Below are 268,185 nucleotides of genomic sequence, written 5' to 3' on the forward strand. Positions count from 1 at the left end.
GTGTTGAATCAGTAACTGAACACGGTCCATTTCTCCCATCGATACAGCAGCTGCCAAGGGGCTGCCATATATTCCAGCCCTCAAATCTGCGTTGGTGTCAGCGCCAAGTTCAATCAAGATGCGAGCACAATTCATGTCTCTCATCGATACAGCAGCTGCCAAGGGGCTGCCATATCTACCAGCTTCCGGCGTGGCGTTGACATCGGCTTTGTGCTCTAGGAGAAGGCGGACACATTCGGGCTCCCTACTGCATATAGCAGCAATCAAAGGACAGCCATAGTTCCCGTATCTGAACTGGTCGTTGACATTTGCACCGTTTTCCAAAAGAAAGCGAGCACTTTCAAAACGGCCACGGGATACGGCAGAAGCCAAAGGGCTTCCATCGCCGTCTTTGAGGTTCTCCGGATTGACTTCTGCTCCCTTGCCAATCAGGGCTTTTATGGTGTCGAGATCGCCCTTACTAGCAGCCATCGACAGGGCACAACCGAATTCGCACTCCCATATAGCATCGATATCATCGGTACAATCGGCATTACACTTCGCGTTGGGATCCAGGCCTTTCTTTAGTAGAGTGGTGCAGTACTCAGATCCATTTCCCGCTGCAAGGCAAGCCAGAGTTGTGCCTTCGAGGACGCAGTCCATGTTTGCATCGTTCTTGAGGAGCAGCTTCATGACATCAATTTTCCGGTGGTGTAGTGATATCCATAGTGGAGAGCCTATGCCTCCGTTGCCAACAAAGTTGATGTCACATTCCCGACTGATGAGGAATTGACAGACGTCGTAGTGGCCATGATAGGTGGCAATTTGCAGCAGACTCAAGCCACCCTTATTTACCAATGAGGGAAGGTCGAGGCCTTCATTCCACCACTCAGGCAGGAGCCGATGAAGACCCATTGCCACAACGCCAAAGGCGAAGTTGGTGCTTGGCCGGACCGTAAACCATATGGTTCCGTAGTAGTTCCATTTAGTACCCTCCATGACGCGGTTGCAAAATACCTGATACTCCCTCGTAGAATGCGGAGGTCGTTCTTCACCCAGGAATCGTTTCAAAGCGAGGGCTACGTCTTCAACTCTATCATCTTCTGAAAGATCGTGGATGTGTGTGAGCCAGTTCAATTGAATGTACTCTTGGAGTGGATGCCGAGGATCTAAAGGCTGGTCAAGGTCCGCCCCTCCTGCCCTCATCCAACGGCGAAGCTCTTTGCTTGGTCTTCGCCAGAGATCTCTTGACCTGGACGTTTCCAAACTTGAGGGTGGCCAGATAGAGCAGTAAGCTGCGCAGCAATCTCTCAAGCAGTTAATCAAGATAATTGCTACCTCCGCTGGCGCGTCTTTGACCCACGGCTCTTTCTTCTTATCTTCGAAGTATTCTCTGACCGATGCATGGGAAAACCTCCAGACATTGAGATCTGGGTCCCTCACGATCAAATGTCGGCAGACAGTCTCCAACATTTTCTCGGTGAGATCTGACTTGTCGACAGCCTTCATGCCGTCTCCACGCATCTTTTCACTTTCCACTCGAATGGCTGACAGCAATTTGCAACTGTCGAACGGCTCTCGGACGCACATGACCCATCTCACCGCTCGCTGCAGCATGAAACGCTCAAAGCTCTCAGGTTCGTGTTTATCGTAAATCTCGTCGTAGGCTTTAGTCAGAGTTTTGGGAAGTCTCCCAAGTCTGGCTATGACACTGGTATTGGTGTCGAACTCCTTCAGCTGTTCCCATTGCAGGTAAGTCCATCTGAACCTAATTTATCTCAGTCAGCTTGAGTAGGTAAGGATAGTGTGTGAGCTGGAACTCACATTCCTGCGCTCTTCTCCATAAGCTTCTTTTTAACTTCCTTTTTAGTTTCAGGGCTCCAATCCACAGTGAAGTTGTCCACCTCTGTGTTAACAAACTTCTCGATGTCGGCCTGATTATCAGAAGTGTTGATTGTAATCGTCGTCCTCAGCTCTTGGAATGGCCTCAGATAGCGACCAATGTCGTGTTCTGGACGGCTGGCAATAAATATCTTCAGACAACTTTTGGTTTCCTCTACCAGATGTTCGAAGAGCTCAATAATGTGGCGTCTCGTGTCTTTCTTGCACTCATCCAAGGCGTCGAGTACCAGAACAGTTCGAGGGTAACTGTTTATCATCTCGACCAACGCTGTCTCGCAATTTTGGAGCGTGATATCGCTTTGAATATCTCTCTTTTGGTATATATTGAACAATGTCTCATGAATGCCCCCAGGATAACCGGCCACCTCGCCCAGTTGTCGGATGTAGCTTCGGAGAATGGATCGAATGCTTTGCCGATTCTGATCAGAGCTGTTGCAGTAGAAATAGGCGAAGCCCAGGCTGGGCTGACTGGGCGATTGGCTGGGAAATGTTTTCTGAATTCGATAATGATCAATCACTTTCGAAGATAAGAATGATTTTCCTGTACCGACTGCAGAACAGAACTATGGTCAGTTTGTTATTACACATAACAGCCTTCGAGTCTTAATACTTACTATTACCTTGTAACCAGAACACCGGAGTACAGTCAGAGGCTTCCCATTTAAGGAATTCAGAATGGCTAACCAACCATTCGCATGTACCCTTAGTTCTTTTTTCGACCTTCTCATTGTGATGAGATCCGACTAGAATGTCACTAACGTATTCCATAGCCTTATCTCTTTCTTGCTCATCAAGCACCTTAAGAATATCCATGACATTCTTGTCAGTACGCTTAATCGGTTCTTCAAGACTTTCAAGTAGTCTTCGATGCTTATCGTCTGCGTTGATCTTGAAAGGACTAGTTGCAAGCTCAAGTTCCTGCTCAAGTGCTTTCACTGTTGATAGACGGTTTCGGCCATAGCCTGGGTCGACGAGCGTGCTAAAGAATCGGCGTGAAACGCCATGCTTTATCTCTTCGTGGACAAAAGCAAGAAACTCCAAGCATTTCGTGTATACCTCAACCAACTTCGTCGCCAAATTTCCTCATATAGTGGCCTAGGCGGCATGGAGTCACCAATGTAGACCTCCTCGTACACTCGACCACGCCTCACGAGGCAGAGGACTATATCGGTGCATCCCATAATAGCCACGAGATCCTCGCGCTCAGAGACGTGGGCCTGCAAGATCATTAGATCATAGTGTTAACAAAAGTATTTTCATACTTTACTGCAATACATACCGTCAGAAGCACCTTGACAGCTGACCACACGACGTTAGAGGGCGCAGGGGCAAAGTTGATAGCAATATCTCCAATTGCAGTCACCACAGGGATGACTTTATTCGCATAATCCCTCCACAACTTCTCCCGGTCGCCGAATTTGAGCTTCAGCGCCTCTTGCTTATGTTCCTTTTCGCTAGTGCGAACGAGCTCCGCCAGCTCACTTGCAGGATCTTGGGCATTGACTGGTGGAGGAAGACTGGCGATCCATGTCCGAGTTTTTTCGTCCACCTCCTTGCATGCTTCCTGCCATAAATCAACGGTCGGAGGAGAGACGTTCATTGCAGATGGTCCTGGAACGTTGGAAGCAGGAAGGAGTGACGGGTCACCCGCATTACCAGTAGATGATGTCGTATGTGGGACGCCTGGTACTGGATCCCGACGTACGACCTCGGGGTCTGTAGGCTCAGGCTTTCCATCGTCAGCCGGTTTTGACGCTGGTAGGACGTCAACACCGGTCGCAGGAGACCCGGAAACATCATGGCGCGGCTTCTCTCGTCTCTTGAAGCAAGAGCATAAGGCGGAGAGGCAACCGCCGTCGGATTGGCGGGAGTCGGTCATACCGCAGTGAAGGATGCCTCTTTATAAGTCACAAGTTTGGAAAGAAGCAATTCAGAAGGAGGATGTGTTGATTGAAAAACGTCAGGACGAAAAGAATGCATGGTCAGATGCTAACCCCTTTACCCCGTTCCCCCCTTAAGTCGAAGTTCCTGCAGCTGTCCGTTTCTAATTTTCCATGCAGCCTGGGCTGCATCTACTGAGTCTGTTGCTCATGGAATATTCAGGTCTGACGGGTCAGGTCCTCTCCAAGACCCTATCAAAAGTTCGACCGAGCCGCTCAGGCCCCAACAGTCAAGACCTGCATCTGTAGATGGACTCGAACAGGTTGCACTGATTGGGCCTTAAGTCGAGGTGTCCAACAGACCCCCGCAACCTTTGAAGCTCAGGCTAAGTGTTATGCCCCCTTCATCCCCCCTTCCCGCGAATGAGGCCATGGATATAGTTTCTCTATCTTCAGCTCTCGCTTGGTTGCATCTGAGATCTGACCGCTTTGCCGCTCTGGGCAGAATTAAGTTGCAAATGTACTGTGGGATGGCCCTGCAGAGTACCCTGGGCCCATGGGCTGATCGCCTGACATGTGCGAATCCTTTTCCTGGAAAACATGGACAAGCCAGGTGGTATATTTTAATAGTTGGCTTTTTTTGGTGACAAGATTTGTGGTTATGGATGTCACTAGGTATGGATTGTATCTTGTAATTCATTAGTCGGTAAGGTCGGCCGTCTTTGCCACACTTCCTTGGATGTTTCTCCTGGGGTTAGATCAACGTCTACTCATGATCGCAACTACAGGCTTTATTACAAAGTATTAAAATATGTGGCTAACAAGCCATGATTAAGACCTGCCATAATGCAACCTAGAAGAAACCGGAAGAGTGTACGTCGTATATATATAATCAATCACCATATTAGCAATGCCCGGATGCAAGTTGCTTCCGAGCCAAACGATTGACTGATTGAATGGTTCCAAAACGTTTGTATTTGCAACTAGGTCGATGTAATCTACGAACTGTTCATCGTACATATCTCATTATGGCACTACATGGTTGGTCACCACCGAGAGTCTGGTTCTGCCGGAGTTTTAAAGGTTCCGCACTCTACCTTCCAGAAAGGTAAGCAGTTTGGGCAGACTAGGAAGCGATCTTCAGGCGACCGCACACTAAGCGGCGTACGGGCTCTTGGGGACTGTTCTTTGCCGTTGTCAGGCTGCCGAAGTACTTGCCGCAGGGTCATCCCGCGGCCTTGGCTCGCTTTTCATCCCATGTCAAGCCACCTCGACCAAGCCAACATCGTGCGTTGCCCTCAAACTGGCCATCGAGTTTCTGTTGTAACAAGAAGTTCTCACACAAAAATAAGGACAAAGATGCCTCGTGTCTTCCCATGGGGAAACTTTCGCCTGTATCACGGGAGGCAAGGATTTCGGAATGAACTGGTTTCTCGGAATTTGCATACGTACAGAACATTGGATATGAATACAAATACCGGTGTATTAGATTCGCATTCGAGACCAAAGTTGACAATTTCGCGACAAGAACTTTTCTGAGAGAGGAAAAAAAAGATTTGTAACTGAGAATTACCGCACATCAGCTTCGATCGTCCTAGCCAGTTGTCATGGACGAGAAATCCGTTTTGAGAAACCGCGAGAGGAGCTTCTATAAGCTTGATCTCAACGATAATCTCCCTCCTGGAACCGATAGCATAAGTCAATTTGAAGCTCATCCACGACAACCAAGGCCACCGGCAGAACCCAAAAGGCCGGTCCCAGAATGGCCACCAGAGGCAGAGAGGAAAGGGAAGTGGATATCGGCGTATCTCGACCAGGTTGGTGACAGCAAAAGCAATAATAAGATCCGAATATGCTGGAAGTAATTCATTGACGTGCCATAGCTCGACCCAGAAACCGAGTACGACCGCATCATCCAGACCTCAACCTTCTTCACCGGCTCCAGCTTCGCCATCGCCATGGGCTACACATCGACCCTCATCCTCTTGACGCAGACGCCGGCGGGCGCCTCAGCAGTCCACAGTACCGGGAAGCTCTTCCGCCGCGGTCACCAGCGCTTCTACGAGACGCAGGACCGGCTCCTCGACTGGATGTGGTACGGTAGCGCCTCCGAGCAGGCCGTCGAGGGCATCGAGAGGGTCAACAAAATCCACGCCGGTGTGTGGAAGAACGCGCCGGGGACGTTTAGTCACCCCTGGGAAGGCCAGATGTCGCTCATCGGGTCGGCGTACTTTGAGACGTACCTGAGGGACCTTGTCGGGGCGAGGGTCAGGGACATACACCCCAAGCTGGCGGCTGCGTGGCCGGCGTGGGCCGAGAGAGCGTGTGCGCACTTTCGGTCGGAGCCAGAGGACGGATCGAGGAGCTTTGGGGTGAATTTCCCAAGGGACTGGAAGGAACTCGAGGCTTTTCACAAGTGGTATCGGGAGCTGCCGTTTGATAAGTATACGAGTGAAGAAGAAAGGGCAAAGGGGGCTGTGATATCTAAGGGGGTTGTTGATCAATTCGCCGAACTGTGGTTTCCAAGGTACATTTCACTCAACACCTCCAATAATGTCAATGGCATATCTCACAAACGGGCAGGTATTTCCAATGGTTCGGCCGACAGCTGTTCCTCACCATCGTGCCACCCAAGGTCCGAGAACAACAGCGCACCGGGCACCCTAACCCTTTGGTGGCCAGGCTTGTCAAACTGTTCCTCAAGATACAACTCGACCTGGCTGACATCATGCCGGATCCCGCGAGGCCCATCTTGAGAGACGAGTACCATACGATCAAGAGTTGGGAATGGTACAAGATTGATGCTCAAGTGGTTGAGAAGCGGAGAAAGCAAGGGTCGCTGGTCAGGAACCTACTCTTGGGGGTGCTACTGATACTTATTGCGACTATCCTTATGAGGGGCTGGGCAATGGGCGGTAAGCCGGAAACGGCAATCCACGGGCTCAAGGTTCTGCCTCAATCGAACACTTAGCAGATCAAAGTTCCGGGAGACAATCCGTTTTGTCCCAAACGACGTAGTGTAGAACGCAGAGGTCTGGGGCTAAGTTTTGCTTGGTGGATGTGGATTGAGTCAATAACTGTTGGTGGTAGATTGATAAGTGATCGTACTAAGGCAAGGTCTACGCCATGAAGTGCGCGCCATGGAAGTTCCATAGCTCGGGATAGCCAGTAGTCAGTGTAAAGTAGTCTCTCATGAAAGTGAAAGTGCATGTGTGGTATTCTGGGGATCAAGTGTACAAGCATTCGTGACTATAGTCAACCAGAGCACCATTGTCGAAGAATATACCGGCGAAGACGCCAGCTTAGTTTCTTACAACCCAGGAGCTCTAACCACTGATGCGTACAATCGAACAAAGCCTACTCAACTTTTCCCATGAGGTTCCCTATCAACCCAGTGACTACTTCCATCATAAACAGGGATTGAAGTTGAGATGCTTCATGTCGAGAATGAGTAAGCAGGTATCTGCTTACGATTGATGTGACTTCCAATTCACGTGAAACGGTGACGATGAGCATTTAAGGGGATGAACTTCACGGTACCGGTCGAAAGGAACGATTGGATGGAGACTAAGTTGACGCTGACGGCTCGAGTGGCGTAAATGCACGTGTGTAGTTGAGATAAAGAAGGGCCATCCCGCACCCACCTTCGGAAGCGTAGCCGCGAGTATCCGTATCAGCAGCGGGTTCCAAGCCGAAAGATTGCGGTTGGCGTTGCTGTCGCTGGCATGCTGCCCACGATGAACGCGTGGGTGTGCGACGGGTGCGTGGGTGGGCACGGATTGCCTTTCGGGGATAGCCCGGGATGGAGACCGGTAGCAGTTTACACCGAGGAAGTGCAAGTGTGGAGGACGTCACCGACAAATTACCCCGCACCCCATTGACCCGAGATGGGCCCCTAGCGCTGCGCTGGAGCCAGTGTGGGGCGCGGCAGTCTGCGACGGTACAATGAAGAGCGAGCTGATGACCTTTGATGGGTTTCGCCCCCGGCAACCGTCTCTTTTCTCCAAGTCGAATTCCCCCAAAGGCCCCTTCAAGAAGATACCTCCCCAACGTTTCCCACCCAGAAGAACTTTTTTTGGAGTCCCGATTCTCGGACTGACTAGCGAGACGACACCTACATCTTTTTCTGTTCTTGGTTCCGGCCCCTAGATCTGCGTCGGCTTCTCTTCCATTGCTACTTTTGCCCGTCATTGGTGTTTGTAGATCGTGCTATTCCCGGTCCCTCTGATTTGAAATACCTTGGATTCGACTAGACCAGCAAGCAAGCCACCCATAAATCAGACGCTACCCCGTGGAGAAAGATCTACCTATTTGTCGGCCTTTACCCCAGATTTCCAACCTGTCGATAAAGCTCCAAAAATCAACTTCTTCCTTTCGTCCGGAACAACGACAATCGCAGCGAACAGTAGGCACAATGGGTTTGAAGGGCGACGATATCGCAAAGCACAACAGTGCCGACTCTTGCTGGGTCATTGTTCACGTAAGTTATAATGAGGCGTCGATTTTATGTAAATTGGCAGGCAATTGACATTGGCCACCTAACAGGGCAAAGCTTACGATGTGACGGACTTTTTGCCTGGTAAGTTCTTCTTCTACGGTCCCATCAAGCGCTTTCCCTGCTAACGACGACCCTCAGAGCACCCCGGTGGCTCAAAAATCATCCTCAAGTACGCCGGCAAAGATGCGACGGAAGAATTCGACCCCATCCACCCGCCCGACACCCTCGACAAGTACCTCGAGCAGTCTAAGCACCTTGGCCCCGTCGACATGACCTCTGTAGTGGCTGAGGAGAAGGAGGAGGACCCCGAAGAGGTTGAGCGCTTGGAGAGGGTCGAGCAGAAGCCGCTGCTCTCCCAATGTTACAACCTGATGGACTTTGAGGCTGTTGCGCGCAGAGTCATGAAGAAGACGGCTTGGGGATACTACTCGAGTGCAGCCGACGACGAAATTGTAGGTCGACCGCGAAGAATCGCACCCAGTAGAGGACCAGACACGATTTCTAACTGATCTTTCCTGTAGACATTGCGCGAAAACCACGGTGCCTTCCACAGAATCTGGTTCCGGCCGCAGATCCTCGTCGACGTCGAAAAGGTAGACTTCACCACCACCATGCTCGGCGCAAAGGTTGACATGCCCTTCTACGTCACCGCCACCGCCCTCGGCAAGCTGGGCCACCCCGAGGGCGAGGTCCTCCTCACCCGCGCCTCCCGCAAGCACAACGTCATCCAGATGATCCCGACGCTGGCCTCGTGCTCCTTTGACGAGCTCATGGACGCCGCCGAGGGCGACCAGGTGCAGTGGATGCAGCTCTACGTCAACAAGGACCGTGAGATCACAAAGAAGATTGTGCAGCACGCCGAGGCGCGCGGCTGCAAGGGCCTCTTCATCACCGTCGACGCGCCGCAGCTGGGTCGTCGCGAGAAGGATATGCGGTCCAAGTTTACTGACCCGGGTGCCAATGTGCAATCGGGCCAGGCGACCGACCAGAGCCAGGGTGCTGCCCGCGCCATTTCGTCCTTTATCGACCCCGCCCTGTCATGGAAGGATATCCCCTGGTTCAAGTCCATCACCAACATGCCCATCATCCTGAAGGGTGTGCAGCGCGTCGAGGACGTCATCAAGGCCATCGAAGCCGGCGTCCAGGGTGTGGTTCTCTCCAACCACGGTGGCCGTCAGCTCGACTTTGCCCGGTCCGGAATCGAGGTCCTCGCCGAGACGATGCCAGTACTCCGTCGCATGGGCTTGGAGAACGCGATTGAGATCTACATTGACGGCGGTGTCCGTCGCGCTACCGATATCATCAAGGCGCTGTGCCTCGGCGCTAAGGGCGTTGGTATTGGCAGACCTTTCCTGTACGCCATGGCCGGCTACGGCTTCGACGGTGTCGATCGCGCTATGCAGCTGCTCCGCGACGAGATGGAGATGAACATGCGTCTTATTGGTTGCACGAGTATCGACCAGCTCAACCCGTCGCTTATCGATACCCGGAGTCTGTTCAACCACGGCTCGACGCCGTCTGACAACCTTATGGGTGCCGTGTACGACCCGTTGGCGACGCCGGTTCAGAGACCCAAGGCGCCCAAGCCGTCCAAGTTGTAGATTTGCCTCTTTGAGGACAATTGCAATCGTAGCGTGAGCAGGTGTGGAGGGGAAAGGTGTTCTGTTTTTTTGGGAGCGAATGAGACTTGCCATGAGACCTGATCTTTGTATCAGATGTATGATATATATACTACCTATATACAGGATACTATCTATGACCCAATGCCTTAGAAATGCCGATATCAGTGAAAGGATGCTCGAGTATCCGTTCTTTGGCTTTCGAGGGAAGGATTACAGCTTAAGATACTGGAATGTTACCGTGATTTAGGGACTTACAACCTATCTTATTACACCAGCCTCAGCCATAAGGAAACGCTAGCTCACCATGTGGTTAAGGGGTCCTTAGCGGTATAATATCTGAACCTATCTTATACCTTCAGGCGAACGCACTATCACTCGTAAGTTTACTTCGCATCAAACAATGGCTTACGATAAAGAAGAAAATTAATTTGTTAGAGCTAAAAATTACGGGAATAGTTCCAGACTTGAAGAGGACAGTAATACCAGACATGAAGTATAGGTTTCCAGCGGACCTATCTTTAGAAGCGAATCGGGCTACGAAGTCCACCAACTCTTGACTCAGTTCGAAGGCGTAACAGTAGCAAGCTGGCTCAGGACCTTCACAGGCGGGCCCGGAGTCATGATGTTCGCAACCGGGTCGGCATCTGCAGCAAAGTCAATCTTGACGTTGGGTCCGAAGATCAAGCAGTGCGTGGACCCGCCAAAGTGGAAGCATCCGATCGGGTCGCCCTTCGTGAAGGAGTTGTTGGGCATGTCGAAGAAGTCCACCGACGAGACCTCGGCCATGCCGATCATGACGACCGCCATGACACCAATCGCCGGGTTGTCGGCCTGAATGAGGGCCACGCCGCGCTTGGCGACCGCGGAGATGTAGCTCTGCGAGAGCTCGTCCGAGCCCGGGTCCGGGTCGGACTGGCCCTGGTCGTTGTGGAAGCTCCACATGATGGGCTCCGAGTAGTACGTCCCGTTGATGATCTTGGGCCTGCTGAGGTACTTGCCAGAGACGGGGGCGTGCCAGTTGTGGTAGCTGTCCGCGCTCAGGAAGGCCTGGTAGACCGTGCCGCCGACGAACTGCTGCGCGACGTCGGCGCCGCCCAGCATGTCCGCGAGGCTGTAATTGGTGCGCTCGTCTTGGTTCTTGACCCAGAAGGTGTCCTGGAGCTGAACGCCGCGTTGGATTTCGAAGGGCGTCGACTCGGTGGCGCTGACGACGACGTTGTCGTCGTCGGGCGAGGCCAACGGCCGCAGACCGGGCAGGAACTGGCGGGTGAAGAACTGGTCCCATGATGTGAAGCCGTAGGTGGTGGGGTTCTGGGGGTCGGGGGCCTGGTACGTGGTGAGGAAGTTCATCAGGCCGCCTGAAGCCTGCGCCTGCGGCGACAGCCAGCCGTTTGTTGCCGTCGTGATCGTTACGGCGGAAGCGGTGCTCTTGAGGAAAGTGCCCCAGTAGTTCAGCATTTCCTGGAAGACGCTGTTGACGTCGTCTCGGAGGAACGCCGCGAAGCCGGCCTCGGTGGCCATGGGCCAGTCCAGGAGGCCGTTGATGGGAGTGCCGATCTGAACTGAATCGTTCCATTGGATGGGACTTTGAATCTGGTAATTGAGAGCAGCAACGAGATCGTCGAGAGTTCTGATCTCGGCGTTGGGAGCGCCTCCGGGGTACGTCGTGTACTTGGCCGGGACCTCGCTGAGCATCTCGGTAAAGAGCATGCGGACGACGGCGCTGTTGTTGAGAAGATTCTGAAGGTCGGCAATGGGAGGGACGATGGGCAGCTTTGCGGCATTCGCTCTCTTGAGCACCTCTCTGACATGTTTCTGAATCCGATGGGGGTTTGACGGTAGCCATCCGCCAATGCGACGAGCCAAGGACTCGTGGGGCACGCGGCCATTCTTCTTAATGTAGACTCCAGGCATGATTTCTGTATTTCGAGTAGAGGCAGAGTTTGTGCGGGATGAGGAGACTGGTGATGTAGGATGTGTTCGAGGAGGATGATACGTCGGAGTTGAGGGTGAAGAGGGCTTCCCTTTATACGTCGTTGCTATGTTCTCTGCACCCTCATATTGTTACTTGCTCTAGCATCAGGCCTACGAGAGTTGTTTGATGGATACGTAGAACGATAGACGTGCCATTTCAGCCAGCCACGTTTGACTCAGCGAGAGGAGTGGAATCTGTTTCCGGTATGATGGTTGCTGGATGAGCTGAATGAAAGCTTGCAGCTCCAGGACCTTGATATTCGTTGTTGACGGGGGCTCTTCCTCGCCAATGCTTCTTGTGGAAGTGAAGCTCTATGTTGGGCTGTGGAATGAAAGTTTTTTTTTTGAAATTTGATTTTCTTCCTGGCTAGGACATGTTACCTACTAGAAAAACTTGATGGATTTCCAGCAATATTCTCTTGATACCAAATATTGCGTTCCGAGCAGTCTTGAACATTGGGGAAACCAGACCTTTGTGCCCACTGTCCTTAATCTCAATCCATACCCGCCCTCAGCTGTGTGATTCAATGGGCGAGACATGAGCCGGTTTACAGAATAGTAGCCCAGCATTGGTTATCATATAGTAGTAACAACGGATTCTTACAATAATGGAGCACTATTCATCAGCCGCAGCTCACTAAGAAGAGAGCTGAGGTTCAGAATTCCGCATCCGACACCATCTGATATTGAATACCCTGCGGCGGCCCGACCCTGAACATTGTAGGGTCCAAGACATGTGTCACCTGATTGGATGGCTCAATTCTCGATATCAGGCGATGCTAAAAGTCTAAGCCTATCAGCTTTTCACGATGGGATTCCAATAATTCGGAAACAGCCGCACATGGCATGTCCGTGGAGCCGAGACACGGTAGTGGTTGTGACTGTCCGGAAACGGTCATACAGTTGTTGGCGCTACGGAGCATTTCATGTGTGCCACTGTCTCTTTAGTTTTCGCGTGGCGGAAGCATGAGGCAGAAAACGGCAGACAGGTGACCGTTGATCCAAGGGCGGGATGGCAAGAGCGACCCATCCTACGAGCTGCCGTATGTTATGCGGGGTAAAGAGGCGTCTAAACTCCAGCCGCACCCAAGCCACCGTGAGATACGAAGCTATTCGTGAGCAATTATAGCTGCTCGCCCTGTTTAATACCTACCTACATGTCGAGCTGAAGTAGGTGGCCCATTGTTACACAGCCAAGATAGTCTGGGATAGGGATCGCCGGAGCAGCTGCGGAAGATCGGGAGCCGAACTCGACATCCGAGAGAGACCGAACTCGTTCTATTATTCTGCCAAACCTAGCTGGAGCAAGAAGGAGGTAGATTGTCGGCACTAGAACGAGGTTTGACGGACGCTGCTACATCCCTTGTCGTCCATCCACCTTCCGGATGAATCCCACTCTCTGTGTAACTGTCATGAACGCTAGCTGCATTCACAGCGAATCTGACATAGACGAAATGACAAGCTGCTTTCTTGATCGTCCTGGAAGCCGAATAGTGAGATATGAGGCACCTAGGTATGTTCTGCCAAAAGTTGAAGACGTTTTCCTCCTTCCACCATTGTATATGAGAGATCAGCCACCCAAAAGCAACTGCCAAACTACTGGCATTGAATCCACGGAAAGCAGCTTCTTGAAGATAACCATGTGTAACTTGTTTCGGGGACAGGAAAAACTGGCAAGTCGGTATGACCCATGTTGTGTAAGCGCATAATATGACCTTCGTACGATGATCTTGGAACGGACAGGTAGTCTCATTGCACAGATTGCAAAGCGCGATTGAAAATCACCTCCATCGTAGAACCTGGGGTTGGTATCAAACGGGTCACCCATGGGCGCTCAGTGAAATAATGGTTGACCAGACTGGAAAGGTCGCTTAATGTCGTTCCCGCTTCTTTGAAAAATCCCCAATGGGCTTCGCGGTCGGCTTGAAGAAGGGCTTCGAGATCATACTTCTTTCCCATGCCCGCTGCAAATAGAGTAGCTTCATCTTGTGCAGGATCCGATATCCGTGGTATATTCCATGGCTAATGAGCTTCTGTTGAATAGAAATGCGGAGTGTTCGCTGTGAGTTGGGAGGTAGAGGCAGCAGAATTTCTCTGGTCTTGTATATGAGCGACATCGACAGAATCTCATGGCCATCCGGCGTACGAAGCCTTCAGACATCGTCATGCCTTGTCTTGTTCGAAGTGTGGGCGCTGATACGGCGGCCATTTATACCCTCTAGATTGAGTGGTTGCTATCAAGCTGTCCTCCTCTAGGCAAGCACGTCGGGCTGAGAGATAGATATTTCCTCTTGAGACATGATGAGAGGCAGACGACGACAAGTTTTTGGGCAAGGGACGTGAAATTTCATCATTGACTGACATCACGGCATAATGGGTACCAGACGCCCCCTTCAAGGAAAACCAGTGTTGCTTTCTTACTACATCCTAGCTTACACCAAGAAAAGCAGGCCACGTAGGTACGCATTACAATCAAATCCCAGCCTCCATCCTGCTAAGTAAGGTACTCTGAGCTGCAGATAGATGGCGTGGCATTGGGAAAATTCAGGTGACAGCGAACTTGATGCTAGAGAGTACTCACACCAATCTAAGTACACGAGATTCGGAGTCCTGCTCAGAGACTGAGGAAGGCGACATCAAAGCTCCTCCAGTGTATTGATGAATCGTTGAATCTCCTATCGGAACGTGTAGGTGATGACCATGTCTGCCTTGATGACAAAACACCCGGATGGCCTTTCGACTCGTATCGAGATGTGCTGGGCAGCACACTTTAAGGATCGTATTCAGCAAAGTTTCGGGGCGTTTCTGCGTCGGAGATTAACCCCCACGTCCAAGTCTTTTCTGTGTTTGGGCAGAAGAAGTTGCAGCTAGAACAAAATTCGCTGTTTTTGTATTGTTGATTAAGATCTTGCAATTACCATGTTGCCATTTCGGGTTGTTGGGAGAGATCATTGAACCAAAAGAGGCAAAGTCTTTCACGAGAAGGCACTCTCATGATTTCGACCCACGTGCACTTGGAATCGAGTCTACCGTCGGCATCTATAGCCGCAGTGACCGTCCAAATACTCCGTAGAAGTTAGGTATACGACTACTCACGCGGCCTTGTTCCGTCCATGGCTTGATGTAGAGGGATTCGGGTCCGAAGCGTCCATAGCGCCCGCAAGCTAGTGAACACGAGGTTTCAAGAGAGAAATATCCTCACGATAGTTCCATTAGTGGGTTAAACGAGTTATTATAGGGTCCAACTTCGGCCATCGTTGGCAGAGGTGTAACCCATCGATATCTCGATGGCATACAACCGATGTTGGTGAACATTTACCCAGTATATCTAATGTAGAGGATGCAATTCGATGCAATGAATTGCAAGTCGTATGGGAATACGGCAGAGCCTCCATTCCTCGCGGTGATCGGCGCGGCGTCCGGCTCCCACTTCAACGCGGTCGGTCCGTCCGACTACCCGCCGCCGGGTGTGACGTCAAAGTCCGAACAAGGACGACGCATTGTGCATTGGAGATTTGCACTGGAGATGGGGCGGATGCGATGTTTATGTGCACGTACATCCGTCTTATCCGTTTTGCATTTGTCCTGAGATCGTGAGGCTGTGGGATATGCGGATAGCCAGCCAAGAAAAGGAGACGCATACGTTTACAAAGTATACTTGGAAGGTTGGAGCGATTCAGCGGTTGGTGAAGGAGAAAATACGAGTCATAGAGGCTCTAATGCAATCAAAAAAGACATTACGGTTTACGAAAAAGGGGAGCCGGGGGACTCCACGATCTCTTGGCCGTCGTCCTGAGAGGGTTTAGCGAGGTCCTAAAGAGGCAGGGGGAAGAACGCCAAGTTGGGCGGGATCGACACAATGTCTTGCTCGTTTCAGAATCCGGCCAACGGGGCTCTTCCCTTCCAACTTCTTCCCTTCTCAAGTTCTCCAACCCGACAACCCTACCTCCGTAGGGTGGCCGAGTTCCTGCGTCGACGCTTTTTTGACTTTACGCCAGAACTTCGGGGAGATTTTTTTCTTTTCTTTTCTTCCCTATCATTTTATTCCCCAAACCCCCACTCGTCAAGCCTGGCTGGCCCTGGGCAGCCTGGCAGGCTTCCTCCCACACCGGATGAACGGCTTTCTATTTTTGTGCCGACTTTTGTGCGTCTCCAGAGATAAGGCAGCGTCCAACCATGTTTCGACGCAGATTACCGGCGGCTAGCTTTCGTAGGGCTGTGCCGGTCTTGCAGAGTTGCAGTGACCCTTTCCCAGGCACTGCATCGCTACCGAGTTCCCAGACGATCTAGCAGAGAGTCGATCCCGTGCCCTCTTTTATTTCGCCATACGCTGATCGTCCAACACGCTACTCTTATACGAAGACGCGAACTCTCACCATCTGGGCCTTCGGGAAATATGTGGCGTTATCCATACGAGGAAACACAGCACCAAACCTAAGAAAATTGTCCCTGATGAATCTGGGTAGCAACCACGCCTGTTTCGAGGCGAACGGGATACGTGCAGCCAGCAACGACAACATGACCATGGTGACTGGTCGGCGTCTACTCCGTGCCCGACCCAGCTGTCGTCGCTGAATTGCTCGGTCTTCTCCGTTCATCTACTCACTGGTCTTGGCCGTGGAGGAGGTCCTTTCTTTGCCTGCAAGGGCCACGGCAGGGTGACCCAGCTTTGCCAACGTCAACACGAACCACACTGACGGGATGATGCTGACAAGTTGCACAGTTGTTTACGTCAAGACGGCCAATGTCAGACTGCGCGGGTGTGTGTTCCCCAGAACATCGGACGACGGGTAACCTTATTTGACAGCTTCTTTCGTGGGAAACACGGCGAAAGCTTTGACAGGCATGAATGTTCAGACGAATTTTTCCTATCCAAACCTTCAAAGCTCGAGGCAGTGTTCGACGATCACTCATGCGATCCACGGCGCGAGCCCGAGGGAGATCCCAGCTAACAGCAAGTTGCAACCATAGCAATGGGGCTATCTGCGGGTCTGTACAAGGGTACATCAAAGGGGGAAAGGTTTGAGGCTCGAGGGTTCAGGTTGACCGCCGCCGTCGTCGTCGTCGTAGTGCGGCGTGCCTGACCGCCAGCCGTCTTGTTGTTTGGGCGGCCGTGGGATTCATGGGATAAGGATGAACCAAAAGTCAGAATAACACAACGAGCCTGGTGGATGGCCGAGCGGCTTCTCAGAATCTCCACACGATTTCTTCTGCCTGTCTTTCCCACATCACGGGCTTTTCCTGCTTGGGCCTCCACCCGGCCCCAAGGCCAGCGCCTGGCTTGAGCATCTGGGCATGGTTCCCACCTTATCCTCTTTCTCGATGGGGATCGCGGCTCGGGAAGCCTTGCCATTCGCCAGCGCCGACTCGGCGTCGACGAAGGACCAACTCCCCGGCAGACTCTATCGGACCATAAATGTACGGAGTACCTGCGGGATGGCGCAGCCTAGCTTGGGGGCTCCAGAGTTTCCACAATTTTCGAAGATGGATCTCTCTTGGAGCGTCCTCTCCTCTGCGGAAGTGCCGCAGATGGAGCTGTGATGCACGATGTGCCTGGCGAGGCAGTTGTGTATATACATATCGTCGAGTTTCTTCCTCTTCTCTGCCCTTCTGAGAGCTCTCTTCTTCAACGCCGCTCTCATCGACAATTACTCACGAGTAGCCTCTCGTGCCTCTCCTTACTCTTTGTGTTATTCTTAATTATAGACACACGTCTCTCATTGCTTATACGTGTCTAATACCTACGTTCACTCATCAACACATAAACACACACACACACACACACAGCCTCGATCTCTTTGAGGGACCACACTCTCTATTACACGAGCAGTTCAGCTCCAAAAACACCAACATACCAACATACCAACATGGTTCGCTCAACTGCATACAAGGCCATCGCGGCCGCCTCTCTCTTTTCGCGGTTCTCCTCCGCAGCCATCACAGCCTGCCCGACTGATGAGGCCGAATGGGAGTCGCCCATCGGAGTCAAGTACACCGTCTGCCCTGGCTCTGACTATCAGTATGGTGGTGGCAGTCTGCAATATGTTCAAAATGTCCAGACCACGGTCGAGTGTGTTCAGATCTGTGACAAGGATGCTCGCTGCAACAGAGCCGTCTACGACAAGGAGCTCAAGGTTTGCCACGTCAAGGACACCAAGAACGAGATGAACTGGGCAGCCGACGACCGCTTCGACTCTATCCGTATGACAAACGACTTCGCCGACGGTACATTCCTCGCTACCTGCCCCTTCAAGGAGGAGGGCTACCGGGTTCCCAAGGGCAGCGCCGACTACCGTGTCTGCCGCGGCACCGATTACACCGGCAACAGCGCCAAGATTGTTCAGGATGTGACGACCATCCAAGCCTGCTCCGAGCTCTGCTCGAACACTCAGAACTGCAAGAAGGCCGTTTTTGACAACGTCAACAATGTCTGCCACATCAAGGCCACCGAGCCCGAGACATCTCTCTTCTGGGTTCAGAACAAGCAGTTCGATACCATCCACGTCCCCGAGAACATCAACCCGGCCGTCCAGGGCAAGTGGGGCGACCTCATTCGTCTGCCCGTGATTCCCGTTGCGGCTTACATCGTCCCATCCTACCCCGAGCCCAGCAGACTGCTGTTCTTCTCCTCGTGGGGAGTAGACGCCTTTGGCGGTGCTTCAGGCATGACCCAGTACGGTGACTACAACTTCGCTACCGGCGAGATCTCTGAGCGCGCCGTCACCAATACCCACCACGACATGTTCTGCCCGGCCATCAGCCAGCTTCAGGACGGCCGCATCGTCATTCAGGGCGGCTCCGACGCCGAGGCCGTCAGCATCTACGACCCGGCCACTAACAACTTCACCCGTGGCCCCGACCTAAAGGTTGCCCGTGGCTACCAGACCTCTACCCTCCTCTCTAGCGGCAAGATCTTCACCATTGGCGGAGCCTACTCTGGCAAGCGCGAGGGCAAGAACGGCGAGGTGTACGACCCCGAGGCCAACGAGTGGACCTACCTTCCCGGCGCCGATGTCACCCCGATCCTGACCAACGACCACGAGGGCATCTGGCGCGAGGACAACCACGCCTGGCTCTTTGGCTGGAAGAACAACAGCATCTTCCAGGCCGGTCCGGGCAAGGACCAGCACTGGTTCGGCATCGAGGGCACCGGCTCCGTCACCAAGGCCGCAACCCGTGACGATGACGACGCCATGTGCGGCACCTGGGTCATGTACGACGCCGTCGCTGGCAAGATTCTCTCGGCCGGTGGAAGCCCCGACTACACCGACAGCGACGCCACCGTGCACGCCCACATCACCACCATCGGCGAGCCGGGCACCCCGTCCGAGGTCGAGCGCGTGGCGGACATGGCCTTCCCCCGCGGCTTCGCCAACGCCGTGGTCCTCCCCGACGGCCAAGTCCTCGTCACGGGCGGGCAGCGCAAGTCCCTCGTCTTCACCAACACGGATGGAATTCTCGTCGCCGAGCTCTTCAACCCGGAGACCAAGGAGTGGAAGCAAATGGCGCCCATGGCTGTCCCGCGCAACTACCACTCCGTCTCGATCCTCATGCCCGACGCCACCGTCTTCACCGGCGGCGGCGGCCTATGTTACGTCCAGCAGATCCTGGGCTCGACGGCCGGCTGCGACAAGACGGTCGACCACGCCGACGGCGAAATCTTTGAGCCCCCTTACTGTACAACGCCGACGGCTCCAAGGCCGCACGGCCCGTCGTGTCCGGGGTCACCGAGGAAGCCGTCAAGGCCGGCACGACGATCACTTTTACCGTTGAGGGCGTCGAGGCTGGCGGCAAGGGTGCCAAGGTCACTCTCATCCGCACCGGTAGCGTCACGCACTCGTCCAACACGGACCAGCGTCGCATCCCGCTGGACGACGTGCAGGTCGACGGCCAGTCTTTCACTGCCAAGTTGCCCGAGGACTATGGTATCCTGCTCCCCGGTTTCTACTACCTTTTTGTCTCGAATGCGCAGGGCACGCCTAGCATTGCAAAGACTTTGCACGTTGTCTTGTAGTGGAAGAAGAAGGAGAATGATGATACCTAATATGTAGCGAATTCTGATTTTGAAAAGCGGGAATAGAGAAAAGGGAAAAGAAGCAACAATTTTAGACATTAGACAATACTTAATTAGAGACCAGATCGAAAAAAAGAAAAATTAATGTTTAATACGAGGAGTTCCGAGTGTGTGTTATGTTTGACAATGAGTTCGGTCGTACTCGAGTTGGTGTTGTTGAGGGTGACGATCAACTCCGAACACCCCCTATTACTTGACGGCTTTTTGGATACAACGTTGAGGGTAAAAATAGCAAGGCCAACAATTACACGGCTGCAGTTGCGAGACTACTTGCCTATATCACCTAACCTACTTCATAACTTCATCTACTCGACCAAGCCAGATTTCAATACCTACAACTGCCAAAGGCATCATCAGACTGGGAAGAGGACACCGGTGATATGACAACGTGCCGTATGTCGAGAATAGCTCCGTGCTTAGAGGAGTTTCGACGTTATGGTTTCCCCGATATTTGAGAGTTTGCTTTGCCCATGGAAAGCATCGAGACGTATATGTATCTCCTTCAGATCCCAATAATCTGACTGCTTCACGTTTCCTTTCTTTAGTTGATGTGTCAAATTCGTAGACCGCAGTGCTCTGAAGAGTTCGTGATTTGTCCCGGTTCTTGGCTTACATGCATCCCGCACCGTCGCAGGACTAAGGTAGCCATCAAGATCGGCGACCGATTGCCGAGGACCGATTGGCTTCAGTCGTGCATATGCTCGCTCCTCAAGGTAGACCGCTTTTCAAGGCTTCAAACAGTTTCTGTTCGTTCGTCTCAACCCGTTCCCAAACTTTAGAGGCGGCCGTTGGCGACAAAAGGTTTTTCGCTTCGAAAAGAACGAAAGAAGCAATGACCTTTAACTGATGACGACATTGTGCGTTTTTTTTTGGAGAGAGGGACCCGCTTCGAGTGCACCACGCGACCATCTCCAAATCGGATGACTAGGTGGATGATAATGCGACTGACTCTTGTAGCATCCTTTGAGAGTGAAATGCAGCAAGCCGTGGTCGCGCTAGACATACGGGATTGGCTTCAGTTGATTATGAAGGCGGAGCTGGTGCCGATTACTTCGCGGAGAAGTAAGTGCCTGAGTGGAACACTTCTAGAACAAGACGAGAAGCAGTTGGGATCATCGCTCACCATCTGATACACTGATACATCAGATGCCCCCTCAAGTTCCCCAACACCCGTCCATGCAAGATCCCTTCCTAAACAAAGTATTCAGCAGTTCTCCTGATAACGAACCGTTCTGATCCCAACATGAGATAGCTAGGTATACTACAGCTAAACCCCACGGCCTCAGCCTCTTTCCCCCGCGCCAACCACTAAATCCCATACAAGATGCTCGTTCGGAACGCACCTTGGTCTCGAACAGAAACGGAAAATGGAGGTGGGATGCAACTCCAATTTCACAGTCTGAACTATCTCAAACGCAATAGCAGAATTATTTTAACTTGTATTATTGCTAGGAGTGTTTAACGATAGACTCAAATCCATATCATCTCCCCCATCCCCCCGTCCGTGATCCCTTTCACACCATCCCATCCCATCCCCCCTTGTTACGTAGGCGAAGAGAAATAGAGAGAGGAAAATACAACAACAAAACAAACAAAACAACACCGAGAAATCAAACAACCCACATCCTCGTCCGTTGCTAGCGGCCGTTACAACACTTCTCGGAGCCGAATCGCCTACTTTCTACTCTCCGTTTCACAGGTCTTCCTCGCTCCCAACTATTAAGAAAAACTTGGTGATTCTCCTGTCCTTACCGGCGCAGCTCAATCTCACCTAAGAATTCCGGCCATCCCATGCACACCTCAAAGTCTCATCCAGTTCCCCCGAATCTGTCTGTCCCGCTTACCGAAAAGGCGGGCACCCACCACCACCACAACCGCGACCACCACGCGCCTCATCGGCCGATCACTGACCTCGTGGCTGCCTGCGTTTTAAACTTGGCGCCGGCGTGACTACGTTTCGATCTAGGACTCACGCACTTACCCTAAGCGAAGAAAGACAAAAGGACACTAGAAAAGAAAAGACTGAGTAGAAAGGAAAGAAACGAAAAAAAAGGAGCGCATTGTGTTTATTGTTCCCTCGTGTACACAAGTACCTTACCTTACCCCCGGTATCACAACAGACGAGAGAGAAAGCCGCGCACCAAGCGGAAGCCACCACCACCACCACCACAACCACCACCAACGTTTCGTCGAGTCCTCCCTCCCTCGAAATCAAACGGTCGTCTTTACCCTTTTCCCTCCAAAGGATCCAACATCGTCTTCTCCAATCGAGGATTAGCACGAAAGCCACACCCGTTTGAGCTTCACTCCCTCCTGAGTCCCCCCACGATTCTTCAACAAACCCATTCTCACCAACATTCCCGCGCTGTCCCTCACCGAATTCCAGCAGTGTTTCCTCCTCACTGCCGGTGCCCACCACCACCACCACCACCACCACCACCACAGCTGCCACCCCTCAGGCTCTCGGTCGCATCACGCACCGAACCACTTTCCAAAAGGCAAACCTGCCCTGGTCAAACATTCGCTTCTCTCCACCCTACCGATCTATCCGACCTTCACTCCTCAAGAAAGCGCATTCCGCGCTACTCCTCCCCTCCACCCAACCTCAACCCTCTCGCTTTCCCCGTTGCATACGGGGCGTCCGAGAGAGATAGAGATAAGGGAGAATGTCGTCTCTCGAGGCAAAGATCGTCGTCCTCGGCTCCCAAAATGTCGGCAAGACGAGCCTCGTCATGCGCTATTGCAAGGGCTCCTTCAACCCGGCCCAGACAACCTCCACCGTCGGCGCGAGCTTCATGACCAAGCGCGTCGTCGATACCGATACCGACACCGTGGTGCGACTACAGATCTGGGATACTGGTATGCCTTTCCCTCCCCCCCTCCCCTCCACTCGCCCTGACCACCAGCTGCGATGACAAAGTTGCTCTTCCTGTCAACTTTGTTGTCGCAGTCGCAAAAAAGTTACTTATTCGAACTTACTAACATGTGTGTTTCCCGTCCCTACCAGCCGGTCAAGAACGCTTCCGCTCCATCTCCCGCCTCTACTACCGCGGCGCCAACGCCTGCATCCTCTGCTACTCCATCACAGACGCCCAGTCCTTTACCGAAATGGGAGTCTGGCTCACCGAGCTCCGCCGCAACCTCCCCGGCGACGTCGTCCTCCACGTCGTCGGCACGAAAGCAGACATCGTCGCCCGCGACCCCTCCCGCCGCGAAGTCCCCTTTGAGCGCTGCATAGCCTACGTCGCAGAAAACCTCGCCCCCGGCCTGGCCTCGACACCGCCCCCGACGGCGACATCCAGCGGCATGCCCTCCCTCCTCTCCTCCTCCGATCCGCGCCAGTCCTCCTCGCAGGTCCACCAGAGCACAAGCACGTTTGGCGGCGGACCAAGCGGAGGCGAGCCGCGCAGCCCATCATCGAAACGCAGTTCTGGGTTCTGGGGCCAGGAGGTCGGCTGGGACGCCTGCCACGAGATCAGCGCCGAGAGCGGCGAGGGCGTGGAGGAAGTGTTCCGCGTCGTGACGAGGAAGCTCGTCGAGCAGAACCGCAAGATGCAGCAGGCGCTGTTGCTGGCTACGGCTACGCCTGGCACGCCGGGATACGAGACGGGCATGGATGGCGGGTACTTTGACGGCATGAATCCCAGGGGCAGCTTCCGAGTTGGGCGGGACCGGCGGAGCTGGCTGTTTTCGCCCAACTTTTCGCCTGCTGTTACGGTTGAGCAGGGCGGGACGGAGCAGGATGCTGATGAGGGTGCTGGGAAATCAAGGAGGAAGTGCTGTTGAAAGTCGTCTCAGAGAAGGAGAAGGAGTACGACATGCAGAGATGAGAGATGTGCGAACGAGACTCTGGAAAATGGGCCTCGTGAGAATGCCCTTCTACGTCCTTTGCATGACGGATGGAGAGCTGAATTGCACCGACGAGTGGCATTCGCATCCCGGCACATCATGAGAGGAGAGTATGAACGGATCACAACGACCTGAAAGGGATATTCGACGACGACGACGACGACGACGAAGACGATACGCATGGCTGACTTGGGGCATAAATACCCTTACCGCTCGAGTTGCAATGCCGGCTCAGATGCAAACACGAAAAGCAACAGCAACAAGACGTATCATCCGGACTGGGCACCGAGCACGCATTTTGATCACAGTACACACCGAACGAAACACGACCATGATTTTGTTTTTCCTGGGAGTCTGCAAGCATGGTGCGAGGGCGTTTTTTTCTTCTTGGATTTGTGTTTGGTCATTGGGGGGCGCCCCTATCAGTTGCGAATGAGGAATTACAGTACACGGAAAGCGAGGAGGAGGAGGATTTTCAAAGATCTTTGGGAACGAGTTAACTCTGTCGAGGTTTTTTGGGAAAGGGGGGGAAGGGAGCATGTCTTGAGTTCTTCCTTCTGTCGTATACATGTTGCGGATGAAGGGTGTTTCTTCATATTTTGTTTTTGTCATGGGGCATTGGGTACGAGGGATTGAATTTCCTTCCACCCTGCCCCCCTAATTTTGTTTCTTTGGGCCTTTTTATTACACTGTGTTTTTTCTACATGGACAGGAGGGGGACATCATCTCTCGCGAGAGGGCATTGTTCAAATGTTGTTTCTTGAATGGGTTTTACTTATCATAAAGGCATGGGAAATGGGTGTTCTCTTCTTGATTGTATTGTTTCATTTGAGTCTAGATGGGGGCTTCACGCCCAGCAGCAGCAGCAGCAGCAGCAGCAGTGGGTTTCACATCATCTGCATTCATAGCATTTCCTTCCGTCTACGCTGCATCTAATTTAGCCCAAATTTCATTGCCACTGCCACTACCAAGAGCGCATCTTCACTATTCCGAATTACCAACTGAGCTTTTGATCTACAGTGGGTGTGAATATGTGCGTTTATTTTCAAGACCGAGAAGCACCATCACCATGCTGTTGAAGCTGCGCCTTCTTGGACTTGTCCACGTCATCATCAACCACCGGCGCCGCGGGGACGTCGACGGTAGCGCGGTACTCCAGCCCAACATACGCGTCGCTGACGACGATGACCTCGAGCTTCTTGCCCTGCGCGGTCTCGGGGACCTTGATAGCCACGCGCGCGGTAGGCTTAGACCCGACGGCGACGCCGCGGCCCGGTCCACCGCCGGACCAGCCCGCGCGCTTGACGGCGAGGACGTCGTCGCGGGCCGGATCGGCGAGGAGGACGAACCAGCCTTCATTTTGGGGTTTCGGGAAGCGGGGCGCGTAGACGTGGGCGTCGCGTTCGGTTAGGGCATTCAGGCGGCGGAGGTCGACCGTGATGCCCAGGGCTGTGGTTTCCGCTGCTGGGACGGAGACGGCGAGGTTGGGGAGTTGGGCTGCGGCTTTGGCGAAACGGGGTTGTTGGTGAGGCGGGACGGAGAGCTGTTTTGCGAGGGAGGTGATTTTGGATGGCGAGGAGGCGAGGGCGGAGATTTTGGCGAGAGTGAGGTTGGATTTGTCCGTCTTGAGGGTGTCGAGGCCGACGCCTGGGAGGATGGAGGGCGGCGGGTCGGTGGGCCAGCGGGCAGATTTGATGCACTGGAGGAGGGTGATGAACTGCAGGCAGGTGGAGAGGTGGCCTAGCTCGGTTGTGACGTCGATGGAGGCCTGGATGATACGGATGGCCTGGTCGAGAACGCTGGTCTGGTCGCCGACGTAGTCGGTGATGGGGAGGGAAATGCGCGACATATGTGCCTGGAGCAGGAGGAAGGCTTTCACGTGGGGGTCCCACATGGGGAGACCAAAGGAGCTGCCGGGGAAGAGGAGGTTGCGGGAGAGCTCCTCGTTGATGAGATCTTCGTTGTGGCGGACGGGGAGCTCGTCGTACTCTGTGGCGCGGGACATCCAGGAGAGGACGTCGAGGAGGGAGGCGGCAGCCTTGACGTGCTTGACGAGGTGGCGGATGGTGATGTGGGAGAGGTAGTAGTAACTCATTATCTTGCCCATCGGGGTGGGATCGACGTCGCCATTAGGGAAGACTTCGACGCAGCTGGAGCGGGCGAGTTCGTCGAGGGACTTGTCAATCATTTCAATCATGTAGTCGTTTGCCATGGTCTGGGCGGCGATGCTATTGTGCTCCTCGGCCGAGATCTCGAGGCCGTAGTATGACGGGTTCTTGTGCAGACGCCGGAAGAAGAAGGTCCAAGTCAGATAGTCGAGGGCGTCCTGCTTCGTGACGATGGTCTCGGCCGAGACTTCGGCGCACAAATGGTTGTCGAGGACCGTGTGGAGGGATGACTCGACGGGGAAGCCGGTGTGGAGGAAGTGCTTGTAAAAGTCCTTCTTGGCATCCTTTGTGAAGATGCGAGCCACGCCAGAGTTGTCGAACTGCGGACGGCCGGCGCGTCCCAGCATCTGGAGGACGTCCGTAAGGTCCATGTCCTTGTAACCCTCAATCTTTGCGTCGTAGAACTGTGTGCCCTTGACGACAACGAGGTGGGCCGGCAGGTTGACACCCCACGCGAGGGTACTGGTGGCGACGAGGATCTGGATCTTGTTGTTCAGGAAAAGTTCCTCGGCCAGTTGACGGTCGGACTCGACGAGACCGGCGTGGTGGAGTCCGATACCAAAGCTGATGGCTTCCTTGAGAGCATCGTCCTTGACCCTGGCGAGATTGAGCTGGAGGTCGTCCTCGTCCATATGAAGGAATCGGCGAGGGTTGTCTTCCATGCCGCAGTAGTTGATGAGGTCTTTAGCCGTCAGGCGCGTCTGTCTTCGAGAAGGTACGAAAACGATGACAGGCTTGTCCGGGCTGTGCGTCTTGACAGCGAGGAACGTCGGGCGGTTCATGGACTGCATCAGCGGGCAGAAGCCCCTGACTTCGGGGAAACCGTCGATGTACAGCTCTAGGGGAACCGGACGCACAGAGTGGCGGAAGTTGAACAGGCCTTCCTTAACACCGAGCCAGTTGCCCAGGTCAGTGGCGTTGGCGCATGCCGTCGACATACCCAGGAGCCGGACAGAGTTCTTGATGGATGCCGCGATGTAGTTCATGCCTTGAGTCGGTCAGCATCTTGCTAGGTTACAATCACCACTTGCACACTTACGAGAAACGATGATCTCCAGAATTGGACCACGATCACCAGCGAGGAGATGAATCTCGTCAATAATGACGAGACTCACCTGTCGAACGTAGCCTCTCGTCTGCCAACTACGAGAGATACCGTCCCATTTCTCGGGCGTAGTGATGATGACGTCGGCATCCTTGATAGTGCGCGTATCAGGGGTATTGTCACCTAGTTAGGTCAATGAGTATTCCAGAATCAAAAGACGCATGCAACGTACCTGTCAGTTCGACCAGCTTCAGTCCCAGTGGCCTAGCGAGTCTAGCTCCCCAATCTTTGACACGCTCGCGAACCAGAGCCTTCATCGGCGCAATGTACACAACCTTGGATTTTGGCCGCTCTCTGAAAGCCCACCACATCGCCAGCTCTGCCGCAACGGTCTTTCCACTACCAGTGGGAGATCCGAGGAGAACATTGGCGGGTGTGTGGTAGAGGGTGTGGAAAATCTGCGTCTGCATGGGGTTGAAGTACTGGAAGCGCTGGGCGTAAATCTCCTCGAGAGCCGGGTTCTTGAGAGCATTAATTGGAAGCGGTTGTAGGTTGAGGAGATCAGTGTACACGCTCTCAGTGTCTGGGCGAATCAAGTGCTGGAAAGAAACGGGCGTCACCGTCTCAGCGCCAAGCCATCGGTCAGATACTGCCCGCACGTAGATCTGAGTGGGCAAGGGATCCGAAAGAGGGATGGTGAAGTTGAGTTCGTGCTCATCGTGGAGCTTCCTCCTGTTCAGAAGGAAGAACTCGTGATGGTAGATCTCAGAGGTCTCAGAGTTCTCGACCCAGATGTAGTACGACTCGGAAGTCCCGTGAATGTGGTCGTTCCATCGGAAGTCAGGCTCGATAAACAACTTGATCCGAAGAACGTCGCGGTTAAGAGGTGCAATTTCCGCTTCGACGCTGATGGTCGGGAAATTGTTCAATATATGGGCAATCTTCTTGCCCGCATTCTGGTTGTGAACCAGGCTACCAATCTCGGCAGATTCCATGTCTCTCATTGCCTCCACGGTCATGTTGTCCTTGGCATCGAGCTGATTGAAGACCGACTTGGGGAGATCGAACTGGTGTAGAGGGTGTTGGAAGGGCCAGATGCGTTTTTCAATAGACTTGGCGAGGGTGAGTAGAACCAGACACTGATGTCCCCATCTCCTATTCAGAGCAATCATGAACAAGGCTCTGCAAATACGACCCGCCTGCTGAGCAACATAGTTGAGATCATTGCCAAGAGCAAAGTCTTCTGGCTGCGCTCTCGAGATGTATGCCTGCAGCAGGATATTGGTCTTGGCCTGGGGCGTGTCAATGCCGCCATCAACGTCGCAAGGAACGACATCGTTTCTCAGACGCGTGAGCTCTTTTTCTTCAGAGTCTCTGGACTGAATATTGTCAAACTCCCCGCTCATAGCGATCATCTTTAGAATATCGGCCTCAGTAGCCATGGGTCGCATCATGGTGTTGAAGATCTGAACACTCGTGTGCAAGATGTAGTACTGACTGGCAATGCGACCGATATCCTTGCTGCGGAGCTCCTCGGTCACTTCGTTGAAGATGATCATCTGGCTCTGTTGAAGAGTTCGGGCAGCCTGGATAGCTAGCGTGCGACGTCTCTGAACAAGAGTGGGATCATCCCGAATTTCAGCCCATTCGATGCCGTAGCTCATTGGACTTCTTTGCATGCGAACAAAGAGGTACGAGTATCCAATCCACTGAACAGCTTCGGGAATCGACGTCACAGTACCGAGGGAAATCTCAGCATTCAGATTGTCGACGAGCTTGGTGGAAAACTTGGACTCGATCGGTTGCTGCTCTGTGACGGTGGTCAAGTAGTGATGGAGCCTGTCCTGAGTGGTACAAATCAAACCGATACCGGTGTCCTCGAATTGGGGACGACCGGCACGACCAAAGATTTGCAACACGTCAAGAATGCCGAGATCGACAAATTTACCCTCCTGTGCGCTGTACACTTGGGTTCCCTTGATAACGACCGCTGCCGCGGGCAAGTTGACACCCCAGGCGAGAGTCGCCGTACAGCAGAGAACCTTGAGGACACCCTCTCCGAAGAGCCTCTCCATAAGATTTCTGTCGGAGCGTGCCATACCAGCGTGATGAATGCCCAAGCCCTTGGGCACCAATTCTCGCAGGTCTCGTGCCTTGGATTGCTTCATGTCTCGTACGGCGTTCTCGTAATTCGGGTGGTCGGTGGGATCGAATAGATCCACGCAGAAATCTTCTATGGCCTTCTCGTACAGCATCTTGGCCGTCAGGAGAGTATCTCGCCGCGAATGGACAAAGACCATGACTTGGTGGCCTTTCTGAAGCATGTCCCTAACCTTTTCAAAGGCAACGGTGTCCAAGTTCTCTCTGGACGCCTTGGAACCAGCTTTACCCTTCACACCAATGAAGTGCTGCTCCAAAGGCACGGGACGGAATGAAGCGTCAAAGTAGAACATACCGGCGTGCCGGTTGACCTTGAGGAAGTCGGCAACATCCACGTAGTTCGGAAGCGTGGCACTGAGGCCGACGATACGAATCAACGACTGGGTGCTCTCGACTTGACGCTCAGTTCTGGCGACGAGAGATTCCAGAACAGCACCACGCTCATCGTGAAGCATGTGAACCTCATCGATGATCAGGAGACGGACTTTCTGCACCAGCTCGGTATCGCCAGTTCCCTTTCTCGTCACGACGTCCCACTTCTCAGGGGTGGTGACGATGATTTGGGTTTGCACAATTTCGGCCTTGGTCAGGTGCATATCTCCAGTGAATTCACGGCACTTGATGCCTAACCATGCCAGTCGCTTGCCAAGCTTTTCGGTGATTTCCGCAGCCAAAGCCTTCATAGGCGCAACGTAGACGATCTTGAAGTCCTGGAGATCGACTGCGAAGTCTGTGGCAGTGATGTCTTCAATGGGGTTGGGCGTGCAATAGTGACCAATGGTTTGGAGGATTGTGAGCATCGCAGCATCCGTTTTACCCTGTTTCCGGTCAGTAACCTGAGCATAACACGACATACTTGGGGCGACTTACAGCACCAGTAGGGGCACAGATGAGCATATTCTCGTTTGTCTTGTATGCGACTGGGTGGACCAGACTCTGCATTCGGTTGAGTGCTTTGTATCCCTTGAAGGTGCCGCGACACAGGCCGTCCATGTCTGAAATCTTGACCAATCTCTGGCCGGGACCCAGAACCCCCTTCTTCCCTGCAGGAATGGCATACTCCTCATACTTGTCGAATAGTAGCCTTTCACTGCCGCTTGGAAGGCCGTACTTCTGGCCTGAGTGGCTGAGGGAGTTTCCGGCGTTGTATGACTTGTACACGTGGGGGTACTGGACTTCTCTGGTCATGGCGGGCGCGAGAGTCGCATTCTTGTGCTCAAAGTCCTGTCGCCTCAAGGCCTCCTCACGCTGTGCCTTGCTCAAGAGTTTTCCCTTGGGCTCCTGGGAACCTTGAGAGGTGACGGCCGTGACAATCTCGTTGCGGTGGCCGAGCAGTTCGATAATAAAGTCAAAGTCGTCGAAGCCGACGAGATCGGCGAGCTGGGACTGGAGCTCTTCATCGCCTTGGCCGGATATAAGGATGCTGATGATCTGGTTCTGGAAGACGTCTTCGGCCAACCCATTTTTGGCGGCGATGGATGAGCACTTGCTCACGAACCAGGCGGCGCCGTAAGCAGCGTCGCCGTTGGTGGCGTCGTGACCGTCTAACTGGTCGCTGCTGTACTCATCATCTTCGTCGTCTGAGATGAAGTCCCAGACGTCCTGTGCGCCGTTGCCTGAGGAGTAGCCTTCGTATTCATCGTCGAAATCTACATCCGAGGGGGGTTCTGAGGGGAGTTTAAGACCAGCCAAAGCCGTTTTCATGGCCTCGAACTGGGCTCGCCACTGGGCCTCTGCGTTGTCGAGATTTGCAGACGCCATTATTGGGCAGTTGAAGGGATGTTGTCTTCAGAGCTCTCAAATCTACTTTTTGTTGAATGAGAAAGAGGGACAGAGGGTGGTTGGGAATGATGCAACTTCTCCCCGGTCCTCATATAGAACACCAGTGAGGTCGAAAATGTCTATGATGACTAGCGGTGGTAAGTAAGCCGGGCCCGGTGTTGGAGGAGTCATTCACCGAGTCGCCGCCCGCCGTGGTGCATAGTGGGGCGGCCTGGAAGGGGGAAAGGTGACGGGAAGTACCTGCAGCCGCCAACTCCCCGCCGGATCAACTCTGACCTTCATTGTCGGCCAACGTGGCACTCAAGTTAGCATAAGGTAAGGTAGTTCCGTCGATTTGCTCCTGCACCCAATGACGTCCGTGGTTGGTGGGGGTTCTAGACTTTTGCTCGTAGGTCAGGTCACGTCACACACTGCGACACCTTGCTCTTTGTAAGGTAAGGTTGGTAGGTACCTACGCAGGTACTTTGGTACGGGCTGACCGCCACACTGAGGACGGAAGAGGGGAGCGCCCGAGCCTCCGCAGGCGGCAGGCAGGCTGTCACCGCAATGCTTAGCGGACCTGGTGTGCTGGGTGCTAAGCAAGGTACGCAGGTACATCAATGCCTTAATTACCTTACTCTGCAGCCTAGAGGGGCAGTCCGCTGAGCCAAGTTTCCTAATAGTGGGTGGTGCATGTGATGTATCGCCCCTCTAAGCCAATTGTTCCCCAAGGTGCCCGCGGTGCCCTCTGTAAACCTTGAACCGACGCGGAGACGCTTTCTCCATCGTCCTACAACTCGGATCGCCTCCTTTCTCCATTATCTCCATTCCCAATCCCCCCTACGAATACCTGACTTTCTCACCCTCCCACGAATAAGCCCGTTCGCTGTTCTCGAACTTGACGTCCTCGATTACCTGCGAATTGCCTACGAATAGAAGACAACTAGACCTCACGACTAGACCTTTCCGCTACCCCTCTCGCCCCTCAAACTCCGCCGTAAGTCGAAGCCGGATCTCCCCTCTCATCGCCTAGACCGCCTTCCACGGCGACATCTTTGATTGACGACTAACACCACAACTCCAGAAAATGAAGTTGCACTACATCGGAGTACGTCTCTCTCCCATCGCTGCTACCTGGCACGTCGAGCGATCCTGAAAACACCTGCCCGCGACCCAGTAATTCAATCAAATCGCAACTAACGCCTGCGTCGCAATAGATCCTCCGCAATGACAGCAAGCCCGCCGTCGAGCTCTGCAGCGAGATGGAGCTGTCCGCATACTCCCGGTTCACTAGAAGTAAGCCATCCACGATTTGCGCACACGGGGGAACTGGTCGCCCCAGCTGCGTGCCCGACGACTTGGGCCTCGAGCCTATCGTGCCCTCTCATGCTCGAACCTGAGCTGATGATCCTTGAAACACAGACAGCTACGCCGAGTTCATGAGCCTATTCTCTAAGAAGGTGGCCGAGTCGACGCGTCCCGGCCAGAGGCAAGATATCGAGGAGGGCGACAACACATTCCACTGTGTGGGAAGAAGCGAGGGTATCTGTGGCGTGTAAGTGGGCAACTCTTCCAAGATGCCTTCTTGAAGGAGCCGCACGCACACCAAGGGGCGGTGCTGACATTCCACTGCGTAGTATCATTTCCGATCACCAATACCCGAGTCTCGTCGCTCACCAGCTTCTCTCCAAGATGTACGTTCACCATCCAGCCCCTGGGCCTGCCAAGCCCCCGCTCCCCTATTAAGTTTCCCCCAAGGCCATGCTAACAAAGGGACTGAATTCACATAACAGCGTCGACGAGTTCCTCACCAAGCACCCGCGCTCCACATGGGCGACGGGCGAACCCAAGCTCGTCCTCCCCGAGCTCAAGGAGTACCTTACGCGGTACCAAGACCCGCAACAGGCCGACTCGATCCTCAAGATCCAAAAGGAGCTCGACGAGACCAAGATCGTGCTGCACAAGACCATTCAGAGCGTTCTGGAGCGCGGAGAAAAGATTGACGACTTGGTGGCCAAGAGCGACGGCCTGAGCTCCCAGAGCAAGATGTTTTATCAGCAGGCGAAGAAGCAAAACTCGTGCTGCATCGTCATGTAAAAAACAAAGAAGCCACAACCCCTTTTCTTTTTCAAATCGCCCGCCTCGTGCTTCCCTCACCTGAGTTAATCGTCTTTTGAACCGTCTGGCGTTGGATCCCCTTGGAACTCTGTCTCAGCATAAACGCTCGCTCCGTGTTCAACGCTCGCTAGGTTTCGCAAGCAAGAACGACTGTCTTTCTTTGCTTTCTTTTGCAACAACATCGGGAGAGGGGGGGGCGCTTGCACTACCTACACTCCCAGCAGGATGATGGGAAGGTAGATTAGCAAGGCCCAGTGTTCATATTTTCCCCCTCAGATCGGGGCCGCCAAACTTGCTTTTGGTAGCGAGACAAATCGACGGCAAGAGTTTTAGGATAAATACAAATCTTTTACCCCCGTTGCAGAAAATGTCGTTGTACGGAGAACTGCGTGCAGAAGAAGAAGAAGAAGGAAACAAAGGGGGCGGCAGTGAGCCGAGACATTCTTTGCTTGATTCCTTGATGGTGTGAGACAAAGGAATGCTAGGCACCCAGTCACTTGTTCCTAACGACTATTCTACTGTTGTTCACCAGATGGCGGTCTCCTGGGTTGCGGAAACTTCGATTTCGACAAGCAAGGCCTATTGAACGTCGTTGATAATCTTGAGCACGGGGTGTGCAATCTTCGAGTTCTCGCGGAGAAGTAGTGTGTTATCGATTCTTGTTCAACATGTACCTACATACCATCGTGTCCTTCTGATCCCCTGGGTTAAAGACGTATACACCGAGGTCTCTCTAGCCAGCATGTGTAGTGATTATCTTCGCTTCCTCCATTGCAAGGGTTACAGCTCTACCCCGAGGATTTCTAAAAGTTTTAAAAAAGACCACGTAGAGTCCACGCGGCTGAATCTGCTACACAGCCGCGGGGCTGACTGAGACCCAAGGCTCGTCGCTGAACCTCGAGACCTCGAGTGCGCCTGGAAACCTACGTGCCAAGTTTCATTTCTCAATCACGAACATGACCAAGGCGCAAATTAAAGTCCAGGGTGCTCAAAGGCGATGACTCAAAAAAGTTGAACCCGGAAACGGCATTTATTTTTAAGCTTTAGGGATTATCCAAGAAAAAAAAGGAAGACTCTCCAAAAAAGCTTTCTTCATAATGGTGAATCAAAGGGTAACAGGTTTGAAAAATGCCCTGGCCCTCGCCCGCCGTCCCTCTCCCTTCCTACACCAGATAATAATAAAAAATCTCTCCCCCAACAGTGGTATCGATTGCGCGCAAAAGAAACGAACCTTCGAGGTCGTATTACAGGAAGATCAGATACTCCATCGAGAATCCTTTTCTGTGTTTTGCTTCTCGGGAAACTCGCTTGCAAGTGACAAAAAAGACCGTTCGAACTTTGCTTTTCTGACAAGGCCCACCACACACGCATACAACCCCCCATACAAGACAATGAACTCGTCAAACCTGTAACCAGAGTGAAGTAAGCCCCCTTTCACTAGGCGTATGAAATCCCGCTACAAACATAGTCCAAAATGGTCCTCCAGAATAATAAGGGGAAAAGTGTCGACAAAAAGGTGGAGTAAAGGAACAAAATCGGTGGGTGAGAAGGTGTTTGAGTAACAAAAGTGGTTTGGTAGAAGTCTGATGGCGAGTCCGAGCACCATCAGTGTATGTGGACGAAGGAAATTAGAAGAATAATGTCCGAAAGGGTGATATGGTGATGAGTCTGGGCTCCATGGAATTTCGTATGAGTTTACGCCAAGTCATCCTCGACGATGATCCGCGAGCTCTTGCGGTTCTGTGCGATTTGCTGCTCAAATGTCTCGCCGTGGCTGATGAGTGTCGGCGTGGAGCTCTTCGTCGTGGATAGCCGCTCATTCTTACCCACAGTGATAGTCGTCACCGGGCTTCTAACATTGGGGCTGCCGCCGGTGCGAACAGCATTTGTCTTCAAGGGACGCAACATTCGGCGCTGCTGCCGAGAGATGCTGATCTGCCGGGCAATCGAAATTTCCACCGCAGCGCGGAGCGCGTCATCCGGCTCAGACTCGTCAAGGGACGGCTTTGTGACGTGCGTATGGACTGAGGATACCGATGCTGGAGAGCGGTCTTTGGCGCTTGGCGCGGCGCTCGACGGAGCTGTGGACTCGCCTGGTGTCGAGATCATCTGCCATGCGGGTTCGTAGATGGTCGGCTTCAGTTGCTCTGTCAAGTGGATCTCCTCGGATTCGTTGTCGTCTGTTGGAGAGTCGAGCATAAGGCCAGACTGCTCGGGTCCGAAGACGAAGTCGTGTGCCGCGGAGGGCTCCATGGGATGAGCCCGGTTGCTCGTCTCAGGCGATGGGGTCTTTCGCTTGATGGATTCTGGGCTCCTTTCCTCTGCGGCTGGCTCGAAGCTTGCTCTCTGTGGGGACGACAAGAAAGCGGGTGAAGTATTTGAGCGGAATCGGGGTGACTGAGGCGGGTTGTTGGCCGATTCCGAGGGCGTGGCCGGGAATAGTGAGAGCGAAAACGCCGGCGATTTGAGCGGCTGCGGTGATGTTGCCCTCCGACCCCTCATACGTTCCCTCTCCTCCTCTTCCCTCGTGACCTGGTCGTTGATCGTTTTCAACCTGTCCAGAGTAGCTTGCCGCCTTGCCAGAAGCGAAGATGAAGGCTGTAAACCTTGCGGTCCCGATGTCGAGTCTTGTGATCCATGTGGTTGTTGTCCCAGGACGTTACCAAACATTACACTGTACCTCTCCATCGTGATGCTGGGAATCTCCACGTCCAAGAACCCGCCCGATGGCTTAGGCGGCAAAGCCGGTACCCCCATAGACACGTGAACCGGCGCAGATATGTCCGACTTCTTGACACTCTTAGTCGATCGTGTGGACGCCATTCTGCTTAGTAGTTTAGGGGGCTTTGAATCTTTCGGGCTCGGCGGGGCCACCGGGCCAGCCGTTTGTGAGCGCTTCATGGCAGGTTTGCTATCCGCTGTCCTCTTCTCCGTGTTCCGTCTTCCCAAGTCAGTGGCCTGGTTCGTCGTCGGTGAAATGTCGAAGTCCGTCCTCGTCGGTGCCGGATGCTGAAGATTCATGGGTTGTGAGATGGCCACTGGGGATGAAGCAAGCCGCTTGCTTTTTGAACGGCCAAATAGTTTCCACCTTCCTGATTTCTGCTTCGGTGCCGGCACGGGTTCTGGTATCTCCTGTTGCGGTTCTGGTGTTGGCGAGGCCCTCATCATGGTCGTGCTGAGGCTGGATGCCTGCGGTTGCCACTCGTCTCTCGGGGCGGGCATCGGCGATGGAAGGAATTCGCGCGACGCTGTGAAGTCCGGAGGTGGATGTGTCGGGCTCCCTATGGCCATGCCTATTGCTATCGTTCCCATGTTGCTATCCATCGAATCTGGCGTCTGGGTCCTGACTGTAAAGGTGCGCGCCGGCGAGAAGTCGTGTGAGAAGTCGCCAGGACTCTCTACCGGAGATGCTGGGTTGTCCCGTATCGGGATGTGATACGACTTGTAACCACCACGTGCTGAAGACTGAGGCCTGATGTACAGGTCATCCTTGGACATACGTCTATCAGCAAAGGATCTGAAGCTGGTGGTGCTGTAGTTATGAGGTGAAAGACCTCCGCTAGTGCTGGGCCGCTCAGCCATGGTCGAAGACGCCTTGGATGGAGGAGGTGTAGGCAGTGGGCGATGGCGGTATGTGTTGCGAGTTTCAACGGCAACGGCAGCAACGGCGGCAGCGTCGGCGGCAGCGTCCTTTGCAAAGAAGGGCACGCCCTCGTTTTGAGAAGCGCTCGAGTCTTCCTTGGTCTGTTGGAAACTTGACACAAGACCCGGCGACCCCAGGACGGGGGACTCTGGGCCGTGCGTCTGCACACCACCGGGGGCCCCTCCACCAGTCCTCATGCTCTTCATAGATCTGGAACGGTTAACCAATTTGAACATGCTCCTCTAATGGCCCGGAACAGGACTTTGCAATGCTAGCGCTTGGCGGATCCTTGTTGACAGGGCTATAAGAGCAAGAACCAGGCGGGATGCCCAGAACGTGGAGCGGGGTGATCGGTTTCGAAAAAGGAGATGATGGGAAGCGGTCGCAGGAACTAGTAGAATCGGTGGACTAGAAGGCCGTCTTGCAAGTTGCGCCAAATGTGGAGGCAAAAGAAGAGAAAATGAGAAATATGGCTGCTAGCAGAAAGGCAGTTGCTGGAAAGAAAGACCAAAGACCCGATGACAGAGAACCCCCCGAAGCCCATATGCAGAGAACAGGAGAGGACCCAGACCGCAGACGGAGGGGACACTCTGACTTAACTCTACTTTGATATCATCCCCTCTGATTTCGCCTCTGCAGGGTCGACCCAGAGCCCAGAAGCCCTCGTTCTTGGTCCCCAGCACGCGACTCGCAACTTTGTCGCCTGTTTGAGATTGATAGGACGGATATTTTAGGGGGGGCTGATCAACACAAGGATGACGAACTTCGACATCCTGTCCTTGGGCCAGTCTGTGGATCGAGGGTCCCGGTCGTTTGTGAACGATAAGTCGCGTATCTTCTGCGGTCGAGTGGAGGTCTTGCGGTTTCGTGTGTCAGACTAGCGAGAACTGTAGGGAAGCACAGCGGCGAAGCATGATTAACGGAGTCGTCATCTGCATGGCGACCGAGAGGTCTAGAGACTCTGGACAGTCTGATATTTGTGTTGACACTGCCGTGCGGCGTGGCGGTCAAGGCTGGTTGAGGGGGCTGAGAGTCGAGAGCTGAGTGAGAAGCCTCGGATGACTCCATCGTCAAGCCGCGGCAGCTTCCGGTATTATCGTTCTGGAGCTTCACGACGGAAAGCTCATAAGAAGCAATTTGACTTCAAATTGACTACGCCCACATGCCTTGTTGTGCCCCCCGTCGTATCGTGCCGTACCTTGCCGCTAGAGAGAGCTAAAGAGGGGAGGGATTCGAGAAGGATGAGAGAAGAGGGAGGGTCGCATCCGTGCTTGGTCTGCGGGACATCCTGGAAAGGTTGGGTTACCCCAGCCCGGGGGCAACAAGCCTCAGGGTCGTCCCTGTCATACCGCACGTCCTCTCGCCTTCGTTGTCGTCGGCCCCCCGAGGCCCAAGCCTCGTCCGTCGATGTGATCGATTCGCTCATAATCCGAAAGGCCGTCACTCACGGTAACTTGTAACTAGCCGTTGAGGGCGTCGAAGAACTAGACTGATCCCAATTGCAAGAAACTGGGGCAGCCGGGATCCGAATCGCCTCTGCAAGATGGGACTGGCCCAGACTCAAGATGAGTAACACGAGGACGTCCCCTCTGATGCCCGGTGCTGCCCCAAGATTTGCCCAACGGTCACCAGGCTGAAAATTGCTTCATTTGAAGTTCAATCTCCCAGGCGATGCGGTCAGCGAATGAGAGTTACACGACGTTGCAGTCGCGGATCCTCTCCGCACCGCTGGGCTAACAACGCCCTGCCCACGCATGTACCGATCCCCCACTCTGACATCAAACGGGTCTCTCGTTTTAAATGAAAGGATCAGAGACATCGTTGCTCATCCGGCTTCCCACCAACCATGGTCCACAATCAAGGAAATAACCTTCTCACACTAGGTCTGCTTATCCAGCGTGACGCCAGCGCTGGTCGGTGTAATTTGATCAAATCTTGGTTATTTCCTGGTCCATTTTCCCACCGCTTGTTGGGCCCATTCTCGCACAGGTATCCGTCCGAAATACGTTCGCCTCGCAGCTTCGTACGCCCACAAGCATAAACACCAATTGTGTTTCCTGATACAACCATGCAATGATATTGCGAAGACAATGCAAACCGCTCACATCGCTGGGAAGTTGGTTGACAGGAGACGCGCCAAGTAACAGTAAATTTGCAGCTTACTTAGGGCCGACGCTGAATAAGTCTGCCGCTCGAGGTGTCATCGTTCGGGGGGATCTGGTAGACGACACGCCCTAGTGCCTCGTATGCGTCTGCTGTTGGGGCTTACAGGTTGTCCTGTCAGCTGGGAGAAATCAAACACCCTCCATCTTAAGAAGGTGTCGTATTGAAACAGACTTCCTGGGACACGGAGCGCTGTTGCTGAGGTGGGCGTCGCCGAGCGTTGGAAACTTTGTTGTTCTCGAATTTTTTTGGGCGTTGCCTGCGTACGACGTGCTGCGCGCTTGGGCCTAGGCGCTCACAAGCACCTCTTGTTCTTTCTCAGTCCACAATAGGCCCACAGTCAGATCATCCTCCCAGGCCCTGAAATGGCTCCAAAGAATCGCAGGCTATCGAGGAGCCCTGTGTGACAAGGCTGACCAGGTATCAGGGCAGATCAGGAGCTTACACTAGAGGTGATGGGAGGATGCGGCAAGGCTATCCAGTGACGGGGTTTGGAATGTCTCGTCCAGGGTGGAAAGCCGAATGATCGTCTCAAGATTGCAAATCCGCAAGCCAGTGTATCCGTTAGGTGGCCAGAGCGCAAGTAAAGACTTTACTGGCCATCAGGAAGACACCCTGTCGTTTTGATCGCTTCCGAGAGATATCGTCAGTCAAAAGATGTCACGAAGACGCCCCTGAAGAAACCGTCACGGAATGTGCCCTTGCCTTCTGAACGATAACATTGTAGCCAGGAGGTGATTGCATTGCTGTCAAAAAGTAAAATTGGTTTGATGAGCAGCATGCCGTGTACTCAAAGTTCGTCTGAAGGGATGGCTGGAATACATTTTTCGTATTCTTTATCGCTCATGTGTTGTCCACGAATAATGTCATGCAGGTGCAGCTCGCTCCTCCCATGGGTTGAGTTTACCAAGTCGTCGTGTAAGCCGAGTCCTCCGCTGCAAGTAAGTTCGCGGCAGTCGATCCCAGGCTAAGCAGTTAGTTCCCCCGGCTGATTATTCTACGAATAGGATAAAGTTGGGCATCGGTGTCTGTGTCTCTTCGATGAAGTCTAGCCCTCGTTTCGACTTTCTTCCACAGCCCGTAGATGGATCTGTGAACCCGTGCAATGTCAGGATTCGGAAGCCTGGAAATGTTGTTGGGATGACAAGAAGACCAGGGCGATCAATTAAGGTGTGAGACGGCGGCGGATCAAGCGTAACGTAGGCGGTGCCCCGGGTGACGATCCGTTGACAGTGTAGCATTCCGTGAGAGGCCTCGAGTGGAAACAACTCTGATAGTTTATCCAGATGATCGGACGTGTACGTTGGTGAGCGGTAGGTATTCCATCTGATGAAGAGGCCAAAGCCTTGTAGAGCTGCTGTCCAGCCTGGATCCCAGCGTGATGGGGACAAGTGGTTCAAAGAGCCGATCGGTTGAATAGACGACTACGACTGTGCAGGGCCGAGCTGAAGACGGAAACGTCCCGTCTTTCGACTCCGAGCTGCATTGCGGACGGACTTCCGTCGACCAGGCGTCCTCGATGTCGCCGCTTGTAGACTGCTGTTGTTAACCGCATGTAGGTGGATAGAATAAGTGTAGAAGACGTCGAGCGCAAGTCGGGCTGAAGTAGTTACGGTGGCTAACATGGAATATGCGCTCCTTCTTGCATGGACGATCCAAATATCTTTATAAAGTAACTACTTCCGCTTGATCTTACCATTCTGCACGTCTGTTTTCGCCTCCCGTAAACTGATCATCTTTTTCGTTCCTTCGATCCCGCTGGAAAGCAAAGTCATTGATAGCGACAACGACCATAGAGAGGAAGGCGGCCGCTGCGGCCTAGAGCTCTGCCGGGCCGTTGGCGGAGATGTGTTGCGCTTGGCGAAGATGGGGAACGGAGGCCGCTGCCGTGGCGCATTGAGCGTGGCGAGCTGAGGCGGTGACGGCCCTCAAATGGGTGGAGGCCAACAATGCCGTGTCCGTACTGTGCTTCCTTCCGTCAAACTCGCACAGTCACCCCGCCATCACGTGACTGAACAATGCGTTTGGCGGGGCAGTTTCCGGAAGTGGCACCCAGGTGGAAAGATACGTAAGGCGGTAAGGTAAGGTACCTGAGGCAAGGTAATGGCTACAAAGGCGGTGATGGGAATACCCGGCGGATCGTGTGGACTCGTTGAGCTCCCTCGAGTGGATTAGCTACCTCGGGCACGGATAGAGGTAGATAGATAGGGGATTGAATTCGTCAGACGAGGCTGAGCCGTGGCTGTCGAAAAGGAAGAGAATCAGAAATGGTGAGAAATGTTCGGATAAGGTACAGCAACTCTTTGGTAGTCCCTACATACCTACTTTGGTAGCTGCATGACATTGCTGGACTTTCCTGAACAAAGCACCTCACAGTTCCCGGGGGGGTGGAAGCAACGAGAAACAGAGGTATTCGCCTACGATGCCCGCGATGCTGAAGAAAGTACCCCGCACCGCTACTTTGGCGCCAGCAATGACCTCTCAGCAGGTAGCGTGATACCCCGCCCGGCCCGCTGGACCTAAAATTTGGTTTGCTAAGGTATTCCTCGGAGGAGAGAGGGGCAAACGTCAGGCAGGAAAGAGGAACAAGAAACATCAACAGTCACAAACCGAAATTCCTCCCCTCCATATCCCACACCGCGTCAAAGCTTGAGCTTTTTGCACACCCCCTTTCGACACAGAGAAGCTTCTTGTCTCTTTTTTTGTTAATTTGCACCAGCGAGCACTAGCCTCTTATTTCTTCCCGTCTTCCTTCATCATGTCGTGGCAAGGTAAGCTCACTCACCTTCGCAATCTCCCACCCCCACGAAGGGCCGATGCGGGCGTTGGCAGCTCTCTCCCAGGAGAGACAGAGGGGAAGGGAGAAGCCAACCCCGAGGGGAAAACCCCTCCACCTCGAGAATCATCAGGATGAGCTGACAATCTCTCTTTACAGCTTACGTTGACACCAGGTAGCTCTGCACCAGCTTTTTGTTTTCGCGGCTTTCGCATCGCGAGGAATTGTTGAGATATGCAATGGGCCATGGAGAACTGACGTGGGATCTGTAGCTTGGTCGGCACCGGCCACATTGACAAGGCCGCCATCATCAGCATCGCCGGTGACAGCACGTGGGCGTCGAGCGCCGGTTTCACCGTATGTGATCCCGCCTCCAATCACCAGCGAACAACTATCGTTCTCTATCCATACCATTACTGACAAACTCTCTTGCGCAATACAGCTCTCCGCCACGGAGATGAAGGTCGTTGCCGACATCGTTACCGGAAAGTCGGACGTCAAGGACAAGGCCTTTGCGGATGGTCTGTTCATCGGCGGCGAGAGATACGTCATGGCCCGTGCCGAGGAGGGTGCCATTTACGCACGAAAGGTTGGAAGCATATACACTCTGAAAGCAAAAAAAAACAAAAAAAAAACACGACATCATCCGCAGAAGGGCTGACTTGAAATCACTTGAATAGGGCAAGGAGGGTATCGCTGTCGCCAAGTCAACCCAGGCCATCCTTCTCGGCCACCACGGCGAGAACGCGCAGGCCGGAAGCGCTACTCTGGCGGTGGAGAAGCTGGCAGACTACCTCGTCAGTGTGAGCTACTAAGAATACCAGCCCGATGGAGGAGATGTTGGCGTAGAGGAGGGGGCACGCGGGGGGGTTTTTGCAACTCTAGGAGATAAACCCCTGGAGTTTACTGTGTGCGAGGCAGGCTGGGCATCTCGCTCCCGCGTACACACGAGGATGTTGACAATACGAATCGACGAACACTAGATTAGCAAGAGTTTACCAATGGCGGAATCTTTGCTTAGCCACGGCTACATTCGAGTCCGAAATGCGCCAATCCCTGTATGTCAATGACGTGTGTTTCCATCCTACGTGTGCCAAATGGTTGTTCAAGTGTATCTTTCCGTTCATTCATTATCCTGGCGCGAATTTCGTCGTTTTTAGACAAAGGTCTCGCCCTGGCTCTAATAACCGAAGACAAATTTGCGTATAATTACAAGCCTTTATCAAATCATAGGTTCAGGACCCAACCTGCGCCGTTATGGTATACAATCCCGTCTATACGCTATCCTCCTCATTCCAGTGGCGACCCCCAAAATCATTCATACGTTGATACATCTCATGCCTGCCTTCCAGTGGAATAACTACACGGGCAACTCGGCGTTCCGGCGACCGACGCCAGACCGGTCGACCGCGGTGCCGATATACGGTCCGATGACGGGGATATTGCGCGCGAAAGCGGCAATCGTGCCGAGGAAGTCGCCAAAGAGAACCATGATGCCATAGAGCTCGACGCAGAAACCGATCAGGGGCCACCGTAGCAGGATCAGGGTGAGACCGCCAAAGAAGGCGGCCGTGCCCTTTGCCTTTTGTTTCCGCGCGAAGAAGAGGAGCGTCTTTTGGGGTCCAATGATGATTGTCAGGCCGATGAGGAAGAGGATCTATTTCATTGTAACGGTCAGTTTATGTTCGTATGTGCGTAGGAGATTGTTGGCTTGTCGATTCGTAAGGTGTCTGTGGTCAGGGAGAAGGGAGGAGGGGAGTTTCGTACGTTTCCCATGGCCAGCCTGCGAAAGGATCGTGTTAGCTCTGAAAGTCAAAAGGACGAGGCCCAAATCCGCAAGGAACGACTTACATTGCTCGGTCAAAGAACAGCATCACTCCACCGATGAGGAAGAAACCTCCTGTCGGAAGCGCAGAGAAGTTAGCCCCTGTGAATCCTATTTTCTATGTGTGCTACTCAATGCGCCAGAGAGCTACTGGCGACGGCGCAAACGTACCTCCGGAGCAGAAGATTACTCCAATTTCTGTGAGAACAATGGTCAGCTTCAGTCCTTGACGGTGGTGTACAAGTTGCGCAATATGATTCCGGTGCGGTATTGCTCATGACGGCTAGGCGGCGCAAAGAGACGTACTCTGAGTGTCGGACATCCACATTGACGACATCTTGGGTATATGCTCCTAGCTTCGTTGGAGTTCGAGTTCGAGGTGTGGTGGGATTAGAGGGGGGAGGCTTCAAATCGATCGGATCGTTCGAGAGCCACGTTTGTTCTTGTTTCCGTAGGTAGCTAGCTATACAACCAAAGAGATCCGAAAAGGGCGTTGCAATCGCGTAAAAGAAGATGAGAGATACGCGAGAGAGGATTGGCGTACGCAGGACTGTTGGACTGAGCTGCCGTAATTTTTTTAGATTACCTAGGCAAAGAACAGATCACCAGGGGGAAAGGTGCCGGCCGCTGGCACGCGAGCAGGGGTCTTTGCTGCAGTTCCTAGTGCTTGGCCGCGCCGTCACAGAAAGAACCTAAGTCTTGGGGGTTTGGGGGTGCAGTGCACCAAGAGCCACGAAGATTATGTGGGTTCCCTAAGGTAGGTCGACCAATTACATCGTGGGTGCAATTTTCCCACGATGGATTTAACCCGCGCTGCAGTTGGAAAAATCAACCTGCTTCCTCAACATCAACTCAGTACTGAGTTCGCCTTAAGGGTTTCGACGACACGCGCATCAGACCGGCCAGTTGGTGATAGGACGATCATCAACAGTATAGTCTGGAAATACTGTTGAGCATTTCATTTTCACGTTTGGTGTTGCATGGCGCAACTGGTTTCTCAGATCGCTTCGTCTTCATGAGATTATCCATCTAGGCAACTATTGCGGTGCAGTAGATATATGGAAGACCTCGCGACGGAGCGTTTGAGCTCTGCCATAGAGGTACATGAGCGTCCCTCAATGTTGACACAAGAAGACGGCATCTATACCACCGGCTCTGGCATATATGAGCGAGATCATCCCCAGCTAGAGTTCTGGACTAGAGCAAGTCGAGAGACTCTACAACACAACGGTAAGCAAAACATAACTGCATAGCAGTTCCGCCGCGACGGCTGTAGCTCCAAGCTATGGCAACTGAGTATCGTCTCTCAATACGTTCTCGGTAATCTGTCGATTCACAGGCGAAGAACAACAGTTTATCACGATTAAGCCGGAGTGTCATCTAACACCCTATGCTGAAAGGCGCAGGGCTGCATAGTTGAGATTTGACTTTGTTGGTCGCACATATATAGAAACCCGCAAGCTAGTAGCTGATTCATATGGAATATGACCATCGTATTGACTTGAAAAAGACTCATTCCGCTTGAAAACCCCAGTGACTCCGAAACTTGGTTCATAACCATAGTCTTGACCCCCGTTAACGCCTGAACTATGAAAGCTATTGCATCCTGCCTCGTGCCGCCGCCGGCGTTGTCCGACCCATCCACAAGATGCACCCGTAAGATGTAAAGCAGGAGGCATCCCTTATTTGAGAACAGTATGCGCACCACGCGCTTCAAGATACTGCTCAGCCGCGCCCTGCGGCAAAGTCCGAATCAGCCCAAACACCTCCTTGTCGTGATACCTCAGCCGCGTCTTGGGATCGACGTACGGCGCCGGCAACCCCGTGATATCGCAGTACCGCTTCGTGTGCGCCAGCGACGGCGCCGACTCGACGTTGGTGTACGTAACACTCGGGCCCGAGCCGCCAGCGGCACCACCGCCGTTGGGACGAAGGCTCTTTTCGAGAACCAGCTTCGACAGGCTGCGCGAGGCCTGCGCGAGGTTCGGGTTGTTGTCGTTGTTGTTGCTGCTGCCGTTGCCGGCGGCGGGCGTCGAGGCGCCGCTGGTAGAGAGGCCGTCATCGTCGCCGCCGCGCCCGCCTCGCGTCGTCCGCGCTGGCGTGGCTGCGGCGCTGGCTTCCTCTTGTTGCGGGGTCGCCAGGGCCGAGGCCTCGCGGCGGGAGGCGTCGCCGAGGATGGTCTTGATGTTCTTGTTGCGGCGCTGGTTGGGTTTCCAGGACGGGTTGCGGAAGCTCTTATGGATGGAATGGATGTCGAGCTCGTCGAGGAGGGCTTGGTGGGCTAGTTGCGCCTCTGTAGCTTCTTTCGGGGCCGCCATTTTGGTTGGAAGGTGGTATCGTACGGTTTTGGTGTTTCGGACTGCGATAATAGGGCTTTGCTGTATCAATTGGAGACAGAGGGCTGGTTGCGCAACACGAGGAAGCAGTGGCCCGGTAGCTTATTCTGCCTGTGCTCACCGCTGGGTGGGAGCTCGGTGAGGTCGGTGAGTTGTGCCTAAAGCGCTGTCCGGGTTAAGTCACCTACGACCGTGGTGGGGTACTTGTTACTGAGTAAACAAACACACCACAACCACATATGCGTGCCCAACAAAATGGTATGATATCAACCATAGTCGCTCACAGTGCAGATGAACAGACACGTTGACGAATAGAGTAGGAGAGTCCTCATGAGCATCAACAGAACCTGCTGCTTTCTCGCATCATTACCAATGTGGTACGTCGCTCTCTAACAACTCTAGGTTATCACGACTTACACTGTCCTAGGAGAAACTCAACGAGGCCGTCATGGTCATGAACAGGTCACTGCAGGTAAGTCGCCTTTTCTATATTCTTACCATTTTCCGTGACTGATGTCGGCTTTTAGGAGATCAACATTGAGAACATGAATGTCGAGCTTGTCGCTCAGATGTTTAAGAACTACCAGTCCAATGTCTTGTTCCATCTCGAGGGTACGTTTCTTGTCACTATGCAGACCTTAGTGAAGTAATTTTAACGCTGGACCAGCTACGGACAATCTGAAGCCGCCTGCCTGAACGAGGCGAAACTCGTCGTTAGGTGCTAGGTGTATGGATGAGGAATGAGACAAGACTGATGACATTGCCGGCGCACTTCACAAGCCATAGAGCAGATACCCACTGAGAAGCCACAACTGGAGGATAGCTTCAGAATCCCGAATTGACCGCATTTCCCACCCTTCTCCAAATGACCATAATAAAGGCTGTCGCAAGTTTGGCAGTTATGAAAGTGATCATGACCATTCCCATTTTGAACACTGCACCAAGGGGCGAGTCGTTGGTTGCACTTGATTCACCCACCTATCACTACCTTTGCTACGCTAAGATCGCGTAGCTACGCTGCAACCCGAGCAGCACAAGCCGGCAGGGGTCCACTGAAATTTACAGCCTCGCAGCCTCGCAACAACGGCACATCGCAACTTCATCAACCGTAATCAAGTAGACGCATTGAACGCGACCCACGTGACGTAAACGCTCCCTACCTTAACGATCCTTCCCATTGAAGACGCCGCCAGCTGTACAGCTTCAAATTCCATCATCCACTACTCGTAAATCCCCGAAGCATGGTCCGTCGCACTGCGATATCCTAGACCTTTCCCAACACACGAACATCGCGATGGCGCCCTCAGCTACGGGCGAGCTCCCTCCTCTGCCAGGACCTCCCGAGAGGACATACCCGCCAGCCAAGATCTTTCAAGTCAAGGAAGCAAGGTTCGAGAAGCCGATTCCGGTACAGCAGGATGGACGGGAGAAGGCATTGGCGCAGTCCTCCCGAGGCGCGGCCATTGTAATCGACAATGGTAAGCTCGCAGGCGTTTCCGAAAACGCATATGGCGAAGCGGCTGTCTGACTGACTGTCGATAGGATCTTCGGCCGTCCGCGCAGGATGGTCGTTTGAAGAGACGCCGAGGCTCAACATTCCACCGATCATGGCCAAATACCGCGACCGAAAAGCCGGAAAGACGTATTCCTTTGCAGGCAGCGACTGCTATGCCGACACGACCGCGAGGAGTCACACACGTTATGCGCACGAGCAAGGAACGGGTATCGTGAGCAATTGGGATGTCATGGAGCATGTGCTCGACTACATCTTTCTCAAGCTCGGCTTGAACGGAGATGATGCATCCATCGACATGCCCATTATCATGACGGAGGCGGTAGCCAACTTGCCGTACTCCCGTAAATGTAAGCTGGTCTCTCGCGGCATGTAAAGACCAATAGCTAACGCATTTATGAAGCCATGACCGAAATCATCTTCGAGTGCTACGGCGCGCCGTCTCTAGCGTACGGCATTGACTCCCTCTTCTCCTACACACACAATAAGGGAAACACGGGCATCGTAGTCTCGTCATCCTACACCTCTACACACGTAATACCTGTCTACAACCACAAAGCCCTGCTGAGTCAAGCCACAAGATTGAACTGGGGAGGATGGCATGCGGCAGAGTACTTGCTGAAGCTCATCAGGCTCAAGTACCCTGCTTTCAACGGGAAGCTCAACGTGTCCCAGGCCGAGCACATGCTCCGCGACCATGCCTACGTTTCGAAAGACTACAATACCGAGTTAGGAGGCTACTTGGACTGGACCGGCCTCGAAGACCGGGACATTGTCATCCAGTACCCCTTTACAGAGGAAGTCATTGTGCAAAAGACGGAAGAGGAGTTGGCTCGCATTGCCGAGCGGAAGAAGGAGAGTGGTAGGCGGTTACAGGAGCAAGCTGCAAAGATGCGCCTCGAGAAGCTTATGCGCAAAGAGAACGAGCTTGAACAGTACAAGAAGCTCCAGGTCAAGCTGGAGCAGCAGACCAACAAAAAGGAGGTTAGGCGGTTGCTCGATAGCAACGACCTCAAGGACGAGGCTGCGCTCGAGAGAGCCATCGCCACCCTCGACAAGGCGGTCAAAAAGGCGCGCACAAAGGACGTTGGCGGTGACCCTGCAGAGGAGCAGCAAGAGCCGGTGTTCGACCTCCTCGACGTACCAGACGAGGAGCTTGACGACGCCGGCCTTAAGGCCAAGCGCCAGCAGAAGCTCATGAAGTCCAATCACGACGCGCGCGCGCGCGCCAAGGCCGAGAAGGAGGCCGAAAAGGCCCGCGTCGAGGAGGAGAAGCGGCTGGACATGGAGCGCCGCGAGAACGACCTCGAGGGCTGGCTTGAGGAGAGGCGCCAGGCGCGCGAGGCGACGCTGCAAAAGATGAAGGAGCGCGAGCGCCTCAAGCAGGACCTGGGCAACCGCAAGTCGCTCGCCTCGCAGATCCGCATGAAGAGCATCGCCAACCTCGCATCCGACAACCCGGTCAAGAAGCGGGCGCCGCGGCGGCGATGACGACAATTTCGGACAAAACGACGACGATTGGGGCGTGTACCGCCAAATCACCGTCGGCGACAACAGCGACGACGAGCAGGAGGAGGAGAACCTCGAGGCGAACCTTAAGACGTACGAGGAGGATCTCTTGCGCTACGATCCGGACTTCGGCTACGAGGACACCCATGAGGCCAAGACGGACTGGTCGACGTCGATGCTCCACGCCTTTGCGCGCGGCCCGCGGCCCTTTGACGCCGGCTCCCAGGCCGAGCTGAACCAGATTCACCTCAATGTCGAGCGCATCCGCGTGCCCGAGGTCGTCTTCCAGCCGTCCATTGCCGGCGTCGATCAGGGCGGTCTGATAGAGATTGTCGGCGACATACTCAACCAGCGCCTGGGTGGCGTGCCGAACCGTGGCGATTTCCTAAAGGACGTCTTCCTCACGGGCGGCAACACGCTCTTTCGGGGCTTCGATGAGCGTCTCCGTGAGGGCCTGAGGCCTCTTCTCCCTGCCGGCGCGCCGCTCGCCATCCGCCGCGCCGAGGACGCCCTCCTCGACGCGTGGAAGGGCGCTGCCGGGTGGGCTGGGTCGGATGCCTGGAAGGCTGCTACTATTACGCGGGAGGAGTATCAGGAGAAGGGTTCCGAGTATCTCAAGGTGAGTTTACCCAAATCATTTCCCCTGTTTTTGAAACCAGAAAAACAAACTAAGATTATTTGACTATAGGAGCATGACCTGGGCAATACTTCATATGTATGATTACTTAACAAAAGGGGAGAAAAATGAGATCACAGAACGGGGGGCGCTTTGCAGCAGTGGCAACTTTTTTTACGGCTAGGGAACGGGACGTCTAAAGGGGCGAGGGAAAGAAAGGATGGGAGAAATTCAAATGCCGGGCTTTTTATGTCAACTTATCTTTACATCTTACACGTCCTTCGTGCCAGTCTGCCACACCAGTTTTATTGATGAAGAAACAAGCCAAGCTTTGCTATCCCTTCACGACTTGGACATGCTTTGACTTACGTCCATTTGTATTTCCGCGTGAGCGCAATATTTGACCGATTCCTTGTCACATCGCGCCGCTTAGATAGGGGACGGAGGGCGGGAGGATCAGAAAGAAGACATCCAATACAAGGCCATGCAAAACAGAATTTCTGCGGAGACTAATCTGTAATGAGACTTTCGAACGATGCCTAGGTCTTCCTCTTGGCTTCATGATAATGAAGCGTTGTCCGAGGTGATGACCATGGGCCCCTTTCTCGATGTATATTTGCGTGTAGAATCGAGGGGGGCAAAATGACCAAAAATCAAAGACAAAGCCCGAGCTCGCCTCGAGATTCCTATCAAGTTCCCATCAGGCCCTCAAATTTCCACCGTTCGACACTCTTCACTTCTCGTGTCAGTGTTACAAGCACGAATCCCTACATCATCTCTCTTTTGAAGAACTCAAACCCGAGGGCATTGCAAACAAAACACCCACAACGGGTGGATAGAAGCCATGCCGGTAACGCCAGTCCACTAGTAATATCTTGACAAACCATTGTACCGCAACGCCAGCGACGTGAAAACCATGATTCAAATGCGACGCGTCCTCGTTTTCTCGGCGCGCTCACATGGACGCAGTCGGAGCCGGAAGGCCATCCGGCAGCGATGGGTCAACAGGTCCATCAGGCTCACGTTGCGGCTCCTCCTTGGTCACCACCTCGGGCCTTGTGAACTGGTCTCTCTGCGCAAGCTGCTCCTGGGCCTGCAGACCGGCCACTGCCTGCGCAACGGCTTCGAGAGGGCCAGCACCCGCATTGGTGGGCGGAGCTTCAGGCCCACTTGTCGGGACCGAAGGGGGCGGGAGCGCAGGTTGCTGAAGGTTGACATTGGGCGGCGGCTGAGGGATCTCGGTCTGAAGATCGAGCAAGCGTGACTGGAGGTGAATCACGTACTCGCGCAACGCGTAGTTCTCTGACTGCATCGTCTTGTACTGTCCTTCCATTTCCATATAGTCTCTAACTTGCTGCTCAAGCTTCTTGATGTATCCTTCCTTTCGCTGACGGAAAGCTCTCTGTGGCGCATTCAAGTCAGCTCAAGCTCATGATTAGGTCACATTGGAAATTCTGAAGTGGGCGCGCCGGATACAATCGGCACTATCGCAGTGATTGGCTGACGAGCCAACAATAGTGTCCCATATATCAGGAGCACTGCGACAGTCGTCTGCGATATGCGCAAGGCATATCACGCGCCATTGACCCAGCACTACCCTTCCTCATTGTGATGATCGTACCTGGGCAGCTCGGTTTTGCGCGGCGCGCTTGGATTGTGACAATTCGCGCTTAGCTTTGCGACCCTCTGCGCCGTCGTCCAAGTCCATTTCTGTAGGAGAATGGGTAGGAGGCGCGGTAGAAGGGCCGGCAGTCGTCACCGGAGGCGCGATTTGCTGCTGCGGTTGAGGTGGTACACCGGCGGGCATCATGTTGACGGCTGGAGCGTGCGTGATTCGAGCTCGGAGATCAGGGTGGATATGCGCTTCCGGGTCGGCCTGGTTATTAACTATCGGCGGCAAGACGTCAGTGGGCGATGTCGAGCCGTTACTATAGCCATGTACCGGCGGCGGTGGTGACGCGGTCAAAGGGTTGGGAGCTTGAGGGCGAGCTCCGCGAGCTGGGCCGGTCGCGTTGTCTGTTGAGCCGGGCGCGGTGTGCTTGCTTAGTAGCTCAAGCTGCGCGCGCAAGTGGGCGTCTATGGAGAGCACATATCATGTCAGCAAGCAGTGTCCAAGTTCGGTGTAAAATTAAAACTCGTCATCAAAGACTAGTGAGATTCAGGGACCGTTTTGGCTTGAAAAGGTAAGATAAATCGAGGCTCGAAAGACTTGAGATGTTGGCGTTGTCGCCGGAGCAGCAGGGATATTTGGGGATGAAAGATGCGCCGTGGGACGATGGGGGAAGGTTTGAAAATGGACCATTTGACAACCGCATAAGCCGGATTTTTGTCTTTGATTCGATCTGACTCTGTTTAAAGCTTCTGTCCATACAGAAAGAAACGAGAGCAATCATGTATCTCAGACAGCTGCTGGCCTGCAGTAGTCGCTGATGGACGGGAAGCTGATGGGGGAAGGGGAGTGATTACATATCAACGCTGGCGAGAGGTAGCCAGGCCTCTCCTGGGATATAGCAGGTATTGATGATTGTAACGTAGTTTAAAGTGAGAAAGAGGATTCGTCTCACTCAAAGTACATGAGATCCGAGCCAAGTACAATGTACTGAGTAGTGAATGAAAGATGAGGTAAGGCAAAAGGCTAGGGCAGTTGCCGGAGGGCGGATTTGCGAAAGAGGTGGAAGAGGGATAGAGGGCAATGGTCAGAGAGGAACGGTACGGGATCGACGGGGTTTGGCAGAGCGCTCGGTGGTCGGGCGAAACGGCGAGTTGGTGGGATGAATAGAACAGGACATGAGGATAGGAATCGGGAAACAGAGAAATGAGAAACGAGAGAGGTGAGTAGTAGCTTACCTGTGTTAGTGGTGGTATTCGCAGAGGACGAGGGTGAAGCGCTCTGCATCTTCAAGCTCCGGTTCTGACTCAGCATGAAGGGAACGGAGGATTGATTACTACAGGCACCCGACCAGGACTTATAAAGAGGGCCCGGATGATGAGACTGGATGAGACGGAGTACCGATGCGGCAGTTCAACGAATGTTTAGGTAATCGTCTGCGACCTTAGCGCGTCGTAGAGGAGGGGAAACCTGACGAGGGTGTGGGTAATTTGTACGTGGTAACGTAAGGTATTCCGTAGGTACCGTACCTGTTCCGGTGAGGTAAGGACCCAAAGTATGAGGTGAGGCGGAGGTAATGGGAGGTAAGAGAAAGGTCGGGTCGCTCAGCTTGGACCTCTTTTTTTTCGTGTGTAATCCGCGGCAGAAGCATGCAATCTGCGTCGGGTCTGATCTGCTGCTTGGGTTGGTGACTGGTCCGCTTTCTCCAGGTGCAGCCAGGTGTACCGTGTGGGAGAAGCTTTCCGAGAAGAGGTGGTTGGAGAAGCACGTTCGACGCGTTGAGTGTATCGAGTTGTCCTGTTTTTGTTCTTGTCTGCCAGTCTTTCTGTTCAAGGAATTGCAATGGGAAAAAAGTCTCCAAGCTTTTCGCCGAGTGGAAAGAGAGCAGAGACGAAAAAAACCGCGTGGCTGGGAATGAAGGATCTGTTGGCTGTTTGATTGATTGATTGGGAGAGAAAGAAGAGGGACGCGACGAGGAGGAATCTCGGTAGGGCGGAGGCAGGCAGGTGCAGGCAGCTCGTTGCTTCCAGGTTGTCGGGGGAAGGCAAGGTGCTTTGGCGTGTGTACCTGCCTTGAGCTTGCCATGTACCTTTCCTCGGTACGTACCTGGCTTCACTCCTTCAAGTCCTGCCCCAACCCGATGTGTGGTACCTTCCAGCGTGCCGTCAAGCGGGATGAGGAAGGTGACTGAAAGCGCTCCCCAGAGCCGACGGGGTCAGGTCAGGAAACACCCAACCACCTTAGTCAACACAGGAAGGTCCCATGTGAGCAGGTGGCTTTACCTTGAAGATGAGGTAAGAAGACAGACATGTTAGGTTGCAAGTCAAGCTCTCGCCCGACGAGGAGACGAAAGATCTTCACTTCGAGCCATAGGTAAGCAGGCAGGCTAGAGCTGCTTGTGAGCCTGCCAATCTGCGCATATTGACACTGAATCTACCTTACCTTACCTATGTGCTTATGCATCGGGCTTGGAGCTGAGAGCCCAAACCTTGAGCTGAAAGCATGTGTGCTCCCACCGCGACAGCTCAACTTACATCTGCGGTGTAGCCTTACTTTCTCCTTCGGGCGGCGCTGGCGAAGATGCTATGTCTGGCAGCACGACTCTGCCACGTGATTCCCACCGGTGTGCCACGCTAGGCATTATCTTCTGTTGCTATACTCACCATCCCTATCACTATCTCTCTTCGGACTTCCATCTTATAAGAGCAAGGCAGTCCTCCCCCCCTAGCTACCTACCAGTGGGTAAACAGCACAGGATACGGAGATAGGACAAACAGGGGCGGCAGGAATAAGATTGTGGAAGCACGTTGAAATCAGCTGTCCGGACTTTGTTGTCGGCCGCGGACCAACGACAACTCATTCCCCAGATAATTCATTGCATGCTCAAGTCAATGTCGTTCGTGAATCCGAACAGTCAGCAAGCCTGGTTTGTCAGCAATCAAGAAATGGCACGTTCCGAGTTGCGACAATTCATCTACAGACCACAGGGAGGAAGACTATTTGCGGGCCAAATTGGCCTACCGCAACTTACATCATCCAACAGGTTTCTCCACAGGGACTAACCCGACAGCAGAGGCTGCTTGTGATTGGAAGGGCGACGCGACGGACTTTACGAATGGCCGATGACAGGTAGGGCGAGACGACTGGAAAAGTCGCCGGAGCCACTCGGCACCCTAGCAGGCCGCAGACAGCAGACCAGAACGATCGTGGAAGAACTTTACCCTTGCCGAGTACCTTATTCCCGCAAGTCCGATTCCTATGCGAGGTGAGTGAGTGCAGAAGTAGACTGAGGGAGGGTTGATAGTCAAAGAATTAACCGACCTCTCAATGGAAGTACCCAGCTTGAGTAGGAAATATCCCGCCGAGGCACGCATGGCTTGCGCCGGGCATCAAAACCTACCTGGAGGGTACGGATGTTTAACCAAGGCACGGAAGGCAACTCGTACAGTCGTATCCGTACGTACGGAGTATTACTGCCAGGAAATCCCTCTTTTCCTTCCCATGCGTACCATGCTGAGGTGGAAAGCGGCGGGAAGGGATGGGGTACCTATACGGGCTTTCCTCGGTCAACACGTACCGCGACTCCCGGTGTTTGACTTACATAAGCCCGATGGCTTGGCGCGTCTGGCATGCGGCGCCAGATGCCCTGTGCTGCAGCTTTGGCGGAGTCTGTGCGCGGTTCTGGAAAACAACCGTGACAACACACACACTCCGAGGTTCACTCACACGGCCTTTTTTAGTCAACCAATGACATATTACACGTACGGTGATGCGTTCCATCTGCTGCTGTCCCGGTTGGATGTGCTGCTGGCTTGTCACCGGCGACTTGAAAGTTGGAATTCAGAAGAGACGCTTTCAATGTTGCAAGTCTGTTCTTATTTTACTAACGTAAGGTAGATCTAGTGTACCTAGGCGGCTGTCAAGATCGCATGATGCAGCGGTAGTCCGCGCGCCCTTCAGTCAGCACCACTGAGTTGACTGTAACGTTGCCCAGTCTCTCTTCTTCGACATCGAGCTTGCATTTGCAGGTGCTCAGTGCGGCTTCATGCAGCTCGACCCTTCAGAAAGCATCTAGTGAAAATTCCGAAGCTATCGACATGCTACGATCAACCTACCTCACATCCCTCCACAGGCCTGTTGATGGAATGAGGCAAGTAAGTACGGGTTGGGAAGTATAATACGTGGACCAGGACCATCACACCGCAGTGAATGCCGGCATCTGACGGTAGCGAATCCAAGATCTCGACCTGCTCAACGCTCAAGACCTAGGTGTAACGGAACAAGAAGTCTCCTGGCGATCTTAATCTATTCGAGGTGTCGGGGCGAGAGCATGCCCCAATTTGCGCTTGGGCGGTTCCTACAGACCATCCATCATATCCGTATTCTATAGAGTATATTCGGAAACGGAGAATGGGCGGTGTGTGGCTGTGATAATGCACTTGATCCGGTTGTATCTGGGCGAGCAGCTCGTTTACTGAAGTAAAGCCAGCATATCGATACCGTCAATGAAAAGACAAGGTTTATACATGTATGGTGTCGTTCAAGGAGCTATCAGTTGAGCTGACGATCGACTTATATACTCATCACTGATCAGTGACCAACCCTTGCAGTCTGAGATATGCTGCAAGCATCCTCCCGATTATCATGAAGACTTGAACAACTTGCCCCCTTTCCAGACATGGGTAATGTTCTCCTTGTCCGTCAAAATCTCAATATCCTTCAACGGATTCTTCGCAACAGCAATCAGATCCGCATCATACCCCTCCCTAACCTGACCGCTCAGCGGCGCCATCCCGCCCAAGACCTCAGGCGCGTTCGCCGTGCCAGCCTCGATAGCCTCCAGCGGCGTCATGCCGTTCTTGACTGCCCAATACAGCTCCCGCGCATTCTTCCCGTGCGCCAGCGGCTTCGTCCGGTCACTGCTCCACGTGTCCGTCCCGAGCGCGACTTTTACGCCTCTCCCGATGGCAAGCTGATACGAGTCCGCCGCCCTCTGCACGAGCTTCACCAGCTTCCGCGCCAGCGGCGGCGGCAGCTGCGACGGGTCCGCGGCCAGCGTCATGATGGCGTGCTGCGTCGGCACGAAGACGGCATCCCGCTCCAGCATGAGGTCGACGGCCTCGTCGTCGAGGTAGCACCCGTGCTCGATGCTCTTGACGCCCGCGCGTAGCGCGGCCATGATACCCGCCTTACCTATGGCGTGGGCGCCCACGGCGCGCCGGCTGCGGCCCGCTTCCTCGACAATGGCCTTTAGCTCCTCGTCGGAGAATTGCCTGTCCTCCGGGTCGTCCAACAGGCTGAGCACGCCGCCGCTGGAGCAGATCTTGATGCAGCGCGCGCCGCGGCGGACGAGGAGGCGCACCTGCTTCGTGCAGTCCTCGGGCCCGTCAGCGATGGAGCAGGCGCCGCCGCCGCACTTGGCAAAGTCGAGGACCGTCTGCATAGGGAGAGTGTGCTGGTCGCCGTGCCCGCCGCTGATGGACATGGCGGCGATGGAGGAGTAGACGTTTGGTCCCACGAGGCGGCCCGAGTCGATCCCCGGGCGGAGGTCACCGGCGTAGCCACCCAGTTCGCGGACAGAGGTGTAGCCCGCCATGAGGGTGGCCTCTAGGTCCTGGACGATGACGGCGCCGATGAGGGCGTTGGAGCCCGGGAGGACGTTGAAGATGCCGTCGCTGAAGCCGGTGACGACGTCGATGCCGAGGAAGTGGACGTGGACGTCCCAGAGGCCCGGCATGAGGACGGGGACGTGGAGGGGGTGAGGGAGCGATATTTTTGAGGGGAGGGTGTCCCGCGGGCCGACGTGGATGATCTTGTCGTCTGAGATGGCGACGGCAGCGTTCTCTACCGGGGTGCCGCGGCCTGGAATGAGGAGGTCGGCGGTGATGAGGGTGATGGCCGGATCTGCTTCTGGCTCCTGTACTCGTTGTGAGGCCATTGTCTGGGTTTGGTGGGTGTTTGGCAGTGTAGTGTCCGTTGGCTGAGTGTTTGATACGGACTCTTGCATCTCGTGAGGTCGATGTGGTACACGCATCTTGAACGACTTGCAGAGGACTTTAGTTGTGTAGTCCGCGAGTTAGATTTCTGCCCAATGAAAAGGTACTAGCAGGCGCACGCAATTAAGCTGGAGCTACAAACAATTAGCCAAGTAAGAGCTACTTGAGATGAACTTTGAGAGTTGTGTATCTTACATCATGAAAGTCTATGTTCGGGGCGTCATCATTTAGTCAAGTCTGAACGTGTGTGGTTTAGGTGAGCGCGGGGTAGCGAATCCCGACCATTCTGCAATCCACCATGCTACCAACCTCCTCCACCCCGGTATCCGGGAAACAGGCAACGTTTTCCTGATATTGGCGCTTGAGCTGATCAATGGATTGTTGCTGCAGATACATGCAGGGGGATGCGATATAACGGCGCGGTCTGATAATCGACCTTCAGAATGTGGGAACGCAGAGGTAAGCTCAGTTCGAGACCGATGTATTCCCCGTTGCGCGAGCTTTGGATACTATAAAGCTATTCCCTCCACCTCTATTCTGATTATCGCCAACTTCGGCCTCGTGATCTTCATGGCCGACATTACCTCCTTAATTATCGTTATCGTTGACTTATATTGTTTTCATCATCCTCATTATCCTTGTCATATTAACATAGCCTTGATAGATACGGAGTAGGCACCCGGGGGCAGGAAGGATGTAAGACAGTGATAGAAGACGAATGTCTCGGGTCAATACCTCTATAATCCAAATATTAAATGTCAGTTATCGACCCATCTCGAGTGTAAAATTTGGGGTCCTTGAGCAGTAGATTGATATAATGATTTTACAAGGATATAAAACTTAGACTTTTGAGCTACCTCGTCTTGACGTTCTACTTGCAGATTTGATCCTAGTTCTGGAAAGTACAACTAGCTTGTGAAATAACCCATGGATCCTGTGTTTCAAGACTTCTTGCGAAAGAATTAAGTCAAGTCTTGGTGTAAGCATCTCGAAGGGTATTAGAGACAGAGTCTAGACATTATTGCAAACATAGAGCAAAATCAAGTGTTATCAGGCAACCTTATCCATCTCATATGTCTCCACATAAGCTCAACCGCAAGTACCTGCAACAGGGGTACACCTCTAACAGCATCTTAGGCTTCAACCACCACACCAGAACCCTACATCTGCAACTCAACTACAAGAACAACGTCACCTAAGTCCAATCGCAACAAACACCCCCTCAGAGATGAACACTCCAGCCCGTACCCTCCTCCGCCGCATCGCACACTGTACTCCGCGACCTCTCACCTTGACACCATCCCGGCTCTCAAACGCAGCAACATCCCCATCGCCCTTACAAAACTTCACACAGCACCAGTCCGCACCGCGATACCAGAGAACAATGTCAACCACACCCGCCGCCGCGGCGTCCACGCCGCGCTTCTCCAAGGGCTCCGACGAGTCTTCCCTCTCCTCGACGCTCCAGACGCTGCTGGGACAGGGACGGGGCTGGACGTTGGTCAATGACGGCGAGGCCGTTGAGCGGAGCTTCAAGTTCAAGAACTTTGCAAAGACATGGGTGCGGATCCTTCTCCCGTCTCTTTATTTTTCTTCTTCTTTTATATGTCTCCGTCGGGCCAATGTTTAATGAAATGTTTAATGAAATGTTTACAAAGAATCATCGATGAATGGAATCGACTGCTGACGAGTGTAACAAAAAGGACTTCATGACAGCCGTGAGCCTACAATGTAAAATCCACAATCATCATCCAGAGTGGTCAAACGTAAGTCCAAAGCACGCCTGTCTTCTCTCCACGGGCTAAAAGCAAGAGGGCAGGTCTACAACACAACCTTTATCCGATGGACGACACACGTTCCAAAGGGCCTGTCAGACAAGGACCTCAAGCTCGCTCTCATCTGCGACGCGCTGGCAAAGGACTTTGGTGAGGTTGAGGTGCCGGCTTCCGAAGCCTCCACCGGCGAGGGGAGAGACTGTCAGCTGCGGTATCCGAGGCCTGGCTGACAAAGCGGCGGGTACGGCTGGAGACTGCTGCACGCCGAAGAAGTGATGCGTGGTTGTCGCCCTTAGCCACGGTCCCGTTAAGCCAGCCTCAACTCAACTTCGGATCCGAGGTCCCCGGGGGTTCAGCTATTCTCCTCATCACCGGGCCCCCTGTACGACAGTTATATACAACGTTGTTGATACACCTAAAACATACAGACACGTAAAACGGAGCATTAGAAGAACGAATGTTGTGCTATGATTAAGTAATCTACTACAATGCCAGTTATATGGGCGGCCTTCCCAATATATACGACAGAATTCGCATAAGTGGTTTCGTCTTTTTTTCGCACAACCGTCAATACCTCTTTCAAACGCCGCTCCAATGATAATTACGTGACTTTGATGATATGGCCTCGGTTATCCGGGCCCGTGTCGTGTCGCTTTCCCTTGCGGTATTCCGTTCCTGCCGCGTTCTATACATCGTATCATGAGACACCACCCCGCGGCCGGTGTGTCCAGCAACGCGCTCCAACCGCCATTTGTGAGCGCATCCGTCGTTCTCCCAGGGCACTGAGCATGGCCCCAGTGCTTGGTGATGTGCGTACTTTATGTCGCAAAAACGGCTTCACAGCCATAGCGGGAAGTGGATTTACTGAGACTTTTGCGCCTTGATGGCCTGGATCTTCTTCTCGCGGCGCTTCTTGTGAGCCTCGAGACCGGCCTCGGTGTCGAGGCAGTAGTCCCACCAGCGGAAGCTGGAGGCGTAGTTACCGATGAACTTCTCGTGGTGGAGATCGTGGTGGTCGGCACCGGCCCAGAAGGGCAAGAAGTGGCGCAAGCTCCAGGGGAAGTCGTAGCCGCTGTGGGCATCGATAGCCTGGAAGAGACGGAGGACGATCCAGGCGTACATGGTCAGGAGGTGGAGGTCGCCGGTGAGGGTGACCCAGAAGATGGGCGAGCCGACGATTCCGATGCCGAGGAGCATGACTTCGATGGGCGAGGCGTACTCGGCAGCGAGACCGAAAGGCGCAGAGTAGTAGTGGTGAAGCTTGTGGATGGCCTTGTAGAGAGGGCCGTAGTGCAGGGCACGGTGGAACCAGTAGTGCCAGGTATCCTCCATGACGAAGAAGATGGAGATTTGCATGGCCATCTTCCAGAGAGGCGGGAAGGGGACGTTGTACTCCATGCCGCACCACGTGGCGAGGGGGTGGAAGAGCCAGATCTGGGGGAGTTCGACGGTGAAATGGCTGATGAGGACGACCATGGCGCAGTCCCATTGCTCCTTGAGTGTCGGCATTTTTTGCTACTTGAGCGTCAGCGCATACATCCAGAGTATTCAGATGACAGGATGCGGAGGGTTTGCTTACAGGTTGAATCTTGTACTTGTGGAACCAGGGGATGAGGTCGAAGATGATGAAGGGCAAACTGCGGCCAAAGTAGACGGTCTCGTGCATGACGAAGCTCATTATGCCAGTGGCGAGGGTGTCATTCTGCATCCAGAGATACCAAGCCTAGAAGGAAGGTGTCAGTCGCATTGTAGTGACATTTGTTGGCACAGGCACGCGATGAGGTGTGAACGTACGGCCCAGAGGCGCTCAAAGTAGTTGAGCTGGACATTGTACTTGGAAACCTCCTCGAGGACACTGAAGTACGGCTGTGTGTGGTTGAAGGCGGTGTTGATGACGGTCGAGTTGCTGTTTCGCATAGAAACAGGTCAGTGATTGTTTGCTTCAAGATCGTGTTCGAGGACTAAAGGGGGCGCGCCATGGATCGGAGGAAGATACGGGGCCAAACTCACATGAAAGCGGCCATGATGGCGGGGAGCGCAAGTTTGCGACTTTGTGTGCTTCAACAAGTGTGGAATTACAGATGTGTATGAGAAAAGCCAAAGTTGGCGAAGAGGAAGCTGGGGAGGGAAAGAAAAGACAGTCGCAACTCCTTCAACAATGCGCCCAGGGTGATGTTTAGGTGGCGATGGGAGGTTTAAGGGAAAAAAGGACGGCGGGCGGCAAGGTCAAGGGTCCAGGGCCGGGTCTTGTTGAGGTTTTATCCATGGATCATTTCGGTTGACGGGGAAAGGAAATGGCACCTGCGTCTCTGGTGCTTGTCACCACAGAGAGAGAGTGAAAAAAAAAAATACTTACCTTACTCACTCAAGATGACTTAACATTAGGTTAGTTCTGGAATTGTGCTAGGTACCTTATGAAAACGCCCCTGTGCATCTCTCGCCCTTTCTGGGCGACAGCGTGGGGACGTTAGTTGCGATTTGCCCATTCTTGTGCCATGAGCCAATGAGAAGCTGCACTTGAACATCGAACCATGCAGCTCGTGGGTCCTTCCGTCTTCCGTGGTGGGCTTTGGCCAGTGGGAAGCAGGCGTGCCCTGGCGACTGGGTCGGGCGGTGTGCGAGATTTCGGGAGGCAAAAGGGTGTGTGACAGCTGCGCCAGGCGTTGTTGGCTCTGGCCCTCTACCAATCGTAGGGGGGCCGAGGGGGAAAAAGCCGAACAGGCGGGAGGCACGGGGCAGGGAAACATTCATGGATGGGACAAAGCTCCTTTCTTTCTTGTGCTGTTTCTGAGCCTTCATCAAAGCCAGACACCTGAAGTAAGGTTCGTAGAGGTAAAGCTCCTGACGAAGCCAAGCACTTGAGATAAGGTAGCGGCAGTCTAATTCAATGTCAACCTCTCCAGCTTACTCAGACCTCAATTGGAGTTCTGAGCTTTGATCCAATGTCGGCATCATCTTCTCAAGAAGCACTTATGCAAGAGCATTGCGACCCGTCGCGGGTAATCAAAGGAGGCCGATATCAGTCACCCTTCTACCTAGGTGGGCAGGGCTGTCTTATCGCCGTGCATGGAACGCCTGGCACCTCGCACCTCGACTTTTTGGCTTGCTACGCTCACCTTTTGCACCGGTACGTACCCTGCCTCAACCCGAATACGATGAAGGAGGGGCACGTTTCCAGGTTGCGCGTCGCACGTCTTTGCCAAAGGAATTCGCTTTGGCCTAACGCTACCCGTTTTGCCCCCGTTAGCTCCAACACAGGTGCTCAAAAACACAAGCCAGAATAATCTTCAATGACAGTGACATGCTCCACGCCTCCGAATCTACCACATCCGATTGCCGATGAGATCCATCTGACCTCCTCCGCGGCGTAGCCCTGGCCCAGCTGCCAAATAACCCGGCCGTACCCACCGCTGGGACGCTCCAGCAGCGCGAAGCATGGGGTGTCGTGGATGCTCATGTCAAAATGGCGTGTTCCGGTCAAGCTTGATCCGATACATGTCTACCTTGAAAGGCCCAGCTTGGTAATGGCTAGCACTACTTACTTTTGTATATTTCCAGTCGACAACACTTCGAAAGTCCTCGTCATCCTTGTGTGTCAAGCACAAGTTGAGGCTTGGAGCTCATGATGTCTCCGCGTCCTTAGATACATGAACGATGAAGCCAGACTGACAAGCCCGAGCTATTGTACCAAACAAGCCTGTGGTTGCCACTGACCTGTCATCCTTAATAATGATAGGATTAGTCCAACTTGCTCCTATTTTGAACATTTAAACGCTACTAGATCTGCAGTATCTGATGCCGGAAAGTCCTTTGCGGCCACATACCATACGAGCAACCAAAGCGCAACATAGCTGGTGACCTCAGGCGGCGCAGTCGCAGATCGCCATCGTTGAATGGGGTTCGTCAAGTATGTCAGTAAAGATACACTCAGATCTGGAACTCATATACTCCAGCACGGCCACTGGTAACGCCTCTTTGGTTGATAAACGATCTATCTGATATGCTTGGCTTGGCAGGCCTATAGTCGGGCCCAAACTGTCTGAACATAATGAAAGGGCCTCAAAGAATGGAGATGCCTTTGAGGAGCTCGAATATTCGAAGTAAACGAACCTCCTTCGCCATAAATCCAAACTGGGCTTGTTCATAGGTAAAAGCAGACGCAGGATGAGTAGCTCATCCCCAACGAATGGCACCATTCCTACAGTCCAGCTCCGTCAGCGGCGCTGGCTGACTAAGGCACCCAAGAGACCCCACCTGTCATCCCACGTCCTCTCCAGTCGCCGCTCACCGCGTTGTCGGCTGCAGGCTCGCCCAAGTTGCCCGGGGCATTCGCTTACCTGATGACGTCTAACCCAAACTTCTACTACTGCATTCTTCCATCAAATTCAACCTCACACGACTACAATCCTCACAGTCTCGAGAGTTCGACCCAAAACCGATCCATGAAAGTGGAGGAGGAGTGCTCTCTGAGTGAGAAGCTATAATGTCTGTTGTTGCCGAGTCAGTATTCCGTCCCATCTCTCCTTGACTTCCCGTCATCCCAAACAAAACATTTGAATGTTGACATCAACCCTTCCCTGCACCTAGCCAAGTCCGCCGCTTAGATGCGCAGCTGGATCGGATTCCACTAGGTCTGAGTCTATCTCAAGAAGATGGCGAGCTGTCTGCCGAAGAGCATGGCATTTTTCACTCGGCCACCGTAGACGCCCTGTCGTCGCCAAGGATTGAGGAGCTCCTACACATCGTTAGGGCTCTGTCCACCACTTCAACTTCCTCATCTCTACTCCCCGCTCAGAGGATTCGTTCTCTACTGCAAGAATCCAAACTTGCCGAGTGGGACTTCCAAGCGGAGCAGGATGACGAGGCTAGACGAGGCCCATACCAGTCAGAGATCGAGTGGCTACTCGTTAGCAAGGCTACCGTTCAGACTTACGGTATCATTTTGAACACGCTCCTGGATCAGATTATCCCTCTCAGTGATGAGATGTGGTACTGGGACGAAGTGTTGAGCTCGTATACTTACAGCAGTCTCTACACTGTCCAGACGTCACCGTTGCGTTTGTGGGCCTTGACCAAGGACGTCTACCACGAAAGCAAGCACAGAATTCGGGAATCTTAGCCAAACGCCGGGCGATATTGTCGCATCCACCCGGACAGGATTATCGCAGCAATGGAAACAATTTTACGGCATCGTACGGGACAGCATTCGGGACTCATCGATCACGACCCTTCAGCGCAAGGTCCTATCGCCTGTGGCCCTTAGCCGCGGCGAAGCTCGGAGGAAACTGGCACATCTCAGGCGCTTGCGGGATATGATCGCAAGCGGTCTTGGTGTGCTCGTTGACGAAGGTTTGACCTTTGGAGGAGACGAAGACGATGATAAGAGCGAAGCTGGCGTTAACAGCCATGACTGGAAAGGCGTGGTTGAGCGAAGCGTGGCTCTTATGGACATGGTTCTTAAGGAGGCCTTGACTCTCGAGTCTGGCGTCAACGATTTCGAGGACAAAGTGTTCGCTGGAGTCGAGGAAGACCCCGAGCTTAGCATTCACATCGAGGACGCCAACGCTCTGGAGAAGCCCTCCGTGCTCGCTAGACGTCTCCTTAACCTCCTGGATAACGGCCTTCCCAACCACGTCATGTCTGCGCAGCTGCTTGTTCGAGAGAACGGCCGCCCGTCGAGATTCATCCGATACTGGTTGCCTGCAACAGCAGCACTGCTTTCCTCCACGACTGTCCTTCGGCTTCTTTGCCAACAGACGCGCAGAAATAATCAGCTGGATTCGGGATATTGGATCTACGGTGCGAGACTTCTGGTTCAACTGGGTTATCGAACCGACACGTAAGATTGTTGGAACTATTCGACACGATTCGAGCAGCGAGATCGCCATCATGAGCCGAGACAGCTTGAAGGCCGATCGGGAAAGCTTGGAGCGCATGGTTGTGGACTTTGCTTTGGACAAGCCTCACTTTGCAGGTGACGGGTCCTCTCTCACCGACGCCCAGATCGAGATTATCCGCACCAAGGTCAGCGAGGGAGACGTCACGCCGGTTCTGCGTGCGTACGAAAAGGATTTGCGGACTCCCTTTGTCGGTGCGGTGAAGGGCGACCTCGTCCGATCACTGCTCATCCAGGTGCAGAAGACCAAGGTCGACCTGGAGGTCGCCATCAGCGGCATCGACTCTCTCCTCAAGAGCCAGGAACTGGTGTTTGGGTTTGTGGGTCTGACGCCTGGTGTGCTTGTCTCTATTGGCATTATTCAGTATCTTCGCGGCATCTTTGGTGCTCGCAAGGGAGCCCGGCAAAGCCGCAAGACTGGACAGAGCATCAGAGTGCTGCGCAACATTGACCGGATCTTTTCAGAGGCGACGCCTTCTCAGAACAACCTCCTCTCCTACAAGGACCACGGCCTCCTGTTGTGCGAAGTCCACGTGCTGCGCAACTTGATGCAGAGAGTGCTGCCACGCGACAGGCAGCGAGAGTTCCTCGAGGATTTGGATGATCTTGCCAACCTGAAGGGGATTCAGGTGCAAGTTAGAGCTTTGGATCGCATTCGCTGGGCGTACGCCAAGTGGCTACAGTAAAACAACGAAGGACGGAGAACCTCGGGCGCAATAATGATTCGCATGGATACACGGTCTTACGGATTTGAGCTTCAGCATTCAGGTTACTTTACTACGCACAGCGGGAACGGCCTTTTTCGGTGGGACCTGTACCACATCTGTACACCACTGGAGGCCTTCATGAATTGTCAACGGAGCATCGCACATTGGTACCGGAGCTTAGCAGGCGGCATTTGTCACTAGGAAAGGTGTTTAGACCAAAAGTTGAATTGAAGTGCAATTAAACGGGTGACGTATTGGCCAACGAGTGAACGTGAGGGAGGCTCAACAATGTCTCTTGTGACCATGGAACGACCGCCAGCCAGGATGCTCGGGCGGCGGACGCGTGACCCAGTTCTGGCTGGATCTGGACCTGGACCCTGAGGCGAGACAGTGCGATGACGTTTGGTGTGGCTTCGTTGGTAGCCACCTGAGTCCCGACAAGTCTGGCAAAGGCGGGAGGGAGACCGAGCACATTTGGCAGCAAAGGGGGTGTAGTGCCACGGCAGAGACAACGCATCAAGTTTTGAGATAACGACTAGGTTGGTAGACAATTTAATACCTGGTGGCTGAGGTGTTGCTGGCATATCGCTTCTATGGTGAGCGAGCCTGGCGATACCCCGTCCTTTGATGGCTGCCATCATGGAAGTACGCTGAAGTGCTGTCTGTGTATTATTCCCCCAAATTTTCTCTTGGTGTTCTGCAACAGGGTGCTTGGATCGACCAGGGAAGTTTTGCTTCTTTTAACCTTTCGCTCCCCTCCGACGCAGATCCGACATCGTCGCGTCTTCTCTCCTTGGCGGGCACTGTGCCTTAGGCAACTCACCACCGTGAGTCGTGGCTAGCTATCTGATTTCACCGAGGCCTACCTTCTCTAGTGCCGGAAGCAGTTGATTTGTGCCACTACGGATATCAACAGCGGACTTGATTAGCACACTTTTTTCGCGGCGGGATTCGCATTGCAGCAGGTACCGACTTCCCACCCCAAGACTGCTCTTAAATTTCAATACCTTAGGTACCTTAGCCTGCAAAACCCACCGCCAAGTCACCAAATCCCTCAGGCCCTGTCCCAGCACAAGCACAGGTCAAGTCGGATCGGTCAAGCAAGAGGCCGGGTCCAGTATCTTACCCCAGACGGCAGGCGCCACACTTGACCCCCCAAAAAGACCAAGCGATTCGACGCTACCTACGTACGGGGATACGTACCTCTTCACAGTGTGGTGGACTGTACGTTGCAGCGCCTCGCCTCGTCCGCAGCCCAGCGCTTTACGTGCCTACCTTTACTATTCGTACATACTACTACTATTACCACCTACCTATCTACGACAAACTACCTAGGCCCGTCTCCTACCAACTTCTCAATCACCTCTCCCCCAACCGTTGTCTGAATCCGACGACAAGCTCACGACAATCGCCGTCTCATTCGCATCCTCCCGGTCTCAACTTGCCTGGCACGTACGTCGCCCGGAGCAGCAATACCGCCCCCTTCAGATCGGCCCCCTCGGTTTAGTCCCCCATCAATATCCGCCGCCAAAATGTCGAGCAACCGCAACTACGACTTCCTTGTACGTGTCGAATGTCGTTGCCCCTCCTTAACATCGTCCCGCCCTTTTCGATCAAGATACCCTCGCGCCCCTCGAACCCCGTCCTTTCGAACACCTTCCTTTCCCCTTCCGCCGTGCGAATCATTACAGATGGCAAACATGACATCGTGTTCACATGTGGCTGACCAGCACCCCAGATCAAGCTTCTGCTGATCGGCGACTCGGGCGTAGGCAAGTCCTGCTGCCTGTTGCGCTTCAGCGAAGACTCGTTCACGCCGTCCTTTATCACGACCATTGGTATTGATTTCAAGATCCGCACCATCGAGTTGGACGGCAAGCGTGTCAAGCTCCAGATTTGGGATACCGCCGGCCAAGAGCGCTTCCGCACAATCACCACCGCCTACTACCGTGGCGCCATGGGCATTCTGCTTGTCTACGATGTCACCGACGAGCGCTCCTTCAACAGTATGCCGCTCCCCTTCCTTACGTTGCGACTCACTTGCACAGCTGCTGTTGGTTCCATTTCGAACTCTGCACTGCTGTTGCCATTGCAAAAGAAACCCTACATGATAGGATGGATATATGAGAACAGAAGACTAATGCATACTTTTCCCACGCAGATATCCGCACCTGGTTCGCCAACGTCGAGCAGCATGCCACCGAGGGCGTCAACAAGATTCTCATCGGCAACAAGTGCGATTGGGAAGAGAAGCGTGTCGTCTCGACCGAGCGCGGTCAGCAGCTCGCCGACGAGCTCGGCATCCCCTTCCTTGAGGTCTCGGCCAAGAGCAACATCAACATTGACAAGGCCTTTTACTCCCTCGCCGCCGATATCAAGAAGCGTCTAATCGACAACCAGAAGAACGAGCAACCCGCCGCCTCGGGCGTCAACGTCGGCGAGTCAAGTGGAGCCGGCGGAAAGTGCTGCTAAAGTAACGGAACGGGGCTGGCCACGGGACGCTCGATTTTTGATGCTGTGTGTATTTCCGAAAGCAAGATTTGATTACTTTGTGTCGATTCCGCGCTGCCGCCGGGGACCGCGACGTCCTACAGAGGCAAATGAAGACGCGCATGAAAGGAGAGAGAAGGGGAGAAAGACATGAGCATATGGGGCTTCACAGCGGGTCTGCCCGCCGGAAAGGACACGCAGAGAAACTCGGTGAGAGAGAGGAAGACATGACAGGGGCCAAGCGAGAGGCAGAGCCGGGGCTGCCGGCGAGGCAATTGGCTGAGAAAAGAGAAAAACTTGGTGATGGGCCCGACCGGCTGGGCGTGCGTTGTGTGTGCTCGATGATGAGAAACACGGCGGGCGCTCGCTCACCAACCTGTCCTCAGGCTCCCCTCCCTATGGGGAGAAAGTACTGTGTGGTTATTTGTCATGTGGTTTCTTGCCGATAGCGCCTTTTCATCAAAACCCCTAGAGAGCAAATATCTGGTCTGGAGTTTCGGGTTTTTATTTCTGGGTTTTTATAATACATCCTTTTTTCCTCCCTTGGGTGCTCCCGATATGCGTGATGAAGCTTTATATTCGAGGTTTTTGGCCTTTTGATATACATATGCTCCCTACACATGCTCCCGGTATATCCTACAACGAGTTACTATACACTTTTTATCGACGGTCGCTGCTACCTGTGACATTACCACACTACATGCGTGTTTACAATAACGCTCTGATCATTTGTCAGGATAAGCTCCTTTTTGTGCCACGCGCGAACAAAACGCCTCGCTTCGTGTACGTCCGGGAACGACACCACAAACCGACCGGACGGGGCCGTCTCGTCCAGCGCGTCGGGGGTGCTTCTGCGTCCGGAGTCGGCCTCCGTCACCGCCGGAGCCGCATCATCTTCGTCGTAGACGAGGCCCTCCTCTGTCTCCGTAGGCTTTCCCGCCTTCGTCGCCGTTCTTTGGTGCACCTTGGGCGCAAAGTACGGACGCAGGTGCTGCACCGGCCAGCCCAGGTTGCGGTCGCGGGCGTCGCGGCGGATCCAATGGGAGAGGCCGCGCTGGTCGAGGGTGCCGCCCTCGAGGGAGAGGACGACGTGTGCGTTTGCACGCGGGGGCGGTTCGGGGGTCATGCTGAGGAGCCCTTGGATGCTGAAAGTCTCGAGGCGGGCCTCGGTGGCGCGGTTGAGTTTGTAGAGGTGGAGGTTGAGGGGCGTCTTGGAGGGGGGCGCGAGGCTAAAGACTGATGTTTGGGAGGATGTGGAGGAGGTTTCTGCGGACGTCAGGCCGGCGGCGGGGGACGTGAGGGCGCGGCCGGCGAGGGCGTGGAGGCGTTGTGCTTCGCGCTGGTATGCTGCTGCCGCGGCGTGGGAGTCAAAGAGGATGAAGTAGCGGTCCATGGGTGCTAGGGTGCTGTAGTCGTAGGCTTGCATTACCTTGGTGATGGAGGCGCTCCAGCCGTCGAGGTGCTGGCCCTGGGGTCCGATACGGTAAAAGTCGGTCTCCATGAGATTCGGGCTGGCGTTGGAGAGAATGAGCATGGCGGAGCGCTCGGCCTTGGCCGCCGCCGCCTCCTCTGGGGATGCTGCTTCCGAGGAGGCGGTGTTGACGGCGTCGTCTTTCGGGAAGGAGTCGATCCAGGACTGGAGGTCATTGTGATCTACGGATCTCTCTTCGGATAGGTTTTGACCGGCTTGAGAGTTCCTCAACAAGGCCTCGACGCCTCCTTTGCCCAGCACTGCACCCACCGCCGACTCTGCTCCTCCTGATTCCGGGGTTGAGAAGAGCTCGTTGAAGATGGAGGAGCTCTCTCCGCCGGCGGCCTTGTCCCTTTTCTCCTTTTCACGTGCACTCGACTCAAAGAAGTCTGCGATCTTGCCGGCCGCCTCGCCTCCTGTCTTGCTGAGTTTGTTCTTGCGCTCCAGTTGCCTCAATCTGTACTCTGTCGCCTCGGATTTTTCCGGGTCGGTGGAGGTCAGGAACCGGACCTTGACCTTGCCTCTGCCTTCTCCATCATCCTGTTCGTTGGCGCGACGACTCGGGTGAGAGTAAACGTCATCATTCGGGAATAGCTCCTCGAAAAGCGAAGGCGGCTTTGCCTTTGGCTCCTCTCTCCGTGACGGTTTCTTCTTGCCCCATTTGTCGTCGGGTGAGCTGCGCTGGGGTTGGGTCGAGAAGAGTCGTGTACCAGAGCCGTGGTCTGCGCGAAAGAAACGTTGGAGTATAGGTGCTGGCTTCTGTGGTAACGACAGCTGCTGCAACAGCGGGAGCCGTCGTCGGGCTGCGATTGTGGTCATCCGGGCAACTCTGAGGGTCGAGCTGCGCAGCCCTCGGAGGTCAGCCCATTGCATGGGCCCGGAGGAGATTGGGCTTCTTCGGATCGGCGGAGAAAGGGTGAAAGAGGAAGACTCCTCGTGTTTCGGTTCGCGTGCGTCGTTGAGGCTTCCGTGGTGGAGGTGGAGGAGGCTGTTGTAAGTAAAGAAAGAAGTTGAGATGCTGGACCTAACTTTCTTCCGCGCTGCGACGTTGAACAGGCGTGGCAGGGTAGGTACGTACCCTCGACTTGAGCTGGTGTGGGGCCGATGTCTGCAGGAAAATTGGTCGGGAGTCGGGACCTGGAGGGGAGGGAGGGGTCTTTGAATTTTTCATGGCTCACTTACACGAAATCTTGGGCGATTCACTGAGGAAACATATCTACATGGCACGAGCTCAAGAAAATAGAGAAAACCCAACAAATACCTAGGGAATTTCGTAGAGACGTTGATGCCCTCAGAATACCTGCTGGAATAGAAGTCGGTACTGTGCCTGTCACAGTTGCTTCTCAAAAACTCATCGTTGCCGGATCTTCTTGTCGCAGGGTTTTCTCGATGCCATACCCCGGTCTGGGCCCTACACCATTGTCAACTCATGTGGGCAGTGACGGATGAAGAATAAACGTCGTCTGAACAACACAGGCGCTTCCGACAGGCCACAAGAGACGAAAGATTCAGGAACGGGAGGCTTTCGGTTTTTCCTTTTCTAGATCTGACGTTTTCCCAGTCTCTCATCGGACTACACTCAGGCAATCCGCGACTTGATTGTCCCGCGGGCTGAGCTGCGCACTCAGTGAGAGACTCGCCGGGATCAAGACGACGGCAACCAGGGGCACGATACCAACCCTGCCGCCGGCTATACCACAAACTATGGCCAAGACCATCGATGGAAAGGTCCGCCCTCTGGCGCCTTTCGACAAGACGCTCGAAAAGTCGACGCTCAAGGGTGCCTCGAGAATCTACGTCAACCGGGATTCCCTGATCCAGCTCACGGGGAGCGTCGACAACGGCCGGCGCTGCGTCGTCACGAGGACCGCCGCTCAGGATGCAGCCAAATCTGCGGCGACGACGACGACAACGGAGCCGTTGCGCCGAGAGGCCGCGCTCTGGACGCTCGCGGACAAGAACATCAGCCCTAACATCATCCTCATGAGCGAGGCGTACCGCGAGGCCTGCGGGTTCGAGCTGGGTGATCAGATTACGATTACGATGACGGAGACTTCTGCGGTGCCTGATGCTCAGTCGGTGAGCATTTTGCCTGTGACGACGTCTGAGAGGGAAAAGGCCGAGATTAAAGCGTGGGAGGGGGCTTGGGTGGGAGTGATTCGATTCTATCTTGGTGAGTTGCTCAGTTCCTCCTGTCCCAATCGAACCTGGCTGGCGTCAGTATTTTCTGTGATATTCTACCATGGCTTTTATGCGCAACAATATATTCTCACCCTGTGATGAGACCGACATAGCCTCTCTTGACTTCATAGTTGCCGTTAGACCGAGGCTAACTAATTTTCAGGGAGAGCTGAACAAGTCTTTCCGGGCATGAAATTTGAGTGTGTGGCGCCTGGGTCAAAACAAATATTCAGGATCACATCCGTAGACGGCCAGACACATAATGTAGCCCGCTATGTGGTCTCAACAGTACCCACCATCGTCTCAGGTGAGGAAGAGGAGCCAGTCGAGGAAGTCCGCGACGTGACGAGACTCGTCGTCCCGAATATCCCCGGTTTGCATGCGGAAGAGAAGAAGCTGCGAAGCTTCCTCCGTGGCTTCAATGCAAAGTTCGTCTACAAGGGTCAACAGAAGTCATGCGGAATCGTCATCCACGGCGGACGAGGTACTGGCAAGTCGTACATCCTGAACCGGATAGCGAGTACGGGCTGGGGTCGAGTCTTCCGGATTGAAGAAAACGACAAGTCGTCGACCGTTGAGGAGGTCTTCAAGCAAGCGCGGACGATGCAGCCCAGCATCATCCTCATCGATGGCCTCCAGGCCCTGATTGGGAAAGACCGGGCAAACTCCACGGCCATCACCCAACGGTTAGGTCAGCAGCTCGACCAGCTGGCCGAGGATGCCCTCAAGAACGGCACACTACCAAAGGTCGTGGTCATCGCTACCTGTCTGGACTACATGACGGACGTGCCTCCCGAGCTACAAAAGAGAACGAGATTCGAGCGGAACATACCCCTCTCGATACCCAACGCAGAGGGCCGACTCGAGATTCTCAAATCCTTTGAGATACCCATCCAGCCAGAGGTCAAGGACGTGATGCTGGCCAAGCTGTCACAACAAACACATGCTTACAACGCAAGCGACCTCGACAGACTCATCGAAAACGCAATGATCATCTCGGCAGAGCGCCTCGACCCAGACGAAGCCGGCTACGACGAGGAGGCGCTGGGCACCCCGTACCTCTCCCGCGAGGACCTCGAGCACGCCCTCCGCTCCACCAGGCCGACAGCGATGCACGACGTGAACCTCAAGCCACCCACCATCCACTGGCAGGACGTCGGCGGGCAAGAGAGCCTCAAGAACGCGCTGCGCAACATGATCACCCTCACCACGACAAATGATCCGACGGTCCAGAAGCTCATCCTCACCCCGCCAAAGGGCCTCCTCCTCTACGGCCCGCCCGGATGCTCAAAGACCCTGTCGGCGCAGGCCATGGCCACCGAGTCCGGCTTCAACTTCTTCGCCGTCAAGGGCGCGGAGCTGCTCAACATGTACGTGGGCGAGTCGGAGCGCGCCGTCCGGCAGCTCTTTGAGCGCGCACGCGCCGCGAGCCCGAGTATCATCTTCTTTGACGAGATTGACTCCATCGGCGGCCAGCGCGCCGGCAATGGCGGCGGTGGTGGTGCTGCAAAAAGTCAGGGCTCTGTGAATATGCTCACGACGCTGCTGACGGAGATGGACGGCTTCGAGGCGCTCTCGGGCGTGCTTATTCTCGCCGCGACGAACCGGCCCGAGGCCATGGACCCGGCTCTCCTGCGCCCCGGCCGCTTCGACCGAATCGTGTATGTTGGTCCGCCGGACGCCGCGGGGCGAGAGGCCGTGTTTAACCTGTATCTGCGCAAGCTTCCCCTCGCGGCGGACGTGGACGTGGCGGAGCTGTCGAGGCTGGCGGAGGGTTTCTCGGGTGCAGAGATTAAGCAGATTGTCAACGTGGCGACGGAGCCGGCGTTGAGCAAGACGCTGAGCAGGACGCACATTGGGGCCACAGAAGAAGGTAATGGCGGCGGTGTCAGGTTGGATGGGGAGGCGGAGCAGGTGAAGGTTTGCATGGAGGATATTGTGGACGCCATCAAGTCTGTTCCCAAGGGTATCACGCACCAGATGCTGGACGGCTACGAGAGGTGGTCGAAGCAGTTCATGAAGCATCAGAACCAGAAATAGAGAGTTATGATTATTCACGATTTGCGTCTTGGCATCGCAATGCATTCTCGAGATGAATCTGCCGGACGATGCTCACCATCTAGCTTACTAGTATGTTGTCTCTCAGCAACCACAACGTTTGTGTAAGTGTTCCCTGCGGCTATACGAGAGACTGGGTGTATGTGGCTTGAAATAAGTTTCCATTTCGTCACTCTTGTCTAAAGCCAGAGAGTCGTGTAAGATGCTTATCGACTGGTAGTTTCTACAAAACTGCAAAGCTAGATAACCCAGGTCCATCGTCTCGGACCCGAACTGCTTGAAATGCCCTTAAAAAACCAATCTGATTCGCCATTATGTTTTCACGGAAAATCGCGCCGAGGTTCTCTGTTCGGACCCGAGTTACCTTTCTGCATTAACCATTGAGTTGTCTCAACATTGCGGCTCCGCAGAATGAACCAGCCGGATGGTTTACTCACACTGCATCTGTGAGGTTTGCTGGGCTCCGTTTGTAAGACGGAACGTATCTGGTATTATACATTGTGCATGCAGCCACCCGATGTTGAACTAGCCGTGACATCAGACCATGCTCTGTCTGTATTGCGAGGCATGAGGTCAGGTATTCTCGCGAGACATGGACCTGCAAAGACTTTCACATGCTACGATATACTCTCCCAATTGAGAGCGGTGGGACTGAAACTTTTTGGGGAGGATTGGTGGTGCAACTTTCTTGAACAGGTGTGTCGGAGCCGTGATTGGATACCGACGGATTGCATTGAGATGGGGCGACGCAGCGCCCCCTTTTCTCGCGTTAGCCTCTGGAAACCCACACTTGACGGAGTATCTATGGATCATGTCGACCAACATCTGGTGACGGCCATTGTGAGTTCTAGGGTCTTGGACGTGACGATGTGCTCTGTATGGCTGGGTAGAGGAATGTCAAGAAGCATCAGCTCACTGACTCCCACCCTCCCTATGCGACCCGGCTGAAGGTTACGCGGGCAACGCTGGGCTTCTAGATGCAGGGTACCTGAGTAAATCCGGGGCTCCTGTCAGTGTCACAGAAGCACAGAGCAGCAGCAGAAGAGAGCAATAGTCAGGAACAAGAGAGCAGAGGGTGGAGTCTGAAAGTGCCTGATGTTTGGGCCGAGCAGAAATCTATTACGCATGACCGTGGTTCGACACGTGAAATGGGCGGTGTGTGGGCACTAATTGGAGCGTGGCAATTGGCTCGATTGCAACGGCGTGAGCCGCCATGGAACGACTTGTCGTTGAGATCGCCTTCTGTAATTTTTCTGGATCCTCCGAGAGCTTCGCCTTTTGTCTTGATGTCCCAGGGGTTTATGGTCTGTCTTTGTGCCTATGGACAGAGGATGTTCTTCGGTGGCCCGACTAATAACAGACTGAGCGCAAACACACCTTGATGTACCATCTCATGTACCGTAGCTTAATTAGCTCTACACTGGAATTGATCAGACTGATTCCCGTAGTGACTGAAGTCAGTGAGGAAACAAAAACCAACGCGGAAAGAAACATTTTACTCACCCCCTGGCAAAAGGCTATAGTGCAGGGGCCCCAGCTAAACTGAATCGTCCACTCATCACGCTTCTTTTCCTTCTTTGGATTTCATCTGCCACCATATCGTTCGAGGCGGGACATGAACGACAAGTCTAACCACCTCCCACCCCTCCACCTCTTCTAATCTCGCCTGGTCTCTCATAAAACCCGATAGCGGCAACCAGCCTCACTCTCTTTTCCCCCTCCCCTCCCGCTCTTCCTATCATCCAAAGCCAAACACTTCCCCCAACGTTTCCAAGCGCACTCCCAACGACCGAATTAGAGGCTCCCCTCAAAGGTGACATTCAACATACCTTTTTGCGGCCTTTCCTACCAAAGCGTCCTTTCGCACAGGCCCATCACGACAATCGGCAACACCACCATCTCCCCCGCCACCATACACTTCAACAGCAACTCATACCCAGCCAGACAAACCCCCAAGAGTCGAATTGAAATGATCGAAAGTCCAACAGCAGCGGCCGACGCCCGCGCCGAGCGCCGCACAAAGTACCACGAGGCCGATGTCGTCGTCGTCGGCGCCGGCGTTTTTGGTTGCGCCATTGCATACGCATTGGGCCAGCAGGGAAGAAGTGTACTCCTACTCGAGAGATGGATGAAGGAACCCGATCGCATTGTCGGCGAGCTGCTGCAACCCGGCGGCATCGTCGCCCTGCGTCAGCTGGGCCTGGCCGACTGCCTTGAGGGCATCGACGCAATTCCCTGCTACGGCTACAAAGTCAGCTTCCACGGAGACGGAATCGACATCCCCTACCCTTCCTTTGACGAGAGCGGCCGCATGATCCATGCCTCGGAGAGCGAGGCCGTATCCGCAAGCGCGAAGCAGAAGGAGGGCAGATGCTTCCACCATGGTCGCTTCATCAACAACCTCCGCAAGGCATGCATGAGACAGGAGAACATTACCGTTGTCGAGACCGAGGTGACAGCCACGATACAAGGTGACGATAAGGATACGGTACTTGGTGTGAGATCCAAGACGACAGACACCGCGACAGGCCAGAAGAAGGACGACTATTTCTTTGGCCAGCTGACCATCATCGCCGACGGGTACGCCTCCAAGTTCCGCAAGGAGTACTTGCCGCAAGAACCCGTCGTAAAGTCAAAGTTCTACGCCCTCGAGCTCATCGACGCCCCCATGCTTTCGCCCGGCTACGGCCATGTCTGCATCGGCAACGCCTTCCCCGTCCTCCTGTACCAGATTGGCACCCACGAGACCCGCGCGCTCATCGACGTGCCCGCCAACATCCCCGAGGCCTCACCCGCCGCTGGCGGTGTTCGTGGCTACATCAAGAACGTCGTCATGCCCACATTACCTCCCCAGATGCGGCCATGCTTCGAGGCTGCTCTTGCCGACGGCAAGATCCCCCGATCGATGCCCAACTCATATCTTCCTCCATCCCGCCAGACGGCGAACGGCATGCTTCTCCTCGGAGACGCCCTCAACATGCGTCATCCCCTCACTGGCGGCGGCATGACCGTCGCTTTTAACGACTGCGTGATTCTCTCCGACCTGCTCCACCCCTCGCGGGTCAGCGACCTCGCCGACCCCGTGGCCTTGAAAGGAGTCCTGCGCGAGTTCCACTGGCGCCGCAAGAGCCTCACGTCTATCATCAACGTGCTGGCCATGGCACTCTACGCCCTCTTCGCCGCAAACGACCGCCAGCTGCGCGCTCTGCAGATGGGATGCTTCTCCTACTTCCAGCGCGGCCACGCCTCCGAGCCCATGGCCCTCATGGGCGGCCTTATGCACCAGCCGGGCAAGCTCGCGTACCACTTCTTCAGCGTCGCCTTCCTCGCCATCTGGCTCAACGCTCTCAACCTCATGAGCGGTAGCGTTTTCGGTTTCTTGAAGGCGCCGCTGGCGCTCATTGACGGCATTCTCATTCTCTGGAGGGCGAGTGTCGTGTTCTTACCCGTCATGTGGCGTGAGCTGAATTGAAGAAACGCACTAGACATATGAGATCATCATCATCAGAGTTATTAGACATGAGCAAAAGAGAACGTTGGCGGAATGAGTGATGAGCCAACGAAAAGCAAAAACAAAAAGGGGGTAAATTTCCCCTCCCCACTTGCCCTGAGGTTTTCTGTCAGGAGTACCTCCCTGGGGCTGTATATATACTCAGTTACGATAAACCATATTTGGGATGGAAGCGGATCATTGGATCACCCGAGTGTAGATACAGGTGCATCAGACCATATCATAATTTTAATCATCAAGTTCAAACACGTTCCGTCTTCTGTTGTACTCTTCCGTTGCGTGTAGGAGGCATTCACGTTGGTGACAATCTGCTTTGGTCAGTCTAGTATGAATCGACTACGATGATGGATGTCGTTATGCTCTTTAATGGTCGCCCGTCGGGCTGTTCCTGCTTGCCGCCTGTTATTATGTGTGGGATAGCCTACGAGGCATGGGGCTGCTGGTAAGTGTGAATATCCTTTGTTCAGCTGGGCTTCTGTTCGTCCTTGGTCGTTAGTCGTCGTTCGCCGTTTGCACATTCGTCTTCGATTACGACATGAGGGATGTGATTGTTATTGGGTGTTGGTCGGTATGTATATGTTCGTCGCAGGATGGAACACTGTTGCTAATGTGGTGGGCGACGTTTCTCCATTATTGTGAATGAGACAGGACCAAGGCGACGGTGAAGGTACGCTATATATTCGCCAATGACAGTATTCTGAGCACGAGTATCCTTGAACACGTCGTCCTCGTCAAGGGCATGCTAGGCCTGGACGTTACTGCCCCCAGTAGCACATGGAGGAGTTCTGGTGGACATGGAGGTGCCGGAAGACCACGGCCGGGTACTTGCTAGACTATGGTTGTTACTTATCCTTGTTTAATGCGTGTACGTTCGTCTTTTGAGTGCGGTACGGGAATGGGGCGATGCCTAGTAGCCGTGTTTACTTTGGAGTGTTTATGGTTCATCTAGTTAGGAGAACCTTTATCGTAGTTCGACGTGTGCCTTGAGTAAAGATAGCCACAGACACAAGCAACGATGAAGAAAGGTAACCGGCCGCAACTAGTAATATCGCGGACGACGGTTCGCAGCAGTGGATATCATGAGCTTGAGGCTAGGAAGTGATGGCCTATTTGCTGAGGAGAACGGTCATTGTAGTTACGCTCTCGGTCTCTGGGCAAGACTCCCCCCACTTGCCTACATATACCATTATTATCTGCAAGGTAAACCGTTATAATGAAACCACCGTGGATGAAGGTGAGTAGTAGTCTACATTAAGCTCTAGGCTTGATCCTTCGGGAATTTGATACTTCTTTCCCAAGGCCAAGGACAAACCATCATCAATAGAAGTCCTTGTCAGAGAATAGCACCCCGGATGACGATGCGCAACAATGGACCCAGGGTTTAGTGCCTTGAGAACCTTGTAGTATTATCATGGGGAATCTTGACTCAACTACTTTCCAAATAAAGGTGGTTAGGGCCAATTCTTCTGGTTCTGTCAGATATCTCACATGTGCACGACAAAGGAATCGAGGTTCTTATCTGAATTCCATTGACCTAGCTAGGTTGTCTACCTGCCGATGTGATGAAAGGTGGGCAAATCATCCTTGCCCTTGTCTATATGCGCAGATTCCAGAGTCTGCATCACAACTTTTTACCGGCACTTTTGGCCCCGATCTAAAATAAGGGGGAACCCTGAAAGCCCTTCGATTCCCTCTGGCCAAGATGATCAAGAGGACTGAGAATAAAAACACAAAGAAACGAAATTCCACACAAGCACGCATCACGTCAATCTCCGACGGTAGACACCCATCATCCAGCTACCCCTGAGAATCGCCAGACCGAGGGCCATCTTGATGCTGTCCGAGATGACGCTGAGCTTGCTTCCCGGGACCTCATGCCAGTCAACGGGTACCTCAGCTACACGAATTCCGGGGCTGGTGCCAATAACACTGCCGTCTTCTCCGAGAACGGGCGCTGGGGGAGCCGATTCGGCCAGGAGCAGCATCTCAATGTCGAAAATCCAGCCCTCGGCATGCATGTATGGGACAATGTGTGGGAGGGCGGCGCGGGTGAACAGCTTGAAGCCGCACTGAGTGTCACGAAGGCGGGAGGTGGCAGGCGGGGTGAGAATCATGAGTACGAGGTGAAAGGATCGCATGAGGAAGTTGCGCAAGGCAGATCGCTAGGCCATGTTAGCATCTTGTGATGGGGCTGAGGGGGTACTTGCGAGAGGAACATACCTTTACAACAGCCTCGCTGCCGACGAGGTGGGCGCGGCTGCCAATAGCAACACCGCGATGTGAGCCGTCAACAACCTCCTCGCAACCCTGAATCAGACGTCCCAGGTCGCTGAACTTTGTAGCGCCGTCAGCATCGGCAAAGAGCACATACTCGCCACGGGCATGGCGGAAGCCATGAGTGACAGCGCCGCCCTTTCCGCGGTTGCGCTCGAGCTTGATGACGCGGATGACATCGTGGAGCCCCTTCTTCTGCGCAAAGTCGAGGCAGACCTCGACGGTGCTGTCCTTGGATCCGTCGTCCACAATCAGGATCTCATAGCCGGTGAGGGCCTCGGAGGGCGGGTTCTTGTAGCGTCGGCGCGGGGTTGTAGGGCTGAGAAGGGGCTTGGTCGGGGAGGAGGGGCGGCCAAAGTTCTCGTCAAGGTATTCAACCGCTTCCTCGAGGGTTGGGAGAATGCGGGTTGCTTCGTTGTAGGCGGGGAGGACGACGGTCAGGCGCACGCCCGCGGGGTCGATTGTCGCACCCGAGTCGGGGACGTCGCGAGGATCGGTCAGGTGTGCGCGCGCCTCGGAGACGCTGCGCTCGGCGAACCAACGATCGAACCAGGAAGGGGCTGCGACCTGGACTGGCTTTCCGGAGGCAGAGGAGGTAAGGTAGACTTTCTCGGAGGGGAGTACGGCGCGGGGCTTCGGAGCGACGAGGTGGAGGGTGATGAAGATCTGTCGATCGTAAATTGTCAGCTTCAATGGGGTTCAAATAGAGATATCTGGTCGGAAAGTCGAGCTGTCCATGCCAATGGAGGAGCTAGCTTACAGTAAGAAGACCGAAAGCGGCAAGACTGAGCAGCGCGACGCCAAGGGCCGGCCACGATGCCTGGGTTATCTGGTCCATTGTGTAGTTGCGACGGTGACCATGAGCGCCGGCTGGTGTTACAATCGCCTTTGGTCAAGGCCCTGACGAGTGAAAGAGTGAATGTTGCGAGAATCACAATGGAAAGGAAAGAGGTATCTGTTGCATGCACAAGAACAGAAGAAGAAAGAAAATTGCTGCAACTGCCGCAGCTGCAGCTTGAATTCAGTGACAATGAGACGAACGCATCGACTGAATTGACAAAAGTAAGTAGCAGCTTCGGCACCACCGTTTCTGGGGTTCTGGGATACGTAATGCGGAACGCGGCAGCTCGCGGGAGCCCCCCTTTTGTGGCTTAACGAGGCTGGCCAATTGGGTTGGACCCTTGGGGGCACCTTCCAATGGCAAGAGCCAATTGACATAGAGGGGTAGGTATCTGCCTAGCCTAGCGTGCCTCTCTAGGTGCCTTCCACAGGCATGTAGGTCCTCTGAGGGGATGTTCCTGCCCGCTATTTTCGGCTTGTGGGGGATAAGGCACACTGTAGCCTCGCATTAGCACCCTCCATTGCGAGTTCAGATGGGCCCGGGCAGCATGTTCAATGCAAATGTGACTTCGGCATGAATCGCATTCTTCACCTAGGTACGGATACCTATTTTTGGGAGCAACATCGCGTCTGTTCGGCACCACCCGAGAGGGTCTTCTCTTGCATTTCATCAGCGTAACCCTACCTACTCGGACTCTTCTGCACACGACGCTTCTCCAACATATCCTTCGAGTCGCTCGATAAGATCTCTTCCCTGGACGGATACCTTCACCCAAGTATTGAGTGTGGGGTCAATGGAGAATGGCAACGACATGCTTCGAGCCGAGCCACAGTCAACGAACATGCTGCGTTAGTGTCCGACCCAAGACATCGCAATGCTGTACCATGAACAGACCCGTTGCGGTCCGAGCCAACCCACATTCCAGGGCCGCAGCTCAACCGCTACCCCATGCTGCAATCAATGAAAGCTTCAAATCGCCATACCTCTGCAGATGCCATCTCGTCTGTATCAAATGGCGGCAGTCGGTCTTTTTCAGTTCCCAGCTTCTCTACCTAGACCACACTCAAGATTACTGGTCATCAAGCGCGTTGTCATCAGCGGTACCTGAGCCGCTCGCTGCAAGCCGCCGTCACTACCGGTAAATGCCACTGGTAAATGCCATGCATCCCCAAAGCCACGCGACGCCACATAAGCTCGGTCCTGGCAGTGAGAAGCCGCTCGCCATGCGAAGAGGTGTATCCGGTACCTTTATCCCGTCTTACACCGTCGTCACCTCCCGTGCTGCCCAGACAAGAACATAAATGTGGCCAGCCATCAATGGGTCGAATACTGACAAGCCTCCAAGCGAGCGCCAAAGGACTATCGTCAACTTTAAAATTGAGGAACCACGGAACCCCAGCCCCGTGAGGAGCGCACGATCAACCGGGGGTTATCCAGAGCCGCCCAGACGGTTCCTTCAAGCCACGGCTTACCAGAGCTGAGCGCAAGTCGGTCTTCTTGTGGAAATTGCTAACCCAAGCCTTTCCCGTGCTCTTCCCCGGCGCCTCTCGAGTCCAGGTCTATCCAGATTCGGTCAACTGCTTGATACAGTTGTAAGCGAGGAGAGAAGAGAGAAGCACATTCGTTCCAACACTCACTCGGACCCCGAACGCTCCGCCCGAGTTTTCCCCTCCTCAATGCAGGTCAGACAGGTAGCCAAGAATGCCAACGTGAGCTGGGCCGGTCTATACCAAACGAAACGTCCGAGAACCTGCGCGCAACCCATCCCAACAGAGCCAATAGACCGGGCTGCATTTGCCCAGCATTGCTATCGCTATCTGGGCACTGAGGACTGCCTAATCAATGGAAAGGGGATACAGGTTTAAAGCCACCGAGGCAGGGCAAAAGCGCCCGAGTTGCACCGCATATGCCATGCGGCGCACAATCCTCCGCCACCACTCAATATTTCATTGAACCCTGCATACCTGTGTTCGGCCGAAGACTGGCTGACAGATAGGTTGACTCAGCGCGACTATGGCCGCTGCCCCTGCCCATGCCAATCTATAGCAATTTCAACACTGGCTTGGACGATATGATGAGCTTACAGCTTCGAGGAACCCGAGCATCAGACGAGCCTATCAGCATCGTGCATTTTCGTGTCTTCACAGGACCTTACCCTTGATTCCAGTGACGAGTTGGCTTGTAATCGGCCCCGAGATAACAAGAATCCGCCTATCCAAGCATCACTTGCTCAGCCTACTTCGCCAGACTTGACCCGTCACATCTGTGGAGCGGAACTTTCCCTCAAGCTGCCTCTGGCGCATATGCAAGGACTCGATAACGTGTGTGTTGGCGTTACCATCAGTCTCCACCGCCAGTGTCCAAATCCACGCGTGTGGGGAGTCGGAGAGGGGGTCGCCTATTGCATCGACAACTTCAGCAAGACGGCTGGACGAGCCAACTTCATCTTCGTCATCTACACTACTGCGCAGACCCATACACCAAAGCCCTTCGTCCCTGACGATCCCTAGGCATTGCCTGCCGGCCATGTTCATCGACGCGAAGCCTCGCGTGGACCCTGACGATCTCTTTCCCTCTTACACGAGACTATCCGGACAGTGGTATCCGTACATCTTTGACAATCGGCGTGCCCGTGGTACTGGGTCCTGGCCGCTCGGATCAAGCAGTCCGGTCCGGACGGGAAGTGACACGTTTGGCTATTTCTTGCCATTTACATCGGCCGAATCATCAATAGCACTGACGATCGCAATTCGCACCCGACATCGTGATCTAGATTGGCAAAAACTACAAGTTCCAGCTCCTCGTTTGCTGTACTAACCTTACCATCTAGGGAAACACACTAACCCCACTAAACCTTGCCTCTGTTAGTCCGGTCCCGACGGACGACGGCTTTTTGGAGGTGGCTTCATTGTTAGCCAGGAACAGAAGAGTAGGGAAAGATAGCTAAACTGACGCCACATGAATCAAGGTTTTTCAAAAGTCTGGCGACCGACGGGGAAGAATGTACTCCGTACATCACGTCCTCCTGAAGGCCAAGCCTTACTAGGCTGATAGACAAGCTGGCGAGCGTGGAAAAGCAGGGTGTCCAAGCCTTGTGTCTCGCCTTCTCTTTGCCGTGCCGTGCCCCCCGAGACAATCATGTTGTCTCACTCAGTTGCCAGCCTTTTTGCCTTTTCAATCTTTCTTGATTGTCGCGCAGCCAGTGCCTCCTGTCTTTCCCACCCAATGTCTCGCCCACAATAAACCGCTAAACATGATGTAAGACTCGCTGTAATGTTGCACTGGGCACGTCACTTGAACTAGAAGGGGTTGAGGAGAAGAAATGATTATGAGCTTATTCTTGTCTCTTTTTTATTTCTTTTTTCCTCCCGTCTCGTCGATGATCGAAGGTCTCGAATGAGAGACCTTCCCCACGTGAATGCGGATCTTTGTCTCGAGTCCAAATAGTGCTCGACATCAGGTCATGCAAAGTGCAAGAGAGGGGTGGATACATTGAGACTTTGATGTTTCATTTCGTTGGTCGCTATTCTGCCAACGTTGTAGTAGAGGTAGTAATATGAGAAGTAAGGAAAGTGTCTATGTAATCGGTATAAGTTGTGGTCATGATATGGTCATCAAATGAGTAAAGAAATAATTGAACACGTCCCGGATCCAACCCCTGAAGATGTTCAAGTCCCTGTAAGTATCCAGTGTTGCTGAAGTCCAGCGGCAGCAACTCTGAAAGGTGCCCCCTGTCGATTTTTTTCGATCCCAAAGTGTTGCATGGTAAAAAGCCAAGAGACCCCCGAGTCCCATGGCGTCATTGTAATAAGACATTATCCTCAAACGCCCGCGCAAGTTTTAGAAAGAGGCTATAGTTTGGCACTCGAAGCCATGAGCGAATGTTGACGTAGGAAAATTATGTGTTTGGTGTAGATGATGACGTCTTGGTACCGTTTAAACGGCAACGGCGGATGAGTTCTTTGTTGACCAACGGCTCTTCTTAGTCAGCTTAGAGCCGGGTTGCTTTGAAAGGCGCTTTCCGGGCTTGTTGCTAGAAACGACTTCAGACGGTGCGGCGCTGACCATTTCAACCGCGACTGCGTTGTTGATGACATGCGGCGGTGTGGTGTCGCGGCGAGTGTTCTCGTAGGGGATGCTGGCTACGCTGACTGCCTTCTCCGTGTGAGAGTCAATAGTCTCCAATTCGGTGAAACGCGTGACCTTGGACTTCGAGGTGCTGCGGCGGTCCTTTTGCTTCAAGGCAGACGGCGCAGCGGCAACAGGTTGCGGGGCGTAGGTGTAGGAACCGCCTTCTTCCTCTTCTTCGACGGACTCATACACTGGCTCGGGCGTTACACAAGCTGCTGGTGTAGTGGCAGCCGATGATCTTCCGGACATGGGCGCCGAGAAGGGAGCGCCGGTGTTGATATTGAAGTTGAATGAAGAGAATCCTGAGGAAGAGCGGACGCTAGCAGTCGAGGCGGCTGACGAGGCAACCATGTTTTGCTGGGTTGCCGGAGAGTTGTTGAACTGCATCGGTGGAAGAGACGTCATTGCCGGGATTGCATTGAATCCGCGCATCGACGGCGGCGGCTTGCTTCGGTCTGTAGAGGGCGAAGAGTGTTCCGCTTTCGGAGAGCCATCAGCACGCTCCGATGCATCCGATGCCCGGCGAGAACTCGGGTGAAGACGGTGGGTGTGAACAGCAGCGGCTGGGTTTCGAGGTGCTTGTGAGGCAGCAGGTGGCATGGAAACATGACGAGCAGGCTTCATCTCCAGGTCCTCCTGCGAGCTGGTGGAGCGGCTTGAGCTACCCGTGGGGGATTCGGCTGCTAGGTATTAGTCTCTGACTATCTTTCAAACTGGCAAGATCATCTAGTATAGCCTACCTTTGACGGATGACGGGCTGTTGCGCCCCGAGGCATACGACCTGTCAACCTCCTTGCCCTTGAGTGAACCCTTGAGTGAGATGCGGCTGCCGTCGGGGACACCATAGATGGAGTTGGCGTTGCGTTCCTGCCAGTAAGGCATCGGGGGCGGACCGCCGCTGTAGCTGTATGCCCTAGGCATGTTGCCCATCGGGCTGGCGTGAGCGGAAGGATATGTAACGTGCGAGAGACTGCTTGAGACGCGAGGCAGACTTGGGCCGGGCATTCTGCTCAAGCCGCTGGCAGCCATCGCACTCCGCCGCCGGTTCTGTTCCATGATCCTGGGTCGGTCCTCATGCTTAAATGCTGATGGTGCTCCTGCAAGCGCGTCGATGGCGGCATGGGTAGGAATGTGCTTGTACGGCTGTTTCGGTGCCTCTGCAGCCTTCTCTGCCTGCTTCTGCTTGTGCTCCTTGGCCTGTTGCCTAGACTTCTTGAAAAGAGAGAAGACAGCCATCTTGGTCCTTTTTTTTTTGGTGCCGTTGGGCCAACGATGACAAGGTTGCTTAGTAGAGACGGTGTGAACCGTCAATAATGAACCACACTTATACTGATAAACCGACGATATCTCTGTTGGAAGAGAAGAAACAGTGATCGCAGCGGCTCGATGTGGTGGGAGATGAAATGATAATAAAGGCAACGGCCGGGGTGCTGTTGTTCTATGACTGGAAGGATTTCGTATAAGTCGAGCCCAGGCAGCTGGTTTGGGCTATACTCAGGCCGCACAGGTGAAACTCGGGCGGTACCACAGACCAATTCCCAGCTCGGATGACTCTCTAACTTGGCGATATGGGAAAGGTGTCGGCTTGGCGAAAAGTCGTCCGTTCACTTTCACTAGTAGCGGTCGTTGTAGGATTTGGCTCGTGCCTCTCTGGCAGGTGGACGAATGGATGTTGGCAGGTTGAAGCGAGAGTTGGGCGATTGTTGTACCACAGGTAGCGTAGGTTGAGAAGGGATATAAGCAAATAACTATAAGCAGCCTTAGGTAATGCTTGCCCGGGAAAGCGGATTGCAAAAGCCAATGTAATTTGAGTAGATGAGCGAGAGTTAGGAGGAACACCAGACAGCCCAGAAGGAAAGCTGGGTTCGGTCGGGAGCCCAGGTTCCTTTAAGGCGTGGCGGTGGTGTGTGTCTTGGGGTTGGACATGGGATATGCATGGGGGTGGTGGCAGAAGGAGATGGGATGGGTGCATGGACGACGTGGATTGGGACAATTCCCAAGCGGGGGTCCCAGACGACGTGCAGCTCGCTCGTTTTCTCTGCAGCTTCTGGCTCCCGAGGGCTCCAATGTGTGTCTTTTCTTGGCAACCAAGGCGAGTCCAGCCTTCAGGACGATCCCGACTAAGACGCTGGAAGATGGCGCCGCCGTCAGTCCCGCTTCTTGGGTAGAGGAACCCGTACGATAGTGTCAATGGTGTCGCCGGGCTGCCGTCAGACTTCAGTACGTCTTCGTTCGTCCCGGTCCATCTGTCGATACCCCTGAGTCGCACGGTCAGGCCCAGGTCCAGAAGCTGACTGAGATAGCGTCCTTCGACGACTCGCGGCTTGGGGTTCAAGAGAGGACGCGAATGAACCGACGAAAAGGTCACTAGCTTAAGCTTTTGACAGATTTGGAACCAACGCTCGGCACCGGCTTCTGAGGACGTGAAGGTCTGGACTGGCACGGGACCTGTGAATATCGTCCCCGAACCATGGTGACAGCCTACTCAGGCTGGTATTGGCCTCGCCTCGTTTCGTGACAGAACAACATTGGGTTCAAGTTTCCTAATGCCTTTTCTCAGCGCCGCACAGCAAATCACAGCTGCAGCGGCTCAGCAAGGACTGGTCGCCCGGTAAAGATTGGCGGCTGTCTATCCTGCTTGGCTTGATTGGGCCCGTAATACGTGTAGATTTATGCAGCAGAGAAACGTTTTGGCGTTCTGTGCCTTTTTTGCTCGACCAAACGGCCCTCGTATTCCAGAGACAAGTAGCGGTACCTCGCTACAGGGATGCGCCGGCTCCAGCACGAGCGTTGTGATCGTGGCAGTAAAAGAAAGTCTTTGGTTGGAATTCGATAGCGTCGGTGGGAGACAAGCCGCTAGACGACGCCCAGGTACCCAGTACCAGAATATCAGCACGGAAACTCGCGCGGACATTCCAGGGCCCCGATTGATGGCGTTGGTGTCGGCGTTGGCTTCACGTTTAGGTTGTTCCCCATAAGCGGAGGACCCAGCCCAGCCGCACTGGACAGGGGCACGTCGAGCTAAAGTCGCTGGTCCGCTTCAGGGGAATCAGGGCCCGGTGATGGATACTCTGTGAGGGTGGATGATGCCGATGATGAATTGGCGAATTGCTGATGGTGTGCCAATGTGCCCCTCCCCCCGTCCGTCCCGTAAGTCTCGTCCTTCCACCACCAATACCGCGACCATGAGTGTGTGCCTGACCACCACCACGCATCGCCCTCGTCGTCGCCGCCGTCGACTAGGCTAGGTCAAGTAAGACCAGCGGTTGACTGTCTGACGTTTTGTCAACGGGTCTTTTGTTCTCAAAGCCGACCATGGCAACGGGCGGGGGAAACAGAAAGCTACTGCAGCGTTGTCTATCTTTGGGCTTCCCTCGTAGGTGTCCTATACGCCACTCGGCATGTCTTCCCATTACATCAACGACAATCCTCTTGTTTGTTACACGAGACCGAAACTTTGGCTCCACGTGACGATCTTGAGGCCGTTTTGCGTTTCCCGTTTTCCGTCTTCTTCTTCTTCTTCTTCTTCTTCTTCGTCGTCATCGTCATCCAATGTCGTCAGTCTTCTTTTGTTCAATCAAGACTGCTGGCGTCCGAAAAAGGCATTGAAGCAGAAAGCGACAACGTCCCAGTGGCAACGAAGTGCTCCTTTGAAAAAGGTTCGGCCCCATGCCGAATCAAGGCCCACAGGTCTCCCCCCCAGGGCGGGCAGGTCGCAAACGAGACCATGGAGCGGTTGGGTATCGCAAATTCCCCTTGGTCAACGTCGGTTTGTCATTTCTTGCTTTTTTGTGGGCATCGTAATCGTTGAAAGTGTTTTGGCGTGGCATAGAGTGTGAGCGTGGGAGGGTATCATGTATGTAAGATTATACCCCTGTCCGAAGCTTGCTCGTGCCGGTGGATAGCCAGCAGGGCTAGGCAGCTGGTATGAACATGGATTGCATTAAGATGTGAGACGGGTTGGCGGTACGGCCACACGGCGAAGAGGCGTATCGACGATTGTAAGTTGTCATCTTGTTGGGGGGTCGGATGGCGGGAACCATCTGCCGCCACGGACAATTCAATGTCCCAGCCGCTTGTACCTCCGTACCGAGTAGTAAGGTAAGGTAGGTTGGTACCTACGGCTGCTGGAGCAGGAAGGCATGAAGGCCAGGCGAACCGAACTTGACCCCGCGAAGGAAGGAATTATCGAATAGCAATCTTGCCTCCTTCCATGTGGTGCTATTGTGAGGCACTGCATCTTACCTTATGGGTACGTACTTAACGTATTCTCACTCGATGGAAGGTAAGGTAAGATAAGGTATTATGCATCATTGCGATTAATTCATCGTGCTTACCAAGGTGCCTTATGTTGTGGAACGTTCAGGTGTTCGACTCGTCTTATCTTTTCATCATCTTAAATCCAGTCTTCATCCAGTAAGTTCGGTCAAACGTACATCTGCATATGTACATCTTTGCTCCAACAATTGATTCGTCTTCTTGCACCGAGCGTCAGTGTGTCTCTCAACTGCAGGGCATACCTCGCCAAAGCGGAACTGACAGCCGGGCCATGCGAGGATTCCATGTCCTTTTTGTCTGTCTACGGATACCTTATGTCGAGGTCAGTTCAGCCTGGTGAATCGCGACAACCTATCAACGCGCCTCATGTGCCGGCCGTCTTGACTATCAAGAACTAACAGCGGATGGTGCCTGGTTCCTGATGCCAAGTAAACCGTCTCAAACTCACCTGGATTGTCGCTGTCATTCACTCGGACACTTTCACAATCCTTGACGCAAGTCCCAAGCCCAGCTCATTACAATCGACCAGGATGACTCAATAATTCTGAGCTCGCATATCAAGCCCTTCATTGCACCTACGGAAGTACAGATAACACCAGCCTTTCTTACCGCACAATCTGTATAAACGCCCAAACAAGCCTGCATTGCGTGCTATCCCTCTCACTCGGCACCGGCACGCCACGTACATACACACCGCAACATGGAAAGAAGAGGAAGAAGAAAAAATTCCCCGACCGTCGCTATTATCCTCGTTCGTGTTTCCGACGCACATGCTCTTGCATGATACCTAGCCCGACCCGGTTGCTTGGACCAAAAGCAGACGATACGGATAGACAGCACGCTGAGCTGGGGGTGTGCTCAACCTTCGGCCACCTGAAAGCAGCAGCAGTCGTTGTCAAAGTACGTGCAGCGCGCCCGTTTGGGGCCTTGCGCAGCTCGGTTTGGGAATATGGAGCTTTTCAGCTCACCTACCTATTTCCCTATCTTGACCACCCCCAGCAGCCTGACCCTAGGGATATTGGTTTTCCAGAGTTCTTAGCCTCGTTGATGTGGGAAACACTGCCCTCCAAACCAGGCTGGAAACATCCCGCGCTGCCGTGGCTATCGCCGCCAGAGTCGCGAGATAGACTCGCCATGCAGGCTACTGTCACATCACCGGGCGCCGGAGTCAACCCTCTGGCTTACACTACCTCTTCCTTATCTCTGGGGTCCCTGCTTTCACGCGGAGTAGGGGTAAAAAGCTACAGGACTCGTGTAGGCTTGACTTCCGACGTCGAAAACATGTCCAGTCAAGTGGACTCCAGAAGTCTCACGGTTTAGGCCGTCGAAGGGTGGCTTTTCAGCCTCACGTCCAAAAAAGTGTAATTATGAGGGCAGAATCTGTACTACCAACATCTTCGTTGCCCGTATGCAACCAAAAGCTATAGACTCATGTGGCTGGGCACCGACAAAGTGGTCAGCGAAGGGACTGATACCCTCAGCCAGCCGCAGCCGCACCCAAGCTTGGAAAAGGCCTAGCTTAGCCATCTTGGTAGAGTTTCGAATATTGGTGAAGGGGGGTTTGATGATCATTGATGAGGCTAGCTTTGGAAAGCTCTACTTACTATGGAGCTGCCGTGATAATGCCGGACGGGCGACCGAAGAAATAACCCCCACAACTCGCACGCTGCCACGCACCCAGTTGGCAATCAGCCGCGTCGAAGCCATCCAATCTTGGCCTAGCTATTATGTCTCTCTCCCAGGATGCGTGGCACGACTGAACCGTGGGTGTGTGTATCTCTCAGAGAGTCTCAGTTGGCCACGGCTACGGCCCACGGGGCTATTTCGAGTTCGTGGCTGGACCGTCCCGATCATCGCATGGGTGGGTGGTGCCTATCAAATATCTGCGCCATCCAATACGACCCTGCCATGGGATAATGTTCCGTTGCGTTCAGGCCCTGGGCCATTCCCTTCACCGAGCCGTAATCATGCCAGGTAGCGAGTGTATGGGAAAGGCAAGTCGTAAACCAACTTTCATATTGGCAATAACACGCGAGAAGTAGGACACCTCGCCTTGTGAGTTGACATCACTCACGTCAAAATTTCAGAGGCAAACTCACATGCCGCTGCAACGTTTAAATCCCTTTTTGTCACACGTGCTTCCGCGACATTTAAACGGCCATATCGAGTTGTGAAAAAAACGAGGTAATTTCGTCCAGTCTGACATGCATAGGTAGCAGAATACTGTCTCCCACACCTATCAACATAGGATAAGCACCTCCAGAAAACGATATAGATAAGCTGCTGAGTCGAAACACCTTCGAATCTCATCTCCTTTCCTTACCTTCGTTCTCCTCCTCCAGAGGGGGAAAAAAAACTTGTTTGTCCTGCATCATCAAGATTGTTGGGACTAAACAAGGCGCCGCGCTAGCTATCTATTCCCATGTAAGTTGACAAGGACCCTGGTTTTTTTTCGCGCGTCCCCCCGAAAGGTGGAATTTTCTCCGTTCGGCGAGCCTTTTCGCCAGCCAGATGGACGCCAGCAGACAATCCCCGGCCCGCCCGGGTTGCGGTTCCCACCCCTGCTAGGGCATTCAATGATTGTTCCTAGGCTCCGGCGCCCCGACGCCGGTCGTTGAATAATGATTTCCAGGTTTCCGAGTTGGTTCAGGCTGCAGAAAAACCCTGCTCCAGCCTCCGAGTTGTTACTATGTACGAAGTACTAGATCTCGCTGCAAGAGAGGCCTTGTCGAGATTGCCGTGCGTGCACTGATGCAGTGGCAGGAGTAAGAGCTGCAAAGAGGTGCAAAAGTGAAGTGTTGCAACACAATACTACCAGCCTCTGCGATTATCCCGTTTCCTCTCGATGCTGTCTAAATTCTTGGCGCAGGCCGATAGTTGTCTCAATTCTCACAACTTTCGCTCTGCGAACCCTGACGATCAGGAGTACGCGTCAACCGGTACTTGGTATCCGTGGCTTAGTTTGCCCGAGGTCCCCTGGATCGCGGCGGACCAGAGTTCGAGGGGTTGACAGCTGACAGATTCGGAAGAGTCTCTCGCTTGTAAGGTCGTAGCTCGCGTACCATCAAGCACGCCGATCCGGGAGTATCGGCTGAGCCTAAATCGTGAAACTGTAGGCTGCCGTTGGAATCGACCCGAGTCGTCTATCTTTTCTTTGTTTCCTTCTGCGCCACCGCACCATCTCCATCGGAGCTGATCGACCTTACGTACTCGTGACTGTGGCTTCGCAAGCTCGAAGTGGTCCGAATGGAACTAATTCATGGAAGGACTGCTTCGATAGCCTTCGAAAGCATTGGACCGGCCTAAGTGACAATGTCCATGGTCAACATGTACATCTCAATGCGCCGGTTGATTCATGGAGGCAACGATCTTAGCTGTCCAAGACTCGTATGCCGGACGGGTAAACCCCGAAACGTCAAGATCGTCAGTACAAGGGAATTGCAGCTAAGCGATTTCAGACTACTGCCGGCTCTTCTGACGACATTGGAAGAAGCTAGCGAGGGCCGAAGTTCGGATTTTCCTTCATCGCAGTGACGATGACGAGGGACCATTTCAATCAGTTGGGGCATCGTCGCTGATCGTGAGGGGCTCGTGGTTTGCGCCGCCATGCCAAAAGACAGACACGGATCAAGCATACGTCGTGGCTTGCCTGACATTTGTATCTGAGAGGCTATATATCCAATGCGTGACGGCCTGAGCGACTCTCGTCTTAAGTTGTTGTTGGGTGAACCGCGGCTGTACTGTTATTGCCCAGGAGCCCGTTGCGCATCGCTTGGACGTATTCATCGGTGATTGGAAATCTGCTTTAGCGCCTTTTGATATGGCATCAATACTTCTTGACTTCATAAACAGCATCCCTATAGGACTCAACTATCCTTCGTTGGTTCCTGAGGAACAAGAAAGCAGCATTGACATCCGGAGGGAGAACGAATATATAAGATGCCGGAAGTGGGGGTCGAAAATGTGATATCGTGAAGATGGATCCCTGAATCCCTGCATGGATTTTAATATTTAATTCCCAGAAAGCCCAAGGGCCATTGTTCTAATGCAGCAATACCCCAATGCCCCAGTGATGTGGCACGAGCTCTTGCTGATCTGCACGGGAGCACCCAAGCAACAAATGGGGCTTTGGGTCCATTGCTGTATGCGGATATGCGCTATATCAGATGCGACAGATGCTTGCCTGTCAAGAATTGGAACCGCGATGTTTTGAAACGTCAGGTCTTTGAATTGGGACTCTTCTGCCGGTTGGTGAAGATGGTTCCATGGAAGTGCTTGTTGGTTCGAGCAACACGTGAACTCAACGGGTTTGCGACAGCGAAATAGCCGACGAGCCCAACAAGGTCAGTCGGTAGATACTCTGATCATGTAAGCTGGTGATGAGGAATGTTGTCCCCGTTTTCATTCCGGCATTCCGGGCAATTGGGATCCCTAGGCATTGATCATCAAACGGATGAGATGCGGGGAAGAGGTCTCTACCTGACGTCGTGGTCCCAGGTAAGGTAGGGCATCTTTATCTTTGGTCCAACAAACGCTGGTTCCACGGAACGGCCTAGCCCAGTGTCTGGTATCGAGAAGCAGAAACGTACAATGACGAGGTTGAGCTGTGAAATGAGATAAGGTTAAATAAAGGTGTGTCCCACGAGCGAGTATACCTAACAAAACCTTACTGTAAGGTAACCTGTAAGGTACCTTGGGCGCGCTTGCTTTCCCGCGCTTCTGCAGGGACCTCGCGGTGCCGCCAACCCTTGACTTGTCCCGGGGGAAAAAAACAGACGTTTGTGCGAGTGTTTTTTTAAAGCATATCAACGTACCTTATGTAAGGTGATAATGTGTCCGTGAAGTAGGTAGTGTACGGATACCTATGCAAGGTACAGATAATTTGACAAAGGGTCCACGATAGACGGCTCCTTTGATGGGAACTTTGGAGGGAAAAAGACATGGACTGTCGCTTCCGTGATGCCCGACGGGATGGTTAGTCATCTGACCCCGCCAATCGATAAATGGCAGGCGAGCGCCTACTCAAAGAAGATAATTAGACGAGTAGCCGCATGTTGACGCAAGCCTCCCACTCCCACCTGGTGCCCCCAGTGGTTGTCGCGGGTGCAAGATGGTCTGTGCATTCGAGTCCACAATCGGCTAGTGCAATGCGGGTACCGAACCAGAAAGCGGCGAGTGGGAGCGATGAGCGGTAGGGTCACAGTGCGGTGGGTGGATACTGTGGGGCCTGGTTGAGCAACCAGCAAAGCTGCCAGCCCAAGGAATCACGCGCATTGGACTGTCCCGTCCCACCATCCACGGCCACGCAGCACGCAGTACGCAGAGGTGCCACCCACCTGCACCCAGTGCCAGCGACAGCAGTCCGCGCAGTTTCCGTCCCAGCGTGAGAGGTGCCAGCCAGCCCAGTCAAGTCCCATACCCAGTCACCCAGTCCCAGTCCCAGTCCCCAGTTTGCCTCCTCTGTCCGACCAACCGACCGACCGACCGACCGAATACAGCCTCAAAGTTCTTCCATCTCATCATCATCTGCCATCCCACGCAACCCAAAAATTTTGCGCCGCGACGCCGCAGTCGACGACATCCAAACTTCAGTTTCGTCGCCTTCCATCCGTGCAAGCGCGTTGCTTATCATTGTCGCCTGCACTCCGCTATCGCTGTCGCGTCAGCCGCAGCATCCTCCTTTCTCCCCAACGCATATACCGTGCCTTGCGTCGCTCAAATCCCCCGGCACCCGCCAATCGCGCGACCCGACCGCCCCCTCCCATTTTGATGGCTTCCTGATCATCTCGACCCTACGTCACCCGGGCACATCTCGTTGCCACGCATTCATCGACGACGACAAGCGTCTTCTCGTACGATCGAGCTCAAGACTTCTCGTCCCCGACCGACCGACCTCTCGCTAGAGAGCCGCGCCCCATTCCAGGCGCGACCGAACGACGGGAAAGTGGCGCTCACCATCCTCACCCAGACCGACGCTGAGCTTTCCCTTCAACAACACCTTGACCTCGCTCCCGATATCCTTAGCTACCCCCGTCTCACTACCGAGGGGGGCACCGAACCATTGATGATGGCACAACCCGTGCCTCATCATGCGACGGACAAGAAACGCGTCAAGGTCTACGAGCTGCGCAACAATGACTGGTTCGATCGCGGCACTGGCTTCTGTACCGCTGCTTTCATGCAGGTATGTCTTGTCCCGCGCCTCTAAACTGTCGCGACCTCGCCTTCTCCGCCGTCGATGCCCCCTCTATCAACATGTCAAAAGTCCGATGCTAACCTGATGGTGGTCGTCAGACGGAAGATGGCCAGCCTCGAGACCCTAGAGTCATCGTTGAATCAGAAGACCACCCTGATAGGCTTCTATTGGAGACAAAGATCTGCAAAGAGGATGGCTTCCAGAAGCAGCAAGGCAAGTTTCACAGTACCTCGGTGTGGCACAGATAGACTGACTCCTGGAAACAGAGACTCTCATCGTCTGGACAGAACCTAGTAATGGCATCGACATGGCCCTCTCCTTCCAGGAGGCGGATGGCTGTGCATTGATATGGTAAGCGCCGGCTTCGTATATCTGTCATTGATGTTCGTCGCTCATCATTCTTCTGTGCGATAGGAAATTCGTCAATAGTGTGCAACAGACTTTCCAGGGTGGCATGGCCGCTGCCGGTAAGTCGCGTGCTAACGGGGACCGCTCTGCACGACCCCAATCTAACGTTTTTCATTCAGACGACAGTCTTTCCGATGATCTGGCCATGGAAATGCCCAGTACCATCAGCCTTCCACCAGCCGAAATCGGGAATCTCCAGGAAATTGAGACTAGCATGCGCATCATGAGTCAGACAGTCAATGGACGAGACGCACTAGCTAAGTGCATCATGGGCGAGGACTACATTGGCAAGCTGATTCCTTTGGTCGAAATGGCTGAAGATCTCGAGAGCCTATCGGATCTGCACCGACTTTGCAACATCATGAAGACCGTCATTCTTCTCAACGACACCGCCATAATAGAACATGCTGTATCCGACGATTGCGTTCTGGGCGTCGTTGGCGCTCTCGAATACGACCCCGATTTCCCCAGCCACAAAGCCAACCATCGCCACTGGCTAGATAACCAAGGACGATACAAGGAGGTTGTACCGATCCAGGACGACCAGATCAGGAGGAAAATTCACCAGACCTACCGACTTCAGTACTTGAAGGACGTTGTACTGGCACGCATATTGGACGATCCGACTTTTTCCGTTCTCAACTCTCTGATTTTCTTCAACCAGGTGGATATTGTCCAGCATCTGCAAGGGAACGGGGAATTCCTTGGTGATCTTTTCGGCATCTTCAAGATAACGCAAACGGATCAGAGACGGAAGAAGGAGGCCGTTCTGTTCATTCAGCAATGTTGTGCCATTGCAAAGAACTTGCAGCCACCAGCTCGCCAAACTCTCTACAACAACTTCATCGGTCACGGCCTGCTTCAGGTCATCAACTTTGGCCTGCGGCACCCTGACGTGAGTGTTCGGGTGGGCGCTACCGACGTTCTCGTATCCCTGATAGACCACGACCCGCACATGATTAGAGGCACCATTTATCGACAACTCCATGAAAGGCAACCGCCATTGACAGATTCGCTCATTGATCTGCTTTTGGTAGAAGTCGACCTTGGCGTCAAGGCACAGATTTCAGATGCCTTGAAGGTCCTCCTTGACCAGGGCCCTCCGCTTCAGTCGCAGGAGGCTTTCGCAAAAGCCAACGGGGAGTTCCCAGGCCGACGGCCCCAGGCAATGCAAGATCCTCAGCACGCCAACCTACTTGACAATTTCTACGCTTCATCAGCAATAAGGCTCTTTAGGCCCCTCACCGATCTCCGAGGCCGCACCAACATGGCATTCCCGTTGCAACAAGCCTCAATGTTCACGTATCTCATCGAAATACTTTGCTTCTTCATCAGACAACACCAAGGGAAATGCAGACCCTTCGTTCACCAACAAGACCTACTCCGGCGAATTGCACAGCTATTTGCCTGCCCGGAGAAGTATCTCCGACTAGGTTAGTGATTAGCTGTTCAACCGGTCTCGTGCTATGCTAACCGTGAATGCCAGTTGCCATTCGCTTCTTCCGCAACCTAGCAGGAATGCAAGATGAGTTTTACGATCGGCTCATCATGGAACATGGCATCTTGGAGCCCCTGCTTGACATGGTCTCCCAGTCTATGCATCGGGATAATCTCCTCAGCTCCGCCTGTGTCGAGTTTTTCGTATTTGTTACCGGGCAAGAACACAGAAAGGCCATGAACAAGTTCCTCGTCCAAAACTACCGCGAACGACTAGTTGACTTGAGTTACATGGAAACTTTCCGTAACGTTCTAGTGCTCTACGATCAGACTCAAGGCCACACCGCCGAGTTCTACACAGAGTCAGAAGAGGATCTGGCGAGACGGACCGCCGCCAACACCAATCAGAGGATGATGGAACACATCGCCGTAGATCAAGCCGAGGAGGATTACTTCAACACCTCGGATGACGAAGATGGACCTGAGAGCAGGGCTTTTGACAAGGTGCAGCCCATAAATGGCTCAGCGGCGTCAACGCCAACCTCAAAACCGCTAGTCGACTACCCTTCGGATGAAGAGGTGGATGAGAACGCTGATCCTGAGGTGTTGCCAACGTCTGGCGAGAAGCAAGACGGAACAGATGGCGCTTCCGATACGAGCAGCGAATCATCCTCGGTGGCACCGCCAGAACGCCTTTCTGAGAAGAGACGGCGCGAAGAAGATGACGACGATGAGCTTGGGAAACTGATGCAGAACAAGCGCAGAAACAGTAGTTCTGCAGGGTCGAATGCATCAATGACATCAAGTATGGTCAGGAGAAAGAAGACCTTTGCAGATCGGCCAAACACAGCAGCACCCAAAAAGATTGCCATCAGTATATCGCCTTCAGTGAAGACTGGTGGGACGGCGAGGTCGGATGATGAATCCTGAGCGTTTACCCTGGCATTCACTGCATGGCAAATTCCAGGTACGATTGGCGATGACTGTTTCCATCATGCTTTAACTAGGGACCGGCGAGTTTGGGGGCGGTGAGGCGTTATTATCACAGTTCACGACATGGGAAATCGAGCAGAGTAACCAGAACTAGCTAGAGAGCCAGAAGGTGCGCCAGTGTGAGAGTGGCTAGAAGCTCTTTCGAGGGTCTGTCGTGCAGGACGGCAAGTTGACATTTCAGAGTGCGCCGACAGCGGGAAGGACCCCCCCATCCACCTCTTGACCGCGCCCTGGTGGTAGGAGAGAACGCGACTGAGGGGAGAAAGAAAGAAGAAAAGAGGACAAGTCCCATCGTGGTATGTTGGGCTCTGCGGGCTGGAATCGCCAAAGTAGCATCGTGTACCATATTCTGTTGAAGTTTTCTTGCTTCGACGCCGGGCCTTCTCGCGGGCCGGTGAGCCTGTTTCTACAAGGCTTTATTTTGCACTCGGGCGCGTACCGTTCCAACCCATCTCTGAGCAAATACCAATTTGGATTTAACCAATTTTTCGGAGTTCTCTGTGCCGTTGTGATGGTGATGTGAAGAGAAGAAAACCTCGGGAACTTTGGCATAGGTCTGAATTTCAGAGTACCATCATCTGTCTTCGCCTCGTGAGGATACCTTTGCGCATGATGCACTCCCTTAGCACAAGATCATGTCGTCAGTCTATGATTGAATATGCATTCTATGTTGGCTATGTTTTTACATGTATATATCTATCGACGCCGTGAAGCTTACATTTGTATGAATACATATTTTAGCCGCCGCTTTTTATTGGTGAAACCCAATGTTGCGTGGCATCTTACACGGGGGTTCACATCAATCGGAACACCCCTAGCATCCCCTACCCAAATCTGTCATCCCTATCTAAGTGTAGTCGATCTCCACGAGTAAGCTTTCTTGCCTGGCTGCGACTCGGTCCCATTTGAACCCCCGGGCCTTGGCGTGGAGTTAACAGGCACCTCGCGCTTACTTTGAACCCTCCTAACCAGGGTCGGCTGCGTGGAAGGAGGTGCAGGCGCAGGCGCACCGGCAACATTGTCTTCGTCCTCGCTCATTGTGGACAACTCTTGATCTTGTCCAGAGGCCGGCGGTGCGAGACTATCAGCCTTGCTGGTGCTCTTGGATTTAGAAGTGGCATGGGACATGGCGTCGAGGAGGACCTCCTTAACCTCTGCCTTCTGGTCGAGGTTCTCCTTTCTCAAGGCCGTGCGGACCTGGTGTACGAGGGCCAAGATCTCGATATCGGCCTGAATGAGCGCCTCGTTCTTGTCGGCCTCGGCACTTCTCCGGAGGTACTGCACCGCCCAGTAGAGGCGGTACCTGACCTCCTTAGAGGTGCGGTACTCGCGCGTCACGAGCTCGGCGAGCAGCCAGCGCACCTTGTCATACTCGTGCCGGATCACGTAGGCGGCGAGGAGGTTATTGAAGTTGTAGACGCTGTAGCAGAGGTCGCCGCGACCGTTGACCTCGGCCGCGATGATGCAGAATTGGATCATCTCCCGGTAGTTGCGCAGTTTCTCGCAGATGCGGGCGGCGCGGTTGAACAGGCCGTCGTCGATGTGGAAGTCTTTGAGGCGGAGGTCGTCGAAGACAGCCTTTATTTCAGGATAGACCATACTTCGGCCGTCTTCACCCGTCATCCCGGCGCGGCGCCCTTCGATTTCGGCGAGTTGACCGTGAACAATGGGATACATGGCCTCGTTGGTGTTGCAACCTTCGGATTGAGCACTACTTAGGAGTGCCATGGCCTGTCTACTTCGAGGGCCTTCGGTTTCAACAACAGCTCTGACTGCCAACTTAAGACAACGACTCGTGTGTCCCATGCCGTTGTGCAGCGCACGCTTGTAAAGAGCCAGCACACTATGCCACCTTCCAATCTGTGCATCCGCTTTCATGGATTCGAAGGCACCCACCTCGTGGGCAGGGCTCGCCATATAAGCTCTCAACCGAACCTGTTTGGCCCGGGGGCTTGTCGTATTCGTCAGGTTTTTGTAACATAGATCAAGACCAGGGAAGGCGGTGCTGATGCCAGCACCTTTCATGGCATGATATAGGTCGGACAGCTGTTTGACGCTATACTTCCAGTCTCTGCGGCAACTGACCAGCATTGAAATCCAGAATCTGCTGTCGGCGGTGTACCCGGAATCCATACAGAACACCAGCCATCGCTTCAGCGCCTGCGTGTCGCGACATTTTGCATGTCTGTCGGCAATGAATGTGACCAGGTGGCGGTCAAGGCCTAATCCGAACTCCGAGATGTACGTTTCCATGAAAGTCTCAACCTCACCCCACGTGTGAGTCTTCGCGTAAGTTTCTAGTACAGCCGCAAATACGCGACTGAAGTGCCGTTCGTTGTGAGGGTTGGCCGTTTGAACCGTCTTCATCGCCTCAAAATCGCTGAAGACTCCGGCCCAGTTCCCCTCCTTGGCGTTTTGAAGGGTGAATTGGCCGAGTATCTTGACATCAGTTTGAGCCTTTGGGTATATAGATATAAGTTCCTCCATGAGTAAATCTGCTCTCTCGGCTTGTTTAGCCTCGATGCAGACTCGCACCATCCTCGATCGAATCTCAAGAGTGTCTTGAATACCGTAAAAATTGTTGTCCCTTGCGTCTTCGAAAAGCTGAAGCGTCTCCGAGAAGTTGCGTGTCGACTTCCAACGCACCCATATGAAGTCTTCCAACCATTTCCATGGCATGTCCCATCCATCGCGCTCCCTCAGCAGGTTGAATGTCTGGAGAACTTCGCGACCATGGTAGCCTCCGGTTGCAACGACTGAGTTGACGACGTCCATGCAGAGACGTTTAGAGTATGTAGAGGTTTTTTTCGACTCGGCGAAGACTCCGATAAATGTATCAATGGCCAATACGTGCTGCTGATGCTCGAAGAGTTGCCTCATGAACCAGACCAAAGTCCCAAGCTTGTCGAAACTCCAAGTAGAAACCTGTTGAAAGATTTGAGCAACGTCAATAGGGCGCTGCTCGTCCTCTGCCAAGGCTTGACTGATCAAGTCCTTGCCCACTTTCACGTAGCCAGATCGTATTTTCGATTTTTCCAGTGGTGGCAATAGCAAATTACCCACATACAGCCTTGCCGCTACTTGTAATCGTTCAGGGGCAGATTCGTCTTTCTGAGGCTGTCGCGTCGTTGGGGAGATCAGGGATGTGGTAAACTCGAGAACACACTCCGCCAGCACGTCGTTCTCAGTGGCCACCTTATGATGGACTGCAAATTCCAGAATATTTCCGGCAATTCCAAAATCGCTCCACTGGTGGCAGGCCTTTGATAGTAGCGAAGACAATTCCGAAAACCATTCAGGCAGCGTTTGCGACTGGTCCACAAACCTGTAGGCTCGAGCAACAAGATTCAGGGCCGCGGGTGGTATGTCATTTTCGCGCCGTACAGAAGTCGAATTGCGAAGCAGTTCCTCTAGCCCAGCAGTCTGAGCAATAGCACCAGAGTGATTGCTTATTACACGTTCTACTGCTAGATCAATGGCGTTCCTTTGTCCTGGCCGTCCATTTGGTTGATTTCCATAGGACCTTGAAACGCTGTCTCGAGCAGACAAGTCCTGTATCGCAGGGACTGCGGACGAGAAACGGGACAGAAAGGGTTCATGCCTCTGTCTCTGTGTAGCGTTCAACGTCGGCCGGCCACTTTTCTGCGTTGTCTCTCGCTTCTCTATCGTCTTTTGTGGAAGATCTCGTTCGCTTGCTACCCTCGTTGGGCGTCGTGCGTCTGGGCCGGTTTCGCTGACGTGTTGATCCAAGTATGAGCTATCGAACACCAATCTACCGTGTTCGTGTGAGGAATCGCGGCTCCGAGACCGTGTTGGCCAGCTAACGAAATTTGGGTCGGTGGCGACCTCTTCTTGTAGAGCCTCGAGAGCAGCGACGCCGCTGGTGCTGTACCGTTTCAAAGACTTCAATCTCCTGCCATTTTCGACTGCTGATCGTGCTATCTTGATTCGCTGGCGACGCTCTTCCGCTATGAGGACGAGAGAGCAAGAAGTCCCGAAGAGAAGACCTCGAAGTGCATGAATCGCGGCTTTCGAGGGAACGGGGGCGGGGGCAGACATCGTGCAAGCTCGACAATTGCCATGATCGTTCGCGACTTGATTATCGGATCATTTCGTAGTCTCAAGAGGTTAATCGCTCGAAGGTGGGCTATCGCAATGTTGGACGCGGTGCCAATGGGTCGTTGAGACTGCTAGTCAAAAGTTGAAAGACCCTTGTCACATTTACGCCCACTGTCGTACCACCCTCGGCCTTTGCGAAGGTGCCTTCTGCGGACGCTTTTTGCCCGTTGACTACTGTCCCGGCGGGCTGGATTGGGGTGAAGGGGAATAGGAGTTGATCCGTTCCGCTGAAAGTCGTCTTAGTCATCATATCCACATACATGGGGAACCGAACCCGAACCCGACAATAAGCAGCTCCAATCGCCAAGGCATAACACGAAATCCATCCACTCCTGTCCAGAGGCTTTCGAATTCGAGTGATCATAGAAGCTTTATTGTCTCCTAGGCCGCCGCTGATCAGTTGTTCTACTTCATGCAGCAAGCCTTGAGGAAATCATGACCCAACGGTAGACAGGCTGCCTTGTGCGATGCTTTGAACTTGTGGACATTCTGGAGATAAGGTAGAGCGAAGGCAGGAAGGAAGGGCCCGATTTCCAATCATCATCTCCTCTCGGCAAAGGAAATGTATCGTCAGCTCTCAGTCATCTTGCAAGCCTACAGTGCAGACCTGCAGGTCACCGGAGACTTCATTTACTCCGATTGCTTAACATCAGTTCGCCTGGCGCCTGCAGCCCGCAACCGGTAGTGCGAATCGTCGGGGTTAAGACCGGTGATTAGACACAAAGCAACTCCAATGTAAGCTAAGGTGGGATGCGGGACTCGCGCAGGGTCCTAATGCATGGCACTTCGGCTGGAGCATCACGGACTTGGAGACTGGCGCAGGAGCTAACTCTAAATGTCCACATATCCAAATGGACTGACAGCGTCTGAAGAGACTGGAAGAGCTACCTTACCATGAGATCATCTGTACCTTGATCTACCTTACAGCCTGCCATGCCAACTGAGGGGGTCTGCCTACCCTCCTGTCATGTTGCCTGTTGTACGTCCAGTTTCGTCCGGAGGGGAAAGAGCGGTCGGTATTAGTTGATCCCCCGCCTTCCTGCTCTAAGTCTCCCTCATGGAGAGATATAAATTTCCACCTCAGTCAGCTCGCAAATTCATACTCTGACCAACCCAACGACCTGACTTTATCCTAAGTTCCTCTTATTCTGGGCTGCATTCGACTTACTTCCCCATACATCTCACACTACCTATCGTCATGTCGGCTCTACCTATGGCAGCTCCGCCCAAGAGCCCCTTGGCTCGTTACCGCATTCTCTCCCCGACGGCTTCCGTTCGAGTGAGCCCTCTGTGTTTGGGCGCCATGAACTTTGGCGATGCCTGGTAAGATCACATTGATGGAACCTGTCTCAGACATCCTTTTCTAATGAGTTTCACAGGAAGGGATACATGGGAACTTGCGATCAAAAGACCGTGGAAGAGATCCTTGACTTCTTCCATGAGCAGGGGGGCAACTTCATCGACACCGCCAACAACTACCAATTCGAAGAGTCCGAAGAGTGGATTGGCGAATGGATGAAGAAAAGAGGCGTTCGTGACCAGATGGGTAAGTTTGCGCACCTATCCCAGCAGGAGCTGTTTCTGAAATGGAGACAGTCATTGCAACCAAGTACACCACGAACTTCCAAGCGGGCCCTAACGCGCCGGGCATCATGGCCAACTTCACCGGCAACGGATCCAAGAGCTTGCACACATCTGTAGAGGCAAGCTTGCGCAAGCTGAAAACCGACTACATTGACCTGGTGAGCAGCTTTGTTCCTTATCCTTCGAGTGACGTCACTCACACAGAGTAGCTCTATGTGCACTGGTGGGACTATTCTACTTCTATTCCGGAGCTGATGCAGTCCCTCAACAACCTCGTCATCACCGGCAAGGTCCTCTTCCTCGGTATCAGTGACACCCCCGCTTGGATCGTCAGGTAAATGCCATCACGAATCATCCCCACAATGGAGCTGGGCTAACTTCCCCATTAGCAAGGCCAATGAATACGCCAGAAATCATGGGCTACGCCAATTCTCAGTCTATCAAGGTCGATGGTCTGCTGCCTCACGAGACTTTGAGCGAGAGATCATTCCAATGACCAAGGCTGAAGGTTTGCAGCGCCCTCAAAGTGAGACTGGAAAACAACCTCTGACATCTGATTAGGAATGAGCTTGGCACCCTGGGGCGCGCTCGGCGGTGGCGTGAGTACTCCCAACTGACCTTCTGGTAGCTGATTAGAGAAGAGAATGACTGACTTTGAACAACAGGCTTTCAAGACGGAAGAGCAACGCAAGTCCCAGGAGGGCCGCAAAGTTCAGGCTAGCGAAGCACAAATCAAGATTAGCCAGGTGCTGGAAAAGATCGCCAACAGCAAAGGCACAATCATCACGAGTGTTGCTTTGGCTTATGTCATGCAAAAGACGCCTTACGTCTTCCCTATCGTCGGTGGCCGCACTGTCGATCATCTGAAGCAAAACATCGAGGCGTTAGCCCTCGATCTCTCCAATGAAGAAATCCAGGAGATCGAAGGAGCTGTCCCGTTCGATATGGGCTTCCCGCACAACTTCTTGTGGGGAGAGAAGGTCCCGTCGAACCCTGGCGAAGTCTGGTTGTTGAATATGGGAGGAACTTTTGACTATGTTCCAGAGCCCAAGGCTATCGCACCCAAAGAAGGCGGAAAGTAGTACTATCGAGTGCGGAATCAGTACAAAAGGTGGCGGCCGATGGATTACTAAGAGGCTGTTGAAAAGCGACATGGTGTCTCATAGCCGCTGCTTAGCTGCCTTTCAAGTACAATTTCATACACGTTTCTGGCCAGGTACCAATCCAGTTTGCGCTGTTGAACGTAGTCAAAATTCGCAAACCCATTGTTCCTGCGACTGTCATCAGTGTGTTCGAGGCTCTGCAATGCATCATGCAGCTTACTTGGCCTGGACGCCAATCACCATCCATTCTTTCTGCATCGCTTATACAGGCAGGAACAAGATCCTTGACTGGAATTGCTGGCCTTCGGCAGTTGTACAAATACAATTGATCAAGACTTATGCCTGGAAACTCGAACTGTTGTACCAATTCTTGTAATGTCTGGGTTGTATGCAACATCCCCCAGAATCCGCCAGAGGCAGCACAGGACAATAGACTACAAAGCACACAAGAGAAACTTACTAGAATCGAGTACATAGTTGTATATCGAAGCTATGTGAAGAAAAGACAAGGTGAGTTCTCATCCATTTAGTGTGATTAGATCAAGACTATATGGCTTTTATCGATTTACTTCCCATGCAATCATTGAGATGGATTTGTGCTTGCCGTGAGGACTTTGCCATGTGAGAAAGGGGTGACTCTGGTGACTGGTCTCACACCTAGCACAAGGAAGGCGTGACGTGCAGTATCACAGGTGGTACCTTCCTTACTTTACTTTACTTAGAAAGCAGGGGTAGTAGCTCCATCACTCGCTCTTTCCTTCGGCGGACAACTCAAGCCGGCACCTACCTGTGAAAAACTCCTGTGAGCTTCCTTCCACATTCCACCCCTGTTTCAATGCTGAATTGCCAGTCTTTAGCAAATCTCTTTCCACTCGTCTTGATTCCAGGCCGTACGTTGTGTGATTGTTGTTCAATCATGTCGTCGTGAGTCCTGAAGCCTGCCTCTCAGAGCTAGCTAATTAAAGTGACAGGCTTCAGGAAGGTGTGTCGGCTTCGAGGCATATCTTCACATTCATCGGAAGACAAACATTCGGATCCGAGCCCCCCAGAATACTGCATGCAGTCAACGACGCCCGACGAAGCCTGCCGGGCTCTCTACAAGACGTCAGTCTAGACTTCCTTGCAGGGGTATCCGTGAAGGTCGAGGAGTCAGACCAGAACTTCGACAAGTGGGAGTTCATCACTCATGACCAGAGCTCTCCGCTCCCAAGTATCAAGGGACGCGTTTCGGTTGGCGAGTCACCGTCCCAGAGAATGGGGAGCACTTTGCCCACCACGACCCTCGACTCTGATTATAGTTTTTCGCCTTTCCCAAAATCGAGTAGTCGATTCGATCGAAACGAAGGCAAGTCTCATGCCATGGAAGGAGAACTGTTCTGACAGCTTTACCAGCGTGGGATCCCACAGAAGATGTGCCGGTTCAAAGACGATATCAGTTATCTGCGCCAAAGATATCAAGCCCCCTCAAGAGACAGCGCGGAAGGCCGTCCCTGAGATGCCATACGAAGATGACCATCGATAATTACAAGATGTTACCAGCACCGGGAAGATCCCAGGTGCCGATGTATCAGAGTATCAGGGATGGCTTTGATACAAGGGAAATCAATGCATCCAGCAAGCTACAGAGCACGAAGCGGCGAAAGAGATCTCCCGCCCCGTCTGGAATAGGCTCCCTTTCCGTATCTTGCGGCATCAAAACTGCATCATTTCGAAGCAACACGAAGAGTACGAGGATGCGCGAAAGATTTGTCATCGATCCTGATCTACAAGGCAATACCAGAGTCAGGGCTTCATCTAAAGCAGTCGATTTACTGGCGACGCCAGAGTCTCCAGGAGAGGCCACTTCGAATGAGTTCCAGCACGTCGAGAGGAGCAATGTGAACAAAAATTCCGGAAGTCCCAAAGTCTTACCATCCCTGCGCACCATCGAAGTATTGCCAAGGCATAGAAGATCGAGACACCGTTCTAGGAACTTGTTTATCTCATCTGAATATGTTGAAGAGACCGATTCCGCAAGATGCACCGCCCTACAGTCGGACCAAGCGAGCGCAGTCTCTCGTGGTGATTCTCACGTAGGCGCATCAAGCACTTCGCGAGAGGCTTCAGCCACTGCGCTGGTTGGCGACGTTCTTGACAACGAGCTGCGTATGAATGAGCTGTCAGCAACAGATAGTACAACATCGGCCGATACCATGACTAAGATGAAGTCAGGCGATGGACGCAAAATTTCCCTCGGTCTTGTGAGCACCGGGGCAACATATGGAAATGGAGAAACCCCAAAGGCTTCGCCGCTGGCTGGGTTTCAGGAAGGATCGGCCACTTGGGCTGGCGCATTCGCAGACCTTAGACCCCGTCCCAACGGAACCTTTTCCCGCGAAAGCAGAGTCGTGGGAAGCAGGAACAAGGCGCACCTGGGTGCGAAATAGCAACATAATGAGATGTGGGTATGCACGCGAATTTCAGGAGTGCGGAGGATATAGAAGCATGCTTGATCATCGTGGTGTACAACGCTTCCTCGCTGGGAGACTATTGGGAGAATCAGCTTGATGGAGACTACCAAGATTTATCAACAGCCACGCTTCTCACCCAATACAATGGGTATCATCTGATATAATAGATACCAGGCTTTTCCGTAACCCTCCCGGTCCGTTAACATGAAATGCTTGCATATGTAAATCACCTCAAACGCCGTGCGCCCACAAGCCTTGTAAGATTCCATCTCAGGTTCCTAAAAGCCGTAGTCGATCACTTCGCACCCTTACCCTTAGCTTCCGTTTCGCCAAGCTCACGGATGAACACGCTTGCCTTGCCTTCAGCGCTATAGTCCTCCATGCCTGTTTCGAATCCCGGGCAGACACCAACGGCAAGGTATTTGCCATCCTTGGAAAAAGCCAGGGCCGCTACACTATCGGGGAACTTCTGGTACTGCTTCATCCTGCGCTTGGCCTCGGCGTCCCACAAGGCGACAGTTCCATCACCACCACCCGAGGCAAAGGTGCCGTAGACGGGGTGGAATGTCATTGCGTTGACCGGATACACGATATCGCCCTCGCCATCAGGTGCAGCCGCGCGATGGCACTTGAAAGCGTACTTGCGAGCCTGAGACTCGGCCGAGTCCTCGAACCACTCAACAGCGACGCGACCCTCGATACTACTAGTGGCGTAGCCGGCGTCGTTGGGCATGCAGGAGATGGCACGAGTGAGGAACTTGAGGGATGACTCGCGCTGTTGCCAGGGCTTGATGTCGTGGGGGCCGGGCTCGGCGAAGAGGGCGGGGATGTTGGTCAGGTCGTAGATGTTGACGAGGCGTGCGGTCATGGCGACGACGACCTTTGAGGGGCTAGCTGCCAGGGCGTGAGGCTTTCCGGGCAGCTGGACGGTGATGTTCGTGTCAGAGGGCGACTTTGCGTTGTGAATCTGGAGGGTGAGGTCCCAAGAGGCGGAAATGAGGAGAGCTGTAAAGTTGATTAGATGGTGTGGCTAAGGGTTGGCATAGCTGTGACATCACTAACAATGCTCCGGGCTGTAGACTACACATCGTGCAGGTGCGCCGTGTTGCGCAATGACCTGTTTCTCTTCTGTCTCAAGGTCGATCCTAGATAGAAAGCGTCAGCTTCGCTCAATTGCTAGTAGGAGCTTCGTGGTTCGCCATACTTGTAGACGCAGTGGTCTAAACACGCCGCGTAGGCCTCATTATCTGTCGCGCCAAAGGTTACGTCCAGGACAGGCGCCCGGAACTCAATGGCTTTAATAAGAACTCCTGGCGCATCTTCACCTCCGCTATGTGTGTCGTAGAGGTAGATTTTCTTGTCCCAGCAGGACACCAGGAGTCTGGTAGGCGATTCGGGCGCATATGAAAGCGAGGAGATGGCGTCGCTAGGCGGTTGCGCCAGCTCAAATTGGGATGCTGTTGGAGTATTAATAAATGACCAATGTTGTTGGAGCGAGATTTGAGGTCGAAGTCCTCCGGGAACTCACCAGGTGCCATTTTTTGGGTTGCTTTTCTGATGTTGTTGAAGCTCTTACGGTGAAGTAGCTCTATGCGCCTCTAACAACAAGCAGCTCTGGGTGTACCTGGATGTTAGCTTCTGGGGTCTGTTTACCTGAACAATTTGGTTGGAGGGGCGCTCACGTGGCGATAAGCGAAGCAGAGCTTATCGGTCGAATCAGCACCGATTCTGCCATGGACTACCGCCCCGAAAGCACCCCCCACCATTGTTCGGATTTCTGCGATTTGTGAACCGTAGTAGCAAAATTGTGACTCGATCGCCCAATCACCAACGTAACGCCGCTCACACCCAAAAGGCTGCTTCTTTCGCTTTTCGACGTCGCCCCCGAGCAACCGATCCCACCGTAAGCGATATAAAGACCGACAAGTAGGCCGAATCTCCACCTAGCACAGAGGAAACAAGCTATCCAAAGACCGGAGGAACGTGTAAAAAGCCCGCGCGCCTTCTTTCGCACCCCGCCCCTCCACACCTGTTGGCCGACCACCTTCAACAACACCACTCAACCGCCACCACCACCCTTCGTACTCGACGACTTCGAGCACCAGTAGCCAAGATGGCGGAACCGAACTACAGTCACTTTCGATACTTCGAAAACAAGTACCCCGAGATCGATGAGTTCGTCATGGTCAACGTCAAGCAGGTTTGTGCCCCGCCGACCCAACGCACTCGGCGAGCCGAACCGCCCAAACCCACCCGGTCGCCGTGGATATGAAGGGTACAGAAGAGAGAGGGAACATCCGGGTCTGACTGGTGATATAGATTGCCGAGATGGGTGCCTACGTCAAGCTTCTCGAGTACGACAACATTGACGGCATGATTCTGCTTTCCGAACTTTCGAGACGTCGTATCAGAAGTATCCAGAAGCTCATTCGTGTGGGCCGCAACGAGGTTGTCGTCGTCCTTCGTGTCGACAAGGAGAAGGGTTATATCGATCTTTCCAAGCGTCGTGTGTCGCCAGAGGATATCATTAAGTGCGAGGAGCGGTACAACAAGGGCAAGATGGTCCACTCCATCATGCGCCACGTCGCCGAGAAGACCCTTACCCCGATCGAGCAGCTCTACGAGACCATCGCATGGCCCCTCAACAAGAAGTACGGCCATGCGATTGACGCCTTCAAGCTGTCTATCACGTGAGTTGAGGATCTTTGCCGCTATAGCAAGAGAGATTCAGAATACTGATGCGTAAGGATAGGAACGCCGAGGTCTGGAACGACGCCACCTTCCCCAGCGAGGCCGTCTCCGAGGAGCTGAAGTCATATATCGCAAAGCGTCTCACCCCTCAACCCACAAAGGTTCGTGCCGACGTTGAGGTCACCTGCTTCGGATACGAGGGTATCGACGCCGTCAAGAACGCCCTGCGCACCGCCGAGGCTCGCAACGATGACCAGACCCAGGTCAAGGTCAGGCTAGTGTCCCCCCCTCTGTACGTCCTGACCAGCACGTGCCTGGACAAGAACCTCGGTATCACCCGCCTTGAGGAGGCCATTGTCGAGATCCGCAACAGCATCGAGGCTGCCGGCGGTTCATTGGTGGTGAAGATGGAGCCCAAGGCCGTTACGGAGAGCGATGACGCCGAGCTGCAGGCTCTCATGGAGAAGAGGGAGCGCGAGAACGCCGAGGTCAGCGGTGATGAGAGCGTCTCTGAGAGCGACGACAACCCGGAGGTTTAGATTTTTCCTTTGGAGTCAACGTCATCACAACAAAAAAGGGGCGGCTGGTAGAATGAGCGTACTGGCAGGCTGGGAATCCAGAGTGATTCTAATGAGACGACCAAAAAAGAGTCTAAACATTTCAAAATTATTTCGCCTGGCTGGTTGTGAGTGTGCGACGGACTGATGATGCGACGGGAAGAATGACCCGTCCCTATAAGCGTGATGTTTGGCTAGCCTTGCTCCCCACGAGCTGGGGTACTCCGACACGGCGGCGAAAAGACGAAGATGGCCACCATAATAAACCAAATTCATGACGGCAGCTTTTTCCAAACATAAATGCCGGCGTAGCAAAGAACAAATCTCAGTGATTTCCCCCTGAGTAATGACGTCCTCCGATGACCGGATCCGCATAATCCACTTATAGGGCCGTTGGTTGTAGGCTTGCCATCTCGTCGGCGCGGGCGTCAGTATTGTTGTTGCGGTGTTCGAGTTGTCTAATCTCCCACATGAGAAAGGATGCTCTCGAGGGTGTCACTGGAGGCTCCCAAGTGCGCTGTTCCCGAGATGCTGGGAGGCAAGAACGACTGGTAGCTAATCCTACCTACCCTAGGTACTGCCTCACCAACTTTTCATCCGATAACTTTCCTATCACCTGAATATACCTGAATATACAAAGGAAGCCCATACAGGCCCCTCCAATTCCATTCCGGTCACCAGCCAGGAGGCGCCCGTCTAGGTCGACGGGTCAGATCGAACTGGCTGGGTGGTGAAGTGGTTTAAGGTCAACAATCAAAAAAAAAAATCAATTGCGCCCACAGCCTACTCGACGACAGGCTACGAGTTCGAGTTCGATTCCCAGCATGAGCACCAAGAGATGTAGCCCCCAATTCGGCACCCGGGGAGTGAACTCTTTTTTGAGTTTGGATTATGCTGCTTGTTGCTTAAAATATGTATTAGGAGTGTGGCGATTTTGGTCTTATGCTTAAGAATCTGGAATACAAAAAGAACCTGAGTAGTTGAAGGTATGTATGACTACAAGATAGGGCTTCAACAATAGAATGTAAGGACACGAATCGAGCAGAGGCAATAGCGCCTCGTATAATCAGCAACTTTCAACTCGATATTGCGGTTCATTACTCACCTTTGAGTATTTTCTTCTTGCCAAGTGAAATACAGAAGGACGGTTCTTTCCATACAATTGTGAAAGAACGAGACATCGAATCGTATGATGAAATCTCGAAAGTCTCGTAGTTAGGGTGAGGTTATTAGGCGCGGTTGATGTCTTCGAAGCTCCGTTGCTTCGAGGTGGTGATAGAATTGATAAGATAAGAGATAAGATAACAATGTGAGATGATGGTGAGCTCGAAACCTTCCTCGTGACAATTCTACCTGCAACAGGAGAGAAGGCGCTGTCTCCGAGATACAGCGCGGCAAACCTCCGCGACAACCTGACAACGTTTTTGCGCCCATGGCTTCCCGTTCGCTATGGGCGCGCGCACGAGGGAGCTTCCTTGGTGACACCACGCTTCGCCTTCTCGGGCTTGCGACCTGGATTCCGGTCGTGATTACATTCAACGATCATGTTGCGACCATCACGAGCATCAGCGGCGGCTCCATGTATCCCTACTACAACGAGGATCGGAATAAGACGACTGCAAACGACATGGTGCTCAATTGGAGGTGGAAGCCCTCCTTCGGGCTCCAGAGAGGCATGATTGTCACGTTTAGGTGCGTTTTCACTGGCTTTCCGTATCCCCCATTATGCTAGCTGAAAAGCCGGGCGGCGAGTTGACTCTTTTTGCTTGCTTTTCGGCAGGAGCCCTTTCCATCCCGAGACCGTAGCGATCAAGAGAGTCGTCGCACTGGAAGGCGAATATGTCACGACACGAGCACCGTATCCGGAGAGAGTGGTCAGGGTCCCGCAGGGCCATATTTGGGTGGAGGGTGATGGGCCACAGGATCAGACGCTGGACAGTAATACGTACGGTCCGATATCCATGGCGTTGGTGACGGGGAAATGCATATGGAATATATGGCCTTGGCGCAAGTTCGGCCGGGTGAGGTGGGAAGAACACAAATTCAAGGATAGATACTGAAGCGTGAATGGCTTCGTGTATGAGTAAGCATGTGGGCGGGATATTAAGAGAGTCCTGGATTTGGGCTACAGGGTCTTCAAAAGTTTATGTATACCATGAGGTAGTTGGCCAATGACTGAGTACTTTCAACTTCAACTTCAACTTCAACTCCTACTTTAGTACGTATTAATTCCGGGCAATTCAAAATCCCGCCATGTTTGAAGCGGCGCGGGCTGTCCCGCGTTGCAGCTCGGAGCTCTCGGGACCGGGCTTTCAGCTCAGGGCCTTAGGTCCGGCTGATGCAGTTGACACTTCCAGCTGATGAAAGAAAGAGACGGGAGCTCACCCGACGGTGACGCAGCGGGAGTGCAGCATTGCATGTGGTCTGTGCACCGCCAACAAAAATTCCCAGAGTCGGGAACCCTGCATGAAATTTCGATATCATTATCCGCAGCTACTGCTCCTCCTCGCCGCCGCCAAGTTTTTGACTGCGCCAATTAACCCACGCGACAATCAACGACGAGGAGGCCTCTCCTTCAATTTCCCCTCGAAAGCCCTCTACTGCGTTATTTCTTGTGTCGTCCCGCAGCGGGAAGTCACCAGTGCCAACCGCGAATCTCTCTCCCCCCCCTTCTACATCGAAACCGACCGACGTCAGCATTTCAGGACCGAGAGGGACCGACCCTTGACGCAGACCGGAGAGTGCCTGGTCAATCAACGACAGGCACCACTCGCAAATGTCCTTCGCTGATCGCATCGTCAGCTCCCTAGCTCCTGCCGACAACAACGCGCAAACGATTCAGGGGGGCATCTCGGCTTCGACCCCGGCGGCGGCGGCCTCGTTCGGGGAGGATAGATATGCAGTACAGACGGGAGGACTTTTGCCGGATATCAGAACAGTCGGACAATCTTTCAGACACGAGGACATGAGTCTCCAAGATGACTCTTTCGAAGAGGAGGGCCGCCCGCCTTACCTCCACGCCATGATTGCTGGAGGTGTTGGAGGCTCGACGGGCGACATGCTCATGCACTCCCTGGACACGGTTAAGACGCGGCAACAGGGCGATCCGCACATCCCGCCAAAATACACGTCTCTCGGCTCATCATACTACACAATATTGCGGCAAGAGGGTGTCCGACGAGGTCTCTATGGCGGGTGGATACCGGCTTTGGGTGGTTCCCTTCCGGGCACGATGATGTTTTTTGGGACGTACGAATGGAGCAAACGGTTTCTCATCGACCATGGTGTGCAACAGCACCTGGCCTACCTCACAGGCGGTTCGTCGATCCTTGCGCTTTGCTGTCTAGAGGCACTAACTAACTGACTGTTATCAAGGCTTTCTCGGAGACTTGGCCGGCTCCATCGTCTACGTTCCATCCGAGGTGTTGAAGACCCGTTTGCAATTACAAGGACGCTATAATAACCCCTCGTTTAAGTCGGGCTACAACTACAGAGGAACTATTGATGCGGCGCGGACGATTGTCCGTCACGAAGGACCAGCTGCGCTCTTTCACGGCTATCAAGCAACACTGGCCCGTGATCTCCCATTCTCAGCACTTCAGTTTATGTTTTGGGAGCAATTCCACGCTTGGGCACGCACTTACAAGCAGAGCAGAGATGTCGGCGTGCCGCTGGAGCTTCTTACCGGCGGTCTCGCCGGCAGCTTGGCTGGAATCATGACATGTCCTCTGGATGTCGTCAAGACGCGTTTGCAGACGCAGGTACACCCTGATCTTTTGCCTAAGGAGATGAAGCCGGTGGTCAAGGGCGCTGCGCACGCTTCAACATCAAAATCCCAGACGCGCAACATTTCAACGTCGTCGCCATCAACGCATACTCCGCGACCAGGCGCGGTCAACTTGCAGACTTCGTCCGTTATTGAAGGTCTCAAGGTCATCTACCAGACGGAGGGTATCAGCGGATGGTTCAGGGGCGTAGGTCCCCGCGGCGTTTGGACTTTTATTCAGAGCGGCACTATGTTGTTCTTGTACCAACGTCTTCTCAAGTCATTAGAGACTTGGGATCCACCAGTGGAAGAGCAGGAGCGCGTCATCTAAGGAGGTTTTGGAGGTTGGGCTGGAAACGGGTGATACCAGGGTTGGATGGAGAAAAAACAAAACATTGTACAAACAACCCCCTCTGTACACTTTGTAAGGATAAACATGGGAATGGCGTTTGACGGCATAGTAGAAGGGACATGGTGTCCGATAGAGAGCCGATAGAGCGAAAGACAAGTCTCACTTCAAGTGCTGATCTGATTTACAAAGAGCCAAAGTTAATGTGTGCGAAATGGCGGCCTTAAGTCGTTGTTCTCAAAGAGAGTGAATCATCACAAGGCTCACTTGAGGCAAATTTCATGATAAGGTATAATAGCTATTGAAATATACCTCAAAAAGCACCAAACAAAATCCCGTATGAAAGACATGTGAGAGAGTCTGCAATAAAGTGCCTAAGCTTTCCAGGTTGGTTCCCTGGGATGACCGAGCTCTAGCTGTCAAATGCAACAACCTGCAGTACCTGCCTGCCCCGCCAGGTTCTAGCCCGAGTGCCTAATCGATGGCCCAGGGAGGGACTAGACCCCTGGCTACCCGCTAAGACCCCCCTGCGTGACAACAGACCGAGCTTCCATGGCTTACGCGGGGTGTGCTGAAGCTTCCTTGGTGCAGCTCCCAAAATTTCGACCTTTGAAACACGCGCCTCGCGACAGGAACCAAGACCTCGGAAGTCTTCCATTGTTCACCACTCCTCCACCCACCACAGCACCAGTCCAACCACGCACCCGCTTTCACGGCTTGAATACACAGGGCAACTTCACGTTCGAATTGAATAGACGTTCCAATGGCCTCTGACTCAGGCACCCCCCCTCCTCCACGGGAGCCGACCCCGGGCGGCTCCCTTCCATCTTCGACTGCGATCCCCTTGAAGAGACCTGCTCTCGAAGAAGACTTTACCCCTTCTGTCCCTTCGCCCCTCAATCCCGACGTCAGATCTACACCAAAACCTCCAGGTGCCGACGAGATGCCAGCAAAGCGCAACAAGAAGGAGTCGCTGAAGAAGCGTGAGTCCAAGGGCGCCTTTGGCGGCGACAGCAACCGCGGCACGCCGGACCCTAAGCATCGCGAACCTAAGCAGTCCGACTACAGTCCGATGCGCTACAAGCTGGCGCCTCCCAAGCCTTCCGACTTTGAACCTGCTCGCGGCGCCAGCTTCACTCATCACCATAATGTTCCTGCTTTGGATGGAAGCGAGATCCAATTCTACGAGACGTCGGAGCAGTGAGTTTACCGATAGCTGAATGCGCCTGACTGAAGATGCTAACGAGGCCAAAGTGTTCACAATAAGAAAAGCTACCACTACACTCACTGTATAGCGGACCCCGGGTTCCCCTCAGCGCTATACTACCGCGGTACCGAAGCAGAGCCCACAGGGCCTCACCTCAGCTTCGAAGACAGCGCAACTCATCTGTTCTTTGACCAGACAGGCCTTCATATCACGACGAACAAGGGTTTCCGGATGACGCGCGCGAATGTCGCTATCCGGGAGGGACGGTTCTACTGGGAGACCAAGGTTACAAGAGGAATTGTCGACAAGACAAGCGGAGACGATAAGCCCGAATCGCATGGCCACGTACGAATGGGTTTCGCGAGAAGAGAAGCAACTTTGGATGCGCCGGTTGGTTTCGACGCATACAGTTACGGCTTGCGCGACGTTGGTGGTGAGAAGGTGTACATGTCACGACCCAAGTCCTTCTTCCCCGAAGGAGAGGGCATCCGAGAGGGCGATGTCATTGGCCTAGAGATCCAGCTGCCTTCGGAACGGCTGCAGCGCAAGGTCCTGGCTGGTCAGTACAACCCGGCCGTCGATACCGGCTTGGACGATGACAGCACAAACTTTGATGCGCCCAATATTGTTCGCGATCGTATTCCCATTCGCTTCAAGTCGCACATCTACTTTGAGAAGATTGACTACCACACAACCAAGGAGCTCGAGGACCTCATGAATCCCTCCCCTGTCTCCTCCGGCCCCGCCAACTCGATCGAAGCGCCCAACCCCAACCACGTCGTCCCCGCCCTCCGCACGCTTCCCGGATCCTTCATCAAGGTGTACAAGAACGGCGTGCTCATGGGCACCCCGTTCACCGACCTCCTCGCCTTCCTGCCCCCGGCCTCCAAGCCGCAGGGACAAATCGGCGCTCGCGAGGGCCTGGACAATGGCATGCTCGGCTACTATCCCGCCGTGAGCGTCTTCAGAGGCGGTGCTGCCGAGGTCAACTTTGGCCCCGACTTTTGGTTCCCGCCTCCCGGACTCGGAGGAGGTCTTGACGACAATGAGGTGTCCATGATCGACGCTGGACAGGAGGAGTCCAAGAGGGCAGTGCCGGCGTCGTCGTCATCGGTGCCCGCTTACCCTGGTCTGGATCAGGTGCGGCCCGTCTCGGAGCGGTACACGGAGCAGATTGTTGAAGACATTGTCTACGACATTATTGACGAGGTTGACTTTTGGATCCAGGATGGCTGCAAGGTGATTGATCGTTTCGGTCAGGGGGGCGAGAAGGCCGGCCAGACGGGCAGTCTTGCGGCTGGTGGACGCGAAGAGATCAAGGAGCTGGTTCAGGACGATTAAAGGGAATGAACCCCCTGATGGAGGTGATGTTGAGACACAGTAGGCAATTCTTTTTTTTATTTCGCTGCCGGAAGATACCCAGATAGACTTTACGATTATGAAGGTCTTTGCATTCTAATTCATAGCTGTACATTAAACTATCACTGGGCTAGGCACATGGGTGGGAAAATATCCTCTCTACATACAAGTCTCTAGTTTTCCAGAGGATCAGGATGACAAAAGATATAGAACGAGAATGAATGTATTTCACCCTCTCATCATGTGGTTCTCATCCTTGCCTGTCCATCGCAATCATAGGCCGTTCCAATCGTTCGTCGCAAAGTTCAAAGGACGCAAGCCGTAAGGGTCATAATAAAGAGAAATTGTGAAGAGGAAAAGAGAGGTCGTCCAACTTCCGGAACACGTGGCACGCTCCCTATTTACTTCCTCGTCGACCTCCGTCTAGGGGAATCGGGGCCCGGCGACGCTCGTCGCTGTGGCGTCGTCCTTCCGGAGCTGTGTCGCCCGCTCCGCCGGCTACGTTCGCTGCGCTGACTGCGCGGGCGATCTGATGACCGCACCACAGGCTCGGTGCGCGAGCGGGAGGGACCCGCCATGAGAGCCGGGTCGTCGGGGAGTTCCTCGATGCGGCCGGAGCCGTCAATGATTTCGGGCGCGTTTTCGCGCTTGATGCGTTCTTCGCGGCCGCGCTTGTGGCAGTACCACAGGACGAAGAGGAGGACTTTAAGGGTATATGTTAGTATACTATTCCTGGGTCTTAAAGATCAAGGGCTAATCAAGGGGTCAAAAGACTTACGGAAAATGGAAACGCTCCAGATGACGTTTGCGCCGATAAAGGCCGGCCAGCGCAGCTTGAGGGCGTTGACGATGGCCTTGAGCATGCCCACGACGGCGCCTGGTTTGGTAACGAGGTCCGCGAGGCTCGTGGGCGTGAACATCTTCTTCGCGGCGCCCTTGATACCCTCCTCGGCGGCGAATTCTGCATGGTTGACGCCCTGTGCTTTCGCGGCGGCTGCGAGGACCTCTGGCCCCAGGCTGGCGGTGAACTTGTCCGGGAGCTGGGTGACGAGCTTCTTCATGCTGTTGGGGAGCTTGTCAAACGTCTTTGCGAGGGTGCCGTCGCGGTCCTCGACGAGGGCCTTGAGGTCGTCTGCGGCGGTGGGCACGCCGTTGACGAGGTCTTTAAGGACGAGTGTGAATTTGGAGACAAGCTCTGAGGATTCCGCGGAGAGGGGCACGGCCTTGTTGTTGCGCGCCGAGAGGTTCAGGTCGTCGAGGACGCGGGACAGGTCATCTTCTTCGCGGGCAGCTTCTTTGGGTGGGACGTTTGTCTTTGTCGGGGCGAGCTGCTTGTCCTTGTCGTCGAAGGTTCCTTTGGCCTTGTTGAAGAGGAAGGCGATCTTGCTGGGGATTTTGGAACTACTGCCCGAGGCGTTTGCGTCTTTGGGGTCTACCGCTACTGTCGCGGCCTTCTTGGGCGTCTGCTTCTCAGCGGTGGCGGCGGTGCGCCGGGACCCGTCGGAATCCTCCCAGATGTACTCTGGCGTCTTGCTGCGCGGGGGCAGGGCGGGCCGGACGCTCTCGTCGTCCGAGTCGACGTCGTTGGCGTCGGCGAGGATGCGTCTGAAGAAGGCCTCATCTTTACGATTGAGGAGGGGCGCGGGGCCTCCGCCTCCGGTCGCTGCGCTTGCTGTTGTTGAGACGGACTGCGAGCTCGTTTGGCGTCTTGTGGCTGATGGTCGCGAATCTGGGTGAAGCTTGCCTACTGATGATGCTGATGGTGCTGGCGAGCCGTTGTTGTGTTCCACCTCGCCTTCTGCTGCCGCCGCCTCCTTTGCCTCTTTCTCTGTCTTGTACTTTTTGAACTTCTTGTAGCTCAGGTATTCCAACATCTTGGGCGTCGAAGTGTAGGTTTCTCTGGCGAAGGACCAACAGAGTCCAAGGGTGGCGTACTATTTGTTGGAGTTCTGATCCGGTGTATCGTCAACAAAGATTCACGGCAAAGAAGTTATGGTTTCCTGTCGACGTAGATGCAAGAGCGTCGTAACGAGGCGGTAGGAACCGGTTTATTTTATTGCAACGGCCAAGCGCTTGTTCTGAATCACATGCGGTCTGGGTCTGGGCCAGGGCCCTGCACTCTATCATGCGGCGTCACGTCGTGCAAGTTCATGTGTTAGATTGGTTGAGCGGGCAAGCTGGGGTAGCTTACACAGCCACATGTGATGTCACCCTTGCAGCGGCCTCCGATGTGGCGGTGCGAGGGACAAGAGTGGGGACCCGGATCCAGCTGCCGGTTCGCTTAAGAGCGGTCCAGTTGTCTGAGGTTGCGCCGGAGGCATCCAATGGAACAGCATGAATGATCACCCGTTCAGAATTCGCCTCCTTTGTTGGGGCTAGTATGGAGAAATGAAGAACCTCTGAGAACATTGCGGCTCATCCAGTCTCCTTTGACAGCTGTCTGGGCACTTCTTACTTTTGTATGCTATTGGTAAATATTGAGTGGTTCGGCTGACTTAGCCGCCATCGTGGGGTATCTTTCGTGGAAACTGCCCATCGCATCCCGCGGGCAGAGCTTCCACATCTTTCTATGCTTCATCATGCTTCATCATGCCTCATCCTCGTCTTCTTCTTCTTCATGCTCCCCGTTTTGGTGCATGGAATCGTCTGCCGCATTACTCTTCCTGCCACCTCCACTCCTTCGGCGGCCCCTTTGATATGCCTCTGTGCTAGTCATGGCTTGCTCTCCCACATAATGTTTCCCATCCCAGTCTTTTGAGCACTTGGGGCACTTGTGACTCCGCTGAGTGCGCCAATACCCTTCTTGGCATGTGTTGTGCAGGCGCGCGTTGCAGTCTCGTTCCGCGCACCTCTGTCCAACTGTGACGATCTCTCTGCACGCCTCGCAGAACTTGATGCGCTGCCAATCCTGAGCGGCCGCGTCGGGGTCGTTGAACGAGTCAATCAGCCATGCTCTAAGCTCGAGAAGTGCTCGCGGGCTGAGGCTGTAGAACCCGTCCTTGGACTTCTCTAGCCAGCCCTGGCTCACAAGGTTCGCCAGCATGTCTTCCACTTCACTATGCTTAAGTCCCTTGTCTGAGGAAGACTGCGTCTGCGTGGGCTCTCCATTCTCATCGTTATTATTGTTGTTCTGTCGAGGAGGGCGGGCCAGCTTAACAGCTTGCATCTCCGTGATACACATGAGCTCCATGCGTGGGGAGTTGTATGTCTCGAACATGGCTTCTAATAACCTCTTGGTGAAGGCGATCTGTTCGGCATTGTATGTGGTCGCCAGTTGTGTCATGGGATCAGAGGCCGTGTTCACGAGAGCGTAGATGCGCTTCTTGGTGACTTGATGGATCGTGCTTCGTATTTCGTAGTCGAAGAAGGAGACGCCTTCGGCTGCAGCTTGCAGATAAGAGTCGAAATCCTCCATCGTGACCTGTTCGGGGGCGACTGGCTCGCCATCTTGGGCTTCGATGGTAAAGATTCCGGCTAGGATAGGCTGTGCGTCTTCGTATGTGAGGGTGCCCCGAGCCAGGAAGGCTTGGAGGAAGGCACGGTTGCCATCGTTGTAGTGTTCTCGGACAATGTTCATTTCGGCGTGGTAAGGCTTAAGACTGATTCGTGTATCTGGGGGGTTGACAGATTGTCATAACGGCCGTAGTTGGATTGTCCTAGAGGCTTTTGCGAGTCGCTAAGGTTTTCGCGGGGGATGCCTCTAGACGCGACTTGGACGCGCTTCACTGGCGAAGAATTAATTGAAAGCCAGAGCTTCTGGAGACCCCACCGTGCCTTCCATCCCGTCGTCCACGGATGGAAGTGGGGACAGTGCTTGAGGGAAAGGAAGTGGAGACCATTGGTGAGCCACAAAGTGGCTGGGGAATGGAAGGCTGTGGTAGTGTACGTACTTCGCCGGAGAATTTCCATCTTCTTGGAATGAGATCTTCCTTTCCCAAATTGCACTGCGCATCAGCCAGCGGGCAGGGCCTCTCCGTGGCTCTGGGTCCATTCTGGACGGGATCCTCGCTCCGAGTGGAGTTCCAGATCCCTCAACCCCTGAACACCAACCCTTCTTGCTGGGCAGCACGCAGGAGAGTGCATGGTGTGCATGGCTCACTCGGGCAGCAGCTGAAGTTCATTCCAGCGAACGAACCTTGTTCTTTCTCACAAGCTTACAAGATGAAGACGCCACATGCCGACGACACGGCACTTTGCTGTGACTGCCGATCATACTCACACACCCGCCGGGCTCCCTCCAAGGTTCAGCTCTAAATCTAATACAATCTTGACGACCTCGCACTCGCTCTTTATTGGAGCCGGCTCACTCATCAGCACGTGGGAGTGGTCCGACCGTTACGCAGACTCGATATGCCTTAGATCCAAGATTGTGTCGCGCGGCACACGTTCAGCAACCTTCCATCTAGCAGGAATGGCAGGACTGACACCACACGCCGTCGGCCTTTCATCTCAACAATCTGCGCCTCCACGACTAAACCTGCTTTTCGGTATAGCACTAGGATTTCGCTGCTTGCCTTCTTGGGCCCAACACCCGAAGCTACGTCCGTCGCTCGGGCTAGATTGGGCAGTGGTGTAAGGCCTTTTCGTGTCCATTTCTGACTCAGGAGGACCAAGGTTAATACAAAACCACTAGCCCCAATCACCTTCATGGATTCACCCTGTCCCTCTACAAGCCCAAGCACCGAGCACTCGGTAGGCGGCATGCTCCCCTGCCATCGAACTCAGCTCAAAAATGAGATGATATGATGAGCATCGTATCGAACTGGTCGAAACTCTGACATGTTCAGATCTTCCTGTAGGGGGTGATTGTCTTCCAGAAGATGGAAAATGTGTTCTCAGCCACCGACTGACTCGGATTCGTTGTCCACAACAGCGCATTCTCCAATCAACCCCAATGGCATCGCATTGTTGGAGGTTGCCATGCGCAGTATATTGCCTCCCATCGGCCCGGTCGCCTCTGCCGGGTTGAGGCTGGTCCGGGAGACCCCTCCGCGACGTCCGTCCATCCACACACCCTCAGTCGGCAACGAATCTTGCCTCGAGGACGCGCCTCCACTTACCAGACATGTTTCGAGCCATCGCTGCCTCAAACCCCATCGACAATTGTGGTTGGTCTCAATGTGGGAGGCGGAGAGTTCGGTCGAACTCGTACGTTGCCATGCCACTTGCCCTCTAGCAGCCTTTAGTTTGACACTCGGTCGGCCTATGGACTTGTATTCCGCAGCAGTTGCGACGACGCTTGCGCACTGCTGCTTCGGCCTAACCCACGTAAACTAGTGATGTCTTTTCTATTAGACGGAGCGTGGCGTCCAACGTTTTCATCTCGGGTCGAGCAGCCACCGAGTCTGTGGTCGGCAGATGCCGCCAGAATCGCACCCAGAAGCCAGCTAGAATGCCGTCACAACGTCAATCTGTCTCGCCATGACATATCCGAATGGACAGCCTCCGAAGCCATTTCGACCTGGCAGTGCCTAGGTGTAATATTGTTCTGGAGATCGCCTTCGTACACTATCGTGTTTCAACCTTTATTATCCACCCTACAACAAGGTAAAACTCTTCATTACCATCCCGAGCGGCCCCGCCACCACCCCCTCGTAGGATCCCCAGCCAAGACATTTCTAGTCCACCGGCTATACGCTGTAGGGGGGACTTCCGGTTCTCAAGTCGGCCCAAACTCCCTTGCCTTGTCTCTGGAATGCTGGGAAGTCCCATCTCATCATTTTACCGCCTGCGCCTGCGTAGCACACCTCATATCGTTGCGAGCACCGAACAAGGTTCGTCGGCGCTTATGTCCAAACCGACCGATCTTGGGTTCCCTTTCCATTACTCCTCAGTCGGGTCCGGGGAGACAACCTTGCGTCGATCGCAGGGGGCGGATCGATCTCAGGGCCGCATGATAAACATGGCCATGCCGTTGCTTGCTCCCCAGTTCTTAATTTCTTCTTTCTCTTCGTCCCCCGTCACCTTGTTCCCTGCCTGCGGTCAACAGCTCCGTATTCATGTCTGGCCTGCTGGGCCAACATCCAAGGGGGTGATATGGCCATTCAGCTGCCTCAAGAAGAGCTAGGCACAGCTGTAGGAGTACTCTCCTACTCCTTGTTCTGCCTAGCATGCAGTGTTCTCATGGCATGGCTGGTGTATGCCCATCGTGAAGGTCTCAGCTGTGAGTAGCTATGGTTTGTGGATCCAGAGGATGATTCAGAATACTGACGTGCGCTCTTGTCAACAGATGTCGCCCTGGTATCATACTTCACTGGTTTGTCGACGGCCGCTTCTGTAGCCCAACAGATTCACACAATTGTGCGATGGAGAGACATCAAGCTTGCACAGTTCAAGCATTCAAACGCCAATGTTGGCAATCCTGAGCTTGCCATCGCCGGCCAGTCAACTGGTTTGGACCTAGTACTCTTTTATATCCGTAAGATCCAACCCGTCAACAGATTCCAGGTCTTTCTCTGACAATCTCGCGCAGAGTTCTACAGCTATAATGTTGAAGCAGCCCTGACTTTCTTTTGGGCTGTTGCTCTCACGCAATCAATCTTCCAGTTGGAACCCGTAAAGTCCACACGCAAACGAGTCAACTATGTTGCAAAAGCCATTGCTATCTTGCTACCCGCAATTTTGATGGGGATTCTACGACTCGAGGCTGTCCAGAAGCAGACAGTGCCCTTTCTGGTGTTGGCTGATGGTATCAGTAAGTCTCCAAGCCCCTTTGTACATTAACTTCATCTAACACTTTTCCAGTGGGTTTCTGTCTGAGCGGCAGCGGGGTTCTTCTCATTGTAATTTTGGTCAAATACATCCACACGCGCCGAAACCTTCTTTCTTGGAATGTTCGATATGGTCAACGCTCCAACAGCACGAAAAGCAGCGACACACTCGTCTTCGACAGCGGAAGCGAAACGCGCCGCCGAAGTATCTACGATCGATGGCTTGTTGTACGATTCAGCATAGCTTTCGTTGCGTTAGCGTGAGTACAGCCTCAAATGGGGGCTTTCCCCCAAGCCTCAAAGTCTGTAGTATGGGTCAACGAAGCTAACCGGGTGGTTTTTCGTTCTTTTTCGAAAAGCATCTTTCAGGTGGTCACCATTATGTTTCAAGTTTCATCCGCAAAACAAAATTCTCGCGACTCGTTGAGCGAGAGCCCGGACCTCAGCACGGAACGACTGCATCTGGACCTCATACTTTTTCTGCCCGGCGTGTCCGCTAGCCTGCTGACGTTTGTCGTTTTTGGCACGACCAAGACGTTTCGAGATTACCTGGTGGCACGGCTCGTTCCGAGGCGGCTCCGCGAGAGGAATAGCAGGAGGATGAGCAACAACCAGCAGCGACGCAACACCCGTACTCGAATGTCGCAAGCGTTTTCTTCTTCGAGAAGGATGGGGGGTAGGGCCAGGAGCTTGACGTATCCGCCGCGGATCTCCTTGACGCCATACGTCGCGGACGACGCCGGCTTGTACACGCCCACGGCCGACGGGAGCGGGATTCAGCTAAGGGAGCTGAATATCGACGGGTCGAGAAAGGTCGCCGAGGACGACCAGTGGCCGCTCGTTGGTTCTGATGCGTCTGATACGTCTGAGGGCCCCGCGAAACCTGTAAATGTGTATTTGTACCCGAAGCAATAGTTTTACGAGTTATGATCGAAATGATACCACTTGGGTCGAGGGCCCGTATTGATTTCACTTTTTGCGAAAGATCTCCCTGAAAACCATGCGTGCTAATGACTGCGTCAAGCTGGGGAGGGGGGGAATTCCACGCCGACCCCTCCTCACGAGCCGACATAGTAACCCGGATGACTGCCCAATGGTGCGGGGGTGCTTGACCCTCCACGTCCTGAATCATCAAGATCTGGGGGTGCCTAGATCTGGGGTAAGAGAGCGCCAGAGACATCATCAACGATCAGGGTCACTCACATCTTCAGCTGTTCTTACTCGACCAAGACGCCGGATTCGATGCAAGTCCTCCAGCCACGGTTACACAGGGATAAGACAAATTTACCAGTGTCTTATATGACACGGAGATCCAAAGGGGCGTCATCACACACATGTTAGAATTTATCTACTACGACTTAGCGACCAAGCCATGCCATAGAAAGCAAATAAGCCAATAGAACCCCCTTCCATGCCGTATATGTCGAGGTGAACTTGGGGAGATTGTGCAGAGCCAGCCAGCTCGTGGGCCAGAACAGTCGATTTTCTCACGAGTCAAGAAGCTCGTCTTTTACTACCGCCGCCGCTGCCTTCCACATTCTGTCAGATTAGGCATGTGTGTGTGTGTGTGTGTGTGTGTGCGTGCGCGCGCGTGTTGCATGCGTAGCTTTACAGTAATTGCCCGCAAATCTTATGTGAATAAAGGTGGTGGTGGGCGTCACGGTCCTTGAACCAGATCCTTGGGTGCTGTACCCAAGTGGCTGGTAGGCAAAGAGGGAGGGATGGCCGCCGTGAGTCAGAATAAGCTTCATTTGGACTCCCTTGAGTCGGCACTGCCTATGGTCAGAGACATGTACATTATCACAGTGATTTGAAGTCTTAGAAGTGCCGAGGAATGAGGGATGTCTGACTCCGATTCTGAAGTTGACGATCTGAGCTTTGATGTCGTCTGATCGGGCCAGCGCCCTATGGGCGGTAAAGCTACACGAGGCTGCTCAAAACCTTAGCCACAAGTCATCCTGATTCAACCCTCCTTGCGAACATTTCTGTCTTCCAGATTAAGTAACAGAACCCAGGGCGGGAAACTTTCCCCGTCCAGCCCATCCTCCCCATTGTTGCCTGAAAAACTCATGATCAAGGACGCAATCCATTTTCTGGCCAAACGATTGTGACATCCAGTCTTTCACGACCTGGCAACTTGGACCCCCGCAAGGACCGTTTGTATGATGGCCAACATAATACCAGCCCCCCCAACCCACAGGACCGCCCAAAAGGTATACCACTGCAGCGGATTCCTGCGGTCCCTCCAGAGGTCCGTCAACCGGCGAGGCTTCTGGCGCAGGCTGAACCTCTGGAGGTTGATGAGGCGATAGCCCAGCCGCGGGAAGTCGCTTTGGGCGCTGTAGACGTCGCTCTCCAGGAGCTTCTCCTGCTCAAAGTCTCTACATCCCACCGGCCAGATGCTGCGCGGCAGTTTGTCGACCTCCTTCTTGGGACCGCAGAGGGTATGGAGCAGGTTGTCGAACGGTTGGCCGCTCTTCTCGAGCTTTCCGAGATCGGACCTGATGAGCTTCCTCGAGCGAGCGCTCTGTCCGAAGAGGAGGCGGTAGGAGACTAGGACTTCCTGTTCCAAGGTGACGTAGTTCTGGTATCGATTTTCTGGAGTAATTGGCATGAAGCCTTCATTAATGCTGCCCATCACCTTGTCAGAGAAGCATTTAGATAGTTAAGTCCAGCAAGGATTACTTACCTGTCGAGCAGGGGAGTTGCCTCTTTCCCCTCCTTTCGTAGTGCTGACAAGACGCAGAATGTCGGGAAGCGAAAGATGGAAAGACGCCGGTTAACCAGGTTGAACTTGAGATGTTCACTCAGCGTGTCCACCCACTGAATTCTAATACGCCCGAACAGTAGAACCTCAAGATTCAGACTCCCTTCGTATAGACTATCATTTTCTCCAGTCGAATAATCTACGTTTGGAGGTTGATCATCCCACGCGCTGTGTTTAAAAAGCTCAAAAACTCGTTTGATCGGCCGCTTTGCCTCCCTCAAGTTCTGTCTAGCGATTTGACCTTGCAAATTCGACTCGTCTGTCACGCTTGGAAATCTACAAGCGAGGCAGACCTGGCCCCCACAAGGTTCGAAATCCAACGACGGTTGAAGAGTCATGGTCAACCAGCATACTGCAGCGAAGACGGCCGCAAGAAGTAGAGGGCCCGAAGACTCTCTGATATTTTCTACTGAAGATAACACATGGTTTCTGAGATCCTCAATGCTGGTGTCCTTCTCTGCTGACTTGAAACTATAAGCTACTGTATGCAGAAACTTCCAACAGTCTGTTATTGTGCCTGCTGTTGGGTTGGATAAAGACGGCCATATGGGCAAGAATCCAGGGTCTGTAAGGGGTATGATTTGGGATTCGGTGTAATCGCAGTACGCTTGAATACTGGGGAATCCCTCAATTTCTGCCTTTGACAGACCAAAGACGGCCTCCAAGGTTTGGGAACGAAATATTGACAAGGGCGATGCTTCCGGATCGTTGAGGTCTGAGACCTGCGTCTCCAAGTCGACTTCTGTTTTCGGTCCAGGCTGTGGTAGTATCCTACGGAGAAAAGAGTCTTTTCCCAGCTTCTTCCTATATGTTATCAGTTACTCGCGCTCTAAATAAAGTTCAGGGCTAATGCATACATCTTATTCCCTGTCGCGGCGCCTACCTCTAATGCAACTGAGAAAATTGCGTTATGCGCTGCAGAGGACGTCTAGCCTTGCCAATTGTTGCGGCTTTGGTTAAACAGCGATGTATAAATCAAGCACCATTGTCCGAAGACATGATCAAAGACGTCATTCGATACTCATGACCATATAACACTCCCTCCTGACCGGCTGAGGCTGAGAAGTCCGAAGACGAGGGAAATAAGCCAGCTATTCAACCATTTCCAACACACTATAACCGTTGATTCTACCCCCGAGGACTGGAATACATGTGCCAAGAAGTGAACGCTTACTTTACTCAGGCAGCCGGGGCCGTCTCAGCCGTCCATGCGACACAGACAGCGGCAGCTGGATAGAGAGCGGTAAGCAGCAACAAGCATTTGAACCTTCCTTGTCTCCGCTGATGCCCCTGATGCTTATGGAGTAGGAACTCAGGGTATCACAGAATCTCAAGTATTCCAATCAATTTTTGTCGGCTCTAGCCCCAAGAAAAACCCAAGGCGTCTCGGGCACCCGCTCATCGAGGCATCAAGTGTGGCGCTCAATCTTACAAATGAGTGCACAACATGCGGCCATGAGACGATGAGCTCTGTGGTATGATTGATCAACTGCTTACTTATGTCCACTTTGCGTCAGACTTTATCCTCGAAAAGTTGCTCGGATACTGCACGTCGGAAGCAGGCTGGGCAAGGGCGCTCATACCAGGCAACGAGCTCTACACCACCCTACGACTGAAGTGCCATAAGCTGCTGCAGACGAGATCAGGCTATCCTATCAAAAGCTCTCTTGTCTGAAAGGGGAATGTCATTTGGCGCCGACCTTGGCAATGCAGAACAGTCTGCATCCGAAGGACGTAAGCCCCGCACTCCTCGGCCGCGACCGAAGTTGAACCTGTCCGTTTGTACCTACAGTATCGAAGCTTCATCTCAGGTATGTGGAGCATGTCATTTCGGACTCAGAGGTTTGTCTGGTTATATGGAGGATACACTGACACATCGACAGCATTTGAATGCTCGTTGGACTCAGTGCTGGAGGGCGTGAGGAGCTCAAAGATGGGTTCTAATTTAGTGGTGTAAGTGGTTAGCCGGGTCTTGTAGCCGTTCAATGAAGAGAAGCGGTTACATGAGGTAAATGGAGGTCTTTAGTGTCTCCCAAATCAACTTCTTGCCGGGCCTTTGCATGTCGACGTGGATGCGCCGCATTCGAGAAACTGTAACGGAGCATATGTAAAACTACCACCCAAACAGGAGTGAGAGCTTCTTGTCCCTTGGTTCTGTTTCCCTGCCCCTCTCCTAGCGAAGCAACCCAAAAATCACTGAGAAGCTACGGAAGCATCATTCAGCATGGAGCAGTCTGAGATGTATGTTGATTCTATACAATATCTATCGATGACTAAGTATCTGACTATATTCTAGGGAGGCACACTTCGCCCGGCAATGGGCATCTACCTCGAAATCAGGAACCGAGCGCATGGAACCGAACGATCGTCGGACAATCAAGATTTTCAGGAATTATGACGATATCAAAGAAGACTTTCTTGAAGGACTGGACGACACTCATCAAGATCTTGGCATGCTCGAGCCACGACTTGTATACCTGAGAAGCTTCAGTGATTACTTTTCCACCGGACTCGGCCCTGAGCTTGACCCAAAGATTTTCTGGGGCCTAGTTGGGCTAATTCTTACGGCAAGTCAATTTTTCCTCAAACTGTCGAAGCCACTATCGGGCTAACAACAGCGTAGATTGCTCTGCCCGACGAAGAAGCCACGCGGCGCATCACTCAAATGCTTAAGAAGCTTGGCCGAGCCTGTCAGACCTTCCAACTCCATGCGTGCCAGAGTTCTACCCCATCAAAGGGTGAAAAGGAAGCATGCTTTGAGATCTTCGTTTCGATGACAAGATTTCTATCAGATGCCATCAGGTTTCTGCGGGATGCTGGAGATATTTCCAGCCTCTCATCTCCGCACGGTAGGATCTAGGAGTACGTACACCTGACTGTTACGCTTGTTGACGCCTTGTAGGTCACGCGCAGGGATCGTGGGTTAAGTTGACGGACATGTACGACAGTGTCCAGGCCGAGATTGATGAGTGGTTAAAAGAGATTGAGAAGATGGCAGAAATCGCCCAGAGGCAGGCTACGATGTTGTCGTTTCTAGCCCTTTCCCCCTCGCTCCTTCACTGATAAGGCCAAGCTGCCTTCCTATGTCCTACCCACTGCCAGTACGAACCGATTTTTCAATCGCGACGAAGTCATCGAGGAGATAGATCACCAACTCGGGGAGCAGAGAATCGATGGCCTGCGATCACTTGCGCTCTATGGCATGGGTGGCGTAGGTAAGAGTCATGTCGCTTTGAAGTACATCGAAAAAAAGAAGGCAGAGAAAGGGCTCACTGCGATATTCTGGGTCCACGCTGAGAACATAATATCCTTTCAGCAGAGCTTCACCGACATTGCTCTGAGACTAGACCTCCCTGGAGCCCAGCGAACCTTGCTTGATGAGAATCGACTAATCGTGAAGGACTGGCTTCAGCAGACGGGTCAGTCGTCAAAGCTTCTTCGAATCCCGAGACTTGACTAACATGAACAGAATGCAAATGGCTCATAGTGTACGATAACGTGGAGAGTTTTGATCTTCTACGGGCCAATTGGCCCTTGCCAGGTAGCCAAGGCTTAGCATTGATCACAACACGAAACCACTCGCTAGCTTTTGACCCAGCCAGTGGAGGTCTTGAGGTCCCCTCATGGAATACAGAGAATGGTACCAAGTTCCTCTTGCACCTCCTATCTGGTCATATCAGTGCAGACCTTCTGGCGAACGAAGCAAAGTCTGCATATAGTCTGGCCGAAAGACTCAGTGGTCATGCGCTAGCAATCTCGAACATGAGCGGACTCATTCAACGTCGGTCCTGGTCTATTTCACAGCTTCTCGACAATTATGGAAGTAATTTGAACTTCAAGGACGGTTTGGAGGCGGTCTGGAAGGTTTCCTTCCAGAACCTGAAGCCCGACAGCGCCGCTCTGCTGGCTGCGTTCAGCTACTGCGCTCCTGACAGAATTCCTCATTCGCTTTTTGAGTTGCAGGAAGCCGAGGACCTCCCTGATAGCTTACTCTGGTTCCTTGATGTGGATAGGTGATAACGCCCCTTATATATTGCAAGCATCGTGGTCGCTAATCAGGTATCTGACAGATTTGAAGAGGCAATGGAAGAGCTGTTGACTCTAGCACTTGTTAAAAGAGACAGACAGACTCAAACTTACTCCATCCATCGGCTCATCCAGACTCACTTCCTGCGTTACATGACGCCAGAAGACCGGCAAAAGTCGTTCATAGAGGCATCGCACCTGATGGAAAACGTGTTTCCCAAGAGGCCCGACGGCAAAACGGCAACGATGTACAATATGTGGGAGCAATGTCAGCTGTGGGTACAGCACGTATTGCAGCTCAAGAATTGTTTCAGGCTGGAAATGAGGCGCGATCCCGGGTTCTACGCTTGCACGAAGACCTGCGCAATGTGGGCTCAATGTGGACGGTCGGCATACATCTATTCAAGATACCGTTCATACCAGCTGACTTCTCCTCCAGATTTCTATTGGAGCAGCAGACCTGGCCTGAGCTCGAAGATCTTGTCGAAGTAGGCAAACTGGCCTTGGCAACTCTTCCTGAACAGGATCCTGAGCTGTACAACCTTACCTCGCCGGGCACGTATATTGGACAGATGTGGGCGCGTCGAGGCCATTACCGTTTGGCAATAGAAGTGATGGTGAGCGCACGCAATATGAAGTTGAAGGCTCCTCAAGAAGATCATCAAAACTTGAGCTGGATGGCGAACAATATATCTGCATTCTTCTCCTGCCTAGGCGAGTATGAGACCGCTCTGGAATGGCAAGAAACCAGCAAAGTGTCTTGGGAGCGATGGGCCAAGTCTGAGAATGTTGAATTTCATTGGCACCCAAACCAAAGATACGGCAAGGGGAGAACTTTGGCGTATATGAAGAGGTACGACGAAGCTAGGACCGACATCGACGAATCCCTAGAGGACATGATGACAACCAAGCCGGTCATTTGGGGGACGGCGGGACCGTAAGTTTTGAGCCCCCGGGAATTAACGCCATCTCAATGGATTCGGACAGCTCTGGCTAATGTCTCATTCTTCTGCTTAGGTGTCAGTTCGCTCGTGCTAGACTAGCCATGTTTGAAGGAGACTTCAAACTTGCCGAGCTCTTGTTCCAAAAGGCGCAAAGCATATGGCTCACGGGCAACAGTTCCAAGACTTCGGAATTCTACGCGGCTACAATCTACCGCATGGGATGTTGCGCGCTACTCGAAGGAGAAGTGGAACGAGCTGCGTAAGTCTAGATCTGGAAAGATAGAGAAGATACCTTGCCTTTACTAACACAACCTAGGAAACATCTCCAAGACGCGATTGCAATTACATCATTGCGAAAAGACATCCAGGTGGGAGAGCATGCTCGCTGTCTCTACAAGCTTTCAGAGGCTCTCTATCAGATACCTGGTCGTGAACTGGAAGCGGACAGGTTGCTCAAAGAAGCCGAGGAGCTCTACTGGAAGCGTGTCGAAAAGCCAAAAGGTGTTTCTGAGGAGGACCACGCAGAGTACGAAGTACCACAAATTCATCCGCAAGAAGAAGATTACGACTCTCTGGTCTATATGTTATGGCGCTGAACATCAGGGGAACTTTCATAGCTGTAATATGATGTTGGATTCAATCCTGGTGCTGAGAGCCGAAGAGTTGATCAGGGATTTTGCCCTTCTAAAAACACCCAATGGCGGTCCAATTGCAGTTCTTGTGATTCCGTGCTGCTTGAAGGTAAGGCGGTGTGACTTGATGGCACACATGATTTTGGTGGCTGGCTTGTGAGGCGCAATTCGCCGAACAGGCCTCAGGAGGAAGACGGCAAATGGTGTAGACCAAAGTACCGTCGAGCTATATGAAAATAAATACTAATCCTCAAGGATAGGGGGGTTCCCGGCGTGCCTTTATGAGAGGAGTACGAACACACAGTAAGTAGCAGTTGAGCGGCATATGGTGAATAGAATCCCCCACGGTTGTGTCCTTTCCCGAAGAAGGGAGGTTGGATTAGGCGAAGGACCCATCGCGGTACCTTCTGCATGGTGTGGAGCCGCTGACTAAGACAACAGGCGTGCACGTTCACCTCTGAGCTCCCTGAACATTCAACCTCTTTCAACTTCGAAGAGCTCAACTTCGCGACAAACAAATGCTTGCGACAGACAGCGGATAATTGCACTTTGATCAAACCTGGCCATCTCCGAATACTTTATGCCCCTAAACAGGATACGAATTGGATCGACCGGCTAATTCGGGCAGTTACCTGCTGTCCTGAGCAACATCGAATGAATTGAACCCACCACGGGACCAGATCCACTTCATAGCTTGCGACGGACTTCATCAACAAGAGCGCAGTATGTGCTAGCACATCCAGCTTATCCCTCAGTCATCTAAGCTATTGGATTCTCATTGGTTTGACTCACGGCATTACTGGCAAGCTGCCTCTGGAGACCTGGGGACTGTCTGAGGCGGCCGTTCATCTCATCGGAGCTCTCATTCGGCCCTGGCGCGAACCTCACTGCCGTCGACTCCTTAGCAACCCTACACCAACCCAGGATGTCGGACTTAGTAGAGTACTCGGTTGTCAACGTGTGTCGAAGCGATGGTCAGGATAATGGAGCGGGGTACTGGCCAACCCCTGCCGATACGGCTGCGAAGAACGCGAAGAAGACAGCACTGGAGAAGGTACCGAGAGCGAAACCTCAAATGGTGCGGTTAGACAAAGACGACGCAAGATTTCAAGAGTGGCGCATAAAGCTGGGAATATTGTTGAAGCAAGAACTCTCTCCGACAGGTAAGCTCGCCGCCGTCCGCAAATGCGAAGTAGCACGTTCACCGACACCCTTCACAGAGGGTCTCCCCTGGCTCATGCATTTTCCACGGGGCTACTGGCTATACGAAAAGTCTAAGCATCTTTGGGTCTCGGGGCATCCAGTAAAGTCGAAGCTTTACAAGAGCCCGCAGGAATTTGGTCTTCATGTCCTATGGCTTCTGTCCGGCTCGATGGACCGAACTGACTGCCGTTGCATTCACTGCAACGTTCGCGAAATGCCAAATATGGAGGAACTCACTGTCTCGGATGTTCCTCGGCCTCTGCCAGCAGCGAACAACACTCAGCCACCGTCCAAGATGCGCAAGATTACACCTCAAATACCCCCGGGCGTTGCGGCGTCCCCGATACCCGTTCCCGCCGCGGCGTCAACGCCTCCAATGGCGAAGAAGGAGACACCTGTGCCAGTGCCCACCCCAATGGCGAAGAAGGAAACTCCAGTTCCGATACCGACGATACCCTCACGCGCGGGGCCCGCTCCCGCCCCGGCGCAAGCTCCAGTTCAGACTAAGCCCCCTGTACAGCAACAGCAACAGCAGCAGCAGCCTCCTCAGCCGATCCAGGCAACTCCTGTTCATCCGCAGGTTCAGGCTCCATCACAGGTTCCCGTTCAACCTCAAGTCCAGCAACCAGTCCAGCAACCAGTCCAACAGCAAATCCAGCAGCCGATTCAACAGCCGATCCAACAGCAACAGCAAGCTCAGCAACAGCCTGCAGCTCCGGCCCAGGCTCAACAGCCGGTTCAATCTCAAGTACATGCGCCGGCACCGCCAGTCTATCAGCAACCGCAGTTCCTGCCTTACCCTCAGCCTTACGGCGGAATTGTAGCTCCGGCTCTGTTCCGCGTTGGAGAACTGGTCTGGTTCCAGATATCGTCAGGTTGGCGTTTGGGCATCGTGGCCGCTACAGGCATTATTAACCCTAATACCAATAAAGCCGAGCTTCAGATTCTCCCAATGTCACACGTCAACTTCAACCAGTCGCCAATTCAGACACTGGAAGCGACAACGCGCCCGTTCCTGGCATTCTCAGTGCCTAACGTCAGCATTTCAGATCTTCAAAACAAGGCCTATGACGAGGTTGACTGGGATGCCTTCTTCCAGACAATTACTCCAGAAGACACGCACCGCCGTGAGGTTGCGCTGCTCGACTCTTCCAAGATGGCCGCCCAGAAGGTGGGCGTGTCGTTCTCTGTCTTCAGCCGACTTTCCGAGACAAATGGGGGGAAGAAGATTGACTACCACGGTATTTTCCTGGGCGCCGAGCGGATCGAACTTGGTGATGTCTTGCGCGTGCGTCTCTCAGCCGAACAAGGCGTGCCTCCTGCGGCGGCGAACCTCCCCGACGCACTCCTCGGCCTCCGTGAGATCTGCACCGCGCCTATCGATTCGCCTGGTAACGCATTCTTCAAGGGAGATATTTACCAGCCCATCACTGGCGATAACCAACCCGTGGGCGGCATCCCAGTACCGGATGACAAACTCCCGCGCCCACTACGCGACGAGATTGCGTTCCGCAATAAGTTTGCCGCGAACGACCGCTGGCGCTGCGTGCTCCTCAAGCAGAACGCCGTCCTCCGCGAGCCGGACCTCAAGGGCCGATTCTACCCCACGCATAAGCTCCTACCCCTGCTCGATGGCCAAGCCAAGGTCCTTGCTGAGGTGCAGAAAGGCATTGTGCGTGACGTGCAGCAGCGACTCAACCAGCGCATCGACACGTTCAAGACGGCGTACATTGGCCAGAAGCGGACTCGCGTCGAGACTATCGGGCCTGCCCTTCCTCCTGGCAGCGTGATCCAGTTTGAGCAATCCGTACGTGAGGATGGCGCCTAGGCGGGACGCCTACGACACCGTTAAGGGAGAGAAATGTCTCACTAGTGACGAAGCAATATGAGACTGGCCTGGTTAGGATAGACAGGCATCAGAGCCCTGTAAAGAATAGGAATACTACATAGACGTCGCCGTTAGGATTTGATGTTACCATTCGGTTCTGTGGAGTGTTTAGTCGGAAGTGAACGTGTCTTTCCGTTTCTAGGTATTTTCCATGTGAACCATCTAGCTTGGTAGGCTGTAGCTAGCTGGAGCACATCTTCATATGGATGCTCAGCCAATACTACTTGGTTAACAAGCCAAGACGGATACGCCGGGCGGCAAGGCATGACCAAGTTGGTAGCATCTTCACTCCTCTTCAAGACAATGGTCGTTGAAAAGGTAAGTCGACGAGATAGGTAGGTGACACACATCCAAGCTGAAATCCGCAACATCCATAACCTCGAGTGCGAGACATCAGCTTTCAACGAGCAGCATGCCATACACACATACACACAGACACACACATAAACGCCATCATCTTAACAAGAAACAGCCGTACCGCCCAATCAGCAAAGAAAATCCAGCCACACTCCATCTCTCCAGCCCCGCCACTCACATCCCCCCAAGGCCATCTTGAATGAACCTCATCCTATGAACATCCTGTCAGTTAAGCTACCCACCTACAGATTAGGTCTCATAACATGGACCACCAGATGAGTGGAACCATCCATGACAGGAGGGAAGAGGTTGCGTGGAGGAGGACAGAGAAGAAACGTTCCGTGGTTTCCCAGCTTGCGTATCCAGCCAACCATCCATCAGAACCCAAACTGCCGGACGTGGGCAGACGCGCAACACACACAAACGGGCTGACGGGTTCACTCACTCACTCACTCACTCATCCCACCCACATACCCGGCGGATAGGACCGACCGAACAAATCTTGGAAAAGGGAAACTAAGCAAAACGCCACCGGATTACCTTGACTTCACTACACACACTTACCTTACTTCACACTCTCTACTACTGCTTCTACTGCTATTGGTGCAGTTACATACACCTCACTCTCCTATAATTCTGCAACGCTATACCCGTACACGTGCAGACACGAACTTTGGCCCCCAACCGCACACATGTCAGCAGAGAGGCCCGTAACCTAACCCAAGATTGTATGTACATTCTGTTCCTGGGACCCTTATTCGTCCTACCTCAACCGCTCGTTCCCCATCCAACAGCTGAATTCTGAAAGGTAAACGTCGTATAGGCCCCCTTAGGTTCTTCTCGGCCCCTTTTCTAGCTTCCCTTCTAGAAGGGTGGTCCAGGTCATACGGATTTACGGATTTTTGGGGGCCCGGGGTCGGGGGGAGGGTCGCCATAACCCATCCAACCCACACACATGAGAGACTTAAGTGCGTATGGGATAGGCGCAACTGAGCAACCAACCAAAGCGACAAAGACAACAACACCTGCAACCACCGTGGCGAAGCGCAACCAAATCGGTGGAAGCCCTTTCCCAAGACCTAGGAAAGAAGCCATTGTAGCTTGGAAAAAAAGTTCTATAATTTCTTCTCATCACATGGAAAGCCCGAGAACCCGTATCCAATCCGCCCTCACAACACCGCCCACTAACCACAGCCCCCAATGGAACACCAAAAGTCAGTAACCCACCTCACCCACACGCACATTAAACCACACCACACACACCCCTCCATCACACACCGCACCCAATGATTCCGATTCCCGCTTCCGCCACCCCCTTTCAACCACCACCACCACCACCATCACCACCTCCCGGGCTCACGGGCTCGTGTAGTGCCAGCAAGCCCCCAAAGTACGCAACGACACGACCATGAACCTCCAGAAAAAAAAAAAAAAAACCGTTGCCGACCGACTTCCCGGGTTTGAAGGCGGGTTCCAATGGTCGGTCTGTGCTTGGAAATTATGTGTACCGTTAGGCTCGTACCATGGTAGCCGACAACTCAATCAGAACCAAATCCCGTTTTCTGTCCAAACTTGCTTTTTGGGGCACATCAGCACCTCGGCATACAACACGCTGAGAGGTTCTTAACAGTTTTGGAATTAAGACATTCCACAGGTTACGTTACACTACGTGACATCGTCGGAGGGAAAAGAAGCACAGAACGACTCAGTCTTCGTCACCTACCACTAGAGAAGAAAAAAGGTCAGATGAGATTATTCTCTTAGTGTAGGAACACCCCGAATATTCGGGCCGATGATACGTTCTCGGACATTGCACGGTAATAGGTCGATCACGGTCTCAAATGACACAATAAGGGAAAGGGACAATAGCCTATCCAAAAGCCGAGTTTTGGGGGTCAAAAATGCCCGTTCTTTGGGTATACTTTGATAAAAAGTATCAAGTGGTAGTAGTATGAGTAAATGATGATTCGTGAGAGATGGGAAGAAGGTGACGATGAGATGAAAGGAGAATAATTCGCTTTCCGCTCGTAGGCTAATCCGCCCACCCTGATTGGACCCGCCTTGTCGGTTCTGGTCCGTACGCCTAGTGTTACTGCTCTGTTCTTTGTCGCTGCAATGCAACTCCTCTGCTTCATTCCAAGCCGCCAGACTCCGATTCGTCCCGTCTTCCGCGATTATGGCCTGATCCACCTCCTCCCAATCCAGGTGCGTCAGGGTACGTCTCCTCTCCCTCGAATCTTCCTTTCTTTTTCTCTTCGAAACAGGCTAGTTGTATGCAGTAGGTATAGGTCGCTTCGCTCGGCGATACAAGGTACGTTTGTTTGGTCGAGACAATACTGGGTCGTGATCGCGTGGTGCGTGAGTGCTTCTTGTTCATCGTCATCCCTCTGACTGGTGGTCAAGACAGAGGGATATGTATGGCAGCGGCGAAATAAAAGGTATGATGTGATGCAGATGACGATGGTGATGGATAGTCGTGTAGTGTCGTTGTAGTGCAAGAAAGAAAAATATGTTGAATGCATGTGCGACATGAACAAATCGGGTGAAGGACCTGTGGTGCTGCGTAGGGATGAAGGTTGACCAGTGAATGCCGAAGGCTCGCTAGTAGAGATCCACCACTCCGCCATATCCAAGAACCCCCAATCCAATTCAATCAAGTCGGACGGTGTAAAAAGTCATGGCTGGCTGTGTCATTACTTGAGTTTTAGACTCTCGATCTTGGCCTGTATGCTCTTGAGTATCTCTGGGTCTGGTTCGGGTTCGACCTTGCGTGGCTTCAGACGAGAACAGTCGACACACTTCTCATGCTGACATTTCTTGCATGCGGTTCCGTCTTCCACACCTCCAGGGTATATCGTCTTGCACTTGTGGCATTCGTGATGCGGCACAGCATTTGGACCAAATTCGTCGCCAGGGTAACCAAACGGATACTTGTCTTTCTTGGGCCTGATATAATGTTAGCTGTCAGTCTCGGCACACAGAATGGTGCAACATACGGGTCTCTGGGACAGTCGGTGCAGCGGTTGTGGCTGCACTTGGAGCATGTCTTGCTGCCAGCAGTGAAGAGCGTCTGGCACTCGTGGCAAGTTCTCCTGACCCTCTGGCGCGGCTTCTTGTAAATGAGATCCTGTCCTCCGGTCTTGCTGGGGCGCTTGAGGACAATGTCTTTTGCATTCTTGGCGTCGTAAGAGTAGTCGGGAACGATGGGTGCGTTCTCCTTCTGAGCCTTGAGAATGGCGGCCCGCTTCTCCCGGCTGGCGATGCGCTCGGCCTCGGTTCGCTTGGGCGGGTGGCGGACGCACTTGGTGCAACGAACGTGCTGGCAGCCCGGGCACTCTTTGGCGGCAGCAAAGGTAGCATTGCACTTGTGGCAGGTTCGGTGGACGCGCATGCGAATGGGCTTCTCGACGCGGAGAGCAGTGCCCTCAGTAGAGATCCACTCGCTCTGCTTGATCTCGAGACCGAATCTCTCGCCCAACTTCCTGGCGCGCTCTTCGAAGAGCTCGGATCGGGGAACCCTGGTGACGCCCTCGAGGTCCTCGTACTTGCTCTTAGGGGCCTCCTTCTTGGTGGTATCCTTGGCGGTCTCCTTGGTGGTGGTGGCAGCAGCAGCGGCAGGTTGCTCGGTCGCAGGGGCGGTGGTGGATGGGCTGTATGCACGTTAGACAGGTAACGCAGGCAGGGTGCCGTGACACCAAAAACAACAGTTGAAGACAACAAGGCATGCGAAATGTCTTGCTTACCCAGGAGTAGCGGCTTGCGCAGAAGACTGTTGTCCAGTGGTGGACAGGGTCGACATGCGCTTGGAGCTATCGCCTCTCTTGAAGACAGTTTTGGCGCGAGACAGAATCTTGCCCAAACCCTTCTTCTCCTTCGGGACCGAAGGCCCGGCCTGTGCTGGCGAACTCATGTTTGACGATGTAGTTGCAGGTTGGTGTTTTAGTCGGATCGATTTCGAAAACGTGGGATCCCTGGGTCAATTGTGGGCTGCTCTGGGGATAGATGGTAGGATCTGCAGTGCACTAAAATCCAATCGAACAGGACTAGATTGCTGCTGTTGAGATAAGTTTGCGAGAAGGACAATTGTTTTTGAGAGAAACGAGAAGTCGGTTTGTCGTTTTGTAATAAATCGAGTGTACGGGTGGCGTAGGTGAGGTGTAATGCGAAGATGGGCGGGAGGGATGGTGCTGTGTGGTTGGGCGATGTTGGTTCGTGCAGTCTTAGACAGATGGGACCAGGGACCGGAGGCGATTAACTGGGCGTCGATCGTCGGCGGTTACAGCGAAGCGAGAAAGTCGAGATGTGAGTGCTGGCGAAAGCAAGATCCTTCGCAAGACGGTGTTTGTCCTCTTCTTGCCGTAACCTTTTTTGGGACGGGCGAGAGAGAGAGCAGGAGTCGGATCGCGAACGAACTGTTCAAGTTGTTCGGGATGAGTCGGCCTGGGAGAGAGGGTGTGGTGTAAGAAGGGGGAAGACGAGGAAGAAGAAGGACGGGAAGGCAAGGTAAGTTGACGGGGAGGAGGTGGTTGAAAGGAAGTGTGGAAAAAAGTGGGAAAACAAGGTGCAGCGTGCTAAGAGGCAAGGTTGAGGGAGGCTAGAGTCGAGAAGGGCTAGTGCTGGGTGGAAAGGCAGGTGCCAGGCTTGGGTTTGGTTTTCCTTGGTGACTTCCATTGGGGGTGGTGGCTTCTGGACTCTGAGTCTCGTCTTCCATTCTCGATTCGTAAATGTACCTTTACACTACCTTACTGTGCAAGGTACGGATACACATACCTCCTCTCTCTCTCTCTGTGTCTACAACTCCTCTTGCAACCTTACTCTACTGTGTCCCTAGCAGGCCTCGCTCTCTCTATCTCCCTCATTACCGATGGCTCTGCCTCTTTCTTCTCTTGCAGGTTGCGTCTTGTGTCGGGTTGCAGCTCCACGACACGGCCAATCCAATCCATTCACCAACGCCAATACCAGTTCGGTCCCAGACTTTGCAGTTGTCCTCATTCACCCCCGATGCAGCGCACCACATGTTCATGTTCAGGTTCACGCCCCATGCTCCATGCCGCTGCTGCTCCATGCCCAGTCGGTCGGTCGGTCGGTCAATTTGGCAGCTTGAAGCAAGTTGCAGCGACGTATCTGTAGCTGTTTCCGTACCAAGAAGATGCGGCAGCACAGCACAGCACAGCGTATCCCAGAAGTATGTAGTGCAGTGCAGACACAACAGAGACGTGGGCAGCAAGAAAAAGACCAGGCAAGAGACGGGGCAAGGCGCAAGAGACACAGAAACCCACGACAAAAAGACCAGACGGCGGCCAAACCAAACATGGACTCCAACGCAGTGGTAACACTAAAAACCCACCTCGCTGGGAAAGTGGTGACTGGTCACAGCACGGTGGCTCCCATGGCTCCTCGACGAGTGGAATGGCCCCATGCTGGAGACGAGATCCACAAATGGGGCGGGTCCTCCTGGTGCTTCTGCTGCTGCTAAGGTGTTTGAGAGGTACGTACCTAGCCTAGCCGTACCGGAGGGAAGGACACACCAGAATTGCGACAGACACCCGACAGCCCAGAGACACATTCCAGCCAGCCAGCACCAAGCATACCAAGCGTCAGCACAGGCGCTGGGACACTTAGGACCGGGGATTGGGACTGCAAATGCAACTGCAACTGCGACCGGGGGTGTGTGTTGTGTGTGGAATCGTGGACTGTGTGGATGGGGGTGGTCGTGGCGGGTGGGGAGACGACGATAGTGTACGTACCGCCAGAAACCCCATCCCAGCAATCCACAATCCACAATCCACCTCAGAGGCTCAGGTTCTCTTGGGAAGCACAGAAGTTGGGTTGGACGAAGGGCCTGCCCGGAGGACGGGAGACGAGGGAGGGGCGGCCGAGTGGGCGTGTTGGAAGACAACGACGAACACTCTCCCCCGTCCCGGTCTACACAGTACCTTATACTGCGCTCACCTCTCACCTCTGTGATTGTGAGGTGGTCACTGGTGAATGAACCATGGGCATCGGCTGGCACAAAAGGGTGGAGAAGGCGAGGCCCAGAGAAGCGGGGGGCCCTGGTACCTTCCAATTGGGAAGAATGTCCGAGCTTTTTCTGGTTTCTGCAATGTGCGAATCTCTGGCACTGGGAACACTGGGAGAGCGGGGGGGCCCTCTCACTGGGAACTGGAAGACTGGAACCGTGTCCCCAAAGTGGAGTCCTATTGAAAACCCTGGCAACCCTGTCCAGAACCACCAGGTCGCATATATCCCTGTCCCAGGAAAAGAGGCACGACGGGACTGTGGGAATTGCTAAAGGTGGGTCTTCAGGCCCCGGGGATTCGCACGGAGCTGGCTCTGGAATATGTCCGGAGCTTAGCCCATCGGAGACGAGGGGGGGGAGGAGGGTAGTCTCCCTTGTCCAATCCCATGCAAAGCCTCTCTTTGTCTTTCTCTCCCTCCCTAGGAGCCGAGGAACCCAAACTCTTGAAGGTGTGTTCGTTCCTGAGTCTGACATCCGTGATACACGTCTTAGCTAAGACCCCCCCCCCCTTCTCATCGTACATACATTTTGCCTCTGCGAACTTGCAGCAGCAGGAAGCAAGATGTGCAGAGTCTGGAACCTGCTGATTGCATTGCATGCGAGGCTCAGAGACAACACAGGCACACACAGGGAGTAAGACTTCTGAAGCCTGAAGGATAACGACTCTCGAAGACACCTCGTTGCATCCGCGGAGAAGAAACACAAAAAAAAAACACCTTTACGGCGTACGCCTCATACAAACAAAACACCCACCATCACAAGTCCCGTATCGTCGGGTGCGCTAACGCTAACTTTTGGAGGGAGAGAGGCTCGGCATAGGCACAGGCTATAATAACATGCGTCCTCAGAGTCTCTCCGACTAAAGCCAGCCCACGCCCCCAGGTCATGGTTGTTGGTCGCCCAGCTGTGCAGGTCGAAAGAGACCTTGAGAAGGGGCGGTAAGCGATCAGCTAGCCTAGCTTGCCTAGAAAGATGGCGCGCGCCATGCTCATATCCAGGCGTTCCGTAGCGTTCTTCTTCCCACATCTGAGTACCTTAGAGCACGAAGGCGTACTATGGATGACTGAGTAGACAGCTTTTCTGTGGCTGATGCAAAAGTACCCTACCAAGCCAACTAAGCCCTGGATTACTATAGCCCAGACCTGCGAATAGGGATATGGGATTGTTCGTTTGTAATTAAAACTTTGAGAGAACCCCCCTCAACCAACTTTGTGGCTAGGTTATTAGTTTTCAGCCTTCCCGTCCACATCCCTTCTTAGGCTCTTAGCATTCCAGCCGCTGCCGGACCTGTGTCGTTTCCCCCCTGTCTCGCTGATGACGGGAAAGGGCGGTAAAAGGCCAAGGAGCTTGAGGAAAAGAACGGGCGTACGGGATACAGGAGACAGGAATGGGAAGAACGGGGGTTTGTGTGTTTGTTGGGTTGGGAACCAGAAAGCTGGTGTTGAAGAAAAAGCCGGCAACCAGAACCTCGGATCAGAAAGAAAAAACGCCGAAACGGGTTCGTCAATTGGCTGACACCTCACAGACGTAAGCGATGCTTGGTACTCCGTACCGTACACTACCATTTGAGATATCTCATTTGCGGGCTGCGAAATCTAGATCGACTCGGTGCAATCAGAGAAAAAGGGGATAAGGAAAAAAGAAAAGAAGAGAAAAAAAGAAACCAGACAGCTACGATTGGTACGGAGTATCACCGACCACCTTATTAGTCCTAGTCCCTTGAACCTGCGGTATGTTGTGCACCACTTACTCCGTACCTAAGGTACGGATACCTATCGTTCGAACGGGACGGACGGGGGGCCCGCCATCTTTTGATAGCAAGCCGGACCCGAAATGGTTTAGTCGGACGGGCCTCCCTTTTCCCTTCTTTTTTACCTTCCCGCACCGGGTCGCGGATATAAGTGCAATCTTTCTGGGCGGGCTAGCCCAGATACGCAGTAAGGTACTCCGTAGATGCAAGAGGACGCTTTCCCCGGCGCCCCGTTCCTCGGCTCATCTCCATGCTGTGGTTCCTGTGGTTCTCGAATCTTAGAAACGAGGTATCCGTACGTAGAGAGAGGTACGGTACCGGGTACGGCAACGTCCTCCACTCCGTTATGGGGTGTGTTTGACCGATGCGATATAAGATGCAGGCCGCAGGAAGATACGGGAAAACCCACACGGTAACCAAACCAAAAGGGAAGAAAAAGCGTATGGGTTGGTTGTTCATTGAATGAACCGAGGAACCTCCACTTTCTTTCGTTGTCCATCCGAGCTTTTCGAGACATCTGATTTCCCCTGGTTGAGTCTGGCCTGGGCTGATAATATCCGTCCACGCAATAAACTAGCAACGACACCCGAGTAGTAAATGCAAAACCCCATGTTTACCATCTGACGAGAAAACCTGCGTAAGAAACCAGAAGTGAGCCACAGCCCGACAGGCCTCGCGTGGCTTGGGTCCCGACTCCTCCCTAAGCTGGAAAGAGTAATCCGCAAAGATCAATCAAGCAATGGGATTGGACACTTCATCGGAGACCAAGGGGAAGGAGGGGGGGGAAGGATTAAAGTAAAGTAAGGCATCACGGCACCTCGCCTCGTCGGAAATCCAACCTCTAAGCTACGTCCCTCTGCCCCCCCCCCCCCTCTTTCATTTTGGGAGCCAGGCCAATGGAACGAGATGTCGGACCTAACGCCCCCAAAGAGGAACACACCGTTCTCCGTACCTGTTCGTACATGCATTTAGGTAGGTATCGTGAGGAAGGGGGGAGGGCAAGCGCGTAGTCCAGCGATCAAACGTTTAGGTGCGCAGAGTATGTAGACACGCCTCTTTTTCGAGGAGATGCTACATGCGGGTGTTTGCACCTTACTCATTTAATGTGCATCTATCGTACCTTATCATCATTTCCGTCTTCCTGCTCTCCCCTCATTACGCGCGCCAAAGGCTGCATTTGAGCATCTGGGAGATTTTGGAGAGAAGAATTGCTAAGAATACATACTTTGCAATAAGACCGTTTGCTTCTGGACTAGGTACCTAAGCATTTGCTCCGTCTATCATCCGAGGCTCCATCCCTTGCTGATCAGGGCAAGTTCTCCTCAGAAATTCAGAGTCCAGACTTCACAACATGGCCCCATCTTCCACCCAAACGAAATCTCTTACTAGGTTATTGGTGAGGTTCACTTGCGCCGCGATGTGACTTCCAAACCGTTAGGCCTCCCCCTCGTCGCCCCCTCGCCCCATTCCACTCCCAAGTGAACCCCCGTGCGGACGGTATTCCCGTCCATAAACCGACGACGATCCCAGTACTTCACCCCCGAGACCACCCCCAGGATCAAGAAAAACCCGTCAAAGGGGAAAATTCACGTTCCACAATCCCGAGGAGAAGGATAGGTTGGCAGCAATGGTGAGGCGAAGCAGCAAGGTAAGGGTTAGGTGAGAAAAGGAAGAGAGAGAGAGGGATTGAACTTCCGTTACCAACAGGAAGGATTCGCGAATCCATGTTGCCAAAAAGCCCCGGCAAGCCACAAACCTGCCTGCTGTTCGGCCCTCGTGTTTGTTCGTCAGATGTACGGAGTATCCCCTTTACCGCTCCTTTACTTCCTCGTTGTCAGCACGTGTCAGATATGAGTCGATCTGGGGTGTGTACCTGTATCGAGTATGTGTGTGTGGTGTCCCAACGAGCGGGCGGTCTCATGAGCCCGCAGGACAGAGATGAGTTTTCCCCTTGCTCATGGCAAAGCCCATTTCAGGTTGCGTCCCTATTCTTCTTCTAGCGGTTGGGATTGTTTGCTTATTCTTTCTTGCAATGCTGTCTTGTCTGTCTCACTCTCGCCCACAGTTGGTTTTTCTGTCAGACTGTCTCTGAGCACTCGAGGTATCCGTAATAAACCCCGTTTGCCCACTGTACGGATACTCGATAGACTGTCCCACGTATCTGGGTGCCCTGCACTAGCCAGTTTCTTATGCGTTGGTCTTTTAGGTTGGGTTTTCTCGGCGCCGGAACGGGGGATTTGCACTGTTGGATCCCTTGGACGGGCTGGTGTGGATTTCACGTTTGGGCAGATAGGACAGGGATTGAACGGGGGCCTGGGATTCGGTATGGATGGACCACTTCTTTTCCAAAGCTCCCAGCGTGTGTGCGTGTGTGTTTTGGGCCTATCTAATTGACTCCAGTGTCATTTACTACGGAGTAACACTGCTCATACTGTATCTCACTCTCATGAGATTCGTCGGGGGATACGGGACACGGCTCTCTGGGCGCATCGAGGCCTAGGCGCTTTGCGGAGACGCAATGAGAGACGAACTCGAGATTTCCCATGGGCCCCATCAAAAGATTCAGAGCCCAAGCACCGGGGCGAGGCAAGCGCACTGCACTTTTCATCCCGTCTTCTCCAGCACAAACCAAACATGAGCGGTCGCGGGATTATGTAAGGAGCGATCTGGACCGACCCTGTCCATCTACCTTAGGTAAGAGGTATCCGTACAAGGTGTACCTGGGTACTCTGGGTACCCGAGGTACCTGCTGCATAAGGCCTGAGTCCAAGCCCGTGGAAACAGCGCTGGAAGGACCGACTTCCCGAAACCCTCTGTCGCTTCCTCGCCAGATGCCCCGGCTTACTGGGCCTACCCACCTCACGATGTATGGGGCAGGAGCCAGAGTGCGAGAGCAGGCGCAAGAGAAAGAGCAAGAGCAGAACATTGGCAATTGCCAGCGTTGGAAGGAACCACCAGCAACAACAAGCAAGGCAGAAGGAGCCACGAACGGTTGAATTGATGAATCACAGCCGGGCCCCTGCCGTGTTGCCTCTCAGAGCTTGAGTATCGTACGCTTCCAGCCCGGTCGTCTAGCCTGATGCTCCCGTCAAATCCCAAACTCCTTTCGACTTCCAAGCTTCCAGCCTCCAACTCCTCGAAAGGCCTTCTCTTTTGGGCTGCATCCACGCGAATAATAACATGGCCTGCTCTTCTCCCCCACTTTCATCTTACGGCCGCAATCATATCTGGTCATGGTTTGTCTCAAGGATACACATTACACAGTACCCTCTTCAATCCCAGCCCAGCGGTCACGACAATGCTTTTTTTTTTGTTCGAGAAGCATTGGCACGGGCGCTTAGTTGTCTAATGCGCAGAGAGGCCTTCTCTGGATCTCTGCCTCTTTCTCACCAAGGTCTCCCGCCCCCTTCAATGTGTCCCCAAGGATCTGGTCCAAGGCAAACAGGGAATCGCCAAAGCCGAACCAGCTTGTTGGGATAATCGCCCGCGAGAGACGAAAGCAGCGAACGGCACAGCTCGATCAATCAATGCCAATGCACGAGGCGGTCAGACATCACCGCCCGCAAAGTCTTAGCAACCAAAAAGACGCCAGTCCTGCCAGGCCTGCCAGATTGTCTTTGCCAACCGCAACAGGCCCTATTTGGGCCGCTCTGACCGATGCCTACCTACGGATACATGCTTGAATACGGAGTACGGATGCCTTTGCTGTATTCTATTCCAGCCCCCAACTGCGGATACCTAATCGTGGAAAACTACGAATATAGACACACGTCCACCGCGGACGGCTACACAGGACACTTCTTTGCTTTCACACGTACCATCTCGGGCGAAGGGGCAATGGGTTTCTCTCCACCCCTCATTGGTCTCTTGCACCGAAACGACAATGTTCCATGCGTGCTTCTACGCCATCTTTTGCTTATTGACATGCGCACGTTGAACGACGTATCCATATGTCGACTCATCTTTGTGTCACTGCCCTCAGGACGGCGGACAGTGTCAACGTCGAATGTCAAAGTCGCTGTCGACGTCAACCTAGGGTCTCGGCGCCGCGCAAACACGAGTATTGACGCATCAGACACGGGTGCAGCTACCACTACATGGACCGATCACCGTACAACTTGCCTCGAACTTACACCACATACATGGTAACCCAGGGACAGCCGGTGTCTACAATGCAGCGACCCGGCCAAAGGCAGACGGGAGTATTTCTGGGCCAGCCAGGCACTCACCCACTTGCCTGACACTACATAACTATAGAAGAATCATGCCACCCCGCAGCTGCACAGCGGTGCACCGCATCGCAGGTCCGGAACACCACAAGCTGCATGCCGGTGACACCCACTGTTGGCACTCCTCCTGGGCCGGCCTCGGGGAGGCGGGCAATTCACCCTATGGTTGTTCTGGGTCCGCGCTGCGGGGGCGGGATTCTCGCTTGGAGATATGGCTGAATCGGCCGTAAACGATTTGACGGAACCCTGACGCCACACCACCCGATTTACTTTGCTTCGACACGCGAACCGAAGACGGCCTCCCTCTTCTACCCACGCGGCCGGGTCCAACTTTGAGATGGCTGCCTCATCAAAAGGCACATTGGGGCTTGGGGCGTTTGCGATGGATCTCATCCACGAGCTTACCTAGCCCAGACCCGGCCATCGCCTCGGCGGACGATTCAAGCATGCCCACTCGGCCGACGGCAACTGACAGGTTACGAGCCATAACTTTCAAGTTCCGCCTTTGCCAGACAAAGGGGCAAAGGCTCCATGACACGGGAATACAAGCTATTGCCCCTGTTCCCAATGCGGACTGCGAGGCAAAAGTCAAAACTCAAGATGCAGACCGGCTGCAACAACGCCTTTCAGTGGCAAGTGAGAGATGACACGTTCTGGTGGACGAGCTGCCGCCAACCTGCCTGTATCCAATCAGGCGTATCGCCGGCGCTGCAGGCGGGCAACTATTGGTGCAAACATCGTTGCAGACGACCAGGACTCTGTAAAGACCTTCCTTGGATTAGGTACAGACAGGTGTTTTCGTCATGTGCATCAACCAGCCCCCGACTCAGGGTAAATAGGAGCAACGTGGGATCGTTCTGGCCAACGAGCAGTGACTGTTAGAACCAACCGCATAGCAGCCGCATATGACCCGCCGCCCGCCGGAGTTGGCGATCACGGCGGTGATACCCTCCAAAGACAATACGCCCATCTGGCCAGTCGGGTCGATGAAGTCTTCAGCAATGCTATCGTAGTTCTGCCAGCCGAGGGACGACCCTCTTAGAGTTAGCGGTCCCAAGCTCTCAAGAAGTTCCCTGAGCCCCGCTCGAATACCACCCGTGGACAGCATCGATGCAACTGGCCTCAATTCCGGCTCCGAGCTTTACTGGAAACGGTTTTCTCTGCATGGTGCGGGGCCCGCGGAAGGACAGCCCTCGACAGCTCTACCAGAGGAACCAGACAGAGGACTCAAACAGCTCGACTCTGTGTCGTCATGTCACGCACGACTCGAATGACTTGCAGCGGCTACGTCTCCTCGACCCTTTCGTGTGCATGCTCGCTCATGTATTGACCAGGAAGATTTTTCTATTGTTCTGCAAAGCGGCCGCTACCCCTCTTTGTTGATTGCTGTTGGAGGCTGTTCGAATCGGTTCGGACTTCATGGACTCCGTCTCCTTCGTCCTTGCTCTAACAGGAAGGGTCTTGAGGGCCAAGTAATAGACCGGCACCTCGGTCGCACCAAATGGAGCCTCTTTGGTGGCAGATCATACCCGCCGACTAATGAAATGTGCGGGTTTGAGTGGCGCTACGGAAAGATTGTGCTTGGATCGACGCTCCCATGTGTTGATTACCCATCGGACCCTTTTCTCTATTTACGGAGCGCGTCTTGGGCATCCTAAAAACACACATCGAATGTACTTGAACTCATAATGATTGGTATTGAAATGCATCCTGCCTACGGAGTTGACGTTGTCATTGTGCCGGGTTCAACCCAGGGCAGATGAGCCAGAGGGTCGGGAGACCCTAGCCAAGTGATTGATGGTGTGGGCGGCAAAGACTTTGTTCGCTCTCTGGGTCTCTTCCAATCTCATCTCTCAGGTCTGCCAATGGGTGCTTTCGGTGGCTTCACAAACTCTCTAAAACGAAGGAGAGAAGATCTGTTTCCTCTCTGACCGCCTGTCCGAAGCCAATCAGCGGCTCAACCACTGTCTTGGGAGTTCAACTACCTTGGACGAAGGATTCTTACAACCAGGGCATCAGAGGGAGTTGACCCCAAAGAGGCAGCTTCATCCTCGATAGGTTTCAATACGCGTGCCCGGACTTGCAGAGCAGATCCACCTCAACCTCCTCCGAATTGCCCAATTGGCTCCTTTACGTGAGAGGCTTTGTGTTTTGTGGTTTTATTACCACAACCAACACCTCGATTTGGAGATGATCCTTCAGTCAGCTGCAAACTTGTTGTTGTCAAGCTCAGCTCAGCTCATTTCAAGGGGGGCCAATAGGTGCATGGAACGGCAAAATTAACAAAGAATGTTGATCTAGACCTGCGGTTTGAGAAAGTCATACCAACTGTTCAACCCGACCAATTTTGGAGACCCAGGCCGAACCCTATAATCTCACAGGTAGCTAACCCCTTCATTCCAAATGCCACGGGATAGATGGAACGTATCGACAACAACAACAACAACAACTACAGCCTTGCAACCTTGGCGGGGCAAAAACGTCGTCGCCTCCTGCGTTTCAGGGTCGCAGACTACGGATACGCCGAACCAGGTCGCCGGCGTATCGACAGCTCCCCGAGCCGCCAGTCTCGTTAGCCGCTCCGAGTGCCTGGCATGAACAGATCTTGCAAATCTGCGGCGCCTTCGCGCCCGCCCGCTGTTATTTCCGGAACACCTCACCACCTCAATCTACTGTGTACGCCACATGTCAATCCATATTCCCAAGCAGACGGTGCGCCGCTCTCAACGGTTTCGGTGCGGCGGCTCGAGTTCGGTAGTGATTGGCGTCGGGGGCGTCCGTCATGAGACCTCCCCATACCTCCTCCACTTTGGGATACCGCTTCGTTGCATTGATGACGTCCTCTGCGTGGCTGCGATGGGCTTGGGCGTGTCGATTTGGCTCCATCAGACCTTCCAAATCACAAGTCAATGAATGCTTCTTTGAGCGTCTCCTGTGACCTGCCGGCTGCGTATCAGGTCTGCCTGGAAAGTACTCTCGCCTTGTCTTCTACGCCTCTGCCATGAGTTCATTGCGCTGACAGACGCGGAAGGTTGCAAGCCAGTGACAATTTCCGCAAACTCCATCTGTGGCGTATGTATGAATACTCCATCTTCACAGCGCCATACACAAGGGCGTCTCTTCTGGTGAAGACTATCTGTACATTCTTCAGCCGTGTTGTTGAACTTGTTGCACGGGTTTCGTCTGATCACCGCGTCTTCTCGAATTCTCAGCCTACCCGGTCCCTGTCGAACGGGCCGAGACGAAGCGTCATCTCTACTCATTTTCCCCTCGGGCCCCTCTCCCTTCCTCTGCGGGGTCCGACACGATGAACCGCTGTGGAATTTAACTTCTGACTCTGCTACACAGTATGGTAGCATTGGAATTTCGCCACCAGTTGGTTTCCTGTCGATTTCTCATTGTTTGCCAGCTACCAAGGTCGGGGTGTGGGCAGAAAAAGAAAGACAGAAAAGATGAGCGGCACGGCGGGTATTCCGCTTGCCGGGTTTTGAATGTAGGTCGTCCCCGGGGCCCTTGTCCTTGTGCCGGCCCGGTTCGCGTGACTTTCCCGACTTGTAGGTCAACGCCGTCTGGTCACAGAAGGGCTGCCCGCAAATGGCAAAACTGCACAGTAAGGTACCAATATCCACCCCTTCCTGTTTCCTTGTTGGCGATCATTACCGTGGCCACTGCTGTGTGAAAGCCAGTTCGGAAGCTTTGTATTTCTAATCTGCTGTTTCTTTGGGGGCCGTGTTAGATTGTCATCGTCGCTGGGACAGTGGTAAATCGGCTCGCAGACGTTGGCGCCCGCCACCCCCGCGAATCCGGACCCGAATTTTGGTCCGGTTCGACGTTGAGGAAAGTTTTTGGTATCCTTGCTGCTCCGGGGGAGGTTCGCAAGGCTTGAACTCAGAGACGGCGTGGCAGCTCACCAGACGCATGTTAACGACTGCGTGGCTCACAAGGGTCTTGGCAGTTGTGCTTAGAGTTTCCGCGCCGTAACTCTATTAGAGTTGTGGTTGTCTCTGATAGCAACCGTCGCAAGGTGTAAGTCAAGCTAGCTATCGTGACTATTGTTGTGTTCTAGGGGCTAATTGATATCGAAGACTTGATAGACTCCCATGGTCTTGGCAAGGGGGCTTTGTCTCCTGAGTGAGTCCCCTTTATACTTCGCCCACCTCACGATACCAGATAAATCTACTCCGCACTCTGTACACGGTCAATATTCGGCGGATACGATGTGATATCCCCTGAGGTGTTCGGATCTCGGCCACGTTGGGAAAGTTTACAGTCAACGGCGGACTGATCGGAAGATTGTGGATTACTATTGACAGTGAAACGGGCGTTTGGGGGGAAAGGGCAATCTTGGACTTTTTTCGGCCCTGGACATCGTTCAGTTGACCGCTTCGACGAGAAGACCGGGGGCGCAGACTTCGCAATCGGCTTTCTCTTGGCCAGCGAAATTGCCGTTGACAAAGTTGTCAGTGCGGTTCACTCTGGGGAGAACGAGGCAGGCCATCTGCCATCTCGTGATATGGTGATTGCTGCTCGTGCACCACCACACACTGCTGCTGTCACTTTCGGCGCTGACGACGACACAATTTGCAAAGTTGCATGTTGAATTTTAGTCCCAAATCGGGATGCTCGCTCGCGCAAAGGCAGGTGATCGGTGTTGAAGAACCTGGAACACGATGGTGACATTTCGCCAGGTATGCTCACCATCGTGACTGGGGTTTGATGATTGCGGACACCCTTTCTTATCGAGGTCCATACGCGCGAACTAGCTATCTACCTAGGCTATAGCCCGTAGGCCCTTCTCAACGTATCTTGATGCCGTATAGCTTTGATTAAGGCACATACGAAACAGAAATGACAGGGAGTAGATCGTTCTTGGGTTGGGCAAGCCAACTTTCAACATTCAATCTGAGCATCAACTCTATAGCCGTGACAAGATAGTAAAGATTTGGAGACCAAAGTTTGTCCACAGAATTGTCTTGTCGACAGCTCAAAGGAAGCAGTCATAATAATAGTGCTCTGTGTGTTGAACAGAAGCTTCATACACGATATCCGCAGTCGTTTCCACTGACGCACAAAGGATACTTGAGATCCCTCATCACGAGCTGGTAATGAAGGCATTCGCAGAGTTCAGCACCTACCATACTGCGTATACAACTGCCGCGAAGATCATCCGAACGTACCTGATCGATCACTTAACAAGTTACCTATGTCAAAGTACCGAGGGGGACAGGCATGCGGATAGTGTTGTTCGAAATTCGACATGCGCTTGTCCCTGCAAAGGGCCGATTTACTTTGCAACAGCATATCTAAACACCGATAGCCTGGGGTTTGTTCCCCCCTCATCCCCCCCCATCGGCATTGTGTCCGAAGATTCGTTGACTTGGCGTCTTGGTACTCCGTGCTCCGTCCGCAGGTTGTAAGGTAGACTTTTCTGCCCAGGCGGCAATGGGCAGACTCATAGAGGGATGCCTTGGACGACACACAAAGACGTGTACACGTGCGAATCTTGCGAAGAATATCCGAACGTCGTCTCGTTGGTCCACGCTGTAATGAGATTTTACGAGTTTCAGACGAACTCCATGGACAAGAGCACAGAGAGCGCGCCAATGGGAGGAACGCGGAATTCGACACGGGCTGGCAACGCCGAACGGGGTAGTCATCACCCACCAACGAGGCAACGACGGCTTGTGTTCCGTAGTCAGGTTCACCGTTCAGGGTAGTCGAGGGCCAATGAGAGTTGCGTGCTGTCGGGGCTTGGGTTCAACACCCCCCCGTTACCTCGGGGGCTTGTTCCACCGCTTTAGTAAAGATGTCCCGTTTCATGATAGCTGGCCCTTTCTGTAGTGCTTTTTCTGTATTTCTGTGCCAAGAGCGCTGTGGTTCGGGGGCCGGGGGGTTGTTCCACGGCTTCTACCCAAGAGGGCAGGTCAGCGGCGGTTGAGGAGTCCTGCGAGGACCCAAATGGGACATGAGTTCGGGGGTGTTGGATGGGGTTTGGCACTGTCCACGTCGGGAGATGCGCCGTAGAGCCGCGGTAGAGGTGGCTCATTTCCAACGTCTTTGGTGGGGTGGTTGCGAACGCATCGTCTTGTCTCCGTCTTTTCAAACGGGAAAAGGACCCTCTCCACCTATGGTGGTATGTCAACAATCGACGACGACAACTATACGTAAACGTGGTGTACATATGCAGACGAGGACGAAGACGGCGACGACCGACGGCCAGTGCGGTACTCGCAGCGCGTGGCTTTCCCGGTAGACGCGTTGAATTACGGCCAGGGGTTATGGAAATAGAACCGAGCAGAGAGACGTTATTGACGCGCTGTATCCGTGCATAGCAATGTCACTAGGTGACTAGGATGCAGATGGGAGACTCTGCTCCGAGCCTCTGATTGCAGAAACCATGCTCATGTTGTCTCCCTATGAGAGGGGGCTGTGATGTCCCGCGCCGTCACCTGTTGCGTACGACTATACATATGCGACCTGGGGTGTGAATTGGCGATCAAGGGCGAAGTTGGGTCTGTCGGGGTCAGATTCTTGTTTCTCTTCCCTGCGTGCCGGTGTGATGAAGAACATGATTCCCCAGTGTTCTCTCTGATTTTTTCGGGTTCAATGGAGCTCGTACGTTGGGCACCATTGTCGATTGGACCGGCCGGACGGCGGACATTGGGGGTGTTGAAACTCGCAACGGGGTTCCTCCCAGGGAAGTTTGGATGGGCGTTGAGAGGCGAGCGGGAGGGCCCGCGGCGCCGGACCGGGGGGTCGGGTTGTGAGAAATGGAAAATCGTTCTTTCGCTAGGGACACTGGCGTGAGGTCGTTGTATCCTATATTTTGAAGGCTGAATAGGGTGTTGTCAACTGCTGATCAACATGGCGAGTTTTGTCTCCTTGCACAGTTTTTGGCCCCGTTGTAACTCTGTGCACTTGCAGACTGGCAGTGATTCGTATGAAGAGTTGACCTGGGGTCCACTTCGGACGAAGCCCCTGGAGCCTGAGCGAGAAATCTAGCAAGGAGACTTCAGATGAGTTCCTAACTTCCTGTTAAGTCAAGGGTTAGGTTCAGGACTTGGATGCGCTCTCTAGAGACCTGGACCGCGGGAAGACGGAATGCTGCGGTGGCCGTGGCAGATACCCAAGACGTGAAGAAACAGGATGGACGACGGCATCGGCGGGAGACAACTCATCTCGAATGCCTGTCCTAGAATGAATCTAGGCAGCTTTGCAAGGAATTAATTGGTGGTGATAGTTCACGTTCATGGTCTATGTCTTTTTGCTTGTTAAATCGGCTTGGCACATCACTTTGCCCGCGCCATGCCAAAATTGTTTCCTAGAAAGGACGGTAAGTTCAGTTAGCCCTGGTTCGTGATCCCTTCCTCATGAGACTTTCTCATCAGGGACAACCCAGGAGAGGGGGCCCTGAATCCTGGGTCAAGGAGTCGCAGGAGTCGCAGACTGCAGTCCTCTGGGCGTATCGGGAAGTTTCTTAGATGACTTTTATTTTGACTTTTTGACAGCCGTTTTGACAGGGCCCCGTTCAACGTTGGCTCTACAACGCTAGACCTGGAAGGGAAAAGGAAACATCAACGGGCAAGACTGGGCCCCCCGTCCGTTCTGGCCCGTACCGTATAATATCCGTAGTCATTGACTAGATGTGTAATTCCGTGTATGTGTGTGTGAATCTGTGTGCCGACAACGCCGAGGAATGCTCTCATTACCCATTTTTATTGTGTTGAAGTTTTCTGCCCATGGTGATTGTTCAGCCTTTCCGAGCGAGTCGAGGCCAGGGCTTGTTATGCGAGGAGCGCGGAGTGTGATTAGGTAGCTGTCAATATCGCGTTATGTGATATGGGGCCCTGTGTTGTTCACAACTTCACAGTGGGATCCATATCCGCATCCGCAGATATAATGGAGACGCTCTCTTGGCCCCGAAAGAATTGCCTTTCTGTGCTCTGTTCTCCGTCCAAGCGCGGCCCAAGGGAATGGGCGACTGTGCGGAGACCTACGTCACAGGTGGCTCCTTTCTCTTACAGATTTGACTCGGCCGTTTTTGAATGAAGTGGGCTTGGGAGGTGGATATCTGTATGGATACCCTAGGATCCTGGATGTTGTTCTGGGCACCCATGCGGTGGGGGATGTTCGACTCTTGGTTCGGGGCCGGCCCCCGGAAGTCGGGAATTCTTAATCTTTGGTGTGTGCTCAATTGACCGTCAGTGCGCTACAGTGCACGGTCTTTGTGATAGATGAGAGATCATCAAGAAAATCTGGTAATCGAGGGAAACAGTGACGAGTCCTGACTCGGCGGCCGAAGAAACTGGCTCAGATGCCATGATCTGATGATCGAGAGAGAGCTTGAGCCGCTTGACACCCCTGGGTTTGGATGGATGAAGTCGCCGAGGCATAGCAGGTATCTGTCGTATCGAACAGCCCGGTAGGTTTGAGTAAGTCTCTGCTGTGCCGCACATGGGATATTATTATAGCGACGGCTGAAGCGCGAAAGAAGGAACTGGACCGCACCGATGGGATTTGCCGGTGTTCGCCCTCCTGAATGGAGTAACAAGTAACCTGCGAGAATCGAGAGCACGGGAGAGTGTGGGAAGAGGACCCTTGACATCCGAACGCACAAGTTCCAGGGGAGGGTTTCCAGTGTTCCACTCATTCTTCATAGGGCTTCACCGAGGATGGAGTTTTGGAGGTGCCAGGGCCCAAGGACCAAGGGGGGTGCGAAAGAGAGAAGGGGAAATGGGAGGGGACTGCCATGGTCTCATGGCACCGTTACGCGGCCCAGCCCCGGGGACCATGTGTGTTGGTAACTGGGCTGAGATTGCCAGATTGCTCTGCCTTGGCCGCGCGACTCATGTTGTGCGGAATTGCGGCAGCATGATGAGTCGGTGTCCAAGATTTGGGGAGCTGGGGGATGTAAGACGTCTGTGCTTCTTCTTGTTGAGATGGTGATGGTAGGCGATGCCGTGATGGCGGTGCAAAAACGTCTCCTTTGAGCTTGGGAATCGAGTCACTGGGAGTTGACTCTGTGGTGCCGCGGCTGGCGGGAATGCAAAAAGGGGTCTTCGGAGGCCGCTCTGGAGTTTTTGAGAAAACACGAGGCCGAACCGAGGTACTGGGATCGGAACAGGTCCGTCTTTGGGGGCTTCCCGGAAGTTCATGATACCACCTTGGGCGGCTGTGGTCGGTGGCTGTCACGGTTCAGGCTGACCGTCGGCCGCTTGGTGGTGCCGTGGTTGATTTGCACTTCGGGGACAGAGGCTCGACGCTGTTGTCTAATAGTACCTTCCCATACGGACAGGGACCTCGAAAAGAAATTCGGTCGAACCGTCGAGCAATATCGTAAAGTTGAAATTGTTTCAAGAAGAAGAGGGCCCGATTGCTGAGGTGGACCAGGACAAACGAGAGCAAGTCAGCAGGATGAGGCCGATATTAACTGCCATCCTTACCAATGCGGCGGGCCCTGACTGACGCCGCTAGCGTGGACTCGTCGGCTGCGAACTTGTCGACAATAATCTGTCAGATTGTTGTCAGCCGTTGTTGTCCCTTGTCTCGGCATGTCAAGCAAACTGTCAAACCTGTCAAACCTGCCGCATTCGCGCATCAATTCTTCTTGGAAAATTTGGGGGTGCTGAAGGGGTCGGGAGTTGAAAAGAAAAGAAACCAAGACAGCCAGCTGAGAAAGAGCAGCTGACTGACGAGACAACATCAAGCCGCCCCAGTTGCCCCTTCTTTCCTGTCATTCGCCCTCTTGATAGATGCCACCTGCCGAGCGTTTCCTGGATTATCTGTTCCCCTCAGGCACAGTTGACCACCGCCATCTCTTTGTTCTGCCCAATGTTTGGAATGGCAAACTCTCGAGGACCCACTCCAGGAGATCAACTCAGGACTCCGAGATTACTCCCCACTCACAATGGAGCCTTAGTCCGCTTCTACCAGTCAATTTGGCATCGCAATTCGAAGATCGTGGCGGACATAGCTCAGTTGGGAGAGCGTCAGACTGAAGTTAACTTCAATCACTTAATCTGAAGGTCGTGTGTTCAATCCACACTGGCCGCATCTTCTGTTTTTGCCGTTCGCCCTCATCACTGCATTGGCGATGTCCAACTTTTGGTCCATGCCTGGACTGCATTCGACTCGGTATTGTAAGAGTAAATGCACCTGCGGCGTTCCTCGTTGCTAAATGTCAACAGTGAGATCCGTTCTGTAGGGTCAGGTTCCCTTTTGGTTGAGTCAATGAGGCCAATTAGCGCAGAAAGCCATTCCAGGCACACGGCGGTTACTGCACCGAAGTGAGGTTGTAGCAGTAGCGAATACTTTTGTGACATGATGGCACATGTGTAATCGATTAGCCAGGAATGTCAACCAATGAGTGGTTTACTGCTCGTGTGATATGTTCAAGTGGACCTAACTAACAAAACGTTTTGGTGATGGTGTTGATGACGGCATTGAAGTGATTCTGATAAGAAAAACCGCTACACCCCGCCACTGATAAGCACCGGCCCGGGGATGTTCCATCGCCCGCAATCTCCCGGGACGGTAGGTCATTTCGTCACGAAACGCGACCACGCAAAGCTTCACTTAAGCACCCTACACGAATTAGACACGTTATCACATCCTCAAGCCGCAATCGATTCGCAATCCTCCCGCATTTCGCGCCAATCTGTTCTCTCGAACATAGCAGCTTCATCTCCCAAGACTGTGCACATTGTCCTTGCACAGTCGCCCGCCACTTGCCCACGACCTCCCGTTCCACGGCTTTATGCAACATTGGCCGACAGAGTCTTCAGAAACGCAACATCAACAAGATAACCCCTCGGACACCACTACCTCAGTCCAGCATGGCTTTTGTTCGCGCCAGCAGCCCAACGGCGTCGCTGTCCTTCGCCGCGAAGACACAGGCAGTGCATCTCCAAGATCTGTACCAGATGGAGGGCGCCGTGACTCATTCGCCGCTGTCAGCGCCACCCAGCTCGACGAGAAGCTTCGCCGGCTGAGCGTTGACGATTCAGCTTCTGTTGATAGTCATTCAGCCGTCGCTGGTCAGCGAGTGATTGATTACGAAAATGCGCAAACCCCGTCGACTCCTCGTCAAGCTTTGGGCTTCAAGGTCATCAAGCGATCTGGTAATCGACCCGATGGCGTGCAGTTGACAGACTTTCCAAATGGTATGCAAGACAAGACAAAGTAAATACACTTGAAAACCCGCTAACGCTATGGCTGCAGAGCTGTTGACTCATGTTCTATCTCACCTACATCCCGATTCGCATTCGGCGATAGCTCTGGTATCGAAGCGTTTCTACTCCCTTGTTACGACGCCCCATGCGTGGCGAATGGCCTTTTTGCGATTCTTCCCGGGTCACGATAGTCTGGCTACAAAATCTGGCGAGCAGAGTCGCGCAGGGCCTTTGGACCATGACTCTTTCGAATTCGTTCGCTCAGAGTCCCGCTACTTTTCTCGCTTGACTTCTCTTGCGACGTGGCGAAGCGAATACCTCCTACGAACCCGTCTTTTGAGGGGCCTCATCAGGGGTAAACCAGGTACAAAGCCTGGCGGTATTGGAGCATCTGGCCGAAGCAGCAAGAAGACAAGCGCTGTCTTGACCTACAACTCGAAGCTGCCCTGGGCTGTGACCCACATTCATGCCGACTTCACTGTCAAGAAGGCTCCCAGGGTTATTCACGGCACTGCCGACCTCGGTGCTGCGACCCTGAGTGATTCTTTTATTGGCAAGGTGGAAAAATGGGGATTCAGAGACCCGTTCACTATTCTACAGCTGGACGAGGTGTTTCCCAATCTTGAGCCATACGGTGCCGGCGATGGACCCGCCGCTTGTCCAAATGTCATGGATGTCAGTCAGCCCTATGGCATGCTCTCCGGCGAAGGCTTTCCAGGCGGACGTGCCTACTACCGCCCGATCAATGAGATGCATGGTCGGTATCTTGGTAGCGACACTGGCGTGATCGACACCTACCCCGATATCCCCAAGATCCCCGAACTATCAGAAGCGATCTCGGCCGTTTGGGTTGCCAAATCCACTGCTGTACCCAACATTACGCACTCCACGGTTGGGATCATCACCGGCTCAACTCTCGGAATCGTCACGACGTATGCGCTTCACGGAGACGGAAGTGGTCCGCGGCATCCCAACGGTGAGATGACAGCGCGATGGGTGCTCAGCCCTGGTGTTCCGATCGTCTCAATCAAAGTCGACGATCAGTATACCCAGAAGCGCAAGACTGCCCAGCGCGTCTGGGCTGTGGCTCTTAATGCCCTGGGAGAGGTATTCTACCTGGTCGATGTGCCGAAGACAAGTCTGGAGCGATCTAAAGGCGAAGATGTCACCAAGAACGCATGGTTCGCCGGACGCTCAGTCTACTGGCGACTCATCGACGACTCCCGTCGCCAGGCTCGGCCTGATGAGTTTGACAAGCATGCTCTCCGAGGTGCTTATTCTCCTCGATCTCCCGCAGATGCGATGAATTTGAGTAAAGAACAACTCGTCGCGGAAGCTCGTGAGATCGAAAAATTCCTTCGTTACAAGCCGTCACATTTCCGGAAGGTCTGTGAAGGCTGGGATATGCGAAGAAGACTGGAGGTTGATTTTGCAAACGATGACGTTGGCGGTGCCGGGGAGGTCATTGTCTCTATTCATTGCGGGCTTGAAGAGACACATCCCCCGAGCGTTACTCGCTATGCCCGAGCCATGTCTCAGACGCCGCGACAGACTACAGACAATGTGGAAGATACCGCTGCAGTTGAGCAGGAAGTCTCTCCAGTGCAGAAGTCAATATTTGGGTCGGTAGGAGACTACAAGCATGAGTCTCAGCCGCAGCCGAAGCCTACCAAGGCTGTGGTCAAGGGCGATGTGACGCCCATCTCGTCCGGCTCGCTAACGCCTCAGGCAAAGCTCAATTCGATGGATGAATGGGCTGTTGCTACAATGTCACTTGGCAGCTATGCAGGCTCGGAGATCACTGCGTCGGCTCTTGATTTGTCGTCACACGCACTTCTCACATTAACGGAAGATCCTCTGCAATTTGGGTCTAGATCTGCTGCCACTCCTACAATGACGCCACAGACGGCCGAATCATCGACAGAAATTCCTGGTCGGCGAACCCGTATGCTAGCTGTAGGCACCAAGGACGGGGCTGTTGTTGTCTGGAACTGTCGCGAGCAGCGCAGTCTGTCCGTCATCTCCCCTCTTCGCATCATTCAAACGGAGTCCCCCGAGATTAGTTGCCTGGCCTTGACGGCTTTATATCTGGTACACGGTGGAAATGATGGCTTGGTACAAGCATGGGACCCGCTGGCATCTTCGCTCGAGCCTCTCCGTACACTCAATGGACGTTCCAACGGTCGAGTACCCCGTCACATGATGACGATGAACCCCGCGCTTCCGATCGACACATACTCAGCTGCTCGAGCCATCTACCTCGATCCTGATCCTACTGTGTTGCGTGGCATTACATCTTTCGGGGCCTTCCTGCGTTACTGGTCCTATAGCGCCACTCACCAGCCTCCTGGTCGTAAACGTCGACTTCGACACGCCGATGTTCATGGCCGCCTTGCTACTAGGCGCCAGGGCGGGAACGTTTCAGGCTATATTGCCGCAGAGACTGCAGAGCTTCGGCGAGAAGAGGAGCAGGACGTTAAGGAAGAAGCCTGGTTACGCAACAGATTTGGCGTTGGCGCCTTTGGCGACTTGACCGAAGAGGAGGCTCTCCAATATGCAGAGATGATCTCTCAGGAAACACTCCTACTCGAGGAGCAGCGTCGTACTAGCGCCAGCGACACTGGTTCTGCCGCCGATGCTAACTTCGACACGGTATCGTCCTTCAGCGAAAGTACTGTGGACACAGTTACACCGGAGCCCAGTATTACTGGCTTTACACCCCCGCCTCCGGTCGTCGAGGAAGAAGACGAGTACGAACAGCAGCTCCAGCAAGCTCTCCGACTTTCTCTGATGGAGGCTACCGACGATGTGGCGGGGTCTCCTCGCAAGAACAGCTCCAGTGATTTTGAGTTTGCCATCAAGTACAAGTCTAAACCGGCGAAGAAGACGACAAAGAGAACACCCTCCATGTCTCCCCCCGCAACTTACAAGCCTGTTGCTGGCGCTAAAGCAGGTTCTTCCAGCAAAGCCACTCCTAGGGACGACGACCTTGAGTTGGCTCTCTTGCTCAGTAGTACTGGATCCACCAGCCACCCTGCGCCACGAGACGATGATTTGGAGCTGGCTTTGCGGCTGAGTCTACAAGAGAATGGTGTCGGCGATTTCTCCGGCCTGGGTATTCAGCAGGAGCAAGAGGAGTTTCCCATGTTGGAGACTCGCGGTAAGGGCAAGGGCAAGATGTGAAGGCGGCAATGCCTATTCCCTGGGATGGTTGTTCAGTTGTCTGATTTAATTGTTGTTTTTTCTCACTGCTGTCCTATCCCCTGCTTGACTGCAGATAATGCTTTTGATACGCTTCTTCCTCATCATACGCGGGGCTCAAGCTCGACGCTTTGAGCCACTGGCATATTTACCACTAGGGTACTCTTGATCAAGAGCCATTGAAATATACACTTTGAACTGCAACCATTCGCCTGCTCTTAGGCATAGGTCTTATCACCAGCTTTTGTCGGACTTTGCTTTCAAAAGGGTCCGCGCGCATTTACATCAAGAAGCCCAAAAATGTTTCCCAGTGCAGAAACTATACTAATGCAAATTACGACAATTACCAGCCACGGGAGCTCCTTCGCTGGCGCTGCTAACCAGGGCACATAGACACAAAGTGAGTAAGGTACTGCGGGATCTTAGTGCCGTGGCCGTGTCCCAGGTGGAGGAAATCCTCGCGAGAATCAAATTCTTACATCCCTTCCTAGCAGGCAGTCCTCGTCTACCCTCACGACGCAGTCATCATCCCAGCGATGACTAACCTCTTCTTTCCCTCGTGTCAATCCAGAAGTCAACTCGCATGCGCGGGAGTAGCTCTACGGCATCTCGTTCTAACTGCAAGTGATCTCAGTCCCTGTTACTGCCCCTTGATCCGGTGCCTTTCCGCTCGCAGGCCATATCTGACGGGCGGGAGACCCCGAGTATCTAGACGACGCCTAGCGGCGATCTGAAGCTAGAAGGACGGAGGTGTGTGACCTTTAGTGGCCGCCCAGAGAGAAACCTTCTCAGAATTCGATTTTCTTCCCGATGACGAGTGACTTCGACTCATTTGCAGATCCCGAGGTATGATGTGAGGGATCTGGCATGATGTTGCAGCTCCCGAGTCGAGTATGATTCCTCGCCTCGATGACCTCTTCGTTGAATTGTAAACTCCGACTTTTGATACATCCTGTCTGTGTCTTATACAGAACCATATTTTAAGCCGAACGCCACGTCCGTGAAGGCTCTTCATTGCCTAATAGCCCAAGATGTGTTAAGGCGGAGTAGGTCTCAACGAATGGATGGCAGAATTGCTGTGATTCTAGCCACAATCTACGTCTAAAGTTCACCGCAACTCTCATGTCCATTGACATCTGCGGCGGCTTCAACGCCCTCCAAGCCCTCCGAGCCCTCAAAGACGACGATGGGTCCGCAGACCAGGCCGAGGTCGTCGCCGAGGCTATCATCCGGCATTGGGACATGAGCGCCGACGGTGCCATCACCTACATCGGCCAGCCGAGTCATCTCGTGACGCTGTACAATAACCTTTGTAGGCATTCGTTTATAAGTGAGGTTGAGAGAATGGTACGTGGGAGTACGCGGAGGGAGATCAATGAGGCGTGGCCGAGACTTGGGTGGGTTTCTTGGTTTGCTCGGACTGGGAAGAGAGAGTAGGGGATGAGGACTCGATTCCATTCGCATATTTTTTGATTTTGATAAGTAGATTAAGAGTGGTGCGCTTATGAGTGAGTAGAAGTAGAAGCCAGAGCTGTTAGGCTGGGTCGGTTCACTTAGCCATGGGACATACGCGAAGGGTAGGCCAAATGGAACTCCTGAACAGATGTCTTTGGAGGTGATCCTTGATATGGCTGCAGATTTGGATCTCCCGAAGAGCATATTTAGTCACACAAAGAAACCATTTGGCGAAAGTAATACCAAGGGGCTCCTGTTCGCCAAGCTACATCTCCACTGAGCCGGCTGGCCAATCTCTGTGTCTGAGATTTCACAGTCTGTTCTCCCAGAAAGAAAAAAAGTCAAGGCAATACTCCTCAACCAAGGACTTCAAAATCTTGAGATCAAAGACATTGATTTCTGAGTCGGCGGTTCAGACGCCGGTTGAGGGTTCGTCTTGTTTACTCAGATATGTTCCGCTGATCATGGGCTTTATCGACGGTTGTGCAGATAAAACGCTTGCATCAGACAGGTTGTGGATCTTGATGGCTGGCAAAAGGTCAACCATGAACAGCCGCTGAGGAGTCTACCTTACCATATACTTACCGCCGCTTAGCAACCCTGGCCCCGTTGGCAATCCTAATTGAAGAAGATGAGTGTTTACCGGTTTGCGTTGTGTGAAGATCGATCCTTGAACAATGAAGACTGGCCACCAACATAGACACTAAACAACTTAATTTTCTGCGAATTTCGAATGCTAGCCTCGGGAATGAACGAAATCTTTCTTTATCCTCTCCGAATCTACCATCCATTGCTGTTCATTCTTTCCTTGTTGTTGTTATTGCTCTTGCTGTGTTCCAAGCCTTGTTTGCCCAGCCACGAGTGTCGAGTTCTCTCATACTTCCCTCGTCACATATGCCTGTGTACACATTCCCGCTGTCAATTCGATAGGCTATATAGTTTATCTGTCAACCGAATCCAATTCATTCTTCTCTATTCAATGCCACCAAGAACACCAGGCCCTTTGCCTCGATTTACCTACACACTTGCGACCACAGCACCCTCGACAGATCACCTCATCGTCTATGCTTTGAATATAGCAACAACAGCAACAACAGCAACAACAACAACAACAACAACAACAACAACAACAACAACAATAATAACAATAATAAGGCTCGAGAAAACAACATAAACCGTATAATACGCCAACAGAAAGAAGTATCGCGCCACCTTACACCTCGTATCCATCTCTAGAAATGGACGCCGCCAACGAGATCAAAACGTGGAACGAGAATGCCCTCGCAGCCGCGAAGCAGTTCCACGAGGAACGCCCGTGGACGGTACCACGGGTCTTCAAACCATCCAAGGGTGGTCCACTCAAGGGATGGAAAACGTAGTCACGGTCATGGGTATGTTAGGAGATCTGAAGAAAGACTACGATGATCCAGCTAATATGACTCGAGAGTTCGTTACGAAAAACCAGCAAACGTTCGACCTGCTGAAAAGCACTCTAGCTTCCTGACAGGATTGGGTGGACTTGTGGATCAGCATGACGGATGCGTTACAGGAACATTACCTTGTTTAACGACACGCGTCTCAGGAGCAGACCATCACCCAAAGAACCATTCGTCAGTGCAACTCAACCCCCTGCTCCTTGGTATGTATCCAAGTCACCTAGGAAACAAGTAAGCTAGCTCTCTGGAGAGAGGTGGTTTTTGCACAGTTGGCTCATTCTCGTAAAAAAGGAGACGGTTTTACCGTTATGGAAACGCACAGTCACTGGGCTCACTCAACAGGTCCCGAGCTGTCTATATGATGGGCAATATGGACCTGATTTGGCACATGATCAGAATGTGGTCGCATTGTTCCAAAATAAACGAGGAGACTAATTTATCGCTATGGCTATGGAAGAAGTTGTTAAGGCATTTGGTATCGAAAGGGTTGGTCTTTCACAAGCATATGTTATGGTGAGACGGAATTTACTTAACGCAGTTTCTCACAGCGACTCTACAACATTCCTTTCAGGGTCCTGTAGTTAGTATCATTATTTAATTAGTCAGAAACTTGTGAAGAAAAGAAGAAAAAGCAAAAAAGTATTATTCTTAGAATAGATACACTATCAAGGACCTTAAAATAAATGCCCTTGTGTGCGCGATGAGTGCGTAAAGCGTTGAAGTATTGAATAGTCAAGAGTTGCCAAATGACGAAAAAGATAGTCAATTGAGCCCGGCTTAAGAAAGTGCATAAAGACTTAGAAGACCAAACTACTATAATGACAGAACTTGAAGAGACAAGACCGGGTGCAGAACCACATCTTAACCATGTTTCCGTGACACCCGGGCCGTTCTGGAAAGAAGCCATCTTGATTGGAAGTAAGACATGACCAAGGTATAACTAATATTCCATAGAGGAAGAGGACGGGAGCGATGCTTCAAAGACATATTTGCGTGATGTTGTTTCAGGTATTACCGTGGTTAGACGAGCGATAAGTGAATCATTACACTCATGCTATTGGAAAGGAGTTTCATAGAGAGAGGCGGTTTGTAGCTCAATAAGGCCACCAAAGGAGCCGTAAAAGATCAATACTATGGTTCTATGTCGACGTGAAAAAGAGAAAATGAATTTGGCAAGAAGGAATAGACGTATAAATCTCAGGCTACCTATAAGCTACATAAGCGCAACTATAGATTGTATCGTTTGTTTCCCATATGTTACCATACTAGCTAGTATATATACTGCCAGATGAGGTCTGATAATAAGGAGCGTCCTATCATAATCCTCCGCATGGGGTAGTTTAACGAGTTAGTTATTAGACGGAGGCCATCGCCATAATATCACCGAACTTACCCGGAGGTCATTGTTAACGTCTACTGATATATTCTATTAGACAACAATCAAGGATTCGAAACTATAGGACTGAGAATTCTAGCTATGGGATGCCGAGCATATCGATAAGGGCATCGGTGTGCAGGCAGGGGTCGCGGCGTACTGTTAGTAATTTAGTACCGAAATACGACACTTCATTATTGCGGTTGTACCAAGATACCGGACATAACGAGCACGCTGGTGCACATTCCATGTCGCCGTGATATCAGGCATGTCGGTCTATACCAAATCCGCAACACCGTATATGCTACAGAAGAGTCCGGCGTCGTCAACAGGGGTTTTCTAGGGGCCAAAAGAGAGTAGTCAGTACCTCACCACATCTCTTCTTGACGACTCTTGATAAGTACGATATTTAGTATCTAGGTAGAGAACTTAGATTATCCATTAATATGTAGGGCAAGAGGCAGGATTAAATATGCCGTCCAGGTTCTCCAAAGTCGTCTTTTCTAATCGCCATACGTCATAACCAATCTGTGATTTCTTGCTACGTACAAGGTAATCGCTAATTTATTAATATAAGGTCATGCTATCCAAAAACTAAGTCTAGTTGTAAAAGAAGGCACCTAGCAAGAGTTAAAGGGGGGGTGGGGTTCGCATATTCAGAAGCACATTCTCACCAAGCTGCATTACCATCTCCCTAGCCCTGCCTCCCTCGGTATTTATCTCCAAACCCTAGCGAGAGCCTTTTTCTCTTATCTCATTTGTTTTGAAAAGAAAGGAAGGAACTACATGAGCCTCCGAAGAGGATAGCTTGAGACCCATGAGACAAAAGACCTTGGTCGCCAGGAGGGCTGTCCGTGAATAGTCGCTCGGGCGCTTGATCCTGTGGCGGTTCGAGCATTGCCGCAGCGTAAAACCAACTGCATGATGGTGTTGATTATGAATGGTTTGGTGTTCACCAGTTTTTCTTTGGGTAAAAGCCTAGTCCTTTAAATGGCCACGATTCACCGACATAAACACCAAGCAAACAGCCACACCAAAGATATTCCATGCTGGCTTTGAGAGGTACCACTGCCTCTATCTTTTCTTTCAGCTTTCCATCGCTGTTCATCGACTCGATTACTCGTTAATACTGATATAGTCTAGGTCCCACTTATCCACAGCAGTTGACATCCTTCTTTCTGCCCACTTCTGCAACACCTTTCTGCGAGTCAAGAGACTGAACGTACCAGCTGATGGAAGATGAGACTGGAGTAACTTTGAGGAATCGTACTCAACTTGTTCTATTGGGAATTATCATTACCTGGGTTAAATGAGCAGGATGCCTTTTAGCCTACCTACGTTCCTTTACCAAAGAGCAAAAGGCAGATTTGAGGATCACAGGATGAGAGACATTGAATACTTGAACAGTGGAATCTCCAGATAACATCCTTGCTTCTCTTTTCCGCATGATATTCTTTACCGGCCTAAAGCCACGGGCGCAATTTGATGATGTGCAGATAAAGCAGACTGGTCAGGTATAAGTCCATGTTTGCGGTAGTCAAATGCTTTGACCATGGACACTCACCCAGGCACGCTTATAGTAGTTTTGCCGCCCTCATACACAATTGTAATAGTGCCAAGTGGAAGAGCAAGTGTGCTTGCCACTTTCCGTTGGGTGACTGATCATCTTTGGGTGATCAGGTTCGCCGCGCGAACATCAAAGAAACGCAATGGATTAGGAGTGTTACACTTGATGGATGCTGCCCTCCCGTGAACTTTTTAGCATCATCTCACGGACTCCATCTATCACTGTTCATTGAATCGCCTGACGTTGTTACCACTGTTCACGTACAGCTAAGGTACCCAAAGCAGGTGTCCCCTGTAGTCCCCCACCCACAACGCCATGGTGTGATGGCCAAGGTCCAAAGCCTATAGATTATAAACACCCGCGGATAACCTCGTACTGTCGTTTATGATTCAGCAGACGCTATCGAGCGCTTCAAATTCTCTTCATCAGATCGCCTCCATAAACTAAGCAAGCACGCACGCCGCCAGGACACTCTACGACAAAATTGAACTTCATGTGTCTACTTCAGCGCCACGTTTTGACCAACAAGAAACAAAAACTTGAAACAAAGGCGGCCGGAAGGTAACAACTGTACCATCCTCCAGTAGAAAGGACATTCGCGTCTCCTTTCGTCAAAACTCGGCATTCAGCATCTTGAAGACTACTAAAGTACCTGAGAAATGTCTGGAAGCGACGGAAAGCCTGCTTGGAGAGTAGAGCTAGAGAGGTTGGTAGCAGAGATCCTTCGAATGAGCCCCGAACAGCAAGCCCTCGAATCAAACCAACATTTGGCTGAAACCTTGAGATACATTCAGACGTTAGAGTACGAGCAAGCATTGCACGAGCAAACTCAAAGGAACCTTCAGCAACAGTAGAACGCCACAGGGAAACAGAGATTACGGCACGACGATGCCTTTCCAAGCAATCTGGTCCGCTAGCAAAAGGTGATCAGAGACGACCAAGCAAGCCATGAAATAGAGGAGTATTTGACTTATCAGGGGATATTAAGTGGTCTCAGCTGATACTGGAGGAATCATCACATTCGCTTTCAAGGAGCGGCAGTTTTTTCGAGCGATCTCTACAACACCACGGTCTTTACCTCTACCAAAGAACAGAAATCAAGTTCTGTAAATAGTTGACTTACTCATAAGAAAATCTAAAAAAACAAATCATCGTTATCAAAATATTCTCAATCACTAGATCTTGACATGCCGTTGTATTCCCCCAGCAAAAGTGGGCGTGAAAGTTGGGGTAAACAGGATCGTGAACCACCAAAAGGAAAAACCTCAAAATGCATCAACCAAAAAAACATACAACACCAGGTATTCGCTGGTCGTCACCGACCCAACTACTAATCCGGCCCTCATTGGCTTATCTATGGGAGAGCGGACGGGATCCCGAGTTTTCCAATGGGTATGGTCGTATGTGAAGGCTTGAGGCGTGCAACTTGATTATGAAGTGCTGGTTTTGCGGAGCAGGTCTGGGGTTCAGCGCCGGCGGCTGGATTCGTGTTCTCTGTGCATTTTAGGGGCTTCTGAATGGAGAATATGATGACTTGGTACCAACTAGACACAATATATAATGACTTAGTAAGAGGGTTGGGTCAGGAAATCATTTCCACATCTCGTTGTGAACGGCATGGCGAATCGCCTGAACCGAAGTTTTTGCAGGACAGCACGCATGGTGCTACAGAATCACCTGTCACATCCGTCAGTTTTATTATCTAGGCATGATTCTGTAAAGGCACTGAAGCTGTTCAAATTTGCTTTAACATCACGAGCCCTTGAGAGCTGTCTTGCCTCTAGCCCCAGACTGAACCCCTCTGTGGAATGGGTGAACCATAAGGTCTGCCCAGAAGGCCTATCACTGAACAGGCTTGATTAGATTTATCTTTAATTATTCTCAGCGTTATTACTGAGTATCTGTCATTAATTCACCAGACTACTTGTCCGTTTGATTCCGCTTGCTCTTCGAATGTAGACTATCAGACGACAGACTAGCAGCTGAAACCTCGTTGTGAGTGCTCTCGTCAGCCCTCTTCACTCAAGTAATCTCAGTCTGCTAGATTCAGGGGTACAGATACCGGGCTTTTGAAGAAGATTCTTCTCATCATCACCGCCATTCATAAGTCTAGGTATGGAAGCCAAGGGGCTTATAGATTATGGTAGTTTGGCTCACTTCATGGTCGAACGTCTACGACTCGATAGCTAAAGAGGAAGTATCCTAGCAAAGGTACAGTAGATGTCAAGAATAAGCAAATTCTCCGAAAAGTCACGAATTGGGTGTTCAAGATCCATCTGCCAGTGTGAACTCTCACGCCGCTGAGTATCATCATCATACTCTCATCTATCAGGCGACCGCCGGCAAAAGGCTGTTACAAATGGCCTTTCTGCGTTGACTGAGATCAGACAGCTTGTTCTGTAGCTTTCGAGACAAAATGCTTGCGACAAAACATCGCAATCTTGTATCAATCTCGTCAGTGTCACAACAGGAATGATGAGCGAGAAACGAGAAGAGTTTGCCAGGGGGCATCAGTGTCAGACATGCATCGCCTACCATCAACCACATCTGCTTCCTCAAACATGATCCAAAGACATGTCCAACAGAAGCTTGTGGATGAAGGAATGAATTTGACTTGGTCCAAACTCCGGAGAGCCAACTTCCCTGGCTCTGACCATACCCCTTGGTCCGTATACAGCAACATATCACCAACAACACACTGTCCGCCTAGCCATAGACTCATCCCAAGACAGCGACCGCGAAACCGAAGGATCGCGGGCACCGAAGCGGAACGGGAAGACAATTTCTTTCGTACCCCGGGGAACCGACCCCATAACCTCCCTACCCGGCCCGAACCTCCGCGCCCGCAAAGGTCCGATACCCCGGACCCCGGACCCCGTGCCCCCTCGCCTCCCAAGAGAAAATCATCTACTGTAAACCTCTAAAGCTCAGGCACATATCACTCCAGTGTTCATAGCATAATAGTCCCCCTAAGGAATGTGGCATGATGGGATGAGTATATGCGCAGGAAATCAGGCGGTTTGGATACCTTTTCTTGGAAAGGGTCCAACTCGGTAGATGCCGTCAAACATTCATCCTCTGCTGTGACACCATCTAAGAAAAGAAGTTCTAGAACCTTTCGGTTGCCGTCCAAGTCTTCTTCTTTCCTCATGCTCCTGAAGCTTTACTTACACTCACCCCACAAACTAAGCCTCGTCCAGACGGGAGAGTAACATCTAACAGGAGCCAAAAACAGAAAATAGAACCACAAACCCACGCCTCAACGTCGCACCTATCCTTCGCCAAACACAAAATACCAAATGCGGATAAAACAAGGCCCTCAAAAAAGGGCTGAGAGAACATTCAATATACACAAAACCATCACCTCCCATCTCAAATCCACCCGCAGGCATGCGACCGCACGCATAGCGCCCAAGTTATATAGGTCCAGTCTAGATGCCTTGGCGTTCGAAATCATCCCCAACCCCACACAGTGAACGGTCGTGAATAGATTAGGCCGTGTGGGATGTGAGATACTTCAACGTCAATAGCCTAGTCCCGCAATCTGATACGCGTTTAGAGAGCTGTTTTCTTCTCCTTCTAGCCCTATACGTTTCTTGGAAGACTGGATGGGACTAGTGCAGTAGGCGGGAGACCAGGTCGTGGTTGCAGATACCTCATAGATATTCCGGCATCGAGAACCCATCAAACTATCACGACGCTCGCGCGCGGGAATGCGCGGGCGCCCAGAGGTAGGGGAGAGGGACGGGCGAGTCTGAACGTGTTATATCACGATCCCTATCCCATAGAACCAAATGCCTACCCCCCATGTCAACTCCACGTCCAAGGCTGACTTTTAGACTCAGACATCAAAGAATACCTACCTACCTAACCCAAGAGAGAAAAGAGCAACCATGAGAGCCACCAAGGCTGAATAATTAACATGGGTGTATTCCTTTTTAGAGCAAACCCACGGCCGGTCGCGATGCGCCCCCCGACATCCAGGGGGGCCCGCCAGCCAAAACAAGCCGTCGCTCGTCCTCCCCGAGACAAGGGAACCGTGACGTCTATAGCCATGTGGGAATCCCGAATTTGACCCCTCGTTCTTTCCCCCTCCACTCCCTTTCTCCCGCTAACCCGCCTACATCTACTGCGTAAATCTTGATCAGAGCCTCGCTTGGAGCACATTCACACCGTGTCCACCGCCCTCCAACCCGCTAAAGAAAGAGGCTCTTTTCTCCCCATCCTTACACCTTCACCTCCCACCCACCACCATGCGTCCAGTCCGTCCGTCATCTGGCCCTCGACTCGCGCAAGTGTATCATCTGAACCACCTCGCCTTCAGCCCCAAACCTCACCAGCAGACCATGGGCGCAAAGGCACGGGCGCGGAGGGGGATGCCACCAATCACATCACCCGTGCCCCTTTCCAGAAGCCTTCCATCCCAGATTTTGGCAGGTTCACAGATCGGATGATATGATGCGCGTCATATTTATCATTCGGCACCCACCACCCAACCCCCAAAAGACCTGTCAGCCAGAAAGCCCGTCGGCGCCGACAGAGGGCCGGCCCCATCGGCCGCGGGGGTGGGGGCTTGGCATTTCCTGTAACCCGCGGAAGGCTGTGCGGCGTGCCTAAGTATGTGGCCTCGCTGCCGCCCCTGGTGGTGGCCCTGCTTTGCTTCTCTACTCCTTTGTAGCATGGATTATGTTTACATTCCAAGTTGTACCTGATAATAATAATAATAACAACACAGTTCGTCGGCATCGTTGACGACAGAGTCGCACTGCATCAGAACCCCGCGTTCCGCTTGTGCCGTTCCCTGCGTATCGCGCCATCCATCGTGATTCCTTTCATTCCCCTGGGAGGTGTCAAAAAGATCAGCCCTTCCCGCCGTCGCAGAGCCCCAATCCTAATTCTATACAATGTATGAGACCCTCGCTTATCCCATTGTGCCCTGTTTTGCACTATACCAAAGAGAAAGAAGAACCGTTCGACGCCAGTAACACACACAGACATGCACATGTCATGTCCCTGGCGTGTCTCAAAACATGTGCCCCAGAACCCAGACGCCGATCGCTATGCGAACCTCTAAATGCAACTCCGTCAATGCCCTCGCCGGCCTGACGGCACCACCGCCATTCTTCTTCGTCTCAGACGGCACCGGTGACGGCGCCGCCGCCGTCGAAGGCACATCGATTGTCGTAATCACCGTCGGCCCAAATGGGTACGGGAGAGTAATCGTCGAAACGACCACGCCAGACGGACCAATCGTGATGGTCTCGCCGCCAAATACCTTTGTCGTTGTACCCTTTCCTGGCCCCACCGTGAAGCTTGTGCTGTCTACAACCACCACCGATGCTCCAACTTGCGTGACTGAGGCGCCGCCCACGATCTCGTAAGTGGTGTCCGTTGCCTTTGCCCCGGGCCCTCCCACAGTGATGTTGCGCACAGAAACCCCCGAGGGTCCTATTGAGATGGTATCATCGTCTACAACCTTTGTGATGACTGTTGAAACTAGTCCGTATGTAAACGTGGTCGACCGAATGACGACCACGGACGGGCCGATGGCAGTGATCATCTCGCCGCCTGCCACGACGATCTCCGTTTGGACCGGAGACGCGCGGCTGATCGAAACGGTTCGTTTAGGGACGGCCACCACGGATGGCTGGATTGTAGTCTTCTGCCCATCGATCACGGTCGTTAGTGGAGCAGCACGGCCGGATGAAACAGTTTCCCCGGGGGCACCAGCCGCTGATGGCACAAGTGTGATGGTTTGCCCCTTCACCACCGTCGTTACCGGAGCTGCACCGCCGATTGGAGCGTTTTGATCCGGAACAATGACGGCGGACGGCTCAATGGTGATCGTCTGGCCTTCCACCACAGCCGTTATGGGGGTAGCCTGCACCCCAAACGTCGTCCCACCGACGACAACAACGTTTTGCGTTCCTGCGGGCGCAATCACAATAGGCAAGTCGCCCACCACCGTGCTGGATGGGACCATGGTGCTTCGACCGACGTTGCCGGGCCGATCAACGACCGTCCCACCGCCAATGACCTCGCTCGGGTTAATTGTGAATTCATCGCCGTTCACCGTCACCTTGGTTGTCCCTGAAGGGTCGTTCTGCGTAAAAGTTTGGTCGTTGATGATGATCTTGGTTGGGGCTACGGTGATCATGTAGGTCGCCTTGGGCGGTTCCTTGGCACTTTCACGTGGCGAGCCAGGTGGTCTCGGATCGTTATTGGGTGGCTGGCTCGAGGGCGTCGGTTTCGGCGTAGGCTTTGCTGTGGGTTTCGCAGATGAGCGTCTGTCTTGCAGGGCTTGTGTCTCAGGATCGTGACCGTATCGGGGTGTACTGATAGGTGAGAAGACCACAGAAGGATTTTTGGCCGTGGTGACGAAAGTGACAGTCGTTTCTGGACCGAGAGTTGAACTGAAGGTTGGAAACTGAGGAGCTTCGGTCGTGCAAATGTCCACACCATCGTCTGAGGTACACGAAACACTCGCAGACACTTTTGTCTTCCCCTTGCCTTCCTCCAGACCCGCAGGACTGCAGGTGATTGGGATCGTGATTTCGGGTTCCGGTGGAGTGTAATCCGTTGGATCCCCGAAGATTGTCGTCGTTGTCGTGTATACTATTGACCAAGTTGTCGGTACGGCGCCCTGCGTAGTCGATATGCAGACAACAGGTGGCTCGTAACCACCCTTGAGTGTCAAAGTCACATAATCCCCACCGCCATCGTCTGTGGGCGAGATGCTGTAATTTCCATTCGTGTAGTTTCCGCTGGGTGACGCGGATATTGAAACGTTGCTGATAGGAAAAAAAGATCTGATACCCGTGGGAGTTGCTGATAAAGACGTCGTGAACACAGTACGAGTCTGGTTGCCAGAGGCCGCAACGTTGAAACCTACAGACGTCGAACCTCGAGCGAAAGCAGTGGAAGAAGTGATGGCTCCAGTGAATGAAATTGATCCGCTCAATGTTAATGCATCTGTCGTGATGGCAAAGGCTGTGGTTTGCGTTGTGCCATTGGCTAGAGTCAGTGTTCTTCCTGCGGCGGCCAAGATCTGCGAACTGGTTTCGTCTGATGTCGTCGAAAATGAGATGCCTATCCCTGACTCTCCTGTTACTGAGGAGATCCCTATTGAACTTTGAGATCCTGCTAGCTGGTTGATTGAGGTAGATGAGAGAGTTTCGGTCCCGACTGAGCTAGTTGACGGGTTTCCTGCTTGGGTTATTGAGCTGGTGGATGGAGACGTAATTTGCACTGCAGAGCTTGTTGCGGCCGATAATGTCGTGCTGTTAAAGCCGACGGCCTGTCTCCTGCCGTGAGGAATGTGATTTACTGCCACACAGTCAGCTTCTCGGCCTTTTACACAATATCAAAATCACCCAACTTACCAAACTGAAGAGCTTGGACTGGGTTCGAAAATGCCGCCAGGGAAAGCAACACAAGCTTGGAGAGTTTCATATCGATGTGTCGTCTCGAATCGCAGTCCTTCCTTCTCCCACGCATCCTTGCCCCTTTGACGGTTAACTCCACTCGTAACTGCGACACACGAACTGGCACGGCGACAATGACCAAGTACTCGTGGCTCTAAAGTGGTCATGTATAGCCCATACACTCATTGTAAGGTCTGAGATGAAGCGGGATTCTCGGGCGATGAAGTTGCGAGGAAACGGCCATGAACGCCGGGCGCCGGGCGGCGATTTGGGTGTAGAAGGGGTTCATATTCTCTGCTGTCTTCGGACCGTAAGGTGGGTGCGCCGACGCGTAACCTGGCAACTTCGGGAGGAAGAACAGGGGAGCCAGCCAGTTAGTTAGTTCACCATTGCACCTTAACTTCCCGGCTTTGTGTGTGCCGCTGATGTAGTGTAGCAGTGACAGGAGCCATCTCATTTGAAATGGCCCGCCGTCAATCAAAACCGACGCGGCTGGGCCTCTAGCGTCGCGTTGGCCACCAAGAAATACCTTTCAAGGACAAGGGGCCGACGCGACAAAGTGGCACCGGAGCTTTAGCTGGTACCGGCGGCAGCACTGCCAGCCCCAAGCTCTTGCTCAAGTTGCACTACCTAAGTAAGAGAGCATATTTGCGGACTCGGTCCTCAACTACGAGCTCTGTCTAAGTAGCAAGACTTTGGCGTCATTGCTTCTCGAAGAAGAAGAAGAAGAAGAAGAAGACAAGAAGACGGTGTGCGACTGCAAGGAGGGAAAGGTTATGGGAAAATCCACCATTGCTGGTCAATGACGGCTGAAAAGCATCGTCTTGGTTCGCTTCCATTTGTTGATGTTCGAGTCAAGAAACGCGCTGTCGTGTCTCTCCTTCTAGGCTTTAGTGTCAACTGAAGGTAGTGCTGGCCATGAGCTAGAAATGTCTAAGACAATCCGGCCTCCGTCGAAGGGAGGGGCCAGCCACGCAGATTTGCTTGGTGGCGACTTGGGTCTGCGATTGTGGATTTATGACAATAGGGACGAGCAATCCATAGATAATCTAGGGAGTTGCTTCATAACTGACAATGAGTACGTACGAAGACCTGGTAGCAATACAGTGGCTATCAGTACTTGGCGGGAGGAGAAATGATCGACATTCTGTCAAAGGTACCTGAGAAGATCGCCCAGGCACAGCGAGAAACCCTCGCCCACAATGCGTTTGCGGCTAGTGCTTGAAAGGCTAGGCCTATAACACTCTGTATCCGTAAAGAGGCTGGTTGGTAGTCTCAACTAGCTTCGTACCTCGTCTGCTCGTCTTCCCTCCGAGAGACACGTCGGATAGTTGTTGACGATGACGGTGGGTTGAGACAAATTGTTGTGGCCCGCTTGAGCCGAAGTCTACCTTAGTGGGCACGGCTGCAACCACCGTGCGTCCGGGAGATGTGCGTCTAAATGTGCGGAGTGCAAAAATGTCTAGGACATGTAGACACTTTGAATTGTTTGTGCGTCTCCAAAGAGGTTCAGACTTCAGAGAGGCCCGGCCTGAATACCCATCCGCCGGGTGGGATTGACTGCCCAACGTGCTGGCAAATGTTTGTAGGACTGGCGCCGCAGGTCGGCTCTATGCTCCGTGTAATGCAGCCAAGCAGCTTCCCATTGATCGTTGACACGGCGCGCGGATGTCGACATGCATGAAAACCGTAAGGCTGATCGAAAGGTGGCGTGGAGGTAGGTAAGGTATGGCTGTACTCTTAATCTTGCTCATGATATGGAACATCGGAGCCAGAGTAGTTGAATATCATCTATCCTGCCGATTCGGACTTTGAGCATTGCTTTCGAGGTCTCAGTGTGACATATTTCATCACCTGGTGCACGAAGAACTGTAAACAGGGCCATCCCAGGTCTATCAAGACCGGCCTAGCGCATTTTCTCCGCTCGGCATTGGGAGAGAGATTGGATGATACCATCCAATTCTGCCTCTCCAAAATGACGAATAAATCGTCCGTAATCGGCCTCCATGTTTAGCGCACCGTTGCGCGTGGGGGCAATGAGCGAGCGGGCGCCAGGGCATGACAGGCTTCTCGCCATTTCCGACCTGCGTCTGACAGCTGCGGTGAAGACCGACATCAGACCATGGCGACGCTGCGGCGTGAGACGTTGTACCAGATGACGCGTTATGACTTCTCTCCAGTATATCGCATCGCACTTTTGAGCGGCACCAGCGTACGCGACAAGCCAAGGCACCTTGATGCAGTTGAAAATTGCCGAGCCATGGCACTGTGACAGGATCCCTTAGTGGTATGGTGGTGATCAATTTGACGTTGCCGATGACTGTTTGTATCAAGCACAGACTGCGAGTCAGGGATGTCGAAATTGGCTCTCTTCAGTTTGTTCTACTGAACAAAGTCTGTACTTTCGCGAGTGGCACAGAGATAGACATTCAACAGTGTAACTGGAATTCTAGCCTTCACTGATGAATCCTCATGTGTATAGATGCAAATGTGTCGTTGGTGCCGCCGGAGGTCCCAGCTCAGAGGGTCGGCAAGCGAGGAGGTGCCGGCAGACGCAGGCCCCGCGCCGACGGAGGGCGGAATAACAGGCTTGGGAATGACAAGCAGCTTTGAGTTCCAACTTCCCTTCCGCGGCACCCTCTCTCCGGTTGCCTTTTGGCTAGCGCCCCCCATGCGGCCAGGTTGTGCATGTGGTACTGTAAGTTCTGTGCCTGGCTAGGCTGATGAGGTGTATCATGTTGATGGATTTACAACATTGAAAGTGAAAACCTTGTTTTGTTGATCTCTCTTTCGCACGGCTCTTGACTGTCAGCTATAGCCTTCATTATAACTCAACTCAAATTGGCGACGAGTGAAAAGTGAGGTGAGGTCCGAAGAAGCCGATAGATTTTCTAGGTTTGAAGTTATCGACAAGAGGTGGAGCTTGACGAATGACAGATTCAACGCGCGGGCGTTTTTCCACATCCCGGCAATCGTTTTTGATGCTGGCAGTTTGAAGGAGGCGGGCCGGTCGGCAGTGGCGGTAGGTGTGGCTGCGATGCAGTCATTAAGCGCCTGAGCGGAACCTGTCCATATCACGAACATGCCTTAGACGACAGCAGGTAATAGGATAGAGGCAAACCGTAAGAGACGAGGCGACCAGGCGATGAGGATGGCGGTGGAATGAAGCGGAGCACAAAGTCGAAATGGCGATGGGATGTCAGAGAAAGCAGGTGAACCCAGAATAGAGGTGTCCCTGGCGATTGGCATATAAGCGGCGTGATAAGAGGTCGGGACCTCGTTCAGCTGTGGCGCGGATGTTTGGCAATGATTCCAATGAATGGTGCGAGCCTGCGAGGGCAATTGAGTTAAAGAAGGGCGCGCATGAAGGATCCATCAGTTGGCCCACGTCACATTGGGGTCGAGCCAACCCGTCTTTGCGGGACCATGATGTGCAGTGGTTGCTACGCCGTGTGGCCGCAACTGTGGTCGGTGGTCCGGTTCGATGTCTGTATGCCGGCTCAGTGTCGCAGGCCGAATCTCTTGGAATTCGGGGAAGAAGGTGAACTTGGAAGGGGAGAAAGATTCAGTTGCACTCGGCTACTCGTCCCCACATCAGCTGTGATTCGCGAGATGTCAATGGCGGCTTGTCCGTCGATTCACCGGTGCCGTTGAGAAAATAGCGTCTTGTTAGTCGTGGTTGATGACGGATGGTTGAATATTGAATATGCAGGAAGAAGGAGAGGAGAGAGGAAGAGACGGAGACTCCGGCCAAGTGTGGTTGACTGGTAGACTGAGCCTCTGAGGTGAAGTGGGTGGGCAATCAATGCGGCAGTGACTACGGATGCCTTAGTGCCTCAAGGTACGTACCTTAGTGATACCTAACATGTTCCTGCTCGTTGTGTGCAAGTATTGAGTGCACGGTTCAACCGATGGCTTGGGTCGCCAGCTTCCTTCCTTCTTGAGGTAGAAGAGGCGCCGTTTGGGGTTTGGGAAAGAACAAACCACAGTTGGAACTTGGAAGTCGCGGAAAGCCCGTGGGTCGTTGTTGCTAACTCCCCGGTTTCCCCTTATTTTTATGTAAGATGGCCGGATGTTCTTTCTCAAGCATCCCAACTCATGTACCTTTCGGAGCATCTTCACCTAGCTGAGTACTCCGTACTTTAAAAATTCCTTAGACTGAAGCCTACGGGGACAAGATCCGGCGGGAGAATCCAGGGACTTCCTCGCCTCGGACCTTCAGCTCCATGCTCCCAGGACCCAGGTAGATTGTCTCGTCTTCACGCCCTTGGTAACCTAACCACCGTCCTGCAAGACAGAACAAAAACATCGGCGACCTGGCACCGACAGCAGTATCGGCGAGATTCTATCGTCCACTGTGAGATGAGGCTACCTTACCTTTTTCTCCTCCAGGCTTCAGCGAAGCTTAGCAAACCTGTGTCATGAACCCGTAGCCCTCTGTTTCAAGGCTGGACAGGCGACTTGATATATGTGACTGGTCACAAACCAAAGCCTGCCATCGCGACCCTTCAACGTCTATCGAGATTGCGACCCCTTGAATCATCCGCTGCAGTTGCCTGTCTACCAATATTCCTGGCTTGTCAATCGCTCGGCCGTCCCGACTGCCGCTACTCTGGAGTCTGTGGCATCTCGAGGAGCAACAGTACGGATAGAGACAAAGGAGGTCTAGACGCTCGAAAAGCCTACTGTGGCCAAGCTAGCGGGATTGCTGGCCCTTCTTACCTCACATGGAATGCTTTACCGCTGCCAGACACGCCAGAGTAGCCTATCGAGGCACTCACGCTACACACGCACGACACGCTTCTTCATCACCGGTTGAGCGTCCCGCTATAGAAATGGCCAAAACTTTAAGAGAGTCTATCATGAAATCGGTGGGCTAGATGCATGCCTGTGCTACCAAGAGAAATGCCAGACCATCGCCAACAAACGGGAGGCGCCCGCACTGAGTCTGGCTCTTTCGGATTGAAGTGCGAGTTGTCCAAGGTCTCTCGACTCTCTCCTCGAATCGACGGATGAGGTTCCGCCGCTCTCGCCTACCGCGTCTAATCCCAATCCTCCCTGCTCGCCAGGTAAGCAGACGGAGCCTCTCTCCGTCGTCTCTAGAAACAGTCAACTAACGGATTGTACCTCTCTCCTCCCATGTCACTGGCCCATTACGCTACCGTGTCGAAAGACCCCTCCCGCCGCCCGCGACGGCAACCTCATCAGGCTCCGTCGGCCATTCCCTCGGGCCTCTGCTGATTCTTGTCGGCGCGGGAGGTCTCGATCCATCTGCGGGGCAAACACATGGTCGTCGATGAGGCGCGACGGTGGCAGCGCCATGCTGAGAAGGGAGGGCTTGTCATGGCTCTGCCGCACTCTGCACTTTTCCTGAAGCAGACAAAAGTACTGTGTGTCGATAAGAAGACAGGGATGCCTGCTTTGTACCCCGGTCCCCAGCTTTCCCAAGAACGACGGGACCACCAGACCGGTGCTGGACGGGGGCCTGGTCCTTGTCTCACCCCTCGTCGTGCCATTTGGCCTTCCGGCTTTCCCTTGCTTGTTGCGGCACAGCCCTTGACCGTAGTTGGCAGAGCGCGGGCTTGTCCTTGCTTGGATGACCATGGACGCTATCTTGCTTTGGCTGCCACCCACTCAATCCGATGGATGGCAGAAGTTAGTTTTTCCTGTTGATCATCCCGTAGAGTTCAATTGCCCGTGTCCCCCTCTTCCCCTCCCAATTTTTCTGCTCTTCACGGCTGATCACTTGTTCGACACAAATTTCCGTAGCCTTGGGATCCGTGAGGCATTAGGCTAGGCACACGGCATACGGATATACGAAAGCGATTCCCAAACACGGTTCGACGACAGCTCTGGTTCATGGAGACGCCCCTTCGTACGGCTAGCCTTCCCTCGGGACGCTCATGCACATCGCAAAGACGCCTTGGTGACTCGGCGCACCTCGAATGAACAACTCCCTGAGTTCCGTCTCAAGATCGACGACATGCTTCCAACAATCTTTGTCGCAACGGTGCTCGCTAGCATCGTTCGCGCACAAAGTCAATCCGCAGTGGCTCTCACTCCTTCAACCGACTGGTACGCTGAGATATTTTCTAAATTGGGCCCGCAACTTCATGTCTAACTGAGTCAAGGTACGGCGTCGACGGCAACTGGTCGACAGTGAAGTTTCAAGTCGGCACGCCGGGACAGTATGTCAATGTTCTTGCGAGCACGTCCTTGTCTGAATTTTGGGCAATTGGGGCCGGTGGCTGTCTTGCAAGTAAGTCTTTCAGCCGTCGTTCATCAGCGCATAGATGCCAGCTCGCGCTCTGGCCTAGACATATCAGAGCTAATATCTCATGAAGAGGAGCCTTTGTGCAACACCGCCAGAGGCAACGTATTCACCATTGCCGACTCGAAATCCTGGAATCCATTGGGCGCATGGCAGCTTGGTCTTGATTATCTCGGCTATGGAGGAAACGGCGACTATGGGCTGGACAAGCTTTCAAGCACGCTTTTGACTGGGGATGGAATGAGCATGGACAACATTGTGACCGCGTCAATCAACAGCACCGACTACTATCTTGGATATCTTGGACTCGGCATCACCAAGGGCAGTTTTGGCAATCAGGTTGCCGAATCACCCTTGACGCAAGCGGTCAAGAATTACGGATGGATCCCCAGTTACAGCTACGGCTATACTGCTGGCGCCTACTACAGTAAGTGCATGCTATACTCTTCTGCGGTAATATTCTAACTCTTGCAGTGGGCATGTCTGGCACGCCGTGCTCTGTCACTCTGGGAGGCTACGACGCGAGTCGCTTTGTCCCACATAACAACGAATTTTCCCTAGATCCAAGCGATGGTCTGCCTCACGCCCTGGTACGTGGCGTCGAAGTTACTGTGCCACAAAGCAAGGAGATGCCGAGCGGCTGGGATGCTAAGACGAGAATCTTGTCCAACATGTCCACGTCTTTCAGTGCCATGATCGACAGCTCAACCCCCTTTCTTTGGCTCCCTGACGCTATTTGCGATGAATTCGCTAGTGCATTCAACCTGACCTACAACAACACCTTCAACCTGTATACTCTCACCGATGACCAGTACGCCGACTTTAAGGCCGGCGCATCTTCCTACTCGTTCACTTTCTCCTTTTCTAGCCACGACAACAGTGACGACTTTGGCCACCCTCTCACCGTGCCGGGCGTGGTCAACATTACAATCACAGCTGCAGCCTTTGCCCAAGTTTTGCGATATCCATTTCAGAGCGAGACGATCAAATATGGCGAGCCATCAGTGCCTTACTTCCCTCTTCGAAGAGCCTCCAACTTGACCAATACGTTCATCATCGGAAGATCGTTTCTTCAAGAAGCTTACTTGATTACCAAGTACGATACAGGCGTGTTCTCTCTCCACCAGGCTCTGTTCCCGGATGCACCTTTGCAATCATTTCAGCTGAAGAGCATTTTGCAGCCCAGCAATAGCCCTTTCCCACCACCGGCCCAGGTGAATTCTCACACAGGTCTCTCGACGGCGCAGATGGGCGGCATTGCGGCAGGCGTGATCGCTGCTTGCCTGATAATGCTTGCTGGTTTCTTTTTCTACCGCCGCCGCCAGAGAAAGACGCAGGAGATGACTAGGTCGTTGGAAGATGGGAAAGATGCTGCGTCGTCAATTATGCCAGAGTCTCCAAGAAGCCCCATGGCCAAGTTCTTCACAAAAGTGCGGGGCAAAAAGAAGACTCAGCGCGTATCGACGCACGAAGTTATGGGCAGCACGGCTCAGCCTGTGGAGGTTGCGGCTGATGCCAACCATGCAGTGTACGAGTTGCCTGCACCGATAGGTCCGGTCGAGCTGGATGGAGACGACACCAAGTCGATACATGAGCACACCGAATTCGGGACGGAAGACACGCAAGACATGAGCGCCTACGAGCTTGCGAGGAGAAAAGTTGAATTCCAACTCCAAGGCCCTGTTCCGGCGTACTCCCCTCCAGAGGATCCGGCCGACTTTCCGCCTGCCGAGAAGCCGATGCAGTACACGAGCCCTGTCGCGACTTTCAGACCTGAAGAATTTGGGTTGTTGCCTGCTTCATCTACAGCATCTGCCTCTTCGCCTTCGTCTCCCACAGTATGCGAAAACTCTTCATCAACCCATGGCTCCTTGCCATCGCCAATGAGCCCCCGTGCTGGAGAATGGACGAACCGCCTATCTGATCTCCCATCACCCCTGACAGAAGGTCCGTCGTACCCATCACCAACCTTCACTGTCAGCAACCCTGGCAACACACTGCCTCAACCTGTGTCCCCCGAGAGCGAGGCGTTTACGGCAACTCGCGCCACCTTCTCACCTATGCCGCCAAACGTTGCTCTGCCTGCCCTTCCTTCACCGCCTCCATCAACCCATCAAAGAGCACCAATCGACCCATCCAATATCGTCTGCTTGGGCCCTTTGCCAGAGAACGTGTCTCTTCCAGAGCCCGAGGCGTTTCCACCTCCGTTAGCATACTCTCAAGGGACCAACCTTGCCGTACCTGAGGATCTCACTGCTCATCGCCTATCTACCGATACCTTGGGAAGCAACTGGACCGAGTTTGAGGAGGAGCTGATGGCTCAGGATAACTTGACGAGACAAGTGAGCCTACCAGATGAAGAGAGGAGTCAGCAAGCGGAATCAAACTCTTTGCGAAGCCTGCAACGCCTCGACGGTTCCGAATTCATCCATATTCCTCAGATGGCGGAGCGTCGCTACAGCTGGGAGAACTAACGACATGAAAAGCCTGCCATTCTTTCAAAAATGACTATCTTTACGAATTACCACTTATAATGCACGTCTGCAGAGGAAGCGGCCGGCACTATTTCTACTTCTTCCTATTTCTTTACTTTCTTTTCTTCTTCTTTTTTCAGCAGTCAGATTTTTTCACATTTGGAACAATCAAAATAAAGCGAAGGAGTTTAGGATAGGATGTCTACCCAGAAAGGGGGACACAGGGATATCAGCATACAAACATGCCGGCGTTTAGGTACCCATAAAATTGGGCTTGGGAAGTGCTTGGTTGATCACGCGACGAGGAAGGCCCTCTTCGAGATGAAGATGGAGAGTACGGAGTCTAGCTACGAGCAGAGCCGACCCAAGAACTTGGATTCTGTTTGCGATATGCTCAAAATGATGCGAGAAAGGAAAGGTGGCGAGGCCACCAAGGCTGCCATGTTCTAGCATCTAGACAAAGCCTCACCATCTCTACTCTCCGCTCTCAGCATCGTAGAGAAACAAATGAATAAATCAAAAATCAAATGAATGATATTCCCCCCCCCCCCTCTCTCTCCATCCGTGATTTTCCCATGGGTGTGGTTCCATGGAGGAAACACCACCAAGAGACACCAGCAACACCGATTTCGATCCCGCCCGACGCCATGAATAGCAACGACTGGTCACTTCTGGCATGCAATGTATATAGCTAGGCGCTCCAGCACGTAGCACGCAGCACTCACATTGGGTTCGGCCCAGGATTATGGAGCTAGATGGATGGATCAAGTGCACGTCGGAAGAAGGATTAATCTGCATAACGTTGTCTACTATACACGATAGCAGGTCCAAGTCTAAGTGAATTCAAGCAGGAGGGAAACTGCTTTGATAAGCGGTTAACCTCATTGTCTAATCTATTGCATCTTCTGCGTTGGGCACGTGGACTATGTAGTATCGAGACCTTCCAACGACTCTATCAAGGAGAGGTCCCCCCAATTTGACCCCTCTTAAGCGATGAGAAAACTCTCATGGCGGTGCTTCTTGCCCCTTTACCAAATCTCCTCCCACCAAGTCAACCTCGCAAAAGCAGCCTCCACGGCCGCGTCGTTCGGGTACCTCGACGAATCGCCGCGCAAACAATCCTTGACGGCCTCCTTGACGGCGCGCGACATCTTTAGGCTGCCGCCGCAGACGACGAAGATGGCGTCAGAGGCGACCATGGCGCGGATGGTTTCGGGGTGGTTGCGGATCACGTCCTGGACGTAGGCGCGCGGGGTGGACTTGTCGCGGGAAAAGGCTGGCAGGACGTCGAATTTGGGGGTGGTGGTTGTTGCGGATGCGGCGTCGGCGTCGTTGGCTGTAGCAGCAGCATCGGTCGTCGTAGTGAAAGAGGGCAGGGCAAACCTCGTCTTGAGGTCTTCCCAGACGTCGCTAAAGTGGAAATCTGCCTCTCGGCTACGGCTGCCGAAGAAGACGGCCGTATCGCCGACGCTCACGCCTGAGGCGAGGCGAGAGAAGCGTTCTTCAATGAAGAGACGGAGGGGCGCGACGCCGGTGCCAGTTGCGATGGCACAAAGGGGCCGGCGGGCGTGGACTGGCCCGTGGAGGGATGCGGAGCTGCGGTTGAGGGTTATGCGGAGAGGGGTCCCGGGCGAGGTCAGGGACTCGAGGTAGCGGGAGCAGAGGCCCTGCCGGATTTTGCGGAGGATGGTCTGGTATTTGACGAGGGCTATCAGCAGGGTGATACTCGTCCTCATTCCTGTTGTTGAAGTCGTTGGCGCCGTCCCTTGAGAGGGCGGGAGGCTGGGATGGTGCGTAATGCTGGCTATGCTAAAGTCCCGGCCGCGCATGACGGGGAACATGTCGAGGACGCGGTTCAGGGGTATCCGGACGGAGGTAAACTCCTCGAGGACCTCGAGGATGGTGCGGCGGGGCCGGGTGGTGTAATCATAGAACTCGTCCGTGTACTCGCGCATGGTGAACTCGAGGAGGCGCTCCTGATGGTATTCGTCGCTGGAGAAGTAGTACATCTCTTTGAGGAAGCTTCGGCGCGGGGTGCAGGTGATGTCGAGATTGTGCGTGAGCAAATCACGCAGGGTTGTCGGGCGGTCGTGGCTGATGTAGAGACCGCGAGGGAGATTGGTGCCCCCAGAAGAGGAGCTAAAGGACAGTGGAGAGTCTGCAATGTTGTTCCACTGCATTAGGTCTATGAGCTTTTGGACGTCTTGGGGGAAGTTCTTTGGGTAAATCGTTAGGCTGTCAAACGGATTTATTGTGGGAGGTCCATTGGCAGAAGGCGAGACGGCGAGGCGGACGAGACGGACGTCTTGGAAGTGTGTTGTAGGGGTTACTCTTTCATTGAGTTCGAGGGAGGCGGCATGGCCGTCAGGGATGGGTAAGAGAGTTGTTGGGGGGGTTTTATTTTGAGATTCGAGCCCGTCTGCCGTTGGAGAAGGTTCGGCAATAGTCATTTCATTAGTTGCATGTGTTATATCCTCGATGGCGCTTGTTGTGTTTGAGTTGGGAGAAGTTCCGTTGGTCTGATCGTTGTCTCCGATTTCTACCACATGCCCGTTTGTCTTATGTTCGCCACTGCTGCCAGAGGTTCCATTTTGTAGTGTCTCTGGGCTCGTGGCTAGCTCGACGGTGTACCTCGGGGGTAAAAGAGCGCCTTCTGGAATGGGAGAGACCCCTTCTGGCAGGGGGTACAGCTCGAGTAACCGCTTTTGCAAGTCTGCGGCCCAGGGCATGTATCTTTCGTCCGCTCTGCTCGATATTTAGTAAAGATCATCAGACCAGATACAAATTGGGGGAGCGGTTTATTGTGGTATCATTAACACGAAGCAGGATATCTACCCCCTATCGTATGTTCGATAAACGGGCGTAAGCGACAGAGGAAGGATACGGGAATGTCGACAAGTTCTGAAGAAGGCTTGGGAAGACTGATCGGCCCACCTGTCGCAGGTTGGGGCTGACGAGGCGGAACGACTCAAGCACTGTCGAGTGAAATGGTAGACCGTATCGAACGCACTGGCATTTCGATGATTGGACCCCAAGCATCCGTTCTTTCATGAGCAGCACGCTGAGGGATAAGTCCACTACAAAGCTTGTTGAATCTCTAGATGAGAAGGATACCCACAACAGGAGAAGTACACAGAGACGAGATCCCAAGAGATGAGAGTGGTCCCGCATCTTGATGTGGTGAACAGCTTTGTCACAGAACAGAATGCAAAACCACCCGAGACGAAGATGGGAAATGAGGGCGAAGTAAAAGGAAGTCGACAGAAACTTACCCATCCGAGTCTTGCTCGTCTGCTTCGCCTCGTGGATAATACTCCACGGCACCTAATTGCTCTAGCCGCTTATGCAACTTCCTGGCAGCCCAGTTAAATCTGTGGGAAATATCAGCCGTTGAATTATTACCAACAATAGCAACTGTGGTCCCCAACGAGTGCAACAAGGGGAAACAATACCAAAGGACCAAAAGACATACTTGATGTACAGGCTATCGCCAAGTCCAAAGGTCGTGAACTTGACCGCACTGAGGCAGCCTGGTGGTAGCTTCTTCCTCAAAAGGCTCTTCCAAAAGGCAATCGAGTTACGAGGCATATCTCCCTGACCCGTCGTTGATATGACGAAGATAACCATTGAGTATTGAAGCAACATGCTCTACCAGAGAGGTCAGCAATGTGTAAGGTATAGTGCCCAGAGACTCAGTCCGTGTAATGAAGTACATTGCTGGACAGATCTGCAGTGGCACATTCAGGCCTAAGAAGACTTACCAACTGAGCTCCGTTCATCTCATCAACCTTGGTCTTGAAATGCAGACGTTGGGCATTGCGTCCAATTTCTTCGGCAATGTCCTGAGCATTGCCGGTCTCCGAGCCGTAAAGGACCAGCATCGACCGGCCTGGCAGGTCAGCCACCACGGCCGGCTCGGGACCGGTGATTTCGGTGACCATGTTGTTGAACCGATTTTGAAGCGGGGTACTTGTTGCTTGCGAAAAGCTGATGGCAGATTCTATCTGGACTTGCTTGTATTGTGAACGCAATTGCAGCGTGATCCGGGTGGAACCTTTCAAAATCGTGACTCTAAGAAGTAGCGGCTCTTGGGTCTGCTAGCGCGGGGGTGCAGCTTCTCGGAAATGTTTTTCTCTGCCTTCTCAGCGGCATCGGAGCTGCAGGAGCCATTCGGACTCTCAAGGCGCAAAAATGCAAAAATGCAAAAATGCATGTGCTTTGTTTTGTAAAGTCACGTGTTATCGCACTGGGTTGATTTTGAGCTACTCACGTACAAGTAGAGATTTTGGAATTCTCAGTCAGACGTAAAAGTTGGAAAAAAGAGGGATTCTACGTCGTGATAGTCGAGTTTAGAGACAATCCTCGAAACGTCATTGAGTGCATGAAATTGTCTGGGGCACATGCTCTTGCGAGCGAGTGTAAGGCAGCCTGTCAAGGTCTGTGTATCGGTCAGCCACAAGCATGGGTAACAGCCGACCTCCCCAAGATTCAGGTACTTTTTTGCATGCGCCACAGATGCGAGAGAATCCCATCGAAGAGATGCAGAGCACCAGGACCCAGTGCCGGAACTTAGACAGTCACTAATCCCAACGAGATTAGAGCGGCGATTCGTGGGCTGAGACCCCCTAACAACTAAAGATGCGGCGGTGTGCTGCTTTGCATGCAAGGTAACGGTTGGGCGGGCTGGGACCACCTCGCACACGGGAGGTCGGCGCTGGTGTCACTCTCCAGGCAGGGCGAGTGACAGCATGCCCCGTTCTGAAGAAGCTCTTGTGGAGAAGCTTGAGGCGCTTTACTGCGAGACGACAGATGAGGCAAAGTCAGGAAGAACCTTCACGACTCAGGTCTCCGCCTCACCACGCCTCGACCTGCTGACACGACTGTTTCCGTCCTCACCAAATCCCACGCGAGCTCAGGATTCTTGCTGACGATGGCGACCAAAAAGTGACATAGCATGCGCAGGTTTGAAGACGAGGATTCATCTGTTCTGCTCGAGCGGTTGCCCTTTGCGCTATCCATACATCCCCAATACTATTCTGGGTGGGAGATTGTCTGTCGATCTGTACGCGCGACAGTCATCCCCTTGTTGATTGGTGTTGGTTGAGCATCGGATATTCGCTCGTGTTGACATCAATATCGGACATGAGAGCGCGGGATTGATAGGAGAAGCTAAGTCCAGGACAAGGGACAAAGGGAAACTTCTGCCCTCGTCCCTTCTTTGCTCTGTTGGCCACCCCCCTGCATTGCACCGTTAGGACCCATGGAGCTTTAGCGTGGGTTGCTAGGGGACCCTCACCAAAATCTTCATGCGCTCCGCGAGATCCAGTGGGCCATGGGAAATTGTATCATTCCGGATGCCAAAGCATCTCTCCGCGGTCCCATAGATACGGGAGGACGATGCTGACCAGGGACGGGAGACGGGCCCTGAATCGGCATCCGCCGGAGCCACATTGCTGAACCGGCCGGGCCAGCCGTCGCGCCACTCGCGTGTGTGCCAACTGCGAGTGTCTTGTATTGCCGTAGTTGAGGCTTGGGATTGGAGATGGGTAATTACGCTGCTGACTGTGTCCCGTCGCTTGCTCTAGTCTCAACGTCCAGTTCAGTTGATAGACTACTGCAAGGTGCAAACCGACCTAGAAAACAAACTGCATTGACATATGGTTTAGCTGAGATGAACCAGCCTGATCAGGTTCACTGAGGCAAGGTTAAGCAAAACAAAATCCATTCGGTAGACGTACGCATACAGGGCAGTTTCCCGCGATGGACCGTGGATTTAAAGCTCCGAATCATGTCTCCCACACCGTCGCACGAGGCAGTCAAGTAAGGTCGAAAAGACTGGTCGTGGTTGTTGACTGTGGTCGTTGGCAAAAAGGTTATTTGCACAGCGCTAGCTCCAAGAGAAATCAACTCATGTTCGGGCAGATAAGGGTAATTCGTACTAGACCACGAATGGTACCAACAAGCAAAGGATGAAAGAGCAAGATTCGCCGATATTGGGCTGATTGTGAGCTTTCCGACATAATGTTGCACGAGAGCATCCCATGCTGCTACTCTCACAGCGTAGATACGCATGGCGAGCAATCCCCAAAAATACACGGCCAGCAATATGCTTGAGGAGAGAGTATGCTAGGTGAGGCGGGTTTTCCCAATAGTTGATAGGCGGGCCCCAGGACAGCCGCGTTAATTGCTGCAAGTCTTGCCGATGTTGAGAAATGAGGTACGAATATCGGTGGCCAATCGGGATTTGTGGATGCGGCAAACGTGAGCAAATCGGGCCAGCAAGCACCTAGGGGCCATCTTGAGGATGCCAAAGTATCGGACCCCAAGGTTTGTGGACTGAAAATCGCACATGAGCAATCACAATGGTCGCGGGTAACCGCAAACTTCGGGCCGACACATACCTACGCAGTACTGTGTACGGAGTAGTCAAGTCAGGTCTGCTATCCGTACTCCGTAGAGACCAGACCGTAGCTGCCGAGATCTTTGTCGGATTTCTGGTGGCCAGTGGCTCCACGGACACGCACATCAGCGGGTGGGCACTGGTTCAGGCCTGGCTTGGCTAGGATCCCATCACGACCATTTTGCGGGGGAAGAGTCATACCACCGCCCTGATAGGCCGATGCTGTTGTCACCGCCTGGGCAGATCACACAGATTTCTTCTCGTGTGAGTTGCATGTTTTTTGTTGTCGGATTGCTCAGCATAAATGTCTTCCAGCCAGTCAGGGCTTATGTTGACGACTGACATAGCTGATAAGGCCTGATGTATAAATGAAGGTGCCGGCAGTGATACTCCGTACACCATAAATACATCGATGGAAAGGGGGGGAAAGAAAGAAGAACAAAAAGAAGCAATGAAGAAGCTGCACCTTTCTTCTCCTAGCAGGGGTTGTCGTCTGGCCCATCTCGAAAAGCCCGTGCTCTGTGGCTTGAACAGATGGCCTGTCAGGTACCTGCCATGTCCAACACTATCATGTGGGTCTTTCCTGGATGGATGGCATTCCACCGCCTTACCTTCCCAGGGTTGGTAAGGGGACCTCCTTCCACTTCAACGCTGGCAAGACCACCTTTCATGAAGGTTCGGCTTAATAAGGCACCTACCTAAGGTAGGCACCATCTACCTGATGGTACATTAAATTGGGTAAACAGTTGACGCGTGGGGAAAGAGATGAGCTGAACAGCTTGATCCTGCCTCATGCTTCAAAGGCACCCTCTAACGTGAAACCGAAGCCGTGACTGTGTGTTTGCACAAAAGGACTGTTCTGTCTTGGGTTCCTGTTGATAAATATATCGTAATCATAAGAAAGAAAGAAAAAAAAAAAAACAATAGGCCCATCGCGTCATCCGGCGAGAAACATATGGAAAGCTGCTGCGCTGCCGTCATTTCCATTCGTGCCTTCCCCCTTCCCCCTTCTCCTTACCCCATACCCCCCTACCCGGCTGCTGCAGACACAATAGGCAAGTACCCACCCACACCCTCGTCTTTCCGCACCGCCACAACAGCCTAGCAGCCCGCTCTTGCCATCCCAAGGTACCCAGAACGTGGGCCGCACCTGCTGTTCGGTGGGTTTGCGCCTCGCTTACCCTCGTCCTCAGTTCCCCCTGCTCACCAGAAAAAAAATATTTGTATTTGAGGTCGCGGCTTGAGCCATCCCTTTCCTCTCTCCTTTCCCTCCACATCACAAATTCAAGATCCTGTGTCACCGCGCAACGCAACGTCGTCTGTCAACTTTTTTCAAGCTTTCTAGGGCACCAAGCTACCCTGAGAAAATTCCCCCTCATTGTTTCAGAGTTCTAATCCACCGAACTTCCATTCTCCATCAATCTCGAATCTTCGTTCCTGTCACCGGGTCCAAGTTCGCACGTCATCTGTTATCACGCACTTCACCGAAACGCAGCCTCAACCACCACAAACCTCCGTCTCCATCCACCAGACCAACACCGCCAAAATGTCTGCTGCCGTCGAGAAGGTTTCCGAAGCCGTCAATGACGTTACCAATGCTCTGAGCAATGCCACTATCTCCGACAAGGCCGCCGATAAGCCTGCCGCCAACAACGATGCCGTCCTCGCCAGCGCTGCTGAGGGACGCCGTCTGTACATCGGCAACCTGGCCTACGCGACAACTGAGGGGGAGTTGAAGGAGTTCTTCAAGGGTTACCTTGTGTAAGTCGTCGCGAATCTTCTCGTTGTCACTTTTGTCGTCACCGACCTTATTGTCGACTACAACCTGTCGTCATTCCATCATGGGGGCGCCTACTGTAGGCGGTAGTGCGAGCTTGTTGATGAGCAAGCTGTACCTTCCCAAAGCACCTGTTCCCCACATATCCTCTACGGCACTGCTTCTGACATCGCATCGATGCCCACTTGCTTGCATCGTTTGCACTTGACTCACGATGCATCGAGGTTGAGCGTCGCGTTGCGTCTGTTACTGCCCTGCTGCTGTTGTTGCCTAGACCGCTTCTCTCAACTGTCACGATGTTGCAGCGTGGCCTCTCATCCCTCCCCTGCCCCGCAAAATTCCACCCACTTGCGTCACACATGCCAACTCATACTGACCCGCCTTTTCTCATAGCGAGTCCGTCTCCATTCCCAAGAACCCTCGCACCGACCGACCTGTTGGCTACGCCTTTGTCGACCTCTCCACCCCTTCTGAGGCTGAGCGCGCCATCTCTGAGCTTTCAGGCAAGGAGATTCTCGAGCGTAAGGTCTCTGTTCAGCTTGCCCGCAAGCCTGAGCCCGCTGGAGAGAAGACTGAGGGTGCCAACGGTGAGGGTGCTGGTGAGGGTAACCGCCGCCGCGCCTCTGGTCGTGGCCGTGGACGTGGCCGCGGCCGTGGCGGTCGTGGAGCCCGCGGTGGCCGCAACGTAAGTTTAGGCGAAAGAATAGTTTGCGAGAAGCTGCTTACAAATTTACAGGAGGATGGCACTCCCATCGAGGGTGCTGCCACCGAGGTTCCTGCCGGCGCTCCCGCTACCTCTGAGGTTCTGCCTCTGACCGATGCCACCAACAAGGACGCCGCCAAGACCCAGAAGGCCGGCGAGTCCGCTGAGGCTCGTGCCCCCCGTGAGCGTCGCGAGCGTGGCCCTCCCGCCGACGGCATTGCCTCCAAGACCAAGGTCATGGTCGCCAACCTCCCCTACGACCTGACCGAGGAGAAGGTATTATCTCATCATTAGCTCGGTTTATGGCCTAGTGCTGACACATTTCAACAGCTCAAGGAGCTCTTTGCCGCCTACGAGCCTTCTTCCGCCAAGATCGCTCTCCGCCCCATCCCCCGCTTCATGATCAAGAAGCTTCAGGCTCGCGGCGAGCCCCGCAAGGGACGTGGCTTCGGCTTCGTTACCCTCGCTTCTGAGGAGCTTCAGCAGAAGGCTGTTTCCGAGATGAACGGCAAGGAGATTGAGGGCCGCGAGATCGCCGTCAAGGTCGCTATCGATAGCCCCGACAAGACCGACGAGGAGGCCAACGCCCCCAAGGAGGAGACCAAGGCCAACGGCACCCAGGAGGCTGCCACCGAGGCCACGGCTGCTCCTGCTGCTGCCGAGACCCCGGCCGCCGCTCCCGCCACCACCGCCTAAATGTAGGCGACCAACCTACAGCCCCGGCAATGCGTCTCGGCCCCACCTCCCGAGCCATTGCCTTTACGAGCTTTACGATGCGGTACCTGTTACGACGATTTCAATTTTTTTGGAAGTGCCCACCAAAAAGGTGGCCAACTACATCTACGTCTGCCTTTTGACGAGATTCGCTCTCGGTAGATAGGCCAAACAAGATGTGCAGGGCTGCCACCATCCCTAAACTAATACACATGATCTTACCGGCCACCTCTTCTGTACTTGTTACCTAACCTCCCATTTTCTCCGTCACCCTATGCTGGGTTGTAAATTAGCTTAAGCTGGAGGCGGTCTAAAAGGAAGAGGAAAAGTTTGGCGCAAAACGTTTCAAATCGGGTAGCTTTTTACAGTTCACAAAAAAATACAAAAGGGCGGTGCAACACCAAGAATTGTCCAGAGAATGCATCGTCGTTGTCGAGTGATTTTAAGGTTGTGTAATGTGGTTCGAGTTCGCAGAAATCGTCTGAACGGCTACTGACAGAGTGCTGCCTTGCACAGCTTGCACATGGAGTTCCATGGCCATACGATTTTAGGTATGTAATTCCTAGGACCTGGACACTTTTCGTTGACCACTCGGTGGGAATCCGTGGTTGGTTTCAGTGGTGCATGTATGGCGTTTCGAGGACTATCATTGGGTGGCGGCAGAGCCCCAAAAGCCAAGTGTCCCAGACCGAAGTCTGGACCTTTCCTTGTCTGTCGTGTCTCCAGCAGAGCCCCATGGAGTTGAAGTCCCCCGGTCCACCTTGTATTTTGAGCCGTGACTACCTGACCGACCTGAGAGATCCAATATGTTGCCTCGATTGCGTAAAGAAGTATTCATAAACTCAAGCAGGGCAATAGATACATAGATCTTGAAGCACACACTGGTTGGTCGGTGTTACCAGAGACTTGGTAGCTCACGTGTTCGTCCACCTGGGCCAAGAAACTCAAATACATGGATGAAATTGAGGGCAACGTCAGTCACTAAAAGGTACCCAACCCGACCAGACGCCCAGACTCCCGCACCCTAGTCGGCTGCCAGCAAAACCCCTTATCGGCATCGACAAAGCCCCTCCACAACTCCTCTGCGACAAGACAACCTCCCACGTACCTAAACCTGCCCTTCTTTGCCACGCATTTCTCCCTCATACCCAAATACCAGCCCTGAGCCCTTCCCACGATGGCTTCCAAGGCCATGTGGGAGGTCGATCCCGAGACGCGCGCCAAGGTGAGATTCCTTCCAGGTCGAATACCTCGCTTGCGACTTCGCGACTCGCCGCTAACCCAACGTCTCCTCATAGCTGGCTGCGATCCAAAAGGAGGCCAAGAACAACGTCTGCTGTGATTGCAACGCACCATCCCCGCAATGGGCCTCCCCGAAGTTCGGCATCTTCATCTGCCTCTCGTGCGCCGGTGTCCACCGCGGTCTCGGTGTGCACATTTCTTTCGTACGCAGCATTTCGATGGACGCATTCAAGCAGGTCGAGATCGAGCGGATGCGCCTGGGTGGCAACGAGAACTGGCGCAACTTCTTCGAACAGCACGAGGACACCAAGATGAGAGGCATTTCGTGGGACGACGCGACGATCGCGGAGCGATACAGTGGCGAGGTCGGTGAGGAGTGGAAGGACAGGCTGTCTGCCAAGGTCGAGGGCAAGGAATACGTTCCCGGCGAGAAGAAGCCCGCACCAGCACCGGCGGCGAAGCCCGCCAGCCGAACGGGCACGCCTCTCAGCAGCACGAACAGCCGCTCCGCCAGTCCCGGCAGGAAGGTCAAGGTCGACGACAAATACTTCTCCAAGCTCGGCGCCGAGAATGCCTCCCGATCCGAAGACTTGCCTCCCAGCCAGGGAGGAAAATACGCAGGATTCGGCAGCAGCCCCATGCCCGAGAAGAAGGAGGGCGGTATCCCGACCGTGGATGATCTGCAAAGGGATCCCGTGGCTGCTCTGACCAAGGGATTCGGCTGGTTCACAACAACCGTTTCCAAGACGGCCAAGACGGTCAACGATGGCTACATTCAGCCCACAGCGAAACAGGTGGGTGACTCTTCTACTTCAATCATATCTCCTCCGGCGCCGGCCCGAACGAAGAACTCCGGACTAATCCGACGTCCTCCTTGAAAATAGCTTGCCGAATCCGACTTTGCAAAGCAAGCGCAGATGGCGGCGGCCAACGCGGGCCGCGTTGCGCAGCAGGGTGCCCGCAATGCCCACGACGGCTTCAACCGCTTCGTCGAGGGCGGTCCCAGCCAAGGAGGGCAGGGCGGAGCCTCGAGACAGGCGCCGTTGGATGAGAGCAAAAAGGACTTTTGGGACAGCTTCAGCAGTCTGGCGGACCAGAGGCAGACGCAGAGCGGCAGCTCGATTGGTACGTCTGCTATGGGCAAGAAGACTGGAGGTGCCGCGGCACCGGCTGCGAAGAAGGACAATGATGGGTGGGATGACTGGTGAGTGCGGGCGTTATATACGGTGTCCGGAGAGGGGGTGTAGGAATTGAGTGGGTGAGCGGTTGTTGTGCTTCGGTAGGCCTGCAAGTCAAAGAATATCAATTTAGACTGCAATGTCACTTGTTTCGATCTTAGAGACGCTATGCCCTGCAATGTCTACTAACTGTGCAACTGTTGAGCTAAGTGTGTCTAATTCTCTCATGTCGACAGTGTTCTACTGGGTGGATAGAGTTGAGCGAAGCGAACGTCTCAAAGCCGAGATGCCTTCATATGAGGGCGGGATTTCCAAACGAGTAATTTGACCAAAAATGAGAAGCTTCGGGATTATGAGCCCGCAAGTCGGCGTCTACGCTCGAATGACCGAAAAGGGCTTACGGTGGGGCGGTGACCCGAGGTTAGCCGGTATCGCTAACGACGGATGTCCCATTTTCCCCAGTGACGACACGGACCTTGACCATTGAAGACCTCGAGCTCCCACCACACCCTCCAATTCCCATCTGCGCAGTACCACAAGCAACCCCCTCCACACATCAACGCCGGGCCATTGAAGAAGCAGAGAGAGAGCCTAGTCATGTCCGCACTCCGAATCCTCGTTCCCGTGAAGCGGGTTATTGACTATGCTGTACGTCTACCGAAGCTCTGCCCACGAGCGCAATTGGCACTACTGCAGAAATTGGCTTGTGATTGTGGTCCTCAACTAACATCAATGGTTCCACGAAACTAGGTCAAACCCCGAGTCAACAAGGCCCAGACGGGCGTCGAGACGGCCGGCGTCAAACACTCCATGAACCCCTTTGACGAGCTCTCGGTCGAGGAGTCAGTCCGCATCCGCGAGAAGAAGCGGGCGCCCGGCGGCGTCGAGGACATCACCGTCATCTCGGCGGGACCTCCCAAGGCCATCGACGTGCTGCGCACCGCCATGGCCATGGGCGCCGACCGCGCGATCCACGTCGAGACCAAGGAGGGTGACGACCTGGAGCCCCTGAGCGTGGCCAAGCTGCTGCGCAAGGCCGCCGAGGAGCACAAGTCCAACCTCGTCATCCTCGGCAAGCAGAGCATCGATGACGACGCGAACCAGACGGGCCAGATGCTCGCTGGCTTATTGGGCTGGCCGCAGGCTACGTCGGCGAGCGTGGTGGAGTTTGGCGAGGGGGATAGCGTAAGCGTCACGCGCGAGGTTGATGGTGGCGTGGAGACGGTCAAGGCGAAGTTGCCGATGGTGATTACGACGGATCTGCGGCTCAATGAGCCGCGGTACGCGAGCTTGCCGAATATTATGAAGGCCAAGAAGAAGCCGCTGGAGAAGAAGAAGCTGGCTGACTACGGGATCGGGGTTGAGAAGAGGTTGAAGGTTTTGAAGGTCACTGGTGAGTTGTTCTTTGCGCTCTTTGGCGAGGCATTATTCTTCTTTTGTCCCCGACACATTTGCTGAAGAAATTGGGCTGGTTGTGTTTTCTTCTGGAGAATTTGCGAGCTAACGAATCTTCACAGAGCCCCCTCAACGCCAGGGCGGCGGCAAAGTCGAGGACGTTGACGGTCTCGTTGCAAAGCTCAAGGAGCTCGGTGCCTTGTAAAGGGCGTGTAATGGCCTGTACCAGTACGAAGAGACCCTTTTTTGCAATAGAAACGATTCAAAGGCAGGCTTCTCGGATGTTCGGACATTATCGCGGACGCAGTGTTCGGAATACGAATGCACTTTCGAGCCATCAATGATATCTCACGGCACAGCTTGACTAACGCAACATGTGGGTTGCATATGATACTGATATCGCAGCTGTTTTACTACAACACTAGACTCACGGGACTCAGAGCCCTGCATTGTGGAAAATCAATGTACCCGGTCCTAACCTGGGCGTGTCACATGAAGATTTCTTGTTGCCACACCATCTTGTATGGCTCGGATCGGCTGACTTCTGCCATCTTGAAGTCGAGGGAGAACGATAAGCGACATAATTATCAATTGTTCAGATGAAAAAGCAAGCTGATATACCTTGCTCCCCTTAGCATCTCGGTCGAGGAGCTCGGCGTAGAGTAGGTGTTACGCGGTAATAGTCCTCTGCGCTGTCGAACCTTGTCAGATGGTTGTGATTGCGGACCATAAGAAAGTCAACGGAACGGTCCGGTCAGCGACGTGAAACCGAGCACGTAATGTACCGCCCATTTGGAACCGGCGAGAATGAATTCAGATTGCAAGGTATCTCGGAGATAGATCTCGGAATGCGAAGGCACAAGGGACGCGAGATGTGGTTGACCAGCATGAACGTTTGCTGTACTGAGTTTGCTAATTGTTCTGACTCAAACCCTGCGATGTGCGTCGGCTCGTCTAGGAGGTAGGCTGATCTCCAAACGAATGGCATCGATAGCATGCAGAGTTCACCACTGCAGCCTGTCAGTATCTCCTAGTATCAATCAAAAAGGGCAAAAACACAAAAGCTTGGGTGCGCGGTCCGGGAATCGAACCCTGACTGCGCTACACCTACGAAGCCCTCCATCTGCTTGGGGGAGCAGACTTCTCAGGGTTTCTCACAAAGTTCGTACCCTAACGTCTCAATGCGCTATACCGCTCGGCCACCGGGCTCGATTGGGCTTGGTTGTGAAAAAGGGCGCTCGATTTGAATATAAGGCAAGGCAAGCACTCCTACGGCAGGTGCTCGTCGGGATAGTATTCACAAGGCAAGTAATCGGCCGAGGCGGGTCGGGTGTATATTCCGCAGGACCAAACTTGGGATCACAGAGGCCGTCGTCCAATTTTCTACATCAGGTTCTGTCCCCTGTGACTATCGATCTTTCAGCCATCACACCTGGCTATACGAGCTCCCACCGGCAGCTTTATCAAACTCCATCGCCTCCTGCAGCCCAACAATGCTAAACAGCTTCCTCGGCGAGAAATCAGACTTTGTCCCGACCACGCCCGTCTCCTTCAACCGGGCCAGCGAATCGCGAATCGCCTCGTACGCCGGCGCGATTGCCGCAAACGGCACAATCATCATGCGGTACCCCAACTCCTTGGCCTCGGCCGCCGTCCACGACGGCGTCGCACCGTGCTCGACCATGTTCAGCAGCACCGGCGTTGGCGCAAGGGCCTGACACGCCGTCCTCGCCTCCTCCGCCGAAGTCACGCCCTCGAGGAAGGCGACATCCGCGCCCGCCTCGACGGCCGCCCGGAGCCGGCGCAACGCCTCGTCGAAGCCGTGCGTCTGGATCGCGTCGGTGCGGGCGATTACGACAATGTCGGAACCGATATTGCGGCGCGCAAGGGTGGCGGCTTTGATGCGGGAGACGAAGACGTCTGTGTCGACGACTTGTTTGCCTGTCAGGTGGCCGCATCGTTTGGTCTGCACTTGGTCTTCGATGTGGAGGCCCGCGACGCCGCTTCGGGCGTATTGTGTGACGGTGCGGGCGACCATGTTGGGGCCGCCGTAGCCTGTATCTGCGTCGGCTACCAAGGGGATATTAGGGTCTAGGTTGGCGAGCATTTCGGCGTGGGAGCGCATGTCGTCTAGAGTTGCGAAGCCGAGGTCTGGGAGGCCTAGTTTTGAGGCTGATGTTCCTGCGCCGGTCTGGGTTTTCTCGTGTTAGTGAAGGGGTGGGAGTGAGAGTGAGATGCCAAGTGTGAATATGTGTTGGTGGGCTTTTACCATGTAGAGACCGTCGAAGCCGACTTCGAGTGCGATTCTGGCGCTAAAGCCATCGTAGACGCCTGGTAGGAGGATCAGGTCGTCTGTCTCGTTGAGGCGTTGCCGCAGCTTTATTGCTGCCGAGACTGGGGTTTGGGGGCTGTCGTTGCTTGATGTCATTTTAAGATTCGATTGCTAGATCAATTTCTCGATAATGGGTAAAGTCTGGTTGATTTCAACTCTCCAGGCCACCTAGTGATATAAAATGAACTGCCAAAATAAAGTTGGAATCTGATTTCTATATGAAATTGCGCTGAGCGACACAGAGATAGAGACAGAGAGAGAGAAGAAGTTCAAAGTCCGAGAAAACCCCGCCAAGACGCGCCGATGGAAATAGTTCATATCCGGGGTTTTTCTAACCGACATCGCCTCCTTCATGACGCAACTGCCGTGGATGCATGCGGTTAGGCTAATGTTGCGTTGAATTATTTCCATCCCCACATTCCCGTAGTTCCCTCTTATTCCTTCAACGACTCCCCATTATGAGAATGAGGTGCCAACTCGCCATTCGGACATTTCGGGCAGACGGCAACGGCTTACTGGGAAGTAGTCTATTTCCACGACTGGTCGACCATTCAGAGAGCCTCACGTTCTGTTGCGGGGTGGAGGGAGGGGTTTGGGCCTTATTCCCGTCTTGTTTGCTGGGCTTTTTTTTGCTGAATAATTGACAAGAATTACTCCTTTGTACGTTTGGATGAGCGCCGAAGTCGGTTCGATTTTGTGTGCTTGCTTCCATTTAGTTTTGGGACCTCGGAGCCGTTGCGGCGAGCTTATTCGGTTATTTGAAATGAGTTCGGAGATGTTGAATGTTGGATGAATATGTAAATGGGGGCGAGCGGAATAGTCTATGGAGTTTCCACGGCTCTCATTGAGCTTCGCAAGATGGTGTGAGAATGTCAGGAGTGTGGATTGGGCGGGTTGTGTACGGCATGTCACTGTGAGACGCATTGGTGCAATGGCTTCGGTGTTGGGCAAAAATATCTCTGTATCACATGTGTACCATTGATCTAGTATTTCTTACTTGGTCAACTATAGGTGACTTGTGATGTAACTTCGTTGAGCATATACATCCCCTGTCTTTCTTGAATCATTCAACGAGAAAATCCGCTCATTACGCTGTATATGATAGTGGCCATTCTCTCTATATGAGAGAAAGAAACAAATGAAGACCACGATTCTGAAGGTCCGGTCCTTATCATACTCCCTCACGGAAGCGCATCGGCCGAGTTAAAAAAAAAGTCTCCGTCCGATCACATGCTCGTCCATACCACAGCAGAGGGGCAGCATTGGACGGTTAGAAATTTCGACCAGCTTGAGCCCAAGCTTTCGTAGATGAGCTACCATCTTTACCCCCCTTTCCCCCTCCCAACGTCACAGCCGCGATGCGTTGTAGAGTTTAACATTTTAACATTTTGCATACATTACCTTGGTTGCCGCCGAGCAAATGTAAGCATCTCGGGCTCCCGGGAGTTTTAATTTTGACTTTGGAGCCTGGAACGTTGGTGATGGGCATTCCCGTCCACCCCCGCTCAATGAAGTGAGAATACAATCATTCATAGTGACATGCTGAGACCTGATTCTAACAGTGGCAACTGGCAAACCTGGAAGCCAAGCTCGTTATCGGAAGCTACGGTTTTCGGCTTATTGATGTTTTGCTTTGTTTTTTTTTGGAGCCACTTCGCATGTGCTGCCATGTGAGTGATGGGCAAATGTGTATGTGGAAGAGGGGAGGAGGGGGGAAGGAATATAAGCCTTTTGGCTTTTACCATCCAGGTCATGTCAATGTCCGAAAGCGAGGCGACGCCAGCCCGGCTTGACTCGATATATCAAAAAGGCAAAAAGCTGCCAGCCACCACACCGAACCAAGACTCCTCGGTCATCAGTTCATCCTTCTTTACCCCTCTCCGCTTCAGTTCGAATAATTCTCTCGCGTGATAAAATCGTAGCCTGGAAGGAATCGGAGTTTTCGCCCAACATGGGTAAAATCACCTCTACGAGTAGAGAGGAGGTCTCGGTCGACACGATCGAAAAGGGCCCGCTGCCCTCCGCATCACCGTCGTCGTCGCCGGCGTCTTCATCATCCCCGCAGCTCGTCCTCGAGGCACCCGATGAGGTGGTCATGGCACACCCCGAGTGGCGGGCGGCGGAGAAGAGGCTGGTGCGGAAGCTGGATGTGACGCTCATGCCGGTGATTTGGACGCTGTACATGTTCAATTACCTCGACAGGAATAATCTCGCGTACGTTTTTTCTTGTCTCTTTTCCTGCGGTTTTGGTTCCCCTGATGTTGGAGTTGGCGGTCCGCTGTTCCGTAGCAAAAAAGGAGCTGTTCGCAATATCTGACGTATAATGATGATTCGCGGTATAGACAGGCCAAGTTGGACAAGTTTGAGGCGGATCTCGGGCTCGTGGGGGAGCAGTTCAACACCGCTGTAGCGATATTCAACGTCGGGTAAGTCCTTTTTGGTGATGCTTAGCGGCCTCTCTCTGCTGGCTTGGAACGCGGCTGACCCTCTTTTTGCCTCGGCGAATTTAGATACATGGTCGCCCAGTTGCCGTCCAACATGCTCATCACCCGCGTGCGGCCGAGCATATACCTCCCATGCTGCGTGCTCCTGTGGTCGTGTGTATCGGCGTCGACGGCCGCGGCAAAGAACTTTTCGAGCCTCGTCGCTATTAGAGCGATTCTCGGTGTTGTCGAGGCACCGTTCTTCCCAGGGGTAAGTGACACAACTCGTGCTTTTCTCGCGAACATTTCCCCGTTTTCGAGAGGCAATCTAGCTTGTTTCTGCCCCTGAAGCGTAGAGACTCCTTGACCTCTTCAGAACCTCTGCTGATCAATGGGGTGGGGGAAAATAGATCTTCTACGTCCTCTCCTGCTGGTACACCCAAAAGGAAATCGCCTTCCGCACAGCAATCCTCTACTCGGGTATGCTCGTCGCGACGGCGTTTTCGGGGCTCATCGCTGCCGCCGTCTTTGCGCACCTCGACGGCGCGCGCGGGCTCGCGGGCTGGCAGTGGCTCTTCATCATCGAAGGGGCGGGTAGCTTCGCGTCCGCGTTCGCGGCGCTGGCTTTCCTGCCGGACTACGTCGGGTCCCGGACGGGCATGTGCTCGTGGCTCATGTCGGAGCAGGAGCTGCGGGTCGCGGCGCAGAGGATGGCGGCTGATCGCGTGTCGGTGCCCGAGGAGAAGTCGAGTGTGTGGAGGGGGCTGGGGCTTGCTGTTAAGGATGCGAGGACGTGGGCTTTTGTGAGTTTCCCACTCTACCCCCTTTTTCCCCTTCATTTTGATCCTATCGCTGTTCGAGGAAGCGCAGCTATCCCCTCCCTGGGAAACGTAAAGTAGAAGAGAAACAGGTTCTCGACTGACTTGAACGGCGCTCGCAGGTCTGCATGATGGCCTTCTACCTCTCCTCCCACGGCCTCAACAGCTTCTTCCCAACCATCGTCCAGGGCTTCCACCTCGGCTCCAACACAACGACCCTAATGCTCACCGCGCCCCCCTACCTCCTCGCCGCCGCCGTTGCCCTCTGCGTCGCCGTCTCCTCGGACCGCCGCGCCGACAGGGGTCTCCACATCGTCGGCCCCGTCTGCGTGGCCATGCTCGGCTTCGTGATCTCGGCGGCGACGACGAACCGGCCCGCGCGGTATTTCGCCAGCTTCCTGTACCTGCCCGGTGCCTTCGCGTCGACGGGGTTGATTTTCAGCTGGGCGGCGAGCGTGGCGAGCGAGACGCCCGAGAAGAGGGCCACGGCGACGTCGATTGTTTGTTTGTTGGCGCAGATTGGGAATATTTGGAGCCCGTATTTCTTTAGGCCGGCGGATAATCCGAGGTATTTGCTTGCTTTTTTGTTGATGATGATGTTTTCCGTCATGTGTATCGGGACGGTGTTTTGGATGAGGTGGTCGCTTGGGAGGGCGAATCGGAGGATATTGGATGAGGCTGAGGGGACGGGGAGGAGGGTGAGGTTGTATATACTCTGATTGACGAGGGCGGGAGAGAGCAGAATGGTTGGCGTTGGAGTTTTCCTTTTTTTATTTAGGGGGAACCATCACTTGATGTATGACTTGACGAAGCTTATAGAGAATGAAGGGTATGATATTTGATGGATAACATCTTAGCAACGTCACCATTACGGTCTTCAGTGGCCTCAAGCTGACTTCAGCAAAAGGTCATTGGCTCGCAGCAATGAAACTGAAGCAGTCCCCATTCTGCCGCGAGGCTATCTCATCTTGACCACTACTTGTAGCTTCCGCTGCAACGCCCTTACAGTTCACTTGAAGGTGAGGCGTCCGTCCCCACTTTGATAGCTTCACATAAAGTTCAAAGAGTCCCAGCAAACGCGGTATGAGAAAGTCGTGACTCTGCCGCGAACGTTGGTCTGTCTGCCCACAATGCTGACTTGACGTCTGTTGGCGACAGCGCAATGAGAAACTCCTAAGTCCTGAGCACGAGATGAGGGGTCAAAGGCCAAAGTTCTCGACCGCATCCTTGGCATGTATGTAACCAAGCGTGTTCTACCGGACAGCTGCTGACAGGATGAGACCACATGTCGAGTTCGAAGTCGAGGTAGCATTCCGCAGAATCTCGTAAGTCTAAACACAAAAGACGAGTGAGACAAAAGAGGCGGAAAAAGAAAAGACGATAAGTACATGAGAGCCTCGGCCGCGATGGCCCGCTGCGTGCGTTCGCGTGGTCGCGCGGTTGCGTGGCTACGTGCTTAGAATCATGTTGTAATAAAAGTCATTGGTTGAGAAAGGCAGACCGCCTTGAGTGAGCCGGGGTTTCCGAGCTGATGGGTGCTGCAAGGTCCTGCATCTGTCTTCTTTCAAAGTTCAAACGCACCCCTCCAGAGTCCAGACAGGAACAAAAGGGACGCAGACAGGCGGGCCCGAGTCGGTGTAGACTGCAGGATCCTGGAGAAAGGGTTGAAAGGGACTCTAATCGAGGGTTTCCGTTTCCGGTTGGCAAGGGAGGACCCGATAGCTTGCGATAGGCCGGCCGCCAATGCGCGTCCCCGTTTGACAGCCCCGTTGGAACTTGGAAGAGGCAGGAATAGTTGTTCAGTCGTTCTAGCCCAACCGGGGAGAGGTGAATTACCTAGGTGGATGGTTGGATGCATTTGCATCTATGCGATTTATACAGGGAAACCCAGGGCTGTCTACAGTATGCAATGTCAGCAGTTTGAACTTACCCAGTGGGACAGTCACCTACTGCGTAAGGTAGGCTCTAGCTGAAAGTGGGGCTCCGAACCCGGCGGCGGGATGGGGAGGGCGCGAGAGAAAAGCAAGACGAGAAAGAGCCCACCAACTCTGATATTGCGTCAATTTTGGGAGAATGAAGCTTTGGAATAGTGTGCCGGGTAGCTGCAAAGGCGATCACTGGGTCAAAAGCGTCTTTCTGCAGCCCAATGCCGGCTCAATGGCATGGCGTAGAATTTTTCTAGTGTTGAAGTTCTGAACAGAGCATTTCCGTACAAAAGTACAAAGCGCGGCGGGCGGTGATGTAATTGTCCAAGAGTAGGGTACCTTACGGATAGGACCAGTCCAATTCGGCTTCAGCAGGGCTGATAAGAACCAGGGGCAAAGTGATTAAAGGGCGGAATTGCTAAAAGGCTGGGCGAATTATGTAAAGCCCCGCGATAAGGAACGACATCGGCGGGCAGGCGGGCGCCCTTGTGCTGGGGCGGGGAGGTACCTACCTTACCACACCTTGCCCTGCGGTTTACCTGCCGGCTGCCAGTGCCCGCCCGGTGCTTTGGTGACAGCCCAAGCTTGGTGCGGCGAGAGTTTCCCCTGCAGGCATCCTCACAACGGGGGGCCCGTTGACCCCCCTTCCACTGGTTGACTAGCTAATCAGCGACCGATCTTTCCCCAAAGGGTCCAATGACAAGCTCTCCAAAAAAAATTTGCCCGGCCCAACCCAAGTACTGCTGCTGGCTGTGACCTGCCAGGTTGACCTTGACCTGACGTTGAATACCTGGGACTTGGACGGGGGTGAGCGGTGGTGGAGGTGGAGGAAGAGGAGGAGAAAGAGGCCCCGTTTGCTGATGTACCTACGCCTGGCTACTGCGCTCCATCTGTGTGACTCCGTGGGCCGGCGCTCGTGCTTCCTATTTTTCTACCCGATCTCCTCCCACCGCTTCCCTTCTCTTTTTTCTTTCCCTTTTCCCTTCTCCAGATCCAAAAATCCTGCCGCATCGTGCAACACTCTCGTCACAGATAACATCCAGCCATCATCCCTCCACAACCTCGCCTCGAGCATTTCACTACCCTTCTTCTACTGATTGACCATTTGCAAGCTGCCCTTATGAACGGGCGTCCTTCAGTCTTCACCTCTCAGGTATGTCAATGTCTTCATCTCTTTCTCTCTTACCGAATCCTTCCTTGGTGGTTCATCTGAGCTCGCGGTCTTCGTGATACCTCTCAACCCCGCCGCCAAACTCTGTCTCAAGCTGGTGCCCATAGCCCAATTGAAGCTCTCTGGTGTTTAGTCCGCTTGCGCTGAAGACGCATTGCCTCTTGTCAACCTTTAATATTGCTAAATTTCGGTTGCTGACTCGCTATCTTCAGGATTATCTCTCAGGTTAGCATACTACTCCTCGGTTGACTCACCGCCCCTCCAATGTGGCACGCGAGACTGACCATGTATCCCACCCCCCAACAGACCACTTGTGGAAGGCTGCCAGCCCCTAAAGTGTCTATCCAAACCACAAGCAACTTGTTCTACTACACCTCTACCTAAACCATAGCCAACATGTTCTCCCGATTGGCTTCCCTCACCAAGCCCGCGGCCAACGGTGCCGCCGGGTTGAGCTCCGGCCTCCGAGTTCAGACCCGATTCCTCTCCGGCCAGGCCGCTGGAAGCAAGGGCCGCAAGATGCCCTTCACCCAGACCCGTGCCACCAACCCCGTCGCCAACCTCGACGCCACCTTGACCATCCGAGTATGTCACTGCAGAAAACTATCTACCTACTTGGTGATGATAAAAACAAGCTTGCTAACAATTCCTTTAGGATGGCCCCGTCTTCTCCGGCCGAGCCTTCGGAGCAAACTCCAACATCTCTGGCGAGGCCGTCTTCACCACCTCCCTGGTCGGATACCCCGAGTCCATGACCGACCCCTCCTACCGTGGTCAGATTCTGGTCTTCACCCAGCCCCTGATTGGCAACTACGGTGTGCCCTCCAACCAGCGTGATGAGTGGAACCTCCTCAAGTACTTTGAGTCCCCTCACATCCAGTGTGCCGGTGTCGTCGTCGCCGACGTCGCCACCCAGTACAGTCACTGGACCGCCGTTGAGAGCTTGGGCAACTGGTGCGCCCGTGAGGGTGTCCCGGCCATCTCTGGCGTCGATACTCGTGAGATCGTCACCTACCTCCGTGAGCAGGGTTCGTCCCTCGCTAGGATCACCATTGGTGACGAGTACGACGCCGACGAGGACGAGAGCTTCATCGACCCCGGTGCCATCAACTTGGTCAAGCGTGTCAGCACCAAGGCTCCCTTCGTTGTCGAGTCCCCTGGCGCCCGCTTCCACGTTGCCCTGATCGACTGCGGTGTCAAGGAGAACATCCTCCGCAGCTTGGTCAGCCGTGGCGCCTCCGTCACTGTCTTCCCCTACAACTACCCCATCCACAAGGTTGCCAGCAACTTTGACGGTGTCTTCATCTCCAACGGCCCCGGTGACCCGACTCACTGCCAGGAGACCATCTACAACCTTGGCCGCCTCATGGAGACCTCCCCCGTTCCCATCATGGGAATTTGCCTCGGCCACCAGCTCCTCGCCTTGGCCGTTGGCGCTCGCACCATCAAGCTCAAGTACGGCAACCGTGCCCACAACATCCCCGCTCTCGACTTGACCACCGGTCAGTGCCACATCACCAGCCAGAACCACGGTTACGCCGTCGACTCCTCCACCCTCCCCAGCGACTTCAAGGAGTACTTTGTAAACCTCAACGACGGCTCCAACGAGGGCATGATGCACAAGACCCGCCCCATCTTCTCCACCCAGTTCCACCCCGAGGCCAAGGGTGGCCCGATGGACAGCTCCTACCTCTTTGACAAGTACCTCGAGAACGTCCAGATGTTCAAGGACAGCGAAAAGATCTTCAAGGACAACCGCCCCACTCAGCTCATGCTTGACATCCTCAGCAGGGAGCGTGTCGGTGTTGAGCCCACGACCCTCGCCGCGGCTGCTTAATTGAGCCCATAGTGTGTGGTGCGAACGGGGGTTACTTGTGTTCTGGTGCAAAACGGGGTTTCTGGTTTTTGTCTTGTAGTTATGGGTATCGCGGCAGTTGATTTGGGGTCTATTTGGACCTTGGGCATGCACATTAAGTGGGGTTTGATGATTCCTTTTTTTTTAATCACACAGTTCATAGCAGCTCTGAGACAAGCTACTTTCCTAAATTGAAACCTGAAAAGATTCATCATATGGAAACATCATTCTTCCCCAGTTCATCTCCAGTGATAAGTGGCTAAACAAGCAGCAGCTAACGACCAGTACAACCGCGATAATAGTAGGTCCCAGCTGGAAAAGTGGTCTTGACAACGTGGAAGGAAGAAGTGACAAGAAGGGTAGGCATATCCATTGTGCAGTCCGAAGCAGCAGAAAAGGTTGCAAGAGCGACGTCCAGCCTAGTCATCGACGGATTTTGTTCAGATCTCAGGTACTGAACTCCAGCAGATGCACTTCATTTCCACATCACTCTGGCACATACATACAAACGCATCGTAGTCTCAGCTATCCCACCGCCTTTTTGGTCTTTCTCGACGTCTTATACTTTTTTCCCGTATTCATAAACACAACATCAACAGTCGAGAGTCAACCAAAAGACAGTTCTTCGACATCACCCGGCATGGATGATCTCAAGGACAGCTCTTCGGAATCAAGCGGCATGGATGGTTTCATCTACGATGACTGGGCGGACCTCATCTACGATGAATGGGAGGACCTTCACGCTGCCGACGCCTCGCAGCTGGGTCCGTTGTTCACACCAGAGGAGTCGAAGGAAATCGACGCCCTGCTCAAAGTCTGGATATACCCAGTCTATGGTCAGCAGGCGGACTTCTGCGCTGCTGACGCCTCGCATCAAGGGCAAAGACTAGTTCAACTGCCTCTTCCTAGCGAAGGCATCTTTCCTCCTAAACCCTTCCTTCAAGCGCCTTTGTACTTTGAGAATTCGACGCAGAGCCGCAATGCCACTGGACTCAATTGGGAACATTTCTCTAAGGAAGTGGGCGCCTATCGAAACATCTCGCCATCGCAGTCGTCTTCTCTACCGGTGTTCTACTTTCCTCCGCCAAGCTTAGAATCTGCCTCCCCACCACCGCCTTCGCGTATACATCTTGCATCGAGCGAATATACTGCAATCGAAGGACAGGCTTCTCAAATCCCAACCTACATCATCGGTATCGGCGGTAGCCCTTCGAGTGGCAAGTCAACATTAGCCTTGCACCTTAGCTACGTGTTCAAAAAGTTTGGGCAGTACAGCAGAGTCTTTACAATTTCACAAGACGCCTATGTCCTCCCTTCTGCAGATTGCCCACAAATAACTTTGCGAAGTGGGAAGCGTGTTGTTCACACAAACTGCTTATTTTCAGTTGACTGGGAAGACATGATCAAAGATGTCAATAAGTTGAAAGCAGGCAACTATAGTTCCCGGCCAGGTCGAACAAGAGAGACATATGCCACTGCGAAGGGCCACCATGCTCGCATGCCGCATCTGAAAACGTCGGATATCACTGACCTTGTTCGTCAAAGGAAGACCACTCTCTTCATTGCGGCCAAATCAGGTCGTCAGAGCTTCTGGATAGCTCGCTTTTGTTACAAGATATTCACAGACTGCCCGGACAATCCAGAGAATTCGACAGCCTTGCCGTCTCAACAGTCGGGATTTGGGATGTTCGGCAGCGATGCTCAACAGAAAGCCTAGGAAGCTCTACGAAATATGATTGATCTCAACTTGTGTCCCAACGTTTCAGAGCGAACTGCAAGAACGCGGGCATCAGATCGGCAGAAGCAGTATAGTTAGTACCAAAATGTGCCTCGCTCTGTCGCAGAGGACTGCACTGAGGAATACTTTGATGAAGTCGCCTGGTAAGAACACCACCAATAGTGACGAAAGAAATGTAGACAGAACGGCTGATGATTTGATAGGCCGGCTTACAAGGCGTACCACTCTCATCATGAGCCCGAAGATGACGGCTCCAGACCTGCGACATACAAGGAGCTCTTGAGATGGGCTGTAAACCAAATCTTCAGGGTGAACGGGGTTGTTGGAAAACAATGCCGGAAAGATAAAGGAGGTCAGTAAAGCCAAGGACGAAAGCAACCATATGGGCTGCTCGAGGCAGGCGGGACATTGCCAGGGGAGGTTGACTGGAAGAGAGAGTAGAAGAAACAATTTGTCACCGAGGGTTGGTCATGGGGTCACTTCGCATTGAGTCCTCGCAGTCACTTCTGAACCCCTTCTTCTTTAGGTACCCTCTCCTTTGGTCTGGGCACACGGAGTATATTCCAACAAAGACATGGCTTTCGAGGCACTATCAACCCAAGGACTCCCTTCTTTTGCTGAATACGTTGTCAACTGCGTTCCTTTTCCAAGATCGAAACTGGAAGCATTGGGGCTCGACTCTATCGAAGACACTTTCAAAGTTCTTACGTTTGAATAATTGCTTCCATAGAGGACCCCCTTTCTGAGTGCAGACAAGTCCACTTTCTGAAGAGCGTTTGACTCCGTGGCGTTTGCTGTAAAGGTCGCCATGAATCACGAGCATCAAAACAGTAGGATCGTTCACAATTTTCAAGAAGCTTCTTCAATTAGCTAGTGGTATCGCATCGTGGAGTATGTGCCTGTCCCCACGTCTCTCTATGAATTCGAACCGTCGTTTGGGGAAAAGAAGAAGGAGAGAACAATACAGTCTAGACCTAATCTATTTTTTGCGTTTGATCCTTTCCGCACCCCGCCCAACCGCATTTTGGGATGTTGTTGTTGTTGAGCTTGTGCTTAATGCTCCGTAATAAGTGACCCATTCTCTCGACGGGCTCCCTCGACGCATTTCCTCTACAATGACCAGTTTCCTTCTTCGTTTTCGTCCTGAATGCCTGCCACAATCTTCCGGCTGGCTCTGGAGGAGAGTGGGGCAGGATGAGAACAACCTCTAAGTTCATCGTAAAGTTGGGGATTCTCGAAGTAATCGTGCCAGCGCCTCGGCAGCCTGCTGTATCCAAACCTCTTCACGAATGTCGTCGACCTCAGGATCATCCTCCACTACCAACACCCCGAGTCGCCCCTTCTACGCGGGTTCCCTTGCTGGGGGTGGTGTCATCACCGTCGATGGCCCCGAAGGCGAAGAATACTAAGGTCCGCCTGCAAAGACCAACGGGGGCGTCAGAGGGCGGGTGCGCAGGGGACAAAAGCACAAGCCATGGCCAGCGGCGTTGCGGCAATGCGGAAAGTGGTCCGTAATCTGATTTTGGGGATCGCTGGCATTATCGACGCGCCACGGACAGTTGCAGTAGTCTGATTCCGAATAGTTGGGGCATTCAGACCTGTGAAGTTGCTGTCGATTGGACTCGAGAGAGCTAGGCAAAGGTACTGAAGGCCTAAACGCGGTCATGGAAGGTGTTTGAGATGCAGCCATAGACATGATGGAAGCCGAAGCAGCGAATCGATCACCCTGAACAGATGATTTGGGCTCCTAGTACCGGCTGCCACGGTCGTCGGAACGGAAACGGCGGCCGCCGTCGGGACGAGAACCACCAAAGTTTCCACGGTCGCCCTGGCGATAGGGGCCGCTCTCATTAATTCCCGGCAAATACCTGTCGCTGACCATACGGGGGCCGCGACGGCCGTTGCCACCACTGCGTCTACCACCACGGCCTGGAGGAGGCGGTCCCCTCGGCGGCGGTCCTCCACCAGCCATCTGTCGACGACGCTCAGCCTCTCTGTGTGGGGGCCGGATGCCGACAAAGTTCTCGTGACCGCGGTCGACAAACTTGTCGCCCTCTTCGAAGATGTAGCGGTTGATCTCAGTCTCCGGGCCCATGTCTCTATCGATATCTTTGGTGTAATAAGAACGCATGTTCCGCAGTCGTCTGCTGACGAGGTCATCTGAGACGGCCTGGAAAGAGACCGGAGGGTGGGCTCGCGTGGTTTGTACAGGGCCTCCGGGAAAGTTTTCAATCAATCGTGGAGGTCTAGGACCAGGACCACGCTGGGAGTCTCCTCTGGGGCCTAGAGGAGCTCCTTCAAATCCTCGGCCACCACGAGGGCCGAGAGGAATGGCGTTGACGTCCTTAACGGCTGGGCCTGAAGGTACACCCCTAGTTGGCTCAGCCGGTGCTACGCCATTACCAGAGACCAGGCGGGCGGTGACATATCCATCGTCTTCGATGTCGTAACGCACTGCGAATCGAGCGCTTCTGTTGGATTTTCCTTCAACCTCCTCCTCGTGAATCCAGTCCCTTACTTTTTCTGGTGGCACAAAGTCCACCGACAGTGGCTTGCGGTTGCTTTCGTCTGGCCAGGTGACGTCATGCAACGCGTTGCGGACACGCGAAGCCAGTGTTGTAGTTCTGAACACTGCAAATGCATGAGATTTGATGGAGTCCAGGTATACGTCCTCGACATCGTCAGAGTTGGGCTCCGCGCCAGCAGGAGTTGATAGCTCAACAAGACGATCATGAACTGTGGACTCCTTCAAGGGTCTCATCAAGTTCTTGATGTAGAGAGCCCTGGTGGCAGGGTGGATAGCTGGCTGCACCGTTCTTTCGTACTCCATGGCGTTGTTGTCGTCTGCTGGCGCAATCTCATGTCGCTCCTGATCAGTGACTGGACCGTCCGCGGGGTGAACTGATGCCTGTCGATGGCCAGGATCGGCGGCGATCACTGCGTCCACCTTTCCGTTAAGCTCATCCTGCATCTCCGTGTCTTCTTCGGCGTTTGGCTCCGTCGTCGGCTGATCCTGTTCGATAGGATGGCTCTCCGTGAGCTCCTCAATGTCTTTCGACGTGTCCTTTGCCTCCTTCGCAACATCCTCAAGAAGCCCGCTACCTCCCTCCAGGCTCTCCTTCAGGACATCCTTCACACCTTCCTTGACTTGGTTTATAACACCAGCAACGCTGATCGACTCTGCGCTTGGTGCATCGTCTGCATTGTCTGCCTCGATACGGTCTTGGTCTGCCTTGATGCGCTTGCGAGTAGACTCTGACGATTCGGCAGGGCTTTGAGATCGGCGCTTTCGTTTCTGCGCATCTTGCGCGATCTCAGCGGGAGCAGGTGGCGTAGGGTTCGCGGCGGCGATTGATTCCGGAATGGTCGTCTTCGTATCTTGGGTTGCGGGCTCGGCTGCTGATTGCTCGGGCTTGGATTCGGAGCTTGCCACAGCTGCTTGCGCAGGTGTAGTCTCAAGATCGGCAACAGCTTCGGGAGTGGTGTCGATGGGGGCAGGTTCGGTAGGCGCCTCCGTAGACTCGGCGGGTTGGGGCTCAGGCTCTTGGGAAGCCTCTTCTTCCTCTTGTGCCTCTTCCTGTGTCTCTTCCTGCACCTCCTCCTCTGCGGCCTCGTCGCTAGTGGTCAGTCGCTCGACGAGCTCCTGTTTGAGACCAGCGGTGGCGAGTCCTCGGCGTTTCAACTCCGCCTTGAGTTGAACGACGGTTTGCTTGCTCCAGTTCATGATGAATAACTGCTGGTTCGGCGCAAAAGCTGGCGCATAGCTAGACTACTCGTAGGAATGTTTGTATAGCAGGTGCGTGTGTTGGGGGGTGCGCTCAGCGTTGGTAAGATGATCTTCGTATGATGGAAAAAAGCGATGTTGGCCTATTCGGGTTGTAGTTGCAGGACGTGAACGTGATGAGCCTAGGTGAAGACACTTGATTGCTCTGAGGCGCGTCGTCGCGACCTGAAAAATTGCCCCGTCATGCAAACCAGAGCCTCTCCACTGTAAGCAGGCACGCTAATAAAGCAGGGAAGTCACTAGTGCAGGGGTTCCTTCCCACCTTTAGTGATCGATCCCGTCTGGGTAGGCAAGATGTCATTTCTGCCAGTAGACCCACAACTTTTCGCTAGGCCGGTTATCTGCCGGGAGATCAGTCACGTGGTCTACAGCAAAAAAATAAAATTGGACGACAGAAGAGTAAAGAAGGAGCACGGGCCTTTACACTTACACCTTGTCAGGCAAGTGCTGCCTACCTTACCTTACCTTGAGAGCACCTGCAGCAAGCGTGGCTATTGTCTCAATTGCCATTGTCTCACCGCGTCGCCATCGACTTTAAACAGAGGACATCAACGGCTTTTTCTCTTGTTTGGTCGCCGCATCCGTCGCAGACAACACAATAGTTGGGGCCTTGCTGCCTTCCTCGAAACTCACGGTCAATGCGACTTGAGGGGCGGCCATCTCCTTGCTTCCTGCGTATTCGCCGAGTTACTGCAAGTAGGTAGTCAAAATAGAAGTCTCCAGATGAGGAAGCGATGAGAATTGACTTGGCAAAGAGATGTATATTCGCAGCTGCCGTTCTCACACAGCACCTTCGTGAGATGACAAAAAGCGCGCAACTCTCCCAGCGCCACCAGTCGTTGAACTTTATCCATCTTCGACTCCTACTACAAAATTGGCAAAGTGTCATTTGAATTTCACTACCACAAACCGCGTGCAACCATCATCACCGTATTCTTCTTTGACATGAACCAACAATCCTCGGAATCTGTGGGGAGTGCCTCACCGGCGCGCACCCCGCAAATGAACAGACGACTCGCTCGCAGTCGTCTTAGCGCAACACCGCTCACGGAAACTCCACCGACGAGCTCGAGTGCTGGCAGAGACGGCACACCGGGATCGGACAAGATCTTGTCTGGCCGTGTCAAAAAGACACCGCGCAAAGTTTCCAAGAGAAAAGAAGATGTCTTGAGCGAAAAGGAAAAGGAGGAAGAGAGGCGACAGCTGGACGAAATGGACGAGGAAAGGAAGCTATTTCCAGGCAGCGACGATTGGACAGACGAAGAGAATAGGCTCTTCCAAATTCTGTACATGAGGCAGTACAGTCCTCTACTACCGTCGCATTGGGATATGGACTTTCGAGGAATCCCCATCCCGGATGTTCTCTTCGCAAGCTCTGATGCCCACCCGCCCGTCATCAACTCGAGAAGTGGAAATGACTTCAAGGGTGAGTATCCAAAGTCAAGAGAACTTAAGAAGGTTGATGGCTAACAGTATGAAGCGACGAGAGCACTCGCTCGGCTCGTTGAGCTGACGGCGCATGTGCGAGCCTTGTGCCAGACGCGCCAGAGACATAGAGCACGCGCTCTTATTGAGAAGGAACTCCACGAATATGCGAAATGGGCCGAACAAGACGGGGGATACAACAGCCTCGAGTATCTGCCGAACCTCGTTATCGATATGGTGGACACTAAGATGTCACCTCAAGCTATTGAGGAGCATATGCAGTTACGCCTCAAGGCGGCTGCTGCTACCCATCGCGCTCATTGGAGGAATGATCTAGCGAATCCTGACTACCGCGAAGACGAGGATGAAGATGCCGAAATCGAGGACAATAGAGTTGTTCTCGTGCCCGACAAGTATCAGACGCCGTCGCCAAAGAAACCTCGCGCATTGCGCCGCTCGACTTCTCCTAGCAACGGAACCAAATATGAAGATAACCAGAAGGACAAGATACCGGGCTGGAACCTCTTCAGTCCGGCAAGTCAGTGTTCGTATGGGCAGGAAGAACAGTACACCCGCCGGCCGCCCGTGATATATGGACTTTTCATCGTCAACACATCCGTCATGGTACTGACCATTGACTCCGCGAAAGAAGGGGACAAAGCCTGTGTCAGTTACCAGGTCGAAGTTGGTCTCAGCAAAAACTACCAGGCAGTTTGGAACGCCATCACTATCGCCATTGTGGTTTGCCTTGCGAGAGACGCGATGATGGAAATGAAGGTTGACTTCAACACTTCACTTAACGACGGGGACAGCGACCCCGACGCTTGATACGACGGAACGAAGGAACGAGGCTGGCATGCGGTCGTCAGTAGGCCTCGGGCTTTATCTTTATGACTCGTACGACGGGTACTTCTTTGAATGCGTATACCCCTTTCATGATTACGGGCGGACTAGATGCAGATACCCATTTACCTAGTTGATAATGACACAAACTTTGCCAAGCTACCACGCTACCTTAGTACTTGAGACCTTCTCGAAGGACAATGGGTCACCTGACGCACGCTTTGCCATTGTTTCTATTCTCAGGTAGATATTCCGCGGGCTCAGCCAAGAAGACAGCAGGCATGATATGATGAATGAAAGGCCCGAGATGACATTTTAGAATGAGGCGATTGGCTAACAATTGTCGGGAGATGGATGCGAGCCTCGGCAAGCCACTCGACTTTTTCTGGGCACTGTGGAGAGGAAAAAAAAAGTGCCCCAACCCACGAGATTTTCAACAAGCCTTTTTTTTATCACCGAACAAGACCGCGTATCTCGCCTCGGATCCGGCAATTTGACTTCACCTTAGTTGCTGATGCCCGCTTCGAACGTCTCACCAGTTATACGAAACCTCCGCAGATAGACAATTTGACAAACGACAAGAAATTAAACCGCTGCAAGCTCGGCGTTAATTGCATCTCGGCGCCGCGAGACGTTGAGGAGGTTCGGTCACCGAGGGCGGAGGGGTCGTCGATTGGGGAAACGCATCCATGGATCTCGGAACTTGGAAGGAGGTGGAAGCTCAAGCCACCACACACAACAACGTCAAATTACACTGCCGCTGCGGGTTGCATTGTTATCATTGATCATCCGGTCTGATCAATGGCCCTTGCTCCTATCACCGAGGGGAGGTCCCTGTAAGACCTCGGGATTACGTATTTGCTCGCAGGAAGGAAAACGAAGAAAAGGAAAAAAACGCAAAGGCGTTTTTGGGGGTGGAAATGGGGGAACTGGCATGACCCCCGATTGCCTCATTCGTCACCGCCTTGAAAGGACCCTGTCAGCTTATTCATGTCGATTGTCACTGGACGGGATGGAAGAAGGCTCGCCAGTTACTCGGACCCGGACTCCGGTCCTTGGTCCACCCGCTGCAGGTTTGATGGGCCATGGTTCTTGCCTTCTGGGACTTCTGGAGCCAGGTACCTTCTTTTTTGTCATCTTTTTCTTTCCGTCTACTTCTTTCGGTACCGAGGCGCTAATGGAGAAAAAGGTCCTACAGACTACAAGAGAAGGAACGGGCACGTGTACGTAGTATACCGTGGGGTGGAATGATAGGTCAAGAGCCCAAGTTGAACGAATATCTCTGGATCTTCGATTTGCCCTTTGTCATGACCGGGGAAACTGGAATCTCGCATCTTCCTCTGCCTACTCGGTGTCTCAACTTTTGCCTGCGCTAGCCGTGGCGGAAGGGTGTAAGTCGCATCCCCGGGAGGCCTTGCTTCGACAAGACTTGCCAGGGCTTACAGCATCTCACCTGTATTCGTACGTCCGCTCTGTGTCGGAGAGCCGACCTCGTCGGGTGTGTTGCATTGCATCTTTGGGGGGGCGGATGGCTTACACTACTCGGACAGCCCTGTTTCGATTCCAGAGCACTGGGGGACACATACCTTACTGCGCACCCGCGAACACAAGAACACATGGGCGAGCGTCTACTGGCAACTGGAACCGGAGACCGAGCTGGCGGGCAGGAGATGGCACCTGGGGCCCTGGGCTCCTGGGGTCGTCGCCTTGGGTTAGGTTGGCCCCCCATTCGAGGTGCTGCATCTCGCTTCGGCCGGCGGAAGAGTGCCGGTGATGTGAGAGATGATGCAGCTGTAGGATGCTGGGACCTGGGTCGACACACCCTCACGAGGTCTCTAGGCACAGCTATTCCTACGCCGCACAATGGTGCTTTTTCAGCTGCCATACCGCTTATTCGAATAGGAATAGGTAAGGTAGGATGATATCCTTTCTTCTTACACGAGCAAAGCTGACGCCTCACACACAGTAGAGGGATGTCAGCACACTGCAGTATCAGTCGGTGAAGCATGCTCTGAAATACGACAGGAAGATGACCTGATGGGACTACCTACCTGACTGGTGCTACGTTCACAAACACACGCGTGTCAGTCGAAGCCAATGCTGCGCTAGGCAGGGCCGTCACACTCGGCTTTAAGGTTACCGCAACAAATTCTTCGTCAATTCCGTCCTGGTCGCGGGGTGGACAGCGAAGGGCCCCCCTCCAAGGGTTTGGCGCAGCATTGACATGGAGACGGCGTATGTTCGCCAGACGTGCCGATTGATCCATTCCAGAGTCAAGCAAATCAAAGGTGGTGTCCACCGTCCGCTAGATGGAGTCGCAGCGAACCGGCGTCTTCCCCCCCAGTACCCAGTTGCTAGCATCCAGCAGCCAGCACAAGCAGGGAAGTCTGGGCGACGCCAGCCCGGGAAAGGCTAATTACGCCGTATTGTTCGGGACTAGACCTAGACTCTGGGTACTTATCGTCTCATAGGGCCCCTGCCTGTCGCTATCGTGGTTCTAATGTTTGGTGACTGGTCTGGAGGGATCTTGGTTGTGGTGTCTTGGTCACAATCTGCTTTCGTCAAAGGATTTGAGAGAGAGTGAGAGAGATATGGCCAGATATCGGAACAAGATTCATGGATGAAGAGGTACTCAACCTCGTGGCACCAGGCAAGATGACGAAACAGCCGAAGCACTATTTTCCTGACATACGCGGAAACCGTAAAAAGTTGATACGTACACAGATTAAGTCCTATCCTTGGATCACTGAAGGAAAGAAGAGAAAGAGAGAGAAAAAAAGTCTCTTGGACCCAAGTGCCATCAATGCCGCGATGTTGGACGCAGCTAGGTGGATTTTTGGACCGGCGGGTGGATTAGAAGACATCGAAGCCCCCTGTCACCCTTGTCGTTGTGCCTTAGCGACATTCCTCCTCACGGCCAATCAGCGACTACCTGTTGTAATCCGTGACCTCTCAGCTCAGATCACCCACGGTGACCCAACACCTGGGCTCCGATTTTCCCCCATTTGTCGTCCGTCACTCGTCATTGGGAAGCGAGAGAGGAGAGAGCCCAGACGCGGACGCAGCAGATTAGTCGCAGGCAGGAGCCGTAGCGTGGGCTGTCCAGTCTGTTCTCGTGATTTTCTGCCACCACCTCACGCACTTCCAGCGCCGCGGTTCCTCCTCGTCCCTCACATCATCGCCGCCCTACGCAAGTACTGGCACACCTCACCTACAAGCGGCCTCGACTACACTCACACTAGACCAACACCCGCCCCTGTCCAAGATCAACACAGGTTCACTACGCTTCCAGTCTGGCTTCCACCGTTCCAGAATTCTGGCCTGCTTCTCGACATCAAGCAACCTCCCACCCCTTTCCCACATAACTGTTTCCCCCCAAGAGCCCACCAAACACCTGCCGATACCTCTTTCACCGCCCGGTGAACCCTCTAGAGGAACTCGCTGCCCTTCCCGTCGACGAGGGGCTCTTACATGTCTGTCAACACCAGCAACGCCGGTTGTTTTCTCCTCAGCATGCACTCGAAATCACCATCATTACCCTCCTAGGCTCCCGTGCGCTTTCTCTCACCTCTTCTGCAACATTCTCACACCCCCCCCTCTTCCTGGTAGAGCAGAAGAAACCGAATCCGGGGCTGTAGAAGAAACCGACCCCTGGCGTACAGTAGGCCCCTCAGCCTCTCACACCACACTGTGTACCCCGTAAGAAGCATCAGCACCTAGAGACCTCTCTCTGTTGCCCTGGATCAACGGTGGCGACCCTCTGGTGCTTGTTTCCTTCCCCCGGCCTCCGATTCCGCCTTCTTGCTCCGTCAGCCGGTCTTCCACAGCCACTTCCTGACGTTGTCGTCTACTCGAGGACGGGCCAATCCCTTTCCCTGACCCTCTCCTCCTCCGGACTGCCGACCGTCGAACCACCTTTTGCACCGTGGTGGGGTTGTCTAAGTTTGACTCGGGCCCTACTTCTCTCCTACTTCTTTATACGCCATCCTACGACCGTCTCGCCGCTAGTTATCTCCTTCCTCCTCCGAAGCCGTTTCCTTTCTCCGGGCCAAGCATTATCTCTGCCTAACGAAGTCATCAAATCAACGTACTCGATACCCCCTTTCCTACTCGCCAAGGTCCTCTTACACTTCGCCTCGACTAGTACACACGTCTTCTGCTGCTTTCAATACCACCTACCGTTAGTACATCCCACCTCGACCGAAACCACGCTCTCCACGAATGGCTATGGCCGATGGCATGTCGTCGGCGGCACAGGGGACGGCGAAACAGCCCCCCTCGACCATCCGAACCGCTCTCCCATCTCGACGCATGTCCCCCAAGGCCCGCGAAGGAGGGCAGTACGCTGTCGTGGAGCAGGCGAGAGGCCCCAGTCCAGTAGGCCGAGGCGAGAGCCTTGAGGGACCAGCGACCTTGCGGCCAAACTCCCGACGCAGTCCGTCGAGCGACGCCATGTCGAGGTCACAGGCCAGGAGTCCGGTCTCAGTATCCAGTGATGGCTCCCCGAAAGACGTGAGATCAGAACCAAGACCCAGCCCGGCACCGTCAACGGCGACAACGTCTTCATCAGGCCAGACGGGTCAAGTCTGCAGGTAAGAGGGCGACGGGCTTCTTTCCAAACCCCTTTGAACCGTTTGCTGACCGATTACAGTAATTGTGGTACAACACGAACGCCGTTGTGGAGGAGATCTCCCCAGGGAACGACAATATGCAACGCTTGTGGCCTATATCAGAAGGCGAGAAACGCATCACGCCCAACTAACCTCAAGAAACCCCCTCATCTGGTTGCTGCGGCACCAAGGACGGCTCCCCCAAAGATTGCGCCAGCACCAGGCCCAGGCCCGAAATATCTCAGTGCTCCCGCTCCAACGTATGTTACAGAGGAGCAGGCGCCATCAGGCACCTGCCCTGGTGGTGGAAAGTGCAACGGTACCGGCGGTGCGGAAGGCTGCAGTGGTTGTCCTGCGTACAACAATCGAGTATCGAAGTCCGCCCATCTAAACGTTCAGGGGCAAGGTGGTTGCGGTGGTGGCGGCGGCGGCGGTTCGTCTAGCCAATCTCAGGGCGAACCCATGGCCGTAGACGACCCTGTTGCTCCTGTCGATATCGCTGCTCTGCAAATACAGCAAGCACAAAACCCGAATCACACCGTTGTGATCGCCTGCCAAAACTGCGGCACTACCATCACCCCGCTATGGAGACGAGACGAAAGTGGCCACACGATCTGCAATGCTTGCGGTACGTGCCGTCTTTTTTCTGGAGAAATCTTCGACATGCTGACATAAACAGGTCTTTACTACAAACTTCACGGAGTTCACCGGCCTGTGACTATGAAGAAGTCGATCATCAAGAGACGGAAACGAGTGATACCATCTTCGTTTGGCGGCGAATGGACAGAAGAGATGCTGGAGGGTTCGGAGACGCAGAGCGTGGCACCAGAGGGAAGCCCGGAAAGGGGCACGATGAACGAGGACGGATCCATCAATTTGGGCTTTCGGCGTCGGGAAGAGAATCCTGCCACCATGCTTCCAGATCCACTTATGCGTCCAAATCGACAGGGCTCGCCGCTGCCTTCGCATGACTTGACTGCGTATCAGTCTTCGGGTTCCCGAACTTCGAACCCCTATCCGGGATCGCTGAACGACGATAACCGCCTTGCTCCGATTACATCGCTCGCCGCCATGGGAGAACGCCAACCCTCTCTGTCACCTGGTTCTTTCTTGTCTCCATCGAGGAAAAGATCACTTTCTGCGGAAGGAAATCCGTCTGGCGACGGCGGACCAGACACGTCCAAGCGACTATCGTCCATCAAGTCAATCCTCAACCCCACAACGGCAGATGACAACCCGGCGTACCACTCGGGTAGCGATGACGCCGCGGAACATTATGCCCGATCTGCTATGTCGCCGGCCGCCTCCGCACCGAGTCCAGGATCCTACTCGAATGCTCACATGACGCCTCTTCCATCGCCTGGACCGAGCAGTCAGACGAGCAATCCAGGGTTCAGACCAGAAAACGAAAGGGTCAAGGCGGAGAAGAGGGCAGCATTGATTCGGGAGGCTGAACGAATGAGGGAGATGTTGGCAGCGAAGGAGAAGGAGCTAGCGGACATGGGAAACTACTGAAAGTTCCATCACGATACAAACGAACCACGGGATCATCGGACACTGATTTTATTGGGGCAATATGGGCACACACACATCATGGCTTGGAGTTCCTTTTTGTGCAAAGCGTTCGGCTGGGGCCGTCTATTCCATCACCAAACAGGTTGAAGCTATTCTTCCATTTCACGGTTTCACCAGGGGCGAACGAGAAAAACAAAAACGGACGGGGTCTGGCCTTACACAAAATGGGAGAGGATGATTGTTTTTGGGACGCATTTTGGCGGCCACTCAACAAAAAATGGCATCTTTCTTTACAGGGTGTTTTTCTCCGACTCACGAAGAGGGCGTTTTCTTCTGTTTACAACAAACCGAATGGAATTACAAAATGGAATTTTCGCGCGCGAGGGAGGGAGATGGGAATATTCCCGCGGCGGACTAGGAGTTTTTTTCTTTTCTTCGTCGTTTAGGGTGGATGGGATTTCAAATGGTGTTTATTGACAGATTACCGAACCATTTGCAAAGTGGTTACCCGGAGAGAGGAATCAGAGAGGTGGGAGGCATTCGGGAAGACTTCGTGTCCTATGGCACGAATAGGGACGAAAACCGGCATGGCAAAAGGCGTCTTTGGATGCTATAGGGCGGGCGTATGTAGTAGCCCTTCTTTCCCATCGGAAGTCTGCGCGTCGAAATATCAAAAGCTGAAGCAATCAATGTACTTTGCTCGCATGGTTTTTAGTTGCTTACAGAACAATGGGATTGCCCCCCTTTTTCACTAGAAATCTACCTTTCAGTTACCGTGAACCATAAGTGACCAAGGTTTCGCTCAAACCTTGTACCGCGGATACTGCAATGGTGTACCACCCGCAATCACATCACAGAGGCTGGACTCTTCTTGGACATCATGTGAATGAGAGGCAGTGTGGGTAAGGCTTCTGGAGGGCAAAAATCAGGTCTGTTACGACTAGCCATTGCGGATCCCAAACAATACCCTACTTTTCCCGGCCTCCCTTTCTCCTTTACACCATCTAAGAAAAAGTCATACAAGGTGCCACTGGACCTGGCACAGTCTTCCGTCGTACAAGTCGAAACGCAATGAAGCATATGCTCTTTCCCTACACAACACACACACACACACACTCAACCTTCGTGCCTTACAGTGGTGAATACACACAATATACAGCCTGCCCGGTGGGGCCAAACATCATAAGGGAGCTTCTCGTCGAAATTTCCCACACTGTCGTTCCTACTTGGTCGCCTCTCTTCTCGTTTCTTTTCTTCCCCATTGTCATGGATGAAGCTGAAGATTTGGTTGTCGTGATCGTTTTGCGCGATGTCGAGTTCCCCGTCTCTTTTCAGTATCTTGAGTTTCGAAAGAAAAAAAGCCTCAGCAAATCCGGTTCATTGTCTTGTTTCGCGAATTGTAAAACGGGGAAAAAGAATCCTTGCCTTTCTCCTCTTCCAACGGTTTCAATGTTGGGAGAGTGCAAAAGGCATCCGAGATGAAATTTGGTTTCTTTGTGTGGTTGAAAAGGGGCTGCTAGCTTACACCTGCTCTGCGCCCCAGCCGCCGTCGGCCTCGCGCATGTTGGCTGGCGGCTCGATCTGGGGAACAAACTCGAGGACGACGTAGGCGACGCCAATAAGGCCGACAATAGAGCCGGCAATGATCTTGAAAACGCCGTCGGAGAGGAGGATGGAACCGATGAAAATGTAGACTGTGAGGAAGGAGGTCGCATTAGAACCAGTGTGCATCGACTGTGAGAACTATTCGAGGGGGGCTTTGAAACTTACAGACACCACGGCCAACGAAAGAGAAGAGGAATGAGGCGTAACGGGAGACTTGGGGAGGGATTTGGAACTCTGGTACTTTGTTAGAGGAGCTTCAGAGATGGAGGATTCGTGTTCATATACCAAGCAGAGCGGTGCCTAATCAAGTCGCATTAGCCATGTCACTACCAAGAATGCATCCTATAAAAGCTTCAGGAGGGGCGGAATTCTTACAGAGACCGAAGATGATCACGTAGGCACCAACAATGATACCCTGGCTACACAGGCAGATTTGTCAGTATATAGTCATCGAATTGCTATGCCAACAAATGTCTCCTTCGTCACGATGAAGGGGTTTGGCTGTCACACGAAGAAACCGTGCGCGCGCGCAAGTCGAGGTCGTGGGCAGGGGAGGTCCGTCGGGGGGATCGGATACGACGTACAAGTTGAAGTTGAAGAATTGGGCAATGCCGCCCAGGACCATGATGGTCGCGGTAGCCAAGTTGACGATACGGCTGATGCGAATGACGCCTGGTTAGCTTTTTGCGCATGCGCAGGATAGCTACTGGGTAGCTACCGCATCGCAGCAAAGACTAGGGACCACATACAAGGCGTCGGAAAGCTCCATTTTGGCGAGTTGTGGATTGTGTTACTGTCGGGTATGGACGGAGATTCGAGGGCGGAGAGCGAGCGAGGTGGATGAGAGAAGAAGGAGGGAAGCTGGCGTGGATGAAGCGGCCAGGCAGCTAGATATCTCGGGTTTGGAAGAAAGATGTGTTGTGATGTGGGTGTGGGTGCGAAGAAGAAGCAAGGTGGGTGCAAGGTGTGACGTCCGGACAAGAGGCTGACGAGTCAAGGTCCGTAACTCTTTGGCTCCTGAAGCTCCTGGCAGATAGAAGGAGTGTGCTGGTGGATACTTGATGGAGCAAGTATATCTACCCGGCACTGTTACACGTAGCCAGCGCAAATCACAAGTACCGAGAAGTCGCAGCGGCCAGCACCAGCCACACAAACCCCCAGCCTCTTCTGAGGGAGGTCACTGACTTGACACTGACATCCGCTCTGGCAGGAACGAGCCAAAGCTCTGTTGACCGCCTTCCTGTCTTGGACTACATGGGTGTACGAACATCTGCTGCGTGGATTGGTCGATTGCCGACTGCTCAAAGTCAAAGTGCAGTCCATGAAAGAGCTCTTATGCCATCAGGTTATGAACAGTTTCATCCATGATCTGACCTGACGACATTTGCGACGTCGTTTGCTGTTCGCGCTTATTTCATGACACTCTAAAATGTAATTGGAGCCCATCGCAACCTTTCTCGTTTGTATTTTGTACTACAAAAAACGCATATTTGATGGTCTAGTCATGCTGGTCTTTCGAGCTTCAGTGCCCAGGCAAAGCCATGTCGGCCGGTTCCCAGGGCGGTCTTACATCGCTGGGATCGTGAGCTTCCGAAGATCAATACACACACCTCCGGTGCAATCGAAGCATCGGTCTCCTATCAAGGATATCAGAAACATTGGAATCATTGCCCATGTCGATGCTGTGCGTATTTAGTCGCCTTTTGAGCTTCACTGATATGATGGCTAATTGGTTTTCAGGGCAAAACCACAACGACTGAGCGCATGTTGTATTATAGCGGCGTGACTCGCCGAGTTGGAGGTACGTAAGAGCCATTTAACCTTGCAATCGTTTTTCATATCGACATTCTCTCTCTCGCGAAATTGAATGAGAGCTGTGGCGGCGGCAAGTATGTAGCAGGACCCCCCTTGGCTGACCACAACACTGTAGACGTCGATGCAGGAAACACTGTGACTGACTTCCTCGACCTGGAGCGGGAACGAGGTATCACAATTCAGTCAGCAGCCATCACTTTCAACTGGCCCCTTCACGAGGAATGCGCCCCAGGCACAACCCCCAAAACGATCAATCTTATCGACACACCAGGTCACCAAGACTTCAGATTTGAGGTCGACAGGTGTCTGCCCGTTCTTGACGGAGCTGTGTGTATTATCGACTCAGTGAAAGGCGTAGAAGCTCATACGGAGAGAGTATGGGCTTCAGCACATGACCACAAGATCCCTCGCATTGTCTTCGTCAACAAGCTCGACCGAGACGGTGCTTCATTTCGAAAATCTGTGTTGGAAATCGGGTCACGTTTGAACGGGTGGCCACTTGTATGCCAAATTCCGTGGTGGGAAGGCGACCAGTTTGTCGGTGTCATCGACGTCATGGACCGAGTTGGATATCGGTGGAAGGCAGAGAAGCAGAAGACGAAGTACGAGTTCGCGGAACTACAAGAGGTGCTCAAGGGCAACTATCTTCTCGATGAGATTGAGACAGCTCGCGAGCGGCTCATTGAAGGCCTCGCTGAATGGGATGAGTCCATTATGGACCTGTTCGCAGACGATCCAAGCAAAATCACAGGCAAGATGTTGAAAGACAGCGTTCGAAGCGCCATCCGCAGCGGCGACGGAAACGTCATTCCCGTTCTAGCAGGTGCCAGCTTCCGGCACATTGGTGTCGAGCCCCTGATGGACGCCATCGTCGACTACCTTCCCAGTCCTGACGAACGCCCTGACCTTGAGATCCGTGCCGGGCCGGCAAAGCACAACCTCACTACGCTACTCGATCAGAACTCGAGTAAGAAGCCAGGTCAGCAGCGTGTGGCAGCAGTCGCCTCCGTTTTCAAGGTCTATAATCACCCCAAAGAGGGGATCCTGAGCTTCGTCCGGGTCTACTTTGGCGAACTTCACAAGAACTCGTCAACCTGGAATACGCATAACCAGCTCGCAGAGCGTCCGTTCGGCTTGTTGCAAATATCCGCGGAAAAAACCGAAGATGTACAACACCTCGCCACGGGTCAGATTGGCGCCATCAAGGGTCTGAAGAAGGCTCGGACGGGCGACACGCTGCTCGCCACTGTTGCTCAGAAGCAGATCCCGGATGCCCTCAAGCATATCCAAATCAGACCACCGGAAATTCCCCCGCCTGTAGCTTTCCTCGCGATTGACCCCCACGGGCCTGCAGCTTCCAAGGAGCTAGAGATCGCGCTCGACAATGCTTCACGAGAAGATCCCAGCTTGAGATGGAGCCGTGACGAGAAGACGGAGCAGTTCATTCTGCAGGGTATGGGCAAACTCCACCTTGATATCGCCGTCTATAACCTCAAGCAGAACCCCAAGGTGCAAGCCGACTTCGGCCCTATCGAGGTCGATTATAAAGAGTGTATCACATCCTCAATCGGACCGCATCATGTCACCTTTGACAGGGTCGTCGCAAGTAAGTCGGGCAAAGTATCATGCACAGCGACTCTGGAACCTCTGGAAGATCACCACCGCCAAGCCGCACTTGAGCCAACTATCGAACGCGATGGGAACATGATTCATGTAATCATCGATCTTCCCGAAGAAGGCAATATCGCCTTCGATCCCGAGGAAGCCCGACAGCAACTCATCAACGGCGCCGTCGCAGCTGTGGCCCGCGGCCCGCGTCGTGGCTCCCCCGTTCAAGGCTGCCACATCACCATCACTGTCGACGCCGCAGCTGCCGAGAGCCCATCCGGTGGACACTTCGCCGGCGCAGCATCTCGAGCCGTGCGCGAGGCACTCCGCGAGGCCCACATCACAAGAGGTGCGGTGGGCGTCCTCGAGCCCGTCATGCTTCTACACATTAGCTGTCCCGAGGCAGCCGCGGGCTTGGTGCAGCACGACATCAGCTCGGGAGCCGGCGGGCACGTGCTGGAAGTCAATGACAAGTCTGCCGAGTCGAGTTCGCACATCGACGTCAGCAGTATCTACGCGCCACCAGATCCATACGAGATTGTGGCTTCGCTGAGGGGGAAGAAGTCGTTGGCGAGGACGGTGGAGATCGTAGCCAAGGTGCCGTTCAAGGAGGTCTTGAACTTTGACGAGCAGCTGAGAGGCAAGACTGGCGGAAGACACTCGATGACGATGGCCTTTGATAGTTTTGATCGTGTCGTTGGCCAACGAGAGAAGGCTTTGTAAAGATAGAAAGTGTATATGTACTATATAGAGCAGAAAGCTTAAGAGGCCGTAGGATCCCGGATACCCTCTCCACCTTCCCTAACGTGTTGCGCAATCCGTCGAGAATGGCGTTTGCCTATACAATACTCCTAAATCACCGACTGGTGAGATAGTATGTAGTCTGAATACACAGACTAACTACGATGTCGCTGGACAGGTGCAATTTTCTGACTAAGCAGCACAGAAGTCGTCAATAGTAGGAGACGCAACCCTAACGAAGTTTATTGAGCCAAAACAAAAGGAATTAGAGAATCTCGTTCAAAAGGAGCACATCGCCGTAAAATGCAAAAGATTGTCTAGCACAACCTGGTTTCGATCCAGGGACCTCTGGGTTATGAGCCCAGCGCTCTACCCCTGAGCTATTGTGCTCAGGCTTGTTGATGAAAATTTTGGTGGCTTTGCAACCCATATCTCGCTCAGTAGTGGAGCTGTGACTCACACACCCTCAACCAATGGTTCACCACGTCTCTTCGACCACTCATCTTCTTCGTCTGCTCTACTTCATCTCTGCTCAAGAAAAACGACTGGCCATTTGTCATAGATTAGCTGGCTGTACTCAATAATCTCTCAAAATTATATCTTGGATGTCTCGTTAACCTTGCTACCCGAATCACGTCCAACTGTAGGGATATGGGGGTAGATATCCTCGAAAGACTGCACGTCGTATGGCTCGGCACCCGCGATCCTCGTCGCATCAACCCAATCCCCATGTAGAGCGGCACGAAGACGTTGAATTCGCAGTCAGATGGTGGCGCAAAATTAGACTAGGTTTTTAGGTGTTACTCACGGAAGGGCAGAATGACCTTGGCAGCAACTGTTTGGAAATCGCGCGTGTCTTGGAATATCTACCAAGGGGATGAGATTACCATTACTAGACAGTTTGGGGAACCCTCCTCGCGGCTTTTGAACTTGACACCTCACTTCTACCAAGGTCCATGTTAGCTGCCATGGTGATGAGGAATCCATCGGCCTCTGGCACATCAAGCTCGGGGACGTTCACTGGTAGTTCCTCGGCGCCGACGGCCTGTCTGATGAAGTTGATGGAATATTGAGCAGCGAGACGAGCAGCGCAGCTAAGGACTTTATCCGGCTCGGTGGCCCTGTTTTCATGCGCAACGAAAGGCGCTTGGTCGGGCTTCCTTCCCCTGCTTTACATGCTTTGTGAGAGCCTTGGAGACCCCTATGCTGTTACTGAGCCTCATGTAAGCGGTGTAGGAGGGGCAGTCCAATGACGAAACGGAATACTTCTCTGATACACATATCTCAGGCATGAAATCCAGACCGTGCACATTACTTTGTGCCTACTTAGAAACACCGCGCCTCAACTTGGTTTCTTTCGATAAACTCAAGATCTGGCTTGCGAATACTTGATAGAGAGATCATATCTTTGGACTGAGCTGTAAGTCAAAGTTTCCTTGACTAAATTCTCCGCAATTTTACCCAAGGTATCATCAGTCGGGCGTCAAAATAGTTACCATTGATACAGGCGAGACCATTCCAGACCTGCTACCGGGTAAAATATCTGCCATGGAGATTCGCCGTCTTCGAGTAAGTGCTGCGACAAAACTCCGAATCCGCCTCCAGGCCTGTGAAGCCATCTTATCATCATCGTACAGTAGAGCTATAAGGAATGATACGAAGTTTGTCGATTCTAGGGCAAGTATGTGGATTTCCAGATTTGCGAGCCAAGAGACTTTCTCCTCATATTCGTTGATGATTTGATTCAACACCTCTATTATTCAGCCTAGCAAAAGTCTAATCACCATAACCTCTGGAAACTACACCATGGATCTGGCGAGGTTCGCAGCTAGCCTCACCTCCAAAGCGCTGCCAAAGAGCTTATACAGCTCTCTCCCTATTCTTGTGCTCCACATCGTCACAGCCATGCTGACCGGCATGGTTCAACCTGTCTACAAGTCTTCGACGGAGGCACTAACAACTATCCACGGCAACGGCGGACCCCAGTCAGTCGCAGCCATAGACGGCTTAGAGACCACAATCTTTGGCGCGATGTATCTCAACGGTATCGCAGCCGGCGCATTCCAAATAGAGCATGTCCTGCTGAACGCGCATCCGTCCTCCTCCGTCCTCCCCGCTCTGCTAGTCTACGCCTCCGCTAGGAACGCAACCACCACCGGCGAGGACTTCCTCACCGCGCTCGCCGCAGGGTATAAAGTCTGCGCGCGTATCGGCCTCGCGTCAGGCGCCTCAGTAGAAGACGAGCGCGGATTCCACAACCCGGCCATCAACGGGCAGCTCGCAGCCGTGGCGGCGGTCGGTAACCTCCTCGGCTGGGACGCTGAGACCATTGCCTCCGCCATGGGGTTCGCGGCGTCGAGCTCGGGCGGGCTCGTGGCTTTCCAGACGACAGATGCCAAGACAAAGCAGATTCATCCGGGCCACGGCAGGCCTTTGGGCATCGAGGCTGCGCTCATGGCCCACGCCGGTGTTACGGGTCCGCCTGGTGTCTTGGAGAACGAGATGGGGTTTCTGCACGCTTTCTCGACGGAACCGAACGCCACCGCTCTCACGGATCCGATCGGTGACCGATGGGATTGCGAGGCGACGACGGCGAAGCACTACCCCATGCACTCGAGATTCCAGACGCTCGTCTCCGTCATCCAGGATTACAAGAAGCAAGACCCTTGGGACAAGGAGATCAAGGGTGTCACAGCCTACGTCGGCCCTCGCCTATTGCGACAAGCGCATCAGATCGCTCACCCCGAGACACTAGACCAAGCACAGTACAGCATCCTGTTCTGCCTCGCCGCCTCGGTACTGCTGGACTTGAGCAGTCCGTTTGTTTTCAACGACACGCTGTCATCCAACTCAGGATCATCCCCAAGTTTCTGGTTCTGCGCCTTGTCCTCCTCACGAAGCTGGTCAAAGCTAGCCTTCAGATCTTCACTCGGCACCAGCTTCCTCGACTTAAGTACGAACTTGTCAAGCTTCTTGTTCAGCTCCTTGGTATCGTGTTCATCGAAAGCATCAGCGATATCCTCAATGATGGTCTGTGAGGTCAAAGTCAGCGTCAAAGTTTTTCAAACAGGTCAATGTAGAATTGATAGGTAGAGATGTGTAAGCCTGTGCCGTCAGCTTAGCCTGGTGTGCATGGAGCCGAACTGTGGCGAGTTGCTGGATTCCGTCCTTCATCTTTTCGGCCATCTGGTGCTCTTGGTACTCCCTGGAAGCCCAAGTAGCATCCATGATGACGCCCATCACGATCACTCCGTACTTCACGCATTCATGTTAGGGCACAGCTCCAAGGTTAGAAAGAACCAGACAACAGGAAGACTCACAATTCAACTTCTGACCATTCCCCTTGCCCCGGCTGCTGTCTCAGCTGCGACCTTCTCTGCATCACTCAATCCATTCAGTGCAAGCTTCTCCTGGGCTGCAGAAAAGTTTGCAAGCTTCTCTGCACTCCATCGATTCGCCAAGTCGGCCGGCAACTTGCTGCCAAACGTAGACGAGGTCTACACCCAGCTCTTTGGGGGAGACGCATAGGGAGGGGCTTGGGTTGGAGATGATCCATCTCTGGAACAGATGAAGAGTATGCACGATGATGAGATGAGGGATCGTAACAGTTAGTCCTGGTCTCACATTGAGCATAGATGCGTTCAAACACATGTAGTATCACAGTACTCGGTATGAAATTTGGCATATATGTACGGAGTAGTCGTGACAGGAACCCCAAGAAAAGAGGCTGCATGACTTGGAGAAGTCCCCTGCACAATATGGCCTCTTCCTTGTGCACAAGGAGAAAGTTATCCTCACTCAGTATTGGAAGAGCCGCAGGATGTTCCAATGTAGACACACACGAAGAAGACCTTTCCCGAGAGTACCTACTGAACGACACAATCCATTCTTCATCAAAAACAAAACAAACAAACACATGCAACACCAGGCATTCGCCAGTCGTCACCGACCTGACTACTACTCTGGCCCTCACCGGCTTGTCTATGGGAGAGCGGACGGGATCCCGAATTCTCCGGTGGGTATGGTCGCATGTGATGTTCACTGGGTTGGGGACGGCCCAAGTGCACGTGAGCGTCTTGGGCTTCCTCGGTTGGGGTCGAAAGTAAATAATACCAATGCCAATAGAAACAGCTCTTCGGTGTAGGATTCCATGTTTCGGTCGTACCGGCAAGCTGCTGAACTTACCTTGCTTAGCGGTATATCTATGGAAGTCGATATCCCGAAGGAACTGGAACCCCTCCCACTACACTCGGATGCCACTGGCTCCATTTCCAGCCCAGCGGGAATTGGAGGAGCTCCAGCTCTCTTCAAGCCGGAGGAGCCAATAGTTACGTGGATGTCTTTTTTCCAGATCGTAATGGAGACTGTGGGGGTAGGGCGTTAGATTCTTGTCGGTGAAGGACGAATCCACCGGTCTTGCGTCTTTGTCATCTCGGTATTGACCGAGCCGACACCAAAATGTCTTTGTTGAGGGAGCAATGAAGAATATCCTTCGAATACACTCCTGAGTCTGACTGTATTCAGATTCCTGGCTGTTCCCCAGACCCGATAAGCACTATGCTTATGAAGCTTGAGTGTGTGTATCTACAAACGGAGTGAGTAAGACGGTTTTCGACCACTGTGTCGTATACCAGCCTCAGCGAATAATCCAAAGATCCGAACAACGACTCAAATACTCAACAGTTACAGCAGGGTCGAATTCACTTTTCGTAGACAGCTGCTGTGAACTCTTGACTTTGGTTGTTGATCAAGGGGCCCACACCGCAGGCAAAAGCTACCAACAGCCAGAGCTCATGAAAACAACGATATCCACTGGCGTCATACAACGGGAGACCACGACATATGAACATTAATTCTGTCCAACATCAAAGGCGCCTGTCCCAGCCCACGTGGTCGCATCCCACCTGACCCGGAGCGACTCTGATCCGCGAGGCGTAGATCAGGGAAACAAGACCGACCGGCCGGGTTGCGACCCTGCTGGAGATCCTTCGGTGCAAGGGTATGTGAGTAGTGGTGTTGCTTGCTAAGGAAACAAAATGGAATCATTTTCCTGTCAAACAACTTTTCTTGGGATGAATAACAAAATAACGTGCGCATCTTGGCTGTCTCCTTCCCCTGTTATTTTTAGGTTGGGACGACAGAGAAAACAAGCGCCGGAGGGAGAGGGAGGTCGGTTTGGCGGGTGCACGTTGCACAGCCGACATGTGGGTCCCGGGTAGACGTCTCCGAGAAGCGCAGCAACGAATGAAAAGACGCATTCACCGGCGCTACTCAGGGCTGAGCCTATGCGTGATTGGATCAGAGACCCGCGGCCGCAGGAAACATTTCTCCCCGTCGTCCCAAAAACAAACGCCGACCGGGATTACCAATTCAACATCCCCCATCCCCATCCTCCATCCTGCTTCTCCGACCTCGTGGCCGATGTAGTCCAACGACCCAACTCCGCGCTAGTGCTGACAAGTTGACAACGAAGGAAACAGAATTCCAAGCCCTGCACGCCGAACTGGGCCACCCTGTCAATTCTTACCGGACTACACTGCTCCCGAGGAAGAACTTTGTGAGCCATGGCACGTGGGAGCCGTGCCTTTCCATTTTGGTCTGCGTCTTGTCATCTTGAAAGGCTACCTTGGCCGGCTAGCGAGTGAGTGGTTTTTGCTGCGGACAGGATGAGAGTTGAGCCGAACGTTGGTCGAGAGCTAAGCCTAGCCATCTTCCAAGACCATGCGGGATGGCTTTTGGTCGACGATGGATGGACCTCGAGGTTGGATGACATCCCAAATTAGACTACGCACACCAACTTGTGAACTGCTCATGTTCATCCCGTTTGAATAGATGGGATTCCAGTATATAACTAGACGTCAGACCCCGCTCTGACGATGGCTTCTCTCTTGCATCTCATCATACAGTGAACGCATAAAAGCACCATCTCATATTTCCTTGAGTCTAATATACTTGTCTCCCTTCCTACTTTGACCAGGATTCCTCGACATCGAAGTCTCTAGCCAGCATACAAAGCAGCAAGAAAACCTTCAAAATGCACTTCACAACCAGCTCCGTCGCCCTCACCCTGGCCCTCGCCTCCTCGGCCCTCGCAGCCCCCTACAACAGCCCCCGCGCAGAGACAACCACCGCTCCCGCTCCCACTTCCACTCTATCCCTCACCCAGCAGCTCTTTCTCGCCGACACGTAAGTCCCTTATCTCCTTCCTGAATCTTCTCTCTCTCTCTCTCTCTCACACACACTAACAAAACCAAAAACCAGCGCCGCAGACCGCTTCAAGCTCCTCCCAGACGACAAGCAATTCATCTTCGACTTCAACCAACCCCAACAAAACCCCGGCAAAGGAGGTGAACTCGTCGCCGCCAACCGCAAAACCTTCCCGGCCCTAGTCGGCACCGGCGCCGGCATGGCCGTAGGCCGCGTCGGCCCTTGCGGCATGAACACCCTGCACGTCCACCCCCGCTCCGCCGAGCTCCAGATCGTCGTCAAGGGCCGCCTCATCACCGAAATGACGCCCGAGAACGGCGTCGTCCTGGCGGCGGACGGGAAAACCCGCCGCGCCATCCGCACCGAGCTGGGACCCTTCCAGATGACCCCCTTTTACCAGGGCTCTCTGCACACGCAATTCAACCCGGATTGTGGCGACGCCGTGTTCGTGGCGAGCTTTGCGTCCGAGGACTTTGGCACGGGACAGGTTGCGGATGAGACGTTTGCGTTGACGGATGATGTTATTGCTGCTACGTTTGGGCAGAGTATTGCTGGTGCCGATATCGATCGCGTGCGCAAGGCTATTCCTGCTAGTATTGCGCTTGGGGTTGACGAGTGCTTGAAGAAGTGCAACATCCAGAAGCGTGCTTTGTAAGCTGATGGGAAAAGCGCTTGAGAGATATTGATGGTGTTAGCTAGGGTAACGTTGTTATTGATTGCTATGCAGAGCATGGCGTCTTGCATCTGGCAAGCGAGCATTTGGTTTGGGATTTGGATTATTGCATGGGCTTTGGGCGTTTTGCATTGTCATTCTTTCTCTTTCTGTTTTCTTCCTCCCTCCTTCCCTTCAGCTAGCTTTTGCGGCTTTATTCTCGTTCGTTGTATTTAGATTTTGGTGAGCACCTCATTAGAAGTACGTAGCATCGTGGAAAAAATGAATTACCCTGTACATACGCGATTGACTGGTCCCGACCCTCCATACATGTAGAAGACTCAAGACGATGCCCTGCGACACACCACTCAAATCAGAATCACATCTCTGTCGGGGCGTAATCATCCACGCCGTACCTCATGACACCGTACAAGCTCACTGCCGTCATGCTCTAGTAAGTGTTGTAGTCAGGGGCGGCTTGTTGCTCTCATCTTGCTTCGATATGGCCCTCTGCTCCTGGTAATTGAAGAACGAGAAATATTGGGATAAATACACGAAAGCGATGATTTGAAACTGGGATCGAGGCACTTGGATCTCATTGAGCATGAACATTCGTTGATTGGTTGGACCGGACCGTACGGCAAGTGACAGGCCTAGTATCTCTCGATCGAGGTCTGAACTACCCTAGAACAGACATCAACGGACGCTCGACAAGCCGTCATGTCTTGTCCACATACCACTCCACATCACCCCCTGTTGCTCTCGGGCAATACTCATCCACGCGTTCTCCAAGCACGTTCTCGCATAATACAGTTCCCCACATGGAATAAGATTTTCCGGTCCTAAATACCCCCGCTCCCCCATGTCATGACCGATGTTCCATTTCACATAAAAGCTTCCTCCACATGTTTCTCGAATAATATAGTATAAGGTCAAAATAATACGTGCGTAAATGGGTATAGATGAGAAGCAAGCCGATCCGAAAATAAGTAAATGCTCCTCGTTAGAGAAGCCGAGTAGAAGATACCCGAAAGAAAGCTTTGCCTGCTCGTGTGGTCAACACGAGAATGCTAAGACAATAAACACTAGACTGTCGCGATAGTATCGCGGGAATTCGATGTATACGTCCAGATAAATTGTTATGGATGAAAGTGCCATATGTTACCGGCGTATATGCAAAACTTGCCGCATGGTCGTAAGCGGTGAATCGAAACGAAGAATTGCCAGCAGCGCAAAAGGTACGTGGCAAGCGAGCTTGCCCAGGGGGTGGGAAGAGTACATCCGACCGAGCGGGCTGGTTCCGAGACAATCGAGGTCGGCTGGTGGCAGCAAAAGGACGGCGCTGCGTCCTGTTGACAAGCATGGACGTGGAAGCGAAGAACGGGCTGCTGCTGCTGGCTAGGGTGAAAGAAAGAATGCGACTATCAACTGAGCACACTCAGTAGAGGAATGTGGCTGCGACGAAGGCGATGACGAGGCCGGCAATGGCACCACCGCCTTGCCTAACACCTTCGTTCTCCTTAGAGGTCGTGGCGGGTGCTGATTCTTCCGTTTCTGTGGCGGTGGCGGGCTTGGAAGTCGTACCATCGGAATCGGAGGACGTGGTTGTCGAGTTGTCGTTCTCGTGGAACATGCCGGCCATGACAGTCGGGGCGCTTGATGTCGTCGAGGAGGCGGAGGTAGCGACGCTGGAAGCCTTGGAGCTGGAGCTTTTGACAGCCTTGGAGGAAGGCGCAGCGGAAGAGGACGAGGGGGGCGTCGGCGTCGGTGTAGGCGTAGGAGTAGGAGTAGGAGTTGGTGTGGGAGTCGGGGTGGGAGTGGGCGATGGAGCGGCGGAAGACTTGGCGACCTTGATTTCAACCTTGGTATCCTTCTCGTCAGAGTCGTCGGAGTCGCTTCCTCCGGATCCGTCAAGAGGGAAGACGATGATGCGGCCCTTCTTTCCCTTGGGGACAGTGACAACACAGTACTTGGCATTGCCAGCGCCGGTGCCGGCTTGGTTGCTGGTCACCTCCCAACAGCGTTTGCAGAGGGGTCAATGGAGCAAGGAGTGCCATTGCAGCCGCCATCAGGGCACTCGATCCTGACTCCGTAGGTAGGCTTCGTGTTCTTGAGCGCGGAACCCTCCCAGATGGGGTTGTAACCGAGGGTGACGAAAGTTCGGCCCTGACCGTCTTGGTTGGCTCCCGCGACGTAGGCAGCCCAGTTACCAACTGCCTTGGAGGAGTCGCCCCAGATACAACCCTCATCCGTAACTCCAGGCGGGTTGATGTAGTAGCTAAATATCGTTAGTCTCTTCATGTTGACCCATATTCGAGACAGCGAACTCACTGAGCACTGGTGCTGCACCAGTAACTAGGGTCGGGAACAGCAAGAGTGATGGACTTGTCAATGACGCTCGGAATGAGCATAGCCTCGTTGCCCGGCAGGACAGTTTGGCAGAAGGACAAAGTCTTGCCACACTTGTTGTAGACCTCAACGGTACCTGCTCCATCAACGCAGTAGGGAGAGCCCTTGATGGGCTTTGAGGCCTTGCCATCAGAACCACAGTACAAGCCACCGTTCTGAGCTGGTTAGCCTGCGAGCTACAGTGCGAGAAGTTGGTGAGGTTCTTACCATGGACGAGGGGTACGTGTAGGTCGAATCAGGTTCCCATTGCGCCATGACTTTGCCGGCTTTGCAGGCAATAGGGCAGTAGCTTCCTTCAACACAGGCTTGATCGGGACTCATGGCAAAGCCATTGTTCATGGCACCGGGGACCTTGACCAGATCGCCATCGCTGGGCAAACTGCAAATGGCCTTGCCGTCAGAAGTTCTCTTGATGACATCCCTCTCAGCAAGCGTCTCGATTTCCTCGTTGGGGCCCAGACCGGACTTCAACTTGTGAAGGTGACGGTGAGTACCATCATGAGCTTCGGCGGGTTGGGCAGAGAATAGAATGAGAGCCGAGCCCACGGCAGCCTTAACGGTAGAGAGCTTCATCTCGGAAGCGGGGTTTCGTCGAGAGTCGACGTGGTTTCCTCTAAAGACGGTTCAAAAAAAAAAAAAGACAGGATATGATTCCTGATGGTCGGCGCGTCGCGCAACGTGGTGACAACGGCGGTCGGGTTTGGAGTCCGGGTTTGATGCTATAACATGGAAATGGCGAATTAGAATAGCTACAGCGCGTGAGCGTGTTGGATTCGTAAAGAACGTGATGTCTTCGAAAGCGAATGACTAGACAGCGAATGTCGGTGTAAAGAGCGGAACGTCTCAAAGCAGAGACTGGGCAAGGCGTAAGGATGCGGTGCAAGGACAAGAGAAAGAAAGAGGAGAATGAGCGAGGGTGGAGGTGGCAGGATGGGTCGACGATAAAATGAGAGAGAGCAGCAAGGTATCCGGGGTGGGAATCGTTCAGCCTACTGTGGTAGGGGGCCCATCTGCCCGTCTCCTCTGGGCAAGCCGCAAAAGGCAGAGAGGTGCGTTGACGGAACCTTGCGCGCGATCCTCACCCTGTTGGCCATAACGGGGGGAGACTCGAGGGGGACCTGGGTGGACCAGGGCCCTTTGAGGGGCGGGCGCAAGGATTCTGGCTGGTCATGGCGACATTAGGCAATGGGCAAGCGGTGATGCTTGGCTTAGCCGGGGGCGGTTGAGGCGGACAAGCGTCGATGCGACGAGCTTGATGAGCATCGCGCAGTTGGAACTCGGAAGACTCGAAGACTGGCCGGGGGTTAAGGAGACTCAAGGATTCGAGACCCGGGGGGAAATGAAAATGACATGGCTCCTCGGCCTTGGACAAACTCGCCAATCAGACAGGGCCATCATCTCGGCAAAGCTTGACTTGTTCTTGGAAAGAGCCAATGAGAGATGTTGCGCATCCAAGCCGTTGCTGCCGTTTGGAGCCAAACGAAATGAGGGCACCAACGCACGGTTCCCAACGGGGTCCCAGACTCGCAGCCGGGGTCGACGAAGCACTCCAGACTGCGCGGTACGTATCTATCTGTACCTGCATAAGTTTGCATTGTTTTCACACTCGACCAATGAAATCGTGCACAATTTGAGTGTATCCACTGCCTGTCCCTCAGGCACCAGCTCTGATTGGCCGCATCGACCGAAAACTTCCATTGTACGTGCCTTAGCTTAGCTACCCACCTTAAGGTACCTTGGGTAGCTTTTTCCCTTTTCCCTTCCATTTGCTGCCAGTTCCATCGCGTCGTCGACTCGTCCAGATGGAAACTGGAACCATCTCCAGAAAACAGGGGGAAAAGAACAGACCGCACCGCTTCGTTGGTCGGCTAGGGAGCGTTGCCTGTTTGGGCGATTAATGAGATGAGCTTTCTGGCGCCATTGACAATTCGAGCGCAGAGAGGTGCACGCAAGTGACAAATTGGCAGCCAGCGACCACCAAAGCTGGTGAGAGACCGCCGCTCGCAATGTCACACGCGCTTCCTGTCATCCAATCTTAACCTTCAAGCTTAATTCCACGTGCTGTCACGGTAGTAAACAGGCTGCAGGCCATCCGTTGCACTGCATCCTACCTACTTGTACTCGATCCAGACTCGACAGAATTTTCCTACCGCTTCCTGTCTTTAACCGACTGATTATCATTGACTGAGACTGATGCTATGCCACAGCCACCTCCTTGAACTGGAACCCGCATTCTAGTGCGACAAAAGAATGGGCGAGAAAAGGCCGCATGATTCACGTCTTAGGTGGGCAGCGGGCTACGAATACAGGGGAACACAATGTCTCGGACGACTCTCAACGGTATCTTACTGCCGCACTGGAATGCGGCAAAGCGCCTTCTTCAACACACAACGCCGGTAACGCCACACGACTCAGCGGTCTTGCCTTCTGCTTCTGGAAGAAAGTCTCCAATTGTTGCGATATCTAGGATAGTTATCACTGTACCGAGGCGTCTCCGTACCTAACTTACCTGGTCAAGGTACGTACTTACCTCAGATAACCGGAGAGTGGGCCCTTCCTCCATTCTCAACTCCTTCGCGCCCCTTTCGAGCCAAGACTTTTGGTAAGAGGAGTCTCTCGTTCTCTCCTCAATCGCTGGTTGTTGTTGGCGCCTCGCAGGCTCGCACCACTTACCGAAACGTGCTTGCCCTTTTTGAACCTCATCCTCCGCCATCTTCAAACCTCCACCCGGCCACCCCCAGACCAAGACGGACTTCTCTTCCCTTTGCGTATGTCATGTCGTCGACTTGCTGAGCATCCGTTGCACAACTCGAGTCTCTCGAGGAAGAGGAGACGCCGACCCTTGCCCATGTGGGCGTTTTGCATGAGCCTCATGTCATGAATCTTCCTCCACCCACAACCCACGTGCTCCGTCCTTTGCCTCTATCTCTATGGGTGCGCAGTAGAGACTTGACCTGGACAGTGGAAAGAGACCGAGCGACTCCTCGCCAAACGTCTCCATCGGTCCATCTCCATCTCGCCTGGGTGGACGAGCCAACGGCAGAGAACCTGTCAGGCCGTCTGTCAGTCGTCAGCAAAACCGCCGAACGCGATCTATCGACCAAGCCCGTGCGATAGATCTGGGGACGTCGTCTGTCGCCACTCCTTTCTCGGACACTGGTGACGGAGCAAGGAAATTGCGCCTACCAAATTGTGCGAGATTGCACCAGAGCTGATGTGCCCGGCGTCCATTCTAGACCAACTAGCTTTGTACTCGTACACTCGCGGCAGTCGCCGATACGCTCTGTAGTGTTAACCTCCACCGGCCAACATCATGACATTTGCCTCACCCGGCCAGCTTCACAATGTTGAGCTGGAAGCTGTTCCTCCTCGGCCAGCAATTCTTAGGCTCCTCCATGGATACATCTCGTATTTGAAGAGTGGCCCTCATCGTTGCTGATCATTTGCAGTATTGGGTGGGAAGAATCTGCACTGTCGCTCTTCTAGCCATCAACCGAGAAATACGGCCTGTGGCCACATCACGCCACGCCCGCTCTGTTACTCGCTTGGTTTGATGAGTAGGAACTTGAGCAGCGCTGTGCCCTGCGCTAATTGCCACATAACTAGCTACCCTCAGGCTTAGTTGAGCTCTTCAAGAGTACAGTACTGGAGCAACTCTTGACGCATGTTTCGTTGTGTCGGCCCGCTCTAGCAGCGGCTCTCGTATGCCGAAATGGAGATCACTGGCCGGCCGACATCGGGTAGTGGCTAAGCTTGACTCAACAGAGCGCAGAGCAACCTCAACTCCCCTGAAGGTGCCGGCCTTGCTGTCTCGTTGTCAGACCAATCGCTTCTTAACAAACCTTCTGTGATATTGTCGATGGCCTAGTATCGCTCAATGACTATTGAGGACGAGGTTTGTCAACAATTGAATGGCAGCTGAGTCTCCGTGGTCGGCTCGTGGGAATGAGGCTAACCTCCTGTGAGTTGAAGTAAACTAGACACACCAGTAGCTCATCGGCACTGATTTCGCAGTCATCGAGCTAGTCAGGGACCAAAGGAACCATTGGGAGCTTTTGGGGGAACCGGTCCAAGTTCTCAACCATAAGACCCGACCAAGTTTGAGATAAAGCCTGGCACTGCGTCTTTGATCGCGTTTTGCGGTCTCAAGCAGCGGCGAACATATCAAATACTGCTTTCGCATTTGCCTTATTCTCTAAATATCGATGACATCAGTCAGCACCAGTGGCTGTATCGGTGACTTGAACTACTGTTCCATAAGCGAAGCTGATCATCAGTTCCGCCTCATAGCGTTTACATTCAGCAGGCCGGCAATCTCCTTGAGAGCCATGTCTACAAAGTGTTTTACCTGGGGCCATAGGGGTCCAGTTTGACCGACTGTTTCCTATGCCTTTAGGTCTTCATCATCTACCTCCTGCCTACTGTCTTGCACATCGCTGCTCGAGCCTCGGTGATTCATACCAATCACAGGCACATACTTCCTCGTGACATGATGGTCGGCTGGACGCTATAGGCAACCAGATCCCAGACATATTCATCGATCTGATGACTAAACCGGCTGGCAAATCGAGGTCCGTTGCTGTACGCAGGAGAGGCTTTGCCGTCGGACTTGCGGACGACTCGCTCGTTGCTGAGCGGGAGCCTGTAGTAGGTTCTTTCCGGCGGCTACGTATTGGTCCTCGTATATGGGCATGAGTTCGTGGTTGAGCGGGGTCTCTGCGCAGTGTCCAAGAGAGGGGATGTCCCAATACTTGCTGTGCCACGGGTCTTGGGCATCTGGAAAGACAATATGCGTCGAATCATCTGCTATTCGCCGGTGCGTTCCGACTGTGGGAAGTTGGTTAGGGTTCACTTGTCGTAACCGTAAGACTAAATGCTCGTAGAAGCTGATCATGATAGCACGAACATGGATGTCCCAGGCGACATCTCCTTCCAAGACCAGGACGGAGGGTAATCCCTTAATTCCTATATGAGTCCAAGACTAAAACCACACGTAAGCTGAAAGGTTTCACCAAGTTTCAGTGGGGGTTTCCCTGATATTGGCGTGAGATCTCCAGCTCTTCTCAGCCTTTTCTTGTCATGTGTCGGGGACATGTCCTTGTCATTGATTATATTGGCCTCGGAGGCCGGAAGAACCTCGAATTGGACACCAAGTATGGAAAGCTTGGATTGTTGCCGCGTCCAAGAGGTCGAAGCTTATTAGCTTATTGATGAGATGCGCGGTCGAGAGAGCGCTACTGCCAAATCATGGACTCGGTCTAATGTAAGAGTGATGTCAGATTTCAGCATTCCAGTACATGCTCATGTAAATTTAAGAAAGGTCCTCGATATCTTACTATTATACCCAAGGTTCTTTCAGCTTTTCCACAGCCATGAGACTTCAGTGTCCGTCTTGAACAAGGAGTAGAAAGTACTACAACCTTAGTAGATCGAGAGATGGAGGAATGTGGGCACAGGAAGCGGGATGGAAGGCTGCTAAGAGCAGAGCGGCTCTGATTTCCGTTGATTGACAGAATGCTGCGTCGTTTTAACACTCAGAGCACAGCGAACGGGTTGACCTCGACCAGACCGTATCCTTCAACATTCTGACAACACTTGTAAACACCTGTCACAGTGATGTACCCTTTGACAGTGCCTCAACATCAGACGATACCGCTCTCTTACCTTATAAGGACTTTCATGTCCTCTTCACATAAACCAGCAAGCACTGAGCCGGATGGTCGAGGAGTTACGGACTGTAGAGTCCTAGAGCTCGCTCGCACATGTCGTTCATTTTAATTACCAGGGGAAGGACTAAAATGATAAAGGGGCATCTTGGACACAGTTAAAGCAAGCAAGAAAATTGAAGGGGATAGACTGATCGAGGTTCGAACCTGGACCCCGAAATAGAATCGTAGACTCGATGGTCTAACCGTGACCGCCCGCTACCTCCTTCCATCGCTTATAGGTAATACAATGAGCTTGCTCAAGTCTTCAGGGCTGTGATATCAGACGAGACAGAGGAAATTGTTGAAGAATAGGCATGCGCCGATCCTTGTGTCCATACCTATATCTAGTGATCGGCCCATCCTGCTTTGGCATCCTTTGGTCCATCGAGCACAGCCCCGAAGGTTTCGGCAGGCACCAAGGTTTCCATCCGAGTTCTTACCATTTGCAAACCCCATACTGTCGGCACTTGTCAATGAGATGGGAGGTGGCCTTCCCGTCAGTCTTCGAGCTTTCAATTGCCACCCTAAGGCGATTCGCTCCGGGCAGTGGTTCATAGCCTAACACGGGGGAGAGCGGGCGATGGAACAGCTTCTCCAAGTAATCCCTGCGTACCAGCCGGGATTAATACACACCATCCTCATAGACAGTAGGAACTTGAGTTCAGCATGTGTAGATTGAAGCAGAAGGATGTTCAAAAAAGTTTGCCTTCATCTTTGCCACAGCCTGCTACTTTTACAGAACACGACATGACATGCGTACACATGTATTCGAGCGTTTGATCGTCACCTTTTGAGGTTTGTAATGGATAAGGCTACCGCGTTCCCATGCTTGGAATCTCTCACCGTGAAAACTAGAGTTTTACAGAGTAGACACGAGCAGAATGATAATTAGTATGGAAAGACATACGGTCGCGTTTATCAACGACTACTCAAAAGGTTCGGAAGAGTTTTTCTCGAACGTCCCAAACGGAACTGGAGAGGAACTGCCCACGAGATTGTCTTACTTCAACCCGAACATCCCCTATGTCTCACCGAACGGAAAAGACGGATTTACCACGGGTTCCCGAATATGGCAAGTTCAACAGTTGGAGATCGGTCAATCATTTGAGGGGTAACCTCCCCTGCCTCCAAACGCACCCTGAGAGATCGGCCGCCCACGACCTCATCTGATTGGCACGCACATCAGATCTTGACTGCCCGCTCAGGCAAACAGAGGTTAAACACCCACAGACTACATCTTTGGGGATGAGATGGCCTTCAGATTTGAACAAGCCCTTCCGGCTTTCATGCCGGCTCCTAAAAAGAAAGTGGAAACGTGGAGAGAGGCATTGTCTTGGGTTGCGTGCGTCGGACGAATTGGAGTCGCGCGTGGTCGCTCGGATCTGCAGCTCACCCGCATGCGATGCTTGCGACACACGCGTCATAAACTCCAACCTCCTCAACCCCACGCTCGAGATCGGCGAGAATGCCGCTTCCATCGTTGCATCAACTCCCCTTCGGTAGTCCATTTACCGAGCTTGATACCGCAAGCTTCCCCTCATCGTCTCCCCATGTAATTGAATTAGTTCCCGTGTCCCCCCCCCTCTTCCCCACGGGGTAACGGAAATCCTACTAAAAAAGTAGCTTTATACCGGAGAGGTTCTGTCTTCCCGTGTTACCATATAATTTTTCCCTCGTGGGTTTAAGCTTCTCAAGGTCATCCCAACCTTTCACTCTTCGTCTTCCCCCATGTCATAGCAACAACGACGACCGCCGGAAAGCACAAACTAAGATCAGAAGCTCTCACCGGCGCCATGGAGACCAACAAGCCCAGCATAGAACAGGATGAGAATACTGCAAAGGGCGAGACCGAAAGCGTTGTGAAGCCCACAGCCTCAAACCCGACCCCGTTGGAATGGGCTCAACACTTCACGAGCCAGGATGAGGCCTGGCATAAGGCCATGGACAAGACTCTCCTACGACGTGTAGACCGGCGTCTCATGCCGACCCTCGTAGTCATGGTGAGTCTCAAAACATGAACGCCAGAATAATTCCTTCAAAAGCTTCAACAAGTTCTGACATGAAGTAAAACACAACAGTACCTCCTCAACTTCCTCGACCGCTCCAACCTAGCCCAAGCCCGCCAGGGCACCCTCGAACGGGACCTAGGCATGACGGGAACCGACTTCAACCTCGCCACCTCAATCTTCTTTGTCGGCTACCTCCTGATGCAGCTGCCCTCCAACCTCTTACTCACAAAAGTCAAACCCTCCTTCTACCTCGCCGCCTCCTGCTGCCTCTGGGGCGTCGTCTCGACCTGCAACGCCGCCGCCGACTCCTTTACGCACCTAATCGTCATCCGCTTCTTCCTCGGCTTCGTCGAGGCGCCCTTTTTTCCGGGTGCCGTCTTCCTCATGTCCTCATGGTACACCCGCGCCGAGCTCACCCGCCGCATCGCCTACCTCTACGCCGGCAACGCCCTCGCCAACATGTTTGGCGGGCTCCTCGGCGCCGGCATCCTAGGCGGTCTAGAAGGGGACTTGGGTATCGCGGGGTGGAGGTGGTTATTCATTATTGTGAGTCATCGCTGTCTCTCCTGTGTGAGAATGATTTCAAAGTGTCCAAAAAGAGAGAATGACTGACATGGCAATATATCGACACAGGAAGGCGTGGCAGCCATCGCATTCTCCCTCGTCGCCATGTGGATCCTCCCAGACTACCCTCACACGACCAAGTGGCTCTCGGAGGAGGAGCGCGCCTACGCCGCCTGGCGCCTCATCGAGGACATCCAGGAGGCCGACACGTACGGCGAGCAAGGCATCCTCGACGGTGTCAAGATGGCGGTGCGGGACTACCGCCTCTACATCTTTGTCCTGATGCAGCACGTCTCCCTCATCTCGCAGACGTTTCAGTACTTTTTCCCAACGATTGTCGGCACGCTGGGCTACGGCAAGATTACGACGCTTTGGCTGACTGCGCCCGCGTGGGTATGTTTGACTTCTTCCATAAATTACCTTGATTTTTCCGTCTTGTTACCTTGTGAGGGGTTTCGAGAAACTCTCAACTTACACACTCTTTTCCAATAGGCTGCGACGTTCCTCATCTCGCTCTGCGTCACTTGGTCCTCCGCAAAGACCAAAGACCGCTCTCTTCACATTGTATGCCTCACGCTCGTCTCCGCCGTCGGGAACGCCATCGCCACCGGCTCGAGCAACCTCGGCGCGCGGTACTTTGCCATGTTTCTCATGCCCATGGGCGCCATCTCCGCATGTAAGTTCCCTGGTGGCAGTTAACATCGCCTCCTCCTCCTCGACAGGGAACATGACGTCTGACACAGTCGTACTCCAATAGATCAAATCATTGTATCCTGGGTAGCAAACTCCTTCCCCCGACCACTCGTCAAGCGCTCAGCCTGCATCGCCATCGCCAACATGATTGGCAACACGGCAACAATCTACGGATCCTACAGTGAGTAACAGTCCTCACAACCTTTCTTCTCATCAAACCTCAAAGCGGGAGCTTGACTGACTGACTAACCAAAATCAAAAAAGTGTACCCAAGCAGCACGGGACCCCAATACGTCCCCGGCGGCAGCGCCAACACGGCAATCTGCGTCCTCGTCGCCATCCTCGCCCTCGTCCTCCGCTACCTGCACAAGTGGGAGAACAAGAAGCTCGAAAAGGCCGAGCTCGACGACGCCGCCGCGCTGGCCGAGGGAGGTGGCGAGAAGACCGCGCCCGTCGATCTGAAGCAGGAGAGGAGGGCTGCCGGGTTCAGGTACATCTACTGAAGCAGAAGATAGTTGAATGGGCATTTCGTTACCGTTGTATGACGGCGAGAGTTGTAGCTTCTCTGCGTTTTTGTGCTAGGCCGAGTTTGAAAGATAGCCCTACTTCTGTTGATGGCTTTTCTGGACGGGAATTTCCTGCCGTAGAAGGCCTTGATGAGTTAAGATACCTCACAGCTTCGAGTTGAGAATGAATGATGCCAAAGACCCCGTCAAAAGTCAGCCGCAAGCTTCTCCTGGGCCTGGGAATGGATCACTAGAGACCTTTTGTGTCAAGTGTCTATCGGAAGTGAATGTTTCTTGAAATATCAATCACGCTAGGAAGACAATCCTGTCGAGCAGTCTCCGCCATACGGTATCCAGCCTATTGAGACTTCTTGGAGTACGGAACGGAGATGATGGCATGTAGATTTGTCCGATGTTGTAGTGCTCATTCAATGACAAACCAGTTTAGCGTTGCAGAGGTCTTGAGTGCTGCGTTCCATTGAAATTGGAGAAACGCCGCTCTCGGGAGGGTCAACATCATCTTACAGGAGCAATTAATAGATCAAAATGATTGGATCACACGCAGAGACGAAATTTCTCGATATTCGGTATAACCCACAGAGACATCAATATCGAAGTTGGCAGATATCTCCTAGAATGAAGTCAAGTACAAATTGTCTCGCTTGTTTTCCAACACGCAGTGCTCGAATCCGCTCAAAGTGCCGCTTTCTATACAACATCAACTTGGTCCTTATAAATGACTTCCGTACTTTCTCCTCGAGTCTCGGATTGGCTCTGCGTCTAGCAAAGACAATATGAGACCTTAGTACTCTCGTGGATCATTCTCTCCAAAACAGTTTCCCGTTCTCTCGGAATAAGGCGGTCTCCACTACACCTTCACCCATGGCTCCGACTCTACGTATCTGATTGACACGGTCGGACTTATGTGTGCCACCCCAGTCACCTATAGTGTCAAGCTGTAGTAACTCCAAGCGGCAGCCTTGTCCACATATTGTCTCCCAGATCGACTTAGCAACTTCCGCAGGCGTCACCCCCGCCGCATCTGCATCTATCGTTGTTTCGAATTTTCTCTGATACGCACGAGCTCTTCGTCTACATCCGCCATCTCCAGCCCGCACTTCAAGTTCAGAGTGTCGAAGTGTAAGGTAGAGATTTCGGAGGCTCCGCATCCGCCCGAGAGACTCGCATGCCTCTGTCATCTCTGGTGAGCTCGTCTGGAACGTAGGCACGGTGATCGTGACTATCAGGTCCCGCACGCAGATGCATGTCTCCGACAGCACGCACAAGTCCTGCGGCGCGATTCTGGGATACTCCTGCATGGAATGAGAGCCGTAGGAGGGGCGAATGCTTAGTTTGCGCAGAGATCCTCCGAATTTAGACAGCGCAAACTGTACGGCTGGTGAAGGTACTCGACCCTCGAGCGAGAGGGATGTTAAGGCTGGCATGATGGCTAGAAACTCAACAGCCACGTCTCCACGATTTGCGACCCCCTCCCAAGCAGGTCGGGGGCCAACGATGACTTCATTGTAGTTTAACTCCAGACTTTCGAGTTGGTGGAATCTGGCATGCGTCGTAAGCCATGGTAACTCTCCAGGACTTGCAGTCAATCTCAGATGACGCAGTGCCGCGAAGTCCGTTGCCTTGAACCACGCCATGAGCCTATCGGGGTTGGTTTTCTGTAGTGTCAGAGAACGCAGTGAACCGAGCTCTGACGACTTCAAAATCTTTGACAGATCCTTCCCAGGTATGAGACTGTGGTCGAGTGTTTGCACGATCAATGCTTGCAACTCATTCTTGAAATCTGCGTCGTATTTTCGCTTATGTCTGCCTCCGAAGAATGGTTCCAGCTTTACTGTCTTGAGGTTCGGCGATAGGCCGCCGATGAGATGTAGCATTACCGATTCGTTTGTATGTGCAATGGACGTCTGGTAATACTCTTTTATAGAGATACTATGCAATTGGGGCGCAAGAAGAAGTGCAACATCATGCGCGTCAATAGCAGCGCCTTCGCTGCAGTGAAGATCGAAACCATTGATTTCCAACCGACAACTCGGGTGGTGCGTGCGAATGGTCTCGAGGAGAAGAGGCGAAAAGCTGCTTTCGTGTTCAATGACCATGTTGGTCAGTCCGGGCAGGGCTTCGAGCAGTCTGATCATGGGAGTCCACGCTTCGGGATCGACAAAGGCATCGCGGAGTCGTCGGTTCTCGGGTGACTTGTGCTTGAAATAGAACGAGTTCTCCTTTCGAACTGGTAGTATCATGTGTCGGTCAGGCGAGTAGAGATCGCTGTGAGGGAGCGACTTGTCTAGAAAGGTCATCCTCAGGCGCCTGACATGCCTAGCTGAGTTTGTGCGTCCCAGGACTGCGAGCCAGGAATCGACATCGCGCTGTAGCCTCCGAGGATGCTTGACGAGGATGTGGATATCGCGGAACAAGAAGCAAGTGGCGGCTGCATGGAAGGCTTTGTTGGTGAGGGAAAAGGAGGACAAATCCGGCCCAGCAATGCCATCGAGATGCCCCGCGATGCTGATGAGGGTCTCAGCCGGAAGTATATCCAGTATTCTCGCGGCCATTGTCGCTTCAGTCGCTCGAGTGGTATCGCAGTCGCAAAAAAAGCACTCGACGAGGATGAAGAAGGATAATCAGAGACATCGTGGGTAGGCTTGCGTCAACATGAGACAGAAACGTGTTGGACGAGGGAAAAAGCACCTCCTCGGGCGCGAGGTTGGCTCACTTGCATTGTTTGCTTGAGAAGAGTGGATTTGGAGTCCTGATAGGGAAAGGGAAGGATTGGTTGGTGCAAGAACGCACACCAAGCCCGTCACCAACCAACGACAATCAGGAAGTCGGAAGTCTTGGGCCGGCTTCCAACCGACGCGGGAACGGAAAAGACGCCGGGCTGGGAAGGTGTTGGCCGAGACAGTTGGTCAAACCGTCAATGTAGGCGAGCTCTGCTTTTCCAGTGGCCAACTGCAGCTTGGCTGCTCAAAGTACCAATGATGGAAGTGATTACCTCAGAAGAGACAGCCTGGGAGAGTTTCCACATGCAGCATCCCCGTGACCATGATGACTTGAGAGAGATAGCCATCCAAACACAAGCCCGAGAAGCCAAGCAGAGCCTCAATTAGGTTGGTGACGAATGAAGGGGATTTATTCATCTGTCAGAAGGGGGGTAGCTGACAGCTCAGCGTTGGTTTGCCGGTCTGAGACACATCTCAATTAATAATGTCTCTGCTTAAGCGAAGCGGCACAGCTGTCTTGCGGCTTGCTTGGGTCATTCACAACTCCCCGTCGGCATTTCCCATCGTAAATCCGGTACCTCTCCATCCCCATGCGATAACGTAGTGGTCAGCCAACAGCTTCCACTCCTCCACCTCGTCAAGGCCCTCTAAACGGTCCACTCTCTCCTTTTCCTCACTTGGCACCCAGCTTTCCCAAATCCGTTCCACGGTCAGCGCCTTGGCGTGCTCGAAGCCTGCATCGCGCAGACGCTGCGTCTGATCCTGCGGCAGCTTATAATTCTCCAGAGTAGGCATGCGAATTCTCCTTGCTGCGAGGTTGGAAGTCATCATCTTGCCGAAAGGGTCGTCAGGCCTGATTGGTTCGTACACCACAATGGCGAGATTAGGAACCTTTTGCTCAAACAAAGATACAACTTGCTTCGTTGTAGATGTCTCTAGGTAGCAGAGACAACATTCTGAGATGAGTAGAGTAGGGATATCTGTTCTGATGCCCGCAAGAGGCGTTGCGCCGTCCTGCACCATTTCTCGGAGATCCCGCCCATGACAATAGTATTTGTCTGATGCGGACGGTTGACAGCTCCACGAACCGTCTTCCTCAACCGAGGGGACTCCGAGGATGTTTCGCAATGGAGGGGCTGCCTGCACTATACGTGCCTTCTTGCGAACTGTGACTGAGAAGTCTATTTCATGGTAGACCAGCTGAGGCCTTTTTGCTCTAGGAAAGAGGCGAAACGGGCGGGTGTCAGTGCCGGCACCTAACGAGATGATTTGTCTCTCATTCGAACCGGGTTGCGCATTGTTTGCCTCGTCCAAGAAGCTGTCAATGAGGTTGTCGAGAGCAACGGTCCTTGTATAAGTGCCTGAAATAGAGGTCAGCCTCCATACTCGACGGAAGCAGACCAGAGACACGGACCTCGATTGATGATTGGGAGTCTCTTCGGAGGGGGACCATTGATGTTATCGATAAAGAAGTGTGCGTAGGGGTCGGCGAGATATCCCACATTGACAGCACTCAAACGCGAGCCGGCAGCGTCATCGTCAGTTCCCTGAATCGTCTGATCGTGAGTCGGGCCCGAGGATGAGGGGCCGCCGCCGGGACCTCTTCCGCGCCCGCGACCGACTCGGCCACCTCTCGCTCCGCGAAGGGAAAGTAGGTTTGGTATCGGATTTCCAGACATGAGGGATGTTGTTGCGGGGGCCGGGTGTGAGGTGGAAGATGTTCCGGGAGCAGCGTTAGTGAAGTGTAGGTGCGGGTGACGTAGGAGGGGAGGGAAACTGTTAGGTGGGGCATCGTAGTGCAACGCTGAGTCCGATCAATCAGTGGAATAGGGTATGGCCCGTGCCCAAACGCCTCCAACGGTCCGGAGCCGGCTCCGTCGTCCACTAAGATAGAACCGGTGCCTGTAACTCCCGCAACATTGTCTTCCCTTGTCTGCTGAAAGAGAGTCTAAGTTATTCGTGAGAGTCTTCAAAGGACGAAGGAAATTTCGAGAATTTCTTCATGCATTGTGGAGGTTTAGCTAACGCTCCGGATCTCCAGCTCAACTATGTTCCAAGTATCAAATATTCAAAACCGCTAAGCAGTCATACTACACCTTGTAATCCCATTTCGGTACTCACTTCTCATACAAGGATGCAAATTTCGAATTTCAAGACTAGTCGTGCAAGTAGTCTTTATTAGTGCGCTTCCTGCGAAGACCGAGGATTTAGAAAGATGCAGAAGCTGCCTAGTACCTTTGGTGTTGAAATGGGACGAAGCTCCTAGGATTCACTAACACCTGAACCGGATCTATTCGTCTCTTCTCTTTTGAGTCCACACTGATAGCATTCTATCATCCTCGGTTGACCTGTCGACTAGTTTAAAACGCCTCGAAGCGATGTAGCCATATCACAAGCGTATTCCTTTTGCAGGAGACAGCGCTAGCTTCGATCCGTTACCTCCAGGAATGCCTTGTCAGTAAGCCCGGGAATTTGGTGCCAGCCCAACCGGTACCGGACTCACTTTCGATCAAAATGAAACCAACGACCGATTCATTCGGATATCACGATCAAGTAGGATGTGTTGAGAGCCCAAAGTGTGACGGCTTCGGACAGGACCAACCACTCGTAGGTAAATATTGTGAAATTTGGCACTAAATGCCAAATACCAACACATTCTCCGCCACTAGTCCATGCAGTTTGCCTACGAAATCAATACATGACCACGAGAACGTTATCTATGCGTATTAGTATACCAACACAAATGCTCATGGATCTGTTGGGACGGTTGAAAAAAGCCTGCACATAGACTTGGATACGAGAACATCAAAGCTCGGCTCTGGATGAGTTGTACTCGAATTAGGTATGATGTAGTCTGCTTGGATGTAGTCTGCTTGGAGCATGGAGATCAATGGGCTATAGACACAACTAACAAAGACACTACTGACGGGGGCCAACGTCTAAAAGGACCCCAAAACAAATGTCCGAATCCTTTCGGATATGTCGGGGTTGGGCACCTCAAGGCCGAATAAGCTTCAGGATCACGCGCCGCTCGTTATTCGACGGTCTACAAACTTTGTTGGAGGGATCGTCCGATGTCACGGATGGCATAGAGACTTTTTCGAAACCGACGAACCACAGAGTGCGAGGCCAATCATGCAAATACAGGACACACAGAGGCCGCAAAAGCTGGCGAGGCTCTTCAGTGCACACTAGACATAGGAAAGGCCAAATATCCAAGTTTCATGCAGGCGGCCTCCTCCCCCCAAAAGACCAAATGGTGAACAGAGCCGTCACGAAATAAGGCGACGCAAGCGTCGTATATTCTGAAAGTCGACAGCCTCGTAAATAAGTCAACTTTGGCTGGTCGCCCACGTATTACCTGATCCCAACGAACAAAATGGAAGAAGCAAATGGAAGAGCGAGAGCCGGCGTGAAGTTGTACACATTGCAGGTAAGCAGGCACGCACGCGGGCGGCACGAAAACTTAAGGTAGTTCCAGCAAACCAACAGCCCTGCCCAGCGGCACTGCTCAAAGCCAAGATAGTCATGAATTGACAACTTAATCCCTTTGTAGTCTTGGCTTCAATTCGGAAGATCACTTTCGTGTCCTTCGCTCTTCGTCACTCGTCGCTTGTTTCTCGCTTGTCCGAAAGTCAGAGGTCGTATGGCGCGGCGCATCGCTATGGTTCCGTTCCACAATACAGTCCATTCCGTTGGCTGCTGGGGAGGCGAAGTGTTCAATGTGGAAGGATTTAGTGGGCTAAAGGGGAGGGGGGCACGGAGAGTGGCTGTGTCAGCCTGCTGCCTGGTGAAAAGCTGCCGCTATCCATTAGGTCGTGCATCCACGCCTCCCCAAGATCCCGGGGCGGCGTACTTCCTTGGGTACGGATAGCAGTAGCTTCCTCTGCACCTCTGCAAGGTACTTTCTTCCCTGGTGTGTCTCACGCGTCACAACAAAGTACCCTGGATTGAGGTAATCCCCCCGACGCAGGAGCTGCGCAGTGACCAGTGACATGTTCAAGTGAATCGCCGCCTAGAGCTCGTTTCCCTTTTGACGTCTGACACCCCTCCATTTCCCAACGATTCATTCTTTCCCTTCATTTAAAAGAACCTTCAAACTCCAACATTTGTCCTTTCTCAGCATCATCATCATCATCATCGTAGTTTTGATTTTGGGAGCCAAATAAACCGCAAACATGTACACGCGGCTGCAGCACTTTGCCGACGTCGTCTATAAGAGGGCCGTCGAAGAGACGCCTCGCGAACCCGAGATTCCCGGCTGGTCCTTTTGGGTCTTCCTCGCCGACTTCATCGTCTTCCTCCCCATCATCCTCTGGGTAAGCCTTGTCTCCTCCCCTTCGACTTTCGAGGCCTCCTTCAAACCTGGCCTTCATATCATGAACCTGTTCTCACTAACACGTGCACCGTCTAGACCTCCTACACCCTCCACCAGGTCTACCCCATCTTCGCCATCGTCGAGGACGAGAACCCGCCCGCCTACGACCCCGTCAACCTCGCCGAAGATGAAGGCGCCATCCCTCCGCCGGCCCCGAGGTTCGCCCCGACGGCCCCGTCCCCCAGACAAAGGTGACCGGAGGCCGCCCCACCACCGTCACCTCCTCCATCCGCTCCATCAACCGCCTCCTGACCACCTACGGCGGCTGGCGCTCAAACTTCCGCGGCTTCGGCGTCTACTTTGTCCAGGCCCTCGCGACCAACTTCCTCTTTGGCATCTTCTCCTCCTTCCTCCCGGACATCCTCGCCTCCCTCGCGACCCTCCTCTCCGCCCTTGCCCTCGTCCAGCTCTCCGCCGTCTGGGTCCACATCGTCATCACCCCCTCAAGCTCCGACTACTTCTGGAAGCGCCTCCCGCCCTTCAAGCGCACCTTTGACGCCACTGCGAAGCCCGTCGCCGCCTACTGGCTCGCCGAGCAGGTCGCCACCTGGGTCCCCATCGCCGTCGGCTGGGCCCTCGGCCTCGACCTCCCCAACTTCCAGTTCGGCAAGCCCAACTCGGTCGTCTCCCAGCCCCAGAGCTCAGACGCCTGGAAGAGCATCGTCATCACCCTCATCAGCATCGCCTTCCAGATCATCATCGTCATCCCCGCTCACGTCGTCCTCGTCCGCGTCCAGGCCTCTCTCATCCCCGAGGAGGCGAACACCATCATTCCCTTTGACCGCTCCTTCGAGGGCAAGGTCGAGCCCCGCGTCGTCGGAGGCAAGGGCTACGCCACGATGGACGACGCCTGGAGCGGCTTCTCCCGCAACGCCTGGAAGCGCCTCGTCATCCTATACGTCAAGATCTTTGCCGTCTCCTTTGCCGCTTTCGCGCTCATGGCCGCTGTTGTCATTCCCGAGATTATCGTCTTCAGCAAGCTTGCCAAATAAATGTATGGTTAGCAACTGAAATCCATAAACCCTATCTCTCTCAACTCTTAGGCTATTGCACTTATACTCAGTTGCGCCCTTCAAGACTCGCAAGGATGCGTTGATGGGAAGAAAGCGGATACACCTTGATTAGCTGTACTTGAATTTGCGCATCATCATGCACTAAATCGTTTCTTAGCTAGCTGGAGAGTATCTACTTCGTGTCTTGTTATCACAACTCCATACCCCAAATAAAACAGAGAATGAAAGGTTGAAATCACTGCATCACCATAGCCATCATCAAGATCAAGATCATCATCATCATCATCATCATAAGGAAGTGAGCAGCAAAAGTCTTTCTTTCTAGTGTCATTAAACCGTCAAATGTCTTGGGTTTCATAAGTAGTGAGGTCCTTTCGTGAACAATACCAACTCCCCAGACAATGCAGCAGCAACAGCGGCAAAAAAAAGGCAGAAAAAGTTTTGCCTCGTCAGCCGGTCTTCTCATCCATCCTGTATGTTCTCGTGGTCGTCTGTCTGTCGGTCGTCCACCCTCACACACACAACGGGGATGATATCATCTCCCTTGAGCCCTCTCCTCTGCACACACCCTCCTCCACACACCATCCACTGCCACCAAAATCTTCCTCCCTTGACCAAAAATGACAAAAGACCGCCCAGGAACTTGCTTGACAAGCCAGAATCCAAGAGCAATGCAAACCCCGCCCAAACAAAAGAAAAGGAGGAAGAGAAAGAATTCAACATCAAGGAGAGAGGAAAACCTCTCCTCTCCCAATTCCGTAATTTGTGCTCGAGCTTGCATGTGAATCTTTTGCGAATTTCATCGTCCTCTTGTTTTCCAGTATACTCACTGACCAGGAAAAGAACAAGGTTAAAGAGGCCTCTGTGGAGAGCAAGGGAGTCGTGCCGCCGCCAGGGTCAACACAGCGGGGGGTATAACGGTCTAGTTCGCACCAAGCTGTGATCTAACTTGTACGTTGTTGTGTGTCTATTCGAAGGGTGAGGGTGTATCTCCCTGTACCGTCTCCCGATCTCAGGGGGCCCCAAATGATCAAGGGAATAACAGAGCATGTGGCGTGCAGCTTAAGATTTTTGAGAGAAGAACCAACTGCTTCTCTTGCCGGCACTGCCCTCGTTCTGCTGGATGCTGTTGATGACGGGGATGGAAGGTCCCTGATTATCAGCACCGCCACCACGGAGGGGTTTGGCGATGCGGCTGCCAGCGCCAGAGAAGCTGAAGCCACCCAGCGAGGGAGAGTTCAGGCCGCGAGTGCTGCCAGCCTTGGCTGCCTCCAGCCTCTCCTTGACAGCAGCAAGCTGAACCTCGAACCTGGAGGGCACGAATCGTTAGCATCAGATAATAGAGTTCGAGAGGTTGAAGGATAGGCAGAAACATGGATCGCGAGGGGGTCTTACTTGTGATTCGCAGAGGCCATCTTCTCCTGGCTATCCTGTAGCAGGCTCTCCAGGCTCTGGATGCGCTCGTTACGAGCAATGAGTTTACGCTCAGCAATGGCCACCTCCTTCTTCAGTGCCGAGTTCTGCTCGACGAGCTGGCGCTGAACCTGAGTAAGCTGCTCAAGGTTCCTCTCCAGGAAGGCCATCTTCTTCTGTTGGGCCCGGTTGTTGGATGAGCGAAGCACGTTGTTATACTGCTCTCTTGTCTCGTCAAGCGAGATTTCGAGCTCAACCACACGCTCGCAACGGTTCTGAAGATCGCGCATAAGGCTCTTCTTCATAATGTCGAACTCGGCAATCTGTTGCTGAATCGACTTGCCGTTCGCCATGGGCGCGGCGGTACCAGCCTTGACTCTCTGTTGGAGATCCTCGATAAGGGTCTTCATCTTGGTGTTCTCGGCAGCCTTCTGGGCAATCTCAGCCTTTAACTCATCAACAAGCTCCATGGAGGTGGTCTGCTTGTTAGAGTAAGCACTCTCCAGGCGAGCCTTAATCTCCTCGACATCGTTCTCCCCGAGGTTGCGGGTCAGGAGCTCCTCGTACTCCTGCTGGAGAGCCGACAGGTGGTCTTCGAGCTCGGCTCTGCGACGGGCATCGGCTTCGCTCGAGGAAGCACTGTATACGGACAGCTCGGCTTGTCTAACGATTCCTTGGATCTCGACGAAGCGCGACTTGAGAGCCTGAAGCTCATCTGGGTTGACAACCTCACCAGTAGAGCTGACCTCGTGAAGGGCCTCCAGTTGGGAAATAGCCTCCGAGATGGCCTTCTCGTTATCGCTGAACACATCGGCGCCAAGGTCGAAGCCGGCCATCATCTTGGCCATCTTCTCGGCCTTCTTCTTCTCCTTCTCATCAAGGACGGCGCTTGTTTCCTTGGCGCTCATCTTCACGTCCAGAAGCTGCTGCTTGACCTCGTCCAGCTCCGCAGTCAGCTCGGCATTTTGCTCCTTGAGAGCATCCATGGTGATTTGCGCCTCCTTGCCCTCAAAGGTGAGTCGCTCAATTTGCATCTTGACCTCGTTCACCTCCCCGTTCAGCTTCTCATTTTCCTTCCCAGTCTTCGCATCGTGCTCCTTGAGGTAGGCAAGCTCCTCCTTGGTCTCCCGGAGAGCCTTCTCTGCTGCGTTGTACTGAGACTCCTTCTCGGCAATCTGGTCCTGGAGCTCGTTCTCTCGGCGCAGGAATTCGTCGCGCTCATCTTTGTCGAGAGGCAAACTTGGTGTTCCTGATCGCTCTGAGATGGCTGGGGTCTCGGATCTGCTGTCGGGCAACAGGCGGGATGGTGTTGAAGGACGAGGCGCCTTTGCTTCGGCCTTGGTCCCGACTACACCATCTGCAGATAAGGGGGCCACCCATCTGTCCTTAGGCACGGCCTCTCCGGCGCGCCAGAGCTGAACTTCGCCTTCCAAATTTGAGAGATACGTTTCGAAGGTCGAGATCTGGCCTCTGGCCTTGCCGAGCAAAGCCTTGAGTTCGGAGGGACTTAGCTCGGCGTTGATCTTGGCCTTGTTCTTGATTGCCTTTGCACGAGTACCGAATCGGAGGGTGCCAAGGGTTTCAGCATCGTTGTAACTACTGGGAGAGCAATTAATGATGAGAGTTGTCCGACTGTTACCTCCCAGAGATTCTTGGAGGATACGAGTCAACTTGGAATCGCGGTAGGGGACGTGGGATGATCTGCCGTCGGTCAAGGCGTTGATGACCATTCCGAGAGCACTCAAACTCTTGTTGATCTTCTTTGCTTCCTCCAGCGTCTGACCACTGGCGCCTGTCTTTCCAACCTTTTCGCTACCGGCCAAATCGACCAGGAAAAGCTGACCACTCTTTGCCGATCCGGTCTCGACATTCTTTTGGGTAATGGTGACGACGAAGATGGAATGCGAACGGGAAGATTCCTGGTTCATGTTGGTTGCAGAAACGGCTCGGGCGTTTCCACCTCTTCTCATAACTTCGTAGACTTCCTGGACACTGGAGACGTAGACTTCGAGAAGACCCTTGACGTAGACACCGCGATTCTTTTCTTCGTGCACGGGAAGGTTGTCGTTTTGGGGCGCAAGCAAATCGCGAATCCTCTCCATGTAGATTTCCATATAACTGACTCGAACCGTGTACTCGATAGTGCTGGGACTGGACATGATACTGGCGAAGATCTGTTCGACGATACGGGGGATAATACCTCGGCCTTCCTCGTCGTCGATGCTGGAACCCATCATGGTGTAGGATTTTCCGGCACCCGTCTGGCCATAGGCGAAGACGGTTCCGTTGTAACCATTGAGAATGTCGTCGACAGTCGATCGGATGGAAAAGTCGAAAATATCGGACTGCTTACATTCCATGTCGAAGACACGGTCGAAGGTGAAGGACCCCTGGGCCTCCTTGGACTAAAGCATTATGAGTCAACTGAGTGCCCGCATGCGCGATGTCAAGCACCGGGTAGGGAGGCACTTACGTCGAGAGTACATGTTTCCTCGCTGCTGAAGGAGACAATGGGCTGGCCGCCCGACGCCAGTTCCACTTTGTTCTGTGGACGGAATCGGGCGACGACCTTGATACTGTTGTTTGCGCCAGACATGGTGACGGTATTTCAGACCAAGCGAGGTCGAAGCCGGGGTCGTGAGGTTGCGATCGGGACAAGATGCTGCGAGATAGGGGGGTTTTGTGGTTGCGAGGCACTCGGCGGCCGCAGCTCGGCAACGGGGGGGTTGTGTTGAAAGGACACACACAGACAAGGCGGGTGGGATGAAATGACGGTGTGCGGATATGGAAAGGCTGCTAGAATGACATATCGCAGGTATTGCAGGGCGATGATGCAAGGAGAAAGGAACAGCGACAGCACAAACCAGCGGCAGTAGCAGCCAGAAAGGCAGTCGGTCAGAAAGCGAAAGAGGAGGGAGATGTGTGGTTGTATTGTTTGGAAAACGGGTTTTGGGGGGGCTTTTGGGGGGTTGAGATGCAAATGACGGGACGCGCTAGAAATCGCGTAGAATTATTTGATGGCAGCAAGACAAAGCACAGAATGCAGGTGCAGAGAGGGGGAAGTAAGGTCCACGGGTACCTTCCCACAGTTCCTCCCACAGTTCCTTCAGTTCCCATGGAAAGTCACAAGTCACTGCTAAGGTAAGGTAAGGTATTCAGGCCCAAAAACAAACCAATCCCATCCCGCCATGGTCACTTCACGCTGGTCGTTTCATCCCCACCTCGTCGTCTTTCCTAAAGCACAGCCGAGGGGTCCCCGTCCCAGACAGGTAAAGTCCCCTGTTGTGCTGCTGGAATGGACGGATACAGCAGCACGCATCGCCCATGCAGTGCCCAACGGGACTGGCTGCACTCGCACACTGACCATCATGAGCAGGCATGTTGGTACTTCAGATGGCCCGGCGCATTGCACACTAATTAGAGGACCACCCGGCCGAGCACGCGACAGAGATTTGCTGACGAGAGTTTGCACTTTGCACGGTTGACCAAGTGGACTGAGAGTTGGGGACTGGCCTTTGGGTGAGTCTTGTTATGGTAGACTGCTCCGCTTTCGCCTGTGAATTCATAATAAACAACTACGGGCCGCATGTTGTTCAACAGATTTGGTATTTCGCTACTTATGAGGTCACAAATGCACTTCCCACGAACTCCCCTGTAAAGCCAGATGAAGACGAACCTAACGTCACCGACGACGGGTGACTCAACGGATAGGAAAAGCAAAGCACGTCCACGAAACGCCTATCGCAACATGGGGTCGCCCCAAAAGCCACTTAGAGAGGACAGCACGAGCCGAAACGCCAAATCCCCCCACTCCCACCTCATCGGGTACCCCAGTTGCTTAATGCGAAGAAGATCAAGACATCTGTCTGGTCAGCCCTGGGTGTAGCTCATATCAATCTGCCCCTCGTTCGGCCCTCTAGCAACCTCTCGCAGCCCAGCAGCTTATTCCTACACGAGCCATGCCCTGCTGAAGTAAGGCGCGGATATTCTCGTTCATAACAGTCGTGTGTATGCGTCGTGATAATCATGTCGATTTAATCGTCCCAACTCTTCTCGACAGTCTCACGAACCCGCTTCGTGTACTCCTTCCGGTTGTCCTTATACAGGTTCGATGCTTCAACATTCGCTGGGGAGCCCGTGTTTGGGTCGTTAAGCAAACTGACGATACAAGTTAGCTAAAATCCAGCTCCGTCATTCGTAGAGTGGCACCCAGGATCCCTTAGGTAGGATAGCTCTCACCTCTGAATGCTCGTCAACACGGCCGCGACATCATACGTAGGACTCCAGCGGTTCTGCAGGATATCCAAGCACAGCTCTCCCGTAGCGTAGACATTCGGATGGAACATCTGGCTGATGAACTTGACCGCGGGTGGCTTGTTGGGGTACTGCTCCTCGAACTGCATAACGAGTCTGAAAGTACCGTCTTCGAATGGAGTATCGGCGGGACCAATAATCACGGCATTCCTAAAGCATGTCTTGTCAGTCGTCGTTGGCACATTCGGCAGACTCGGGATTTGGTCAAGCATACCAGGTCATGACGTTGTCGGGGACGGGAGAGGCAGAAACGCCAGCGGGAGGATCAGTCTGCATACGCTACGCAGTGCGTTAGGATCGTACACAAAATGATGGCATTCTGAGCGACGCAGCTTACCTTGAAGTCGCGCATCAAGCGACGGCGGGCGGCGGTAGACATGGTGGCGGTCGACGACTGATTACCAAGACTGAGGGGTCGGAGGATCGTAACTGCCGTCGAGAAAGGACGGGTGAGAACCGAGAGTCGGTTCAAAGAGTGGGCGGTCGACGTATATATCCTCGCTGGGTATCGAGAATGCTGGAATTTCTGGAGATCTCCGTCACTTACGATGTGTGATGGAGAAAGTTGTAGAAAGGTCGTGTGCATCACAGACGAGAGTCCGAAAGAATGGCGCGGGAAGCACTCGCCTTCACCACCGCCTTCCGCTTGGGCCAGTGGGTGGGTCTCAATTTCTGGTCCAATCATGTTGGGCGATACTAAGCGCGAATCACCCGATAACAAGTGTGGCACTCAAGAGTCCCGTCTCCAATACCTACCTAAGGTAGGTACCAAACGCCCGCGGCAGTCGCGACTTAAGCCTCCCATCTCTCATTGACACCGTCTAGGCCGCAAGCTGGACCATCCAACTGAGGTGCTTCTGACAGACACTTGGATGGGTTTATATTCCATGGATACCGCTTGCCATTGTGCCATGTTGGTGAGAGTCGCACCTAACTTACCTTAAGAGGCAGTATATAAAAAGATACTCAAATGCACCAACTTGCACACCAGCGGGGTGTAGCTTTCCTTTCGCATGCGCGGGATGAGAGGTCGTTTGTAGGCGGGTTTGTTCGGTATTTATAGTTACGCTGTAGGATTGCCATAACGGTGATCATCCGTATGCCGCGAAATTCCGGGGGGGAATGTCATCCAAAATGCAGGCAAAGAGTGACATCGTTGCAGCAGCCGGAACCGGTTCCACCCCTTTGGCCCGACGAGCTTTCCGAGCGGAATTGGCTCTACTTCCACGGTCCGGGGTGGGGGATCGGTTCTCCAAGGACCTGGGGGAAACTTGGGAAGTTACCTCACTCCTCACTTAGAAGCTCGGCCCCGCCCTTGTACCTCCCAGGCACCCCCCCTCTTAAGCCGAGGAAGACCGCAGAACCTGGGGTACTGTCATCCCGCGCCTTCCACATGCTCGCTTCATCCCTCTCGAAGTAAACTGTCAAGCCGCCATCCTATCTTTTTTCCTTCCTTCCCATTTCCCTCTGCAAGATCGTTTTAGGTCGCGACCGCTTTGTGCATTTCTGCTGCGAAATACCAGATACCATTTGTAACATATTCCACCATGTTTATCAGACAATCGTCAAGGCTTCCTAGCCAATTGGCTAGGCAAGCGGCTTCCCGTCAGTTCTCCACGCGAGCTGCGCTTCGGCAAGAGATTCGGGACGCATACATCATCAGTGCCTCAAGAACACCGACAGCAAAGGTAACAACAAACAGTTCAGTAAGCTTCTACAAAGCTTTCATAACTAACACGGCCGCCAGTTCAATGGCTCGTTCACGAGCGTAACTGCGCCGCAGCTGGGCGCCGTCGCCATCAAGTCCGCAATCGAAAAGTCCAAAGTTCCCGTCGACAAGATCACCGATGTGTACATGGGTAATGTTCTACAAGGTTCCGTTGGGCAGGCGCCGGCTCGCCAGGCCTTGATCTTTGCCGGTCTCCCGTCTAGTGTGGAAGCGATCACCATCAACAAGGTCTGCGCATCCGGCATGAAAGCTGTCGTCTTTGCTGCACAAAACATCCAGCTCGGTCTCTCGGAGGCGCAGGTTGCCGGTGGCATGGAGAACATGACAAGGGTGCCGTATTACGTGCCCCGCGCTTCTAGTCTGCCGCCATTCGGTCATGTCCAGATGGAGGACGGCCTGATCAAGGACGGGTTGACTGACGTTTACGACAAATTTCACATGGGCAACTGCGCCGAGAACACGGCTAAGAAGTACGAGATTTCTCGCGAGATGCAAGACGAGTACGCTATCGAGTCCTACAAGCGCGCCCAGGCTGCGTGGAAAGCGAACGCCTTTGCCGAAGAAATCGCTCCTGTCACTGTTCCCGGAAGGAAGGGCGACACAGTCATTGATTCTGATGAGGGATACCTCGATGTTAAGTTCGACAGAGTACCTACTCTGAAGCCAGCCTTTGTGCGCGACGGCACTGGCACTGTCACTGCTGCCAACTCCTCCACGTTGAACGACGGTGCCAGTGCACTTGTTTTGGGCAGCAAGGAAATTGCGTCAAAATACGGTTCCGGTTCTCGAGTGCTGGCAAAGATTTGCGGCTCGGCCGACGCCGCGGTTGATCCTATCGACTTCCCTATCGCTCCGGCCAAGGCAGTACCCATCGCACTCAAGAGAGCGGGTATCACCAAAGACCAAGTTGCCGTGTGGGAGTTCAACGAAGCTTTTGCCGCTGTCATTAAGGCGAACGAAAAGGTATGCTTAGCGTCCACAACCAATCAATCAATACAATCGCGACTAACAGCCATTCCGTAGATCCTCGGATTGGAGGGTGCTCGGGTTAACCCTCTCGGTGGAGCTATCTCCCTCGGCCACGCCCTGGGTAGCTCTGGATCACGAATCATCGTCACTCTGCTGCACCAGCTGAAGCCTGGCGAATACGGTGTTGCAGCCATCTGCAACGGAGGCGGCGCGGCCACGGCGATCGTCGTGCAGCGCGTCGAGTCTGTGTAATTTGCCATGTGTATGTCGTTGCGGGTATACTTCCCGGCAGCGTCTATGCCATGTGGAAAAGGAAAGCGGCATGCATAAGGTGCTTAGCTTCATGCGTGAATTGGGAGCTACTTTCCGCTCAGGTTACGATGACCATAGCGGATTCGAGGCACTTTATGTGAGAGGCGTAAATTGTGAAAAGTTGAAGAAGCCAACTGGAAAAGTAGACTGGGTTTGGATGATTTTGGGAATGCAATATCCCATGTAGAAAACTTGACGCAGATCACTAGTAAATGTTACCCTTCACAAAGTACGTTGAAGCTACAAAGTGACGACCGGCCAGCTCCATTCACGGCTCCACTCACCGAGCACGTACCCTTGTTCCCCGTACACCGAAGAATCCACCTCTGCTCACCTCACATCGTCTGGCTCGAGCTCTCTCAACTTGAACTTCCACCTTCATCACAACCCGCAAGGCTTCCTCACTTCTTCTTTCCCGAATCGCGGCCTCGCCCCGCTCCCCGAATGAAGCATCACTTTTGGCACTTTTCAATTCCGTGCCAACGATGTCCCTGTTAATTCAATTCCTCAGCCAGATTCGCACATTTGTCCGTGCTCAGAACATCGACGAGCTCCGGAATTGGCTCCTCGTTGAGCCCAACGCAAACCAGCAATATCACGCCCTTGCCAATGAGCTGCGAACGCAGTTTCGCTCATCACGGCATGGCGCCAACGGGACAAGCAGCACAGCACTAGAGAGCACAATTGAGAAATGCCTCCCCGAAGAGGACGACGTGCCAGAGGGCCAGGGTTCGCCGTGGCCAGGCTTTGTGACTTTTATGAAGGACTACATGGTCTTCTGGCGCGACGTCGACTATGATGACCTCTTGGGTGCTCACACGTTACTAAGTGGGCTGGTAAAGTGAGTCGTCGATGAGAGCCTCTCACCAGCTCTGTTGAAGCAGATCTCATGGCCCTCAACCGCGCCTTTCGTAGTCAAAGCAGCAATCGGCTAACACCCACACAGCTCCTGTAGTACCGCCTTTGCCCACCCTACCTATGGAGGCATGCTACTGAAGACAGCAATGTCCCTCTGCGAGTCCCTCTCGCGCCTGACAATGATGTTGTCAAAGCGTCCGGACCTTACGCGCAACATCCGCAACGTCGACGCCGATGACCGCAAGTCCATTGCCGAATCCTCGGCTGAGATCATCCAAAAGATATTCACTACTTGCCTGACGGACCGCTCCAGCGCGCGGTACAGCAAGCCGGAAGGCAAGAAGGTTGGCGTTTACATGTTTGCCAACCTAGTGCTGAAGCTTCTCTTCGCCGTACGTCTGCTTCCTGCCTTTCCAATACTCCAGTTTGCCTGAGCCCCGAGCGCGTTGACTGATGGATGCCTGTAGTGTCGGAGAACACATCTTGCGAAACAAATATTCACAAACATCTCCACAAACTCGCCGCCATTATCATTCTACCCGGCATCACAACGCGTCAACTTCCTCTACTACCTAGGCCGCTTCAACCTTGCAAACTGCCACTTCCTCCGCGCGGCGCTCTGCCTCGAAGAGGCCTATCTCCAGATCCCACCACCCCTCACATCTCATCGCGCCCTGGTTCTCAGCTATCTCGTCCCCTGCAACTTCTTGCTGGGCCGTCTACCCTCCCAGCTCCTGCTCTCTCGCCCAGAAGCGTCAACCCTTGTACCCGTCTACCAACCACTGATTCAAGCGATCCGCAAGGGCGACTTTGTCCTCTTCCAACACACGCTGGCCCAGCACGAAAAATACCTCTTCGACAAGGGCCTCCTCCTCGTCCTCACCCATCGCCTCCGGCCTCTGCTCTGGCGCTCCCTCTCCCGCAGAACATTCCTCCTCACCTACGCCCCGGGCCAAGACGACGCCAACCCCTCCAACACGAACCGACGCGCCGCAACAATGGACCTCGCTGACCTCCACGCGACGTCCCAGTACCTCCAACACCGCCTCGAAGGCTACGTTCCCTCCAAGTCGCCCTCCTCCTTCGCGCCGTCGACAGCATCCCCCGCTTTCCTCAAAGCAGTAAGCCACGATGCGGCCTCGACGCTCGTCCCGCCGCCCGGCGGACCCAAGAAGCTGCGCCCCAACGAGGGATTGGTCTGGGGCAACTCCCCCGTGGAGATGGATGACGTGGAGATGAATGTCTCGGTGCTGATTCAGCTTGGGTTCATGCACGGTTTTATCGCGCACTCGCAGGGGAGGTTCGCCGTCATGGGCGCCACGAAGAAGAGTCCCGTATTGGCTGGGTGGCCGACGCCGTGGACGGCTATTCGGGAGAGGCAGTACGAGGAGGATCTGGATTTGGATCATGTGCCTGGATGGGTGAAGGGTTGAAGCGAAGCAATCACTGGACTATCTATCTCCTGTGGCGAGCCTGAAAGCGCTTTGGGGGAAGTATGGTTTCTAGATAGATGCAGAAGTTCACCGATCCATGGAAAAACAGAAATGATACCCTATTCGCATCTAGGACTGGACTTTTGCGTGCTTCGACTGATATGCTCAAAATACACTCCTGAAACCAGTCACCAGGGCAAGGTTAGACGAATAGAATCCTGTTAGTGATGGTCTATTTCTATAGAGACAGACAATGACGAGGACTCGTGTGAGCCCACTACATAGAGTCCTAGTGTTAGTATGACCGCTAATATTCGACAGCTTTCTCTGATTCCCCCATCCTTTAGAGTTGTCTTGATCAATGGTCAAGGGAGGACGGGAGGTCAAGAATCAATGTCAGTAGCATCAGTCACGCCGGTAAGAAGGGCAGGGAAGAGTATCGCCAGCTCACTCTGAACCGATAGGGAGGGATTCATTGCAATGCGAGTATGGGGCATGTCACTGGAGATGGTCATCGTCTACAAATACGTAGGCCAATTTTCGTCGCATAACCTATCTACAAGATGGAACAGGAAGAAAGAGACGTCCATGCAGCGCAGTTGAGGATGAAGCTGAACGATCCATCATCTGGGAATACAACCAGGCATCGACAGAAATACGTAATCCCGTTCCAAGGTACCCAGCGACAAGCGAACCAAGCCATCCGCGCCCTACGTCCAAGGTAGATGTAGATAGCCATCAACCTAGCACCGCACACAGAAAGCCTTCTTTACCACGACCCAAGCAAGGAGCCGCAAGCAATGAAAACAAATGGGAAGGTATTCTCAATCGAGAAAATGGGGGTTCCAAAGATTCCCTAGCCGGCCTAGGCCAGCTAGGAGACGAAAGCCAAACTATGAAGATAGTTCTCAACTAGCAAAAACGCGATCTAGGACGAATCCTCATCGATACGCGAAATGCCCTTGCACTCGGATGGAGAAGAAAGGAAAGAAGAAGAAAGATTATGAAAATGAAGCGGCGGTTGAAGGGGTTTATATAGGTTTCTGCCACTTCATGTCCACAAGGTCAGGCAGAGAGGTTTCGTTTGGCCTCCCATCAAGATAATATAAGGTACACAATATGAACCTTACTTTTGGCCTCAATGCCTGCCTGCTCCGGATGGACCACCCAAGGTGTCAGGCTTACATTGCCCTATGCAGAACCGACGTTGGTAAGCTAGCAGATACTATACCCAAATAACGTCTTCCCCTTTTCAAAGAAAAAGAATGATGTGTATTAAAGATCTTGGGAGTTGATACATCTTAGCCATTTTCTGCAATTAATCTTGTTAATAGTACTAGGTTGTGGTGATTTGTTATTCGAGCAGCAGAAATGCGAGGAAGACGATGGTCCTCACACCTCGGTGCCACACTGCCCGTGCCACACCTTCCCATCTCGACGCCTCAGTCCCCACTCGGACCCGTTCAGGGGAAAAGGAAACCACTGCACGACTGCCCGCTGATGGAAAGCTGTCAGCACCCGCCCGTCCCACCCCGGTACGTACCCACACCCGAAGCTCCGTGGCCGCCGACTTCAACATCTCGAAACTTGAAGCACACGCGCGCGGGGATCCGAAGTAATCCACGAGTCCGACATGCGAATATCGCCGACGCCGCCAAAATGCTCTCATTTATCCTGATTCAGAATCGCCAGTATGTCTAGTCGCTTCCGATGCAGAACGTGAAAGAGAAAGGGTCTCTCGCTGACATACTCCCCCCCTTTCGCGCCATCCAGGGGCAAGACCCGTCTCGCGAAGTGGTACGCACCCTACAGCGACGATGAAAAGATCAAGATGAAGGGCGAGGTACGAAATCGACTCAACCCCAATCAGACCGACCGCCCCAAGCCATACTTCTTCTAACGCATCTCACCCCCCGTAAACAGGTCCACCGCCTCGTCGCCCCCCGAGACCAGAAATACCAATCCAACTTCGTCGAGTTCCGCAACAACAAGATTGTCTACCGCCGCTACGCAGGGCTCTTCTTCTGCGCCTGCGTCGACACAAACGACAACGAGCTCGCCTTTCTCGAAGCCATTCACTTCTTCGTCGAGGTCCTCGACGCCTTCTTCGGCAACGTCTGCGAGCTCGATCTCGTCTTCAACTTTTACAAGGTCTACGCTATCCTCGACGAGGTGTTCTTGGCCGGCGAGATCGAGGAGACGAGCAAGCAGGTCGTTTTGACGAGGTTAGAACACTTGGATAAATTGGAATAAAGGGAGGCCTGGCTGTCTGTTAGTGTTGTGAGGGAAGGGGACTTCACTGCACGGTCCGGTGTTGTAGAAGACTGGAGGGGGGTCGCGCTCCTCCGGTCTGAGGCTTAATCACGTTTGGAGACTGGCGGACTTCTGCACTGTCATATATGGGCGTATGGGTGGGCCGGAGTCTGGAGTTTCGTCAAGAGCGATACGTACGCGACTGGCTGCAACCTCAATTGGCAAACTTTTGATTTCGTGGGAATAAATGCTATGCAAGGAATTTCAGGGACAACTTCCCCTACTGAAATCATGAAAACGGTGCATCATCGTCTCTCTCTCGAATCTCAATCCAGCTGTCCTCGAAGAACCCTGCTGAGCAAATCTTGGAGGAGATAATGCGGCTAGATGCTCGGGAGCATCCTAGATACATCTTCGGCACCTGAGATAGACATCCCCGTCGGCAAATGCGGCCAGGTTGCACATCTATCCGACTGCCCAAATGCAAAATACCACGGAACCACCCAAAGTCCCAAAAAGTAGCCCTTTGGTTCCCAGCCCCAAGCAACCATAACTCGGGCGAGGCTTCGGACGCCAATTTTCGCCCGAATTATGGAACGCAATCCAGACGCATACGAAGGAAAAGAAGAAAATGTAGGCGGCCGAGCTCAAAAAACACAG

At 53.3% G+C, this 268,185-nt stretch overlaps 63 protein-coding genes and 2 non-coding genes across 65 annotated transcripts; 37 read left to right on the top strand and 28 right to left on the bottom strand.

Moving 5' to 3' along the window:
• Positions 1-1,159: 1,159 nt before the first annotated feature.
• Positions 1,160-3,481, bottom strand: N0V96_005817 (uncharacterized protein; the record flags this gene model as incomplete). Its single annotated transcript, XM_065757503.1, has 7 exons — positions 1,160-1,274; positions 1,343-1,747; positions 1,804-1,990; positions 2,496-2,501; positions 2,583-2,860; positions 2,938-3,098; positions 3,161-3,481. 7 exons carry the CDS (start codon positions 3,479-3,481, stop codon positions 1,160-1,162), a joined length of 1,473 nt encoding a protein of 490 aa, XP_065613846.1.
• A 2,238-nt stretch (positions 3,482-5,719) lies between these two features.
• On the top strand, positions 5,720-6,732 carry N0V96_005818 (uncharacterized protein; the record flags this gene model as incomplete). Its single annotated transcript, XM_053189564.1, has 2 exons — positions 5,720-6,084; positions 6,345-6,732. 2 exons carry the CDS (start codon positions 5,720-5,722, stop codon positions 6,730-6,732), a joined length of 753 nt encoding a protein of 250 aa, XP_053053017.1.
• Positions 6,733-8,175: 1,443 nt separating this feature from the next.
• N0V96_005819 (uncharacterized protein) lies at positions 8,176-9,860 on the top strand (the record flags this gene model as incomplete). The annotated part of the gene is made up of 4 exons (XM_053189563.1): positions 8,176-8,241; positions 8,307-8,340; positions 8,398-8,711; positions 8,781-9,860. 4 exons carry the CDS (start codon positions 8,176-8,178, stop codon positions 9,858-9,860), a joined length of 1,494 nt encoding a protein of 497 aa, XP_053053016.1.
• A 579-nt stretch (positions 9,861-10,439) lies between these two features.
• Positions 10,440-11,795, bottom strand: N0V96_005820 (uncharacterized protein; the record flags this gene model as incomplete). Its single annotated transcript, XM_053189562.1, has 1 exon — positions 10,440-11,795. One exon carries the CDS (start codon positions 11,793-11,795, stop codon positions 10,440-10,442), a length of 1,356 nt encoding a protein of 451 aa, XP_053053015.1.
• A 5,927-nt stretch (positions 11,796-17,722) lies between these two features.
• On the top strand, positions 17,723-19,869 carry N0V96_005821 (uncharacterized protein; the record flags this gene model as incomplete). The annotated part of the gene is made up of 2 exons (XM_065757504.1): positions 17,723-19,532; positions 19,592-19,869. 2 exons carry the CDS (start codon positions 17,723-17,725, stop codon positions 19,867-19,869), a joined length of 2,088 nt encoding a protein of 695 aa, XP_065613847.1.
• Positions 19,870-22,595: 2,726 nt separating this feature from the next.
• Positions 22,596-23,715, top strand: N0V96_005822 (uncharacterized protein; the record flags this gene model as incomplete). The annotated part of the gene is made up of 2 exons (XM_053189560.1): positions 22,596-22,788; positions 22,937-23,715. The coding sequence occupies 2 exons, from the start codon at positions 22,596-22,598 to the stop codon at positions 23,713-23,715; spliced, it is 972 nt and encodes a 323-aa protein (XP_053053013.1).
• A 1,108-nt stretch (positions 23,716-24,823) lies between these two features.
• On the bottom strand, positions 24,824-30,912 carry mug81 (putative steryl acetyl hydrolase mug81; the record flags this gene model as incomplete). Its single annotated transcript, XM_053189559.1, has 4 exons — positions 24,824-26,934; positions 26,986-27,174; positions 27,224-29,969; positions 30,022-30,912. The coding sequence occupies 4 exons, from the start codon at positions 30,910-30,912 to the stop codon at positions 24,824-24,826; spliced, it is 5,937 nt and encodes a 1,978-aa protein (XP_053053012.1).
• Positions 30,913-31,999: 1,087 nt separating this feature from the next.
• YKT6 (palmitoyltransferase) lies at positions 32,000-33,009 on the top strand (the record flags this gene model as incomplete). The annotated part of the gene is made up of 5 exons (XM_065757505.1): positions 32,000-32,020; positions 32,130-32,208; positions 32,335-32,467; positions 32,550-32,606; positions 32,706-33,009. The coding sequence occupies 5 exons, from the start codon at positions 32,000-32,002 to the stop codon at positions 33,007-33,009; spliced, it is 594 nt and encodes a 197-aa protein (XP_065613848.1).
• A 1,716-nt stretch (positions 33,010-34,725) lies between these two features.
• Positions 34,726-36,909, bottom strand: N0V96_005825 (uncharacterized protein; the record flags this gene model as incomplete). The annotated part of the gene is made up of 1 exon (XM_053189557.1): positions 34,726-36,909. One exon carries the CDS (start codon positions 36,907-36,909, stop codon positions 34,726-34,728), a length of 2,184 nt encoding a protein of 727 aa, XP_053053010.1.
• Positions 36,910-42,069: 5,160 nt separating this feature from the next.
• On the top strand, positions 42,070-42,427 carry PFY1 (profilin, required for normal timing of actin polymerization in response to thermal stress; the record flags this gene model as incomplete). Its single annotated transcript, XM_053189556.2, has 2 exons — positions 42,070-42,201; positions 42,293-42,427. The coding sequence occupies 2 exons, from the start codon at positions 42,070-42,072 to the stop codon at positions 42,425-42,427; spliced, it is 267 nt and encodes an 88-aa protein (XP_053053009.2).
• A 545-nt stretch (positions 42,428-42,972) lies between these two features.
• On the bottom strand, positions 42,973-43,774 carry GOT1 (Golgi Transport; the record flags this gene model as incomplete). The annotated part of the gene is made up of 5 exons (XM_053189555.2): positions 42,973-43,269; positions 43,380-43,395; positions 43,464-43,512; positions 43,609-43,635; positions 43,744-43,774. The coding sequence occupies 5 exons, from the start codon at positions 43,772-43,774 to the stop codon at positions 42,973-42,975; spliced, it is 420 nt and encodes a 139-aa protein (XP_053053008.2).
• A 1,345-nt stretch (positions 43,775-45,119) lies between these two features.
• On the bottom strand, positions 45,120-45,755 carry N0V96_005828 (uncharacterized protein; the record flags this gene model as incomplete). Its single annotated transcript, XM_053189554.1, has 1 exon — positions 45,120-45,755. One exon carries the CDS (start codon positions 45,753-45,755, stop codon positions 45,120-45,122), a length of 636 nt encoding a protein of 211 aa, XP_053053007.1.
• Positions 45,756-47,067: 1,312 nt separating this feature from the next.
• ARP5 (Nuclear actin-protein involved in chromatin remodeling) lies at positions 47,068-49,516 on the top strand (the record flags this gene model as incomplete). Its single annotated transcript, XM_065757506.1, has 5 exons — positions 47,068-47,251; positions 47,316-47,636; positions 47,690-48,689; positions 48,754-49,414; positions 49,484-49,516. 5 exons carry the CDS (start codon positions 47,068-47,070, stop codon positions 49,514-49,516), a joined length of 2,199 nt encoding a protein of 732 aa, XP_065613849.1.
• Positions 49,517-50,366: 850 nt separating this feature from the next.
• N0V96_005830 (uncharacterized protein) lies at positions 50,367-51,507 on the bottom strand (the record flags this gene model as incomplete). Its single annotated transcript, XM_053189551.2, is given in 3 exon segments — positions 50,367-50,813; positions 51,033-51,487; positions 51,501-51,507. 3 exon segments carry the CDS (start codon positions 51,505-51,507, stop codon positions 50,367-50,369), a joined length of 909 nt encoding a protein of 302 aa, XP_053053004.2.
• A 4,155-nt stretch (positions 51,508-55,662) lies between these two features.
• N0V96_005831 (uncharacterized protein) lies at positions 55,663-57,054 on the bottom strand (the record flags this gene model as incomplete). Its single annotated transcript, XM_053189550.2, has 2 exons — positions 55,663-56,961; positions 57,049-57,054. The coding sequence occupies 2 exons, from the start codon at positions 57,052-57,054 to the stop codon at positions 55,663-55,665; spliced, it is 1,305 nt and encodes a 434-aa protein (XP_053053003.2).
• A 1,346-nt stretch (positions 57,055-58,400) lies between these two features.
• Positions 58,401-59,021, top strand: N0V96_005832 (uncharacterized protein; the record flags this gene model as incomplete). The annotated part of the gene is made up of 2 exons (XM_053189549.2): positions 58,401-58,577; positions 58,836-59,021. The coding sequence occupies 2 exons, from the start codon at positions 58,401-58,403 to the stop codon at positions 59,019-59,021; spliced, it is 363 nt and encodes a 120-aa protein (XP_053053002.2).
• A 631-nt stretch (positions 59,022-59,652) lies between these two features.
• On the bottom strand, positions 59,653-60,815 carry ERG25_1 (C-4 sterol methyl oxidase; the record flags this gene model as incomplete). Its single annotated transcript, XM_053189548.1, has 4 exons — positions 59,653-60,306; positions 60,371-60,514; positions 60,586-60,697; positions 60,802-60,815. 4 exons carry the CDS (start codon positions 60,813-60,815, stop codon positions 59,653-59,655), a joined length of 924 nt encoding a protein of 307 aa, XP_053053001.1.
• Positions 60,816-63,274: 2,459 nt separating this feature from the next.
• Positions 63,275-65,373, top strand: NCA2 (Nuclear control of ATPase protein 2; the record flags this gene model as incomplete). The annotated part of the gene is made up of 4 exons (XM_065757507.1): positions 63,275-63,291; positions 63,379-63,852; positions 63,911-64,445; positions 64,501-65,373. The coding sequence occupies 4 exons, from the start codon at positions 63,275-63,277 to the stop codon at positions 65,371-65,373; spliced, it is 1,899 nt and encodes a 632-aa protein (XP_065613850.1).
• Positions 65,374-66,926: 1,553 nt separating this feature from the next.
• Positions 66,927-67,866, top strand: SEC4 (GTP-binding protein; the record flags this gene model as incomplete). The annotated part of the gene is made up of 3 exons (XM_053189546.1): positions 66,927-66,956; positions 67,133-67,400; positions 67,556-67,866. 3 exons carry the CDS (start codon positions 66,927-66,929, stop codon positions 67,864-67,866), a joined length of 609 nt encoding a protein of 202 aa, XP_053052999.1.
• A 706-nt stretch (positions 67,867-68,572) lies between these two features.
• N0V96_005836 (uncharacterized protein) lies at positions 68,573-70,174 on the bottom strand (the record flags this gene model as incomplete). Its single annotated transcript, XM_053189545.1, has 1 exon — positions 68,573-70,174. One exon carries the CDS (start codon positions 70,172-70,174, stop codon positions 68,573-68,575), a length of 1,602 nt encoding a protein of 533 aa, XP_053052998.1.
• An 885-nt stretch (positions 70,175-71,059) lies between these two features.
• On the top strand, positions 71,060-73,576 carry AFG2 (AAA+-type ATPase; the record flags this gene model as incomplete). Its single annotated transcript, XM_065757508.1, has 2 exons — positions 71,060-71,528; positions 71,700-73,576. 2 exons carry the CDS (start codon positions 71,060-71,062, stop codon positions 73,574-73,576), a joined length of 2,346 nt encoding a protein of 781 aa, XP_065613851.1.
• A 1,987-nt stretch (positions 73,577-75,563) lies between these two features.
• On the top strand, positions 75,564-77,066 carry ERG1 (Squalene epoxidase; the record flags this gene model as incomplete). Its single annotated transcript, XM_053189543.1, has 1 exon — positions 75,564-77,066. One exon carries the CDS (start codon positions 75,564-75,566, stop codon positions 77,064-77,066), a length of 1,503 nt encoding a protein of 500 aa, XP_053052996.1.
• A 1,799-nt stretch (positions 77,067-78,865) lies between these two features.
• On the bottom strand, positions 78,866-80,217 carry ALG5 (dolichyl-phosphate beta-glucosyltransferase; the record flags this gene model as incomplete). Its single annotated transcript, XM_053189542.1, has 3 exons — positions 78,866-79,267; positions 79,326-80,045; positions 80,140-80,217. 3 exons carry the CDS (start codon positions 80,215-80,217, stop codon positions 78,866-78,868), a joined length of 1,200 nt encoding a protein of 399 aa, XP_053052995.1.
• Positions 80,218-84,156: 3,939 nt separating this feature from the next.
• N0V96_005840 (uncharacterized protein) lies at positions 84,157-85,587 on the bottom strand (the record flags this gene model as incomplete). The annotated part of the gene is made up of 2 exons (XM_053189541.1): positions 84,157-85,031; positions 85,092-85,587. 2 exons carry the CDS (start codon positions 85,585-85,587, stop codon positions 84,157-84,159), a joined length of 1,371 nt encoding a protein of 456 aa, XP_053052994.1.
• Positions 85,588-94,696: 9,109 nt separating this feature from the next.
• Positions 94,697-97,600, top strand: PSY2 (Platinum sensitivity protein; the record flags this gene model as incomplete). The annotated part of the gene is made up of 6 exons (XM_065757509.1): positions 94,697-94,813; positions 94,924-95,038; positions 95,092-95,176; positions 95,240-95,292; positions 95,353-96,666; positions 96,720-97,600. The coding sequence occupies 6 exons, from the start codon at positions 94,697-94,699 to the stop codon at positions 97,598-97,600; spliced, it is 2,565 nt and encodes an 854-aa protein (XP_065613852.1).
• A 906-nt stretch (positions 97,601-98,506) lies between these two features.
• Positions 98,507-100,438, bottom strand: N0V96_005842 (uncharacterized protein; the record flags this gene model as incomplete). The annotated part of the gene is made up of 1 exon (XM_053189539.2): positions 98,507-100,438. One exon carries the CDS (start codon positions 100,436-100,438, stop codon positions 98,507-98,509), a length of 1,932 nt encoding a protein of 643 aa, XP_053052992.2.
• Positions 100,439-102,980: 2,542 nt separating this feature from the next.
• N0V96_005843 (uncharacterized protein) lies at positions 102,981-104,448 on the top strand (the record flags this gene model as incomplete). The annotated part of the gene is made up of 7 exons (XM_053189538.2): positions 102,981-103,105; positions 103,162-103,328; positions 103,379-103,524; positions 103,576-103,700; positions 103,756-103,874; positions 103,928-103,965; positions 104,032-104,448. The coding sequence occupies 7 exons, from the start codon at positions 102,981-102,983 to the stop codon at positions 104,446-104,448; spliced, it is 1,137 nt and encodes a 378-aa protein (XP_053052991.2).
• A 2,766-nt stretch (positions 104,449-107,214) lies between these two features.
• BUB3 (mitotic spindle checkpoint protein Bub3) lies at positions 107,215-108,457 on the bottom strand (the record flags this gene model as incomplete). Its single annotated transcript, XM_065757510.1, has 4 exons — positions 107,215-107,924; positions 107,982-108,064; positions 108,124-108,376; positions 108,400-108,457. The coding sequence occupies 4 exons, from the start codon at positions 108,455-108,457 to the stop codon at positions 107,215-107,217; spliced, it is 1,104 nt and encodes a 367-aa protein (XP_065613853.1).
• Positions 108,458-109,032: 575 nt separating this feature from the next.
• On the top strand, positions 109,033-110,149 carry N0V96_005845 (uncharacterized protein; the record flags this gene model as incomplete). The annotated part of the gene is made up of 3 exons (XM_053189535.2): positions 109,033-109,119; positions 109,239-109,609; positions 109,672-110,149. 3 exons carry the CDS (start codon positions 109,033-109,035, stop codon positions 110,147-110,149), a joined length of 936 nt encoding a protein of 311 aa, XP_053052988.1.
• Positions 110,150-112,943: 2,794 nt separating this feature from the next.
• N0V96_005846 (uncharacterized protein) lies at positions 112,944-114,264 on the top strand (the record flags this gene model as incomplete). The annotated part of the gene is made up of 2 exons (XM_053189534.1): positions 112,944-113,484; positions 113,543-114,264. The coding sequence occupies 2 exons, from the start codon at positions 112,944-112,946 to the stop codon at positions 114,262-114,264; spliced, it is 1,263 nt and encodes a 420-aa protein (XP_053052987.1).
• A 781-nt stretch (positions 114,265-115,045) lies between these two features.
• On the top strand, positions 115,046-116,830 carry ASH2 (transcription factor, contains a PHD finger motif; the record flags this gene model as incomplete). The annotated part of the gene is made up of 2 exons (XM_053189533.2): positions 115,046-115,482; positions 115,537-116,830. The coding sequence occupies 2 exons, from the start codon at positions 115,046-115,048 to the stop codon at positions 116,828-116,830; spliced, it is 1,731 nt and encodes a 576-aa protein (XP_053052986.2).
• A 419-nt stretch (positions 116,831-117,249) lies between these two features.
• N0V96_005848 (uncharacterized protein) lies at positions 117,250-118,722 on the bottom strand (the record flags this gene model as incomplete). Its single annotated transcript, XM_053189532.1, has 2 exons — positions 117,250-117,551; positions 117,627-118,722. 2 exons carry the CDS (start codon positions 118,720-118,722, stop codon positions 117,250-117,252), a joined length of 1,398 nt encoding a protein of 465 aa, XP_053052985.1.
• Positions 118,723-119,435: 713 nt separating this feature from the next.
• On the bottom strand, positions 119,436-120,425 carry N0V96_005849 (uncharacterized protein; the record flags this gene model as incomplete). The annotated part of the gene is made up of 1 exon (XM_053189531.2): positions 119,436-120,425. One exon carries the CDS (start codon positions 120,423-120,425, stop codon positions 119,436-119,438), a length of 990 nt encoding a protein of 329 aa, XP_053052984.1.
• A 5,255-nt stretch (positions 120,426-125,680) lies between these two features.
• Positions 125,681-126,485, bottom strand: N0V96_005850 (uncharacterized protein; the record flags this gene model as incomplete). Its single annotated transcript, XM_053189530.2, has 3 exons — positions 125,681-126,188; positions 126,248-126,388; positions 126,469-126,485. 3 exons carry the CDS (start codon positions 126,483-126,485, stop codon positions 125,681-125,683), a joined length of 666 nt encoding a protein of 221 aa, XP_053052983.2.
• Positions 126,486-128,549: 2,064 nt separating this feature from the next.
• N0V96_005851 (uncharacterized protein) lies at positions 128,550-131,891 on the top strand (the record flags this gene model as incomplete). Its single annotated transcript, XM_053189528.2, has 7 exons — positions 128,550-128,566; positions 128,622-128,874; positions 128,949-129,015; positions 129,912-130,338; positions 130,791-131,288; positions 131,369-131,554; positions 131,612-131,891. 7 exons carry the CDS (start codon positions 128,550-128,552, stop codon positions 131,889-131,891), a joined length of 1,728 nt encoding a protein of 575 aa, XP_053052981.2.
• A 961-nt stretch (positions 131,892-132,852) lies between these two features.
• N0V96_005852 (uncharacterized protein) lies at positions 132,853-134,958 on the top strand (the record flags this gene model as incomplete). The annotated part of the gene is made up of 1 exon (XM_053189527.2): positions 132,853-134,958. The coding sequence occupies one exon, from the start codon at positions 132,853-132,855 to the stop codon at positions 134,956-134,958; it is 2,106 nt and encodes a 701-aa protein (XP_053052980.2).
• Positions 134,959-138,068: 3,110 nt separating this feature from the next.
• Positions 138,069-139,285, bottom strand: N0V96_005853 (uncharacterized protein; the record flags this gene model as incomplete). Its single annotated transcript, XM_053189526.2, has 3 exons — positions 138,069-138,321; positions 138,372-139,025; positions 139,119-139,285. 3 exons carry the CDS (start codon positions 139,283-139,285, stop codon positions 138,069-138,071), a joined length of 1,074 nt encoding a protein of 357 aa, XP_053052979.2.
• Positions 139,286-157,336: 18,051 nt separating this feature from the next.
• On the top strand, positions 157,337-157,426 carry N0V96_005854. The gene has a single exon. It is a non-coding gene; the product is annotated as a tRNA-Phe (tRNA).
• Positions 157,427-158,129: 703 nt separating this feature from the next.
• On the top strand, positions 158,130-161,727 carry N0V96_005855 (uncharacterized protein; the record flags this gene model as incomplete). Its single annotated transcript, XM_065757511.1, has 2 exons — positions 158,130-158,535; positions 158,648-161,727. The coding sequence occupies 2 exons, from the start codon at positions 158,130-158,132 to the stop codon at positions 161,725-161,727; spliced, it is 3,486 nt and encodes a 1,161-aa protein (XP_065613854.1).
• A 10,874-nt stretch (positions 161,728-172,601) lies between these two features.
• On the bottom strand, positions 172,602-174,298 carry N0V96_005856 (uncharacterized protein; the record flags this gene model as incomplete). Its single annotated transcript, XM_053189524.2, has 2 exons — positions 172,602-174,263; positions 174,293-174,298. The coding sequence occupies 2 exons, from the start codon at positions 174,296-174,298 to the stop codon at positions 172,602-172,604; spliced, it is 1,668 nt and encodes a 555-aa protein (XP_053052977.2).
• A 7,221-nt stretch (positions 174,299-181,519) lies between these two features.
• N0V96_005857 (uncharacterized protein) lies at positions 181,520-183,747 on the top strand (the record flags this gene model as incomplete). Its single annotated transcript, XM_053189523.1, has 2 exons — positions 181,520-181,700; positions 181,748-183,747. 2 exons carry the CDS (start codon positions 181,520-181,522, stop codon positions 183,745-183,747), a joined length of 2,181 nt encoding a protein of 726 aa, XP_053052976.1.
• Positions 183,748-184,775: 1,028 nt separating this feature from the next.
• TAH18 (NAPDH-dependent diflavin reductase) lies at positions 184,776-187,688 on the bottom strand (the record flags this gene model as incomplete). Its single annotated transcript, XM_053189522.1, has 4 exons — positions 184,776-186,492; positions 187,020-187,118; positions 187,220-187,395; positions 187,509-187,688. The coding sequence occupies 4 exons, from the start codon at positions 187,686-187,688 to the stop codon at positions 184,776-184,778; spliced, it is 2,172 nt and encodes a 723-aa protein (XP_053052975.1).
• A 4,005-nt stretch (positions 187,689-191,693) lies between these two features.
• N0V96_005859 (uncharacterized protein) lies at positions 191,694-193,323 on the top strand (the record flags this gene model as incomplete). The annotated part of the gene is made up of 4 exons (XM_065757512.1): positions 191,694-191,908; positions 192,318-192,609; positions 192,664-192,903; positions 192,958-193,323. The coding sequence occupies 4 exons, from the start codon at positions 191,694-191,696 to the stop codon at positions 193,321-193,323; spliced, it is 1,113 nt and encodes a 370-aa protein (XP_065613855.1).
• A 1,195-nt stretch (positions 193,324-194,518) lies between these two features.
• Positions 194,519-195,791, top strand: GCS1_1 (Zn finger-containing GTPase- Activating Protein for ARF; the record flags this gene model as incomplete). Its single annotated transcript, XM_053189520.2, has 3 exons — positions 194,519-194,566; positions 194,640-195,377; positions 195,468-195,791. The coding sequence occupies 3 exons, from the start codon at positions 194,519-194,521 to the stop codon at positions 195,789-195,791; spliced, it is 1,110 nt and encodes a 369-aa protein (XP_053052973.1).
• Positions 195,792-196,358: 567 nt separating this feature from the next.
• GCS1_2 (Zn finger-containing GTPase- Activating Protein for ARF) lies at positions 196,359-197,361 on the top strand (the record flags this gene model as incomplete). The annotated part of the gene is made up of 3 exons (XM_053189519.2): positions 196,359-196,409; positions 196,512-197,154; positions 197,279-197,361. The coding sequence occupies 3 exons, from the start codon at positions 196,359-196,361 to the stop codon at positions 197,359-197,361; spliced, it is 777 nt and encodes a 258-aa protein (XP_053052972.1).
• A 1,221-nt stretch (positions 197,362-198,582) lies between these two features.
• On the bottom strand, positions 198,583-199,584 carry N0V96_005862 (uncharacterized protein; the record flags this gene model as incomplete). Its single annotated transcript, XM_053189518.1, has 2 exons — positions 198,583-199,347; positions 199,426-199,584. The coding sequence occupies 2 exons, from the start codon at positions 199,582-199,584 to the stop codon at positions 198,583-198,585; spliced, it is 924 nt and encodes a 307-aa protein (XP_053052971.1).
• A 1,855-nt stretch (positions 199,585-201,439) lies between these two features.
• Positions 201,440-203,291, top strand: N0V96_005863 (uncharacterized protein; the record flags this gene model as incomplete). The annotated part of the gene is made up of 6 exons (XM_053189517.1): positions 201,440-201,702; positions 201,831-201,914; positions 201,999-202,182; positions 202,322-202,714; positions 202,852-203,229; positions 203,280-203,291. The coding sequence occupies 6 exons, from the start codon at positions 201,440-201,442 to the stop codon at positions 203,289-203,291; spliced, it is 1,314 nt and encodes a 437-aa protein (XP_053052970.1).
• A 2,930-nt stretch (positions 203,292-206,221) lies between these two features.
• Positions 206,222-207,662, top strand: CPA1 (Multifunctional pyrimidine synthesis protein CAD; the record flags this gene model as incomplete). The annotated part of the gene is made up of 2 exons (XM_053189516.1): positions 206,222-206,410; positions 206,481-207,662. 2 exons carry the CDS (start codon positions 206,222-206,224, stop codon positions 207,660-207,662), a joined length of 1,371 nt encoding a protein of 456 aa, XP_053052969.1.
• Positions 207,663-211,165: 3,503 nt separating this feature from the next.
• On the bottom strand, positions 211,166-213,142 carry N0V96_005865 (uncharacterized protein; the record flags this gene model as incomplete). Its single annotated transcript, XM_053189514.1, has 1 exon — positions 211,166-213,142. One exon carries the CDS (start codon positions 213,140-213,142, stop codon positions 211,166-211,168), a length of 1,977 nt encoding a protein of 658 aa, XP_053052967.1.
• Positions 213,143-214,204: 1,062 nt separating this feature from the next.
• N0V96_005866 (uncharacterized protein) lies at positions 214,205-215,455 on the top strand (the record flags this gene model as incomplete). Its single annotated transcript, XM_053189513.1, has 2 exons — positions 214,205-214,628; positions 214,683-215,455. 2 exons carry the CDS (start codon positions 214,205-214,207, stop codon positions 215,453-215,455), a joined length of 1,197 nt encoding a protein of 398 aa, XP_053052966.1.
• Positions 215,456-219,781: 4,326 nt separating this feature from the next.
• SFU1 (GATA type transcriptional activator) lies at positions 219,782-221,595 on the top strand (the record flags this gene model as incomplete). Its single annotated transcript, XM_065757513.1, has 3 exons — positions 219,782-219,982; positions 220,240-220,708; positions 220,760-221,595. The coding sequence occupies 3 exons, from the start codon at positions 219,782-219,784 to the stop codon at positions 221,593-221,595; spliced, it is 1,506 nt and encodes a 501-aa protein (XP_065613856.1).
• A 1,521-nt stretch (positions 221,596-223,116) lies between these two features.
• N0V96_005868 (uncharacterized protein) lies at positions 223,117-223,969 on the bottom strand (the record flags this gene model as incomplete). The annotated part of the gene is made up of 6 exons (XM_065757514.1): positions 223,117-223,289; positions 223,366-223,434; positions 223,486-223,500; positions 223,576-223,619; positions 223,785-223,856; positions 223,950-223,969. 6 exons carry the CDS (start codon positions 223,967-223,969, stop codon positions 223,117-223,119), a joined length of 393 nt encoding a protein of 130 aa, XP_065613857.1.
• A 735-nt stretch (positions 223,970-224,704) lies between these two features.
• MEF2 (Ribosome-releasing factor 2, mitochondrial) lies at positions 224,705-227,346 on the top strand (the record flags this gene model as incomplete). The annotated part of the gene is made up of 3 exons (XM_053189510.2): positions 224,705-224,884; positions 224,941-225,001; positions 225,131-227,346. 3 exons carry the CDS (start codon positions 224,705-224,707, stop codon positions 227,344-227,346), a joined length of 2,457 nt encoding a protein of 818 aa, XP_053052963.2.
• A 336-nt stretch (positions 227,347-227,682) lies between these two features.
• On the bottom strand, positions 227,683-227,754 carry N0V96_005870. Its single transcript has one exon. It is a non-coding gene; the product is annotated as a tRNA-Met (tRNA).
• Positions 227,755-229,170: 1,416 nt separating this feature from the next.
• N0V96_005871 (uncharacterized protein) lies at positions 229,171-230,317 on the top strand (the record flags this gene model as incomplete). The annotated part of the gene is made up of 2 exons (XM_065757515.1): positions 229,171-230,230; positions 230,286-230,317. The coding sequence occupies 2 exons, from the start codon at positions 229,171-229,173 to the stop codon at positions 230,315-230,317; spliced, it is 1,092 nt and encodes a 363-aa protein (XP_065613858.1).
• A 3,081-nt stretch (positions 230,318-233,398) lies between these two features.
• N0V96_005872 (uncharacterized protein) lies at positions 233,399-234,226 on the top strand (the record flags this gene model as incomplete). Its single annotated transcript, XM_053189508.2, has 2 exons — positions 233,399-233,550; positions 233,626-234,226. The coding sequence occupies 2 exons, from the start codon at positions 233,399-233,401 to the stop codon at positions 234,224-234,226; spliced, it is 753 nt and encodes a 250-aa protein (XP_053052961.1).
• Positions 234,227-235,661: 1,435 nt separating this feature from the next.
• On the bottom strand, positions 235,662-237,205 carry N0V96_005873 (uncharacterized protein; the record flags this gene model as incomplete). The annotated part of the gene is made up of 4 exons (XM_065757516.1): positions 235,662-236,226; positions 236,301-236,501; positions 236,555-236,787; positions 236,840-237,205. The coding sequence occupies 4 exons, from the start codon at positions 237,203-237,205 to the stop codon at positions 235,662-235,664; spliced, it is 1,365 nt and encodes a 454-aa protein (XP_065613859.1).
• Positions 237,206-244,133: 6,928 nt separating this feature from the next.
• Positions 244,134-246,109, top strand: N0V96_005874 (uncharacterized protein; the record flags this gene model as incomplete). Its single annotated transcript, XM_053189506.1, has 6 exons — positions 244,134-244,340; positions 244,419-244,895; positions 244,983-245,306; positions 245,406-245,589; positions 245,671-245,787; positions 245,871-246,109. 6 exons carry the CDS (start codon positions 244,134-244,136, stop codon positions 246,107-246,109), a joined length of 1,548 nt encoding a protein of 515 aa, XP_053052959.1.
• A 3,281-nt stretch (positions 246,110-249,390) lies between these two features.
• PPM1 (carboxy methyl transferase for protein phosphatase 2A) lies at positions 249,391-250,532 on the bottom strand (the record flags this gene model as incomplete). The annotated part of the gene is made up of 2 exons (XM_065757517.1): positions 249,391-250,214; positions 250,268-250,532. The coding sequence occupies 2 exons, from the start codon at positions 250,530-250,532 to the stop codon at positions 249,391-249,393; spliced, it is 1,089 nt and encodes a 362-aa protein (XP_065613860.1).
• A 2,499-nt stretch (positions 250,533-253,031) lies between these two features.
• Positions 253,032-254,223, top strand: N0V96_005876 (uncharacterized protein; the record flags this gene model as incomplete). Its single annotated transcript, XM_065757518.1, has 2 exons — positions 253,032-253,172; positions 253,390-254,223. 2 exons carry the CDS (start codon positions 253,032-253,034, stop codon positions 254,221-254,223), a joined length of 975 nt encoding a protein of 324 aa, XP_065613861.1.
• Positions 254,224-255,306: 1,083 nt separating this feature from the next.
• KLP1 (Kinesin heavy chain) lies at positions 255,307-258,253 on the bottom strand (the record flags this gene model as incomplete). Its single annotated transcript, XM_053189503.2, has 3 exons — positions 255,307-255,553; positions 255,640-258,062; positions 258,131-258,253. 3 exons carry the CDS (start codon positions 258,251-258,253, stop codon positions 255,307-255,309), a joined length of 2,793 nt encoding a protein of 930 aa, XP_053052956.2.
• Positions 258,254-259,691: 1,438 nt separating this feature from the next.
• UBC2 (Ubiquitin-conjugating enzyme E2 2) lies at positions 259,692-260,350 on the bottom strand (the record flags this gene model as incomplete). The annotated part of the gene is made up of 4 exons (XM_053189502.1): positions 259,692-259,815; positions 259,897-260,121; positions 260,186-260,250; positions 260,309-260,350. 4 exons carry the CDS (start codon positions 260,348-260,350, stop codon positions 259,692-259,694), a joined length of 456 nt encoding a protein of 151 aa, XP_053052955.1.
• A 1,014-nt stretch (positions 260,351-261,364) lies between these two features.
• Positions 261,365-262,921, top strand: N0V96_005879 (uncharacterized protein; the record flags this gene model as incomplete). The annotated part of the gene is made up of 4 exons (XM_053189501.2): positions 261,365-261,387; positions 261,530-261,659; positions 261,719-262,663; positions 262,724-262,921. The coding sequence occupies 4 exons, from the start codon at positions 261,365-261,367 to the stop codon at positions 262,919-262,921; spliced, it is 1,296 nt and encodes a 431-aa protein (XP_053052954.2).
• A 545-nt stretch (positions 262,922-263,466) lies between these two features.
• N0V96_005880 (uncharacterized protein) lies at positions 263,467-265,272 on the top strand (the record flags this gene model as incomplete). The annotated part of the gene is made up of 3 exons (XM_053189500.1): positions 263,467-263,822; positions 263,928-264,231; positions 264,307-265,272. 3 exons carry the CDS (start codon positions 263,467-263,469, stop codon positions 265,270-265,272), a joined length of 1,626 nt encoding a protein of 541 aa, XP_053052953.1.
• Positions 265,273-266,931: 1,659 nt separating this feature from the next.
• aps2 (AP-2 complex subunit sigma) lies at positions 266,932-267,525 on the top strand (the record flags this gene model as incomplete). The annotated part of the gene is made up of 3 exons (XM_053189499.1): positions 266,932-266,963; positions 267,046-267,115; positions 267,196-267,525. The coding sequence occupies 3 exons, from the start codon at positions 266,932-266,934 to the stop codon at positions 267,523-267,525; spliced, it is 432 nt and encodes a 143-aa protein (XP_053052952.1).
• Positions 267,526-268,185: the final 660 nt, after the last annotated feature.

This window comes from Colletotrichum fioriniae (assembly GCF_027942845.1).
Source record: "Colletotrichum fioriniae strain IMI 355084 chromosome Unknown scaffold_6, whole genome shotgun sequence".
NCBI lineage: Eukaryota > Fungi > Ascomycota > Sordariomycetes > Glomerellales > Glomerellaceae > Colletotrichum > Colletotrichum fioriniae.